The 271,566-nt window shown below is 46.8% G+C and overlaps 5 protein-coding genes, 1 long non-coding RNA gene and 1 pseudogene across 27 annotated transcripts; 4 read left to right on the forward strand and 3 right to left on the reverse strand.

Annotated features, from left to right (window-relative positions):
- The first annotated feature begins 4,298 nt into the window (after positions 1 to 4,298).
- USH1C (USH1 protein network component harmonin) lies at positions 4,299 to 54,637 on the forward strand. 4 transcript variants are annotated; one of them, XM_050755380.1, is made up of 26 exons: positions 4,299 to 4,456; positions 15,347 to 15,414; positions 17,103 to 17,246; positions 17,378 to 17,516; positions 21,364 to 21,472; positions 21,565 to 21,589; positions 21,795 to 21,852; positions 22,164 to 22,258; positions 24,046 to 24,130; positions 25,111 to 25,170; positions 25,322 to 25,378; positions 25,658 to 25,800; positions 27,148 to 27,213; positions 27,562 to 27,686; positions 31,069 to 31,139; positions 36,487 to 36,639; positions 37,956 to 38,072; positions 38,638 to 39,120; positions 42,500 to 42,619; positions 43,759 to 43,809; positions 46,487 to 46,528; positions 46,930 to 46,983; positions 47,301 to 47,400; positions 50,262 to 50,371; positions 51,727 to 51,782; positions 54,153 to 54,637. In XM_050755380.1, the coding sequence occupies exons 1-26, from the start codon at positions 4,421 to 4,423 to the stop codon at positions 54,163 to 54,165; spliced, it is 2,580 nt and encodes an 859-aa protein (XP_050611337.1). In that variant the 5' UTR covers positions 4,299 to 4,420; the 3' UTR covers positions 54,166 to 54,637. The 4 variants fall into 4 exon arrangements, with proteins under 4 accessions (XP_050611337.1, XP_050611341.1, XP_050611340.1 ...); XM_050755384.1 differs by lacking the exons at positions 31,069 to 31,139; positions 54,153 to 54,637 and adding exons at positions 32,253 to 32,302; positions 52,858 to 54,145; XM_050755381.1 differs by lacking the exon at positions 4,299 to 4,456 and adding an exon at positions 4,521 to 4,859.
- Positions 54,638 to 71,910: 17,273 nt separating this feature from the next.
- On the forward strand, positions 71,911 to 156,049 carry ABCC8 (ATP binding cassette subfamily C member 8). Of its 12 annotated transcripts, none has more exons than XM_050755344.1 (39): positions 71,911 to 72,131; positions 73,729 to 73,870; positions 78,544 to 78,665; positions 85,741 to 85,907; positions 87,533 to 87,775; positions 88,685 to 88,873; positions 96,066 to 96,230; positions 100,562 to 100,717; positions 105,915 to 106,049; positions 106,337 to 106,499; positions 116,930 to 116,970; positions 118,171 to 118,316; positions 120,488 to 120,593; positions 120,687 to 120,869; positions 121,193 to 121,268; positions 121,982 to 122,087; positions 132,225 to 132,260; positions 133,863 to 133,898; positions 134,610 to 134,708; positions 135,754 to 135,838; positions 136,482 to 136,562; positions 138,237 to 138,374; positions 140,479 to 140,604; positions 141,509 to 141,608; positions 141,835 to 142,076; positions 142,176 to 142,342; positions 143,395 to 143,464; positions 144,287 to 144,444; positions 146,210 to 146,302; positions 150,497 to 150,599; positions 151,151 to 151,264; positions 151,629 to 151,749; positions 151,896 to 152,026; positions 153,002 to 153,080; positions 153,214 to 153,322; positions 153,461 to 153,759; positions 154,537 to 154,670; positions 155,176 to 155,238; positions 155,806 to 156,049. In XM_050755344.1, exons 1-39 carry the CDS (start codon positions 71,984 to 71,986, stop codon positions 155,941 to 155,943), a joined length of 5,010 nt encoding a protein of 1,669 aa, XP_050611301.1. In that variant the 5' UTR covers positions 71,911 to 71,983; the 3' UTR covers positions 155,944 to 156,049. The 12 variants fall into 12 exon arrangements, with proteins under 12 accessions (XP_050611301.1, XP_050611307.1, XP_050611303.1 ...); XM_050755350.1 differs by having other exon boundaries at positions 153,656 to 153,759; XM_050755346.1 differs by having other exon boundaries at positions 132,228 to 132,260.
- Positions 112,120 to 116,921, forward strand: LOC126934703 (succinate dehydrogenase cytochrome b560 subunit, mitochondrial-like; annotated as a pseudogene). The gene has a single exon (XR_007719078.1). The product of XR_007719078.1 is annotated as a succinate dehydrogenase cytochrome b560 subunit, mitochondrial-like (transcript).
- A 3,698-nt stretch (positions 156,050 to 159,747) lies between the features above and the next one.
- Positions 159,748 to 163,691, forward strand: KCNJ11 (potassium inwardly rectifying channel subfamily J member 11). 2 transcript variants are annotated; one of them, XM_050755444.1, is made up of 2 exons: positions 159,748 to 159,768; positions 161,104 to 163,691. In XM_050755444.1, the coding sequence occupies exon 2, from the start codon at positions 161,120 to 161,122 to the stop codon at positions 162,029 to 162,031; it is 912 nt and encodes a 303-aa protein (XP_050611401.1). In that variant the 5' UTR covers positions 159,748 to 159,768; positions 161,104 to 161,119; the 3' UTR covers positions 162,032 to 163,691. The 2 variants fall into 2 exon arrangements, with proteins under 2 accessions (XP_050611401.1, XP_050611400.1); XM_050755443.1 differs by lacking the exon at positions 159,748 to 159,768 and having other exon boundaries at positions 160,385 to 163,691.
- A 3,599-nt stretch (positions 163,692 to 167,290) lies between these two features.
- On the reverse strand, positions 167,291 to 169,769 carry LOC126934734 (uncharacterized). Its single transcript, XR_007719104.1, has 2 exons — positions 169,449 to 169,769; positions 167,291 to 167,858 (listed from the first exon to the last, which is right to left on the reverse strand). It is a non-coding gene; the product is annotated as an uncharacterized LOC126934734 (long non-coding RNA).
- Positions 169,770 to 170,223: 454 nt separating this feature from the next.
- On the reverse strand, positions 170,224 to 188,017 carry NCR3LG1 (natural killer cell cytotoxicity receptor 3 ligand 1). Its single transcript, XM_050759240.1, has 5 exons — positions 187,729 to 188,017; positions 182,717 to 183,067; positions 172,174 to 172,512; positions 170,559 to 170,656; positions 170,224 to 170,286 (listed from the first exon to the last, which is right to left on the reverse strand). The coding sequence occupies exons 1-5, from the start codon at positions 187,796 to 187,798 to the stop codon at positions 170,224 to 170,226; spliced, it is 921 nt and encodes a 306-aa protein (XP_050615197.1). The 5' UTR covers positions 187,799 to 188,017.
- A 12,107-nt stretch (positions 188,018 to 200,124) lies between these two features.
- On the reverse strand, positions 200,125 to 270,455 carry NUCB2 (nucleobindin 2). 6 transcript variants are annotated; one of them, XM_050755434.1, is made up of 15 exons: positions 270,233 to 270,455; positions 269,173 to 269,319; positions 253,313 to 253,467; positions 240,504 to 240,647; positions 239,760 to 239,867; positions 234,074 to 234,200; positions 225,868 to 225,971; positions 224,528 to 224,713; positions 224,253 to 224,343; positions 223,604 to 223,662; positions 223,412 to 223,504; positions 219,918 to 220,007; positions 204,746 to 204,916; positions 204,066 to 204,147; positions 200,125 to 203,638 (listed from the first exon to the last, which is right to left on the reverse strand). In XM_050755434.1, exons 4-15 carry the CDS (start codon positions 240,645 to 240,647, stop codon positions 203,631 to 203,633), a joined length of 1,263 nt encoding a protein of 420 aa, XP_050611391.1. In that variant the 5' UTR covers positions 253,313 to 253,467; positions 269,173 to 269,319; positions 270,233 to 270,455; the 3' UTR covers positions 200,125 to 203,630. The 6 variants fall into 6 exon arrangements, with proteins under 6 accessions (XP_050611391.1, XP_050611392.1, XP_050611389.1 ...); XM_050755435.1 differs by lacking the exons at positions 269,173 to 269,319; positions 270,233 to 270,455 and adding exons at positions 258,328 to 258,427; positions 260,065 to 260,190; XM_050755432.1 differs by lacking the exons at positions 269,173 to 269,319; positions 270,233 to 270,455 and adding exons at positions 258,328 to 258,504; positions 260,065 to 260,186.
- Between the last annotated feature and the right edge of the window lie 1,111 nt (positions 270,456 to 271,566).

Genomic DNA, 271,566 nt, shown 5'->3' on the forward strand with positions numbered 1-271,566 from the left:
AAACAAAACTGCCGCCTCTTCCACAAACACAGAGGACCCTGGGAAGATGGGCAATGGAATGGTCAAGACTCAAAGCATAGAGGCCGGGCTCAGTGGCTCATGCCTAATCCCAGCACTTTGGGAGGCTGACACAGAAGGATCATTTGAGGCCAGGAGTTCAAGACCAGCCTGGGCAACATAGTGAGACTCTGTCTCTACCCAAAATACTGAAAGTCAACCAGGCCTGGTGGCACACACCTATAGTCCTGGCTACTCAAGTAACTGAGGCAAGAGGATCACTTGAACCCAGGAAGTCGAAGCTGCAGCGAGCTATGATTATGCCACTGCACTCCAGCCTGTGTCACAGAGCAAGACCCCGACTCAAGAAAAAAAAAAAAAAAAAAAAAAGGAAATAAAAAGGCTCAAAGGATAAGAGTTCAGGGCTCTGCTTCTCAACCAAACCTTCCTTGCACCTTCCACCAGGTGGCCTAGTTTTCGTCTTGCCTGCATTCCTGAGGCTCTGCTCAGGGTATGGAGAGGGGCCTCTGACACGGTTGAGGGCCTTTGCAGGTCAGTCAGGGAAAAGAGAACTCCATACTTCTAAACGTTCATCTTTCTAGTTTTACCTGCCAGAAGGGAGAGCTCAGCTCTCTCCTGAAAGAGCCCTGGTGCCCACCTCTCCCAAAATAAAAAAATAAAAAAAAAAAAAGAGTGGGCCACAGACCCCCAAGAGATTAAAAAGAATAGAAGGGATTTATGAACTTGCACACCTCAGACACATACCAGGAACCTGTTTGTTCCCTTCTGAACAACTCCAGAGACCCCTCCTGTAATCTGCAGAGCTCCCTGCCAGCCTCAAATCCAGACAGACGTGAGCTCCTGCCCAATGAAGCCCCCTCCCCAGACCCCCCTTACCTGGTCTCCCATGGCAAGGGTCACCTCCTGGTGGCTGCTGCTGGAGGCAAAACAAGTCTGGCATGGATCACGAGCTAGGATGGATTATGCCCCCCTGCAGTCCCCAGGCCTATCCCACCTTAAGTGCTAAAGCCCTGGGGTGGCTGATGCCAGAAATACAGATGGGAGCTGTGGGTGGGGCCGCCACAGCTCAACCTACTCACCTGGGTTCCCCGGCTGGCTCTGGCTGCGGCTCTGCACTGCCCCATGGAGCGGGTGCTGCGGCTGGGTAGGGGGATTATTCTCCACTCAAATTGTGCTTCTCTTTGTTGGGGCCTCCCATCATCTGGCTGCACTGCTAGAAAGCCTCTCCCACACTACTGGGCATTCCCCCACTCTCCCTCCCTGCAGCCTTCTCAAATCCTTCCTCTCCCTTCCTGATGACCCTTCTCCAGCCAGGATCTCCCCCTTTCCTCTCACTCTTTGGCCCCTAGCACTCTCTAGTTCCCCATCTCAGGTCTCTTCCACCCAGCCTCGCTTGAGAATCTCCCCTCAAGGTCATAGGCCTGCCTCTGTTGGCTTCGGGGTCCCTCCTACCCTGACCGCTCCTCCTGGGGGTCCCTCTGCTGTCCCTCAAACCTCTCTTTCCTCCCTCTCTCCAACCTGCCCCGGCCCATTCCTCATTCCTTTAACATTTCTCATTCCTCGAGCCCCCAACCTCCCTGAGTCCACAACCCTCTCACCGAGACGCTGCACCCGCAGGGACTCGGCTGCCAGCTCACCCCAGGGCAGCCAGACACAAAGCAGCCAGCAGAGCACAGACGCCAGGACTCCCATAGGGATGTGAGGGGATCAGGGGACTTGAGCGCAGGGCCAGCCTCCCGAGGTGCCTCCCCGGGCCAAGGCAGGGTCACACCTCCACTCTGCAGCTGAGGTCCCTCTTGCTCTCATGCCCCAGAGCTCCCTCAGCCCCTCCTCCCAGGCTCTCAGCTCCTCCCCGAACTATAGAGTGACAGGAGTGCCCAGCTTATTACCATAATTTAGGCTCCTGTCCATAACCCAGCCTCTGCTCTTCTTGGCCTGTGGCTACGCCTCCCCAGGGGAGGTTGGATTCAAATTATTCAGCCCTAAATTCTCTAGGGGAGCAAAGAGGTAGCCTGTGCAAACTCCAGCTCCCCTTACCTGGGTCCTGGAAGCCCAATACCAGAGACCCAAGATGCGGGTATGAGTCTGACCCTATCCTCTCCTTTTACAGAGGGCCATGCTGCGGCCCTGGGACATGCCACTCAGGGGTCAGTGGTCAATAGCAGAGCCTGTGGAGTCCTAGCCTATGTCCCACCACGCCCCACCTCAACTTCCACCTGGGTCTCCACATCCCTATCCTATGACCAGTTTTGAGCACTTCTAAGGAATGAATCATGCCTTAGTCCTCTGAATGCCCAGCACCATCTCCTGCCCTAGCTCAGGAAATGACGACTGAATAATAAATGTGTTTCATACTCCTATGTTGTTGCCACCATCAAGGCCAAACTTTGACAAAACAACTTTATATGCGTGAACAAGGTCCACTGTCTGCCCAGGAGGAATTTTAAAATGGTGAAAACATGGGACTGAGCACCTGGGGAACCTGTACATCGTTCACTTCATCAGCACTTAGGGAACACCAACTAAATGCCAGGTCTTACATAGGATGATGATGTTGGTGGTGGTGGTGGTGGTATTGGCCCCAGTAGACTCCTAGGCAAGGGCATAGATTTGAGATGCATTCATTCATTCATTCATTCATTCATTCACTCAACAAATTTGTTTGGCATTGATTCCATGTCATGCATTGTTCTAGGCATATAGTGGTAAAGAAAGCACACATAGCTATCTTCACACAGGAGGAAGCTAGGGGCACAGATAGGAAGATGAAGAGGAAAGAGCTAAGGATGCAGCCTTAAGGAACACTGGTTAAGAAATAGGCAAAAGCCGATTGTCTCCAAGGAAGCTTGAAAAAATAAATTCATGGAAAGGAGAACTAGGTCTCAATGCTATTCTCGAAACAAAGCAGGGGGCATTTTAAGGTGGAGGGAGTCTGTGGGGGTGATGACCAATGTAAAATAAGGATTGGGGTGGCAGGTGAACAGCATTCTCCTGGGTAAGAACATTCACTCACCTCTGCCAGGATTCTAAATACAAAATAAACAGCCATATGACATTCTTTTTCAATGTAGAGAATCAATGAAGTAAGTCAGAGGGCAATGCATTTTGTGTGGCCTTTTCTGGACCATTCAAAAATCCCACAAGTCTTTCCCTTTTATCACTGACTTAATAGTTAATACTAAGGTGAGAAAACAGATCATATTTTAAGGCTCTTCTTCAAGAGGGATTTACATCTTAAACTAGGCAATAATTTAGCCCAAACAAAAATAGTGTGCTTTTAAAACTTCAGCTATTGGGGAAAGGGATGCAGAGGGGTGTTTAGGTGCCCCAAAGTTACAATTTTAAGTGGTTACCTGATGTAAGCTGCTGTCCATCTCCCTGCCCCTGCGCTTGACAGGGTGCAAAGGGCGCAGGTGCCTCCCTGGGTTAAGTTCAGGCACAAGCCCCATACTTAACAGCCCCTGATTTACACGTTTTTATCACCCCTCTCCTAGCCCCTCTTTCCTTTCATTCCTTTCCAGGCCTGGTTCATCCTTGTCTTTGCACCCAGCACCAGACCTAGGAGTTAAGCAAATGTTGACCAAATTGAATTAAATGAACCAGAGGGTCTGGGCCCTGGGTGAAGGTCAGCCATAGATCAAAATGTCACTGCCAGGCTCCGCCAGGCTTCGATGGATATGGGAGTGTGTTGGGTTTGGGTTTTGTTTTGTCTTGTTTTGTTGGGAGTGGAGGTGTTAGGGAAGGTGGGAGGGGAAATCACTTGAGAGGGCCATTCCCATACCCACTGGTTCAGACCCCTGCGGCCCAGAGTAAAACCCGGCCCTGCCCCCAAGGAATTCACAGAGCAAGGATTGATTTCTCCCTGGTGGAAAAGTGCAGGAGGAAGCTAGGACAGAAGGTACGTTGAAGGTGAAGGCGTAGCAAGGGCTGACAGTCCAGGAGGGCCATGAGCCCTCCGGAGTATCCAGAGAAAACGGACTAGATTGCCCCGCCCCCTGCCCACCCGTGTGAATAGTTTCCGGATCTCTCTATTCCAGTCATCACAAAAAGTCCCAAACCTCCTCCCTACATCTCCACGATCTTCTTCCTCAAACGCATGTGATCAGGTACCACGTCAAGAGAAATACCAGCTTGAAGCCCAGCTACTGCCACCACAGGCCCATAGGCACACTGGGCCCATTTGCTCCCAGGCTTCAGGGGGAGGCGACGATTGAGCACCTGCAACTCTAGCCTCGCAGCGGCCCCGCCCCACAGCGGCCTGGCCCCGCCCCTCCGCGCTCAGGCCGCGTCCCCAGCTCGGAGGGCGGCTGGCCGGGTCGCGGTCGCGGTTCCTTCCAGCTCCTGGCAGCCGGGCACCCGAAGGAACCGGTCGTTCAACGACACAGCTGGACCTGGCCCAGCCATGGACCGAAAAGTGGCCCGAGAATTCCGGCATAAGGTCAGAGCTGCGGGGCGCCCCAGGCTTCTGGGACTCCGGAGTCCTGGGCGCGGTGGGTAAGGGGTGGACACCCCGGCACTGCCCCTCCCTTTTCCGGCCCCACCTGATGGCTCTGGGTGGGCTGGGACACCCGAAGGTCGTTTGACTGGCAGCAGGGATCCCCAGTAAAGTGAGGGAGGGAACACGGGGACTCCGGGCTCAGGTACTGCTAAACAGATCGATCTTCTGCCAAGCTTTCTCCCTCTGCCTTCCAGGGGCGGGGACGTCTCGGGGGTTTGAATTCCTTCCAGTCTTGGCCGCTTCTCTGAGGTGCCCCCTTTGTGGGCAAGTCCCTCTCCTTCCTAGTGCCCCCAGCTCAGGGCTGATGAGGCATGTGGAGAGAGTCTGGGGCAGTATCTGAGAGGTGAGTGTTGGGAGAAGGGAAACTAGACGTCTCTCTCTCTGCCTTTTGACCTCAGAACATGAGTTAGAAGCATTTCAGCCCTGCCTGCCTAAGGGCGTTTCTTAGGGCCTGAGAAGTAGCTGAGGAGCTGGTGCTGACTCGGGTGCGGTGGGGAGGAAGGGAGGAGGTATTGAGGGCGTGGGAGCTGGGCTCTGGCCAGCCAGATCCTTCAGGCAGAGCCGGGTCCACCCTGGCGTGTCCCAGTGAGGGGCCTCACTGGTGGTCTGGGATCGGAAAGGACCATCACTGGAAGCGGCTGGATTTTACACAGGGCATTTCCAGAACAATTCACAAAGCTATGCAGAATCTGCTGAGGCCCTGAGACCAGAGAGGGTCATCAAAGATATCCAGCCGACCTCTTCACCAGGCCTTAGGATGCCTCTGAGTCTGGGGATGAAGCCACGGAGGGTTGGGGGAGTGGGGGTGGAATCTGGATCTCCCCACAGGCCCTGCCTGAGGGGCAGGTAACTATTAACAACTGTGTGACCCAAGGCTCTCCCAAAGACCCCAGGGGGGCGGTGTCTTTAGACCAAGCCAAACCTCTTCCTGGTCTGAGGACTGAGCTCAAGTAGGGAAGGTCAGGGTCCTTAACCCCTTCCTTCCCATAGAGAGGCCCATAGGAGCCCAAGGAGCCAGCCACAGTAGGGGCCGCAGGGGCTTGGGGCCAAGGACCCAGGGTCAATTATTCATTTAATAATCATGTTTTGAGCATCCTCTCAGCGATACCCAGTCTGTGCCCTCAAATTGCTGGTGGTGTAGGTGGGAAGCAGACCCTACTCTGGTAATTACCCATGTCTGGGTGCTGCCTGTTGGGGCCAAGCTTTTGTAGGGGCACAAAGGGACAGCTCAAACTGGCAGAAGGCTCCTGAAAACATGGTCTTGGGCATCCCTGGTCCTGCTCCCACGGGTGGGCGATAGCTGGAAGTTCAGTAGGAATTTAGGGGCTGGCGAATGCCAAGGGGAGCTTGAGACAGCATTCACCGGTACATCCTGTTGCAAAGAGACATGTCGGAAGAAATTTCAGCCGCTAAGGACATTTTGTGAGTGTAGATTTCAGGCAACCCAGTTTGAAGGAGCTCAACCTTCCGTCCCCCAACCCAAGACTCAGGGTTGAATTTCACTTTCCTGCCCCTGGCCTGAAATAATGTCAGGTCTTCTGCCTTCACTCTGTGGGGTACCTACTCTGTCTCTTTTGCAAGAATCGTCTCCTGGGTCCCTGGTGTCTGATGCAGACCCTGGGTTTGCCCTGTTCCTCTTCCCCAGGTCCCACAGGCTTCAAAGGGCCTCCGACCTCCATGTTTCCTCTGCCCTACTCTTCCTCATCACAAGAGTCATTACTTACTAATATCCCTGTGTGCCGGCAGGGCAGGCGCCATGTGCTAGGCAAGGCCCAGGCTGGACTTTGTGCCTTGCTGCCTTGGAGACAGCCACAGCCTTCCCCTCCCAGGTTGGGGATCATCCAGGAACTGGGAGAGAGGATGAAGCAGCAGGGGATAGAGAGGAGGCACTCAGATATGCTGGGAGAAATTTACAGCTTGCTGTTGTTTGCTTTGTAGGGGTACCTTCCTTAGTGTTTTGGAGGAAATGGTTTATGATCTAAATCCTTGGTTGTTGGAGGTAATATTTAAGGTAGTGTGTTATAATGGAAAATGCTGTGTGACCTTGAGCAACTCAATTAATCTCTCTGTGCCTCAGTGCTCTTATTTGTGAAAAGAGATAACAATATTTAACTAATAAGGTTATCATGAATGTTGAATGAGATCTACATGTGTGTGGGGAGCTTAAACAGACCCTAGCACTTAGGGAGCCCTCAATAAATGTCCACTGTTATTTATTATCTGGAGTTAGCAGAACTGGGACCATATCTTAGCCCTGTTACTGTCAGGAAGACCTTGGCCAAGCCACCCACTCTCCCTGAGTTTTAGTTTCTTCAGCTGTGAGATGGAGTTTGTGGTACTTACCTCACAAGACAGACAAGACTGACTAGCAATTAAAGTACTGGCTGCTCTGGGCCCACAGTAACCACACTTTTTCCAACTGATACCTGCAGAGTGTCCAGTGTGAGCCAACAGACTCCAGGCATCAACTCCTTTTGATTTGTGAAGTTACCCCAAGGTTGCCAGGAGCACTTGCATGCCCTTCCAATAACTAGTAGCAACCTTGGGCCAGGATTTGGGGGAGCAGGGCTTGGTCAGAGACTGTTTTCTCCCTCAGAGAAGCAGCTTTCAAAAGGAGACTGCTCCTCTGTTCGCAGCACCAGCACATGGCAGGAACTTGGTTACTCATTTGCTTAAAAGTATTTATTGCCTCTTCAGCAGTCACACATTTATGAGCATAGCTGTGTACTCTGCCTGAGGCCAGGCATTGGACGACCTGGTGGGATGAATAAGAAGATCAGAAACAGCCACCACTCTCTAGGAATTTGCTAATCATTCATTCATTCACATAGGCAATAAACATTGACTGAGTTCTCAATATATGCCAGGCAGTACTCTAAGCACTGAAAAACAAAATAATGCCCTTGCTCTCTTAGACAGTACATTCTAGTGGGGAGGACAGACAGTTAAAAGGAAATCGACAAAAGTATCGTGTAATGCCAGGTAGTGATAAATTATATGAAGAAATAAACTAAGATGGGGAGAGAGATAATAAGTAACAAGGTGGGCAGTCAGGAAGGCCTCTCTGAAGAGGTGACGTCTGAGCAGAGACCTGGAATAAGTGAGGAGAGGAGCCACGGGGATACATGTAGAAGAGCGTTCCCCAAAGTGGAAGCAGCAAGTGCGAAGGCGCTGAGGCCAGCAGATGCCTGCCTGTATGGAACAGCAAGTAGGACAGCGTGTCCCAGAGGAATCATTTGTAGAGAATGGTGAGAAACGGGTCAGAGGGGTGATAGGGGCCTGATAGGCCATGGTTAGGTTGGGATTTTCTTATAGTGTGAATGATTTACATTTAAAAGGAATTTTCTGGCTGCCCTGTAGAGAATCCACTGAGGGGCCCAAGAGTAGAAGGGGGACCTCAGTCAGGAGGCTCCTGCAGGACCCCAGGCCAGAGGCAAGGGGTCGGACTCGGGTGAGAATGGGTCAGATTCAGGATACATGTTTTTGCTGATGGACTGGCTGTGAGTGTAGAAAGAGAGGCATCAAGGGTGAATTCACATTTGGGGGAGAAGCAGCAGGTTGGTGGAGACAGAGCAGGAGGTGGTGGAAACCTAACATTCCACTTTGAATGCTGTAAGTTTGAGACACCTACTAGAGGTGACTGAGAAGGCTGTAGGTCTGGCCTGGAGATAAACATCAGTAGGTCCTTGGGGGTGTAAGTGGTATTTAAACCCCTGAGACGGATGAGTTCACTTAGAGAGATGGTGCAGATGGAGAGGAGACCCAGGACAGAGCCTGGGGCACCACAACTTTTGGAGGAGAAGGAGCAGCAAGTGAGGAAGAACAAGAAGAAGCAGGGCATGATTGCTGTGCCAGGCACTGGGCAAAATACTACAAACTAGCTGACAGGTCAAGAGCCTCTGAAAAGATGAAGGGCACTGTTTATGGCCTTGATGGTGGTGATGCTTTCACACGTGCACGTCTATCCCCAAACTCATCAGGTTGTATACACTAAATATATACGGCATTTTACATGTCAGGCATACCTCAATAAAGTGGTTCCAGAAAAAGAAAAGAAGTCAGGTGCAGTGGCTCACACCTATAATCCCAGCATTTTGGGAGGCTGAGGTGGGAGGATTACTTGAACCCAGGAGTTTGAGACCAGCCTGGGTAACATAGCCATACCCCATCTCTACAAAAAATACAAAAATTGACTAAGTGTGGTGTTGTGCACCTGTAGTCCCAGCTACTTGAGGGGCTGAAGCAGGAGAATCAATTGAGTCTGGAGGCTGAGATTGCAGTGAGCTGTGGTCACACCACTGCACTTCAGCTTGTATGACAGAGTGAGACCTGGTCTCAAAAAAAGAAAAAGAAAGAAAGAAAGAAAAAGAAAAGAGAGAGAAAGAAAGAGAAGAGAAGAGAAGAGAAGAGAAGAGAAGAGAAGATGGATAATAAGAAAACAAGAGTTAAATAAAGCCTGGTACCACTGGGATGCACACTCTGAAGGCCTGGGAAGAAGTGTGGCTGGATCTATTCATCCCACTAACATCTACAGAGGGCCACTAGCTACCCACTGCTGTGGATATGGAATTTATATCCACTTATTCTCACTTAGTTTTATGTAACAAACACAGGACTTACTACTTGCCAGGCACTGTTCTAAACTCTTCATAATTATTAACTCATTAAATTAATACTAAAAAACAATTATTAGTCTCTCTTAGTGATTAAATCCCATTTTAAAAAGAGATGTTTGTACCCATTTTACAGATAAGGAAACTAAGGCACAGAGCGGTGCAGACCCAGTTGGGGAAGGGGTTCTTTGGCTCCACCACCACACTCACAACCCAGGCCTGCGTCTGGGCCACACACAGGCTTGTGGGGAGACAGGGGGGTAAAAGGAGAAAGTTCAGCACAGCTTAGAGAGTCCCATGGGGACAAAGAGTTGTTTGTGTGCACAGAGAAAGATGTGGCCAGCTTTGTGGGGGAGCCTAAAGAAAGACTTGACCAAGAAGAGGTGACATTTGAAGTGAATCTTAAAGGTAGAGGAGGAGTCCACAGAAAAGAAATACTGCTAGTATCACCACTGTTAATGGTTAACCAGGGTGGCAGCAGGGAGCAGGTGGCTCGTCCAAGGGGGAAGCCAAGAAATCTTTATGAAGAGTTTCTGCAGAAAAGGGCAGGATTAAATGACCCAACAGGCTGCACCCTGGGGCCAGATCCAGGAGGCCAGCACCCCTGAAGGGGCCAGGAGAGGGAAGGTTACCAGAACAGGTGAGAACCAGGACTGCCAGAGAGGCCCAGACAGGAGCTGCAGCCTTGGGCGGAGGAACCTGCCTAACTGTGGCCCAGCAGCCAGCCCCCAGGGACTAAGAGCCTCAGTTCCTGTCTCCCCATTCCTCTCATCTCCTGCTTGTACCTCCTGATGGCTGAACAAAGCAGGAAACCAGAGGGGAGGGGAGCCCAGACAGAGCCCCCTGGACAAAGGGCAAGATAGAGATGGCTGGAGGCATGAAAGGAAAAGATCTAGCACACATTTTGGAGACCTTGAAATGTCCCAGGCATTGTTATACATACTTTACATTTACTCACTCATTTAATCCCCACTACAGCCCAAGGAGACTTCATCAAGTGGAACAACATGCATTATTTAATTTGTTCTGACTCTCTTTCTCCCTGTTTGGCTGGGTGCATACCTAAAGTTGAATTTGCCTGAGTTAAATGTCCCATGGTTCCCCTCTGCAGCTATCCTGAAGCGTCAATCCATATGGGGGAATACTGGGAGATGAGACTGGAGGGCACCACATGGCCAAACCGAGCTTTTGCCTCCAATATCCTAGACAAGCGGCCTGAAGATTGTGAGGGTGGAGAAGCTCCCTGTCCCCTCCTCCCATACAGACCGATAGCACAGTGCCAGAGGAACATCAGTCTTCGAACGCTCATCTAGGCAGGGCCTGCGGCGGGGGTCAGGGGAGCAGGGATGATAATAGAGCTATTTGTAGACGGTGAGCTCCTTTAGGGCTTCTGTGCTCAATATCAAGAGAGATCCGAGAAAAGGAAAGGCTTTCTAAATCTAATCGGAGAAAGAAGACTGGTGTCTTTCCCATAGTAGGTGTTCAATAAATGTGTAATGGACAAGTGCAAAACAAAGGAGTTATATTTGGTAAATGGATACCATGTGGTAGTTTGAAAAACAGCAGAGGTTTTGGAGCCAGCAGGCGTAGGTTGGAGTCTCAGTTCTGTCACTTCTCTGAGCCTCTATTTCCTCATCTGTAAAATGGGGATGATAACGTTCACCTCAGAGGGTTGTTAGGAGATTAAAGATAATACACGTAAAGTTCCTCAGGCAGTGGACAGTCAGTAGGGAGAGGCTGGCTGGGATAAGTGAGCCAGACAGGAAGAGCCTTAGGCTGGGAGGCAGGTGAGGAAGCTCTGGACTCTAGAAGAGGGGACTTGGGCCTCATCTGAAATGAAGGCAGGGTTCACATGAGAGGAGGGAAGCCATCCATTGTGGATAGATGGAATCGCTGGGACATACATTTTTGTGATGAATTGGAAGTGAACTAAGGGGAGGCAGACCCAGAATATATGTGCTGAGGACCAATGGAAAGGTGGTGACCCAGGCCTGGGCCAACAGGTCAGAAAAAAGGCTCTAGACTAGAGCAAATAGAGTTCACGTTTCATCAACAGACGCCACTGGGCACCGTGCGCCTGTGTGCATGACATGGTTCTGGGTTCCACAGGGAAATGAAGAACATGTTTGGAAGGAAGGGAGAAAGGAGTGTGGGAGACTGACCTACTGCGTGCCTGGCGCTTTGTATGTACCTGAGCGCAGGGTACTGGGAGAATGGTACAAAGCACCCTAGAGCAGGGGCTCCCCAAAGCTGACCCCCGGGTTGGTGCTGGCAGCATTCCAGAAGAGAGGACACTATATAATTTTTTAATATTGGAAAAGTAATTTGATTTGGACCACAGGGAAGATTACAAAGAAAAAGGAATTTAAGTAATGGTGGTATTGTTACTGCACGTTCAGGCTTTAGAGAAACTTCCATCTTTCTCAGTTTTCTTTCTTGGTGCCTTTTGCCTGAAGAGTGAGGTGCGAGTGTGTGTTTTCATTCAGGTGTGGTCAGAGAACAAAGCAGTGCTGTTCTCTCTGAGTCTCTCTAAAATATTTCTGGGTGGAGAATGATCCCTCCCTTTGCAGGATCTCCTGTTTAACTAGTTTTCAAGTTTTTGATGATTTATCACTTAGATTCATATGTAAAGAGTATTCTGCATAAACCAGATCTATTTTCCCTGTTAGCTATTATGGTCTATAGAGAATTGTTCAAATGGACAAGTCAGACATGGTGGTAGATGGAATGTTCTGAGTGAGGACAAGGAGATTTCAGTGTATCAGGGGAAGGATCTGTTCCACTGCAGCTGAGTCCCACTTGGGATGTGGTGGAGGTGACCCTGGAGAAGTGAGCAAGGGCAGAACTGAGGACAGGGTTTGACTGACCTAACCAGTGACAGTGGGTAGACATGAGGCTGAAGAGCTGAGCTCTGCAGCTGTCTCGGGAGACAGGTAGGATGAGACCTCTGGGAGCAGTGATCAGTGCTGGAGGGCTGCTGACAAGGGCCAGGAGCCTGGGACCTGCAGACACAGGCTCCTTTCCACCAAGACCGTCTCCAAATGATCTGTACTTGCCCCAGGGAAGGGAGAAAAACAGAACCCTAGACCCTAACATTGCAAGTTACCTTACTCTTCTACCTCAATTTTCCACCTAATGCACAATAAACATGGTCTAAGGAGGACAGTTCCTCACTACTGAAATCTAATGCTACAGTAGGATACATTTCTGCAGAGGGATAAGAGAGAACTTCAGTCCTAAGGCCTCAGTCAGTAAGAGATTCCCTCTCCCATCTTCTTTCTTGTGTCACTACCCGGGGTTAGAATTGCGCTAGAAGTCTTTGGTCAAGGTGTCCTCACTCCAGCCAAAGCAGATGGGATTTTTATGCTCCCCTTAGAAAGTAGAACAGTTGGGTTCAAAGAGTCATTCAAAAGATGCCTCATTTTCTCACTCATTATAGACCAACCCAAAGGTATTTTCTTAACAGTGCAGAGGAGAGAGATGGGGCTTAGAGATAGGAAAGGAGTTCTTGAAAGCAAAGGGTGTGAAATGTTGGCCTAAAGGGACCTTGGGAGTTATTTTCCCCTACCAGGCCTGAGTCACAATCAATGGTCGTGGCATAGCAGAAAGAACATGGGCTTTGGAGTCAGACTTGGGTTCACATCCCGGCTCTGCTTATTAGCTGTGGGACATTGGGTGAGTTGACTTAACGTCTCTGATCCTCAGTTCCCTCAACTGCAACATGATGTGAGAATATTGGCCCCAATGTGATAAACAAATGGAATAAAGCCCATGAAAAGCTCCTGGTGCCACCGCATGGGGGTTATGGGGGCAACATCGTTTCCCTTCTTCTGCTGTTCCCATGGTTACCTCCCTCCCACCTGAACCATGTGAGCACACCAGGAGGCAGGCAGAGAAATTCATTCAATACTTCTTTATTGAGTGCTTACTATGTGGTAGGCACGAGGAATTTATAACAAAATAGACCTCATCTTTCTCCTCATGGGATTTTTCTGTCCAGCAAAGGAGACAGAGGAAACAATTCACAGAGAAAATAAACCTTAAATTACAAAGCGTCATCGATCTTTGACGGAATTGAAACATCTCCAGGGTGCAGGAGTGGGTTCTGTCCAGGTAGGTGAGCAGGGAAGACCTCTCTGGAAAGGAGGCAGCCAGGCAGGGAAGTGGGGGAAGCAATCCAGGCAGAGGGAACAGCACACGCCAAGGCCCTGAGGCTGGAGAGCGTTCGGCTTGTGGAAAGAACTGAAAGGAGGCCTTTGTAGCCAGGAAGACTGGTAGGAAAGGAGATTTGGCTTTGATAAGTCAAGGTAAGGAGTTTGGATTTAGGTTTGGTTTGGGGTACAAGAAACTATTGAACAAGCAAGCGACATGATTTAATTTATAAAGATATTTCTGGCCCCTGCTGCTAGGAGTGTTCAGACTCCTCCTTCACAGCCCAGTGTGGGGAGCCCAGGCCTGTCTCAGGGAGCCACCCCCACCCCACAGGCCTAAGCAGAGTGGGTGAGAGAATCCATGCTATGTAGAGAGATGGGCTTTCAGAGGTGGTGCATGCAAGAGGCCAGCCTCCCACCCTAAGATTTAGTACCACCCACTCAAGCAGATGCTTCCATCTCCTGTCATCTAGCTGGGAGCTCCATTTTTTTTTTTTTTTTTTTTTTTTTTGAGACAGAGTTTCGCTCTGTCACCCAGGCTGGAGTGCAGTGGCGCTATCTTGGCTCACTGCAATCTCTGCCTCCCGAGTTCAAGTGATTCTCCTGCCTTGGCCTCCCAAGTAGCTGGGATTACAGGGGCACACCACCACGCCCAGCTAATTTTTGTATTTTAATAGAGACAGGGTTTCACCATGTTAGCCAGGCTGGTCTCAAACTCTTGACCTCAGGTGATCCACCCACCTCGGCCTTCCAAAGTGCTGGGATTATAGGCGTGAGCCACCGCGCCTAGCCCTAGCTGGGAACTCCTTGCACTGAGGTAGGGAGAAAGCAAGGGTGCCCTTTTGGAGCAGGTGGGCTGAACTTCTGTAGCAACTGAAACCCAAGCTGTGAGTCAAGCCTCCTAAGTTATTCTCACCTTTAATGAAATGCTCAGCCTGATTTTATAGGGAAGGAAGTACTGCCAGATCCAGGCCAGAAATTTGCATTCTGTAGCGCCTGTTCAGGCCAGAAATCCCAAGGGCTAGGCCCAGCATGTCCCCTCTGTGGTGGGACAGACAGACTGCCCTGGTCTTCCAGAACCCTTGGGATACCCACAGAAAGAGGTAAAGCTGCTCTGGCCCTCTTCTGAGGACTAGTCAGTGGAGAGCATGCAACTTCCAGCAGCAGCCTCTCTATGAAGGGCTGAGGCCCTGGGCCCGGAGGCTGGAGGAGAGAGGGACCCAGTGACCCCTCAAGCTTCCATCTTGCTCTGTTACCCATTCTGGGGCTGAAGAGAGACCCAAAGATACAGGGTAGAGATTCACACTGAGGTAACTCAGGGAGTGGAATTCAGGGCCTCCTACTGGGATGGAAGTACTAATGACACAACTCCTGAACCTGACCTTAGAGTCCCAGCCATTGACGTCAACAAAGTTGAAATGATGTAACCTGACTCCCCCTGCAGGGCTTGTGCAGGGGCCTGGGAAGGGGGAAGGAGTGGCCAGGAAACTGACTAGTGGACAGAACTCAGGGCAACCCAACTAAGGTCAGGACAAGACAGAGTGAAGGTCTCCTGGCATTGATGTTACAGAAGAATTCGGTGGTAAGGGGCTTCTGGCGGGTGGCATGTGCTATCTGAGCGAGTGGCCCAAATCCTTCCTGAAAGCATTTATCCGGCACTACAGCCACCATCAGGTAAGACAGTGGGCTTCTTCTGGCCACGGATGACACAGCCATGGGGGTGAGCAGCAGCACTGCCATGGCAGCGTGTCGTGTCACATGGGGATTCACATATGTACATATGTGTGTGCATCCCCGTGTGTGCACATATTGCCCTACCTGGGGACGAGGGGTGCCTGGCCACATCTGGAGGGGCAGCAGTACTCCTGTGGCCACGTTGGGGTGGTCTGCATAGGTCTGATGCATTGGGGTCAGAGGGGCAGTCTGGCCTGTGGCTTCTCTCCTCTCCTCACAACTCCAGCCCTGAAAAGATGCTGGGGAGGCCGCTGGGGGTGACCTCTCCTCCCTGGGGTCTGCTATGGAGGGTGCTGAGCCTGGAACTGTGATTCTCCTGTTGGATTTTTCAGGTGGATTTTCTGATTGAAAATGATGCAGAGAAGGACTATCTCTATGATGTGCTGCGAATGTACCACCAGTAAGTGTGCTGGGTCCAGCTCCTGTGGACCACTCGGGTTCCTCTGTCTTCAGGGAGTCCTGGGATGGGTTGTTCTGAGACAGAGGAGCTCAGAGGGTGGATGCTGACTGCTCCTGGAAATCAAATGGACATAGCATTCACTCATTTCAGCAACTATTTATACAAGTACTTTGTACTTGGCTTTGTACTAGGGGCTGGGGTATACTTATGAGCAAGACAGATTGGTCTCTGTTCTCAGGTTGCTTACAGTCTGATGGAGTAGGCTGTCTAGTAGCCAGATAGATTCAATAGAGAGTGATTGTTGGAACAGAACAAGAAATGCCAACTGGTCACAGCCCTTGCATCAGATGTCTCTGATCACCCACTTGCTTTTTGATTCATTTTGTATACTTTATAAGCTCCTGCCACTGCTGGGCACTATGCAAAATCTGGAAATGAATTAGATCCTCTTTCTTTCCTTGAGTAACTGTGGTCTGGTGAGGGGAGATGAATATACACTACAAATACAAAGAACTCTAATGTAAGTTATATCAAATAACTGCTAAGTAGAGGTAAAAGCAGAAATGTGAAGAAAGGAGTTTTCCTTTCCAACTGAGAGGGAAGAGAAAGGACCAGGAAGGCTTGAGCAAGGCTTTGAAGGATAAGAAAGATTTGGGGCCAGGCACGGTGGCTCATGCTTGTAATCCCAGAACTTTGGGAAGCTGAGGCAGGAGGATTACTTGAGCCCAGGAATTAGAGACCAGCCTGGGCAACATGGTAAAATCCCATCTCTACAAAAAAATACAAAAAATTAGCTGGGTATGGTGGTGCGTGCCTGTAGTCCCAGCTACTTAGGAGGCTGAGGTGGGAAGATCACCTGAACCCAGGAGGTCAAGGCTGCAGTGAGCCATGATCGCATCACTGCACTCCAGCCTGGGCAAGACAGCAAGACCCTGTTAAAAAAAATAAAAAAAAAGATTTGGGTAGGTGGAATATCAGAGAAGGGCATTCCAGAATGAGGGATCAGCATTAGCCGAAGTGTGGAGGCATGAAAGCAAGGGTGTGAATGGGGATAAGTAACCTGGGGGAGTAGGACTTGGGAGGACACAGAGATCGTAAATAGCCACAAGGCTGGAGAAGCTCCACGGGACAGGTCATGGAGGGTCCTGAGCGTGCTGAAAAGAGTGGACTTTGTCCTCTGGGCAGTAAGGAGCCATCAAAGGGTTTTAAGCCAGGGAGTGCCTTACACTGAGAAAAGATGAAATGACAGTATGTGGGCAGGCAGCTGGAGTCGAAGGTCTGAACAGCGTGAGGGAGGAGGCACGTGAACTGTGGTGAGGTGAAACTGATAGAGCTTAGCAGTAGATACAAGTGGAGATGATGAGTATGTGAGGAGTCCTTAGCATCTCACATAGAGCTTTCCCCTCTGGAAAGATCCCAACATCAGAGATAGTTTGAAATCCTGGCTTCATTTCATCTGCAAAATGGGTCAACAATCCCTAGCGGGCTGGTTTCCTGGGGGCATTTTTATGAGAGAACAAAGCCTTCTCAGGCACTGGCCCAGTGTGAAGGGCTCTGGGCTTTTCAGGAGAGGTCTCCTCCATTCCTAAGCCTGGGCCCAGTGGCTGAAATGGCTTCCTCTTGGAATCCCTGGGTCCCTGAGGTCATGGCCAGGGGTGAGGCTCCAGGCATTCCCGGCATCTCCACAGGACCATGGACGTGGCCGTGCTCGTGGGAGACCTGAAGCTTGTCATCAATGAACCCAGCCGCCTGCCTCTGTTTGATGCCATTCGGCCCCTGATCCCACTGAAGCACCAGGTGGAATATGATCAGCTGACCCCCCGGCGCTCCAGGTGCAGTGGAAGCCACCAGGCTGGAGGCAGGGGGTGGAGAGGTCACCCTGGGATGGACAGAGTTCCTTGCTAGTGGGCGGGGCAGTGCTGGCAGCCAGGCTGCACCATCACCGACCTCTCCTGTGTGGCAGGAAGCTGAAGGAGGTGCGTCTGGACCGTCTGCACCCCGAAGGCCTCGGCTTGAGCGTGCGTGGTGGCCTGGAGTTTGGCTGTGGGCTCTTCATCTCCCACCTCATCAAAGGCGGTCAGGCAGACAGTGTCGGGCTCCAGGTGAGCAAGCAGAGTCCAGAGGGAGGGGAAGCGAGGGCCTCAGACCTCCTGCCTCCCCCTCACTCATCCACTAGGCTGTGTGGCACAATGTGGTCACCCACTTTTCCGAGCCTTTGGGTGAGGAAGACGCTGGCGCATCCTGACGGGTGTTCTTAGACTCATAGAAATCAGGCCGCAGGCAATTGCCTGTTTTCTTGAGTGAAGCTGGAAACCTGGCTGCTGCCTCCTTGCAGCTGCTGCCTCCTTCCAACTGCTGCCGCTGCACTTCCCCCCACCTCCCCTATTCCCCAAGAGAGGAACATGGTGACACCGGCACATGAAGTTTTGGACATGTTGCCTTTTACCAGCAGGGGGAAAGAAAGCCTGGTGCAGTGTGATGCCAAAGAGCACAGACTCTGAAGCAGGGCTAGCCGGGTTCAATTCTGGCTTTTCTCTTCATTAGGCTGTGTGACTTGGTGGAATGACTTAACCCTGTACCTCAATTTCCTCATCTATAAAATGAGTTGCTGATAGTACTGTCTACCTCGTCAGGTTGTATGAGTAAATGAATTAATAGTAGAAAGTGCTTATAGCAGGGCCTGGCACACAAATGCTGTGAGTCTGGTAAGTGAACAGACAGAGGGAGATTTAAGAAATGCCTGGAATGTGCCAGGTCACATTCTCACAAGCAGTCCTTGCTATATGCATTGAATGGATCTTTCCCATGTTACAGAATTACCGATAGAGGCTGAGAGACCAGTAAGTGGCAAAGCCAGGATTAGAAACTGGGTCTCCTGACGGCCAAGCCCAGAAATCTCTCTTCAGCAACCCAGGTGCCTCTCCTTTGGGGTCCCCACACCTCAGGGCCTGAGCAGAGATGGGCAGACCTCCAGGTCTCACTCCTACCTGAGCCCAGGGCCGTGTTTTTGTGTGTTGAGATAAAGGAGGCCCTCCCACTGTCACCAAGAGCTTCCAGCGGGTTTGTTATCAACACCCCAATCCGGGCTGCCAAGCTGGGGCTTCAAGGGGCTCAAAGGCTAATGGTACAAGACACTGGGGCGTAGGGGGTGGAAACAGGGAGCTGACAGACACTGCTTTGTTCTAAATCCCTGTCTCACGGCTCGCTGGTGGTGTCTGAAATTTCAGCCCCTTCATTATTTCTTTCCTCTGCGGCACATTTTCCAGCTCAGAAACCCAGCCAGAGAAAACACATAATGAGCTCCTCTCTTGGCGTCAGCTGAGGCCGCCTTTTTTCCAGGGCGAGCTCTCCTAGGACAAGCAGTTCTCAATGCTGCCTCGATGACTGGGGGCGTTGGGGTATTTTAATGAGACCTAGAGTTTTACCTTCCTGGATCTTTCTCAGGCTTATGAATTATCGGCCCTTTCTCTAGCTGACGGGTTCATCTCTCCTTTGTGCTGCTGTCCCTCAGATCGTTATATCATCGTGGCCCTTGCACAAAGGGCCCTTTACAGGGTTTCACACACGGCAAGAGGGGAAGGAAAGTTGATCCTGCAACCTGAGCCAGGGGCTGTGTGGGAATCATTCCGACTGAGGTTCTGGGCAAATTCCCTTTAGGAATAAGACAGGGAACTTCACTCAGAGGAGCTTGGGGAAAAATGGCTGCATCCATTGACCTGTCTGGGGTTCATGTTTCTGAGGAGATCTCATGCCTGAGGGCAGCTGGGAGAAGATGCTGGAAGGCAGGGGAGGGCAGGTTCAGATACAGCCTGGCTGGGCTAAAGACCTGTGCTGATTTGACCCGTGAGGCTGGGTCCCCAGTGGTGGACTTGGACCCTCCCACAGGACCTAGTCCTGGGGATCCACCCCTCTGCCCTTATCCCCTGCTGGAGATACTTGAAGGTTTTTTTTGTTTTTTGTTTTTTCAAGAATATCCTAACTTGACCTACGTCCTCTGCCTTGCACAGGGCAGCGTGTACCATACAACTTGCTGTATATTCCAGGCCTAGAAAATTATTCTGTGTGCCTTGGTTGTCCCTGTCATAACATGGACAGTGTAATGCCTGCCTTTGTGTGGGACTTGAGGGCTCTGACAGGTGGCAAGGATCCAGAGAGGGCAGGATGCAGGGAATTGCAGCCAGGCTTGGCCGGGTGCCCGTCTTTTCTGCTTCCAGACACCTAGGAAACACCACTTGTCTATCAGGGAGACCTGACTTCAAACCCCACGACACTGTTTACTAGTGGGGTAACCTTGAGCAAGTCACTTTACCTCTCTGAGTCTCCGTTTTCTCATCTGATTAACAGAGATACAAATTCCTGACCTGCAGGGTTATCGTGAAAAATAGGTGGAAGGAGTTAGTCTGGCCACTGTCCTTGAATTAGATGTTCCCAGAAACCTAGAGGGTTCTTTAGTGTGCCCCCACTCTGGTGCCATTTTGAGCCCTTGGCCACTCCTGTCAGGTCCCTGAGAAGACTGGGGTCTGTGTCCCAGAGTGGGAAGGAAGCGTTCCTTGGAACAGTGAGAAAGTGACTCTGTGGGAGTGCTGTAGAAGGCAGGAGTTACCCTAGAGGACCCCTCGGAGGCTGTATGTCCACCCAGCCCCTACCTATCTCGGTCCACAGGGAGTCCAGCTTTCGTCCCTCACGTATGCCAGCAAGTCTCCAAAGGGTGAGCATGTGTGTTTTGAGTTAAGCCCCCAGCTGACCTGCACTGGCCTCAGACAGGAACCTCTCCAGGAGCCAGTCTCTGTTTTGCAGCTACTGGCTGTGTGACCTTGGACAAAACCTCACTTCCTTGGGCCTCAGTTTCAGCTGACATCTGAGAGTCCCTCCTGCTCTGTGGTTATTAAATGAGGAGCTCCAGAATTGATCCCCAGGGCCAGGGTGCCTGGAGGAGCCGGCAGTGTCCAGCAGGGGGCAACCTCACCACAGCGCTGTATCCAGGGCTGGCTGCCCAGGGCCGAGTCCCTATCTCACAATCCGCTGTGGCCTAAGCCCTGAGAAGAGAGATCTGAGCTGAGTATTCAGGGATCAGGACTAACTCATGATAACAATAACACTCATGTATTGAGTGCTTACTGTGTGCCAGGCACTAGCTGGCTTTACATGCACAAGTTCACTTAATTCTCACAGCAACCTTGGTATTCCTCATTTTACAGACGAGGAAAACAGGTTCAGAGAGTTCAAGAGACTTGCTCAAGGTCACATAGCTAATAATAATAAAAGAAGGGATTTGAACCCAGCACATCTGATGCCAAAGCCCTGTGCTCATCCACTGTTCTTTGCTTGCTCCCAAAATAGGAATTGAGAGGTCAGGGCCACGGCAGAGTTAAAATGTTCATCAAGTTTCCATATGGTGGGGAAAAAAAAATCGTGTGTGTGTGTGTGTGTGTGTCGGTGATATGAGCTTGGGTCAGGAGTCACAGAAGGTCCCCACCCTGACTCACTTACAGTGTTGTAGCAATTAGCAGAAAAAGGGAGCCAACTTCCTAGGGGCGGGTTGGGACAAAGTCCCGGTAAGAACAGCTTAAAGCTGAGTGAAAGGTCACCCTTTGCATAGAATCCAGAATCTGATGGTGCCCCAGTGGAGTGAAAGGGGCACCAGGGTGAGGGTGCAGAGAGTTCTGAGATCTTCTCCCAGCTCTGCTGCACACCTGCTGTGCCCCTCACCTCTGTCTTGGTCTCTCCATCTGCAAAATGGGGCGGCAAGACTGCTTGGACATGCCACCTGAACCTGGGATCCCCCAGGCTGATGGAGGGTGGGTTGGTTGAGATCAAGGCTTATTCCAGGGGATGGCATGGCCACCCTTCCCTTTTCCGGATAGCAGTCTGGGAGCATCTGGTGGTGAGTCTGCCCCACTGCCTGATGCTCCCTCCAGCCAGTGCTCCCTGCCTCTCTCTGTGGTCAAGGTAGGGGACGAGATCGTCCGGATCAATGGATATTCCATCTCCTCCTGTACCCATGAGGAGGTCATCAACCTCATCCGAACCAAGAAAACTGTGTCCATCAAAGTGAGACGTGAGTGAGACTAGAGCAGGACAGGCCTCCATGATGGTGGGAGGGAGGGAGGGTGGAGGAGCTGTCCTAACCCCTGTGCCTTTCTCCCACAGACATTGGCCTGATCCCCGTGAAGAGGTGAGAGGCCCCTCCTCTGCAGGCCGACTCTTCCCTGTGGGCCCGGGGTCCTGGTACAGCCCTGGGGTCCAGCACTCACCATGCCAGCCCTGCTCCTGGGCCAGTGGAGGCTGGAGGTTGTAGACATGGTGGATTTGGATTTGGGGCCTGGTTCCTCAAACGTCTCTCGCTAACCACCCTTCCATCTATTTTCCCTTCCCATCAGCTCTCCTGATGAGCCCCTCAAGTGGCAGTATGTGGATCAGTTTGTGTCAGAATCTGGGGTAAGGGCCAGACCTCCTGTGATGGGGTTTGGGTGGGGTCATCTTCAAGGATGGGCGGCCAGTCCTAAAGGGAGGGCTTGCTCTAGAGATGCACTCTCAGGGACTTCACACAGGCCCCCAGGGCAGCCAGCACACTGCTGTGGGGCAGTGGCCCTCAGCCAGGCCAGGCTGGTGCAGACACATCCCCAGGGACAGAATGATGATCTGGCTGGTGTGAGTTCAGCAGTGCTCGCCCTGCAGGTCCCACGAGCTCAAGAGGCCGCTTGCACGCATGTGGACACTCAGAGATTCTGCTTCTATCTCCCTTTCAGGGGGGGCGAGGCAGCCTGGGCTCCCCTGGAAATCGGGAAAACAAGGAGAAGAAGGTCTTCATCAGCCTGGTGGGCTCCCGGGGCCTTGGCTGCAGGTGGGTGGTGGGCATGCCCCGGGGTCATTCGTGGCCAGTGCACCCCAGCAGGCCCCTATTACCCTCCCCTTCCTCACTGCTGCTTCTGAGGAAACCTTGCCCACCAGGGGTGTGACTTGTCCATGGGTGATGGTATTTTTTTGTTAGAGACAGGGTCTGGCTCTGTCACCTGGGCTGGAGTGCAATGGCGTGATCATAGCTCACTGTAGCCTCGACCTCCCCAGCTCAAGCAATCCTCCCACCTCAGCCTCCTGAGTAGCTGGGTCTACAGAAACACACCATGACACCCAGCTAACTTTTAATTTTTTTGTAGAGAAGGAGTTTTGTTATGTTGCCAAGGCTGGTCTCAAATTCCTGGGCTCAAATGATCCTCCCGCCTCAGCCTCCCGGAGTGCTGGGATTAGAGGCATGAAGCACCGCGCCCAGCCTTGGTGATGACACTTCCTGGTGCCTGATTTCCCCTCTGAATTTCACGACAGGCCTGTAGGGCCCGAGGGGCATCTCTAATAGATCCCAGTTTACGGATGAAGAAATTGAGGCCTAGAGGCAGAACCATGTTACCTTGTAGGTCCTTGAGTCACTGCAAAAGGAGCCTGTTCAGCTGGTCATCTCTGTCACAGTTCTCTTATCACTTATTACCTTGTCGGCTTCGTTAAGAGGCAGACGGGGAATCCAAACAGATACTGGGCCACACGGGGCTCAAGCGTGCAGGTTCCACCGTTACTCAGATCCCAGTTCCAGCCCTGCTTTCCTACTTAAGAGCTCTGGAACCTTGGGCCAGTTACTTAACCACTTGGAGCCTCAGTTTCTCCCTCTATAAATTGATGATAATAATTCCCACATCACAGGGTGATTGTGGAGAAAGTAAAGTACCAAGCTTAGTACCTGCTAAACAGTAAGCAGTTGGTAAATACTAGCTGTTATGATTTGAGTTATTCCTCTTCTTTCCCTTCATTCACATTTATTCCATGTTTTGTGCCAAGCATAAGTGATAAAGAGTCCCTCCCTTCTGGGAGACAAGAGCCTAATCTAGAAGCCAACCACATAAACAGTTATAATATAGGGTGATAGGGACTCAAATGGAACTACATTCTGTGTCCGGGATGGCAAATAGGTGCCATCTCTAATCAATTAGTAGGAGCTCCCTGGAGTGCTGCTTTGAAAAGGATTCTAAAGCTATATCCAGGCTTGAGGGAAAGAGTGCTGTGATCAGTGAGTGATTTCTGCCACCAATCTAGGAAGGAATAATAACAGTACATGTGCCATTCCTGTCGTAAATGTCATAGGAGCACTGAGAACCGAGCAAATAGCTTGGTCTTGGGATAGAATAAGGGATCTGAGCCAGGCATGGTGGTGTGCACCTGTAGTCGTAGCTAGTCAAGAGGTTGAGGTGGGAGGATTGCTTGAGCCCAGGAGTTGGAGGCTGTGGAGAGCTATGATCACACCACTGCACTCCAACCTGGGTGACAGAGCAAGACCCTGTCTCTAAAAAATAAATTTTTTAAAAAAGAGGATCTGCTGAAAACCTTATAGAAGGGATAGCATTTGGTTCTTAAGGAATGGACAGGAAAGCGTTAGAAAGAAAAAAGAAACAACATATGAGGTATATTAGGTGAGAGATTGGGTAGGAAGAATTACAAGGAGTTTTCTGTGGCTGTTGCCCAGGGTAGCAGTAGAAATCAGGCTGGACGGGGAGACAGAGGCTGAAGAGGTAGGCAGCCGAGGGCCTTCAGTCCTGAGTTCATGAGTGACCTGTATCCTAAGCACACATTTCCCACCTCCCACAGCATTTCCAGCGGCCCCATCCAGAAGCCTGGCATCTTCATCAGCCACGTGAAACCTGGCTCCCTGTCTGCTGAGGTGGGATTGGAGGTGAGTGACGCTGGGCCGGCCCCAGTGGGGGCCCACTGGAAACTGGGTCAGACTGTGATCCCGCGGTGACAGGGGCAGGTGCCTTTCCACATGGCCCTCTTTCGGCGGTCACTGATCAGGAGGAGCCCTACCCACCCTGCAGAGAAGGCTTCACAGAGTGGGGACATTTGACCCTTCTGCAGCCTTCCATAGCTCTGATGGTTGTTGGTCGTGAGCTTGGGAATGTCATAATGATAATCAAAGAGCGGACCTTCAGGGTCCACTTGCATCGGACATTGTTCCACGCCCTTTACACTTCACAAGAACGCTGAGGATTAAGTGCCACCATTATCCCCACTTTACATATGAGGAAACTGAGACCCAGAGAAAGTATATGATTTTTCTGAAATCGTGTACCTAGCATGGTAGGACTGGAATTCAAACCTAGGTGGTCTCATCCCAAAGCAGGAACCCTTAACCTCTTCTTTGGACAAGTTACTTCATGTCTCTGTGCTTCAGTTTCCTTACCTGTAAGATGGGGATAATAAAGCCTTTCTTCCAAGGTTGTTGTGTGGGTTAAAGTAGTTAATATGTATACTAGAACTGTGCCAAGCACACTGTAAGTGATCAGTGAATGTTAGCTATTCTGTTATGATGATTCAACACAGCCTCTGCTAAATGAGAAGCTCAAAAGTTTCCGCATCTACAAACTGTGATTTCTAAAGCAAGTGTCATCAAATTTAGCCAAAAAAAGAACATGTAATGGTATAATATTTGATAGTTGATAAGGTAGTTATGAAGTAGGGGAGTGCCAGGGTCAGCTTTAAGCCCTCCCAGAGCTCCACCAGAGCTTTCCAACTGCTCCATTCATCAGGAGGAACTGAGGTACAGCCACTTGAAGACCCAGCATCTGACCCAGAACCCCTGGGGGCGCCCGTCCTGCAGATGAACGAGTGTACAGATAGCGTAAACACACTAATCTTTTTCCACTTCCCCACCAGACAGGGGACCAGATTGTCGAAGTGAATGGCATCGACTTCTCTAACCTGGACCACAAGGAGGTGAGATGTAGGGGTCTTCACCTGCTGGCCTTTGTCATCTCCACACCCCACTTCTCACCCCCACCACCCTGAAGCCTGGGGCCTTCTGTGCTCTCTGCCTGGACTGCTCTGGTCTGTCAGGCCTCGATCCACTGTCCTTCTGTCCCCACAGGCTGTGAACGTGCTGAAGAGTAGCCGCAGCCTGACCATCTCCATCGTAGCTGGAGCTGTAAGTCCAGAACGAGCTGGTGGGAGCCCCTTGACCCTCATCCCCAGCCCCTCTGACCTTTGATCTCTGCCACACACTCCCAGGGTGGCAGGTCTCCTTCCCTGAAGCTCTGACAGAGCAGACGGAGGGAGAGGACTTCTGCCCAGCAACAAGTTTGGGTCAGGGATTGCAGGAGCCACTGTGCCTGATGGTGCTGAGAAGACCACCTGCATCTCGGCCCCCAAGGGTGTGGCAGGGGATCCCCAGGGGCTGAGCAAGGGGCCTCTTTTCTCCCACGAGGGCCGGGAGCTGTTCATGACAGACCGGGAGCGGCTGGCAGAGGCGCGGCAGCGTGAGCTGCAGCGGCAGGAGCTCCTCATGCAGAAGCGGCTGGCGATGGAGTCCAACAAGATCCTCCAGGAGCAGCAGGAGATGGAGCGGCAGTGAGTGCAGCCAGCCCTGGGTGCCCTGCCCCACCATACAACCCCACCTAGCTTGTGTCCTGCCTGCTGTGTCCCCAGCTAATTTCCTCCTCCTCCCTGGAGGCCAGTCCTCAGACCAGATGAGTTTGGTGGTGGGTCAGTGTATCCATCCTTGGCCCCTTCCTCCTTGCTGAGCAGAGACCCCTGACTTCCAAGATTCCAAGAATGTGGAAAATAAGCATCCTACTAGCAGTAGGCTCTAGCTAGCTAGGATTAGCTACTAGCTAACATTTGTCAAGTACCTCTATAAGGCTGGCGTTGTATTAGGGCCTTGTTTATGTTTCTTAATTCCTACAATAGCCCTGGGAGGTAGAGGTAGAGAGTATTAACCCCATTTTACAGGTGTGGAGACTGACACTCAGAGAGGTGAAGCCACTTGTGTCCAAAGTCACACGTGGCCAAGCTGGGATCACCCCCAGGCAATCTGGCAAGTCCCCACAGGGCTGCCCTGCCTATAGTGATAAAGCTCGTCCCTGTCCAGGACGATTGAAATGATGACCTAAGAGAATAAATGGGGTGAGCAATTCATAAATCAAAAACTACTGTCAAGATCCAAACCCAAATACATTCTAGGCATTTAAAAGTATTTCATGGCTAGACGTGGTGGCTCACACCCTGTAATCCCAGCACTTTGGGAGGTCAAGGCCGGCAGATCATTCGAGGTCAGGAGTTCGAGACCAGCCTGGCCAACATGGTGAAATCGTGTCTCTACTAAAAATACAAAAAAATTAGCTGGACATGGTGGCATGCGACTGTAATCCCAGCTTCTCAGGAGGCTGAGGCACGAGCATCACTTGAACCTGGGAGGCAGAGGTTGCAGTGAGCCGAGATCGCACCACTGAACTCCTGGGTGCAAAGTGAGACTTTGTCTCAATCAATCAATGTATTTTGAAAAGGAAAGAGGAAAGGCTGTCCCCATCTCCCCCATCACAGAGTTAGCTGGGAGTATTCCGCCTGGCTAGGAGCCCCTGCTTTGCTCCTGGGGTCAGTCCAGGCCCCGCCTGTCATCGGTCACCTTACCTAAGTATTTGGAGGAGGGAGCATGAAGTGTGGCCTTCACGTGGATCTGCTTCCCTGCTCCCACAGCCCAGCATCTCTGCTCAGCCATGCCAGACAAAACCATACAAGAGCACGGGGCCTAGACTTTGTTAGATAACGTCCCCCAAAACCAAAGCTTGTCCAGGCCTCCTAGGAAGGAAGCCTGGAGAAAAATCATTTCGAAGTTTTCTCAAAGCAAGAATTCACAGTAAGGAAGAGTTCATTTCTCTTGCATAGGGCCAAACATGCCAGTCTGCATTTGTGTTTCAGAAGGAGAAAAGAAATTGCCCAGAAGGCAGCAGAGGAAAATGAGAGATACCGGAAGGAGATGGAACAGTGAGTACCTCGGCCCCATGCGTGTCTGTGCATGAACATTAGTATGCTCGGGGGAGTGTGGTCAGCCAGAGGCTGCCTCGAGAACCAGTTTACCTGGTTCTCTATCCCCTGGTGGGTCCTCCTTTATTTGTAGTAAAGCCTGTCATATTATAGTAACTGGAACATAGTCTCATATAATTGCCAAGGTGGGGTTCACACTCAATTTAGAATAAAAGCTCCGGGACTTTGCTTGATTCACCACAGCTAGAACCAAGGGCTTCCCCTGGGCTCGTTGGGGCTCTCCGAAATGCAAGAGATGGGCCTATGAAGGTTCTGACTCCAGTAACAGGCATGGGGGTCTCATTTCAGGATTGTGGAGGAGGAAGAGAAGTTTAAGAAGCAATGGGAAGAAGACTGGGGCTCAAAGGAACAGCTACTCTTGCCTAAAACCATCACTGCTGAGGTGCACCCAGTACCCCTTCGCAAGCCAAAGTGTAAGTTTCATGAGCCGGGGGAGAGGCTAAGGGGACTAGACAGAAATGCTGGCCCTCCCTCCCCTCACCACCACCCCCAGGTGGATAGCCCTTGGTGCTCTGGGCTGCGGTTCCTTTATGGAGGGGCAGCTGTGGGTCAGAGACCATCTGCCCCAGCATCAAGGTAGGAGGGATCTGTCTGCTCCGCTTGTTCACAGGCCAGCTCCACATACCCAGCTCCCAGGTCCCACACAACACTGATGCGGGCAGGCTGTCAGGCTGCTGAAGAGGGAATAAGGGCCATGGCAAAAGTGGGCTAGCTCATGGGATTACCGTCCTAGTGTTTTGGGTGTCGGGTCCTCCTCCTACTTTGTTCTGAACAGGGACTGGGGTGAAGCCAGCAGCAAAAAAGAGAGGAAGGAGCTCACATCAGAGAAGGGCTCTGATGGTCCAAGGTTGATTCATAACTGTGGGAGAAGCTTACTAAGTATCTCCAGCCCCTATATCCCTGTACGTGGACCACTGTCACGCCACTCCAAGGATGGAGGCAGAAACAGGACTAGGAAGCTTCTTCCAGACACCCAGCTGTGGGCTGCGGCTGTGCTATTCTGGAGCCTCAGCTCATATTCACCTTACCATCTCCTCTCTTCATCTGTCCCACATCCTCACCTCCAGTTTCAGTCTAGGCCTCTACCACCTGCTCCCTGACCACCTTCTCAACCCCCGTTTCCAGATGCCTCTTTAAGAGGCAGCCCACACTGCCAGAGGAAAACGGAGGTCATGACAACCACAAGTCCAGGATTGCTGGTTGGGTCCTTACTCCTGCCTTCCAGCTGTTTTGACTTATAGTTGACACAGGACAGGTCTTACTCCAGCTGATTGTGCTCAGCTGACCTGGGAACCTCCAGCTAGGGGCGAATCTGGACTCAAGAGCCCAGGTTCCCCATCTCTGCTGTGGGGCAGTCATTTGGCATGCTGTGATAGGGTCTCAACAGCTCTGTCCCCAACTTTGGGTCACATCTGAGACCTATGGGAATGTCAACCTGCCAACACAGGCCATTTGCACCAAGGAAGAGGTGCAGGGTATCTGGATGGTTCCATTTCACCCTTCCCTGGTACAGGCAAGCAGCTCCCAACACATTTCTTCCTGGCAGCAGGGCAGTGTCATCTCCTGGTCCTCTCCGAAGGACAAAGCACCCTCTCATCGGCCTCCCCCATGACATTCAGTATCGGTTGAGGATGTAGCCAGAGCTAAGCTCCCAATGAACGATCCCTGTTTTAGTCGGGCAGCTAATTTGCTCTTATGAGTGAAACAGGAGCTTCAGGAGAGAAATCGATTTTAATTGCTTCTCATGGAAGTAATCCTAGTCAATTTGGTACCTTCCAAGAAACCGGGCCTCAGCTTCACAGCAAACACACCCTCTTAGGAACAAAAGAAAATAAAAACCCTTTCACTAGCTGGTTTTTTATTTAGTGCTTTTTAACCAAATCAAGCTCCTTGAATAAAAAGACGAAGAATTTTGCATTTGCTCAAGGTAAATGTAATCCTAGGCAGCTCCACAAAGCACAGGATGGATGACCCCCGCCGGCCTGCTGAGCTGGGACAGCTGCTGCCTCTATCTGTCTCCGTATGCGCCAGCAATTTAATTCTCATTTGGACCTAAGGCAGGAAATGCAGTGAGGTCCCTGAACCAGCTCACCTGCTGCCTCACTCCCTGTTCCCCAGGGGCTAGCATGGTCTAGCAGGCCTGGGCCCCAGCCAGCTCCTACCCAACCACCCTTCAACTCAGGGACCCAGTTTGCAATGGATTATACCTGCCTCAGGTTTCCATGCCTGCAAGGGGTGGGCCCTGCTTTTTTTTTTTTTTTTTTTTTTTCTTGAGACGGAGTTTCGCTCTTGTTGCCCAGGCTGGAGTACAATGGCATGATCTCAGCTCACCGCAACCTCTGCTTCCCAGGTTCAAGCAATTCTCCTGCCTCAGCCTCCCAAGTAGCTGGGACTACAGGCATGCGCCACCATGTCCGGCTAATTTTGTATTTTTAGTAGAGAGGGGGTTTCACCATGTTGGTCAGGCTGGTCTTGAACTCCCGACCTCAGGTGATCTGCCCATCTCCGCCTCCCAAAGTGCTGGAATTACAGGCAAGAGCCACCGCGCCTGACCCCGGGCCCTACAGTTTTTTAAAATAAAAGAACATGGGGCATCCCTTACCTAGAAAATGAAGTTACTCATCCTAATGATGTGCCTGGGACTGACTGCCCCCCAACCTGCCCCAGGGGGCTCTTAAAATTGCTGCAGCCCACCTACCCATGGCTGATCCAGCAGACCCCCAACATTTTGCCAAGCCCTGAAGGCTGGGACACCACCACGGAGGCTCCTAACAGACCTTCCCTTAGCTTAGGCAATAGGTGGTTACATGGGACTTGAGGGGGCAGCCTTGGCTAAGGATCCAGTAGCTGAGGGATTCTTGAAAGAGGGAGATGTTTAAGAGATCTCCAACCTTCTCTCCCTACCCAAGGCCCCATCAACTATCTCCCTCACCTCCACCACAAGAGACCCCATGATTTGGAAGTTGAGGTTATTTTCCTAACAAACTATTAAATAATCATTTGTGTTCCATTGTTTTATTAAGTAGCCCTTGTTAGTAAGGGAGCATCAGGGTTCCACTGTTGGGTAAATGTAATTTGAGCCAAGAGCCAAAGAACTTAACAGCCTTTGCATAGGCCAATGGGCAAGTTCTGTTAAGCTTTTAAAATATTAAAAAGCAGCTCACAAGCAAACTGGTACACTACCTTCCAGAGTCCTAGGGAGGCCAGAGTCCAAGCTGGAAACACTGGAATGGAGGGTCTGCTCTTCTCTCCACATTATGTCAAAATTCAGGTCTTCCTAACTGCAGGTGCCCCTTTTACCTTTTGGGATGTCCCCACCTCCTCAGGACCTTCAGCCTCCATCTGCTGCCCACACTGTTCAGACATCCCCTGGGGACCCAGAGCTCCAAGGCAAGGGTGATAAGCAGAAGGCAGGAGGGTCTTTCTCCCATTGCAGCCCCTTGCCCTCAAATGTGTGCGATTCTCAGATATTCCCATCCTCCTCGCTGCACTTCCCAGCCTTCAGCCCAACATCCTACAAAATGGTTCTCACGCTGCCCTCAGATCTGAGTTTCCTGTTGTTAGCCCTTTGTACAGACAGATAAACTAAAGCTACTAAGGTTGAAAGCACTGTATACACCAGCTCAGAGCAAAAAACCTTTGCTCTGCGCTCCTGAACTCTGTCCCTGCCCCTGACCTCACAACTCCCCTGGAGGAAGCTGATCACAGGTCTCCACACTCCTGAGAAGCTTCTCCAGCCTCTTGGTCTCCCAAGTCCCTTTTGGTTCACCAGCTTCCTCCTCTTTTCCCCGGTAGATCAGGGAGTGGAGCCTGAGCTCGAGCCCACAGATGACCCGGATGGAGGCACGGAGGAGCAGGGAGAGCAGGTTCGCGCCCCCGCTTTGCTCCCTGGCCTGGCTGCTCTGCTTGCCCTGCCCGCCTCCTCCTGACCACAGTGCAGACACCCAGCTTCAGGGGACCAGCATGTATGTGGGGGCCACTAGAGTCTGTAAAGCTCCTCCAAGCCCTAGCTTGGCCCAAGCACTGTACACAAAGCGTAGAGGACAGGACTCAACCCCGAGGGTGGTAGATCAGCTGTCGCACACCGGTACCACTGAACTGCTGGCTCGAATATTTAGATATTGCCAAATTCCTCCTCTGCTGCTCTGGCCCCTCCCCCAGGACCCCCTAGACCACTCCCAAATCCAGCAACTAAGGAGGTAGTGTCTGGTCCAGCAGGGGGTCTTCAGCATCCTGTTCCAGCACTCAGGCTGGTCCGGGGTGGGTAATTCAGCCATCGCTCTTGGCCCCAGGGAGCTTCAGATTAGGGTTATTACTCTGTGGAGCTGTGGCCTAGGGAAGGAAGGGGGCTGGTGCACTGGTTATCTGGCCTGGATGAGGATATGTTTTCTGGGGGCACATCTCCTGCTCACTCCTGCTGGAACTGTCCTTCCCAGAGCTGTCCCAGCCACTGCCTTCTCTTTCAATGTTGAAAGTGGAGGACTCGGCCTGCACTATGAGACAAGCCAGTTTTGTTGTGTCGAACAACAGTTCTAGGCAGACACCCAGGCTCCCTTTTGTCTTGAGCCATTTCTTGTATGGAGGGACCAGACATGGGTTAGAAAAGGCCTTGTTCTCTTTCAACAAGGCTTTGTATGTGAAGACTGTGATTTGGAAAAGCTCGTCCTTCCACAAGGGGTTTTCTCTTTGATGTTCTGGCCCTGACTTCTGAAGCCAGTGTCCTGGGGAGAGGCATTTGAGAGTGACCCAGGGCCTGGGAACTGGGGCTTTTCTCAGGTGGTCTTAGGCCTGTTCTGCAACCAACACGAGGCCAGGTAAGCAGAGTTGGACAAAGCGTGCAGTTTTGCTGTTGGATCGGCCAGTGCTGTTCATCTCACAAAGCCATGCATTGCTTGGGAACCCAGCTCCCATCTGCTGCCCATGGATGCTCTGGCTGAGCTGAACTGTGTCTCATCATTTTGTTATCTGTGTTCTTATAGCTTTTGGGTGGTTTTATCGTTACGATGGCAAATTCCCAACCATCCGGAAGGTAGGACAGGGTTGGGTGCTATGCTGGTGTGCTGCTGAGTTTGCTGTGGGTTTTGGTTTTTCCCAAACATTCCTTGTCCTGTCAACACTAAATGGTGTGACTTGGCCTGTTCACTTGGAAGGCTAACCCCATCTGCATGTCTGTGTCAGGCTGACATCAAATGGCAGGGTGCCATTGCAAAGGCAACATCGGGGGAAGGATCCATGGTGTGAGACCTACCCAAGTACCATCTGGCACTGTGTGCATCAGCGCCGGCCCTGATGGGCACAGGAAAGGGGCAGGATGCTTCTCCTTGTTTCTCTGTCAAGTAGAACTAGAGACCAAGGCCAGAAGCTTGGGGTCAGACAGAGCGAATTATCAGGGTGGGTGTACCTAGTGCATGTTATGAGACCGGCTGTGCCAGATGCAGCCTGCCTGACGAGGTGGAGATTTGCTGCCTCAGGTCGGGACAGAGACCCACTCCAAGCACAGCCCTCTCCTAGGAATATCTCTGCATGTGCCCAGGATAATGCATTTTTCCAATCTCTAGGACCTTTAATTTTCTCTCTAAATCTTATTACAATATCTCCAGGCCTTGTAAAACTCTCTTGTCCTTGTCTTTCTAAATCACATTGACATTTGATTGTGAAAACATTGCTGTTAACGTCTGTAATTGGACATTCGAGATGACTTGGTATTTGGAAGTCAGGCAACAGCATAAATCTGGGTGAGCTAAATTGGATGTTATCACTTGACCAGCGCTTTCTGGCAAGATGTCAGTCCCCCAGAAACCAGAGCACTGGCAGCTGAGTGACCTTGAGGATAAATAACTTCTCCCTGCCTGTAAAATGGGAATATTAACCGTGCCAGGAAAATCTACCCCCTTCCTCCAGCACATTGCTATTAAAATAACAAACAGTAATATTTTTCCTGACAGAGGTAAATGCCTCTATCTAGGAAAATAGATCATGATTTGTACAGCACTGAATAAACTTGGAACAGAGTTCCTCAGGGAATTCCTTCCCACATTGTCCTGGTCTCAGAAAGGCCTTGGTCTCATAAGACTATCTGTTTCACTTGACAGGCTGACTTCGGTAGCTTAGGATGCCTCATTGGGTTAGATTTCTAATTCTTCTCTATATACTGCCTCTACTAGAACTCAGCTAGAGAGGACAAAACACACACACACACACACGCACACCCCCACACGCACACGTAGAATTTTACCCCCCCCCAAAAAAATAAAGGAGACAGATATGTCAAATCTTTTTCAGACACTAATAACATGTAAACATAAAAGAACTAGAATCTTCCCCATATACCACCTCCCATCAGAAATCATGTCCTTGAAAGTGCTGTTGATAAAGAATTAGGGCTGCCTTTCCCCTATTCCTTAATCTACTTATTCCAGAAACAGCTGGCATTTTGGTTTTCATTTTCACTTCCAAAAAAAAAGAAAAATTGCTTCTGGGTAAAATCAATAGCACAGTCGCCCCATCTGCCTCCCCTCTCAGTCTGGACCAAAAGGAATGTTGTAACTGACAGGCCATGGATGTAACTGACTGGCCATGGATGTAACTGACAGCTGAAAGGACAACAGAACCATGCCCCTCGTCCTGGCTCTGAAAACCCATCATCATTTTTTCTAGAGCCATGACAGACTCTTTGTCTCCCAGCAGCTGGAACGCCAAGTCCCCAGGAAATGCAAGTGGGCATCTATGGCCATGATCATCTGTGCATAAATTCCCCTTATTAAAAAATAGAAAGATTCAGCTCATGCCTATAATCCCAGCACTGTGGGAGGCTGAGACAGGTGAATCACCTGAGGTTGGGAGTTCAAGACCAGCCTGGCCAACAGGGTGAAACCCTGTCTCTGTTAAAAATTCAAAAATTAGCCGGGTGTGGTGGCACATGCCTGTAATCCCAGCTACTCAGGAGGCTGAGGCAGGAGAATCACTTGAACCCTGGAGGTGGAGGCTGCAGTGAGCCAAGGTTGCACCACTGCACTCCAGCCTGGGTGACAGAGCAGGACCCTGTTTCAAGAAAATAATAATAATAATATAAAAATTCAGTGTCTTCTATTTCCACCTTGACAGTAAATCCCTCTAGGGCTCAAGATTCCCAGGCCGTTGGCCCCACAGAATTTATGCCGGGGCCTGAAGGATTCATGATTCTGACTAAGCCCTTTCATCAGAATTGCTTAAGTCACTCATACAGACCAGCCCTACTTGCAGGAGCCCACCGTCTGGCAGGGAAGGCAGATTCACACACAGCTAAGTAACCTGTGGGGGGTTAGTCTGAGATCAGTGGGAAATGCCATGGGGCAACCTGCCCTCTGCATCTGTACAGATGTGACTTTCTTGGGCATGAGACAGAAACTGACTACTACCCCGCCCAGAAGCCCTGACTCTATAATCTTAGCACTGGTAGTTTTCCTTTTTAAAAGCAACAGAATGGCCATTCTCCTCATGGTGGTCCTGGAGGAGGCCAGGCTCTTACTCTAGCAAGCTACCATTAGGCCATGTTTCTGTCTTCTCTCGGGAAATTGCTGTCTGAATCTCTACTACGATGGCAGGGATTCATCTGTCAACTGAGTCTAGTGAACAAGGTAGGCAAGGAACCAAACAGCACTCTGAAGCAGTGAGAACCATTTTCTCGAGAGGCTCATACACTGCTCTGGAGGTGGGTCCCAGAGGTGACCATTTCCAGAGCACATTAGCAGTGCACGGAGGTGTGTGTCTTTAGAAGAGGAGCTAGGAAGAGTCCTCAGAGGTCCATAATGGCCCACCAAGTCCCTCCAGCTGTGGATGAATGTTGTGTGTCCATTGCTAGGGAGCTCAGTTCCTCATTCCTGGCCTTGGAGGCTACGATGATTCAGGAATTTCAAGAGCAGATCCCCAGAAGGCTCGTTGGGGGCGTGAGTGAGCTCAGTGAACAGGGGGTTTCCTCTTTGCCCCAGAAATTGCCCAGGGTGTGGGCCGTCTCTGCTGCCCCTCTCCTGAGTGTTCGCTGTGTCCTCCACGCTGTGCATGATGGGGGCTGACCCTCCCTCCTGCCGTGTTTCCCTTGCCCCCAGCTCATCAGGGCACCATAGAAAAACTGGGGCCTCGAAGACTCGGGTCCAAATCCTGGCACCATCACTTACAAGATGTATGACATTGAACAAGGGACTTTACCTCTCTGAGCCTCAGCTCCTTTACCAAAGAATGAGGATAAACCTACATAGGAGATCATTGGTGTAAATCCCTTGGCACATAGGCAGTTCATAAATGATCATTCTCTTCCTGCCTTAGTCCCTGGCTTCCCTGCAACCCCATGAGAGAAGCAGCCAGGAATGCAGGCTCGGTGGGTCTAATTCCTACAGGAAAAATAAGGAGTCTATTTGCCTTTCATGTCCCTCCCCAAATCCTCTAGAACCCTGATGGTGAGTATAAAGCAGTTAAGCCATTCTCTCCGTCCTCTGCCTCCCAGTCCTGCAGTTTCTAGCTAGCCCTCAGTAAAGGGGCCCAGTTCAGAGGACACTGTGGGTCTAGACTTTCCAGGGTGAAACAGTTCAGAGTTTAAGCATGCGAGTAAAATCTGATGTCCCTGGCTCTGAGCCTCCAGGTCTGAGTGTGACTCCCACCACCTCTAGCTTAGGACAGGACCTCTACAGATGAGGCTTGCCAGCCCTCCCAGATTTTCTCTGGAATCTCCCAGGATGCATCTGTGAATCTGAACATGAGATGATGCAGAAGGCATGTGCCAGATACTGGAAAATCAACACAATGTCCTTTATTTATATAGCACTTATTTATTTTTATTTTATATTTTTATTTATATAAAATTTTTACAAAGTTCTTTCATAGATGCTATTTCATTGGCACTGGGTGGCAAGCTTGTGGGGGAGGTATTTTTACCATTTTGGAGATGAGGCAAATCAGGCCCAGAGAGGTTAAGGAACTTAGCCAAGGCCACACAGTTAGTTAGTGAACTAATAAGCCAGTCTTTCTGGCTGGTAAAGAGAATGTGTCTCCCACTCTGCAGTAGGTAACAGTGGCCTTCCTGTCCTAAACCTGAGGTCTGATGTCCAGTATGGTGAGACAGAGCTGGGGGAGGGGCTCACCATGGGATGGCTGTGTTATCTGAGGACTGGATGCCCTGTGTGCCGTGCTGTCGACACTATTTGTAATCCTTGTCATATAAACAATGCCACATCTACTCAGAAAGGAAAAGATAAGAAGAAAGCCAAGTATGACAGCCTGCAGGACTTGAGAAAGAATAAGAAAGAACTGGAGTTTGAGCAAAAGCTTTACAAAGAGAAAGAGGAAATGCTGGAGAAGGAAAAGCAGCTAAAGATCAACCGGCTGGCCCAGGAGGTACGTGTCCTGCCTGCAGGCCAGGCAAGCATCCCTAGGACACAATGTGGTCGTTTCCCATGTGCTCCCAGAGGACCAGCTGGAGTTGTTCTCCCCAAATGGCATACCAGGGTGGAGTGAGCCCTTCCCTGCTCCCCAGCCTGGAGAGAGAGATCGTGCCACCTGCTCAGGGCCATCTGAGGTTAGCTCCTGGCTTAGGAATTGAAATCAGCCTCCTTGCTCGGGAGGTGTGAGTCTGAGGCTAGCCTTTCTGACCAGATGGTAGGTCTCAGGTTAGCCCTTGATACACCTGGCTTAGAGGCTTGAGTCTGTCCTCTTCACTTTACCCCACCAGAGTCTAAGGCTAGGCCTCTCCATCTTAGGTATGGCTCTGAGGCTACTCAGAGTATGGTCTGAGGCTAACCCTTCTGCCTTGCTTATAGCTTTGAAGTTATGCTTCCACTGACCTGTCTACAAATCTGAATCATTCTGCCCTCCCTTCCCAGGTTAATGTAAGACCAGACCCCCCCACCCAACTTAGCTTGGCTCTGAGAATATGGGTCTGAGACTAACCCCTTTGTGCAGGTGGTAGGTCTGAGGCTATCTCCCAATTAATCAGGCTATGAGTCTAAGGCTGCTCCCATCAACATAGGGTGTGTCTGAGGCTCGACCTCATCATCCTGGGAATATATCTGAGGCTGTTCCCCTGAAGACATGTCCAAAGCAACCTTCCACCATGAATAATTCCTATGCTAGGTGAGATGGGTAACCTTAACTCCCCGGCTGTAGGAGGTATCATTGTTTCTGCTTCTCTTTAACGCATCCATGAATCAGAATGCCAATTTGATTAGATTATAAAACCAGAGAAGTCCTGGAAAATGTGAAATTCATTAGGTCTGACATTATGAACAAATTAGCTACAAAATTAAAAATAAGATTGTGCTTCTGAGGGCAAGGCAGAATGGATCAGGAAAAAAAAGAGTCAAGTTAAACTCTTGGAATGTGCTGGGGGAGGCTAAAAAACACCATTCTGGGAAAATCATAAGAGCCTCAGGGTTCATGGGGATCTGGGATCCAGCTAATCCCTCACAATACATAAGCCCCTTTTCTGATTTTGCCTACAAGTTCTGCTTAGTGAACTTGACACCCCGCCACTTTCTTCTCCCTTGCCACCTCCTTGAGGGCCAGTTGGAACAAGCCCAGGTCTCTTTCTAGATAGCTGATGCACCTCACAGTACTCTGGAGTTTTTAAAGGAGTGCTTTCATGCTATTTCTGTCCACATGTTATTCAAATGTGCCCTTTGTCCTCTCCTTTCTGCGCCGATCCTGGGTCCCAGGTGTCTGAGACAGAGCGGGAAGACCTTGAAGAATCGGAAAAGATTCAATATTGGGTGGAGAGGCTCTGTCAAACGCGCCTCGAGCAGATTTCCTCTGCTGATAATGAGATTTCAGAGGTAACAGAGCCCTTCTTTCCACACAGACCCTCCTGCTGCCTTCAGAATGATTCACTGGGGGACAGTGGGAGGTGAGATGGCAACTAGCAAATGCCACTAGCCTCACAGGTGCCCATCCATTGTCCAGGCCCACCCCTACCAGCCCACTCCCCTCTTGGGGAGGAGAGATATGTCTGTATTTCTGGGTATACTCCCAGAGTGACACTAAGTCCCAGCTCATCTGAGATAGTCCCAGTTAGGCCTGTTGTCCTGGCATCATCACTAAGAGTCCCCCTTACACTCTCAAGGGCAGTCCAGTTTAGAGGATGAACTATGTGAACACCTTACCACCCACAGATGGCAAAACTTGGGGCTCTCCTGCATTTGGGTACTCTCTACCAGCAGCCTAGTATGGGCTCAGCTGGGCATCCAGGTGGCAGAGGACTGGCACCCCATTGTTCTGGTTTAAGGGTAGTGGGTCTCCAGTAGCAAGAGAAACAGAGTAGAAGAGCATAGTGCTCGATGTATTGCGAAGTGGAGCGCTAATCAGAGTCACAATTACAGAACTTCCTTGCAATCCCCCCAGATGACCACAGGGCCCCCACCTCCTCTGCCTTCTGTGTCTCCCCTGGCCCCACCCTTGAGACGCTTCGCAGGCGGACTGCACCTGCACACCACTGACCTGGACGACATCCCTTTGGACATGTTCTACTATCCCCCCAAGACTTCCTCTGCCTTGCCTGTGATGCCCCACCCTCCACCCTCCAACCCACCCCACAAGGTCCCAGCGCCCCCTGTCCTTCCCTCATCTGGCCATGTGAGTGCCTCGTCTTCCCCATGGGTGCAGCGCACTCCACCCCCCATTCCCATCCCTCCCCCTCCATCCATTCCCACCCAAGACCTCACTCCCACCCGCCCACTGCCCTCGGCACTGGAAGAAGCACTGGGCAACCACCCCTTCCGCACTGGGGACACAGGCAATCCAGTGGAGGACTGGGAGGCAAAGAACCACAGTGGGAAGCCCACCAACTCCCCTGTCCCTGAACGGAGCTTCCCACCCACCCCAAAGGTACTCTCCCTGTTCTGCATGCTATGTTTGGAAGTAGGAAGAGTGGGGAGAACTGCTGTTTCCCATGTCCTCCACTGCTCCTGGGAGTGGAGACAGAAAGAAACATCATCTCACCCCATTTTCCAGGAATGTCCCCTCCGTGTGCATGTGTGGACATCCTGCATGTATATGGTTCCCACTGATTTTGAAGTGCTGTATTGTATGATGAATGGCCTGGGACCTTTGGGGTAAGCAACAGTGTGTCCATTTGATATTCATTGCTCTCTCTTGGCTCTTCTTTGCTAGTGTAGGCTGGTAACTTTCAATGCAGGACTTGGAAGGCTATGTTAATGAATAGCCAGCACTCTGTCACATCCAGTCATTTCCTGATAGTATCCCAGAAAGCCTTGAATATGGGAAATGACTCCTGATCTAGCAGGAGAAAAGGGAGGGGAGGAGGAAGCAGGGCACGGGTAACGCTGTACCATCAAATGCAGTGTTAGGACACTCCAGTGCCGTTTTCTACGGTACTGGCCAACTGCACTGCTTGAAGTGTAACACCCAGAAATTTCTGGCCAATTTCCCGCTATAGAAAAAAATGAAGAGAGAGTTCCTAGAAATAATTTACTATTAAAAGAATAGGAATGTTTTTCTTGGATGTTAGGAAGATGAACAGTGTCTTTCTGAAAAAGACATATTTCTTATTAATTATTCATAATCCAAAGACTATTTTGAAACATGCAATCTCTGAGGAAGACACGGCGCTTGGATCCCATGAAGGGAAAAGCAAAATATTATTCCGCTCCCGTAGCCATGAGGCCAGGCTTAAGTCAGTGCAAAAGCATCTCATGTCAGCTGACGGTAGCAGGGTTGCTGAGGGAGGGCATAGTCAATAGCACCTGACCAGTGGTTTTTATTAACTGTCCCTGCATGGATTTGAGTTCCTGCATGGAGAATGGGACAAGTATCTCAGAGCACTCAGGAGAGCTTACAAGGAAGGTGGGAGTGAAGAAAGTGCCAGATGCCAGCAAGGCTGCAGCTTCCAGCGGGAGACTCTCAGAGGGACCCTTTCCGGACCTCTGGTTGGGATTGTGAGCCCTGCAGCTTCGATAGGAAGAAATCTGCCTGTTCTGGGGACATCTTCCCCCAGAGCCCAGCCAGGAGCTGGTTTCTAGGGCTGAGTTAGCCTTGCACATTTTTCTCTGTAAGTGGCCTCCATCAAGATGAGCAGGCTTTTCCTCAACAAATTTGATTCCACATTGATTAAGTACCTGCCTGGGGCCTCTCTCTGTGAGGGGAAAAGGGGAGCAGTGCTGAAGAGGATATGGAGGAGATTGACATGCCTGTGCTTTCCAGGACTTTGCCATCTGAAGGATGAGCTGCTGCCCAGGCAAGCTTCTGCTATAAAATATGCATAAGCCATGCGCTATGGGAGGGATTCATTCTAACTGAAGGTTGAAGACACCTCTGTGGAGTAGAGGGCTTACGAGCTGAGCCTTGAGGGGTGGCAACACGTGGAGGATGGGAGCAAGGGCATTGTAAGTGCAGGGAACATAAATATGGCAAGTTGGAGTAGCAGGGAGTTGGACTGCCTGGGTTTGAATCCTGGCTCTGCCACTTACTAGCTAGATGACTTTGAACACATGCTACTTCATCTATCTGAGCCTGGGCATCCCTGTCCAAAAATAGGAATGTTAACGGCAGCTACCTATTCGAATCAAATAAGTTAATATATGAACACATTCTAAGTTAAGAATGGCAAGAGAGGCAGGCACATCGTGCATGTTCAGTAGACATTAACTATGGTTATTGATAGTCCAGAGTACAAGAAAATTTGGGTGAAGCTACAAACCTGGGATCTTAGCAATCTCAGTTAGTCTCAGCAAAACTTTGAGTCAGGGTCAAGATTCAAGACGGAGTTCAGATTTCTCAGATTCTTCAAGGCATCACGAAGTTCCCACTGTTAGTTCCTGATCAGAGCCCAGGGAAGGCAAAAAGCCCCCAACATAAGGAGCCTCTGAAGAACTGGACCGTAAATGTCGTAAGCGACATCAAAGCCAGGGTTGTCCCAGCCTCAAAGGCCAGGGGGTTGTTGTTTGGTTGGCTTCATCTGGCCCACCTCTCACCCTTGTACCACCCACCCTCTTCCTCCCTGCATGCCCCTGGCAAAGTGTCATCAGTGCTGCAGCAGGAAGTGTGAGTGACCACACGCCCACACAGTCGGCCCAGCCACCAGCAGGCCCCAAGTCATGGAAACAAACGCCTGTGTTGGCTTGACACTTGTGCCTGCCACATCAGCACCTGCCATAGGGGGGTTTTCAGGGCCAGATCTGTCCACAGGCACTGTCCCATGTGCTCACCATACTATTTAATCATTCATTTATTCATTCAACACATGCTTATTGAGCACCTACTATATGCCAAGGCACTATGCAGGGCACTGGGAGCCCCTGCTAGATAGACAGCTGCAGTCTCCCTTCTCAAGACAGTCTGGTGGGAAACAAAGAAAAGTGGGCACCCGCCACACCATCAGGGTGGAGATGGAGGAAGCACAGGTGCTATAATAAGGAAGAGGGGTGGAGGAGAGGAAAGCTCAAGGGAGGCTTCCAGAAGGCAGTGATGCCCAACCTAAGACCTGGGAGGTAAAACGGAAGAAGGAAAGAGCACATGTAAAGGCCTCAAGGCAAGAAAGCCTGGCATTTTTTTGAGGTTAAAGCTAGGCAGTGTGAGGAGGGTGGTGAGGAGTGAGAGATGAGGCTGAAAAGGAAGATAGAGAAGCTCATGAAAGGCCTTGGGGGTCAGGCCAATGAGCTCAGTAGTGGATGGGGACTCTTGGGAGGGCTTGGGGCAGGGTTGTGAACTGATTTGATACATATTGCCCAAGGAGATCAAGTGGGTTAGAGCCAAGCAGACAGGTTGCATCAGCTCCCCTGGATGCTACTCTTACTGGTCCTTACTCCATGGCCTCTAGAGACTATGTGCCTACCCACTAGGAACAGCAGATGCTTCACACTGTGGTCCAGGGACTGGAGCTGTGGCCAAAGAGACAGCCCTTAAAGACAAGGGACACTGGATAGCACCCATGACCACTGAGAGAGGGGTCTGAAAGTGTGTCTCCTGGGTGACACTGGCTGCAGGCAACCCCAAGCCAGGCTCTAGCTCAAGCATCTGATTTCTTAGAGCCACTCAGTAGTTTCTGTGGTCTCAGCCCACACTGTGGCCAATGGACTTCTCATCTCTCTGCGAAGATCACAGCCCCAGGACCTCCAGCAGGTTGAATGAACCAGGCTGGCTTCGCATGTGCATGGGTGTAGATTTGCATGTGTGTAGAAGTAGCATGGCTGGCCTTGGCCACCCCACCATGACCTCACCTGGGTCCCTGTTAAACTAACTCCTGTAGACATTTTGCCCAAGCCCACAGCCTCCACGAGGCCCTGGCGTGTCCACCATCTCCAAACCTGTCATGGTCCACCAGGAGCCCAATTTCATCTACAGGCCAGCTGTGAAATCTGAAGTTCTGGTAAGCCCCTTGGGTCCCCTCCAGGTTGTCTCTAGAGGAGCAGACCAGGGCTACCTCCCCTGGGCTCTGCTGTCTCTGGAGTGGAGGGCAAGTGAGGTGGGACAAAAATGCAGATCACAGATGCCATCTCTTAACCTTCTTATTGGCCAAGAGATGAGGCCACATGGGTGTAAGTGGATGTTGGCATGACCAATGGAATTTCTGTTTCCCACTTGATGGAACAGCCTGGAGCTCTGTCTAAAAGTAATAATATTCACTAAGACCTGTGAAGAGCCTACTATGTGCCAGGCTCTGCATGGCCTCAATTAATTCTCACAGCAGAACTGTGGGATGGTTCCTGTGGTCATCCTGTTTAACACTCGAGGAAAGGGAGATTTAGAGAGGTTACCAGAGGGGGACCAGGTGCCCCAGGCAGAGCCTGGACTTAATACTTACCCTCATGCCTTTCATGCTCCAAAGCCCACACTCTTACCCTCATTGCCATCTTGCCAAAACCTACAGAGATTCCAGGTGCCCTGGCCCCTGCCCTAAGGCCTGTTGTGGCCTGGCAAGAAACACCCTTGGATGGAGAACTGGCCAGAGCAGGTTCACTCCCCTTCTCCAACTTACTTCTTACCTCTCACTGGGACTGGGAGTCTGAGGTGTGGTCCTGGGGAAGTGGGAAATGTCCACCAGCCTCAGTTACTGACAGCTAAGGGAGCTGGGATTCGTGTGCACCTCCCAGAGGTGCCAACCACTGGCTGGCCTCCCATGCACAGTGAGAAGATAGTCATGTCAAAATTTTAACTTCCCTTTCAAGGAAACTCTATCCAAATGTCAAGGCAGGACAGCTGAGATATTTATTTTGGGCCTTAGCTGTCCCGTCAGCTCCCCAGAGAGCTAAGTTTTTGCTCCTGGGACAGCCTGCGGATGCATCCATGTCATGGTCTCTGGCTAATGTCAAGGGGTGGTGTCTGCTTGACGACAACTGGGTAGCATCTTTGGGCATTGAGCAGGCCCTTAACATAAGCCAGACTGTCTGCTCGGGGAGGACATTGGAAGGGCAGCCCCAGGCTGGCAGGCCCGAGGCCTGGCACCAGGGGGCAGACAAGACCTATTGGTAACATCCAGTGTGGAACTTTTTTTTTTTCCTCTGGCAGCCACAGGAGATGTTGAAGAGGATGGTGGTTTATCAGACAGCATTCAGACAAGTAAACTGATACTCACTGTGTGTCTGGGGGTCTCCCCACCACCCCGCATCCCTCCCACTCTGTGCCACTTCTTTGTCTCTGGGAGTACCTGGTCAGGTCCACAGTGGCCCCATCTGCCACCAAGCGTCAGGCCAGAGCTGTGTCCTCCATTTCCTGTGCAGGGGTTGGGGAGGATTTCATATCAGATGGGGACCCAGGGCTTGTTAGACCCCATGCATGAGCTGAGAAAAAGCAGCAGGATCCCTGGGCACTCACCTCTTCTGCTGCTGTTTGTCCAGAGAGGAGCAGGGCAGGAGGAACCCTCAGAGGCCCACAGAGGCTAAGATGGGCCCTCGCTCCAGCCCTAGGAGAGAGGGAAGGGGCTGCTTAGGTGTCTCCCTGTACCTTCCCCTCTTCTCCTCCGGGCAGATCACAGCTTCACCAACCCTGCCTGACACTGAACCAGCATCAGGGAAGAGATGGTAGCTGAGGTCCTCCCTGTGCCTAGGGTACTCCTATGCACAGGGGCATGGAAGTCCTTGCTGGTCCTCTGAGCGGCATTAGGCAGGCAGCCACCTACCCACCTGCCTCCCGGGGTACCTCCACAGAGCCAACCATTGGATTGGCTGTTTCATCACCAATGAAAGAAACCCCAGGACAGAGGGAGATCTTGCAGCCAGCCCAGGCTTCTCCAGCCTCCTCACTGATAACCCACCATCAGAACACAGGCTGATTTGACTACAGGCAGGGAGCAGAGGGACGGTATCAACTGTGCAGTGAGACACAGGTGTCAGCAAAAGAGGCTGCTCCCAGCCCAGGGATTTGTCGATTTAATCTTTCCAGCAACCCTGGGTGGTAAGTGCTATTCTCATACCCATTTTCTCTATGAGAAACTGAAGAAGAGAGATTTGAAAATGTGCCCACAATGGCACAGCTAATGTCAATCCCTGGATTTGAATCCAGGAGGTTGGTCTCTGCAGCCTGTGCTCTTAAACACTGCGCCATCCTGCCTTAAAGCACTGTCGTCACAAAAGAGGCCTTCCAGGACCTGGCGGTTTAGGGCACAAACAGCCCTCCCAGGGAGAGAGGCAGGGAAGTGCAGAGTCTAGGCTCCAGAGTTGGAGTCAAACCCTTGCTCCCCTGCCCACTGACTGGGTGACCTTGGGCATGAATATCACCTCTCTGGGCCTCAGTTTCTTCCTCTGTTGAATGCGGGGCTGGGCTGCCTCTTTAAGGGCTGACCAGCTGCTGTGACTTATGAGTCTCTGATCTAAATTCACACAAAACACAAGTACCTGCCATCTGGCTCATCCCTGAGAGCTTGTTCTCAGGATCATGGAGCAAGGAGGCCAGAGCCAGCAGTGCTCAGCCTTCCAGGAGAAACAGCCAGAGCAAGTAGGGCCCTCAAAGTCACAGAGCATCGACTCCACACCCTGCCCAATGATCCCTCTTGCCCGTGCATTCGCTGTGCCCCCTCCTCTGTCTGCTGCCCACACACTGACCTGGATGTAGCCTCCAAGCTGAGCTAAGCTCATGGCCTCTTGGGGTTGAGCCTGGGTGATTAAGGCAAGTGAGGAGGGATGCCAGGCAGATGCTTAGGGATCTGTCTGCTGATATTTGGTGCTCGTCTTGTGCCTGGAACTTAGTTGGTGCATTCTGAGGATGGAGGAGTCTGTGGCCTCCCCGCCACGCAGACCATGGGCCCCAGGGGACACTTGGTGTGGTCTAGGGACCTGCATGCTGCGGGTGCCTCCACTCAGACAGCGAGGCCTGCCATGGGGCTCTCCTCCGCTCCCACCTTCCATGGGAACCAGCTGTGGCTCTGCTGCCCTTGTGCTTAGCATCCTGGTCCCTCAGCCTGGGGGTGCCCCTGGCTCCCATTCACTGTGTATGACTCCCAAGGAAGGCCACCTAGTTCAGGCACTACCTCACTATGTGTTCAGGTGCCACCTCACTGTCTTGTTTCTACAGCCTGGAGCCATTGTCCCCACAGCATTCCCCCATCAAGCCAGGTCCCCTGAGCTGTGTGGGACCTGCGCTCCCTTCTCCCCTAGCTAAAGGGCCAACCTGCGCTCCCCAGAATCTGGGGAGGCCTCTTGCCTTCTAGGTGAGCATTACATGAGAACACTGCCAAGCCCCAGGCAAGCACAGCTTCTTGACACCACCTGCTTTCCTCTTGGTGTCCATGGCCTCCCTCCACCATCTTGTGGCTGATTTCCAGGAACAGCCTTCTCTTGAGCTGCATGGTCCCCTCCTGTGGGGTCAGAGCACTGGGTGGAGACATCCTGGGCTTCATCCCCCAGGATCTGGGCCTGCTCCAGTGGAGACTTGGAAGAGATGAGGTGGGGCCTAAAGGACTTGAGGCTGGGCTGAGACTTTCAGCAAGGCAGACGCTGCCTCTCCAGACCATCTAGAGGTCACTGGTGCCCCTGCAGCCCCTGACGCTTGTGCTGCTGAAGCAGGGCAGGGTCAAGATCCTCTAAAGTCTTCCTCAGCCTCCTGCTTGTCCCTGCACAGGAGTGCCCTGGCTGCTGGGGCTGCCAGCCTCCTGTCTGCATCCCCCACCCTGGCCCCGCCTTCCCCGGCCCTGCCCCTCACTTCTGACCCTTGGATTCTGACCATTCACCCTCCTCCTCCTTGGCCCTGACCCTCAAGGGCCTCTGCTCTGTTGCCCTAAGGCCCTCCCTTTTGCTTCCAGGATTTCCGGAAATATGAGGAAGGCTTCGACCCCTACTCCATGGTAAGAGATGACTCTTCTCTCCTGGGGGAGAAACCCCAGGAACAGGGCAGGGTGGGGTTAGAGTGTTTGATAGTGGTGCATTCCGGGCCCTGGGGTCCTGGGATGAGGTGGGGCACAGAGGAGCCCAGTGATGCCCCAGCTGCTCTTCCCACTAAGGTTCCTTCCAAAGGGCATTCCAGTGTGAACTGTATGGTGCACACACACGTGTGTGTGTCCACTGTCCCCATGGGGCCTGGAACCCCCAGTTGAAGACCAGTATGGGTGGGGCTGGGCACGGTCCCCTTGCCCATGTGCTCTGTGGGGCCCAGTGTCCCATAGGTGCCTGGATTCCTCTTCCAGCCCTACCCCCGGCACCATCCTTCAGGCCAGCTCAAAGCTTCCCACTGTCTTTTTCCCTGTAGTTCACCCCAGAGCAGATCATGGGGAAGGACGTCCGGCTCCTACGCATTAAGAAGGTACCTGGGCATGTGGAGGCCGGTGGGCCGCCATCCCTCTCTGCGCCTGCCCCTCCTGCCTTGGTTCCCTGCTTCTACTCTCAAGGTCACTCCCGGGTGGCCTCTCAGGTCCCCACTGTCCTCCCCTCTCTTATGGAGATGCCCCTCTGTTGTAGGGCCACATACCCAGGCCCCATTTGGCCACTCCTGATGGCACTGCCGGTGGCCCCATGGCTTCTCCCGCTCTTACTGTGGCTCTGTCAAGAGACTCCTTGGTGCCCAGGGGTCCACAGGCTGCTGTCTGCTTGGCTCCCTAAGGTCTGTTTTCCTCTAACCAGGAGGGATCCTTAGACCTGGCCCTGGAAGGTGGTGTGGACTCCCCCATTGGGAAGGTGGTCGTTTCTGCTGTGTACGAGGGGGGAGCTGCGGAGCGGCACGGTGAGTGGGGACCAGCCACACCCAGGTGTGGGGATGATACTTTCCTCTTGGTGTCCGCGGCCTCCCTCCACCATCTTGTGACTGATTTCCAGGAATAGCTTTCTGTTCCTGCAACAGAGATTAGACGGGGCCCTCCAGGAAAGCAAACAGGTGACCACTTGGAGTGGGCTGACGGTGCTGGAGAGACGCCCTCCCACTCAGGTCCATTCATCCGACTGCCTGTCCAATCCCTGGGGATATGGGATGGTGCCGGGACCTGTGAGTACACAGCCAAGCCAGATGCTACCATGCCCTCAGCAGTCCCCAGCCAGGGTTGGAGACAGGCTCAGAATTGCCACATACTGAAAGTCACAGCATGGTCTGCTAAGGGCTGATGGGGAACTCAGAGCGGAGGGAAGCTGTGGGGACTCTGAGGGGCCCCTAACCCACCAAGAGGAAGTGGGAGGCCAGAAGCACTCCTCAGAAGGGTGAACTGTGAGCTGAGCGTTAGTCAATGTCAGCCTCACGAAGGAGAGAAAGGGCTTTTGAGGAAGAGGAGCAGTACGTGGAAACCCCTAAAACCTTACCTGTCCTTTCAGTGGTGGTAAGAGCCAAACATTTGGCCAGAACTAGCCAGAAGCTATTTGTGCCAGAAAATATTCATCTGGCTCACAGCCCTGTGTCTGAGCGTTTCATGGATATTAACTCACTTAATCCTCACAACAACCCTGAAAGCAGGTTCTGTTATTATTCTTATTTTACAGCTGAGGAAACTGAGGCTCAGAGAGGTTAAAGTATTTGTTCATGGACCCACAGCCAGGAGAAGGCAGAGGCAGGATTTAATTCAGGCAGTTTGGTCATTTTGCTTTACTGTCCAGCACAAGTGCCACCTCTGTCGGAGGTCTTCTGCAGCCTTGTCCCTTCCCAGAGGGCCAGAGGCCCCCATACCCTGTGTCTTTCTTCTCACTTTGTTTTGTTCTTTTTCCCTTATCTACAAAAACACCCTCTGCTGATGAGTGAAACCTTTGCAGACCCCAGGCACAGTCTCTTGCTTCAAACCATCACCCCTTCACCTGTCAGTGTCTGAAACCCCTCCATTGGTGATTTCTTCTTCTGTGTCAAGGAAGCTCCTGAGTCCTTTGTGGCCGTTTGTGGAGATGTAGGTGCCCTTGGAGGAGGAGCCCCAGGCCTCTTACCTTCCCAGGCCAGAGTGGGGGATCCTATGAGCAGATCCCTTCCAGGCAGTCCTAGGCTGGAGCCAGGCTGTACCACAAGCTGTAGGAGGTAGAATGGAGGTGGTAAGAGGTAAGGGGCAGGAAACAGGGGAAAAGGCCCTTGGGGGCTGGCAACCAGGCCTCTGTGGGTTACTAAGGTGAAGTATGGGCATTGGGAGCCCTGGGTACAAGTCCAACTCAGCACCTATGCCCTCAGTGACTTCACACTCTAAGCTTTCATTTCAGTCATAGAAGGGGGTCCTGCCCAGCTGGGCAGCTGCCCCAACCCATCAGTGCTCACCCAGGCCCCCCCTTCTTCTTCTGTCTTCATCTCTTTGTCACCTGGTGACATTTCTGTGATACCTGCCTGCTGTGTCTAGCAGAGAGAGGAGACCAGGATGGATGGGTGACTCTCCTGGGTCCTTCCCACTTACAAAGCCCCAACCCAACCACTGCCTTATTACCCCTGAGACTCTGTCTTGGATTTGTACAAAATGAAAAGGTGAAAGTCACCCATCCCCACTTGCCCTGCACAGAGGCAACTGCTTTCTATGGTTTGGTCTTGCACCGCTTTGAACATAACCAGTCACTGATGACTTTCCTAGGAGCATGTGTTTTAAGCCTCCATGGCCGCCATTGTCAGTATCATACACCACATTCCTGTGGGCCTTCATGCCCACAAGTCTCCTGGATGATCTATTTCAATGTGACCTGGACAATGTTCTGTGGACATCAGGACCGGGAGAAATTCCTCCAAAAAGGGCTCTGATGTCGAAGAGGTGTGGAAAACGACACACAATCTGTCTACCTGTTGGAAAGCCGCAGTGCATGTTAGCACATTAAAGACTGACAAATCCTGCAGTGGGTAGCTCTGTTTAGCTTATAACTCAGCTTTCCCCAAAAGTATTAGATCCCAGGCATCTCTTCCAGGAGCACCTTATTACAGCATTCATTCATGCAGCAAATATCTACTGAGGTCCTATTTTGTGTCGGGCATTATGTTAAGTGCTGGGGATACTATGGTGAACCAGAAAGACAATCCCTGCCCACATGGAGCTGACAGCATGGTGGGAGAGACCATCAGTAAACAAGTAAACAAACAGATTAATGATTACAAATTGTGGAAAATGCCAAATAAGAAAAGACTGGGATGCTATGAGAGAACAGGCAAGATCTACATTTGACTGAGTGGGGGTCAGAGAAGCCCCTTCTGACATTTCCTCTCAGACCTAGAAGAAGAGAAAGCAAGGTGGGGAACAGTGACATGAAGTCTCTGCCGCAGGAGACAGCAGTGGCAGCTCAGGGACCTGAAGAGGCCAGCGTGACTGGGCAACGGGGAGGGCCGGCTGGCAGAATTGACTCAGGCCTCTTACTGTGCTGGAAATGCAGGTCTGTCTCCCTCTGTGGTAACAGAGGCTCATCATCAATGATGTCCCGGTTCTCCAGAGCTTGGGTAAGGGGATGTAGATGGGATAGGGATGAAATGCCCTTTGACTAGCCACTAAGCAGGTAGCTAGTTTCCCCTCATGCTTTCTGAGTCCACATGACCTTTCAGAACCCAGGTTCAGGTCTCTTCTGCGGTCCGGCAATGACCCCTCTTTGCCAAGCCCTGGGCCAGGCATGCATCACATACAGCCCTGTTGGCCAATCAGCCTCATCTGCCTGCAGGTGGCATTGTGAAAGGGGATGAGATCATGGCAGTCAACGGCAAGACTGTGACAGACTACACCCTGGCGGAGGCTGAGGCTGCCCTGCAGAAGGCCTGGAATCAGGGTGGGGTAAGAATAAGCCCCCTCCGTCCTTTCCTCCCTCACCTGCCTGCCTCAAACCCTGGGCTCTGCAGCCAGGCCTCACAATCAGGTGCCGCATCCCAGGGCAGGCATCTGGGGTCCAGGCAACACTTTGGTGACACCCACATACCCCATCCAGCCAGTGGTTTAAATCTGACAAGATGGGATTCAGAAAAATAAATGTCAATTCCTGACCTTGGAACCAAAAAGCCAGTGGCTCAAACAGACTCCAGAAGCCAGGGCATGACAGGTCACCCAAGAAAAACACTTAAGGTATTTTCTAAGTGCACACTGAACAAGAATCAAGAGAATTCTGGGGGCTACCAGAAAGCATTAACAAAAGCAGAGAACCCAGGATGAAGGAGGGGCTGGTGGGAATCTGCTCTGCGATCATTAGACACCCACCTGGGTCAGAGCCACTGCATAAGGTTGCCCAGGCTGTGCATTGCACAGCCTGCACAGCCTGAGGGGGTGCCCTTTTACAGACTGTAGTGTGAATGGTGCCTGCTCACGTTGTGCAATGCAAAACCTGTGCAACTGTATGCAGGCAGCCGAGCCTGAGGTATTAAGTTCAGTGCTGAGGAAGCTAACCAGATGGTCCTGGGACCCACAGGAAGGGATGTGGAGAAGAGAAGACTCACGGGTAACATGATGACTATCTTTGATTATCTGAAGGTCTGCATTAGGGCAGAGGGAGCAGAAGTGTTCTCTCTGATTCTTCAGGGAAGACCTGGATTGGATGGAGGGAAGTCCTGAGGGGGAGAGAGAGAGATTTCAGCTCAATATTAGGAACTAGCTCATGGTAGAGGGGCCCAGTAATATTTCTGATACTTTTCAGGGGATACATCCAAGCCAAGGAGGGAATGAGGGGCAAGGATGGCAGTAAAAGGGATTCAGGTGTTAGAATCAAAAAGCTGGGCCAGAAGTCCCCCACTTGGTTGTGCATCAGAAAGTGCATCGGAATTACCTAGAGAGGTTGTTAAAAGTACTATTTCCCAGGACTCACCCCTGACTTCTAGGGGCCAAGTCTGTAAGTCTACACTTTTAAGAAGTTCCCCCAAGTGATTCTGAGGTTGCTGCCTGTCCCCGGTCCATAGATCGACATTTGGGAGCTGAGTGTCATTCGAGCACCTTGCAGCCCTGGCCTCTATAGTCCCGAAGCCTCAGAGACTAGAAACATCCTCAGACCATGGCAGTCCACAGTGGGGCCCACGTGTGCCCATGGGAAGAAGGTGCAGGCTGGCTGATCCTGGACCATGGGGCCCAGAAATGGGGACGGAGTGCCAGAGCAGACACACCATCCAACTGAGTGTGCCCCAGAGTCACACGGCTTCTCCCCACAGGACTGGATCGACCTTGTGGTTGCCGTCTGCCCCCCAAAGGAGTATGATGATGAGCTGTAAGTATGTGCAGCCACCTAGCCTGAAACCTCCTCTTCCTTTTCCAGAATCTCAGCCACCTTTCTCCAGCCCACCCCCAGCCTTCTGCCAGCCTGAAGGAATGGCCCAAGCATACAGCTTCTCATAGCCAGAGCTCCTAGAAAACTCCTGGACTAGAGCTTAGTCATTGTCCTTAAGCAGTGTCTGAGCTGCCTCCCGGGCAGTCTTGTCCAAATTCTTCTCTACTCTGGGGAACTGAGGCATGAGGTCTTAGACCGAGTAAGCAGTGATGTTGGGACAAAGACTCAGGATTGTTATTCCCCACTCAGAACTCTATCCCCTACCCCATTAGTAGATGGTTAGAAGGTGTCTGTGTTCATCCTTCACTCTCTGGAAGGTCTTCCTGATGTCTAACTGCATTCACTCATACTGTGCCTCTAGGCAGCCAGGGCCATAGGCTTTTGTCCCCCACCTTGTGGGATCTCCAGGGAGCTTTCGCCTAATCTGTCTCTCTGTGATTCCCTGTGTGTCTGTCTCTGTCCTGTGGATCTCTCTGTCTTCTCTTCTCCTCCCTCTCTGTCTTTCTGTCTTTTGCCCTCTCCTTCCTTCCTGTCAACCTCTTATCGGCCCCCCTCTTTCCCCTTCATCCCAGTCCCCTTTCTCTCTTACTGTCTCCTATTCTTTCTTCCTGTTTCTCTCCATCCCTGTCTCTGAGTCCCTGCTCCTCTGTCCTTGTCGTTCTGCATCCATTCTTATCTGTCTGCCTTTCTCTGTTTCTCTGCCTCTGTGTGGTGTCTCAACTCCATCCTCACCTCATCCCATCACCTCCCCAGCCCTCACCCACCCACCACTCACCCACTCACTGACCATGCCCTGCTTCGCTGTCATGGCTGGGCCTGCTTGCTCCCCGTGGCCAGCCGAGTCTGAGCTCTACACGTGTCTTGGAGAAACCAGGGTCCGGCAGCTCCTAATTCTGGAACCCAAGGGCTAGGCAGAACCCAAGGCAGGAGCCCAGTGAAAGGAGAGGCCCCAGGGAGCTCTGCCTGGGAGTAACCAAGCCTGTTTTGTGTTTCTTGCTCTGCTCTGTGTGTATAGTGCTTCTCTTCCCTCCTCCGCAGCAGAAAGCCCCCAGCCAGTCCGAAAGCTCCTTGAAGACCGTGCTGCCGTGCACAGACACGGGTTCCTCCTGCAGCTGGAGCCCACGGTGAATAGGCAGGCAGGCCAGAGGGCCCTGTCTGTCCCTGCTGTGTGCAGTGGCCATCTGCTGCCCACGCTGTCAGCAGGTTCTTTGGACTGGTGTCTGGAGAGTACACAAGGCGCCATCCCTGAAGTGCTGCCCAGGGTCTGCTATTGGCCACAGTGGAATTCCTCAGACTCAAAGCCCTCCCCTCCCTCTACAGAGCCCAGTCTGTAGTACTTGCTTGGGACGCAGGTGTCCTGACTCATCACGGCCCTGGGACCTGCTTTGGGTCCCAAGCAGCACCCAAATGAGCAGGATGAAGCCCTGGGTACCATTCTCTGTGGGACACAGACAATGCCTTGAACCAGGCATGTGGGGCTGAAGGAACCCACAGGAAGCTTGGCTGGAATTGCCCCCAAGAGATGTCCTCAACAGAATGTGAAAATTCCCCTTCTTGTGAATGCCAACGGGCTGGGAGCTCCTGCTCCACCCTGGCCCCCACACTTGGCCAGAACCAGGGCTATTAAGAGGTTTTGAAGGCTGGTCCAAAGAACCCGGGTTGGTGGATTAGAGTTGCTCATGTCCTGTTGTGCCCTGTCATGGCCTGAGCCGTGCTCAGAACAAACTGTCTTCTCTGCCTTTTCCCTTACTTGGCTGTGGGCTCTATCTGTGGGATATACCGCGGAGCCCAGCTGTGGGATGTGTTTCTCACCCTGTGATAGGGATGTGCCCGTGGACAGAGCTGGCAGGTGGCTGTGAAACTGGTGTTTGGTGTGGCCTGAAGCCACAGATGGCAGCATCTGGGGCAGACCCAAGCCTGGACTTGACTTTTCTGTTACAATTTTCCTAAAACATTAGGGCCTCATGCTCCCAAGACAGATGGCCAGCTAGACCATGGCTTCTGGGGTGGCCCGCGTGGCCCTATGTTTTCTGTCACTTGCCTTTTGCAAGGGACTGTTGTCCCTGTTCCTCCTAGTCTCCTCCTCCCCCCATCCCAGGTGTCCCTCCTGCTTTCTCCCTGGCCTCCTGTGTGCTGTGGCTGTGGCTGGTGTGTAGCCACTTGGAGCCTGCACCCAGAGGGGTCTCCAAAGGTTGGCAGAGCCTCATACTGCCAGGGTGGGTGCTCCCCGTTGTGGAGCCTTGCTCTGGCTGGGCTGAGTGTGCACCCACAAGGCCTGCACCCACCTGGGATGTTTCTGCTTCCCTACAGGACCTTCTTCTGAAGTCCAAAAGGGGAAACCAAATTCACCCCTAGAAAACAGTGAGCTCCGGCCCCACCTCCTGAACACAAAGCCTTGAGACCAGCCTTGAGAGAGGCCATACTGCACACACCAGACGGCATCCCTGGGACCTGAACCTAGCACCCAGGAATCTCAAACTCTCTTTGGCCCTGAACCAGAGCCAGATAAGGAACAGCTTGGGCCACTCTAATGAAGGCCAACATGGAGGAGAGGGAGCAGCCAGCCGTTTGGGAGAAGATCTCAGGGATCCAGACTCTCATTCCTTTCCTCTGGCCCAGTGAATTCGGTCTCTCCCAGCCCTGGGGGACTCCTTCCTTGAACCCTAATAAGACCCCACTGGAGTCTCTCTCTCTCCATCCCTCTCCTCTGGCCTCTGCTCTAATTGCTGATAGGATTGTCACTGCATACCTTACTCTGAGCTCATTAATAAAATAAACATTTCTTTTCCAGCTTATAGGAGTGAGTATGGATTTGGGCAGCAGATTCAAGGCTGCAAATCAAAAAACCATAAAGTTTGTGGCCCCTATTCAAGGGTGATAGACAGATCCCAGTGCTGTGATCTGGGTCTGACATGAAGGATGTGATCAGATGGCCAGGGCTGGCTCGGAGCAGAGGGTTGAGAAAGCAGGAGATGGGCTGGACTGGGCTTCAGTGTCTTCTCAGCAGAGATGGTAGGAGATGAAGTCTGTGTGGCAGGGATTTTGCTCAATTCCAGAAAGCAGAGCTGAAGGCAGGAGCCCCGAAGGGTCACCTCAAGATATGGGGCGCCCCAGCTTCTTTCAAGAACATCACGGCCACCAATGCTTCTCCTGAGGTCACCACGACAACATGTGAGGGAGGGAGATGGCGGGGTCCACTCCCTCCGTGAAAGTGCATCCCACAGAAGCTCGTAGGAGATGCAAGGGCTTGAGGCAGGAAGGCTTCGAGGGCCCAGCAGGCGGAACATCAAAATTCTTCTGGTGACAGGAACCAGGGCTGCTAACTCTGAGGAAGAGAGTGGGGCTGTGTCAGCAAGTCCCGCCTGACCCCATCTCTGTTTCCCCATTCCACATTCCTGTAGCAGAATCTGATCAGGCCAAATCACCTGAGTGGGCGACCCTTGAGTTAGGGACCAGTCACAGGTCCAATCAACTGTGGCCGGGGGTGGGGTCACATCCCACCCAACATGGCTGCTGAGGCAGCAAGGACTGTGGGCAGCAAGTCATGATCACCACCCCTACCAGAGGATGACTACGACATCCCTCGTCCCCCACCAAACCCTGGGTATGGAAAGGAGGTGGACTGGGGTCCCCAGAGAAGGCAGTCTGAGGGAGAGTGCCTCTGTGTAAGGGGACCACAGGAAACCGCTTCCTGAGGTAGGACACTGCAGAGAGCCCCTCGGGGACACACCCACTGCCCATCCCCCAGGTTCAGCACTATGTTCAGCTGAATCCCCCACCTCATCCCACAGTGGATGCAAACCAAGCTGGATCCCGAGGACTTGGTGATAAAACAGACAGACTTCCAACACCTCCCAGAATCATGGCAGGAGAGAGTGGCTCAGACCAAAATGCAGTGACTACCATGTGGGACTGAAAGAAATCAGTGGGTAGGGACAGAGAGAGGGAGCAGAGAAACTGCCAGGCTTTCTGATGTGCTTGATGAAGACAAAGCCACAGTGACCTTCAAATTGCTGGCACTCAGAGACAGCAGCCACACAGACGAGTTCCCTGTGTTTTCCTGTCTAGCACCTAACCTGGCTCTGGAGAAAATTCTGAAACCCAGGTAAGAGGAGGGAGCTCCTCTTTGCTGACACCCATGTGCCTGGCGTAGGCTAGACCCTTGTTTGCCCTTTCAAACTGCAACACCTGGGCTTCATGCCTGGCCCTCTCAGGGGCCTGGTGATAGCAGCCCACACTCAGATGGCATTGACTAAGTGCCAGGTATTATTCTAAGCACTCAGCTCATACATCTCATCAACAACTCCATAAGGCAGATACTCTTATTATCAACAACCTCATTTTATTAAGAGACAGTTGATATACAAAGAGGTGAGGTCACTTGCCCCAGGTCACACGGTGAGGAAGTAGTAGAGCTGTGATTCCAGCCAGGCACTCTGGTCCCAAAGACTATGCGCTCCCATTTCCACCATATGCTCTAGAGGGCAAGGCAGCTCCCATCGGAATGTCTCAAATTCCGGACTGTTGGCAGAACACTTCTCCCCACCACTGAAGAACAGTGAATGTTCTGCTGTTAGGTGGTGGCCACCTCCTCTTGTGACCTGCAAAAACTTCTACTGAGGCCTTCAGCTGGTCAGTGCCTGGAATCTTACCATTAGAAACTCACCTGCTGCTGGAGTGAATGAGTTTATCAGCGCTTATTGGGACGTGGTGAGTGAGACGATAAAGAGGCTTTGAGCTCCTGATTAGAGGAGAAGGGCAGGGAGGATAAGCACTGGGCAGGGCAGAAAGGGGGACTGAGAGGAGGTGGGGAAGGTAGATGGCATAGCCCTGAGCCAGGAGGTCACCCAGGGCTGGCAAAATGTGTAGACTATGATGGGCTTCAGCTTCCTTTTTTATGACGCTTTCTTCATTGTCATCAAGGAAATGAACTCTCATTAGAAAGTTGTACCACATTGAACCCAGAGTGCATAGTTCTCTCCAGCAGACACTCACATTTACCAGGTAAGAAGGGAAAGAGCCAAAGAATTTGTATAGAGAATCTAAATCAGCTCCTGACTCGCTTTGGGAGCTGCAGGAAAACTGCTGGGGCCGGAGTCCGTGGGAGGACTAGACCAGACATCAGGATTCACTTCAGTGACCAAGACTGAGCATTTTAGGGCTAAAACTAGGGCAAGAACAGCCCATGGGCCAGCACTGTCTAACCAGCCAGCGAGGCAGCCACTTACCACTCATCAAATCTGACCTACAAGATGAGCCTTGTTTGCCACCCTAGACCCGCAACCCCCCATCACTGGATGCTCAGGAAAATTGAACCCAAGGAGGGAATGATTTGTTAGGATCCCCCTAAGTTGGTGGCAGAGGTGCCCTTTCTCTGCACCACCCAGTGGAAACACAAACCTAAAAAGCCTGGGAATCCGAGGATGCCCTTTAACTCTGAACTTTTGGCATTCTACGCATCTCACTGAAGTTGCTTTCCACAGCTAGTCCCCAGGGTTTGCCGAGCTGGCTTTGAGCCTCTCGCCTCCGTATCTGGGAGTCAGAGGGGAAAGGGCTGAGTTTATGGCCTCTGTGCTTCTGTGACTCTCTTTGGGCCTGTGTGGCTGGGAAGCTTGTTCTCACCCAGTTCCAGCCTAATTCCCAAGACCAAGATGTGGATAAGAATCTGTTTCCAGAGCTGAGAGCCCTGTTCTTTCCAGTCGCTGCAATGACAATTCCAGCTCTCTGGAGGCCAGGCTGGCCATGGCTCTGTGAGAACTACAGCGGGCAAGAGCAGCCACCTGGGGAAGGCAGGTGGGGCTGCCTGATGCAGGGAGAGGGTAGAGGGCTGCAATTGTCTTTCTGGGGCCTGGGGTTTGCAGCCCAGGAACCTGCCACTGGCCTTCGTAGGAATAAGATTGTTACTAACTACTAGGTGCTTACTGCTTGTTAAGCACTATGCTGAACTCTAAATGTGTGGTGACTCATTTAGTCATTACATGGAATCCTTTGAGGTAGACAATGCTGTTATCTTCATTGGGGAAACTGAGGCACCAAGGCGTTAAGTAACATACCTGAGGTTAAATAGTAAGTAGTATAGACCAGGCAGGGCTGCTCCAGAATCCATGTCATTAACCACAGTGCTATACTGCTTCAAGTAGATGAGAAAGGAAGGATGTACAGAATCTGATTTCGTGTGCCCCTCAGCCTGGCATTCAAAGTTCTATATCCTCTGGCCCCCAGAGCATTTCTCCAGCCCCGGTTCTTGCCAAATAACTTCCTCTGCTTCTGCCACATCAACCTCTCTGGTTTCCTTGGCCTGCCATGCTCCATCGCTTCTCTGTGTCTTTGCACGTGTTCACTCTACCCTGTCCTCCTCATGCCTATGTGAACTCCTATGCACGCTTTAAGGCCTAGGTCACCTGTCCAAGGAGGGCACTGAGCCCCACATAGACGAGATTTCAGTCAATGTGAGCACACCCTCTTGAAATGGACCCTTTGGGTTCCAAGTGACAGAAACCCAATTGAAGAGGACCAGTTAAATGAAAAACCCAGGAGTATATGATGTCAGGTTTGGCTGGATCAAGATATTAAAATGATGTATCTATTCTGGCCATCTGTGTTAGTCAGGGGTCTCCAGAGAAATTGAAGCAAGAGAGAGATTTTTATTTTAAGGAATTGGCTCACACAATCGTGGAGGCCAGCAGGGCCAAACCCTGCAAGGCAGGCCAGCAAGCTGGAAGCAAGGGAAGAGCTGATATTGCAGCTCCGGGCCAAAGCCAGTGCATTGGCAGAATGCTCTCTTCCTAGGAGGACATCAGCCTTTTTTCTTTTAAAGCTGTCAGCTGATTGGATGAGGCCCACCCACATGATGGAGGATAAGTCTACTGATTTAAATGTTAATCTTATCTAGAAAATGCCTTCACAGCAACATCTAGATGTGTTTGACCAAATATCTGGGTACTGTGGCCCAGCCAAATTGACACATAAGATTAACCAGTGTGCTGTCTCTGGACTCCTCTGTTTGGCTTCATTCCCAGATGGGCTCTTTTCACATGATGCCAAGATGGCCTCTGCTATTCTAAACGTATTCTACCAAGTAGTGCAACCCCAGGGAGAAAAGCACGCTTTTTCCTAATAGTTCCAGCTAAATCCTGAGGATTTACTCTGATTAGTTCAACATGGGGGTGTAGCCATCCCTGATTAGCCAGACCTGGGTCACACACCCACCCATGTAGCCAGGGTTTAGAGTAAGCCCATCCAGTACCACATGGACTAGGTAAAGGGGAAGGGTGGGTTCCAAAAGGAAAATTGGGGGCTGTTGCCAAAGAAGGAGAAACAGATCTAAGGCAGAGGGGTGTTCCCTGAGAACCCTTGTCCCCAGAAGTGCCCTTTCTCCTCCTTTTCACCTGTTCTTCCCCTTTCCTCTCCCTGCGACCTACACGGAAAGGGGCCTGTGGCCAAGACACCAGGGGTTCATTCCCTTGGTATGTGGAACCCTCACCAACTCCCAGCTGTCAGGGCTGGGTAGTTGGCCAACAGTTGGGAGTGAAAAATGGTATGTGATCTTGTATGACCACAGGACCCCCAAGGCTAAGATATGAGGGTTCCAGTACTTGCTCCCCAAATGTCCGGGGGTGAGAACTGAAATCTGACCTTAGTCACATTTGTTAAATCTCATTTTGGTTTCTTCAACTATAAAGGAGGTATAAATAGAACTTATTTCATGGAATTGTGAGGATCAAAGGAAATACAGATAAACTGCTTAGAAATAGTTCTTGGCCCTGAAATTAATATTAACTTAAAATCTGGGATGAATGCTATAGAAAGAGCAGCTTGGGGCACATCTCACTCCTGAGGATGGAGCTTCCTAAGGGGAGGCTCTGAGGCATAGGGTTGTTCCTTACTGTGCCCCAGCACTTACTCCTGTAGCACTTATACCTGTAGCAATTTCTCCTTTCTGCTGGAAGTCCTCTAATCTCTTTTCCTTTCTGTAGGGACCCCCAATAGACCACCAGCTGAAAGCGTGCGTGTGGGCACGTACATAAGTACATGTTGGGGTTTTAGTATTCATCTTTAGTAATTTTATCCTCAGTGCATACAGGAGGTAGAACAGACAGATTTCTTGTCAGTTATCTTACAGTAAATAAGTGTGTCAGCTTCTCTTGACCCAGACCTTATCCCTGCATGATGTGTTGAAACCCTACAGGAAAAAATCTCCTCCCTCAGTGGCAGGATACTTGGTGAGAGACCAAAAACAATGGTTTTCTCCATTTATGTACAGAAGTTAGACAGCCCTCCCTGCCTCCTCTCCTGAAAGGTGAAGGGAAAACCTTTGCTTCTTTGAGAAGGAATAGAAAAAAATCTTGGATCTTCACTCTAACTTTTTTGAATGTAAATGCTTAGGGAAAAAAATGCTGGCGAGGATGTGAAGAAAAGAGAACCCTCATACACTGTTGGTGGGAATATCAATTAGTACAGCCTCTATGGAGAACAGTTTGGAGGTTTCCTCAAAAAACTAAAAATACAGCTAGCATATGATCCAGCAATCCCACTGCTGGGTATATATCCAAAAGAAAGGAAATTTGTGGCCAGGCGCCGTGGCTCACGCCTGTAATCTCAGCACTCTGGGAGGCCAAGGCGGGCGGATCACGAGGTCAGGAGATCCAGACCATCCTGGCTAACACAGTGAAACCCCGTCTCTACTAAAAATTACAAAAAATTAGCCAGGTGGCCGGCGCCTGTAGTCCCAGCTACTCGGGAGGCTGAGGCAGGAGAAGGGCGTAAACCCGGGAGGCGGAGCTTGCCGTGAGCGGAGATCGCGCCACTGCACACCAGCCTGGGCGACAGAGCGAGACTCCGTCTCAAAAAAAAAAAAAGAAAAAAAGAGATCGAGACCATCCTGGCCACCACCCTTCTCTACTAAAAACACACACACACACACACAAAATTAGCTGAGTGTGATGGCGCATGTCTGTATTCCCAGCTACACGGGAGACTGAGGCAGAAGAATCACTTGAACCCGGGAGGCGGAGGTTGCAGTGAGCCGAGATCGCGCCACTGCACTCCAGCCTGGCGACAGAGTGAGATTCCGTCTCAAAAAAAAAAAAAAAAAAAAAAAAAAAAAAAACCCAAGAAATTAGTATCTGTAAGATATATCAGATATATCTACACTCCGGTGTTTGCTGCAGCACTCTCACAATAGTCAAGATTTGGAAGCAACCTAAGTGTCCATCCACAGATGAAGAAAAAAAGGTGGTTCATATACACAATGGAGTACTATTCAGCAATAAAAAAGAATGAGATCCTGTCATTTGCAACATGAATGGAACTGGAGGCCATTATGTTAAGGGAAATAAGCCAGGCACAGAAAGACAAACATCACAGGTTCTCACTTGTTGGTGGGATCTAAAAATCAAAACAATTGAACTCATGGAGATAAGAGAGTAGACGGATGGTTACCAGAGACTGGGAAGAGTAATGGGAGGCTGTGGAGGGAGATGGAGGTGGTTAATAGGTACACACACAAAAAAAAGTAGTTAGAAAGAATGAATAAGACCAGGTATTTGACAGCACAACAGGGTGACTATAGTCAATAATTTAATTGTACATTAAAAGAGTATAATGGATTGTAACTCAAAGGATAAATGCTTGAGAGCCATGGATACCCCATTTTACATGATGCGATTATTTCACATTGCATTTCAGTATCAAACCATCTCCCATACCCCATAAATATATACACCTACTATGTACCCACAAAAATTAAAATAAAGAAATGCCTCGGGATTTAGGTAGGGAGAGAGCATTCTAGTCTTCCTGGCACCTTGGGACCTTAGCCTGGGGACCTAGCCCTTGCTGTAAACTTTTGGCCCCCTTGGGGAGATAAGAATTTTTTTATCCTTTAAAAAAATTGTGGTACAATACACACACATAACATAAAACTTAGCATCATAACCATTTTTAAGTACAGTTGAGTTATATTAAGTACATTCACACTGTTGTGCAACTATCACCACCACCCATCTCCAGAACTCTTTTCATCTTGCAAAACTGAACTCTGTACCCATTAAATAATAACTCCCATTCTCCCCTCCCCGTCGCCCCTGGTAATCATCATTCTACTTTCCATCTCTATGAATCTGACTATTCCAGGAACCTCATATGAGTAGACACATTTTATTATCCTTTTAGAACAGACACGTTAACTAGACACATAGCTACAGATCTGATTCTCATGCTTATATGAAGGGCAGAATGCTTCTAAGGAAGGTGAAAGCACAAATTCTTTTCCTTTATGTCATATACATTTTCAAGACTCAGGAGGCCAGGGCTTTTTACAGGAGCACTGAGAAATTCAAGGAAATGTTATTTCCCCACAGTCCACGTGTACAAACAGTATGACAGTTGCAGGCTGGCCGATGATAGCAGGTTCTCGGCAAGCACAGAAGGCAGCCACCTCCAAGGAAGCAGAGTCTCTCCCTCTCTGCCTGTATGTGGCACAGTTGACCACTCTGGCCACAGACTTTTCATTGGTCAAGGGTGATCCTGAGACCAGTGAGCCAGCTCAGACTACTGTGCAAGCCCCATCACTTACCTGACAGGTACCAAGGAGCAAAATCTTGTCTTGTATGATTCCAGAGCCTCGACACAGTCCAACAGCCATCCAGCTGGCAGCTACCTCAGGCCTGCAGCTCCTGACTCTGAGTCCATAAGTGGATTTAGGAAGGGGGACGCAGGGGAGAGGACTTTAAGCCAGCCCACCTCAGGGAAGGACCAGGAAAGTGACTATGGAAAGTGACCAGGAAGTGACTATGGAGCCCAGTGCTGAAAGCTGAGAAGCAGGTTGTCAGATAGCTGGGGGATTTGGAGGTGCCGTCCCCAAGAGGGAACAGCACAGCCTCTGGGAAGACCTGCTTTTAGCTTCCATTGCCCTGTTCTGGGCACACACAGCAGGTGCTTCATAAATAAAGATTGTCAAATGAATGATGGCTGCCTATAGGAGCAGAAGCTATGTGAGGAACTCCTTGGCTGAAAGTTCTGAAGCACTAACAATCCAGTCCCCCTTCACCCCGTTATTTTCCATGACTCCCCTCAGCCTGCACCCCATCCTAGAAAGACTCATTAGTTCATTCATTGCATCTGGAAAACTGTAGCTCAGTGGCCCCTCCTTTGCACACACTGGCATACCCTTCCCAACCAGGCTGACTTCTTCACCTGTGCAGACTGGGCCAACCCTCAAGGCCATCATTTCCCCTAAAGCTTCTAGGAAGCACCCTTTCCAAGCCCAGCCAACTTTTTGTTTTTAAATAAATATATATTTCTTTTGTTTTCCCGGCCATGTGGTAAACCCCTGAGGGCAGGGACCATCAGTTATTATTCCTTAACTGGAGACAATGTGGTGGAGAGAAATGGTTCTCAAACTTTAGCATGCATCAGAGTCACCTGGAGGACTTGTTAAAGCAGACGTTTGGACTAGAGTTTCAGATTCAGTAGGTTAGGGGCTGGCCTGAGAATTTGCATTTCTAACAAATTCCCATGTAATTCCCATCTGCTGGTCCCAGGGACCACACTTTTTGAGAACCATCAGTACAGAAAGCACATGGGTTCCAGACCCAGCTTAACCTGGGTTCCAATCTAGGCTCCAAATCTTACTGCACTGTGTGAGCTAGGACAAGTCCCTTAGCCTGTCTGGGCCTCAGTTTCCTAAGGACACAATAATGCTGATTTCACAGACTTACAGAGGAACCCAGCTGGCATGGCAGGTGCTTAATAAATGCCTAGTACTGACTGTCTCAGTTACACATTGGTGCACCCACGGACTGAGCCAGCTTATTTCCCCAGTTAGGGGAATGAGCAACACCTCAACACCCTCCTCCCCTACTCCATCCCACCAGGGAACCAGTCTCTGGGGCAGCAGAGGAATTTTACATGATTTCTCCGGCTTCAGTGGAAAAGGTGATGCTTCTCTCCAAACCACTGGGGTTGCTCTTCTAAACAGAACTTCTGTAGTCTCTGTCCTCTGCCCAAGCCTCAGGGCACTCGCATCATTAAATAATTACCTCCTCAATGACACACTGGATAAAAACAATCTGCAAATTTAATATATTCACCAATTTGAAATTTTAGTGTACAAATTTTAGCTAAAAAATAGCTTTTGGCTCAACATGGGGCATGAGGAGACACTTTGGCAATGTCGTCTTACAGCAGGTAAATGCTAGGTACTGGCTGTGAGTCTGTCTCTATGTTTCTCTCACTCCTAACTCTCTCTCTCACACTCTCTCTCCATTTCAGGTTTCTGATTGCCCTGAGTGAGAGGTTCTTCTCTGGCCAAGTACCAGAGAAGGGTCTTCTACAGAATCACAGTCTCACATGTAGCCACACTTGCCTCCATTTATACAGCAAGTTTTCATCAGTGAACAAGTGGTTTAGTTTGTTTGTGCTGCTCTAACAAAATACCATAGATTGGGTGACTTATAAACAACAGACATTTATTCCTCCTAGTTCTGGATGCTGGGAAGTTCAAGATCAAGGCACTAACAGAATTGGTGTCTGGTAAGGACTCGCCTCCTCATAGGTGGCCATCTTCTCACTGCAAACTCATGTGGTGGAAGGGGCAAATGAGGTCTCTGGGGCCTCTTTCATAAGGGTACTAATCCCACTCATGAGGACTCTGCCCTCATGATGTAATCATCTCTGGATGGCCCCACCCCCTAACATCATCACCTTGGGGATTAGGATTTGGGAGTGGGGGGTACATAAACACTCAGTCCATTGCAACAAGGAAGTCAACTATATACATTATGTATGGACATGCACTCAACCAGCCAAGTCTAAGAACAGGGGATTGATCATCAGAGAAATGCAAATCAAAACTACAATGAGATATTATCTTACCCCAGTTAAAATGGCTTATATCCAAAAGACAGGCAATAACAAATGCTGGAGAGGACATGGAGAAAAAGGAACCCTCGGACACTGTTGGTGGGAATGTACATTCGTACAACCACTACGGAGAACAGTTAGAAGGTTCCTCAAAAAACTAAAACTAGAGCTACCCTGTGGTCCAGCAATTTCACTGCTGTGTATATACCCAAAAGAAAGGACATCAGTATATTGAAGAGATATCTGCACTACCATGTTTGTTGCAACACTGTTCACAGTAGCCAAGATATGGAAGCAACCTAAGTGTCCATCCACAGATGAATGGATAAAGAAAATGTGGTACTTATACACAGTGGAGTACTATACAGCCATAAAAAATGAGATCCTGTCATTTGCAACAACATGGGTGGAACTGGAGATCATTATGTTAAGCAAAATAAGCCAGGCACAGAAAAACAAATTTCACTTGCTCTCACTTATTTGTGAGAGCTAAAAATGAAAACAATTGAAGTCATCAAGATAGAGAGTAGAAGTACCAGAAGCTAGGAAGGGTGGAGGAGGGGGGTAAGGGAGGAATGGTTAATGGGTACAAAATTATAGTTAGATAGAATGAATAGGATCTAGTATTTAGATAGCACAACAGGGTGACTACAATCAGCAATAATTTATTGGTACATTTTAAAATAACTCAAAGAGGGCCCAGGCACAGTGGTTCACACCTGTAATCCCAGCAATTTGGGAGGCCGAGGGAGGTGGATCACCTGAGGTCAGAGTTCAAGACGAGCCTGGCCAACATGGTGAAACCCCATCTCTACTAAAAATACAAAAAAATTAGCCGGATGTGGTGGTGTGGGCCTGTAATCCCAGCTACTCGGGAGGCTGAGACAGGAGAATCACTTGAATCCAGGAGGCAAAAGTTGCAATGAGCTGAGATCGTGCCACTGCACTCCAGCCTGGGTGACAGAGTGAGACTCCGTCTCAAAAAATAAAATAAAATAATTCAAAGAGTATAACTGGATTATTTATAACACAAAGAAAAGATAAATGCTTGAGGTGATGGATACCCCCTTTATTCTGATGTGATTATTATACATTATCAAAAGATCTCATGTACCTCATAAATATATCCACCTACTCTGTATCCACAAAGATTAAAAAAATAATAATAATTAATAAATAAATAAGAACAGGGGGCTTGCTCTGCAGACACTGCATCCAGACAAGTCCCGCCTCCCACCACATCACACCCCCTTCCAAATGGATAGCTTCCACTCCCGCTTTTGTCTTCTTCATTTATCCCACCCCTGCCTAAGCCCATCCCTGTATCTCAGAAGGCTGCCCCTATAGGAGCCTGGACTCTGCCACCTTCTTTGCTGGATGACCTTGGGCAACCAAGGTTTTCTCTCTGCGTTATTCTCAACTTGGTAATAGCAAGCATACTACCTGCTTTAAAGAGAGATGGTGACTAAACCAGACAATGTAATAAATGACTTGGCACTAGGCAGGAACTCAATCAATTATTTAAAAAAAAAAAATCCGTGAGTATCTTGGGATTTCAGACAAGAAGCCCTCGGCTGACCTGAAAGTGGAAAAGCTTGACTCGAGTGTCTCCTGTGTGCTAGGTTTTCTCACACACACTCTCCATAAGAGAGAGATTATTCTTCCTATTTGACAGCTGAGGCTCAGGGAGGCTGACTGGCCCAAGGTCACACAGCTGGTCAGGGATAACGCCAGGGCCTAAACCTCCCCACTGCAGAGTTTGGGTTTAGGCAGGCTCTGCTCAGGGGACAGGAGCTGAAGTCCCTCTGTGGAGAGGGGAGGAACATACAGGAAATGGGAAGTTACTGAGCAGTGCCCTCGCATCACCTGGCCTCAGCCCCAGCTCTAGCAGGACCCTCCAGGTCCAGACCGCTGAGGCCGTGCTGTGCCAGCCAGAGGCATCTGTCAAGGTCCTGGCTGGGCCAGAGAGCAGAGTCCTCTTTAGCTGAACCCTGAGGGACAGTCTGCAGCAGTGTGGCCCTGGGCAGGGAGCGGGTTCAGTCAGCACACCTTATGGGATTCCACAGCATTGGGTCAGACCCAGAGCTGTCCCCATGCTGTTCACACACATTTCCTTCCGTCAGCAGTGGCAGCTGTCTCCAGAGCAAATCACTGCAGGGTCATTTGTGTGCCTGCTTCACCCACGGGGGTAAGGCCCCAGGAAGCAGGGCCCCCTCACCCTCGAATCTTCTCATCTGACTCCGGATGGATGCCAGTGACAGAACTAGGCCTTTCTTTCGGGTTCTAACACAGAGAATAGGCAAAAGGCACAGATACACAGGTTTCCCCAAAGGTCTGTTCTTTGGGCCTTGCACTCCCTCCTCAGGAGTCAAAGTCTCAGAGGCAGAAAAATCCTTGGTACCCCCAGGATCCCTTTGGGAAGTGGTTAACAGCACAGGCTTTGAAGCCAGGCCTCGCTGAGTTTGTCTGTTTTCTCCACCAACTCCCCCAGCTGTGTGACTAGGGAATGGGACTTAACCTCTCTGAGCCTCAGTTCTCCCGATAGTTGTAACTACTAGGCAGGGTTACTGTGAGATTTAAAACACGTAAAGTGGTTGGCATGTACTAAGCACTCAACAACTGTTGGTGAAACAAAAAGGAGAAAATCTTATTACCCCTGCCCCCTCAATAATCTTCCCAGAAAGAGAGCAGGTTTGGGGATGACCAGCAGCTTGGGAAGGGAGCGAGGCTTGCTTGAGAAGCCCTAAGTGGGTAAGCAAGCTGAAGGCAAATACTGACTTGCTTTGGGTCACAAGGGGCATGTTTTTTAAAAAAAGATACTGTGTGGAAGAAAGGAAGAGGAGATATGAGATACACACAAAGGAGAAGACCACTGGGGGTACAGGAGAAATGGGGGATTTTACAAAGTTTCTGCTGTGAGTTGTGTGAATTACACCTCTTCCAGCTCTCTGTAAAGAGCTCAGTAAAGATTTCATTTTTTAAAATCAATGGACTGGGAGTTGGCTCTTTTAGAGGATGCAAGGAGATGCTGAGTTTGACCTTAAGTGGCCTCAAGGGTATAGAGCAACCAGGACATCCGTGGGAGTTATCCTTCTGAGTTATGTTACTGTGGTGAGGGTGATCTTGGACCAAAACTTAAGTGGGCAAGAACAAGAATGTTATTTAATTTCTATGTCAAGTCTCCCTCCCACTAGGCTGGCAGAAAACATTAACCTTGGGCCTTCTTGGATTTCCTTCCCCACCTCCCCAATTATGTGGTGCCAAGAGACTGCGGAGGGTTCATCTTGTTCCTGCCTTACCCTTCCCATTCAAATATGGCTGAGGGTCCCCTGCCCCTGTCATCTAGAGGCCCTGCCCTGGGACAAGAAGACTTTTCTTCAAAACAACCCTTGTATGTGAGCCAGGCACAGTGGCTCACACTTGTAATCCCAACACTCTGAGAGGCCAAGGTGCAGGGGAGGGGATCCCTTGAGGCCAGGAGCTCGAGACCAGCCTGGGCAACACAGTAAGACCCCCATATCTACAGAAAAGTAATTCTTAAAAACCTAAAAAGCCCCTGTATGGATTTTCTGACACAGTCTACACACAGCCTGTCCTTTCTGGTGGCTGTCCCCCAGCCACCCCTACAACAGACAGGCAGGGAGGCTGGGCACAAGCTCCCTCTCAAAAGAACTTCTCTACTTCCCTCCTCCTGCCATGGGGCAGGATGGAGATGAGACAGGAGATCACTTCTCCCTCCCAGGTTTCAGTTAAGACATTTTGTCTCTACATCAGTCCTCTCTTTTACCGGTTCTACAGTTTTCCATGTTCCCCCGTGGACACAGGCTTTGAGCACCTGAAGGAGATGGAAAAGGACCCATCTTTCTCAGTCAGTGATGTTCGCCTGAACTTAGGCTCTGTACTTGTTCCCCACTATTCCATAGTATAGATCACACCATGAGTTTTGCTTTTGTCTGTTTTTAACCAGCCCACTGTTGATTGTGATTTTTGAAAGAGTTCATTTCTTAAACTATCACCCCACTCCATTATGTCACCATTGTCATTGTAATGACCCTCTCTGCCAAGGTCACTGGAACACTGGCACACCTAGTCAGCCAGATAGAAACAAAGGCACTAAGGCCAGAACAACATCAGAGCTGGAAGGGACATTTTTTTTTTTTTTTTGAGACAGGGTCTCGCTCTGTTGCCCAGGCTGGAGGGCAGTGGCCTGATCATGTCTCATTGCAGCCTTAACCCCGCTGGCTCAAGGGATCTGGAAAGGACTTTTCTGAAGCTCTGCGCCAGTCCCTTTGCTACACCCTGTCTGAGGCCACACCCACCCAGTAGCCGGTGAGTGTGAGAATCCAATCCCAGAAATCCAGCCCTAGTTTTCATTTTGCCAGGAGAATGGCTGGGAATTCTCAGAGGGGGGTTACCCTTGCTCAAAGCAAGCTCCCAGAGTCTGACCTTCTTCCAGCCCCTAGCAAGAGAAGCAGGAGGCATCGCTGGAGGTGGGGAAGCACCAGAGACCCAGCACCTCCCCCACAGAGGCAAGCATAACCCTGTTACAGACATAAATGATTTTGTATGCGACACACTGCTCTGCGTCTGTGTCTTGGACATCTTCCCCTGCCAGTAAGCATAACTCTATTCTCTGCGCTTGCTCCATAGTATCCCATAGTACAGACAATATCTGGTTTTTGTCTGTTTGGGTTTTGTCTGTTTGAACCAGCCCCATATTGATGAGCATTTGGGCTGATTCCAGGATTACAACCCATATATTACAAAGGAAGTCCTTTCATGCCCCCGTGCACACCTGACTCCACACTTTTCAGAGTAATTCTTCCACCCACACGGTGGGCAGTGTGGTGCATGTCCTCAATGTAGAGCTAGGTGCAGGGAAAGATGGAATTTGTCCACAGTCACAAGTAAGTTTGTGCTGGAGATGGCAAACACGGGTCCCCAAGACTCCAGACTTAACACTTTCTTAGTCCCAGGTGATGCTCCCTTAATACCAGACTTGTTGTTTATTTTAAATGACCCGGAATAAGCAAGTGTGAGGGTTGCACCAGGCAATGTGGGGTGAGGGAGAGGCCATTAAATAACCCTGATTGATCGAGGGGCTGTCGTGTGTGGTCACCCAGGGGATGAAGCAGCTGGGACCATCTCCCCAACTTGCAAAGCACATTCACACCCATGATCTCATCTTAATCCTCTGGGGTCCATATTATTATCTTTTCCACTTAGAAATAAGGAAACTGAAGTGCAGAATGGTAACTTGCCCCCAAATCACACAACTAGTAGTGGTAGAGCCAGGACTAGGAACCCCGTTCTTTGAAAGTGAATATATTATTACTGCTAAAAAGAAAGATAGCATTGCTGAAAGTGTGAAAAACTGATATTGTAACTACAAAACAAAATAACAACATTGCAGAAAATACATTTTTAAAAAAACTTGAAAGCAAGAAAAATAAACTAAAAGAAAAAATCTTGCTGGGTGACCATGGGCCGGTCATCTCATCTCTCTGAACCTCAGCTGTCTCATTTTTAAAGAAAAGGAATGATGATAAGCACAGCGACGGCAGCTAATACATACCGAGCACTGCCTTACCATATTTCCAAGTCTGACCTTTCCCTGCAGGCTTCACGCAACCATACATATTTCATACGGCTATAATCATGGGAAGCACAATTTTGTTTGCCGTTTTTCACCTGACACTATCTCGTAAACTTCTTCTATTGACTACACAGACTCAGCTAGCACCGTTCCAGCGGCTGCATTTTCCCAGGTTAATTAACCCCTGTCCCTGGTGCAGGATATTTACTGCCACCAAGTTTTCACTATTTTGGCTGATGCTGCAAGAAACATCTTTCGGCTTCAGAGAAATTCTCCAAAGTCAGAGACTGAGGCTTTCAGACCCTGGACCCTGCTCTCCCAAGGCTGTTCACCTAACCCCATCTGCCCTCTGCCTCAGGGCCTGGGCAGAGCCTCGGCCTTGCTGAAGCGTGCTGGAGGGGCTCACCAGGTTCAGCAGCCTCAGGGCAGTCTCAGTGAAGCTTGTAGGCAAAGGAGCTGAAGGGGTCTTCCTTTGGTTTCCCCTGACCCTTCCTGAGAATATGCTCATTTATGCTTCATACCCTATCTAGGAAAGTTCTTCTTAAATCTAACCCCCAAATCCCATTTTCTGTTCTTTCTACATACGATATAAACTTCTTTGGGGCACAGTCTCATGAGAATCTCTCCAGAACGTATAGGAAGGCATAACGTTGTCTGTACAATTTCATGGTGTCCTCCAAATGTTAAGCCTGTTCCAGGTCAGGTTAAGAATTTCAGTCTCCCTCCACTACCTCGCATCCGTCTGGCCAGATGCGTTTCTAAAGCTCCTCTTTTTCAGCCTCGGGCCGTCACCCATTCTACCCACTGGTCTGCCAGTCGCTGTAGGGTTGTCATGTACCAGAGGCATGAGTACAAATGATGGGGGTGGGGACGGGGGACCTGAGCAGCTGGGGTCAAGCTATGCTTCCCTGCTTGCTGGAACTGAGACCTTGGGGAAGTCATGTTACTGGCCTCCCTTCAGCTCCCTCGCAGCTTGGTTTTCCTCATCAGAAAAATGGAAGTGATTAGAACCTGTACTTAGCAAGAGTGCTGGGAGATCCTCGAGTGAAAGTGCCAGATAAGCTGTAAAGTAGTACCTAGGATTGCCCCACCTGGGATCACTTTTGAAAACGCCCAAGCCCCACCCCCCACCACCACCAACACAAGGTAACGTTCTGCCCCACTTTTCTCATCCATGTGGGGTGGAGACTCGCGCCACTCTGCCCCCGTCCCTCGGCTCTCTACATCCACCGCACCACGCCCAGGTGAACTCACGCTCGGGACCCTGAACCCGCCCACTCCAGGCCATGTGGACCCTTCTCTCCTCTTCTGCACGCCCCACCCTCCTTTCCTACCCAGACTCCAGTGTGCCCACACCCCACTCCGCATCTCCGCCTGCCCTTCCCCTCGCCCCCAGCGCACGCGCGCATCGGGGCACTCACTAAGCGACCCCGGCAACATCTGGGAGCACGCGCCTCCATATCTGGAAGGCGGGCGCAGGCGTGGCAGGGCGGGTCGGGTTCCTCGCGGTCCCCACGGTCCTGCAGGTGGTGGTGCAGGGCGGGGTGCGGGAGAGGGAGGCCGGCTGGGCGGGGCGGGGCCCGGGAGGGCGGGGGCCTGACCGCCGGGCCGGGCGGCGGAGCTGCGAGGGACAGAGGCTCGGGAGGCGCGCGGAGCCAGCGGAGCCCGAGCCCGCGCCGCCATGCCCCTGGCCTTCTGCGGCAGCGAGAACCACTCGGCCGCCTACCGGGTGGACCAGGGCGTCCTCAACAACGGCTGCTTTGTGGACGCGCTCAACGTGGTGCCGCACGTTTTCCTACTCTTCATCACCTTCCCCATCCTCTTCATCGGTGAGTGCGCGCGGCGAGCAGCGGAGGAGGGGACGGGAGAGCACGCAGGGAGGAGGAGGAGGCGCTGCGCGCCGCACCGCTCGGCGTCCCCTTCCGGCCCATGACAGCCTCGTTCCCGGGGTCCCCTGTCCTGTGTCCTGCCCACCGGTCCCTGCATTCGCACACCAGCTCATCCCTTCACTCCCCCGGTGCCTCCGATCCCGCGCCAAACACAGCTGACGTTTGTGACCCACGGGATCGCCAAGTTTTGCTTCTGCAGGGCCAAGAGCTGGGATGGGGGAAAGGGAAAGAGGGGTCTCTGCACGCGGTGGGGAAGTGGAGATGGGTCGGGCCTCATCCTCCGTGGCGCAGCTTAGGGAGCCGGGTCACCCCTCCCGCAAGGCACCCTCCCACTCAGCCGCAGCTGGGCCTAGGGAGGAGGGAAGCCTGTGCTTCGGAGCCTGGGATGAAGGCCCCGCTAACCACTATGCTTTCACCGGGCTGAGCCGCGCAGTAGTCCGTGATCTTTGACAGTCCCGGGCCCGCGCCCTGGGCGAGGAGAGGCGAGAGCTAGGGACTTGGATTCCCTTCCCCCGCCACCCCACCCAGGCATGTGTCTCCAGAGCGCAACTTCTCAGGCTCTGCGCAAAGTAGCTCAGACTTGCCGACCCAGCGACCCCGGCGCCCTTGCTTGCAAATTTGGGGGCCACGGCTGGGACAATCGTGCGTGCCTCTCCACTGAGGTCCCCCCGCCCCCATCTCTCTCCAAGACCTTGGCTCTTCCAGACCAGTCAAGTCTATCAACTCATAGGGTGTCCCCTGCCTCCCCAAAACGTGTTCATTCACTTTAAGAAAAAAAGCAAATCTTAAAATTCATGTACAGCTTTGGGGAAGAAAGGAAAGATTGTCACAAAATTAGATTTACAAGAGGTTGCTGCAGAAGCAGAGTTGCTAGTTATTAACAAACGCAGTTAGACAGAAATAGAAAGAAAACATACAAAATATGTGCTCGTATGTGCATCAAAAATAAAAAAAGAACAGCATTTTCACTTCTGTTCTCAACCAAATGGTTTATTAACCTGATGACTTGTCACACAAGAAGTTAGCGTGTATAATGGGGTACCTTGGCAGGGCACAGTGGCTCACGGCTGTAATTCCAGCACTTTGGTGGGCTGTGACAGGAAGATTGCTTGAGTCCAGGAGTTTGAGACCAGCTTGGGCAACATAATGAGACCCCCCTCTTTCTACAAAAAACTAAAAATTAGCTGAACATGGTGATGTGCGCCTGTAGTCCCAGCTACTCAGGAGGCTGGAGGATCACTTTAGCCTAGGAGATCAAGGCTGCAGTGAGCAGGGGTCGTGGCACTGCACTCCAGCAGAGGCAACAGAGCAAGACCCTCTCTCAAAAAGAAGAAAAGTTGTGGTGGGGGGAGGTACCAGCATAGGACCAGGCTGAATGAGTTGGACGTTTAGTTTGTGTGCACCAGCCTTGGGGATTCTCATGTGTAGGTGTCACCCCCACCATGGTCCCAATGCCCAAGCAACCTTCTGGGGTTCATGCACCCTCCTCCTCCTCCAAGTGGGCAGGCATCCTGCCTATGACTGTCTTTCCCTGCAGGATGGGGCAGTCAGAGCTCCAAGGTGCACATCCATCACAGCACGTGGCTTCATTTCCCTGGGCACAACCTGCGGTGGATCCTGACTTTCATGCTGCTCTTTGTCCTGGTGTGTGAGATTGCGGAGGGCATCCTGTCTGATGGGTGAGTGACTGTCTGAGGACTCAGGAAAGTGAATCTGCTACAGGGTACTTCCTGAAAGGCCGAAGGAGACGCTAGCTCACCTGCATTCCACAAGCCCATATTTTTGTTACTACATCCAGCAACTCAATGTCTCCTATGTGCCAACCTCTCTGAGCTGGGCATTGGACACAAGTGAGTCCCAGGCCCTGCCATCAGTCCAGGAGAGTGGAGGGAGCATGGATCTGCATGCTAAGTCCCAGTGAAATAATGCTAGAGTGTATTAGAATGCCACAATTCCAGTGGAAAATGCCAGGTCTCTTCTACAAGCTGCTGGAGTTACCTTCTTGGGGAAAAAAAAAAATCTAAGCATGCCACCCACTCTTGCATAAGACCTTTCCTTGATTCTCAGCTGTTTCGAAGATGTGGTCTCAGATCCTCAGCCCACCATCCAAGGTCTTCACAGTCAGCCCCACCTGTCTCTGGCCTCATTCCCTATGCCTACCTTCCCTTTGGGTCTCACAGCACCCTCCTCCCACCTCTGGTACAGCACGGATCATACTGTATGTTAAAGTTTATGTCTATTTGCAAAACTGTCTTCTGAGTCAGAAAGGCCTAAGAGTTAGAATCTGAGTCTTGTTCATCTTTGTATTCACAGTGCAAGGCATGTGATAAACATAAACATTATTCAGTCCATAAACATTTATTGGGTCCTTAGGAAAATAAATGAAACTGTGTTACAAATAAATACTCTGGGAGGCAAGAGGAAGGCAGAGTTGGGCAAGTTCCGTGGTTGAGAGGGCTTTGGAGCGGAGTCTGGAAGGGTGACTAGGTTTCTGACACACAGAGGAGGAAGGAGAGAGAGAGCTTGTGGTGCCTGAGGGAAGAGAAAAGGCACCAAAGAGAAAAGCAGGTAGGGCTAGGGAGCAGCGCAGGGGCTGGAGCATTAAACACAGGCTAGGGAGCGATGGAGGCTGAGGCTGGGAACCCAGGTTGGGGCATCTCAGGAGGACTGTGAATCCCAGATTGCATGTTTGGGTTGGATTTGGTCAGCAGTTTGGAAAAGAAGAGGGATGTCATCAGCATAACACTTTTAGGTGAGAACCTGAGGAGGTGTTCAGCGCAGGCTGGAGGCAGGGAGAAGCTAGAGGTATAATATAAGTGGCACTTAGCATTGATTGCAGTAGTCTAGGTGAGCGATAACTGCAGACAGAAATGGTGTGTCCGCAGTCGAGGACAGAAGAGGAGCTGGAGCAGCCATCTCACTGAGGAAGAATCCAGTAAGCAGCAAGAATGAGAGACTGCCAGGAGAGGGAGTGATGGAGGAGAGGGATATTTGGCTTGAGTATCTGAGGTCCAGCGCCCCCTGAGCTGGAATCAGACTATCCAGACTGCACTCCTACAGCACTGCCTGGCTCCTGTAGTTGGATGGCAGGGGATAGGCTCCCTCATCCTCCCTCCCGTTCCCCACCTTCCCTCCCCCAGTGTCCCTGCATCCTGGCTTCAGCAGTGATCTCTGTAATACCTGCTTGCCTTGGAGGCAGCAGCTCTCCCTGCTTATCAAAGTCCCCAGACCAGCAAGAAGACCAGAAGGCATACTGCTACACAAGCAGGTGACAAGTCCGCCTCCACCCCCACCCCTACACCCCTTCCAAAGTAGCACAAATGCCACAGCGAGCCCTCAGATGTTAAATACTCACCAGATGGTGACAGAGGAAGACACTCCGCCCTTGGAGAAGGAAGACCTGGGTCTTTAGAAAGCACTTCTGCTGTGTACCAGTTATGGGACTTTGAACAAGTCGTTCAGGCTTTCTGGGCCTCATAAGCATTTATAAATATATGATAAAACATTTTAGATGCCAACTTAAAAATGTGTGAGAAAGTATAAGGTGTTTCAAAATTATTTCAAGGAGTAAAGAGGCAAGAGTTTTGAAGACCCGTGGGCAGAGTGGTGGCTGTTCCCAGTGTGACCATTCATGACTGCTCTCTGGCCTTGTGAAACAAGCATCATGGTCCCTGGCTTGGCTGCTTCATGGGGCTGTGGAGGATGAACTTTGAGCACGGACAGGGTGCAGAGCCGGGAGTGGCAGAGCACTGGGCAGACTGTGTATTCCCAGGATGTGGGAAACTGGAATGAATGAGTCCAGGGACGCCTTCCTGCTGGCTGTCAGCAGCCCCTCCTGTGTGTGGCTGCTCTGCTTTAGCTCAGTGCAAAGGGCCATCTCCCCCCAGGGCACAGATCAGCTTGAGCTGAGTAATTGTCATTTGGTCTTTGTGAGCTCCTACCCCTAGGGATGGCAAGCTTGAGTGAGGGCAGGAAAAGAGCAGACAGGAGAAGTCACAGACCCTTGTGATACCCCTAGTCTAATCCAGCCTGGGTTTTCAGAGCTGTCTGGAAATTTAGGGGGCAGGTGGGAGTGGAGGCTGATTAAGGCTGCCCTGATTTGATTTAGAGTGAGCCTCATTTAGTGAATAATTAAGCCATCTTAAACCTGTAGCACTTCTCCTCTTCCTTTGGGTATTATTTCTGTGCGTGATGCTCTGAATTCAGAACAATCAAAGCAGGATAAGTTAGTGAAGAAGATTTTTTAAAATAACTACAATATTTTCCCAGACCACCATACACTGGATAAAGCCCATATATAAAACTTTACCTAATTTCTTAACTAATTCAGTTTGTATTATTTAACAAAGCAGCTAAAAACTATTCTATGAAACCGTGCCATGAAATATTTAGTTCAATTATGGTTAATCCTCATCTTATTTCGTCTTATAAAATTTTAGCATTTCTCCCTCCTACTGCAAAAAAAAAAAAAAAGCACTTATATCAACATATGATAAAACATGTTTAGATGTCAGCTTAAAAATGTGTGAGAGAGTAGAGGGTGTTTCAAAATTATTTCAAGGAGTAAAGAGGCAAGAGTTTTGAAGATCCCCAGGAAGGGCGTTGGCTGTGCCCAGTGTTGCCATTCATGACTGCTCTCTAGCCTTGTCTCTCTTGTACTTTCTATATTACTTTGAAGACCTTTTGTGGAGAATATCCACTAAAGAATATCAATATTTACCATTTCATTAAACAAGAAATGTGGAGTTTGCCTTTTCAAGTTGGTTTGGTGCTCATTGATGTTTTCAGGGACACAGCCTCTTCCCGTCTTTCCACACCATCCTCTGTGTGTCAGCCTATCTTCCCCATGGTCACAAGGTGGCTGCCTAGCTCCGGGAATTGCTTAGCATGAGCAGACAGGGCATTCTCCCGACATGCCTCTCCTTTATGAGGGAGATTATTCTTTCCTTGACATCTCACTGGCCAGAATATGTGGACCAACACCGGCAAAGGTGTGTGGAATTGTATGACTGCTTAAACCAATCGCCATCCATTCCCCCTGGGGCTGGGTACATTGCTGCTGGAGCAAACCTGTGGTCCTCCTGGCACAGAATAAGGGGAAGATGCTCTTTGGTGGAGAGCCCACATTGCCTTTACACTTGCACCTCAGTCCCACCAGACCCACTGAGGTCACAGGATGGCTCTCCTCATGTCCTTCCTCCTTCTCTGTTGAACTCTTATGTATCCTTCAAAGTCCAACCTGGTGCCACCTCCTCTAGGAAGCTGTCCTTGGTTGCCCACCCCCTCCTTTGTCCTCTCTCAGCCTCTGTCCATTGGCGGTATCATTTCCCTAGCCTGCTGACTCTAAGAGTTAGCTCTGAGCATGGCAGCCCCCTCCCTACCATCAGCGTCTCAAGGGCAGGGACCCTTGGCACACTGGATAGAAGTAGCCTGGTGGGCAACAGCAGCACTGAGGCATCAGGCTGTAGCAGGCCATCTGGGAATGGAGTGAGTCCCACAGGGCTGGAGCAGAAAGGGCAGGCTGGGCAACTCTGGTAAAGTGGCTGGAGGCCACATAGCCTGGGCCTTTCGTTCCAGGCTGAGCAGAGTGGGTTTTGCTGTCTGCAGGAGAGAGCTGTGGAAGGGCATGATCTTGACTAAGTAAAGTGACCCTCTTCACCAGGCACAGAGAAGACTGAGGCCTGGGAGGAGGCTCTGGCTGCTTCTGGGTCTCACCCCCAGACCAGGGTCCACCCACCTAGAGGCCTCTGTGAGTTAAAGTGAAAAGAATATGAGCTGATATTGACTGCCGCATTCCCCATCCTGAGGGAGAAGGCAAAGTCAGGACCTTGGAAATGCCTCTTCGTGCCTCAGTTTCCTCAACCATAAAATGGGAGACTAAGAGTACCCACTTGATGGGGTTTAATGAAGATTAAGTGGGTTAATATATATCGCATGCTTAGAACAGTGCCTGGCACAGGGTAAATGTTCCATAAATATTGACTCTCATCAGTTTGTTATCACAGCCCCGGGGAGGGTGCCAATGCTGACTTATGCTGTTCATGTTAAATGGGACTGTCACTGGGTGAGTTGTGGCATACAGGCCCCTGCACTGCTCAAGAGATCCCAGCGACCCTTGTGCTTAGGGCTCAGCACACAGTAAGACCTCCAGATCAAATATCCAGCTCTACTCCACGTACTGGCAGCTCTGCCCAGCCTATACTCCAAATATGCCCACTAACTAAAGGGCCCTGCAGCCTATACAGTGATGCTATAAAGGTTAAGTGTTCGGCCTTCGGAATTCAAGGCCTGGGCTGCTCTGTTGCAGTACTTAGAACGTCCCCATCCTGTCTATTTCTCTCTCCCATCTCAGGGTGACCGAATCCCGCCACCTCCACCTGTACATGCCAGCCGGGATGGCATTCATGGCTGCTGTCACCTCTGTGGTCTACTATCACAACATCGAGACTTCCAACTTCCCCAAGCTGCTAATTGGTAAGTGAGGTATAGGAGGGAGGGGCATTTCTTCAGATAATGTTTCATTCATTTCTTCAGATAATGTTTACTGAGGACTCACTATGTGCCAGGTACTGCTCTAGACAGTAGAGATTCGGAATCGAAGAAGAAAAAATATCTCTGTCTTCTTGGAGCTTACAGTCTGGTGAAGGAGGACAGACGGGCAAATACAGTGAATAAACAAACAAACAAATAGGTAGTGGTGATGCTATGAAGAAAATCAAGCTGAGTAAGGGGTAGGGGCAATGGCCATGTTGCTATCTACACAGGATGGTCAGGGAAGGGCTTTGGTAAATGTGGGTGTGCAGGTATTTGGGGGAAAGTGTTCCCTGCAAGGGGAGTGACAAGTGCAAAGTCCTCTGATAGGGATAGATTTGGCAAAGATGTCACTGTGGGCAAAGCCAAATGAGCAAGGGGAAGAGTGGGAGGTGAGGGCTGGCGCCAGGAGAGGAGCAAGGAAGAGTCACAGGCTCTGGGCCTGAGCACCTGGGTGAACTGTGGCATCAATAACTGATGTGGCAGAGGAGGGGAAGGTGGGCTGTGGTGGGATCAAGTTTTCTATTGGGGGCATATCGAGCTTGAGATGTCACAGAGACAGCCAACTCAAGTGTCAAGTTGGGCTTTCATGGGGAGGTCAGGCAGGGTAAGAGCTACACTTTCAGGAGGTGGGCCTTGTAGATGGCATCTAAAGGCTGAGCCTGGGGCCGGGTGCCTTGGCTCACACCTGTAATCCCAGCACTTTGGGAGGCCAAGGTGGACGGATCACCTGAGGTCAGCAGTTTGAGACCAGCCTGGCCAACATGAGAAACCCCCACCCCTACTAAAAATACAAAAATTAGCTTGGCGTGGTGGCACACACTGGTGGTCCCAGCTACTCAGGAGACTGAGGCAGGTGAATCACTTGAATCCAGGAGGCAGAAGTTGTAGTGAGCTGAGATCGCGCCACTGCAGTCCAGCCTGGGTGACAGAGCAAGACTCGTCAAGAAAGAAAGAAAGAAAAGAAAGAAAAGAAGAAAAGAGAAGAGAAGAGAAAAGAAAAGAAAAAAGAAAGGGAGAAAGAAAGCTTGAGACTGGAAGAGGTCACCTGGGGAGAGAAGAGAAAGGCTCTGGGACCAGAACTTCAGGTTTGCTAACATTTAGAGAGACTCAGGAAGGAGTGCCCACTTAGAGCTTCTGAAATGTTAAATACTGCAGGACTGGGGTCCCAGGCAGAAGCAACAGGATGATGGTTGACGTTTACTGAGTATGTGCTGTGGGGCAGGCTCCGTGCCATGTTCCTTATATTCATTGTCCCACAGGCTAATTCCCCCAGCCTCCTTATTGGTATTGTTAATATCCCCATTTTCCAATGTGGACCCTGAAACTGAGAGGTTAAAAATAATAACGGCAAATACTCACTTTGTACTTACTGTATGCCAGGCCCCATCCTACCTATGTGATATATATTAACTCATTTAATCCTTTCAACAACTCTATGAGGTAGGTACCTTTATTATTTTCCCTTTACATATCAGAAAACTGAGGCTCAGCGGTTAAATAACTAGCACTAATCTAGCTCGTCAAGGGGCACAGCCGGGAATCTAGCATCCATGCAATCTCCTAATCATTTCTGACACTGTGTGTCTAAGGGCCCTCAGACTCTGTCCTTGGGGCAAAGGTATCAATCTGCAGGTCGGCCTCTGTATTGGGGTTCAGCCTGTGTGTCTAAGGCTGGGGCTGTACATCTGGCAGTTAGACTGTGTTTACACTGTGTCATTAAGTCAGACTGATTTTTAGGAATCACAGCATCGAATTGACATTTGGAGTCTGGCACGCTCTGTGCTAAGCCAGTGACACTGTTGTGTTCAGGGAGTACAGGGTGTTTCTTGCACTAATCACAGGTCTGCCTTTCTGTAGAAGGTGGGATCTGAGCTCCATCAGGATTATCCAGGTGATCCCCCTACCCCTAACCCAGGGCCCCCCACGTGAGTATGAATGGAAGCTGGGGGAAGCAGGTTGAGAAGGGAGATGTTAAATACAGGCTTCAGAGAGCCACCCTGCTTCCATTTCTGAAGCAGCTCCTCATCTGTAGAGAACCCTTCACTAACCACCAGGGCCTGGCTGACCAGTGCCCTCTGGAAACACCCTGTGTGGACATCCGAGGAGTTCATTTTCTCATTCTCCAGTAAAAACATAATGTTCTCTCTTTAAAGCACAAGCTATCACCCATGGATGGATTTGTCCTTTTCTAAGGAACAAAGACTAACTCCCTCCATTCCCCTTGTTGGAGTTATCTTCCCTTGAAAGGAGGCTCCACAGAGCCAGGAATTCTAGAACAGGGAAAAGTGGAAGGGACGCGCCTGTGAGCTGCAGGGACAGAGGGCAATGCATATTGGGAGAATGGCTGGCCCTCTGAGGAGGCTGATGTCTGACCTGGGTATGGAGTCCCACAGAAAGGGGACCTGTGGTGCAGCTTACATTTTTCCATGAAGGAACCATGATCCTGGAACCCAGATGAAGCCAAGGAAATGTTCTCTGAAAGTCATATTTGAGCTGAGAACTGAAGACACTAACTGGAAGAAGGGAGGAAAGAGTGCTTCAGGTAGAGGGAACAGCATGTGCGAAGGCCCCAAGGCAGAAGGAACAAAACACATTAGAAAATTCAGAAGAGGCTGGGCGCGGTGGCTCAAGCCTGTAATCCCAGCACTTTGGGAGGCCGAGATAGGCGGATCACGAGGTCAGGAGATCGAGACCATCCTAGCTAACATGGTAAAACCCTATCTCTACTAAAAAAAATACAAAAAACTAGCCGGGCGAGGTGGCAGGCACCTGTAGTCCCAGCTACTCAGGAGGCTGAGGCAGGAGAATGGTGTGAACCCAGGATGCAGAGCTTGCAGTGAGCTGAGATCCGGCCACTGCACTCCAGCCTGGGCGATAGAGCGAGACTCCGTCTCAAAAAAAAAAAAAAGAAAAAGAAAATTCAGAAGAAAAAGAGTGGCAGGGGTGCAAAGTGGAGGGGAGCTGGACTTTGGGTTTTGTTTGCTTGTGCCCAGGCTGGAGTATAGTGGCACCACCTTGGGTCACTACAACCTCCACCTCCTAGGTTCAAGCAGATTCTCGTGCCTCAGCCTGCTGAGTAGCTGGGAATACAGGCATGCACCACTACACTCGGATAATTTTTTGTGTTTTTAGAAGAGTTGGGATTTCACCCTGTTGACCAGGCTGGTCTTGAACTCCTGGCCTTAAATGATTAAGTCTGAACTTTCCAAAGTGTTGAGATTACTGCCGTGAGCCACCGCACCCAGCTGGAAGGTCGTACCACAGATGTTGGCCTTTATCCCAACAGCAATGGGAAGTTTGTGTGTGTGTGTGTCTGTGTGGTTTAACATAAAATTTATCATCTTAACCATTTTTAAGTATAGTGTTCTGTGACATTAAGTATATTCACAGCCGGGCATGGTGCCTCATGCCTGTAATCCCAGCACCTTGGGAGGCCAAGGCAGGTCGATTGCTTGAGCTCAGAAGTTCGAGACCAGCCTGGCCAACGTGGCAAAACCCCATCTCTACAAAAAACATAAAAATTAGCTGGGCATGGCAATGTACACCTGTAGTCCCAACTACTTGGGAGGCTGAGGTGGGAGGATCGTGGGAGGCTGAGGAGGGAGGATCACTTGAGACTGGGAAGTGGAGGCTACAATGAGCCAAGATTGTGCCATTGCACTCCAGCCAAGATTGTGCCACTGCAGCACACCAACATGGCACATGTATACATATGTAACAAACCTGCACATTGTGCACATGTACCCTAGAACATAAAGTATAATAAAAAAAGAAAAAATATATATATATGCACCAATAAAAATTAGAAAAAAAAGAAAAAAAAAAAAAGGATTGTGCCACTGCACTCCAGCCTAGACAACAGAGTGAGACCCTGTCTCAAAAAAAGAAAAAAAAAGTATATTCACATTGCTGTGTAGCCATCACCACTATCCATCTTCAGAACTTTTTCATCTTCCCAAGTTGAAACTCTGTACCTATTAAACAATAACTTCCCACTTCTCCCTCCTTACAGCCCCTGGCAACCACCATTCTACTTTCTATGAATTAGGGCACTCTAGGTACCTCATCTAAGCGGCATCATACACTATTTGTCTTTTTTTTTTTTTTTTTTTTTTTTTGAGACAGAGTCTTGCTCTGTTGCCCAGATTGGAGTGCAGTAGTGTGATCTCGACTCACTGCAACCTCTGCTTCCCTGGTTCAAGCCATTCTCCTGCCTCAGCCTCCTGAGTAGCTGGGATTACAGGCGCTCGCCACCATGCCTGGCTAATTTTTGTATTTTTAGTAGAGATGGGGTTTCACCATGTTGGCCAGGCTGGTCTTGAACTCCTGATCTTGTGATCCACCCACCTCAGCCTCCCAAAATGCTGGGATTACAGGTGTGAGCCACCATGCCCGGCCTATTTGTCTTTTTATGACTTATTTCACTGAGCATAATGTCCTCAAGGTTCATCCATGTTGTAGCATGTATTGAAATTTTTTTCCTTCCTTTTTAAGGCTAATATTCCACTGTATGGATATGCCACTAATATTCCACTGTATGGATATGCCACTAATATTCCACTGTATGGATATGCCACTAATATTCCACTGTATGGATATGCCACTAATATTCCACTGTATGGATATGCCACATTTTGTTTATCTATTCATCTGTCGGGTTGCTTTCACCTCTTGACTCTTGTAAATAGCACTGCTATGAACATGGGTGCATTGAGGGGTTTTCAACATAATCATAATAATTGCTTTATGGAGACCAGCTTGGAGGAGAACAAGATGGGGAGGAAGTGGGGAAACCAATGAGAAGGCTCTCAGGGTGCAGCGGGAATCCAGAGGAGACATGATGATGCCTGGACTTAGGTGGTATACCACAGGGATGGAGAGAAGTAGATAGATTCAAGATATTTAGGAGGTGAAATAGACAGCATTTGTTAATGGGAGAGGCATGGGGTAAGGGAGAAGATTGGAGGGAGAAGGAGGAGTAATGGGAGCTCACCAGCAGTCCCCATGTTATGCCTCTTTCCTTCCTTTTCCCTCTTCTCTCATCAGGCATTCAGCTTTTGCTGAGTGCTGCTGTGTCTGGCAACAGGCTGAGCACTCAGCACTCAGGACAGGACTGTGCAAAAAAACCTCTGGGCCTAGTCCTGGGTCCACTGCTAATTCCCTGTGTGACCTTGCACAAGACATCCAAGTTCTCTGAGCCTCCAATTCCCCACCTGGGCAGGAAGAAGAATAAGTCCCTGCCTAAGTCATAGGGTTGTAATGAAGAGCAAATCAGACCATATCTGTTAAGTGTTAGGGACAAGACAGGCATGAGGCATATTTTCAAGTCAGCTCCAGTAGGCAGCTCTCACTAAGGGCTAAAGGGCTTCTGAGGCCTGGGATAGAATCTGTCCAAGAGTGGAGTGGAGGCAGGGGGACAGCCCTCAGCTGTGGAATTCCTCGAGACCTAGAGACCAGCCTGAGCTGGGGGACATTATTCCAGTCCTGAGGCATGGGACCAGAAGGCAGATGCTTCTGCCCCCATCCTAATGTCCTCATGCAGGGACCCAAGGTGGATGGCATTGATCCCCTGGGTGAGCTCAGCCCTGGGCACAGGGTGGGGCCCAACATCTCAACCTGTTTCCTAACCCTGAGCCAGGCAGGACAGATCCCAGATTTGTCCCCAAGTGATGCTCTGGCTTCCATGCCCAGGCCCACATAGGGATAGAGGGCAGGGTGAAAGTCTTTCTCCCTCACTCAAGTCCTCTGGAGAGGGGCTCTGTGGCATGAGGCTGACCTTATCCGCATTTGGTCTAAGAGGGAGGAGGAAAGAACTGCCCGTGCTAAAATCTCCCCCACCCTCAAAGGGGGACTTCACAGGTTATTGCTGGTTTTGGTTGTTGGACGCTGACAGTGATTTACTGGCGGATTGAAGTGGGCGTATGTGTGAGAATTTAGGATAGAATCTACTGATAGCTTCTGAGGTTTACCTGCCCCAGGTCTTAAATCTAGAGATAATAAAAAAATAACAGCTAATGTCCAAAGAGCACCGGCTGCATGTGAGGCTCACTGCACTAAATGCTTTCCATACATTTCTCACAAGAACCTTCTAGGTAGCACTACTATGATTCCCACTTAATGGATGAGGAAACTAAGCTCTAGAGGGCTAAGTGACTAATCCAAGGTCACACAGCTATTATCTCACCGGCTCTGAGCCCAGGTGTATCTGGCTGCGGGACCACCACCACTAACCCCTGTATAACACTGCCTCACGGAACAATAGCTGGCTTTTTCCATGTCTCCCTTGGCCCTGCTCCATCATCATCCTGTGGTGGGCTCTGGACTGTGAGGACAGGGACCCAGGCTTTCACCCTCTCTTTGTCCCTGGCTGCCAGTGCACTTGGGCAAGGTTGCATCCTGTCTCTGGGCCTCAGTTTCCTCATCTGTAAAATGAAAGGCTGGATTGAATGACCTTTAAGATTTCTCTCACTTGGAAATTCCACAAGGAAGTCATTATAGCATGGAGCTTGCATGCATGGGCTCCAGCGTCAGGCCAGCCCAGCTGTGCCAGTTAATGGGTGTGTGGCCTTGGATCAGTTATCTCGTCTTTCTGAGCCTCATTTCCTTTGTCTGAGCAATTGGGGGTGACGGCAGTGCACTTTCTTTGAAAAGTGATGGTGAGGAATAAATGAGCTCATGTATTTAAAGTGCTTATTTGGCACAGTGCCTGTAACTTAGTTAAATTCAAGAAATAAATTTCTTATTCTTCCCATGATCACTTCTTGTTAAGGGACATTTGTCTGACCAGTTTGATTTATGAGATTATTGGTGTTTTTCATAAATGTTAAGACGAATGTGCGTCATCTTAGAGTCGCACACTCTGATATATTCACACGTGCACATCCCTTTACTCGGAAGTGTACACACCCGGGCATGCTCATTCTGTCTCCTTCTCTGCCACATACTTGCACATATTACGTGAGTGTACACACATGATGCACACACGTCTCCATGATCTTCCATCTCTCCTCGGCAGCCCTTCTGGTGTATTGGACCCTGGCCTTCATCACCAAGACCATCAAGTTTGTCAAGTTCTTGGACCACGCCATTGGCTTCTCGCAGCTACGCTTCTGCCTCACGGGGCTGCTGGTGATCCTCTATGGGATGCTGCTCCTCGTGGAGGTCAATGTCATCAGGGTGAGGGTAAGCAGGCCACTGAGGATGCACCTGGGCCAGGGCAGGGTGGGGAGCAGAGGCTGTGGCCTCTGTCCTGCCCTGGGTTCGGCCCCCCACCCTGCTTCTCAGCCAAGCTGAGAGGGGGTCAACTTGTTTTACCTGCCCCCGTAAAGGGGAGTGGGGCCATGGCGGGGGAAGTTTCAGGAGAGACACTGCATCTGGCCCAGGTGTGCTCTACCCCAGGCTCCCAGAGGGAGGGGGGTGACAGGTGTGTTTGCTGAGGTTGGCGAATGACTTTCCATAGAGAGGGAAGATAAGCATCAGACACTGGCCTCTCCTTTCTTTCTTCGGTGGTGGGGGACTTGTCTTTGCTTTAATGTATTCATATCGTCACATGCATACATGAATGAGTGTTTTGTTTTCCCTTCTGTTTGCTCCCGCCTCCCTCTCTCTTTCCCACCCCAGACTCCAACCTTCCCCTTCCCCTGCCCCTACCTCCCCAGGTAGCCCAGACTAATGAACTCATTTGTCTTTCCCATGCTTTGTTTTTATTAGTATAAAACCATATGTGTCTATCTAAATAAATATCTATTCAGGTTTTTTCCTCTCAACACAAGTGAATATGTAGGTTTCCCCCTCAGTATTTATCTTGTAAGAATGGGATCATATTATGCACTGTTTTCTGCACTGTGCTTTTCTCACCCAACAAATATCTCTTGGGACTCCCTCCAAGCCATCTGATATAGCTAATTCTGTTTTCTTAATGGCTGCATAATTTTCCATCGTATGGATGAGCCATAATGTATTCAGCTATTTCTCTATGGATGGGCATTGACTTTGTTGCCAAGTTCTTGCCTTCATGAATAATGGTGTATCGAGCATACTCACATTTATGTATTGCTGCTTTTATTTCTGTGGGAGAGAGTCCAAGGAATGGCGCTGCGGGATCAAAGGGTCTGTGTATTTTAAATTTTGATCGGTGTTACATATTGCCCTCCAGAAAGATTGTAATCTGCCAGCGATAAGTGAGAAAACCCCTTCCCTGCCTTCCAGCCAGCAGTGAGGGCTATAGCCCTTTCAAATTTGGACTGCTTGCATTTCTCTGACTCTTCTGCTTTTAGTTGGTGATCTGAAGGGCACAAGGCTCCTTATGTGTCCCCCCACCCTCCAGTGACCCTCACAGGAACCCTGTGATGCAAGCACCATCCCCTTTATAGATGAGGAAACCTTTTAGATGAGGCTTGTCCAAAAACACCTTGCTGGTAAGTGGAGAAGCCAGGATTCGAAACCAGGTCTACATGACTTGGAGTTCTGTGAACTGTATATGAAACATGGTGGTATCCTTAGATCTGTGGAGAAGATAGTACATGAGAGATTCCTGCTCCTCCCCAGCCCAACCTAAACCCAACCCAGCCTAGCCATGGGGGATTCAAAGTCAACCTCAATGAGCAGTTACAAAGTCAGGAGGCTCTGACATTGGTGGCCAGGAAGTGTTGGGGAATCCTTTTCCTGGTAGTAATTACAGGTGAAAGATGGCCCCATCTGTTAGAGATCAAGTGTGGAATATCACAAACCCAAATCCTTGCTGGGGCAAGGTAGGGAGTGGTGAGAAGTTGCACTTACCCGTCCCCCATGGCCCATGTGCCCCACAGAGATACATCTTCTTCAAGACACCGAGGGAGGTGAAGCCACCGGAGGACCTGCAGGACCTAGGGGTGCGCTTCCTGCAGCCCTTCGTGAATCTGCTGTCCAAAGGTACCTACTGGTGGATGAACACCTTCATCAAGACTGCCCACAAGAAGCCCATCGACTTGCGAGCCATTGGGAAGCTGCCCATCGCCATGAGGGCCCTCACCAACTACCAGCGGCTCCGCGAGGCCTTTGACGCCCAGGTGGTCAGTGGGGGCACAGCCACACCATCTCTTCCTTGCCTTCTGGTTTAGGGTCACAGAGAGGGACCTCAAAGGGCATTAGGTCAAAATCCTGGTGGGACAAGTGGGGAAACTGAGGCTGGTGAGGGGAAGAAGCTTGCCTTAAGTCACACAGTGAACCAGGGACAGGTGCAGGGCTGAAGAGTCATAGGACAGGCACAGTTGGAATGGCCCTTACCGTTTAGGTCATCTAGTCCAATGTCCTCATCCAGATGGGGAAACTGAGGCTCTGAGAAGGGAAGTGACCCCACTGGACTCTCACGCCCCTGTACTCTTTCCTCTGGAGCTTACTGACTATAAAGGTTGGAATGTTCACTTGATTTGGAGAGCAGGGGTATTAGTGGTCTGATCCTTATGGTAACTCTATGAATAGAGCCAGGCAGGAATCTCCCCATGTCACTGAGGAGCAAATTGAGGCCCTGAGAAAGGCCGTGACCTGCCCAGAGCTGGCCCACAGCTGGCAGGCAGCAGAGCCAGTCTCCTGACTCCCAGTCCAGTGCTCCTTCACTGGCTCTGTCCTCGCACCGGGGCAGTTGCTGAGGCAGACACAGTGGCAGGTGGTAATGAGTGAGTGTGCCACATGGCCACTTCCTCATTCCAGTGCTGTGCTCATCACATAGTCCCTGACCAGCTGTGTGACCTCGAGCAATCATCTGGCCTCAGTTTGCCCATCTAGACCATGTTGGCGTTGATAGGGCCCTCCCAATTGTGCACTTGCTGATTCCATGATCTCTTCCTGGAGTTCACCTGCTTGCAGAGGATGTGGCCACTGGGTTTCCCCAGGCAACAGGAGCAAGGGGCATCCTGGGAGGCTAGGCCCAGCCCTGAATGAGCCCTCAGCCACCCTGACCTGGCCATGGTCTCTCTGGGCAGAGGAAGGACGTGCAGGGCACTCAAGGTGCCCGGGCCATCTGGCAGGCACTCAGCCATGCCTTCGGGAGGCGCCTGGTCCTCAGCAGCACTTTCCGCATCTTGGCCGACCTGCTGGGCTTCGCCGGGCCACTGTGCATCTTTGGGATCGTGGACCACCTTGGGAAGGAAAACGACGTCTTCCAGCCCAAGGTAGGCAGCCCCAGCAGTAGGGTAAGGCACCCTCTAGATGGTTTTCAGTTGTTTCTGAGAGTGCAACAGGCCAGAGCATGTGAGCCATGGCCACACTGGAGTGGCTCCTCACACATGCACAAAGCCTATAGCAGTATCCCCACCACAGAATACTCTGCATCTGGTCAACAGAAATGCCAGGGGGCAAGCCTGTGCCCCAAGGGTGTCCTACTCTCCTCTCACCATCGCTACCATAATACCTCTTCCGGTAGTCAGGTCAGTCCAAAAACTGCAGGAGGTGCTTTTGTTTGTCCAACGTCTAGAGCTTCTGTGGCTTGGATTTGTTGGCTTTCAGTTTATGTCATCTTAGTAAACTTTAAAAATTTTGAACATCTGTCTTCTTCAGTCCTGTAAATGCTGGCACTTGAGCTTCTGCAGGGGCATCTTGGGAGCTGCTGTCAGAGCAGAGAGAAGTGGGAAACCCTCATGAGTGGAGTTTTGTCTCTCCCCACTCCAAATTTCATTCAAAGTTGCCCGAGTTTTATTAATATGTTGGACTTTTCTATTAAAATTTCTTTTTTAATGAAAGTTTCCATGGCTTAAAAACACTGGAAACTTGTTAGACTTGATTATATCCAATGGCCTTTGCAGTTGTAAAGATTCTACAAACTGAAATTTGTTGGAGCTAGAAAACCCTTCCTGGGGGTTATTTTCCCTGCGTGGGGCCATAGCATCCACTTCGGGGGCTGGGGAGACTGTGTTCTATAGTCTGTTTCTTTGCAGCCGTTTAGGTTTAAATGGCCACAAAATGAAAAACTTTTTACCCCTAATAAGTTTCAGAGTTTTAGTTTCCAAGTGAGGATGTCATTATAACATTTTAACCACAATCTGAAAATAATACGGAGAATTGGGAATTAGGGTTTTTAATAATTTATGACACTCTGCGTAACATTTTTTCATCTCATGAGCTCTAAAATCGCAGCTAGCAGTTAATCCTCAGGAGGTTTATGTTCATTTTTCTGGAAATATAATTAGTCAGCTGAACAGTGTTGGCCACAGATATGAGCTACGTCGAATCTGATTTATGCAGCAAACATTTATTGAATACTGTGCTGTGTGCCAGGCCTGGGTTGGGCTGTGGGAATATGAAAGCAATAGTTATGACAAGGATGATTAACAATATTAACAGCCACTTATTGACCACATAATACATACCTGGCTAGGTACACAAGTTATCCATATGTGATTTAATCCCTAAAACTACCCTTTGGTATGACTATATTTTGCAACAGCTTTACTGTGATATACCTCAAATATTGTACAGTTTATGAGATGATAGGTATTCTTATCTACATTTTACAGATGAGAAAGTTGAGGCTCAGAAAGGTTAAGTAACTTTCCCCAGGGTCTCTCAGCTAGTTAGTAACAGAGGCAGAATTTGAATATAAGACTCTTTCACTCCACAGTCTGGACATTTACAACCAGGAAGCTAAATTTACTATTATTATCAAGCCATCACCTCAGGCTCCAAGGATTATGAAACCCAATGGTGAGGAGAGAAATCGAAATAAATTACTTCTATGCTACATGTTACATATGACTCTTAGGAGGTATATTCAGGGAATTGTGGGAAAAGAGAGTGATTAACTTAGCCAGTGGTCATGAACAGCTTCATAGAGGAGGGGATGTTTGAATGGGGTCTTGACGGACGAGTAGCAATTTGCCAGGCTGCCATGGGAAGATTTCTTGCTCAATCAAGAATGCAAGGACCACTTTTGCTTACTTAAACTTTGATAGTTTTTGAAGCCATCTCTGGCTTTTTGAGCCTCTCTACTTTATCTGGCCCATAAAAGAGAGGGGAAGTGGCTGCTTCTCTTGTCTACAGGAGTGTCACCTTCAACGCTAGCCTGACCATAGGCTACCCCAGAATACCCTCCATTGGCAATCCTGAAGCAGCATGGAGCCAGTTGTTAATATTAGGGGGAAATGACACAAGCCAGAGCCCTTATCAGAGTGTCCACACCACTCTCTTCTTCCTGTGTTTCCCAAAACCCTTCTGGGATTCTGCTAAGGAGAGAACTCGGAGGCAGGATGTGCCAAAGAGATGGTGAGAACACTTAGAACTTTAGTTCATCTGAACTTTATCATTGCCCTTTTTTTTCTCTTTGTTTATACACAAACCCTGGGGTTTATTACCCTCTCATTGGAATGCTCTTGTCCCAGTTACTGAGCACACAAATCCCGGAGACAGATGGCCCTGCCTCAGTGGCAGTGGGCCTTATCAGATTTAATATTTGTTCCCTGCAGCCCAAACACAATCAGCAAATTTCCGACACAGAAACGAGAGTTGAAAGTAAATATAGTCTCCAGTGTCCGCAACAAAGAACTCTCCATCATGTGGTTGCCTGGGATGTGGCTTAATTCTCATTTGGGCTTCTGAGCTCGGAGAAAATGGGGGAAAGGGATCATTTACTGAGATCATTTGGTTCATCTCCCAGCCCCCAAGCCATTCTAATCCCGAGAGAACTGAGTGCTATTCTGGTCTTTATGAATGACAAAGAAGGAAGCTCCTTAGCTACATGTTGCAATGTTTCACAGTCTGGGAGAGGAAGCCCTTTTTTCTGCCCAGCCTTGATCCATCCTGCAGCAGTCGGCACAGCGGGGCACCTATGGTTTATTCATCATTACTCTTCCTTCCTAAGATTCTCAGAGTTGGCAAGAAACATATCATCCTTGGTATCCACAAGGACAAACATTTCTGATGTCCTCTTTAGTTACTGAAAGTGTCTGTGACTTGCCAGATCTTTGATGCTCCTGTCACCCCACTGCCACTCCCCAGGGAAAGCTGGGACCCAGTTTGGGCTCTGCCTATGATCCATAACTCTTTCCTGCCTCCTCCTCTCCAGCCCAACCTCTACTCCCAATCTGTCACCTGCCATGGATGCCACAGATCTGTCTGGAGGGCAAGAGAATTGGATTCATAATGAGCTGCTGGTGTCTGAAACCTGCCAGCACTGCCCTGGGCTATCAGCTGAGCCAAAGGAAGAAGGAACAGTCTGGGTTTGATCGAAGGGCTAAAGCTTCAAACAGCCTTTAAATCTCAGTAGGAAAACGTGTAGGTTTGGTAGTGTGTATGTGTTTCTGAATGAGTTCCCCTAAGAACTGCTTATGGTTCTGTATGTGTATTCTGTTTGTCCCTATGTCTTTTGGTGTGTCTTTCTGCATGTGTGTGTGTGTGTGTGTGTGTGTGCCCCTGTTTGGATGGCCATATTTGTGGCTATCATTATGAGTGACTTAATGAGTGTGTATGCCTTGGTGTTTCTGTGACTTTGTGGTTTTAGTATGTGGGCTGGCCTCTCTTCATAACCATGTCCATGCAGCTGGTCTGGCCTGGAGTACCTGCCTTCAATTCACTAGCTCCTTCTTAGCCACCAAGACTCTGCTCAAATGTCATCTGCTCCAGGAAAACTTCACCTGGTTGAATTAGATGCCCCTCCTCTGTGCTCACATAGCAACCTATCAAAGTGCTCTGTCTCTTTCCCCGACTTGATCCTCTGTCCCCCATTGTCTGACCTCTGTGTGCCCAGCACTCAGCCCCCTCCCTGCCTGACACCCAGGAGATGCATAGGAAATGGTTCTGCAATGAAGGAATAATGCAGCAGTTACTATATATTGAGTGCTTACGCTTACTGTTTTTCCTGTGCACTGTTACATTGACTTCTCATAACAACTCTCTGAAGTCCCTTTGTAGCCTCATCTTACAGATGAGGAAACTGAAGCTAAGAGAGGTTGAGGAACTTACCTAAGGACACAGTGGCTAATATATTATGAGTCAGGACCTCTAAGTCCAGGCTCTTAACCACCATGTCAAACAGTCTTGGATGAATGGGTAGGTGTGTTGGTCTCTGGGTGGCCAAAGATAGTTTTATTCTTTACCCAGGGCCTCCCAGGGCTGGGACCTATGGACAACTCACCTTTTGGCACCTGCCAAAATAAGAAGCAAGAGCCCAAGTGATCCTCTCTCCTTTAAGCACCAGAGAACATGTGAAGGGGACCTTTCCAATCACACCTCCGGCCTGGCAGAGACAATGGGGGTCCAAACTGTAGAGTTGGGAATGCTGGGTTCTAGTCCTACCTCTGCAGTTAACTCTCTTTATCCTCCTCAGCAGTCACATTTTGCAAGCCTCAACTACAAAATGTGTAATGACTTCTGTAGAAAGTACATGGGGGCATGAAGATCATTGGCTTGATTACTTTTAAAAAATGTATATTGAGGACTACTGGGGAAATCCCTGGAAACAAACACAATTCTTCCCTGAGAGCTTGTGAAAGTGCAAGACTAGGGCCTATGATTTTCCAAAGCATTTTCTTCCACCGAGTGTCAGGTTGTAGGTCCTTAGTCTTTTCTCTCTTGCCTTGGTACCTGCAGGGTGCTGGCCAGTGCCATCATACCCAGGACCCTCTTCTAGGTAGACTCCACCAGGGCCTGCCTTCCTTGGGCAGCATGGCAGGCCTCTTGGCTAGTCTAGTACCCAATAATTTTTTTTTGTTTGTTTGTTTGGTGGAGGGCGGAGTCTCACTCTGTCTCCCAGGCTGGAGTGCATTGGCGCAATCTCAGCTCACTGCAACCTCTGCCTCCTAGGTTCAAGCGATTCTCCTGGCCCAGCCTCCTGAGTAGTTGGGATTACAGGCATGCATCACCATTCCCGGCTATTTTTTTGTATTTTTAGTAGAAACACTGCTTCAGCATGTTGGCCAGGCTGGTCTCAAACTCCTAACCTCAGGTGATCCGCCTACCTCAGCCTCCCAAAGTACTGGGATTACAGGCATGACCCACCAGGCCTAGCCAGGTACCCACTTCTTAACTGAAACTTAGCTATTCCAGGTTCCATCCCTTTTAAACCAACTCTTTGAAGAGCGATCTAATAATGACCCAATGACTTATAGCTGCAGTGAGATTTTTATTTTAACAGGTCACAAAATTCTCAATCTACAAAAATCATTTTCTGACCCTAGGGTATGTTTGTTGGGGGCAGGGAGGGAGTTAAAGTTTTGCCTTTAGAGCTGCAAAACTAGAATTTGTTGTTTTGTTAAAAATGCACAAATACTGACTAGTATATTTAAGTAACACCCACAGTCTAATGAACAAACATGATCAGTTGGCTTTTCCAGCCATCATTCTCCAGCCTGTGTGTTTTCTGCTCATCGTAACACAGCATGTGTGTGGCAGTCCATGTTTCTCCAGAACTTTCATGAGAATCAGTGGTCTTGGGTGCATAGTGTTCCCAGGAGTATCATAATTACATAATCATTCCCTGTGGTTGGACATTTATGTGGGTTTTTGCATTCTCCTCTTGCTCTGGCCCCAAAATAAATGTCTGTGTTCATACAGCCATTACCTTATGTGAAATTATTTTCTTTGGGATAAATTCTCATGATGTATTGTTGCTTTAAAATCACGGACTCCAGTCTCCAGAGCTGCGTCCCTGCAGAGGACAGTGAGACAGAAGAATCCCAGGCCATGTTAAACAGGACCGAGTCTTCCTAACCCCCACATGCCTATATTTCTGACCCAGTACCAGCCAGGGGTGCATGTTTCCATCCCTGACAAGTCACAAGCCTGTAACTGACACTAGGACACTTAAGGTCAAAGGCCTGGACGAGGCCTAGACACTGGGTCTGGGGTAGTGTTTTGGACATCATCCAGGTTCATGTTCATATGTTGTCCCCTTACCAGCGTGTGACCTTGGGCCAGCCACTAACCCTACTGAAACTCCTTTTTTCATGTATGAAATGGGGCTAATAATGGTACCCTCCTCAGTAGGGTATTGTGAGGGTAGAGTTTTGCAACTGATAAATGTTGTCTCCTGCCCCTTCCTCCCCGGAAGGTCAGGTCTCTCCCTGCAGCCTAATTTTAAGGCCCATTTTTCTGCTTCCAGCCCACCCCCGCCCTTCTACCTTCAACTTCCTCCCTCTACGTCTCCCTCTGGTACACTGGCAAATGGGACAGAGACCCTGGGTAGGGCCTTCCTCTTAGAGTCTTGCATGCATCCCTCAGTGGTCTCCCTGTGGCTGCTTCCTGCTGCCCCCAACAGATGTAGACCCCTGTCGCACACAGCACGGGAGAGACAGTGGTGAGCAGGACCAGACAACTCCAGGGAGCAGTGAGGGCTGACTTAGAGAACCTCTGTTAAACTGAGAGGCCACCATCAGGAAGCTCTGATCCAAGATCCAGGAATTGCTGACTCTAGGGAAAGGCCTCCTGAGAGCCTGGGCCCTCTCTGCCTGATCCTGGTTGTGGATGTGCCCTCAAACTCCTTTTCATCACTTTGTTCCCATCCCTCTTTACCCTGCAGCAGCTCCCACACCCTGCCAAACAGCACGCACAGTCCAGGGCAGTGTCTGAGAAAGAGCAGAGTTCTGTCTTCATGGAAATATTGATGTGGCTCTGCTGGGGAGCAATGGATTTATCAAGATCAAAGTTTTCCTGGGAGTTATTGATGCTTAATTTGGAAATAGACACACTGTTGTTCCCTGGTATCTTTAGCAACAAAGTTAAAATGTTTGTTTTTCTTCACTGGTTGCCATCTGAGATCTTGCTGGAAGTACACAAGAGAACCTTAAATTTAACAGGAGGCCCTGGGAGCCCATGAGGCTGGCGGGCTTGCGTCTGAAATCTTTTCAGTCTCTTATAAGTGATGAGTTCCCATTCTCTCCCAAGAGCTCTACGGTGCCATGTTTTCCAGTGGCCTTTTCTGCTCCGTAATTGCTACAGTACAAGCTGTTGGTGAGTTTGGAACAAGGGAGCTGCTGATTCCATTTCTGTAGCAGAGAACATGCACCATGAGACTTGCTATACCAGTTCAGGTTTTAGCTGCTCTATTTATTCTTGCCCCATTCAGAATGCTCTCCCCTGGGCCTGTGGCCACAATGTTGAGAGTCATATTTGTGGGCCTGCGGTTGTAATTGGGCCCCATTCTGTTCCCTCAAGTGGAAAGATGAACAGGGTGTAAGCAACCTTCCCTGTAGTTAGAAGAACGTTTATTTGGATTTATCAGTCTGATTTTTCACTCAGAAACAATTGCATAAGACTTTGCAGGCACGGAGGGTCTTGTAATAATCATGGCAATGGTCCATTATGGCACAGTGATGTGTTCTACAGTGGTCATTTTGCTGGCAGTGACAGTCACCTCTGAACTTCTCTTTCCAACAGACACAATTTCTCGGAGTTTACTTTGTCTCATCCCAAGAGTTCCTTGCCAATGCCTACGTCTTAGCCGTGCTTCTGTTCCTTGCCCTCCTACTGCAAAGGACATTTCTGCAAGCATCCTACTATGTGGCCATTGAAACTGGAATTAACTTGAGAGGAGCAATACAGGTACTTGGATGATTATTTTTTCACTTCACCATAAGAACTATTATTAGGAATAATGTCCACGAGTGTTATTCATCCTCATGAACACTCAAGAATAATTCTGCTGTGAATTTATTTTTTGTTGCCCATTAACAATGTTTTAAAACAGTAACCATTGACAAGGCAGTGTGGGATAGTGGAAAATGTCTTGGGCTGAACTTGGGAGGCAGAGTAGCTCTGGCTCTGGTTCTGCCTTGGACTAGGTCTGAAAAGCCAACTGCTCAGCCCTTGGCTTGAAAGTGGCAGACATCACCAATTGATCACAGCACTCTTTCTGACCAAGGGTAAATGCAACCTTGGAATCCTCTCTACATGGCTATTCCAGAGTTCTGCTACCAGACCGTCTTCTCTGGGTGTGAAAAAAGGAATGTGCTTGACATACTATGTCTAGATAGCCTCTAAGACAGGGTGCCCTCTAAGATGGGATATTGGTCCATGGCCTGTTAGGAACTGAGCCACACAGCAGGAGGTAAGCAGTGGAAGCAAGCATTACTACCTGAGCTCTGCCTCCTGTCAGATCAGAGGCTACATTAGACTCTCATAGGAGTACGAACCCTATTGTGAACTGTGCAGGCAAGGGTCTAGATTGTGTGTTCCTTATGAGAATCTAATGCCTGATGATCTGAAGTGGAACAGTTTCATCCTGAAACCATCCCTCTCCCCCAGGTCCATGGAAAAATTGTCTTCCACAAAACCAGTCACTGGTGCCAAAAAAGTTGAGGACAACTGCTCTAAGGTCTATTTGAACTCTGAAATCTTGCCCACTGAGAGTGACCTATTTGGTCTGTTGGGTCACTTAAGTCTAGGCTCTTGGTCCTGCCTTCTGTCGCTTCCCTGTTAGAGATTCTTGGAAAGATGATCAAAGCCAGGGAGTATTCAGGGCCCCTTTGAAGAAGGTGATGATGAGAGTTGTCCAAGTCCCAGAGTCTTCACTAGGATTTTGGTTCAGCTATCAAACTAGAGAGACATCCTGTTTGAGAATAGTTTAAATGGGAGAGAAGTTTGTTTATTCTTCAGATAGAGTCAGGGCTGACACAGGAGCTACTCAGTGATCAGAGACCTGGCTTCTTGTGTCATGTTGCTCTGCCAGCCTTCTTTTGTGACTTTCATCTCAATAGCCATGGTGGCTATTGAAACTGCCACTATATTTACATTTAAACCAGCCAGAAGAAGGGACAAGAGGAGGGAACGCATCTTCCTTTTAAAATCATAATGCTTAATTTGCACATACTCTCTTGCATCCCATTGGTGAGAAATTGGCCAAATGACCATATCTAGAGAGGCTAGAAAGAGCTTGATCTTTATTCTTGACAGCTATATATGCACTGCTAGAAATTCTCTGTGCAAAGAGGAGAATGGGCATTGGGAATAACTAGATTCAGCTATGCCTAGTGATGTCCATGAAGTTGTGGTAAAATCCTGAAGCTACCTCATTCTTCAGAAATGTTCCTCAGAATCATTAACATTGGTCATGTGGAAGCCAGGATAAGAAGCTCTGCAGAAAAGGGACCAAGAGGACAAAGATATAGCTTGGGCTGGGGACAATGTCAGAGTCCAAACTCTGGCTATCTTAGAATAGTCTGTGTGAACGGTGCCCTCCTAAGTTGTGCAGTGCACAACCTATGCAGCTGTATGTGGCAACACTGCCCATCCCCAGTGGTTTCTCATTGGGAAAGCAGAGTATTTCCTCAGGGATATCATTATGTGACAATAGTGGAAAGAGCCCAGGAAAATCTAAGACCTTCTAAGACTCATGGGGTCCCAGAGCTGGGAGAAACCAAACTGTTGCTCAGTTCAGAAAACCTCACCAGAAATCCCAGCCTCTCCTCAGACCCCTCCAGTGACAGGCAGATTTGCACCACCACAAAACACAGCCACTTTTGTGGTTGGACAGTTTTGTAATTAAATATACTTACTGTGTGTATGTCATAAATTACATTTTCCAATTACACCAAAAGATCCAAAAATGGTTTTTTAATGTGTTAGCATATAATAGTTTTCATCAAATTGTTTGAATCTTTCGTGTTAATAAGAGAGATTCATTACTATGCCACAGAAAGGAAAGACTGGTTTTAATTATAGAAACAAATTTAGGGGGGCGGAGTGCAATGGCTCATGACTGTAATCCCAGCACTTTGGGAGGCCGAGGCGGGTGGATCACAAGGTCAGGAGTTTGAGACCAGCCTGACCAACATAGTGAAACCCCATCTCTACTAAAAATACAAAAATTAGCCAGGCATGTTGGCATGCACCTGTAGTCCCAGCTACTCGGGAGGCTGAGGCAGGAGAATCTCTTGAACCCGGCAGGTGGAGGTTGCAGTGAGCCGAGATCATGCCACTGTACTCCAGCTTGGGCAACACAGTGAGACTTCATCTCAAAAAAAAAAAAAAAAAAAAAAGTGGCTCTTGCCTGTAATCCCAGCACTTTGGGAGGCCGAGGTGGGCAGATCATGAGTTCAGGAGATCGAGACCATCCTGGCTAACACGGTGAAACCCCGTCTCTACTAAAAATACAAAAAAATTATCTGGGCGTGGTGGCGGGTGCCTGTAGTCCCAGCTGCTTGGGAGGCTGAGGCAGGGGAATGGCCTGAACCTGGGAGGAGGAGCTTGCAGTGAGCCAAGATAGCGCCACTGCACTCAAGCCTGGGCGACAGAGCAAGACTCTGAGAAAGAAAGAAAGAAAAGAAAGAAAGAAAGAGAGAGAGAGAAAAAAAAAGAGAAAGAAAGAAAAGAAAGAAAGAAATTAAGGAGAAAAAAAAAACCTTTCTTTCTTTGTTTTGGAGATTTCCAGAAAATGTACCCTTACAGATGAGAGTCTGTGTCTTCATGAGTTAGAGAATAACCACACTTTGTGCATAAAAAGTTATTAAGCACAATTCCTGAATTATACATAATTACTAGCTATGAGTCAGTTGTGCATTTCTGTGTATGCTGGTCTTCACTTAATAAGGCTTTATTTCACAGATCACTTGGTGTCCCTACTTCACTGAAACTAGGTGATTATCTTTTAAAGTCTCATTTCACATAACCTAGGAGGTATATAGATTTATTTAAAAATGTCATTGCCATTATTTTAAACCTTACCCACGGTATATATCTCACAGAAAGACATAGAATAGGGTCATTATTTTAAATCTTGCCCATGGTGTGTATTAGCTCACAGAAAGACATAGAGTAGGTTCCTGCCTTAAGAAAACCTGACCCACAAAAAAGCCTGGGTTTGCACAAGAGGAATTAAGGGCAGGGAGCCAACCTTACAACAGAATGTATAATAGAATTTTATCTGAGAGCAGGCATCCTGAGGACATTTAAGACCCAGATGCATTTTTCCTTGTTTAAGAGCACATATCCAAAAATTGCAGTCTTTCTGGGAGGCATGATCACTCTGCACGTAAAGCTTTTAGGTTCAGAGCTCGGGGAGGCCATTACCACGGCTGCTCTCCATCTGCCCTGTGAGGGTCCTTGGGGCGGCTGCGCTCTGGGGATGGTGCTGGGGCTGACTGACTCACACAGTCGTGTAACATATCAGACCTTCCAAAGTCGAACCCTTATTTTGTTTCAAGGCTGAATTATGACAGGACTTGGTCTCAGAGCACATCTCCTCCCCAGGCTGGAGATGGCCACTTTAAAACAGATGGCCTGCCCCACTTCATCATTTTTATGGCTCTGATCTGTGTTCTCCACTGGCCTCTGGTGAATCAAGAATACAACTGGACTTGAATATCTGCTTTTAAAAATAAAGAACAGACCGGGTGCGGTGGCTCATGCCTGTAATCTCAGCACTTGGGAGGCCGAGGTGGGTGGATCGCCTGAGGTCAGGAGTTCAAGACCAGACTGGCAAACGTGGCGAAACCCTGTCTCTACTAAAAATACAAAAATTAGCTGGGCATGGTAGGCGCGTGCCTGTAATTCCAGCTACTCTGGAGGCTGAGGCACGAGAATTGTTTGAACCCGGAAGGTGGAGGCTGTAGTGAGCTGAGATCATGCCACTGTACTCCAGCCTGGGCGACAGAGCAAGACTTTGTCTCTAAATTAATTAATTAATTAAATAAAATTAAAATAAAGAGCCAAGTAAGTCCTGTCCACAGGAAAAGGCCTTACTTGCTGGGGAAGTCGCCGGCTGTGCTGGAGTAGACTTGTAAGTTGGAACGGTGATACAGTACCACCTTACAGAGCTGCTCTAGGGCACCATAGGGACTGTCTGAGAAGGCCCTGGCACACTAACAGATGGCATCTGGGGTGGTGATGATGACAAGAATGATGATGAATGTGAAACACTCTGCTCTTATTTCTAGACCAAGATTTACAATAAAATTATGCACCTGTCCACCTCCAACCTGTCCATGGGAGAAATGACTGCTGGGCAGATCTGTAATCTGGTTGCCATCGACACCAATCAGCTCATGTGGTTTTTCTTCTTGTGCCCAAACCTCTGGGCTATGCCAGTACAGGTACCGGATGGGCTGAGGGGAAGGGAGGGGGACAGCAGGACACACAACCAGAATCTGCTAGTTCATGGCCAGTGACTAGGAGTGCACTGTCTTCCACTCCATGCTTGCCTATACCTTTCACACACCTGGCTGTACCACAGGCTGTACCTCTGGGTCCCTCATGCCCCATACTCTGCAAGCACTGACCATCTCTATTAATGACCAGAGACGGCAGTATCATTAAGACTTTAAAAATGGAGCCAACTTTATAAACGATAGAAAAATCAAGCCGGGTGCGGTGGCTCACACCTGTAATCCCAGCACTTTGGGAGGCTGAGGCAGGAGGATCACATGAGCACAAGAGTTCAAGACCGGCCCAGGCAACGCAGTGAGACCCCCATCTATACAGACAAAAAAGAAGAAAGAAAATAAAAATCATATGTGGAGTGCTCACAGATCTTAAAAGCTATGTTGTAGCAAAATACTTAATTACATTGAAAAGTGTTAATCATGTATTTTTAAGCAAAAAAAGTAAGTTACGAATAGTATATGTTATATGCTTACTACTAAACTGTTATGTATACATTTGTATGTATTCACACATGAAAAAGAATTGGAAAACCACATGGTGGGATTATAAGTGATTTTTATTTTCTTTATGTGTTTCTAAATTCTCTAATAAGCATGTATTGGTTTTGGAAATCAACAACGTGATATTTTTAGCCTAGGCAACAAAGTGAGACCCTGTCTGTACAAAAAATTAGCTGGGGGTGGTGGCTTACAACTATAGCCCCAGCTGAGGTGGGAAGATTACCTAAAGTCCAGGAGGCGGAGGTTGCAGTGAGCTACAACCACACCACTGCACTCCAGCCTGGGTGACAGAGTGACACCTTGTCTCAAAAACAAACAAACAAAACCTGGCGTTTTTTAACCAGATGTGGTGGTGTGCCCCTTTAGTCCCAGCTACCTGGGAGTCCGAGATGGGAGGACTGCTTGACCCCAGGAGTTCAAGGCTGCAGTGAGCAGTGATCACGCCCCTGCACTTCAGGCTGGACAACAGAGAAAGACTCCTGTCTCTTAAAAAAATAATAAAAACTTTAAAACGTGATATTTTTTTAAAGCAAGACAACCTTTGGTGCTGGCTCAGGAAGAGGTACATTACCCCCCAATAATCAGAGGAGAATCGTCAGCGTGGTTGATCTGACCTCGGGCTTCATGTGCCCCGTCTCCCATCTGGAGCTCTTCCACCAGTGTCTGATCCTGTCCTATACCTGGGAGTAAATCTACACACTGGTGCTCAGACCAGAAACCAAAATCCCAGACCCATTCCCAGAGAGGGGCAGGTTCACCAGGAGAGCTTGATGTGGCAGAAAGTATCTGACTTGGATGAGACAGGCTGATTCAAATACTTAACCTCTCTGAGCCTTGGTTTCTTCATCTATGAAATGGGAAAGATGCCTACCCTCTGGAGTTGCTATGGCAATTCAGTTAGATAATGTAAGTAACATACCACGCAGAGTGCCCCGCAGAGTCTTCACTTGGTAAATATCAGATCCCTCTAACTTGCACGTTTGGTGTGAGTGAGACGTTACCAATCCAGAATCCATTGCTTCTTGGGATAAAGATTCCGTAAACCTTCATCTCCAGTGATTTGTATTGGTCCTCCTCACTTGCAAAGCTTAGAGTTAAAAAATATTAAAAGAAAAAAAGGGGAGAGGCTCCCACAGGGACACAGCTAGACAAGATGGGATTCAGGGACTCTGATGTTCTTTTTTATGGGAACAGTCATATACGCCATCCCCCATCACCACCTACCCACGCCCAGACTGCCCCCGCTCCATTCTGCCAAGACAGATCAATGACTATAAAAGCTACAAAAGGGCCTGGAGATCTCATCTAGTTCAGTTACCAACCAACCTTTTATGCACAAGACTCTAAGCTGCGTGGGGTGGCTCATGCCTGCAGTCTCAGTCACTCAAAAGGCTGAGGTAGGAGGATGGCTTGAGCCCAAGAGTTCAAGTCCAGCCTGGGCAACATAGAGAGACCTCATCTCTAATACAATTTTTTTTTTTTGAAACATGAAAAATGAAGATTTCTGACCATGGTTCTCTCATTAGTTAACACTTTGGGCGGTGAGGGCCTGGTGCAGAAAGACACAGCCTGGGAGGATCCTAACATGTACACAGCACTCAAAAGGCTACACAACACTTTCTGTTGTGCCCCCTGAACAAGCAGTTTGTAAGATTTTGTTGGCTGGGCGCGGTGGCTCACTCCTGTAATCCCAGCACTTTGGGAGGCCGAGGCGGGTGATTCACCTGAGGTCAGGAGTTTAAGACCAGCCTGACCAATATGGTGAAACCTCATCTCTACTAAACATACAAAAATTAGCCGGGCATGACGGCGTGCACCTGTGTAGTCCCAGCTACTCCGGAGGCTGAGACGGGAGAATTGCTTGAGCCCGGGAGGCGGAGGTTGCAGTGAGCTGAGATCGCATCACTGCGTTCCAACCTGGGTGACAGAGCGAGACTCCGTCTAAAAAAAAAAAAAAAAAAAAAATCAGATTTTGTCTACTAAACCTGCCACATGGTTACCATTACTAGTATTTACAGTGTTGCGCATGCATCATTGCTAAGAGTGCTAACTAATATTAACAGCCCTTGCCCCATGCCTGGCCCTGTCCCAGCCCCTCTCCCTTATGTAATTTAATCCTTGCACTGGGGGTAGGGATTTTTATCTCTACTGATTTCTTACCTTTGTTCATTTATCATGAAGTGTCCTTTGGTTTTCTGTTTTTCTATATACCTTTACCACTTATGGATTTGACCAGCACTCAAGAACCAGTGTTACTCCTGGGAGTTGATACAATCCCAGCCCCATGGCAAAGAAACTCATGTGGTTAGGATTCTGTGTGCAGCCTGGTTAGCCACAGGGCACACACGGCTTTTTATAATATTGACATTAGTGCCGAAACCCCGTTTCCATGTAAGCCCTGAGGGCTCTTGTTGCTTCATAATCTTTTTTTGGTCACATGCACACAGCTTTATTGAGATATAACTCGCTCATTTAAAGCATACAACTCAGTGGGTTTTAGTATACTATATTCACAGAGTCGTGCAGCCATCATCACAAATGTAGAAGTTTTCATTTCCCCCAAAAGAAACCCATACCCATTGGCAGTCACTCCTCATCTTCGCCCCCAGCCCTTGGCCACCGTTAATCTCCACATACCTTTGAAAGGCTAGTGAAACTTTCTCAGAAGAATAAATGCTTGCTCATTTTGGCTATAATTTCAGGGGCTTCATGGGTGCCCCCTGACATTTATCAAGAACACCAGGTTAAGGAATTTAGCTATACGGGAGGTCTCTGTGTTTCCCAATCTCCTGGGTATCAGAGGCCCAGAGATACCAGAGGCCCTCCTGGGTATGTGGGCCACACAGTGAACCAGTGTAAGCTGCGTGGCGCCATACTCACATATCTCTCTTCTGTGGTTCCCCTGTGACAGAGTTCCTATGAAGCTTTTTCGTTTATTTTCTGAGAGGAGGGTAAGCCACCTTGTATTGATCTTCAACTATATGCCCGCCACAATTCTAGGTGCTTATCATAGAGGTTCATTTAATCTTCACAATAGTCCTGCAGAACGAACAGAGTCCTTCAGAGTGGGCATTATAATCACCATTTTAAAAATGAAGAAACTGAAAATCAGAGAGATTAAGTAACTCACCCAAGACTGCACAGCAAAGGGCTGGGGTCTTCAAACTCAGGGCTACAGACTCTAAAGACTATGTCTTCCCCGCTACACTAGGTTGTTTTCCTAACCTGTAAATAGGAGACAAAATAATCCTTTTATTTCTCACAGTTGCTTTGCATACTCAGACTCCATGATTTCTTCCCCATGAGGGCCATTCAGACCTGTCCAGAAGAGAGGAATGGACCAAGGAGTCTTGGGAGCACCAAAGAGGAGGGGATGGGGGAGCATGAGGAGGAGCCAGGGAATAGCAGCAGCTGCAGCCCCAGCTCCCACCCCAGTCGCTGCAAGTCCCTTAGAGGTGGTGTGGGTGCAGACACCAGCTCATAAGGTGCCCTGTTAGTGAGCTTGGGGTGCCACGGGAGCCTTCTTGTTGTCTTGCCTAACCCACACTGGCTGAAGAACACCCTGATGGCCTCCCTTTGAGCACAGCTAATGAAGGACCGGATGCCAGAGATAAGTCCAGGAGGGTGATGCTGCAGGGCAGGCCGGGGAAGAGGGTACTTCATCTCCTAACATGGTCCTCTGCCCATCTGTGCCAGCATCTAACACCTGTCAAACACTGGGAGGCTGGTGGTAAAGGGGCCACTTCCCAGCCTCTAAGATACCTGCTAAGCCAGGAGGCATTCTGTGATTAAATTACAGGGCCTCCCACTTACTCCTTTATCCTTGAGGTGGTGCTGGGACCTTAATGCCAATCTAGTGTAGGGCTCTGGGACTACAGGACCAAGGCAAGCAGTCCTTTCTCTCTCTTTCTCTTTTTTTAGCTAAGGAAGCCAACACATCTGTTCTTCAAGAAAAAGCCCTGTATTTAGAGGTGTTTGCCTTTGAAGGCAACCTGAAAAACTGTCATCTTGGCACTTTGGGGACTGGCAATTTACACTTCTCATAAATATTCAGAAGTAGGCAGTCATTTATATAAAGCTAGACACAGAAGGAATTCTCTTTTCAGAGAATACCTGGCAGATTCATTAAAAAAATTTAAAGAAACCAAGAGCATAAGAATGAAAAGCAAATTCTGGAACCCCAGGCTGGTTTTGTCTGGCATAGGTGCAGCAACTTTGCCTCTTTGCTCAGGTATCACTTTCTTCCAGTAACAGTGAACCATAAGCCATGAGAGCCAGCAAACAGAACAAAAGATGCTGTCACAAACATTGTGCAATCTCAGCTCAGAGATTTCCATCTGGAAAATAGACTGGAGAGAGTTAAGGCTTCAACCAACCTTGCAGATAAATGCAGTTAGTTACCAGCCCAGCAACCTTCTGCTTGTGTGAGAGCCCATTATGCTAATCTCCTTTTGAAATTGCTTTGTTTCTCCTCCTTCCCTGCACCCCACTCCCCAAGACAATTTGGAAACCTGGGCACCAAGGCTTGTCCCACTCTAGGGGACTGGAGAAACAGGGATTTTGCCAGCACCCCCTGGCAGGGCAACCATCAGGTCAAAGGAAACTCATCCCATGACCCCTTCCTCAGATCATTGTGGGTGTGATTCTCCTCTACTACATCCTCGGAGTCAGTGCCTTAATTGGAGCAGCTGTCATCATTCTACTGGCTCCTGTCCAGTACTTCGTGGCCACCAAGCTGTCTCAGGCCCAGCGGAGCACACTGGTGAGTGCCCAAAGGTGTGTGTGCTGTGTCCCTCTTCCCCTCCTTTCCCCTACAGCAGCAGGTCTCCTCCCACACACCCACAGTCACTGACTCTGATTTTGAGTAGGCCACTTCACCTGTCCAAGCCTCAGCTTCTTTGTCTGGGAAATGGAGTTAATGGGGACGGAGGCTGCCTCCCGGTGGGGACAGGAGCCGGGCACGGTGGTGACAGTGTTGACACTCAGGCCTTCCTCTTGGGTGGGGAACGGAGCAGAAGCCTCTCCCCTCTGACTTGGGGACCCCTGCAGGAGTATTCCAATGAGCGGCTGAAGCAGACCAACGAGATGCTCCGCGGCATCAAGCTGCTGAAGCTGTACGCCTGGGAGAACATCTTCCGCACGCGGGTGGAGACGACCCGCAGGAAGGAGATGACCAGCCTCAGGGCCTTTGCCATCTATACCTCCATCTCCAGTGAGTTCACCCCGTGCAGCCAGCCCTGGGTGCTGCTGCCTACATGCAAGGAGAGGGCGTCAGAGCTCGGGTGAGAGGCTGTGCAGGGACAGAAGCAGGAGGCTTTGAGATTATCCGACTCAGTGGGGGAGCCTCAAACTGGCTCTGATAGCTGAGCTCCCAGAAATCAAAGTACTCTTCATTCATTTATCCAACAAATATGCATGAAAAGTCTGCTATGTGCTGGACACTGTGCTGGCCCTTAGGATACCGTGATGAGAAAGAGAGATGAGGTCTCATTCCTTATGGAACTGATATGTTATTGACAGACAGCAGCAAGTGAGTAAATGACCACACTTTCGAACTCTCCTAAGAATGAAGACTTTTTAGTAAGTCAGACTGAGCTATCATGGCCCTGGGGAAGCTATAAGAAATCTTCAATCCCCTTGGGGCCATACAAAAGAAAAAGACTAGTTATCCTTAAGTATCAGAAGCCCAAGCTGAAGGTACTCATAGGTGAAGGGACTGAATTCATATTAACTAAGTGGTTTGGGAACCCCAAGCCATAAGAAAAAGACCAAAACTGGTAAAAGTCCTAGAGTCCCATATACTTGAAACCATTTTACTAAGAATATAAAACATTTTTTTCTTTTTTTGAGACGGAGTCTCACTCCATCACCCAGGCTGGACTGCACTGGCACAATCTCAGCTCACTGCAACCTTCACATCCCAGGTTCAAGTGATTCTCCTGCCTCAGCCTCCCAAGTAGCTGGGACTACAGGCACATGCCACCACATCCGGCTAATTTTTGTATTTTAGTAGAGATGGGGCTTCACTATATTGGCCAGGCTGGTCTTGAACTCCTGACCTCGTGATCCACCCGCCTCAGCCTCCTAAAGTGCTGGGATTACATGCATGAGCCACTGTGCCCAGCCCAAAAGACTTTTTAGAAATTGAAATTTTAGTTATTGAAATTAATTCAGAGAACAATGGTCCCCTGGCCAGAGTGAGGGCTTATGGAGATGAGGTGATCCATGGAGTCTTGGCCCAAGTTTATCTCACAGTTGATCTCATGGCTCCGTGGACCCATCCCATGGTGGTTACTTCCCAAGTGCATAATTGGGATGTAGGTATTTAGCAACCAGCTGACTTCACACTAGTTCCCTGACCTGTCCAGTCGTAAGAGTCATTTTGGCCAAGTGGAAGCCCCTGGAGAGAAGAAAACAAAAAAGAAACCAAAACCTACTCAGTGCACAGGTTATATGAATGAGAATGGCTGAAGAGAGAATTTTTGAATTAGAAGACAGATGGGTGGGGATTACACAGAATGTGGCAAGGAGAGTAAGTTGGTAGAACCATTTTACAGGTGGGAAATTAAGGCCAGAGGGGAGTGTGTTCCTGAGATCCCTCCTGAGGTTAGTAGCATGGCTCGGACTAGATCCTCCAAAGTCTCTTAACTTCTGGCCTCAGGCTATTTTCCACAAAATGCTGGGGACCTCTGTGGGGTGAAGAAGACTTGGGATACCATTTTCTCTCTTAGGAGAAAAAAATCTCTGGGCTCTGAAAGGAGTAGAATTAGGGAAGGAAATTAAGAGGGGCTACTGACCATCTCCTCCAACTAAAATTGGTTCTTTTGGTGCCAAGAAGAGATACACCTCGTGGGGGAAGGTGGTAATGGAGGGGGTGCTGGTAGTGTCTCCCAGATAGTCCCGCAGAGCAAGCCTCATGGAGAATGAGACGGTCACTCAGGTCGTCTGTGTATTCTTGGCATTCTTGCTGCCTAGAGAGAGGGTCTGATGGAGCTAGGTGGCCACCAAGCTGTCCCAGTCCCCAAGACCATTTGGAAACATGGGCACCAAGGCATGTCCCTTTCTAGGGGACTGAGGAAACATCCCACAGCAGTGTTCTCACAGGATGGAGCTTGCCGTGAATACCCCAGGTGTCCAGCCTCCCTGTGTCCAGCCAGACCATGGTGTCCTATGCCTCAGGCAGGGAACGTGGTCCAGTCATCAGTGGCTAGACCCTCTACCATACATGGCACAAGCCATGGCGTTTTATGCAGAAAGTCCTGCTAGCATTTGATTTTCTGAGAATGGAGCTGTGAGCATAGCAGCCAGTCACTGTTTCCCAGATTCCTCACCAAGACACCCCAGGTTCCTGGTCTCTCCCTGATATCCTCATCCCTGACCCTGTGGTGCTCAGAGCCTCCAAACACACTCAGGCTAAGCACTCCGTAGACAGGGGAAATTTGGAAGGAACATCTGGGGAGCTCAGAAAAGCCAATGTCTCCAGCCCCAGGCCCACTTCAACATTCTCTCTGTCAGTTCTGCCTGCCCCTGGCGACTGGTTATATGAAGAGTAACCCCCTGCTTGTGTACAGCCTCCCAGTTTTGTACAGGTTTAGAGACAGTTCCCAGCAGTAGGAACAGCTGCCGAGGTGGGAGAGGGCTTCTCCTGATAGCCGGGGGACTTCCTCTCCCAGCAACAACAGGGTGGGGTACAGCAGACTTTCCATTGCTGAGATGGAGAGAGGGGAGAGAAGCATCAAGGAAAGTGGGGGCAAGGGTCCCCAAGGCTCCTGGCACAGCAAGCAATGAAGTTGGGGCAGCCTCAGGTCATGTAGTGGGGGCAGGTGACATCTGCTTTGACTGTTCCTAAGAGATATGTATTCATTTCCTGCATTCCAAACTGCAGCCTGGGACATGTTTTCTTATATAAATAGCATCAAAAGATGCTTGAGTTCCCAGGCCAGCCCACCGAAGCCAACCTAGTGGGTGCTCATTGTCCCCCAGGGCCCCCAGAAGACAAGCCATGGCTTTGTGATGAGCCTGGGGCCAGGAGGACCTAGGGACATGTTGTCAAGAGCTGAGATGACTCTGGAAAAAAGTAAGGGGCTCTGGAGTCAAGCAGGAGCCCGCCCAGGACTCCTCACCTGTCCAAGTCACCTAGAGAAACAGAGCAGCCCAGGTTGGTCCCTGGAAGAGAGCAGCAGAGGAGGGGAAAAGGGAGAGCCCTTGGGGAGAGCTTTGAAAGTCAAGTGCTGTTTGCTCAGTGTGTTTGCCTTTCTCAGGATGTGTTTTTTCCCCCCTCCATTAGTCAGCAGTTGGACGGGGAGAGAGACGGGTGGTAGGGTGCAGGGTACCTCCTGGCTGCAGGCATATGCTTTGAGTGTGTGTTCATTTACCTCCTCTGGACTTCCTGTCTTCTATTACCAAGGATCAAGACACAGGTCATTAGGCGTGAGATAATGGGGCATCTCTTGTTCTGAGCCCTGGCGCCAGTCTTGGAGTCCTGGCGCTGCAGAGGAGCCCCAGAATCACATTTCCTATTGGGGCCCATCCTGGTGATACCAAGCTTTCAGTCTGGCGGCTCATATGTGGCACCGTCAGACTTCTGGGCAGGCAAGATTACCTGTGACTCTGTCTGATGGTCTTGCCATCAATATCACTGAGAGCAGCTGTGTATGGAGTCCTGAACTGGTACAGGATAAAACAGGGGGCTGAAAAGGGAATGGGCACAGTTTCTCTGTCATCAAAAGTGACATCCAGAATTGGTGTTTCCTCTTGAATAAAAATAGAAATGTAAGTTGCTCAGTGGATGTTGAGTGAGCCCTATTCATGTGCCCCACCCTGTGCCTAACACTGGGAAGGAGGTAAGGGAAAAACGCTAAGATGTGCTCTCCATTCTCAAGGAGTTTATGCTCCACTGAGAAGTCAGAGCTAACATGCACAGAACAGTGTGGCAGCGAGAGCAGAAGCAAGTGGCCAGCTCCATGCTGGCCTCCTAGCAAGAGTGATTGCACTTCATCCTCATAACAACTTGGTGAGGTGTGTAGCTCTATTGTCCCATTGTACAGCAGAGAGGATTGACTCTCAGTGAATTGAAATGTCTCGGTGAGGTCTTCCACAGCAAAAGGCAAAACACAGAGAAGGATGTCCGTGTGGGCTGGGGGTTCACCCAGAGATTCATGTAGGGGCCATGTGGGCTGTACCTTGCAAGACGGTGGGATTTCAATGAGTAGAAGACAAAGTGGGAGGAAGCTGGAGACAAGGACTATGGTCTCTTGCTTTAGAAGTCAGTTCAATCCTTTTTTCCTTGCAGAAGCAGCATAACTCTAGGTGGTTCCTCTGTATCTGAGGACAAGATTTGTAGAGGTGACAAAGGGGTCCCAGGTCCTAGAACACTCAATATGCTGCCAGTTTGTTCTGTCCGTTGTGAGGCACCCATTCCAGAGCCCTTCCTCTGTGCCAGGCTCTATGGAGGTCCTGGATGTTAAAAAGGAAGCAGGCATAGCCCTGGCCCTCCCAGTCTTGTGGGAGACTGATCATGTCCATGAATAGTGACTATGCATGTGGTCAGAGCCACAGGGTCAGTTCCAAATACCCTCTTTCTCTTTTGTGTTACTCACTTGACCCTGGGTCTTTCGTTTCTTCCATTCATTTTTTTTAAACAAATATTTCCTGCCCACCTTCTGTGTGCCAGGCCTGGGGATGCAGTGGGTGAAGCCTCTGTCCTCCTCAGTGGAGGCCCTAACTCAGAACAGGTAGTGGAAGAAACAACATGACCTGGAGACCTGGTTCCCCTTCCTTCCCCAGCATCTCTGAAATTCTTTAGGTGGTGGTGGTGGTGGTTGTTTTCAGAGTCTCACTCTGCTGTCAGGCTGGAGTGCTGTGGCGCGATCTCAACTCACTGCAACCTCTGCCTCCAGGGTTCAAGCAATTCTCCCTGCCTCAGCCTCCCAAGCAGCTGGGATTACAGGCACCCACTACCATGCCCAGCTAATTTTTTTTTTTTTTTTTTGTATTTTTAGTAGAGATAGGATTTCACCATATTGGCCAGCCTGGCCTCAAACTCCTGACCTCAGGTAATCCACCTGCCTCGGCCTCCCAAAATGCTGGGATTATAAGCTTAAGCCACTGCGCCTGGCCTGAAATTCTTCAATATCTACCCGCCCTTCTGCCAGCTGATGCAGCCACAGTAGGCTGCTTATACATATCCTGGCCTGGCTTGGTGGGGAGCGTGGCTGAGGGAGAGTCGGGGCGCCCATCAATTAAGGAGGTAAGGATCAGTCTGACTGAAATGCCTCCTGCCACACTTCCTCAGCTGCCAGCAACTGACACTGTTAACCTGATTTCCTTCCCCCTCTGTTGACTGCACTGACTATTGGACTTAATGGGAAATAGCCCCGTGCACTTCAAAATACATTTCCCCTCTTGCAGATGCATCTTGCAATTAGGCCCAAGCTATGAGCCTACACGCTCCTCCCCTGGCCCTGAACAGGCAACAAAGCTGAAGTTAATCAGAGGTACAAATGGCTGGCTGTGCCTCTCTTACACATAGCTTCTGAAACATGCATCAATGCTTTGGAGATGAAAAGCTCCTAGTATTGCAATGCCAGGCTGGTGCCCATGAGGGCCAGACAACATTCCTTGGGCAAAGCCAGGGGGAATCGGTGATCTGATCCCAAGTCTAGTTTGTTGATTTGTTGTTTTGTTTTGTTTGGAGCAGGGGTTGGGGGTATGAAAAACTTACACGATTATTTACTACTGTAGACCCCAGACCCAGCACAAGGCCTGGAACAAGGAGACCCTTTTTTAATAAATAAGTCTTTTTTTTTTTCTGAGACAGAGTTTCACTCTTACTGCCCAGGCTGGAGTGCAGTGGCGTGATCTCAGCTCACTGCAACCTCCGCCTCCTGGGTTCAAGCGATTCTCCTGCCTCAGCCTCCCGAGTAGCTAGGATTACAGGCATGCACCACCATGCCTGGCTAATATTTTGGTATTTTTAGTAGAGATGGGGTTTCACCATGTTGACCAGGCTGGTCTCAAACTCCTGACCTCAGGTGATCCACCTGCCTTGGCCTCCCAGAGTGCTGGGATTACAGGCGTGAGCCACCGCTCCTGGCCTTGAATGGATAAATCTTAAGGGATATTTTTGGAAAGGATTTTCTAAAAAATACCCATGTCTCTACACTATTGCAGAAGGGCTTTCAGTTTTGATGGCAGCCTTTCAGGCCAGCCTACATGCAACTAAACTTTTCCATAACAGCATCACACTTACACAAGAAGAAGGTTTTATAACCCTGTTTCACTTGCCGTTATTTAACATAGTTCTTCCTCCTTAACATTCAAGATCTGAGCACGATCATGTTCTTCTTTTTGTTTTTGTTTTTTTTCTAAATCAAATTGAAGTGAGTCACCTCACCTTGGGCCAAAGTTGGACAGAAATCTATTCTTGGCTTTATTCCCCACCCCTCCACCGCCTTGGAACCTTATAGAACTTTGTGTGGTTTAGGAAAATGAGAGCAAGGCCTCAGATCTTCAACCCATGACAGTTGTATGCCCAGCTCCCTGCCTTCCTGTTTCACCCCCAGCTAGGGCACAGGACCGACTACTGTGCTCAGAGAGGTGCCAGAGCCTGTAACACCCCCAGACTTCCCAGGTCCAGCCACATCCACCCCAGAGCCCCAAAAGATGATCTTCAGAGAGACCTTTAAAACACAAGCAGCTGGTCACTTCCCTCCTGACCGGAACCCAAGATGGCTGTGGTCTCGCTGAGACATGTTGGTCGTCATTGCCTCCGAGCCCACTTGAGCCCTCAGCTCTGTATCAGAAATGCTGTTCCTTTGGGAACCATGGCCGAAGAAGAGATGGAGCAGTTCTGGAATAAGAACACAGGTTCAAACTGCCCCATATCTCCCCACTCACTATCTACAGTTGGTCTCTTCCCATGGCGATGTCCATCTGCCACCACGGCACTGGTATTGCTTTGAGTGCAGGGGTCTCTCTTTTTGGCATGTCGGCCCTGTTACTCCCTGGGAACTTTGAGTCTTACTTGGAATGCATGAAGTCCCTGTGTCTGGGGCCAGCACTGATCCACACAGCTAAGTTTGCACTCGTCTTCCCTCTCATGTATCATCCCTGGAATGGGATCTGACACTTGATGTGGGACCTAGGAAAAGGCCTGAAGATTCCCCAGCTATACCAGTCTGGAGTGGTTGTCCTGGTTCTTACTGTGTAAGGCTGTAGGGCTGGCAGCCACGTGAAGAACAGAGGCTCCGAGCGTCATCTTCTTACACATTATTATATTCACCCATCTTTCTGTTTGTCACTCTTATCTCCAGCGTTGGAAAAGTTCTCCTTATTTGTTAGATCCTTTTGCACTTTCAGATCCCCTTGGAGCAGTAGAGCACCTTGTAGAGCTAACAGTGGAAAAGGGCCTAGTTTTTCCCTTGTTTCTAAAGATGGGGTGGCTGAAAAATTTCCCCTTTTTTGCCCACAGCTTGCCTCCTCTGGGCCTAGAAGCAGTTATTCTCTCTCCATATTGGGCTTTGATTTGTGCTGAGGGTCAGCTTTTGGCTCCTTCCTCCTGAGACAGTGGAAACAATGCCAGCTCTGTGGCTTCTGCTGTGGGGGCTGGGGGTGAGGCTTTGGGTGCCACTGCCTGTGGGTTGCTGGCTTAAAGGACAATTCTGTTCATTGGTGAGAGCCCAGGCCATTAACACCTACGCAGTGTTATTGAAAGAAGAGAGGCAGAGGTGGAGGGGAGTTAGTCTATCCCAGCTAGAGGGAGATAAAGAGGGCTAGTTAGTTCTTGGAGCAGCTACTTTGAGGAGAAAATGTATAGCTTTTGACACAAGAGGAAGATCCAGTAAATTATCATTGAACATATTAAAGGTTATTTCTTTTTCTTACAAAACACACACACACGCACACACGCACGCAGCTGATGATTCCACTTTCCCAGCCCCGGCCCTGAAGGGGACCCAGAACTCTCTGCACAAAGGCCGTCCTTCAAGGGGAGGGTGAAAGAAATGGAAAATCACATTTTCATTCTTTAGTGTCTCCATACAACAGCCAGAACTGGGCGGAAGCTAATTATATCAGAAGCATACTCCATGTTGCTGCATCAGCTTTGGGATGTTCATTTTTAAATTTATTTATAGCTTGTCTCGTTCCTCAAAGGAGTTCAGGCAGCTACAAAAATAAAGACAATAAAATTGAAAAAAAATTAAATTAAAAAAATCATGACCAGGGAAAACGTGCAATAGAATGAAGTGTCAATTATTACATTTTCTGACTGCAAAATCTCCTCCGCAGCTGATGCACCATCATTTACTAAAACAGCCCCTCTTGTTGGACATTTCCAGTTCATTTCGTCTGGGGTGGTTTGTTGCTGTTGCTGTGGTTGTGGTTTTGTTTTATTGAATTTTGTGTTAGCTGCAGCTAATACCATCTAGCTGATGGCTTTGTGCTGCTCTTGAATGATTACTCAGGATAAATTCCCTGGAGACGGATTATAGGATCAGAAGGTCTGAACTTCTGTGTGGCTCTAGCTACAAAACACCAGACTGCTTTCCAAGAGCATTGTAGCAATTTATAATCCAACACTCAGACTATTTTTTGGCTGAGAGTCAAGTCCCAGAATGCGAAGGAGGGGGTCTTGGCCTGGAGCGGAGGCTGAGGGATGGGTGCACAGGACCCCTCCTTATTGGTTATTTATGGGGATGGGCCAGGAGGAGCAGAAGAGACGCCCCTGCCCTCCCAGTTGCTCCTTGGAGTGACTGGCCCTATAGGGGAGGGGCAAAGCTACCTCACATTTAGAGTTATATAGTTGTTGATGGTCAAGGTCCTAGGTCTAATGGGCATCCTTCTCTCTCTCCTCCTCGGCCAGTAATGGCTACACTATGTCCTATGTCCCAGATCTGGGTCCCTTATGCTATGGGAACACCAATAATATTTACACTGTCTCCTGGCAGAAACAGTGCAGGAGGGCTGTGGCATGGTAGTGGGCCCTGGAAACCATCCAGCCTTCATGAGGAAGAGCAGTTAAAGCACAGCCATGTATGATGTTGGTATTGATTAAAAGCCTTATGGGCAGAGAAATTTGCCATCTGCCAGGGCCCCAGCCATATAAGGGCTCCAGCCATACATCCTCCAGGAGACTGGGACCTCTCCAATTGCAGGAGCCTTGCCTTCCCCATCAGATCAGGAATTATCCAAGGATGGGGACAATGTCCTTCCCATCTGCTTGAGAACTCCTAAGGGGCATGTTCTCTGTCTCCCCATTGTATCTGGAACTTCCTGGGAGCATAGCTCCTGTCTGCTTCCTCAGACTGGAAACCCCCTTAGGGCAGAGGCCATGTCCTTCTACCCACTTGGGGTTCCCTGAAGTTGGGGGCCACATCTCTGATATACAATGCTTTGTATGTACTGACTGCTGCAGGATTCTTGGAGTAAATGGGCAGTCAACTTCTTGGAATGGTGTTGACCATCTGGACTTCATCAGATTGTCCAAGACTTCGCCATTCACTAGACAGGGGCCATGTGCACAGGCAGAGCCCTGGCCTCTGGCTTCTGGCTCCTGACTCCTGGTCCCTTTGCTTTAATTTGGCTAATGGCAGAACCAGACTCCTTTCTGGGCTGTCCTGGAAGAGGATCCTTGAATGAAGGAGGATAGGATGGGAAGGTGGCAGCTGGCATGGTTGCCTCTTATGCCATGGGGGGGCTGCTCTCTCTGGAAATTTAGGCCTGGGTTCAGGGCACTGTTGAGCATTTCACACCCCAGGCCAGAGGAGGGGTGAGTGTGGAGCAGGGCTCAGCTAGTAGCCCATGAGGTATGATGGGTAGGCAGCACCCGGGCCTCACAGAGCCTGTTACCCATGTTATCTCCTCTGACCTTGGAAAGAGCTGGGGTGTATGAACAAGAATTTATAAATTTACAAAAATCAGATGAGGAAACTGAGACATGGGGAAGGTAAATGACATGCCCTAGGTTACACAACTTATAAGTAACAGGGATTCTGCCCTTCTCTCACACCAAGTCCCATTCTCTTTGCTTCTTGAAGTCCCTGTGACTGATCTAAAGGCCGCAAGTTTAACAGAATAAGGAGGGGGGCTCTGTTGCCACAAACCAGTTGCCCCACCTGCACACAGACTCTAAGGGACATCCTGCTTTAAGCTGTCCTTAGTTACTAATACCTTAGAGCGAATGAGTTTGAAATTTTCTCAAGAGCCATGGGAGATTAGGAAGCCTCTAAGCTTCATAGAGAGCCTGGCTTGGGGGACACAGGAGCCAAAGGCAGAGGAAGAAGTGGCAGCTTGGTGCCCCCAGAAACACATGCTTCTGACCTCACAGTTGGCCACAGACAGCCAACTCTCCCATCCTTCTCCCACCACTTTCCCATGGGGCTAACTTCACCCTGTTCACACACAGTGACTTAACAGCTTAAGCCCCAGATTTGGGGGCCGGGGTACCTGGGACAAGAGTCCTGAGGGAAACAGGGTGAGGAACTGGAGGTGCCACAGGGCTAGAATTCTGCCCCTAGCCTACCGGAGCTGTGCCCCACAGGCTGGCACCACTGGGCTGTGCTGCCTCCAGCCACCCAGGGCATCTCCATGTGTAGCTGTCACCCTCCTCCTGCTAAACTCATACCTGTGCTTCCTCTGCAGTTTTCATGAACACGGCCATCCCCATTGCAGCTGTCCTCATAGTAAGTGGATCCTCTCTCCATCTCTTGGGGGTAGGGTGGAGGGGGAGGGCATCTGCAGTGACAGGCTGCCCAGGTTTGGCCTTTCTGCACAGGGGCCTCAGAAGACAGGCTCCGCAGCCAGACTGAAAATAAGATCGAAAGTTTATAGAGGGTGCGGCCCCTCCCCAACTGCAGCCGGACAGGGGCCTATGCCTCCAGGCCTGGAAGACCGGAGGCTTAGCATTTAGAGAAATTAAACTTTCTTTTAAAAAATAGCTATACAAATTTTTCATTTTTAAAGTGAAACGTGTATTATAGAAATGATGGGAAATCCAGAGTAGAAAGTGCAAAGAGAATTAAAATCACCCGTAATCCCACTGGTAACATTTTTAATGTGTTTCTTTCCAGTCTTTTTTTAAGGCCTATGATATGTCATTTTCTACAAAAATAGGAATGTGCTGCGCATGCAGTTTTGTAACCTGCTCTTTTAAATATAAGAATATGCCACACACAATTCTCCATGCCATTAAATATTACAATGGTGGCTTTCTAAAGCAGTTTCATAAAAGCTGTGTGGGAGCTCAGCCATGGGGGGCAGGCAGCGTGCTCCTACAGAAAGGCCTGGGCCCCTATGAGCCTGCAGCGCCCTCACCCAGCCTCCCATCCCCGTCTTCTGTGATGGCTGCAGTTCCTTAAAAAGATCTACTTATTTCCCCCGGGGCCGGTGTCCCTGAGCTGTGTAGAGTTCACAGCCTGTCGGGTACGCTTGGGAATTCACTTCCAATGTGATTTATTGAGCTGGTTCCTGGCCTAGCTCTTGGCAGAAGTGTGGGTAACAGAGGCCACTGAGCCAGCCAGGTGGCAGGGGCAAAGCACTGCATGACGAGGCGATGGTTTCATAATCACTGTGTTTATGTTATCCCGATGAGGACTGGGGAGATGAGCACCCCACCTGCTGTCTGCGGAGGGGGCAGTGCTAACCTAACCCTGGGCAGGACAGGGAGGGAGCAGCGCCTACTCTCCAGCTTGAAGTCCTGAGCTTGTTGGGGATGTTTCCATGAGATGACTATGGGGATGATGAAGGTGTCTCCAACTGAAAGGCCCCCTTAGGAGCCCTTTCCCTGCCAGTCGTCTCGTTTCCCTTCCAGTGCCGAGCATTTCCAGTGTGGGAGGGACCCACACCCTGGGTCACCCTGGCCTCACTTGTGCCTCTGTCCACAGACCTTCGTGGGCCATGTCAGCTTCTTCAAAGAGGCCGACTTCTCGCCCTCCGTGGCCTTTGCCTCCCTCTCCCTCTTCCATATCTTGGTCACACCGCTGTTCCTGCTGTCCAGTGTGGTCCGATCTACCGTCAAAGCTCTAGTGAGGTGAGGGGAGGGTCCGGGCGAGGGCACTGGGCAGGCAGGTCCTGTGTCAGCCTCAGGGCTTGCTTGAGTGATGGCCAAACCACAGCTGTTTGGTCCCGGGACATACCCCCATTGCTGGGCCTTGCTGTAGCTGGTCCTGGTTGGTCAGAGGGACATTGGCCTGTATGGTTTCCCAGCTCACCATCCCTAAGCAAGCACTTGCTTACATACCTCCCAGGAGAGGGGACTCACTGTCACTTCCATGACAACTTTAAAAAAAAAAAATCAATGTTGAGCCAAACGTGAAATCCTCCTAAATTCTACCCACTGGTCCTAACTTCGCCCTCAAGAGCCACCCAGAATGAGGCTATCCCTTCCCCACGTGGCAGCCCCTCAGATATCAGAAGGCATCCACTGTGTCTGTCTTTCCCAGGCCAAGTATCCCCTACCCTTTCCACAGCCCCTGAGCCCTCCACAGCCTCAGCCAGTGAAGCAGCTTCCCCCAGGCGCCAGGTCCTGCTCTGATTGGCCCACAGCTCTTGGAGGCTCCCACTTCTGGGCTCTAGAGCCTCTGCCACTGTCCCAGAGGCGTCGCCCTCTTGGGAATGAAAGCCTGAAAGTAGACGGCTGAGGCTCTGGCTGGGAAATGCCATATCTGGAGTGTGAAGACATCCTTGAGCCTCTGAAATAGCTCTGGCTCCTTGAAAGCAAGAGCCTGTCATGCCTCTGTGGAGGGCTGGCTTGTCCTTACCCATGGCCAGAGAACCAGTCAGTAACAAATGTCCTCTGTGTCTTCAGCCTTGAGGAAGGCGACACCCCTGTCTCATGGGACCCTGGCAGGTCCTGGGAAGCCTGTCTCATGGGACCCTGGCAGGTCCTGGGAAGCTGGAAGGAAGGAGTAGCTGTTGGAATGAAGTAGCTGATAGAGAGGATAGCTTGCAGGAGGAGGCTCTAGCATGGGTTCAAAGATGGAATGGGGCATAACTCAGCAAAATTATGCTCTAAGGAGTATCTGACCAGGGAGTAGCTAGTTAAACAGGGATTCGCTCCCATTTCCATGGTCGGCTGTGCTGACTCAGTTTCTTGGCCATGGTGTTGTGGGGTCTGATGATCACCCCTCCTCCACCACCCACTCTCCAGCCCTATGATTCTATGTAGAAACCACAGATTTAAGAACGCTGCACCTGCCCAAAAACTGTTGCACTGATCCCAAAGCATTCACATTTTCAAACACTCTGGATCCCACTGTTTCCAGGAATGGAACACCAGAGTAGCAGAGGCCTTTTCAGTGACGGAGCTCAGGCTCTGGCTGAAGGTGGGCTCAGGACACTACCTGAAGCTTCACCCCAAGAGATGAGGGCCAGTTCCATCCTTCCCAGTCACCGCCTGCAGGGGAGGGAGACTGGACAGGGGAGGAAGGCAGAATCTGGCCGTCTGCCCCTCCCGTCTAGGGGGTGGCACACAGAAAGGGTGACTCCAGGCCACAGGCTCACTTACAGACCCAGAATAACCTTGCCTTAAGGGCGGATGGCTTGTCTGCCCCAGGCCTGTTGGATATTTAGCAAAAGAGACGAAAGGGGAATACAAACAATCCTGAGCTTCCCAGAAAGCTTTCACACCTCCAGGATGGGAGAGAATGAACTGGAAGAGTGACGCTTCCAGTGCCTCCTCAGGTCCACAGGGATATCTGGACAGGGGAGAGGGTAGGAATAGCCACCTCCCCATGAGTAATGACACCTCCCCGAGCAGGTTGTCAGGGGGATCCGATTACATAATGCTGCAAAGCAGTTAACATGGTGTCTGGCATATAGTATATGCTCACAAAATACTAGCTATTGATTCTTCACCAATCCTAGTCCTAACTAACCTTAACCCTGACCAACCCAACACCAACCATCCTTCAGTCTAATAACCCAGACTAACCAACTTCAACATTAAACTAACCCTAAAACTAACCAATCCCACCGCCAATCCAGACCCCAACCTACTCCAGCTGACTGGTCAACCCTAGCAAACCCTGGTAACACCAATTACCTGCCCCCATGCCCAGTTGTCTGCCCCCTTCAGTGTGGGCTTTGTCGGACTATACTTCAGGCCTGAGAACCTTCTCAGAGCTCTCTCTCAGGCTGTGCGCTCTCCCCTCCCCTCTGCCCCTGGCAGGGGTGAGGGGTGTCTCTGTGTTTCCCGAGCAGCGTGCAAAAGCTGAGCGAGTTCCTGTCCAGTGCAGAGATCCGTGAGGAGCAGTGTGCCCCCCGTGAGCCCACGGCCCAGGGTCCAGCCAGCAAGTACCAGGCGGTGGTGAGTGCCCGGCCTCCCCTTGCTACTCCCAGCATGGTCCTCTAAGGCCCAAAACTCGGGCCTGCTGTGTCGGACATCTGCCTTTTTTCCCAGGAAGAGGGGCTCCCTTCCCTACACAGCTCCCAGCCCAGTGGGTCCTCACCTCCAAACCACCCCCAGCCCCTCAAGGTCGTGAACCGCAAGCGTCCAGCCCGGGAGGATTGTTGGGGCCTCACCGGCCCACTGCAGAGCCTGGTACCCAGTGCAGAGGGCGATGCTGACAACTCCTGTGTCCAGGTGAGTCCTAGATTCTGCTGCCCCATGCCCGGCCACCCAGCACCAGCTCCCAGAGGGAGCTCAGCACCTGAAAAGCCGGAGAGCTGCATGCTTAGTCCTCTGCAGAGGTCACCCTGCCTGCCTATAGGGTCCATAGGAGTCCAGAAACCAGGGACAACAAAGCATGAGAAGGCCAGTCTCCCACTCCCCTGCTCTGGAAGTGATCCAGGGACTGGAATCAGTGTCTTCTGGCTTTCCTGGAGGAGGAGAGGCCAGAGACTATTCACACAGGGAAATGGCTGCCTTTCTGTTCTCTCCTGGGCGGTGGGACGCACCTAATGAAGATCACGGGAGGCTACTTCACGTGGACCCCAGATGGAATCCCCACACTGTCCAACATCACCATTCGTATCCCTCGAGGTATGGCCCAGTCCACCCCTCCAGCACGCCCCTCCCTATGTCCCACTGAATAATATGGAGATAAAAAGACAAAGCTGCATTTATTGAGTGCCTGCTCTCTGCTCATTCTTGGTGGGTGCCTTGGGTATACTAGAGAAGGGGTAGACTACATTCTAGAGGCTTCCGTGTGCTGGGTAGGAGTGCAGCACTAAGGACAGGGTAAAATTGCCAGCCTTAATGTCAAACCATCCATTGCAGACAGTATAGGTAATGCACAAAAAGATCAGATGTGGGTAGCCAAGGAACGCAAGTGGAAGAAGTGGAGTTTCTGAGAATGGACAAAGTCTCTGAGGCTATGAGGCAGGAGGACTTTCTGGCAGAGGCAGCCATGAGCAAAGTATGGGGGTGGGTTGGAGGTGGGACCCAGGATGGCATTTCTTGGGACCACAAGGAGCCTGGGCTCACACTAGGAGCATGGGAAAGGAGAAGCGGGTGCTTAGGAAGGGTGGCGGGGCAGGAAATCGGAGAGGGGGAAGGACCTGGGGAGCCAGAGGAGGATGTTGATTTCCAGAAGGAAAGGCTTAAGGAGGAAGAGGACTTGTTGGGGATTCTAGGTAGGAAGAAAGAAAACAGGGGCCCCAGGTTTGGGTGCATCTGTCTGTCTATCTTTCTGGGTGATGGTTGTTCAGACTCCCCCCGGCCCCACTCCCATCTGCCACCCTCCCTCCCTGCAGGCCAGCTGACCATGATTGTGGGACAGGTGGGCTGCGGCAAGTCCTCGCTCCTTCTAGCCGCACTGGGGGAGATGCAGAAGGTCTCAGGGGCTGTCTTCTGGAGCAGGTAATAGATGTATCCTCAGGGCTCAGTTAGTGGAGGGGAAACCTGCTTTCAACCATCCTCCTTAGTTGAGGATGCACACACATTTATTGGAGGGCCCACTCTGTGTTCAGTGAGGACTCAATAAATGCTGCTAATTGTTATTCTCATCATCATTGCTAGTACGTATTCAACTCTTACTATGCACAAGTTCTTTGCTAAGTCCTTTGCATGCATTATTTCATTTAATTTTTATGATAACTAGCAAGGTCCGTACTGTTCTCAATTCTCATTTATAGAGGAAGGTTAAACTTCTTGCCCTAATTCACACAGCTAATACGTGGCAGAGCTGGAATTGAAACTCAGTTCTGTCAGACTAAGAATCCCAGGGTTACTCAGATGCATGGTAGTAATTTCCCAGTGTGGGAAATTACAACACCAATATTGGTTTCCAGCTTGGTCATGAGCTGCACTCACATACACACCATTGGTGGGTGTTCTGAGGATCCAGATGTAACCAATAGATGTTGATTTCTGGGCAAAGATCACTGTCTTAATTAAAGAGCCAGAACCCCAGGCTGAGTCAATCATGAATCTATTATTTATACCCACGTACTTCCAAGAAGCACTTAAAACTAGTAGATAAAAGATGCATTTAAAAATCAAAACCACAATGAGATACCATTTCACACCAGTTAGAACGGCGATCATTAAAAAGTCAGGACACAACAGATGCTGGAGAGGATATGGAGAAATAGGAACGCTTTTACACTGTTGGTGGAAGCGTAAATTAGTTCAACCATTGTGGAAGACAGTGTGGCAATTCCTCAAGGATCTAGAACCAGCGATACCATTTGACCCAGCAAACCCATTACTAGGTATATACCCAAAGGATTATAAATCATTCTACTATAAAGACACATGCCCATGTATGTTTATTGCAGCACTAGTCACAATAGCAAAGACTTGGAACCAACACAAATGCCCATCAATGATAGACTGGATAAAGAAAATGTGGCACATATACACCATGGAATACTATGCAGACATAAAAAAGGTCGAGTTCTTGTCCTTTGCAGGGACATGGATGAAGCTGGAAACCATCATTCTCAGCAAACTCGCACAGCAACAGAAAACCAAACACTGCATGTTCTCACTCATGAGTGGGAGTTCAACAATGAGAACACATGGACACAGGGAGGGGAACATCACACACTGGGGCCTGTAGGGGGGTGGGGGGCAAGGGGAGGGATAGCATTAGGAGAAATACCTAATGTAGATGACAGGTTGATGGGTGAAACAAACCACCATGGCATGTGTATACCTATGTAACAAACCTGCACGTTCTGCACATGTATCCCAGAACTTAAAGTATATTTAAAAAAAAAAAAAAGATGCACATAAAACAAAACCTTTTAAAAAGGGAAGAAAATAGGAGCTGAGAAATGAAGAGGGTAAAAAGATGTTCAGCAACCTGGGCAGGGGACGGCTACAGCCATCAACATAAAATCTGGCTCTGCGCCCTCTGGTAGCCAAGGGAAAAAGGGATCTCTGGGCTTTGGAACACTCATTTAGGAATAGAAGTTGCAGTCAATCAGCAGAAGGGCGAGATTTCCCTACCAATCATTTCTAGGGGAAAATTATTCAAGGTGTCAGGTTATTCATAAGCGTGAGTACAGAACCCAGCAGGGAGAAAGACTTTGGACCCAGTGTCTGAATATCAGCATGCACCCCCATTTCCTGCATTTCCAAGATGTCCCTGAAAGGTGTGTCCAAAAGATGGCAAATTTCCCTCCTCAGTGGGGCTGTGGGCTAGCAGATGAGCCCCTTGGGTCTCCCATCGCCTCCCATCAGGAGCTGCGATGTCTTTGGGGGCAGAGGGGTCTTTGCCTCCATTCGCCATCTTACTTGGGAGATTTCTCAACATAGCCTGACTGGGAAGGCCCAGGTATTCAGTTTGAGATCTTATTGCTTTATTCCGACTGCCTCTGCAGCCTTTGGAGGGAGGAGCCCTTTTCTGATGTCCAACTGATGTCTGCAGCAAGAAGACAAGAGTCCCCAGTGCACTGTGAGCTGAAGAAAGTAACCAATATTTATTGGGCACCTCCTATGGGCCATGCCCTTTGCTAAGTGTATTGTCAACATGATCTCATCAAGCCTCCTACTGAGTTTAGGAGGGGAGTGTTGTTACCTCATTTCACAGAAGCAGAAACTGAGGCTCGGAGAGGTTGGGTGACTTACTGGTCAGTGTGTGGAGCAGAGACTCTGCCCATGTTCTTTCCCTCAAACCTGGTCACTGCTGGGGCCCCCAGGGCCTAGTCCTAAGGGTTATTGTCCAAGGTAGTGGTCCATGTAGTAGTCAGGCTGGATCTGGGCCCTCCTCCAGGGTGGGGCTTTTCCAGAAGGATTGCAGGACTCAGACACTGGAGCTGCCCCAGGCTTGACCTGCTCAGCATGGATGTCAAAATCCACTCTGAACCTGGTCCCTTTGCCCTGCTTTCTTCTCCTCCCCCACCCTCATGCCCTCATGTGGCATCGTGCCAGCCTCAGCACCTCTCATTGTCCTCTGTAGATGCAGCAGGCATGATTGGCAGGGGTCAGCTCTGCCCTGCCTCAGCCCCCACCTCTTCTCCAAGCTGTGCCAACCCTCAGGGTCTGACTGCTGCCCCTCTCTCTTAGGAAACCTCTGCCCCAGCCTGGGGAACACAAGGAGCCTCTCCAAGACAGAGGACCTTAAGCACTTCTTTTTTTTTTTTTAATTTTATTTTAGGCTCCAGGATACATGTGCAGAGTGTGCAGGTTTGTTACATAGGTATACATGTGCCATGGTGGTTTGCTGCACCTATCAACCTGTCATCTAGGTTTTAAGCCCCACATGCATTAGGTATTTGTCCTAATGCTCTCCCTCCCCTTGCCTCCCACCCCCCGACAGGCTCGGTGTGTGATGTTCCCCTCCCTGTGTCCATGTGTTCTCATTGTTCAACTCCCACTTATAGTAAGCACATGTGGTGTTTGGTTTTCTGTTCCTGCCTAAGCCCTTCTTATAGGCCAGGCACTGTGCTGTGCAGGCACCTCATCACCTCAGTCAGTCTACAAAAACTCAGTGCAGTAGATATTATTATATCCTCATTTATCAGATGAGGAAACTGAGGTGAAGCAAGTTGCCCAAGGCCACCCAGCTGTTAAATTGCAGAAGTGGGATTTGCACCTAGGTGCTCAAGTGCATTGGTCGTCCACCATGTGCTCAAAGAGAAGGGGCACAAGAGCATCATGAAGAAAACATAGCTAGCCTGACAGTCCAAAGGCCAGCAGCCACTGTGGCCCTGACTCACACACACTTGCCTCCTCCCAGAGCCACCACATGGGTCCTCACAGCTCTGTCCTTATCAACACTTACTCTCCTTAACAGGCAGCCTAGGCCTCAGCTCCCGGCTCTATTCGAGGCTCGCAGAGGGGCGGTAGTGAAAGGGGTCTCATTTCTCCAGGATCCTCTTTGCTCTCCTGCCCGGTCCCGGTCCAGCTTCCCTCTCAAGCATTGTGAAGCACATTTGTTAGCTTGCAGCCAGCCCTGGGAAATCATGAGAATTTGTTTCCAAGTCAACTGACGCTCCAGAGTCCACAGTGACATATTCACTCGTCCGGTTGAGCGCCTAGTGTGTGCTAGACCCTGTGACAGCAACAGGAGTGCGAAGGTAACTAAGACATCGCCCCTGCCTTTTTTTTTCTTTTTTTTTTTTGAGACGGAGTCTCGCTCTGTTGCCCAGGCTGGAGTGCAGTGGCGCGACCTCAGCTCACCACAAGCTCCACCCCCTAGGTTCAAGCGATTCTCCTGCTTCAACCTCCTGAGTAGCTGAGACTACAGGTGTGCAACACCATGCCGGCTAATTTTTCACATTTTTAGTAGAGATGGGGTTTCACTATGTTGGCCAGGCTAGTCTCGAACTCCTGACCTCATGATCTGCCTGCCTAGGCCTCCCAAAGTGCTGGGATTACAGGCGTGAGCCACCGCAGCTGGCCAGCCCCGCTTTTAAGGGAGGGGAGAGGAGACCTGGGCCTTAGAAGAGCACAGAGGAACCACAATTGACTCTGCAGTTGAGGAGAGGAGGCTCACTGTGGATGTGGTATTTGAGCCTTGAAGGATGAGTGTGGTTTCATCAGGTAGAAAAGGCAGGGGTGGGAGAGGGAGGTGTTCCAGGCAGGGGTGATGGTGTGGGCAAAGGCTTGCTGATATTAAAGTACATAGTTCTGTGCACCTCGAGTACTGGATGCGTGGGAGGCATTATGAAAGATGGGACTGAAGAAGTGAACTTGGCTTAGATCCCATGTACTAGGTTTGAGAAGTAAGATTTAGCCCAAAGTTTGCAAAAGAACCATGCTTGTGATAAAGGATGATGAATTGGGGAAACAGAGAAAAAGGCAGACAGACAGACTGTAGGAAGGGAGGCGTTAGCAAATAATCATAACACAGCGTGAGGTGTGCATTAATACTATTTGTTCATTCCAAGTATTGATGGAGAAGAGAGGTAGGTAGTGGGCTAGGAAACAGCTTGGGCAAATGCATTTGGAAATGAGAGACATGTCAAGATGCATTATAATGGCAGCCTCTTGAAGATCTTAAGTTGTTTCTGGTTCACTCATTTCGCAAATGAATTCATTTAGCAAAAGCACTATGGATACAGTGCTTACCTTTAGGAAGTAAGATTTAGCCCAAATACTGCAGAAGGATCATGCTTGTGACAAAGGATGATGGACTGGGGAGAGAGAAGAAGAAACAGACAGACAGACTGTAGGAAGGAAGGCCAGTCTGGAGCTCCTTATAGTGGCTAGGCAGTCGTCGTCTAGGCAGATACGACTCAACTGGCTTCATCTGCTGTTTGTCTCTCAAAATCTAGACATGTGCACCGCTCTGGCTGGCCCATCTATCCTGGGCATTGAGTTAAGTGTGGGGGCTGTGTGTTGAGAGTCCCCCTCCATTACTGGCAGGAACTCCACACCTCAGACATTGAGCTCCAGGTCTGCAGGGAGAAGACGTACTTGCAAAGTGAACTAAAAGCGAAACAACCTTTCACCTGGCAAGCCCTCCCGAGTCTGCATGCCTGCAGCCAGAGACGAGGGTGATGCCAGGCTGCTGCTCAGATGCTTTTCAGCCATACCCAGGCCAAGACCTAGTGACCAGGCAGCCAGAAGGAGTTCCAGGAGGCACAAGGAAGGAAGTTGGGGGATTAGGAGGCACAGAATGGAGAATGCTCTGGGGAGATGGGTGCTTTGTTGGTGCGACTGTTCATTTATTCCTCCAGTGACCACGTGAGCAGTATGGCTACACACACAGGCTCTGGAGCCAAGCTGCCTGGGCTCACATTTGGTCTCTGTGCTTTGGAAAATTTCATAAACTTTCTCTACCAGTTTCCCTTATTACCCGTGAGATTGATGTGAGGATTAACCTAGCATGTAGTAAATATCCTATAAATATTATTATTCAACAGTGTACTTCTTTGCCAGGAACAAAATTTCCCTATTCCTCTTTAAATGTACTCCAGTCTGTCTCCTGGGAAAGATTCTTGTGAGCTCCCTGGGGACAGGAACCATATTTTATTTGTCTCACTATATCCATAGTGGTTTTTGCTAAACGAATTCATTTGCTAAATGAATGAACCAGGAACAACTTAAGACCTTCAAGAGGCTGCCATTATAATGGATCTTGACATCTCTCTCCTTTCTACATGCCTTTGTCCGAGCTGTTTCCTAACCCAGTATTTCACTATCCCTCTTCTCCATCAGTATTGGGAATGAGCAAATACCGTTAGCGCATACCTCACATGGTATTATAATTATTTGCTAGCGCGTCTGTCTCCTCCATGACTCTGAGATCCTTGAGGGATTATTCCATGTTGCACCCCAGGTGCCCCATGCAGATGTGTGTTTTGTGAACCGTTCTGTGTAGGCTACAAAGGAAAAGGCCTGGCACCTGCCCTTGGGGGCTCACCCACCCAGAGTGGACAGAGGTGTGCAGACAGAGCCGCAGGGTGGGCATGAAGGGTCCATCTGCTGAAGTCCTGCAGATGCAGCCCTGAGCTGGTCCCTCGTGTCAGCAGCCTGGGTCCTGGTCTCAGAGAGAACTGTGTGGTTCCCAAGCATTTGCTTTAGAAAGAATCACCCTCCCCTCCCTGGCTCTCTGCTTGAAGGAACTGTCAACCTGGGAATTTGCAAACTCTCTCTTTTATCCTTAAGAGGAAAATGTTTTGGTAAAAAGTCAATATTAGCAGATACACTTGGGTGAAATTCTTTCCCTGGAAATAAGAATAGAGTCATTAATATCCACAGTAGAGTGACTTTAAATGCTCCCAGGGGATCAGCAGGAACCAGGGCCGTGAGGAAAGGATCAGGGTGGGGAAGAGGCTCCCACTTCCCTGTGAGGAGCTGCAATGCAGTCTCACTGGAGCTCGCTGCTGCAATGCTGTTGCCTGTGGTGGTTGGTGTGGATGCTGCCTGCCAAGAGCCCTGATTCCCCAGGAAGAGAGAAAAAGAATTCCCTCAGGACGACCCCGGTCTCATCTGCCTGTACAATTCCTGGAGCCTTTGGGGAGCTGAAGTCAGGGGCTCAAGTGCCCCTGGGTTTCCTGGAGGAGGCAGGTGTGGTGAGACAGCTGACAGACAGGAGAAGGGATGCTCTGTGGAAGTGACCATCCGGGCGTGGGAACCAGATGGCCCCTGGCTGTAGTCCTGATGCTGCCACTTGCTAGCTCTGTGACCTTGAGCAGGTTACTCCACCTCTCTGAGACAGACTCACTGTCTGGAAAATGAGTAAAATTCTACCTTTCCTCTCTCAGAGATTTGGCTTTGGGACCCAATGACATCAATTGGAAAAGACCCTGTGGGTGAAAGGTAACCTTTCAGGACAGACAAGCCTGTCTGGGCAGGATGAACGGGCTGTGGAGCCCTGTATATCCTAGCTCACTCTTTGAACCTCAGTTTCCACTTTTTCCCTTTTTATTTATTACCGGGTCTTAAATGAGTGTTGGGGGTATTCGATTCCCCCTCTCCCTGTAGTTTTGTGGCCAAGCACTGAGCTGAAAAGACAATTCCTCCTAGTTCTTCAAGCCTATAACCTGCCCGCTAACCAGCTGTGAGCTGTAATACATTCTCCAGTGTCACTGTGAAGTCTGTGCCTTCACCCCCGTTTTATAGATCAGGAAACAGAGGCTCCTCCAAGTAAAAGGGCTTGCCTCAGATTTCACAGCCAGTGAGTGGAAAAAGCCTCTGGGATTCAAATGTCAGAGCCCATATTTTTCCTACTTCTAGCACCTGTTATCAAATGCTGCTTCTTCCTTTAACCTACAGTTCCCTCCTTCACCTCCAGCGTCTCAATGCTTCCCACTCTTTAAGGTTCGGTTCAGTTATGACTTCTTCTATGAGGCTCTACTCATTTTCTCAGATTTCTTCCTCCTCCAAATTTCTTTTAAAAATTATGTTTTTTCCCTGACTGTAAAAGAATGCACATTACATTAGAAAAGATACACAAGCATACAGAACATAAAAACCACCTAATATCCCCTCATCCAGAAGCTTCCAGTTTTTTCTTTATGCATTTGCATATGCATTTGTGTATACTTTTCCCAAAAATTTCTCTGATACTTTGTCCTACTTTTCTTTTGGCCCTTATAACTTCCTGACTTCGGTACCTGTCTGATTTGCCCTACCAGAGTGTGAGCCCCTGGAAGGCAGCCTCTGTGCCCTGATTCAGGCTGTCACACATATGCCGGCTCCTAGTGAGCTGGAGGGAAGGACATGCGGTTGGGGAACTTGGAGACTCATGCTTTCAGCTGTGTGCTTCATCCCTAGAGTGCAGGCAGAGGAGGAATCGAATGCCCTCAGCACTCTTGTAAGGACCCCAGCAATCAGTGTGAGAGGGTGCCTGCCAGACATACCATTCTTTACTTTTCAGCTTAAAACAGATACAAAGCTTTGGGGTGGCTCATTGGAGGAGACTTGGGGCTACACTGGAAAGAGAAGAACTTGGATTCACACCCCGGCTTCTCCTCTTCCCAGCTCCATCACATTTGCAAACTCTGAGTCTCAGTTTCCTCATGTGTAAAATGGGGATAGGGTTTATAGGGTTGTAAGGATGAGATGATGAGTTGTTTGCAAACAACGTCTCACAGTGCGCAGGGAAGGCCAGCAATGAGAGCCAGTCCCTCCCTTTCTTCTTCCCAAATGATTAATATATCTGTTACGAACTTCTATTCATTATATAGCTCTGTCATGTGCTAAGCACCATGAGGGCTGAAAAAGATGTTCTTCCTGCCTTAAAATCCCACTGGGGATGAACGAATTACACAGGAGCTGATTAGAAAGGAAGGTACTCCATTATGAGGGCTAATTGAGCAGTGCAGACAATGTTGCAAACTGAGTTAGAGCAGGGAGAGCTTATTGTGTGCTGGGGTCCTCAGGGATGCCACAGATGCATAAATAACCACCTCTGCTACTCTGGAAGTAGTCACATCAGGAAGACTCCAGAGATAAGCTTATCTAGTCTGTGGCCACAGAGCTGGAATTTGTAAGCTTTGGGTTTTTATGTCTCATGTTACCAGCTTGTCTGTAAATTGTAAATTACAGCAATCTGATGGTTAGGGAATGCGAAGTTTGGCTGGGTTAAGATAATAAAATGAGAGCACAAAGATTAGAGAACAGGAAAAGAGGGGACTGAGGACTACATACCCATCAGAATCTCCATTCAGTCACCTGACCCTTAGCAGGAGGGAAATTTCATCAGGCTCATTTCCATCCTTAATTTCGTCCATCCTGGTTCTCCTAACAAGGGGCATTTATCAGAGCTATGGCATGGGAAATCACAGGGGAGTAAGGTACCACGACATTTACGAGTATGAACTTTGGAGTCAGAGCTATTTCTCCATTACTTACTGGCTGTGTGACTTTGGGCAAGTTACTTAGCCTTTCTCTGAGCCTCACTTTCTTTATCTGTAAAGTGAGGGCAAACAAAATAAACCTCCTTCATATGGTTATTTTGAGCTTTATAAAGAGACAGTAGCGACTGAGCATGGTGGCTCACTGCCTGTAATCCCAGCACTTTGGGAGGCCAAAGCTGGAGGATTTGGGCAACATAGGGAGATTCCTGTCTCTACAAAAAAATATACAAAAATTAGTCAGGCATGGTGGTGCGTCCCTGTAATCCCAGCTACCCAGGAGGCCAAGGCAGGAGGATCACTTGAGCCCAGGAGGTGGAGGTTGCAGTGAGCTGAGATCACGCTGTTGTACTCCAGCCTGGGCAACAGGAGTGAAACCCTGTCTAAAAGAGAAAGAGAGGGAGGGAGGGAGGGACGGAGGGAAAGAGAGAGAGAGAGAGAGAGAGAGAGAGAGAAAAACTACTACGGTGCTTATAAAAGTTCAATAAATTTTAGCTGTTTTTAGTATTATTAAAGTAAGATCTGTGTGAAAATAAAGATTTTTTCCCCCAAATGTTCATGTCAGAAGTATATATTTCATTGGCAAGTGGCTGCTTCTGGAAGGTTGAGAGGTGTCCTAGGGGAGGCGATACAGCACTGGCAAAATTGCCATCACAATTCAAGTTACCTCACTCAGTGTTTTTTAAGTTATCATAATCCACAGAATGAAAAGCATTTGACATTACAGTCCACTATATTTATGCATTTATAAACAAGAGAAAAAATCACGAAAAATATAGTACCACATGCAGTACACACTGATTTCATCTATCCCTTTTTTTTGTTTTCTTTTTCTTCTAATGCACTTGCCGCCTACTTATTCCAGACCCAGTGATTGGGTCCCTATCCACAGTTTGGAAAACACTATAAGAAATGGTTTTGTCCTCTCACTTTCCCTGTCTAAGATTTAGTTTTCCAACTATAAAATGCTCCTGATGCCCAGCCAGCCTCACTGCTGCTCCGAGTCAATGCCAGGAACGCTGATTTAGCACATGTTATTTGGAGGGTACCCATCCAGGTGCTGTGGGAGGGACAGAGACTGAGAAGGGTGCTTTCTGACCCCACAGAGGCCAGTTGGAAACCCTGGGAATGGGTGGGAGGATGAGAGGGGTAGGGATTCCTTCACCCCTAAGACCCAACGTGATGGAACAGCACTGGGGCGGGAACTAACTGGTGTTGGTCTTTCCCATTTGTGTCCCAGCAGCCTTCCTGACAGCGAGACAGGAGAGGACGCCAGGTACAGCCTTGGGACTGGGTCAGAAGTGGGTCCCAACAAAGGGAAGGGGCAGAGTGGGGGCGGGGGACTTGTGGGTGGGGAATGCTGAGTGTGGATTCAGGGGTGTGCAGCCTACATATTTTCAGAGACCTGGGGCTAAGGCCTGCATTCTCAATGAGGGCAAAATTTGGTTCTTGGGGGCGGAAAACACTCAGACATTGCAATGCTTTGTGACTGTCCAAAGTACCAAACAGATAGCAATGTATCTGTTGTGCTAAAATGTCATGGTGGATGGAGTCAGAAAATAGATTAGTGGTTGTGAGGGGCTGGTGGGAGAGAGAGGGAAGGGACTGCCGATGTGTATGGGATTTCTTTTGGGGAAGATAAAAATGTTTTGGAATTAGATAGTGGTGATAGTTGCACAACCTTGTGAATGTACTTTTGGTTTCAGAGGTATTCTAAACCTCTGATTTTTTTTTAAGTGACAGGAAAGACAGAAAAAATATATATATCTAAAAAGGCTCAGTGACAATGGAAAAGAAAGTTGAGAAATACGGCTGTAAGAAAAGGAGATGGGTGTCCCTCAGGCCTCGCAGAAAATTCAGTCTTGTTGCTCTGTGTTCAATGTGCAAATCTAAAAAATCCGAGTGAAATAGATTAATGAGGCTCTGAGTCCCTCAAAACTTTCCCTCCCCCCACCTCTCCCAAGAACATTTGAGACACCTAGGGGTGGTATGAAGTCAGGATGGGAAGGTGGGCTCAGCTTTATAAATAAGTTTAAGCCTCTGGCCTTTGCTTTCCAACACCAAAGAGGCTTCACTTTGCTGTATTTTCTCTGCCCTTTCTCCCTCTTTGTCCCCAAGTATCAGTATGTGATGACAGGCTCAGCCTCTGTAACGGTAGTGACCGTATTTCTTGAGCCAAAAATCAGACCTCATGGCGTGTGACAAGTGTGCGTGTGTGGGTGAGAACAGAGTGGCAGAATATTTGACATGGGAGCAGCTTGGGCAGTCCAGGGCACATGGCACTGCACCTGACATCTTCCCTGGCAGATCCCCCACATTCCATGGTTGTCTTCTGATGGGGCCACATGCGCTGCAGATCATGCCTGAAGCCCTCACAGCTCTGTGGCCATGGGTTCCCACCCCCAGAGTGCAGGTGCTGGTGTCAGCCTGCCTGGCCTGGCCTGGCCTGGCCTGGCTCTGTCCAGAGTGCTCCCTGCGCCGGCTGTTTGTGCAGCTGTATCAGCCTCAGACCTCAGCCTGTTCATTCCAACCCGAATACAGAGGCTGGGTCTGGAGGAGCCACATAGTGGGCTGCATACTCCCTGACCTGGCAAGTTTTCCCCCCAGAGCCTGCACCAATGGCACCTCTCCCCATTCTCCCTCTTAACTGGGTCCTCCAGGGCCCTCCTCACACACCCATGTGGTCAGGCAGCAGAGGCTTCCCCAAGATGGCCACACCCCACTCTCCACACCTCTCTATGCAGCATTTGTAGCTGTAGACTGGGTCCTGGGGATTGTAAAGGCATGCTCATGTTGGGTTAGAGGGAGCTCAGCATCTTCCTGGAGGACACGGTTCACTCCCATGAGAGCTCAGTGTGCCTTTCCTCCCCTGCTGCAGCCCAGAGCGGGAGACAGCGACCGGCTCGGATATCAGGTACCACATCCTGGGAACATTGCCCTCCAGGGTCAGCCCCCTCCAAGGCGCTCTCAGGCCCAAGGGAGCCACATCACTCTGGAGGGCAGCCCCCAGGCCCTAGCCCCAGCCCCAGCGTCTGGGGGAGGCCAAGGAGGGCCCCTGTGCTCCACTAGGTGGCTTGGGAGCTGCTGCTGTTTCTATGCATTCATTTACTCCCGTCACACAAGATCATTTTTATCTGGGATCTCTTTTTTTTTTTTTTCTTTTTGTCTTCAAAAACCACATCACACAAAATGTGGCTTCCTTGGCTCTGCTTTAAAAAAAAAAAAAAAAAAAAAAAAAAGTTTTTCCATTTGGAGAATTACCTGCTAAGTTCAGTGACTTGAGGGCCACCCAAAGAGGGAGGAAGCTGAAAGTTGAGTGTTCCCTTGGTTTGGTCATACTTTTGGGCTCCTCCCTGACTAAGGAACAACAGACTGCAGGGCTGGGGCAGGCTGGGTGTAGGGCAGGGAGGGGATGAGGTCCTGCTGCCCCAGTCAGCTGAGACCCAGACCTCTCAAACCTGCCTGGGGAAAGGCAAGGCCACCAGAGGCCACGCTAAGCAGATTTCTACCAGCTGCACCTCCCCATCCCCTTGCCCCCGTCTGAGCAATCAGCTTGACAACTGCCTCTGAGAACAAGCCCCTGAGAATGCCTCCCGCACCCCTGCTCCCACCCTGCTTCTTCCAGAAAGAGAGGCCCTGTGGCCTATGCTTCTCAGAAACCATGGCTGCTAAATGCCACTGTGGAGGAGAACATCATCTTTGAGAGTCCCTTCAACAAACAACGGTAAAAGCCTGCTGGAGGGAGGCAGGATGGGGGAAGGGAGGAACTGTCTCTGGCCAGCCTACCCCAGTTCCGGGCCCCTCCATCGATCACCCACACCCAGCCATCTCACTCACCAGGCGCTTATCTGCACTCCAGCCTCTCCATATGGTGCGCCTGGAGAGGGGCCAGGTGTGCCTGAGCATCGGGGCAATCCAGCTCCCGGAGGGAAGAGGGCAGGTGCGGAGGGAAGGGAGAGAGGCCTGCTGCCTTTTCTCTAGCTGGTGGGAGGGCTAGCCAGCTCTCTCTCTGAGTCTCCATTCGCCTGGCTTCTGCACTATTTTCCCTCCAATGATAATAGTTAGGGCTAGCATCGATTGAGCTCTTATCACATACCAGGCCCAGTGCCGAGCTCTTTGTACACGGAATTTCCTCTCATGCTTACAACAACCTCAGTAGGTAGGTACTATTATTATTCCACTCTACAGATGAAGAACCAAGTCTCAGAAAGGTTAGGTAACTTACCCAAGGCCACCCAGCCAGTAGGTGACCAAGATGGGTCTCAAATCCAAAGCTGCCTAACACCTAAATACATGTTTTTCACCAAGATACTCTGATGCCTCCATGAACTCTGGCTGGCACCTGCCCAGGCCAAGGGCTGGCTGGGGAAGTATGAGAGGAACAAGCTGGGCAAATATTTGACCAGCCATCATCATTACTGCCTAAACCAACCAGCAGTGATTTTCCCTAGCAGTGCCCCAAGCATGGGCTCCGGCTGCAGCTTTTCCCACTGCATAGAGACCATGAGTGCCTTTTCATCACTTACTCTGCATGTTTGCTCCCAACCAATTCCATCCTTCTAGTATTTAACCTGCCCAAACGCTGTGTGAAGTGCTGATCTCAGCTCTTTTCAAGCTCACATGGTGTTTGCTTGCACCCAAGCGGGAGGCCCATTAAAGCCATTGCTTACCCTGGGCACAGCTACCCAGAGACTAATGACCCTCTGCAAGTGCTCAGGCCAACTCTGACCAGGCTGACCAGGTGCACCCTCTGCCTCTACCCATGCCAGGTACAAGATGGTCATTGAGGCCTGCTCTCTGCAGCCAGACATCGACATCCTGCCCCATGGAGACCAGACCCAGATTGGGGAACGGGTTAGTAGCAGCCTCTGAGGGGTTTTTTCAAAGCCAGGACCCCCAACCTATCACGCCCTGAGACACTACTCAGGAGAGTGGGTAACTAGGAAATAGGAGACGTTGAAGGCTGAAGAGTTGCCTGCAGTGAGGTCAAACATGATGTCCTTGATGATGTCCTTTGACAGGTTTTCAGTCCTGCTTGGAGGGCAAGGTCAGCTTAGCGCCCTCCCAGGCTGGGATCTTCTTCATTTGTGCCCCAGGTATATACTGAGAGCCCACGCAGCACTGTGCTCAGCCTGGGTGGTATTGTTCCTGTTCATCCTCCTGATGGGGTCCCCTCCACAAGCTTAGAGGAATAGAATTCTCCTGTGACTGTCCTCCCTTTGTGTGATTTAAATCCCTACTGCCTCTCTCTTTGTTTGCATTGGTCAGATGGTCCCTAGCACCTACAGGATGAATCTTTAAAGACTTGGGGCTCGTGCTCCCCTTTTCCAAATGAATTCAGTAAACAGTCAAGTTCCTTCTCTCTGCAAGGCGAGAAGCGGGCAAAGAAGTGGATAGAGCCAGGCCTCCGTCCCAAAGAGCTCACAGCCCAGTAGGGGCCAGGACAGTGTCCCCTGAATGGCTGAGGGCATGATCTGTTCCTCCTCTTTGGTGACAGGGCATCAACCTGTCTGGTGGTCAGCGCCAGCGAATCAGTGTGGCCCGAGCCCTCTACCAGCATGCCAACGTCGTCTTCTTGGTGAGTGCACCAGCTGGCAGTTCCCTTGGGGTCCTGGTCTCTGGCTGCCTCCCAGGCCTAACCTCCACCTCCCCCCGACCCACCATCATCCAACAATCTCCCTCTCCAGGAGTAAACCCCTCCTGCCAGATATATTGCCTAATTATCCTAGTGATAGGGAAACTGAGGCAGGCAAGGAGAGCACGAATGACCCATTGCAGACTTCAGATTGAGCTCTGCAGTAGCCAATGAGGAGAGGCAAGCTGTAGTTACAGGCAGCCTGTCTGTGGGACAGCCCAACCCCTCAACACTTACGCAGCCCAACTATAAGAATGGCTGATACACGGAATGTGTGCTGCCACTTCCCATCTTATGCCCAGGACAGACATTGCTAATTGTTCACAGCATTATTTCCCATAGACCTTAACTCATCCTCAGAATCCTTCTCAACACAGCACTCCAGGTAACCACTAGCTATCAAACATGAGATAAAACTTATTCGCTATCTTTACGCTACTTTGTGTCAAGCTCTGTTGTGTCAGGTTTCTTGACTGACACTGAAGAATTCTAAGACCCAGTCCTTGGCCTCGAAGATTTAGAATCTGATAAGAGAGACAGAGCTCACCCAGTTCAAGAGGTCCAGCCCAGTTCAAAACCAAACTCTGCGGCATGAACTATGAGGAGGACTTGTCCAGGGAATCAACTGTGAGGGCTGGAGTAATCAGGGAGGGCTTCCTGGAGGAGAGCCTCAAAGGGAAAGCCGATTAAACAGAAGGAAAGAGGGAGGCCATTTGCACAGGGAGTTGGAAGAAGGAAGCCCAAGTCTCTGATTCCAGCTTTATTCCCTCCCCTCTCCCTACACCACACGCACAAGCACTCCTTTACTAAAGACACTTCACAGTGGGAAGGTTCTTAGTGTCCGTTACCATCTGACACATGCACAGCATTTTACAAAGCATTGGTGTATTTGCGATCTCTTGTGAGATTTAAACAACCCTGCTAGAGAAAAGTGAGGCGGACATTTTATTTCAGCAAATGTTGATGAAGCGTCTACTCTGTGCCAGCCACAAGCACAAGAAGTCTCAGTTCTTGGGAGTGCCATAGTCAGCAATGGACAAACAACGATCAGATCTGGCTTTGCGCCAGTGTCACGGGAAGAGAGAGGAAGGAAGGGTAGGCGTGGGGGTCAGGACAGGATGCGGAGGAGCTGGTACTTAGGTGAGCGAAGGATGGGTAGGTGTTCACAAGACAGACAAAAAGCAGAACAGTGCTCCAGGCAGAGGAGCAGCTCAGGAGAGGGCCCAGACGGCAGGCTTCCTGGGAACCTGGAATGCAGAGTGCTGGGAAAGCACAGATGGCACATGAGTCTAGAAGGGAAAGTGAGAGGTTATAAAGCACTTGGAACACCAGCCCACAGGGTTTGACTTTAGAGATGATGGGGAGCTGTTGAAGGTCCAGGAGTCAGGCAGTGAAGTGATTACATCCATTTGAGAGTGATATCTGACAACTGCCCCATTTTAAGGTAAGGTAACCAAGGCCCAGGGAAGTTGGGTGAGTTGTCCAAAGCCACACAGCTAACTAACTTCAGTCCCTAGACCAAAGTTGATAGAACTCTAATGGATTTTATACTCATTGTCACCCCTCCCCGCCATACCTGTCCCTACCCTCTACTCTCCTTCTCTCCCTTCTGCCCAGGATGACCCCTTCTCAGCTCTGGATATCCATCTGAGTGACCACTTGATGCAGGCTGGCATCCTTGAGCTTCTCCGGGACGACAAGAGGACAGTAGTCCTAGTGACCCACAAGCTACAGTACCTGCCCCATGCAGACTGGGTGAGGGGGAACAAGGGGGTCAGGCTACAGGGGCCAGGGCTGGGGAGGCTGTCAAGCATCTTGGCAGGAACCAATCAGTTGTCTTGGTAGCAATTGCTGAGGGCCACAAAGCATAAGAGGCCAGCACTGGATGACTTTATGCATGCTGGGCATCTCAGGGAGACCCTGTACAGGCCAGGGGTTTGGTGTCACCCAGACCCACAGGCACTCCCCATCCTGGCCTGGGCCCTGGTGATACACTCAAGGCTGGCACCAAGAAGTCTCAGGAATAATCACACGCTCACTTCTCACCTTCTGATTCCTGCCCTTTTGATGACCCATCCCCCTGGCCACTGGGAGTGCCCATTTGGATGGAAAAGCCGTCTTCCCACCCTATGACCTTCCCGGGGTGGATGGATGCACCACCCCGGGAATCATATGGGAAATATGGAACCAAACAATAGCAGTAGTAATAGAAACTTCAGGCTGGGTGCAGTGGCTCACACCTGTAATCCCAGCACTTTGGGAGGCCAAGGCAAGAGGTTCATTTGAGCCCGGGAGTTTAAGGCTGCGGTGAACCATGATCACGCCACTGCACTCCACTCCAGCCTGGGCGACGGAGTGAGACCTTGTCTCTGAAAACTTGAAAAAAAAAAAAAAGAAAGAAAGAAAGAAGAAAGAAAAAGAAAGAAAGAAAGAGAGAGAGAAAGAAAGAAAGAAAGAAAGAAAGAAAGAAGAAAGAAAGAAAGAAAGAAAGAAACTTTAATATTATCAATAGAGTCCAATGTTGTAAAACCCCTCATTAACTAAATTCCCATACTCATCAGTAGGTAGAAAATAATTACTTTTTGATTTGTTAGAAAGCATTTAATTTTTAAGAGGGAGATCATGTGACTTTTGAGATCTAGGTCCTGCCTACACCTATATAAATTTTCCTCTGAACAATAGCCAAAATTGAGGCCGTCTCTGAGCTTCAGGCCCGTGCCGAATGGCTCTGCTTATTTTCCCCAAGACGAATCTTCCTTCCACGTATAATGAGACCCGTCCAGTATAAAAAAGAACCAAAATCACCCAAAGAAAAAAGACCCAAAGAAAAGACCCAAAGACCCAAAGATTTAAATATATATACAGATACAGAAGGTTTGTTTCTGAGTTTCTGTAGTGACCCTGGCAATACCTTGTAGTTCAGGATAATCCTGAGGAACACAGAAGTGCTAGGTTCCTTGAGGAACCAGTGACCAGGACTCTCGAGCCCCTTGAATCCCAGCATAGGGTGGGAGGGGGTGAGGGCAGCAGGGGTGGGTGTCTGAATTAATGGCAGGTCTACGTGGTGGTGTCATCGAGTGTTCCAAATAAAAAGTTTTATTGAGCCGGGTGCAGTGGCTCATGCCTATAATTCCAGCACCTTGTGAGGCCAAGGTGGGTGGATTGCTTGAGCCCAGGAGTTCGAGATCAGCCTGGCGTAACATGGTAAAACACCGTCCCTACAAAAAAAAAAAAAAAAATCAAAAAATTAGCCAGGTATGGTGGCGTGCACCTGTGGTCCCAGCTACTCAGGAAGCTGAGACAGGAGGATGGCTTGAGCCAGGAAGCAGAGATTGCAGTGAGCTGAGATGGTGTCACTGTACCCCAGCCTAGGCAACAGAGTGAGACCCTGTCTAAAAACAAACAAACAAACAAACAAACAAAAGATTTATTGATTCCAAAGAGGCATGGCCACACACACTTAGACCAGCAGGTGCTTTGCTAAGCCCTGATGGAGGCTGCCAGACCCGCCGTCAAGAGGAGCTAAGGGTAGTGTACAATGAGCCTGCATAGTGTATGACAGCTGCTGCCATGGGTGGAGTCCTTGTGGGTAACAAGCCTGCCTGAGCAGGATGCACTAATTTGCTCTGCAAACCCAGCCATTGAGAATTGCCCCTCAGATGTACCGAACTCTAGGTCCTAGGAGTATGTTGGTGGGTCTAGGTTATCAATACCAGCCCACTTGCAGTGGATGATCTGGAGGCCATTTGTAGTGAGGAAAGGGATGTGTCCACCTCCATCTCAGACTCCACATTTGAGGGATGTGACCACCATTCCTCCCCAGCCAGCCCCCAAACTAGGTTTGTTTCTGCCTTTCCAGATCATTGCCATGAAGGATGGCACCATCCAGAGGGAGGGTACCCTCAAGGACTTCCAGAGGTCTGAGTGCCAGCTCTTTGAGCACTGGAAGACCCTCATGAACCGGCAGGACCAAGAGCTGGAGAAGGTGGGTATATCCAGGGGTGGCCAAGCAGCCACCCCTGGATGCGAAGGTTCTGCTAGAACCTGAACTCATAAAGGTCTTCCTATCCTTACTGCCCCAGGAAGCCCCCTAAAGGGTAGATGTGGGAGCTGGGCATGAACTTGCTCCTACCAGAGAAGAGACAGTACCTGTGCCAGGTACCCAGGGCAGAATCAGGTGGGCACCTTTGCCTTATCCTGAGATAGTCAGATACTATTTAGTTGCAAAGTTTCAGAAAATCAACTCAAACTGGCAAAGAAAACAAGAGGGAGTTAAGGATTTTTTGACCCGTGAAACCAAAAAGTCCAGGTGTGTCATAGCTTTAAGTGTGCTGGAGCCAGGTCGTCAGTGTCATCAGAAATCTGTTTCTCCCACCTCTTGGCTCTGCTGCCCTCAAAGTGGCTCCATTCTCATGGTATCAGTGAGGGCCAGCAGCAGTCTTAGGTTTACATTCTCCCAGCTCAACAACTCTGCCAGAAAAAAGCGCCTCTTTCACCATAGTTCAGCAAAAGTTCCAGGGCTGAGTCTCATTTGTCCAGTTTGCTCATGTGCCCACCCCTGAACAAATCACTGTGGCCGGGGATGTGGAATATGAGGATTGGCCTGTCCTGAGTCATGTGCCCACTTTGGGAGCCAGACCCACCTGAATCACAGAGACTAAAAATAGGGGAAGAGTGGTTCCCCACAGGGATATGGGGGTGCTATTATCTCATGAAGGGGAAGGACTAAATCCTGGCAAGATGAATGTGTGTCTGTCTGCTCCTCCCTCAGGCAGGGACAATGTGGAAACCTGACATTGGTCATCACTAGGGTAGTTATGCCTTAACTTCCCCTTCCCCCACCAACCATATACCCTGAAGGCATTGGTCAGGCCACATCTGTCTTATAGGAGACTGTCACAGAGAGAAAAGCCACAGAGCCACCCCAGGGTCTATCTCGTACCATGTCCTCGAGGGATGGCCTTCTGCAGGATGAGGAAGAGGAGGAAGGTACAGGCGATGGGACTGGGAGTGAAATTATGGCCTGAGGTCTGATCAGCCACAGAAAGGCTAAGGTTTGGGGTTCTGGGTGTGGTGCAGTAGTGTGCCTTTGATTAAGTGGCTTCCCTCTGTGTGCCTCCGTTGTCCCCTCTGTAAGTGGGGAGAAAACGCCCCCTGATTCACCCTCAGAGGGATGGAAATGTGTAGCCACAGAGTGGGTTCTTGCGGCCTGCAGAGGAGGCAGCTGAGAGCGATGAGGACGACAACTTGTCGTCTGTGCTGCACCAGCGTGCCGAGATCCCATGGCGAGCCTGCGCAAAGTACCTGTCCTCTGCCGGCATCCTGCTCCTGTCGCTGCTGGTCTTCTCACAGCTGCTCAAGCACATGGTCCTGGTGGCCATTGACTACTGGCTGGCCAAGTGGACCGACAGCGCCCTGACCCTGACCCCTGCAGCCAGGAACTGCTCCCTCAGCCAGGTGTGACCGGTGGCCCGTGGCAGAGACTGGGAGTGGGGGTGGGGGAAGGGCTGAGCCCATGGGCACCCCAGAACCCCAGCTCACTCTCTGCCTGTGAAGGAGTGCTCCCTCGACCAGACTGTCTACGCCATGGTGTTCACGGTGCTCTGCAGCCTGGGCATCGTGCTGTGCCTCGTCACGTCTGTCACTGTGGAATGGACAGGGCTGAAGGTGGCCAAGAGGCTGCACCGCAGCCTGCTGAACCGGATCATCCTAGCCCCTATGAGGTACCCCTCTCCCCTGGCCAGGCTGAGGCTGTGCGCAAGTCACTGTTCTCTGAGCCTTAGTCTTCCCATCTATAAAATGGGTATATACAACCTCTGTCACAAGCTTGTGGAGGTGACTCAAGGAGACAGTGTGTGTAAAAGTGCCCTCCTTGTGCAAGAAGCAGGGAGAAACTGGCATTTACTCAGCCAGATACTGTGACAGGCATTGTGTGTGGTTAGCTCATCTAATTGTCACCATGGCCCTTTAAAGAGAGCGTCTGCACGTCCAGGTAAAGATTGGTTTCTCCTCCCTAAGCAGGTGTAATTTGCCCATCCCCACCCATGAGTTCAGCTCCCTACCCTCCCCTCCCTCTCTCTCCCTCAGCCAGCCTCAGGTTTTGACACTGGGGGAACAGGTAGCTGTTCTATTAATAATTTCCTGTCATGGGATGGATAAAAATCTCAAAGTCCACTTGATGTCAAAGAGGTTTAAAGTTGTCACTGCCCAATTGGTTGGCCAACTTGGTTTAAAAACACAACAGGCCAACAGGTTTTCTGGCCCCTTGTCAAGGCTAGACCTCACTGTCTAACTGCACTTTTCACTTTCCAGCCTCATGAGTTTTCCGTGGCCCACAGATATGGCCGCCGAGTTTACTGACTCTGTTTGCCCCAGCTCTGTAATTCTGAAACTCCCTGGTTGGGGTTGGGCTGACTCTGGGTCAGCCAGCCAGCAGGCTGTCCCCAGGACCCTGTTCCCCTTGGCAGGTTGTCCCTCTGGAGAGGACTCTGTGTCCCAGGAGGACAGCTGCTGAGTCAGGCTGAGCCGGCAGCTGAGAAAAGCGGCAGTGGTCAGATGGGCTTGAGAACCTGAGAGGCTAATGAAAGGCCAGCGCCCCTTTGGGCAGCTGCAGGAATTCACGGGGATACAGGCCAGATATCTACAAATTGGCAGAGGACGCCAGACCCATGAATGACTCCAAAGACACTTACATGAAATAAGTAACTATCTCATTCAGTAAACAGGAAGTAAATCAATGGACAAATGAGTAACTCTTCCTCTGACTGCCTCTTAGGTTTTTTGAGACCACGCCCCTTGGGAGCATCCTGAACAGATTTTCATCCGACTGTAACACCATCGACCAGGTACAGAGGACGGTGCCACACTTTCTCCCTGTCCAGAGACACCCCGGACCCCTGGGGGCTTCTCCTGTCTGAGGCTGGGTTCCCCAGATCAGGTGATCACAGCCCTCCGGGAGGAAGCCAGTGTCCCTGATCTGATTATAATGCTGCCTCAGGGCTGGGGCCTCCCCCGTGGGAGCCTCATAATAAGGCTGAGGGAAACCAGATCCCTTTATCTTCCACCAGAGATCCCACTGGCTCTCTCTAGTAAAGTTCCAGCATATTCTGAACCAAGGTCGCTGACTGTATGGAGAATATTCATTTTTGATTCAGCCTGTGTTCTTTATTTACCATCGTACTAGATGGTATGAAAACAAAATCTTGATTCCTGCCTCAGGGAGTCTACCTTGTAGCTGGAAAGATAAGATGTGTGCCTATAATAAAGTGAGAGCAAGTCCGGGCTCAGTGCCTCACTCCTGTAACCCCAACACTTTGGTAGGCGGAGGCAGGCGGATCACTTGAGGCCAGGTGTTCAAGACCAGCCTGGCCAACATGATGAAATCCCTTCTCTACTAAAAATACAAAAATATTAGTCAGGTGTGTTGGCAGGCACCTGTAATCCCAACTACTTGGGAAGCTGAGGCAGGAGAATCATTTGAACCCGAGAGGCAGAGGCTGCAGTGAGCTGAGATTACGCTGCTACATCTAGTCTGGGCAACAGTGAGACTCGGTCTCAGAAAAATAAAGGATCAAAAAATAAAGTGAGAGCAAAACATGGTGGCCGGTAGCACTCTAAACACAGTTAATACCAAACTCACCTCACTCTCTCCCCCTCGTCTCCCTCAGCACATCCCATCCACACTGGAGTGCCTGAGCCGCTCCACCCTGCTCTGTGTCTCAGCCCTGGCCGTCATCTCCTATGTCACACCTGTGTTCCTCGTGGCCCTCTTGCCACTGGCCATCGTGTGCTACTTCATCCAGAAGTACTTCCGGGTGGCGTCCAGGTGATGGCCTCAGGGGTGATGGGTGGGAGGTGCTTTGCAATGTGCAGTTTGCTAGACTCATCGTTATAGAAGTAGTAGGGTCATGTTCCCTCCAAAAAATAAAAGCAAAAAACAGAAATGAAGGAAATAGAAATATCCACATTTTATTCCACTACCCTAGTATAATAGTCTGCCAACACACTCACACACTGAGGTTGACATCTGAATTATTTCCTTGGGAGATATGGTCAGGACTGGTATTGCTAGGTCATGATAAATGCACATTTTATGCCCTTCATTCATTTTGCCAATGTGCTTCCCAGGAGGGTTGCATCATTCTAGTGGTCAGGCTGATTGCCAATGCATGAAATCGGAGGGCACCTGATTGAAGCACTGTTACGATAACATCTCCCAGCACATGTGAGTCCAGAGTGTAGCTGTAAGCCTTGACTTGAGGGAGCCTCTCACAGCCATTCTCATGGATCACATTTGCCCTCATGAGCTTTGGATCCATTCACACGTCTTTCCTCATCAAAATTTTCTAAGAATGTTCTCTAGGGAGTTCTTTCTGAGAGTGATTCTGCTAAAGTCATAGATTCAAAGAATTGTGGGAAAAAAAATTAAAGAACCTCTAGGCCAGTGTTTCTCAAAGTGCCAATTACAACCCATCAGTGGGTCATGAAATCAGTATCATGGATCACAACCAGCATTTTTTTAAAAATGAAATAGAACAGAAAACATCAGACTGTATTCATAGAGTAACAGCAAACTTTGCCTCATGAAACCTTTGTTTTGGTCATGTAGGTGTGTGAGTACTGACTTGTGAGATAAAATATATTTCTGACTGCAGGTTGTGGTCAGAAAGGTTAAGTACCTTTCCCAAGGGCATATAGTTGGCTAGAAACTAGAGTCGAGACACTTATTAGCAATAATAAATAATAAAATTTAGATGCATTTTGGCCACAATTACCTGTCCCAAAGGATCAACATTTGTATAAATGGCTTTTTGCTTGGATGATCCAGAATGGCCCAACACCCACACGAGCAACATAGCTTGTTGACACTCATAAAATTACAGTGGCTTTCAAAGTGCTGCACAAGCTATTCTACAAAGTTCATTTCTTCTGCCAGAGAAATAGCCCTGTCTCTCTGGCACCCACTCTGACCCTGGAGATGGTTTTTCAGGGAAATCAACTTCCTGCATCCCAAATTGGCCTCCCTGTCACTGATGTGCTTGTCAAAGTGCAGCTTTGGGGAGCAGGAGGCAATTCTGCTGCCATGGAAACCTCTGGCCTTACCCCAAGATGAAACCTATCATTTCATCACATCACTGGCCAGGGTCTAAAGAGCTCCTTGATGGGGTAAGTGGAAGACGGGGTTGAATGCTTTGAGTTTGGTCTTCTGTTCCTTTGGCCAGCTGTCTCAAGGTTCAGCTTGTTCACCTGTAAAATGGAACTAACACTCCCTGCCCAGCCTTAGCTCAGCTCGAGGCTGTGCACAGAAGTACAGGGACAGATGGCCACCTGGGGTGGACAATACTCAGGAAAGCAGTAACTATGCCCCACTTCAGGCTGTGTGTAAGCATTGTATATAAACGATCTCATTCAGTGCTCACAACAGCTTGATGGGCTGGAGTCACTGTCTTCCCCCTTCACGGGTAAGAAGCTGAGGCCTGGAGAGGTGAGGCCGTTCATCCACACAGCAGTAGCAGGTGGAGCTAGGCTTCAAGTCCAGGCTGAGCCCTGAGCCTGCCCTCTTAACTATTCCACTCTGTTCCCCACCATAGGGACCTGCAGCAGCTGGATGACACCACCCAGCTTCCACTGCTCTCGCACTTTGCTGAAACCGTGGAAGGGCTCACCACCATCCGGGCCTTCAGGTACGAGTCCACATTCCCCCAAGGTAGGAGTGGAACAGGGGTGGGGCCAGGGGCACAGGCCATGAGATTTGATTCTCAGGGCTCCATTAGGAAGGCCAAGGACATGTCTCTCTCAAGCCACCTCAGGCCCCAAGGCCCAAGGGATATCCACCAGCAGGGACAGGCCAGGTGGGCTCCCACTGAATGTTCTAGAGAGGAAAATTCCAGCTCTGTAGACAAGCCCAGGGCCTCTATGAGGCAGAGCATGAAAAGAAACAAAGCTGGGACAAGTCTTCATGTATCAATGCTAGAAAGGGCCTTAGGTGCAGGCCACCGTGAGCCCTTCTTTTATTAAGGAGCTCCTGTGTGCAAAACACTATGTTCAATACTGTACAGGCCAATCCCACTCATTCTGCACTGCAACCCTTGGTGCTGAGAATGGTCATTTCCACTGCACAGATAAGGAAACTGAGGTGCAGAGATGTTCTATACCCGTTCTTTGTAAGGTACCACAAAGTCCAGACTTGAACGTATTTGCTCATGCAACTAACATTTACTGAGCCCCGACCATGTGCAAAGCCCCATGCCAGGCACTAAAAAGATGAGTCAAATGAGCCACTGCCCTGCAGGCATTTACAGCCCAGACTTTGGGCAGGCCAGGATAAACCCATGTGACACGTACTCTGAAAAAAGCGGATTCAAGGGCTGTGGGAGCATAGGAGAGAGACAGTCAGGGAAGGTTTTTGTAGAGGAGGTGTCATCAGAACTAGGACTCAAAGGAGGGGCAGGAGTTCACCAGGCTGGAGGAATTCCTGAAAACTTCAGTGCCCCTACCATCCTCTCAGTGCCCGCTATCCTGAGTGGTGATGTTGAGGTGGACAGGAGCATCTGAGGCTGCCTGGCAAGTGGAGGAAGCTGTTGTTCCCCACTCCCCAAGGGTCTGTCTGATCTCCTGGGGCATCTCTCTTTTAGTGAGGCAGGCCAGAGACCCCTGACACACATAGTTGGGCTCTTTTCTCATCTTCACCCAGAGAGTGATAATAGGTTATTTTTAGGGTGGCACAGCTGCAGAAGTGTGACAGTAACCATGAGACATCAAGCCCTGTGTCCAGGAGTAACCCTAGGGCACAAGGGCCAGCAAAGGGCCCAGAGAGGCTTACATCTCCTCCGCCAACCCCTGAAGTCCAGCTTTAGCCCTGGAAAGGTACCCAGGCCCCTCTGCCCACTCCCTGAAGCACCTAGGGCCAGTGGAAAGCCACCTCTTAGGGATCTTGTCTAGGTAAAGAAGAGCAGGACAAAGCTCTGCCCTGGCCTTGGCGCTGCTCCCTGGACATCCCTTGCCCCTGGACAAGACCGTGCTGTGTCTTCCACAAAGAAGCTCCCTGGGGACTGGATTATGACTCTATAGTCTCCTCCCAGTCTCCTCTTCTCAAGCGTGAACTTCTCCCATTCCTTCACTTCCAGGTCCCTCCACATTACTGAGCCTAGCCTTTGCTCTAAGTTTTGATGATTTCCCTCTTTAAATTGGTGTCTCAGAGGGCCCTGGGGTAGAGAGATGGTGACTCTTCTAAAGTGGGCCAGATCTCCTTGTATGCAGATCCCAGCTTCCAGTAAGCAGCCTCCTATCGGGCCAAACCTGTGGTCAGCCAGAGCCACTGCTACCCAGTGAGGTCTTCCACACCCTACTGATACAGTGAATGAGTTTTAAATTTGAATGAAAGGCTTTTTAATCAACCCTGTACATGTTTAATGCATTGGCTTTAACCCAGCAGCCTGTTGAGAGCTATTACCATTTATTGATTGCCCACTTACTGCGTGCCAGGCACCGTGCTAAGTGTTGTATGTGCGTTATTACATTTAATCCTCACAAGAACTGCATAACATCGGTACGAGTCACCACATTCTTCAGACGCAGAAACGAGACCCAGAGAGGCTGGGTAATCAAACCAAGGTCACACAGACTGCGGGGGCTGGCGCTGAGCTTGGAACTCAGGTTTGCCTGACCTTCTGGGCTTTCCTAAGAGACCTCATTTTTTCCCAAAAGAGTTTCAAGAGTGCCCAGCACTGGGCTCAGTGGTGGGCTCGGCGGTTATTTTCGTTCATATAGGAACTTTCACTTCCCCATTTTATTCATGAGAAAACTGAGTCTCAATCCTGACACACAGCCAGGAAGTTGTGACATTCAGGCTCCAACCTGGGTTTACATGGCTGCGAGGCTGGGGCTCTTTTCCAGTCCTCAGACACACTGTCGCATGCCTGTGGCAGAAGCTCCCATCTCATACTTGCCGACCCTCAACTCACACAGTCCTGAGACCCACATACGCTGAGTGCCTCACACTCCTATAACGTGCACGTGCCCTGATGCACACACATCTTCAACGCGCACTTACTCGAACCCTTCAGGCATGGTTTCACACTCGCCTCAGACAGGTCACCCTCCCACACATCTCCACCCTGGAGGTATGCAGGAGCAATGCTCTCTCCCACCGCAGAGCCTCCCTTCACTCCCCTCAGACACATGCCCTCTCTCCACCCAGAGACAATCAAAGCTGAACAAACACCTTCCAGGAGTGAAAAGCAAATGCCCAGTGAGATACGTCTTGGGTGCCTTTGTGTCCTCTAAGTTTGGTCCTATCAAACCAGCGATGATGAGACAGTTTTTCTTTCATTCCTTCCTCCATCATCAAACAAGTGCTCCTGCATCTCCTATGTCAGCAAGGTCTGAGGGAAGTGGCCAAGGAGAGTGATGACCGCAGCCCAGGCTGGTCAGAGGGAGGAGGCAGGTCCATGCACAGCAACTCAGGGAAAACATGATGAGGACCCAAGGATGAGAAAGAAGCCTCCAGAGTTCCCTGTACAGAGAGATTTCATCTATTTCAGAGGGTCGGGGGAGTGCCATGCATTCATCCAACAAATATTTATTGATAGTGCCAGGCACTGGGATACATTGGTGAATCAAACAGACATGGCCTCCATCTTCATGGAATTTACAGTCTATTGAGGGAGATGATTATAAACAGCTAGAGAAATGCATGTACAACAGATACTGTGGAGCAAACAGGTTGCAGAGAATAATAGAGGAAACCTACTTTATAGTAAGGTAGTGGCCAGGAAGAGCCTCTCTGAGGAGGCAGCATTTAAGGTAAGGCCTGAAGCTTGAGTTGAGCCAGCCTTATGAAGAGCAAGGGTGAAAGCCTTCCAGGCAAAGGGAATAGTGTATGCAAAGGCTCTGGGGTAGGGAAGACTTTAGTATTGTCACAGAGCTTTTAAAAGGCTGACTGGGTGCAGCATAGTGTGTGGGGTGTTTGTGGCAGGAATTAGGTTGGCAGGAGGGGGTTCTTCATCCTATAAGCAGTGGGAGGTCATTAATTTTTTTTTTTTTTTTTTTTTTTTTTTTTTTGAGGCAGAGTCTCACTCTGTCACCCAGGCTGGAGTGCAGTGGGGTGATCTCGGCTCACTGCAACCTCCACCTCCTGGGTTCAAGCGATTATCCTGCCTCAGCCTCCCAAGTAGCTGGGATTACAGGTGTGCACCACCATACTCAGCTAATTTTTGTATTATTACTAGAGACAGAGTTTCACCATGTTGGCCAGGCTGGTCTTGAACTCTTGACTCAGGTGATCCGCCCGCCTCAGCCTCTCAAAGGGCTGGGATTACAGGGGTGAGCCACCGCGTCTGGCCGGAGGTCATTAATATTCTAAGCAGTGGGAAGAGGACACGGTTTGCGATTTACATAGATTAAGCCAGCCACTGTGTGGAGCGTGAACTGTAGGGAGACAGCAGGTAGACGTATTCAGGAAGCTCATGCAGTAGTCCAGGTGAGAGTTTATGGTGGGCGGGAAGCAGGATAGAGGGGGAGGGAGGCAAGGACTCTTTTGGAGATAGACATAAGAGGACTTGCCAAGGGGCTGAATGTGAATCCAGGTGATTCCTGGGTGAGAAACCAGGTAAAGGGAGGTGCTCCTTATTATAATGGGAAAGACCTAGAGAAAATGGGTCTTGGGGTGAAAACAAGAGTTTGGAGGAGGTAGGGACTCTGGACAGGTTTGAATAAGCAGAAAGGAGCAGGGCGGACATTCCAGAGGGGATGAAGTGGCCACGGTGGCATGTCTGGGGACTGGAGAGGCCCTGGTGTCTCCCTCTGCAGGTAGGGAGACTCCTAGGAGCTATGTGGACCAACACTGTTCCCTTAGGAGTTTCTCATTCTCCCTCCAGGTACGAGGCCCGGTTCCAGCAGAAGCTTCTCGAATACACAGACTCCAACAACATTGCTTCCCTCTTCCTCACGGCTGCCAACAGATGGCTGGAAGTCCGAATGGCAAGTGCTATTCCCCCCTACCCTGGCCCCCGCAGAGGGCTTCTGATAGCAGGGTGGGGCCAGAGCAAGAGCACACAGGGACCCGGGGATGAAAGAGAGGATAGGATACCAGATCGTGTGGACACCAAGCCTTCCCCCTTCCTCCAGCCCTGATGGTCCTCCTAGTGTCTAGCCTGCGCTCCTTTTCCCCATATCACTGCCTGGAGGCTTGTGTATCTGAGGTGTGTGCCAGTGGCTAGAATAATTGTGAATGTGTATCTGCAATGGGTCATATGACACCCACGCTGTGTGTGTTTGTGGGCCTGCTGAGGTGTGTGCGTTAAAGGGTGTGCAGGGGCTGGGGGGTGGGGGAGCATGAGCTTGTGGGACATGTTGCCTCCTGGGGCTCCAGTCTTTGCAACCCTTGTGTGTGTCTGATGATGTGTGCGTGAGTTGCAGGGTTGGGGTGGAGGTCTTGCTGAGCTGCTCTCTGCTCCAAAAGGGAGTGAGGTGGAACAGGGGCCTGTGGCTCCAACCCCCAAACGCCCAGGCCAGCTCCTCTCCCTCCGCAGGAGTACATCGGTGCATGTGTGGTGCTCATCGCGGCCGTGACCTCCATCTCCAACTCCCTGCACCGGGAGCTCTCTGCTGGCCTGGTGGGCCTGGGCCTCACCTATGCCCTAATGGTGAGCGGCAGTGGGCTAGGGCAGAGGAGGGGTCAGACGCCAGCACTCCTGGAGCATCTTCCCCACTGGAGACATGAGACACCCCCAGGCCTTACCCCAAGCTCATTTGCATCTGATGCCCGAGGGACAGTGGGCAGGAAGGCTGACCGGCCAGCCCCAGGCCCCAGACAGGTGGAGGGTGGGGAGCCACATGACTGACTCTCCCCGTGCCTCCAGGGGGGAGTGCTGCTCTGAGCAGGCAGCTGATGGCAGCAAAAGGAATCTGGGGCCCTGGCCCCTCTCCAGCCTTAAGAAGAGCCTTCCTGGTGGCTGAGGACAGAACTGAGTGACCACAGAGTATGTGCCACTGGCTTGCTCCCCACAGGTTTCCAACTACCTCAACTGGATGGTGAGGAACCTCGCAGACATGGAGCTCCAGCTGGGCGCCGTGAAGCGCATCCACGGGCTCCTGAAAACTGAGGCAGAGAGCTACGAGGGGCTCCTGGGTGAGGGGCTCAGGGAGAGGGGTGGGGAAGAGCCCAAGGAGGAGTGTATCTGGGTTGGGGACCATAAGAGAGCCTGGGGATGGGGTGGCACTTTCGGATACTAGCTGTGCCCCATGCCTGGTGGCTGAGCCCAGCCTGGCCCCCAGCACCATCGTTGATCCCAAAGAACTGGCCAGACCAAGGGAAGATCCAGATCCAGAACCTGAGTGTGCGCTACGACAGCTCCCTGAAGCCAGTGCTGAAGCACGTCAACGCCCTCATCTCCCCAGGACAGAAGGTCAGAGCGCAGGCCCAACCTAATGCTGCAGGACAGGCGTGAACAGGGGATGGGGCATGCACGGAGCTGGACGGCTTCGCAGTCACCTCATGGTCTTCCAGGGCCAAGGCCTCTCACTATTCAGACATAGCAGTCTCCTGCCCTGGGCCTGTGGGGGCCCATCTTTCCTCTCCCTCTATTCCCTTCCCCCAGTGTTACCCTCAGACCTTGTCTCCTCACTCATCCACCAAGGAGACGACACTCTGGACTCCCCCGGCTCGCACGGTCTTTGTCAGGGCCTCCCTCTCTGCGACTGGTCAGGGGCTTTCCCTAGGGCACTGCCCCTGACCTTCAGGGCAGAGACCTGGGGGCAGACAGCGAGGCCGCCCTTGTACTGGGGGAGAACCCCTGCCTATGGCCCTGGCCCTGCTCTCCTCTCATTTCCCCCTCTGTCTCTGTCTCACTTTGCTGTGACCGTCCATGTCATTCTCTGACCTTGGGATGTACCTCTGTCCCTGCCTCTCTCATCCCTCTGTGTCACTATCTCTGTCTCTGTATTGTAATTTCTGTTGGTACCCAAGGGCCAGGAAGCAATGGGATCAGAGGTGGCTCCAGTGTAAGGCGGTGCACACAGACGCATCCCTGCATACCGCTCTCAGCTGCCCTGTGTCCTCCTGCCACACTCACACCCATAGAGACACACCAGTGCCCCCAGCTCTCCTGCAGCCAAGTACCTGGCACACCCAGACCCACACCAAGGCCCAGGCAAATGGACATCCATGCCCGTACTTGCGTGCCGGTCCCGTGTGAGCCCTCTCTGGACCCACTGCAGGAAACAAGCCCAAAACTGTGGTGTACAAAGAAAAGCTGGTCAGAAAACCAGGACAAAAAGAAACCCTGTGACTTCCCACACCTGCACACACACCCAGAGCTAGCACTAGAGGCTACTCCCAGCAGCCCCAGACCCCCAGTGGCGGTGCCTGCTTCTCTTTCCAGATTGGGATCTGCGGCCGCACAGGCAGTGGGAAGTCCTCCTTCTCTCTTGCCTTCTTCCGCATGGTGGACACGTTCGAAGGTGAGTTGTAAGGTGGGCACCCCATGTGTACCCACAGCCACCAGATGAGGCCTCAGCCCTGGCACATGGTCAGACATGACAGGAGGCCCAGCAGTCACCGCCTTCCCCTGCACCCTCATTGGGACCCACACAGGGCGCATCATCATTGATGGCATTGACATCGCCAAACTGCCACTGCACACCCTGCGCTCACGCCTCTCCATCATCCTGCAGGACCCGGTCCTCTTCAGCGGCACCATCCGGTGAGCCCCACCACCCTTCAGGCCCACCCAGCCCAGGCCAGCTTAGTTCCATCAGATCTGGAGCACAAAGAGGAGGGGGCTGGGGGAGACCAGGATCCCAGAGGCGTTTCCTGCTCATGCCCTTCTCCATCCCATCAGGCCCAGGCAGGCTCTGGAAGGGGATCCCCCACCCATGGATCTAAGATGCTGTCCCCCACCTACTGCCACCACCTCGGTGTTTCTCCCAGCCAGACCTCCAACTCAGTCCACTCTCACTCACTGCCCTCTTTGCCTCCTGGGGATGCAGGCAGGACCCTGCTTCCTCCCTACTGGGGCTTTCTGTGCCACTTCCAGATTTAACCTGGACCCGGAGAGGAAGTGCTCAGACAGCACGCTGTGGGAGGCCCTGGAAATTGCCCAGCTGAAGCTGGTGGTGAAGGCCCTGCCAGGAGGCCTTGGTAACTACTCCTGGCTCTGCAGCCGGGTTGGTTGGGCACCCAAGGACCCTGTAAGGAAGGGAGACGGAAGCCCGTGTCTCAGGTTTGCCCCAAGTTTGGAGTCTGAAGCCCAGCAGGACCATTTAGACCTATTTCTCACTATTCAGTGGCCCAGAAACATCAGGTGTCTTGCCCCAGGTCACACAACTGGTCAGTTCAGGGTCTGGCTCCTCCTGCAGGGTACAGTGGGTACAGTCAGGGATCCTTGTGAGACACAGATTGCAAGCTCCCCATGCCACGGCGGCATCTTCAGCCCTGCCCTGCCCCATCCACCTGCCTGCCCAGTTCTGCCTTAGGGGAGGAGAAGAGGGACTGGGCAATCATAGACACAAGTCACTCATCAAGTCCACTGGTGATTGGCAAAGCCTTGGTATATTTGCTGCAGTTCCTGGAGCACTGGGGGTGGCTAAGCCTTGGTTTCAGTGAATCACTCTACCAAGGCCCACACTACATACACACTCAGTGCACCACTCGGTGCCCACGCCACCTCCCAGAACTGCCCAGGGCCACAGCAGCACACATCTCCAGGGGTGCCCTCCTCGTTGCAGTCCCTGCAGATGGCCTCCACATTGTTGTGTCAGGTACACCAGCCCTGCACACGCCTGTGCTCTCGGACACACACCCACCTATTTGCCCTCATACACACATTTTCCAACAGCCCCCCCAAGCCATCCCATCTGCTCCACTCACAGCACAAGATTAACTCAGTCCTACTTCCTCTCCCTGGGCTGTTTTCAGATGCCATCATCACAGAAGGCGGGGAGAATTTCAGCCAGGGACAGAGGCAGCTGTTCTGCCTGGCTCGGGCCTTCGTGAGGAAGACCAGCATCTTCATCATGGACGAAGCCACAGCTTCCATTGACATGGCCACGGTTGGTCCTGGGCACCTCCATGGGACGATGGCCTTAGAGAGGGTTTAGTGGGATGCTAGGCAGAAATTTGCACAAAGTAGCCCTGAGGCTCAAGTTGCATGTAACATCAAATGCTATGTGTCGCAGAAAGTGAAAAGAGCTGGGGGACCCTGACTCTGTCTAGCCTTAGGGAATGTTACACACACACACGCACGCACACACAAAAACACTACGCAAACACAAACATAAGCTGCCCACAGACCCACACAGACTTCACACTGTCACCTATCACAACAGCACGCACAGCCACAACCACAACCTACATACACACACACAGCTGAGCCCCCAACAGGCTGAGTCCAGTCCCTGAGTGCTGGGAACCTGTTCAGTCCTGTGGGGTGGGGGTGGGACTAGGATCGGGATGAGATGGGAGCTGAACCACAAACCTGGGCTCCACATCCCCCAAGCCAGGCCAGACCCCATCCACTGGGCAGGTGAGCCAACAGCTGTTGCCCCCACTTGGCAGGAAAACATCCTCCAAAAGGTGGTGATGACAGCCTTCGCAGACCGCACCGTGGTCACCATCGCGGTAAGGGGCCCATTGATGGGGTGCAGAGGGACACCCAGGGACAGGACTGGCCTCTTGTGCCTGTCATGAGTGCACTGTTCCTGGGCTTGCCTGGTCCCAGTAATCAAGAAAGGACCCTGAAGCAGGCAGTTCAGGGCCAGGGGTCTGGAGGGCATGCAGGGTGCCTGGGTTGCAGGATTTGGGGCGGGGGTTTTGCCCCTGTACGTCCCTCAGACCTCCCCTCTCCGTCTCCAGGTTCCAAGGTCTGCCCCTGTCCCAAGGCCTTGTACGTTAGGCTGGGGTTACTTCTCCATAAGAAGTGCGGGAGGGATTGTGGAGGATCTCTGAGCCTTGAAGCCTGGAGGTGGGGTAGAGTTGGGACTTGGAGAGGAGAAAAGGATGGTATTAATGGATGGAGGGCTTGTAGTCACATCCACCCCAAGAAAGTGCAGTCCCCACAGAGACAGGACATTCTGGCCACATTCCTCATCCTCCTCCTCCAAGCTGCAGGAGGGCCACCTTCTGCTGTGGCTCCCACCGCGGGAGGTGTTCCCACCATCCTGACCCGTCCCCTCCTGCCCTGCCCAGCATCGAGTGCACACCATCCTGAGTGCAGACCTGGTGATCGTCCTGAAGCGGGGCGCCATCCTTGAGTTTGATAAGCCAGAGAAGCTGCTCAGCCGGAAGGACAGCGTCTTCGCCTCCTTCGTCCGTGCAGACAAGTGACCTGCCAGAGCCCAAGTGCCATCCCATACTCCGACCCTGCCCATACCCTTGCCTGGGTTTTCTAACTGTAAATCACTTGTAAATAAAGAGATTTGATTATTTCCTACTAGAGGCCGTGAGTCTGGTGGGCAGGGGCTGGTGGTGGATGGTGGGTTCAGTAGAACCAGCCTGGCTTTGGCATCAGGCAGACCTTCAGAAGCTGTGTGAGCGTGGGCAAAAGCCTGCTTCCTTACCTGTGAAATGAGGTCTCTATTAGTCAGCCAGGCTGCCACAGCAACATATCACAGACTGGGTGGCTTTAACAACAGACATTTTTTTCTCACAGTTCTGAGGGCTGAAGCCTGGGATCAAGGTGTTGGCAGGTTTGGTTCCTCCTGAGGCCTCTCTCCTTGGCTTGCAGAGGGCCACCTTCTGGCTGTGTGCTCACATGGCCTTTGCTCTGTGCACATGCATCCCTGCTCTCTCTCTCTGTCTTAAAAGGACACCAGTCATATTGGATTAGGGCCCTACCCCTAAGACCTCATTAAACCTTAATTATCTCCTCATAGGCCCTATTTCCAAATAGTTACATTGTAGGATTAGGCTTCACCCTGTGAATTTGGTGGGACACAATTATGTCCATAGCAAGGGTGATAGCATTTCTGCAATGAGTTTATCAGATAAGTTAACAGATCTCCATACAGCTTGGTCTCCTTTCTTCTCACTTTCATTCTTGAATTAAAATCTGGATTAACACTATTTCAATTGAAAATGACAGGAACCCAATTCAAAGTCACCTAAGCAGAAACTGAAGTTATTGCAGTGTGTGACTGACAAGGCTAAGAGGTATACTACTTCAAGCATGGCTGGATCCAGGTGTTTGACATCCACCCAGGATGCGTCTTCCTTTCTGGGTTCCATTTTCCTCTCCCTCCCTTATGACAGATGGCCACTAGCAGCTCTAGCTTACATCCTGCCCCAAGGCAACCCAAGAGGCAAAACAGATACTCCTTCCCAATACTTCCAGCAAAAGCCTGGGAGCAAATCTCAATGGATCAACTTGGGTCACATTCCCATCCCTACCCCACTGTGATCAGAGGGGTGGCACACACTGGCTGGCTAGGCCTGGATCATGTCTCCATCTCCATCCCCCAAGCAGGGGCATTCAGAAGTGGAAGGGTGGTCCTTCCGAGGGAAAGCACAGCGCATGAGCCACAGGCCAGCCAGGTGGTGTCTGGGAGACACTGGAGCCCAGACACCAGGGAGACTGAAACAGCAGCTGTCCTGACTTCCTCTGCATCATGAAACAAGGCTGCACATCTGCCCTCGGGCAAGAAATGGCAGGTGCTCATTTGCATCTCATTTTATGATCATTTGCATATCATCTGCAGTACTGGCTGCACCAAGCCCTGGGGTGCAGACCTAAGATTCTCGAACCTAAGAGTACCCTTGGCTGCAAGAGGATCAGAGAGGCACAATATAAGAAAAGCCCACCAGTTATTGGAGGTAGGTCCAGTGCAGACCCCTGTGGATGTTCCAGGAGCCAGAGAAGCTCAGAAAGGAAGAGCTCTGTAAAGCCTGGCAGGCTGCATGGAAAAGACAAAATTTGAGTTAAACATTGTGGGGGATAGGGATTGGATAGGGAGAAAGTCAGAGAAAGGGCTGGGGTGGCAGGTGGGGACAGCAGGAGGTAAGGAGTGATGGTGGAAGTGTGTTAAGAGTGTTGGCTGATCAGGGAGGTGGGAGAAAGATGAGAGCAGTAGGGAGGGCATCACATCAGAGAGCCCTGAATGCCAGGGCAAGGAGTGTGGGGTATGCCCATGGACAAAAAGGGAGAAGGGTTTTGAGCAAGAAAGGGACTTGACAAGTTCAGTGTTTGGTGGAGATGACTATAAGCAAGTGCAGGATGGAGCAAAAGGGGAGGCTGAGCCCTTCAGATAGGGAACTCACCCCCCCAGTAGGGTGAGCAGCAGGGAGGTGAGGCCTCAAGGCTGCACTACAAGGCAGAACCCAACCTTTCTACCTCTGAGATTTCCCCAGGGGCCCAGCAGCTTCCCCCACTGTGAGATCTCCCAGGAGTGGAGCCGGGGAGCAGAAAGAGGGCTCCACATGCCTACCACTACTCCAAATCCATCCCACCCTGATGGATTGAAGGGAAGTAGCGGGGGCAGGGCTGGGCCTACAGTGAAATGTTGCAGGGATGCCCAAGGTCATCCTGGCCCAAAATCCCTCTATAATATCCCTCATGGCCCACCGGCTTGACTTGGGTACCCCACAGATGTGGCTTATCTCTGGTTATTATTATTAGAACTGACTCTCGCATATGTGAAACCAAAGCCTGCCTCTGTTTCACTTAGTGTCCTGGTTCTACCCTTTGGGCCACGAAAAACTACTAGTTTATCCTCCTTCAAAGCCAGGTGTTTCTACAATAGTGCCCAAACCCCCAGGGGACTTTCCTTTTCTGATGGCTGGACAGTTGTAGTTGCCTCAGAGATTCCCCCAGGTAACCCTGTCTCCTTGAGCTTCCCACTCTGCTCATCTCATTTTACCCTCCCCTTCCTAGACACTGTATCTCTGTTAATACAGCCCATGATCACACACATCCTTTGTAGTGGTGTTTGCTCTGACTGCTGGTGGGTAGGGAGAGAAAGGAAAATCCAACATAAAATGCATATCCTGCCTCCATTGTGGCCCACACCCACGCTGCCCTCTCCAGCCCCTGTCTCAAGCCCCCACTCCAACAAAATGGCCGCAGATGGTCAGGGGCTCTTCCATAAGGATCTGAGCCGCAGAGAGTGGTAAAGCCGTTACTCTCCCAACAACAGAGATCTAGCAGGCTTTCCTTCCAGCTGATAACCGGGGTCCATGCCACAGGGCAGCCTCAGGCTGATGCCTGAACAGAAACACCACCATGCCTGGACAAGAGCCTGGGTCCCCCAGTGCCCGAGGCAGCCCTAACACACTGCTCAGGCATACCACTCATGGCCTAACGTGGAAGAAGTCAGGTGACAGGTGTGAGAAAGTGTAAAGCAAGTGCCCTCGGCTCAAACCTTTAAAGGAGGGCCGGAATGGTTGAGAAGATGGAGCCGCCCAGGCTGCCCCACAGCAATAGCAGGTGTTAAACTGTGTTCCTTTCCTGCCGAGACCCATTTTTTTTTTTTTTTTTTTTTTTAATGGGAGGGAGTCTGAGCTTCCATCAGATTGTCAAAGGATTCAAGACTAAGATTAAGAGCATCCCCCAAAGAAAAGAAGCTGTGGGTTGAGAAGTCCTCGGACGCCTAATTTTCCCCAGCCCTGGGATTTGTGGCGCCACCCCTCAGTGCCTCTTTTCCCGGGGAACCTGCAAACCTGGAGCGGCCGAGAGGCGGATAATTGACCCAAATACGGATGGAGATATTGGGGGAGGGGAGCCAGGGCGACAGGGCAGCGGCCCCAGACTGGGAAGGCGTGTCACAGATTCCTCCCGGCCCCCTACTTTCGTAGAGCGTGGGCAGGAGGAACCTCTGGGTCCCGCGGATCAGAAAAACTCCGAAGGCCAGATTGTGAGTCCGGGGAAGGGAGGCGGAGGGTGGGGGCGGGAGGGGCGAGGAGGGGTGGGACTTGCTCCGGCCCCGCCCCCTCGGCTCCGGAGCAGGTCGGGCTCCCCCTGGCGGTCCCCGGCCCCGCTCCTCTCCTCGTGCGTCCCCCTCCCGCAGTCCTAGACCCCCGCCTAGCCCTGGTCGGTCTCCGCGGACCCACAGCGGACCCACGGACGGACAGAGGGACGGGAGGACGGCCAGCCGCGAGCGCCCGGGAGGCGGCAGGGGGGCGGGGAGGCGACGGCCGTGGCGTGAGGAGCAGGAGCAGGTGCAGCGGCGGCGGCGGGCGGGGCCGGGACCCGGCGCGGAGCGGGGGCCGCGGCACGGGCGGGCGGCAGGGACCGGGAGGCCGCGACTCGGAGTCAGCCCCGCCGGGTCGCGCGCCGTGCCGGGGAGCCAGAATTGAGCCGGGTGGGGTGGTGACTCCGGAGAACGCAGGATCCCAAGGAGACAGAGAGGACGAGAGCTGGAGGGGGATCCGGAGAGCGGCGGAGGCTCTCCGAGAAGGGTGGAGTAGGACATAGGGGGCACACCTGGAGGGGAGACGGGCGGGGGTGGCCAGGACCTGAGCTGGAGCCTGGGAGCCCCGGAGGCCAGGCAGGTGAGGCGGGAGACCCGGAGGTGGGGGTGAGGTCCGGTTAGTGGGAGAGATCCGGAGGTGTTAAGTTCTGAGCTGGGCTGAGAAGGTAGGCTGGGAGGGGAGACGGGCTCTCAGTGGGAGACCCAGGGTGGTCAGCTGGCGGGGTAAGCTGAGGGAGGACCCAGGGCCAGGTGGAGAGCCGGCAGGGTTGGGGGCTCCCTAGGCGGCAGGCAGGTGGGCTCAAGGGTGAGGCTGTTTTTTGTTTTGTTTGTTGTTTGTTTTCTGTTTTTGAGACGGAGTCTCGCTCTGTCACCCAGGCTGGAGTGCAGTGGCATGATCTGGGCTCACTGCAACCTCCGCCTCCCGAGTTCAAGCGGTTCTCCTGCCTCAGCCTCCTGAGTAGCTGGGATTACAGGTGCGCACCACCACGCCTGGCTAACTTTTTTATTTTTAGTAAAGATGGTGTTTCACCATGTTGGTCAGGCTGGTCTCAAACTCCTGACGTCGTGATCTGCCCGCCTCAGCCTCCCAAAGTACTGGGATTACAGGCATGAGCCACCGCGCCCGGCCTGAGGCTGATATTAAGAAGTGAAGTGGGATGCAGGTGGAGGGGAGGAAGAGTCTGGTGGGGAGTTATCTCAGAAGTGAGGCCAGCACAGGCTGAGCGCAGCCCAAGGGTGAGAGGGTGCCCACGGAGAGGACGCCGCAGTGAGGCCCTAGGCCACGACCCAGGGGTGCCTCCGATGGGGGAAGCCCCTCCCTGGGGGTCACCAGAGCCATGCTGTCCCGCAAGGGCATCATCCCCGAGGAGTACGTGCTGACACGCCTGGCAGAGGACCCTGCCGAGCCCAGGTACCGCGCCCGCGAGCGTAGGGCCCGCTTTGTGTCCAAGAAAGGCAACTGCAACGTGGCCCACAAGAACATCCGGGAGCAGGGCCGTTTCCTGCAGGACGTGTTCACCACGCTGGTGGACCTCAAGTGGCCACACACACTACTCATCTTCACCATGTCCTTCCTGTGCAGCTGGCTGCTCTTCGCCATGGTGTGGTGGCTCATCGCCTTCGCCCACGGCGACCTGGCCCCCAACGAGGGCACTGCTGAGCCCTGTGTCACCAGCATCCACTCCTTTTCATCTGCCTTCCTTTTCTCCATTGAGGTCCAAGTGACTATTGGCTTTGGCGGGCGCATGGTGACTGAGGAGTGCCCGCTGGCCATCCTGATCCTCATCGTGCAGAACATCGTGGGGCTCATGATCAACGCCATCATGCTTGGCTGCATCTTCATGAAGACTGCCCAGGCCCACCGCAGGGCCGAGACCCTCATCTTCAGCAAGCACGCGGTGATCGCCCTGCGCCACGGCCGCCTCTGCTTCATGCTGCGTGTGGGCGACCTCCGCAAGAGCATGATCATCAGCGCCACCATCCACATGCAGGTGGTGCGCAAGACCACCAGCCCCGAGGGCGAGGTGGTGCCCCTCCACCAGGTGGACATCCCTATGGAGAACGGTGTGGGTGGCAACAGCATCTTCCTGGTGGCCCCGCTGATCATCTACCACGTCATCGATGCCAACAGCCCACTCTATGACCTGGCACCCAGCGACCTGCACCACCACCAGGACCTCGAGATCATTGTCATCCTGGAAGGTGTGGTGGAAACCACGGGCATCACCACCCAGGCCCGCACCTCCTACCTGGCTGATGAGATCCTGTGGGGCCAGCGCTTTGTCCCCATTGTAGCTGAGGAGGACGGACGTTACTCTGTGGACTACTCCAAGTTTGGCAACACCATCAAAGTGCCCACACCACTCTGCACGGCCCGCCAGCTTGATGAGGACCACAGCCTACTGGAAGCTCTGACCCTCGCCTCAGCCCGCGGGCCCTTGCGCAAGCGTAGCGTGGCCATGGCTAAGGCCAAGCCCAAGTTCAGCATCTCTCCGGATTCTCTGTCCTGAGCCATGGTCTCTCAGCTCCCCCCACACGCGTGCGTACACACAGACCGTGTGGTATGGTATGTAGCCCAGCCAGGGCCTGGTGTGAGGCTGGGCTAGCCTCAGCTCAGCCTCCCCCTGCTGCTCATCCAGGGTGTTACAAGGCACTTGTCACTATGCTATTTCTGGCCTCAGCAGGAACCTGTACTGGGTTATTTTTGTCCTTGCTCCTCCCAACCCAATTCAGGATTGCCTCACCCCTCTCCCCTGCCCAAGGCTGCAGAGGCTGTGGGAGGTGCTGGGCCCTAAAGCTGTGTGTCCAGCCAGTCCTAGCTCCCCACAATTGACCAGCCACACACTGGGCAGGTGGCTGGGGAAGAACAATCCCCTGAGGGCTGCTGCTTTGCTTCTTTGGCTTCAAGAAATGCCTGTGGTCAGGCCCCAGCTCTCCTTGGTCCCTGAAAAAGCACCCGGCTAAGGGTTGGGCCTGGCCAGCAGTTGATGAGAGCGTGTTCCCACTGGAGGATTGGTGCTGTGAAGCCTACACCGACAGGGACAGCCTGGGGCTGACGGGGCTCCCCTCCGAGGGCCAGTTTCAGGGCTGGAAGGGGAGGAAGCACGGGAAGGTGACCTGAGGAGGCTTGGCTTTGCGGAGCCCCGCTCAGGCACAGGGAGGAGGAGATGCCAGTGCTCCTGCCTTTTGCCACATTGGCCTCCTGCAATGAGGGCTCTGTGGGCTGGGGCTACTGCCCCTGCCTACTTCCCACCTGTCCCCAGAGGCTGAGGAGAGGGTGTCCTGTGCCCACCACACATGATTAGGCCTCAGGCCCAACTCTGGTCCTGGCTGTATGACAGTGGCTGCCACTCACTTTGTCCACAGGGTGGCTTGGGGTTGGGTGTCTTTGGGTTGCTGGAAAAGGTGTGGGAAGTTTCAGGATGGTGGGAGGGAGTGAGGTCCCTGAGGTGAAGAGGCCCTTGGTCCTAACGGGTTTGACCCGCGCCTGGACCCTTGGAGCAGTGTTGTGTGAACTTGCTTAGAACTCTGCCTTCTCCGTTGTCAATAAAGCCTCCCCATCATGACCTAAACTCTGGGCTTTTCTTGCTGGGGAGCAGCAAGCATGCTGGTGGGAAGGGAGGCAGGGACTGGCAGCTGCCACCCCCTTCAAGAGGCACCACAGACCCTAGCACGGAGGCCAGGGGAGGGACGGAAGGCTGGCACCTCTTCCCCCAGCTCAGGGGGACTTTCTCCCTCCTGCCTCAGGTGGCCCAGCCCTGTCAGCCTGTCTGGCCAACTCAGCCTTGGGCACTCACTAGGCTCTGCAGCCCTGGGCTCTGTCTCTACTCCCAGGGACCTGCTGGAAGGGTGGAATGCCCAGGGAGAGGGGTAGAGGTGTCATAGGCATTAGTGTAGTAATTGGAGCCCTAACTCTCGCAACAACTGCCTGGGTTCGAATTCTGGCTCTAGCGGTATGACTTTTGTCAAGTAACTTAACCTCTCTGTGTCTCAGTTGCCTCATCTATAACATGGATGCTAATAGTACCTACCTCATAGAATTGTTTTGGGAGTAAACGAAAAACATGTAAAATGCTGAAGTGCCTGGTCTACAGTAAGTGCTCAATAAATGTTAACTATTGTGATTGCTGCTGAATCAGCTACATGATGAGAAAACTGGCCAAACAAGTGTTAAAGAGAGACGGTGCTTTTATTTTGCCCTTGGTCATGTTTATTTGCCGGGTCTTTCTTTCCACACCGTGCCCCCTTCCCAGCTGAGACCATGATTTTAGGGGCTGTGGCAATGCCTGTGACCTGGTCTCCTTGTCTCCATCTCACCCACTGCAATCCATCTGCCACGCAGCCTCCAGGGTGGTCTTAGAAGGGTGGGTCACCCCCCACCCCCACCATGAAATACCTTCGGTAGTTCCCCATCACCTCTGGGTCAAGGCTAGCTTCTTAGCCAGCCAATTCGGGCTGTGACTGCCTCTCCGGCTTTATGGCCCACTGTTTTCTTGCCAGGAGTCTGCACTTTGCCCACCCACTTCCCTGGGTACCTCGCTGTCCTATCCCTCCTGGCACATAATGTTGAGCTTCCTACCTCCCAGACCTTGCTTATGTTATTCCCTTGGCCTGGACTGCCCAGGCCTCACCTCTGTCTGTTGAAATCCATAAAAATCCAGGCCGAATGATGCCTCCTCGAAACCTTCCCTGATTTCTCTGGAAAGGAAGGTCCCTTCCCTCCGCTGTGCTATGGGCATTCTCCTTTTGCCTACGTTTAGGGGTCTGTCTCCCCATCCCCAAGTCCATGGCTCCCTGAGGTCAGGGACTGGGACTCAGCACTGTGGCTGGCTTACACGGAGTAGGTGCTACATGAATGAAAAATGAATGAATGAATGAATAACGGATGGATGGCGTACAGGACAAAGTCAAGGTTATTGCTACAGTGTGAGGCCTGCAGACAGGGCATCAGTGAGGTTCTGTCCCAGGCAGCTCCAGAGGCAAGGCCAAGGGGCTAGGAAGTTGTCGCTGCTGGTCTGAGCTCTAAGCTGCCCCCTCCTGGCACCCATGCAGTCCCCAGCGCTGATTCCCTTCCTTGCAGAGCTGACACATTTCTGGTTTAGAGGGTGAAGGGGTGAAAGCTACTCAGAGTCAGCCTAGCATTCTAGGAGGCTGGCTCTTGCGACTCAGCTTGGCTGCCCTTAAGGCCAAGGAGAAGGGCCAGACTCACTAATAAGGACCTGCTGGCAGCACCATCCTTGGAGCCCCATCCAGAGTAACCTTCCTCCACCCGCCAGGGACCTTAAGCTGCTGGTGAGTGTGAAGCCCACAGAACTGAGGGCTTAGCGCCACCTGCTGGCCACAAAGAAGACTTACTTCAGCAGAGAAAATCATGGCCACTGGTCCTAGGTTTTCCATCAAACCTGAGGGAGACCCCCAGCCTTAAGGCATAAAACCCAGGGCGGGGCTGGAAAGCTCCAGGCATAGAGAGGCAGTTCAATCAAGCCTCCCTCCTCCGCGAAGGTGTTCTTGCCCACTGATGGTGCTACCTCCATCTGGGGGTACCCTTTCTCTATGGCACTAGCCTCAACGGGACAAAGAGGTTCACCTGAGTGCTACTCAGCCCGGCAGGAACTTCTGTGATAATTTTGTTTGTGATATTCAGCCTCCAGGACTGCATTCATTAGTCATCACATGACAGCAGAGGAAGCAGTCCAGCCCGTCCGACACACGCTATGTGCAGAGCTGGCTCGACTACAGGGCCCCTGAAAAGGAGAAGGGAAGTACCGCCTGTCACTGTGGCCCAGCAGGACTATGAGAGAAGCACCATTCTCCTTTGAGTTTGTAGATGAGGAAACAGGATCAGAAAGGGTGGTGTCTTCGACCATTCAGGCTTCTATAACAAAATACCATAGACTGGGAGGCTTATAAACAATAGACGTTTATTATTCACAGTCTGGAAGCTGGGAAGTGCAAGATCAAGGTGCCCGTGGATTCAGTGTCTGCTGAAGACCTGCTTCTTAAATGGCTGTCTTTCCCCTGTAACCTTACATGGTGGAAGGTGTGAGGGAGCTCTCTGGGGCCTTGTTACACAAGGGCACCAATCCCATTCACAAGGGCTCCACCCTCATCACCTAATCACCTCCCAAAGGCCCCACTTCCAAATACCATCACCTTGGGCATTAGGATTTAACATGTGCATTTTAGGGGGACACAGACATTTAGCCTATAGCAGGAGGTAATTTGCCAAGATCTCACAGCTAGTAGGAGACAGGTCCAAGATTTCAGTCAAAGTCTGTCTAATGCCACAGCCCTGCTCTTCCCTCTCCCTCTTCCCCACAGCACACAGTCCCAGTGACCCAAGCTCCAGCTTTTAGTAGGGCTGCACCTTGTTGTGTCACATTCACCACAGGGAGAAAGCTGTCTCCAGACCAAGGGCAAGAGGGAAGGTGGAACTCAGCAAGCCCCTGGGGCTACCTGAGATCCCAGATTGGAAACTGGCAGCAGGCTTGGCTGTTCTGTGACAGCCTAGATTATGTCCAAAACACCTATGGAGTCAGAACAACCTCATTGGCACTTTTTCTGGCCCACGTGCATGGTGAGCCCTCCATCTTCCTCCTCCTTACAGGAAGACTGAGGTCTTTGCCTTCCAGGCTCTTCTCCCAGCCAGTCAATTGGGCACATCTGCTACCCATCTGTCCCCAACTCATATCAATGGTGTAAGATGTGTCCTGGGCCTCAGTCCTGAGCTTCAGAGGGAAGGCAAGCCAGGCCACCCTCTTCCTGTGTGCTACTCTAGAAAAACTAGCCCACTCACACACTAGAACCTGCCCAGGCCTAACACCTGTGGATTCGGCATCTCCAGCCAATGTCACCATGAGACCCACCCAAGCCCCACTAATGTGCACCTCTGGCCCTTCTGCTGGAGAGGACTCACGCAGCTTCTCCAGGGCCCACGCTCTCTCCACGGGCAGGAGGCTCTGTCCATCTGAGCTCCTTCCCCACATCTTTTTCTAGGGAGAACTTTCCCAGGGAGCTTGCATTCACAGGAGGAGAGCCACCCTGACACTCCACAGGTCTCTGGGCTCCCCAGGGCCTCTGAGGTCTCCCCAGGCCCAGATAACAGACACTCTGTGTTGTACCAAGTGTCCAGATAACTTTAGAAAGAAGACATGAATTCCGTTCATCAAAGTCATGTTGACCTCAGGTCCAAAGAACAACAGATTGATTCCAGCTTGAAAGAAGCTGGGGAAAGGAAGAACAGTGGGGTTAGTCGGAGCTGGGCCAGAAGTACCTTTTGTTGTGCTGGATTCTGGGTTATTGGCAGCCCCCCTGCCAGATCTATCCACCTAGGGCACTGACTCTTTATGGGAGGGGAAGCAGGTGCTACCCACACCCTATTCTAGTTCCACTCTGGGCAGGTTCAACTCTGGAGTGATGTGAAGAGCAGGCTGCCTGGACTGGTCAACCTGGGTCCAGGAGTTTGAACTTCTCCCTTTCCCCTGACCTCAGTTCCTGGCAGGCACCAAGGCCAATGAGTGGAACGAGTAATACAAAGTGCCTGTGCATCTCCACAGCTTATTACCTTCAGTGGGGGAAGCAACAATGTTCGGGTATGCAGCACAGGTTGGCACTACCTAGAAGCTGTCTATAGCTTATAGGATCCAGTTAACCCTTTTGTTAGTCACACACCTCCCCTTCATGAAATACTGTTCCCTGCAGCACAAATATGTCCCAACCTCCTCCTCCCCAGATCATCAGACCCCAACTGAAGCAAACCAGACTTTGGGTAGTCTTTCCTCTGTTTACTCTTGACTTCATTTGATCAATTCCAGTTTTTTTCATAATGCCATTATTATTGCGGGAAGGGGAGTAACTTCAAGGTAATCCAGAGAGAAGCAAATGCAACACAGTTCTGACTGCGATGCAGATTCCTTTTTGTTAAATGCCGACTGTCTCCTTGGTTTCCCATTCACCTGGGAAGTAGAAGAATAAAAATCATTCCATAGTTCCATCCAAGGAGGGCGGCTCCAACAGTGTGCTCTTGAGCAGGCTGTCTGGGTCATCAGGAAAAGTCACTCCAGTTACTCACGCATTCTCTGAGAAACCTTGTCATCTCTGCCATCTGTCTCTGTGTAGGAACTGCCAAAGTCCTTCAGTTCCTCATCTCAAATAAGCGGTGAATGGGTTACTTCCCTCATTCGAATCCTTCAGTCCCTCCTTGTGTCAGTTTGGATCTTCCAGGAAGCAGCTTTCAAGATGGAGTCAGAAGTACAAGTGAGTACTTAGGGGTGGTTCCATGAAAGATAAAGGAGAGAGACTGTAGCGGGGAAAGCCTCAGACCACAGTGCAGGCTGACTGTGAAGGGAGAGGCAGGGGGAATGAGGGAGGACTAAGATGAGCCTCAGGCTTCAGTACAGTAAGTCCTCATTTAATGGAGTTGGTAGGATCTAGGAAACTATGACTTTAAATAAAATAATGTAGAACAAAACCAATTTTCCCATAAGCTATAAGAAAGAATTAAGTTCGCAGCGTATTTCTGGTCATAAAATACATCAACATTCTAAATAAGGACCAAACACTTCAATATTTAACACTGAAATAAATGTTTACATATACATTTAAGAATGATTACTAGGCCAGGCACAGTGGCTCATGCCTGTAATCCTCGCACTTTGGGAGCCCAAGGCAGGAGGATAGCTTGAGCTCAGGAGTTCGAGACCAGCCTAGACAACATGGCAAGACCTTATCTCTACAAAAACACCAAAAAAATTAGCCAGGCATGGTGACCTGCGCCTGTAGTCTCACCTACTCAGGAAACTGAGGTGGGAGTATTGCTTGAGCCCAGGAAGTAGAGGTTACAGCAGGCCAAGATTGTGCCACTGCACTCTGGCCTGGGTGACAGAGTGTGAGACTTCGTCTTGAGAAAAAAAAAAATTACTAAAAACAAATAATTATTCACCCAATGATTCCAGTTCAGAGTTGTGGGTGGCCAGAGCCTATCCCAGTGGCTCAGAGCACTAAGTGGGCATCAACCCTGGAGAGGATGGCATCCGGCTGTAAGGCATGCTCACACCCACACCCTCACTCAGACTGGCACCATTTAGACACCCCAATTTACTGAAAGTGCTCATCTCTGGGATCTGAGAGGAAACCAGAGTACCTGATGAAAACCCATGCAGAACATGCAAACTCCACAGAGCCAGTGGCTCAGGTTGGGAATTCATTTTTTTTTCATCAATGTGATAACAAAATGACATCAAACAAAATGATGTTATTCTAGCACCTAATACACAACTCTGAGGAAGTCGTGGCCACCTCAGATCCCCGAGATCAGCAGCTGGAGATCTCGGGATGTAGTTCAGTATTCCAGCATCAGCTCCCAACACGGAGCTCCTGCCTTGCTCAGTCAATGGCAGGAGCAGTGCGGGGAGAGCAGGGCACCAGCTGGAATACTGAAGCAGATCCCTGAGATCTGCAGCTGGAGCCCGTCAGCTGACTGCACTCCTCACACAGGCTCTCTCTCGAAGGGGGCCTCAGAGGCACATCTCTGTGGCTACCACACTCCTTTTGGTCAAAGCTCAGGTTCCTGAGGAGTTGTAGCACTTAGCTTATGCTGTGTTAACAAAGCCAGTATAAAACAGTGGCTTTAAAAAACATTTTAAATATTAATGTATTAATAAAATAAATATTTAAAATGTTTTACATATTAAAAGTATTTTCCAAGTATTTGAGAGTTGGCTCTGCCAGCTCTGCTGATCTCAGATTTGCTCACATGGAGTCAGGTGGCTGTCATCTAATCTAGCCTGGCCTCCACTGGAGCAACAAGGATGTGGGAGCCAGCATCTCTCATCCTCCAGCAGGCTAGTCTGGACCTGTCCTTCTCTCAGCACCATTAGAAGCACACAAGGAAGCAAATGAAGACACACAAGGCCTCTTGGGGCTTACACTGGGAACTGGCACGCCTTCACTGCTGTCTCCTTATGTTGGCTGAATGACGTCACATGGTTGGACACTGCAAAGTTACACAGCAATGGACATGAATGCAGGGAAGGGTGAAGGACTGGAGTCATCTTTTCAAACAACTACAGAATCCAGCTGATCATAAAGGATTTGTTTTCTTTTTCCATAAGTATCATTGCTGATGTTGCCTAACTAGTTTCTTCCTTCCTCCTCTCTCAATGGCACCTGAATATCAGAGTCAGACAAAGGCAAGAAATATGACAACAGTCACAAATATCATAAGAAACATTTGAAAACCACTTTTTATCCAGTTTTCTCATTGTCTTAGATCCAACAGGAATAAGTCCTGTGAATCTAAATGGCCAACTTTAGATAAAGAGCCATTTTTCTTAATTGATTATTCCACTTCTCCTAAAGTATTTATAATGAGATGTACTAGCTGTTGTGCAGATTTTGCCTTGACAGGCCCATAAATAATTGAGGGCCCTTTTATTATCTAAAACTATTTTAACCAACACATTTTCACAGGTCTCTTGGGCCTCTAAAGCTTGAGCTGTTTTATTTACTATTTGGGCCATAGTCAGGGATAAAAATGTTTAGAAACATGTTTTAGTTTAGAAATACCTAGTGAGGGTTAGAAATTCTTAGTCAAACTAGTGAAATCTGATGGTAAGTTATTGATCAGATAAAGTATGAGGAATTCCCCTCTCTGAGCCATAGTTTCTAAATGTGTGAGAAAAACAAGCAGCCCACACATAGTTCAGGGCCTGGTCTGAACACTCAAGTCTGGTTCATTCACAGAGATATAATGCTTGCTTAGTAACTTGGAGAAACAGAGGGAAGCTTTACAACACATCACCCCAGAGTCACAAACCACCATACAAAGGTCAGATGGCATGTGACAGCTAGGTCCTCTGTGAGAGGAAACTGGATTGGAACAGAGCCAACATTCCCAACACCTGATGGTGAAGAGGGACTGACAAAGTCCTCTCCAGCAGGCCTGTCCCTTGAGTCTCGTAAGGTTGGCAGCAGCCGCCCTAAAAACTTTTTACTAGCCCAAGGCACAGGGCTGAACTTTGCTTTGGAGCCCCTTACCTTTTTCCAATGAATCAAAACAATTAATAAAATCAATCCAGCAGCAATGAATGAAAAAAGCCACCCATAAGTGGAAAAGATGTCTGTCTTCTCAGGTTCTGCGGAGAGAGAAGGAAAATATTAACAGGAAACCTACAGGCAAGGGCCAGAGAAACCACACAACTGCTGCTGGGATCTGTGTGGTTGTGTCATCCTCCTTGTCAGAGATTTAACCACCAGCCCTCTACCACATGTCTCAGCGTCTCCATTCCTATCACATATACCTCCACACACCGAACAGTGTATGTAGCGCTTGCCAAAAATATGGAAGATGAACAGCACATACCACATAAGTGTGCCACCCTCATCTTCAAACCTTCTGTAATAGGACACCATCTTCTACCCCTATGTGCATACCACACAGACAACACCTCATACCATACATGCAAGGTTATTTCCATTTCATACTCCCAGTGGACACACATACCCTCCCTGCAGCCCTGCACACACCACCCACACACACTCCTAGTCCTTACTTCCAAGAATAATTCCTCTCTCCCCAGGACCATCCTGGGCCCCATCTGGCATAGCCTGACCACATTCCTCAGTGCCCCCAGTCACTCCCTGCCTTCTTTACTCCTCTCAGACCCAGGGAGATGCATTTTACCAGCAGAGCTACCCCTACCCAAGACCAGAGCTATGACCAGGGCATATGAGCTCAAAAAGCCCCACCCCACCAGCAGGAGTGGGTCTGCCGTGAACTGTGTTTTAAGGATCCAGTGTGCCTGGGGAAGGCACTGAGCATTTGCAGAACCACTCTACTGTAGCCTCCCCATCTTGGGACACAGCCCATAAAACAAGACTACTGGCCAGGCGCGGTGGCTCATGCCTGTAATCTCAGCACTTTGGGAGGCCAAGGCAGGCGGATTACCTGAGGTCAGGAGTTCGAGACAAGCCTGACCAACATGGAGAAACCCCGTCTCTACTAAAAATACAAAATCAACTGTGCGTGGTGGTGCATGCCTGTAGACCCAGCTACTCAGGAGGCTGAGGCAGGAGAATCGCTTGAACATGGGAGGCAGAGGTTGTGGTGAGCTGAGATCACGCCATTGAACTCCAGCCTGGGCAACAAAAGCAAAACTCCATCTCAAAAAACAAAAAAAGACAAGACTACTGATTCAGCCTCTACCAGCCTACCAGCCAACAGTTTACAGTGAACCTAGAGCCTGACTAGAAGGGCTGCTAGCAGGACTGGTCCCTGGCCCCTGATAGCCCCTTATCCTCAGGGAACATGGGTAGGATACTGTCCCCATTCCCCTAGCAGCTGGCAGGTTCCCTATTTCAAGCCATATGGACCATCCAAAACCCTGAAGCTGCCATGAGCTGACAAGTCGTCCTGCTCCACCTGGTGACTATGGTCACCACTCTAGACCATCTTCTGCCCAGGTGTAGGGACCTAAGCTGGACTGCTGACTCTGGGGCTGAGCTAGGCCAGACCCCAGCTTGGACCTTCCAGTCCAAGCTTTCTCTCCTTCCCCTTCAGTCCCCAGCTAAGACCCCGGGCTGTGTGGGAATAAGTCTTATGTTACAGTCCCTCAAGGCAGGGAAGAGAAGAAATGTCCAGAAAGACCCTTACCAGAAAGACTCTGCTGAGGAGCAGTCAGGATAAAGTCGATGCTCACAGGAGTATGCAAGGACTCATGCCGTATCACACATCGGTAGACAGTCCCAGGGTCTTCCTGAGAGGAGTTCAGCTTCAAGTAGCTAGTGATGTTAAATGTACCATCCATATTCTTGATGGTGGGACCAGTGATGACGTTCTCAGAAATCACTACATGATGGGGAGACTTCTGGGTCCACTTCTCCCATGTTATATTAATATCCTTTGGGTAGAACCTACTTGACTCACACATATATTTGCCTTCATTCTCTTTCACCACCGCTTGATCCTGAAACAATCTGCTGGTTGGGGAAGCTGCCAGGGAAAAAAAAGTCATACAGAGTTGGGCCCAGCAGCCTTTTATCCCTGCCACACCTTAAGCTAACTGGCTTCTACCATACCTTCACACCTGTGCATCACTGCTCCTGTAGCCAGATAAGACAAAAAACACAGGATGCACACTCTTTTTAAAAGATGGGGACTCTGAGGCATAGATAATGCTGCAACCATGTCCAGCAATGAGCTGAAGATTTACAATATCAGACTGGGCACTCCTGAAGGGTAGGGAGGGATTAGCTTATTATCAGCCTGACATCTGACCCATGGCAAGCCTTCAGGACACGCGAGTGACTGAATGCAAGTCAGCTTGGGCTAAATATTCTGGGTATGTCGGTGCCAGTGCCAACCGAGTGTTGACATGCTGTGACCCCAACTCTCATAGCAATTTCGTAAAGCAGAGTTTTCTTAAGCTATGTTGTGCCACAGACACCTTTCATAATCTGAGGAAAGCCTTGGAACACTGTTGTGGTAGAGACTGCTAATTGCTCTTCAATTTCTATTCTATGCACTTTTAGCTGGCCATGACATATCCAGATTAAAGCTATATCACCCAACCTCCACTGCAGGTATGTTTGGCCATGCAAACTCAAGGTCTAGTAGGTCTGGAATTAAGCAAAAGTGGCAAAAGCAACTTCTAGGAAGTATCCTTAAATTAAAAGGATGTCTTAAAAGACTGTCTCTTTCTCTCTGTCTGTCTCCTTCATATTTCCTGCAGGATGTTTGGAATACTATGTGATGACTGGAGATGGATAGGCCATTTCCAAACACAAGGTGGATGATACATACTGAAGATGGCAGAGTGACAAGATAAAAGGATCACGGGTCCCAGATGATCACAGAGCTATCTGCCATATCTGCCGTTGGCTGGCTACATCAGTTCTGAAAGAAAAATAAACTGCCATTTCCAAAACCACTACTGACTTCCAGTTTTCCCTCTCACATGAGAGGTCATCGCTCCCACCCTATAATAAGAACAAAAGCTGAACAAATTGAAAATCAACCACTTTTCTTAGATTCTTCAGAGAATTGAAGTGACAGGGCAAACTGCGACTCAGAAAGCTGGAGAAAGAAGGAGATTAAGAAAATTACAGCTAAGACAAAATTGCCTCATGCAGAAGCTGCTGGAGTCATAAACTGGTAGAAGTACTTAAGCAGTAACTCCGACAAACTAGTAAAGGATGAGTGTGGACTAGTTTGAGAATAAAAACCTCCTCAGGTTCTGGTCTTAGGGATGCTACCATACTTTCATGGGTTTTCATCCTCAGGACCCAGTCTTGGGGATGCTACCACACTGTCATGAGTTTTACTTCCAGGAACCCCAACAGATTCTCACAGTAAAGAGCCAAGAAAAATCTCCTCTTCTTTCTGGGGGATGGAAAGAAGTAATCATTTTAAAATACACCCAGATTATTCCCTCCATCTCAAGGGAAGATGTCAGAGCCTTATCTGACCTGGGAGACGAAAATTAGGCAACTCCAGCTGTCTATAGCCTTTCTGTATCACTTAAGAAGAGAGAAAAAGAAAAGGCTAAGAAACACTTCTGAAGGTCACAGTCCAGGGGCTCAGGCCACTAAAAGAATAAGATTAATTATAAAAGTATAAACAGATTCTCCTTCAACACTTTACTACCACATCAACAGGGATCCAGTATAATAACAGAAAATTACAAGTGAGAGAGCTACAAGGCACAGACCCTATTTAAGGAGTTCATAAGGAAACTCAAAGACAATAGGAAAGGAGGGAAAAAAGCACTAGAGAAACTGAAATCTCTGGCACCTATAGCTATAATAAGCATTAAACACAACCCAGCTCCTAGCCAAATTAACATAAAGCTTCATAATAAAAGTCTGATACATAATATCTCTCTTTCAACTGAAAAATTACAAGACATGCTAAAAAGTACATAAAAACCAAGTAAACATCAGACCCAGACTCAGGTATGACACAGATTTTAGAATTATCATATAGGGACTTTTAAAAAACTATAATTAAAATGTTAACAGCACTAACAGAAAGAGCAGATAACATGCACAAACAGATGGGTAATATAAGCAGAGTGATGGAGATGCTAAGAAAGAACCAAAAGTGAATGCTAGAACTCAAAATATCATTAAAGAAATGAAGAATGCCTTGAGTGGGTTCATCAGTAGACTTGAAACTGACAAGGAGGCTGGGCACGGTGGCTCACACCTATAATCTCAGCACTTTGGGAGGCTGAGGTGGGTGGATCACCTGAGGTCAGGAGTTCGAGACCAGCCTGACCAACATGGAGAAACCCCATTTCTAATAAAAATACAAAATTAGCCAGGCATGGTGGCGCATGCCTGTAATCCCAGCTACTTGGGAGGCTGAGGCAGGAGAATCACTTGAAACTGGGAGGCGGAGGTTGCAGTGAGCCGAGATTGCACCACTGCACTCCAGACTGGGCAACAAGAGCAAAACTCCGTCTCAAAAAAAAAAAAAAAGAAAAGAAAGAAAGAAAGAAACTGACAAGGAAAGAATCAGTGAGCTTGAAGATGTTAATAGAAACTTCCCAAACTCAGAACGGTGTGGTGGCTCACGCCTATAATCCCAGCACTTTGGGAGGCCAAAGTGGGCAGATTGCTTGAGGTCAGCAGTTGGCGACCACCCTGGCCAACATGGCAAAACCCCGTCTCTACTTAAAAAACAAAAGTTAGCCAGGCATGGTTGTGCACGCTTGTAGTCCCAGCTACTCAGGAGGCTGAGGCACAAGACTCGCTTGAACCTGGGAAGCAGAGGTTGCAGTGAGCTGAGATCCTGCCACTGCACTCCAGCCTGGGAGACAGAGTGAGACCCTGTCACAAACAAAAATTTTAAAAAAAGAAACTTCCCAAACTGAAATACAAGGAGAAAAAAGAATTTAAAAAAAACAGAATATCTAAGAACTGTGGGATACTACAAAAGGTGTAACAGATATATAATGGGAATACAAGAAGGAGAAAAGAGAAAGGAGCAGAAGAAATACTTTGAAGAAATAATGGCTGAGAATTTTCCAAAATTAATGATAGACACCAAACTACAGACCCAGGAAGCTTAGAGAATACCAGGCAGGATAAATATCCAAATATGCCTATCCACATCTAGCCATATCATATTTCAACTTTAGAAAGACAAAGATGGCCAAGCATGGCAGCTCACTCCCATAATCCCAACACTTTCAGAGGCCAAGGCAGGTGGATCACTTGAGCTCAGAAGTTCGAGGCCAGCCTGGGCAACACGGCGAAATGCCATCTCTACAAAAAATACAAAAATTAGCCATGCTTGGTGGCACCCACGTGTGGCCCCAGCTACTTGGGAGGCTGAGGTGGGAGGATCACTTGAGCTTCAGCCCAGTAGGTCAAGGCTGCAATGAGCCATGATCACACCATTGCACTCCAACCTGGGAAACAGAGTGGGACCCCATCTTGAAAGACGAAAGAAAAGAAAAGGGAAAAGAAAGGAAAGAGAGAGAGAGAGAGAAAGGAATGGAAGAAGGGAGGGAGAGAGGCAGGGAGGGAGGGAGGGAGGGAGGGAGGGAGGAAGGAAGGAAGGAAGGAAGGAAGGAAGGAAGGAAGGAAGGAAGGAAGGAGGGAAGGAAGGAAGGAAAAAGAAAAAAGTCACAGGGAGAAAAACACACCTTACATATAGAGGAACAAGAACAGCACTGGACTTCTTGTCAGAAACAATGCAAGCAAGAAGAGAGTGAAGTGAAATTAATTTAAAGCATTGAAACTTTAAAAAGAGAAAACACCAACACGGAATCTTATATCCAGAACAATTTTCCTTCAAAGGCGAAGTATAAATAAAGACTTTCTCAGACAAACCTTTCACCAACAGATCTGCTGTGCGAGAAACATAAAAAGAAATGCTTTAGCAGGCCAGGCATGGTGGCTCATACCTGTATGAGCACTTTGGGAGACCAAGGTGGGAGGATCGCTTGAGCCCAGGGAGTTCAAGACCAGTCTGGGCAACGTAAGACTCCATATCTTTAAACAAACAAACAAAAAAAGCCTTAAATTAGCAGGGCATGGTGGTGCACGCCTGTGGTCCCAGCTATTCCAGAGGCCAAGGTGGGAGTATCGCTAGTGCCCAGGAGGTCAAGGCTGCAGTGAGCCATGATCGCACCACTGCACTCCAGCCTGGACAACAGAGCGAGATGTTGCAGGAAGAAAGGAAAGAGAGGGGAGGGAAGGGGAGGGGAGAAAGTAAGGAAGAAAGTAAAGGAAGGAAGGAAGGGAGAGAGAAAGAAAGAAAGAAAGAAAGAAAGAAAGAAAGAAGAAAGAAAGAGAAGAAAGAAAGAAAGAAAGAAAGAAAGAAAGAAAGAAAGAAAGAAAGAAAGAAAGAAAAAAGAAAAAAGAGAAAGAGAGAAGAGAGAGAGAGGAGAAGGAAGGAAGGAAAAGAAGGAAGAAAGAAAAAGAAAGAAAGAAAGAAAGAAAGAAAGAAAGAAAGAAAGAAAGAAAGAAAGAAAGAAAGAAAGAAAGAAAGAGAAAGAAAGAAAGAAAAAGAAAGAAAGAAAGAAATTGAATCAATAACTAACAAAAAAAAAAAAAAGAAGAAGAAGAAGAAAATCATGTTCAAAAAAGGAAAGCACCAGGTTCAGATGGTTTCACAGGTTAATCCTACTAAACATTTAAGGAATAAAGAATGCCAGTTTTTTACAATTTCTTCCAGAAAGTAGAAGTAGACAGAGGGAACACATTCTACCTTATTCTGCTAGCCCAATATTACCCTACTGCCAAAACCACATAAAGACATTACCAGAAAAGATAACTACAGATCAATATCACTCATTAAAATACATATAAAATCCTCACGAAAATATTAGCAAATCTAATCCAACAATACAAAAAAAAATTATATACCATAACTAAGTATTACACATATGCAAGGCTGGCTCATCATTCAAAAATCAGTTACTGTAAGTCATCATATTAACAGGCTAAAGATAAAATTATATGATCATACCAATAATGCAAAAAAGTATTTGACAAAACCCAACAGTGACTCATGAAAAACTCCTAGCGAACTAGGAATAAAAGGGAAATTTCCTCAACTTGCTAAAGAATATCTACCAAAAAATAGCTAATGGTTAGATAGCTAGTGGTTACTTTCTAACCACTTCATGGTTAGAAAGTAAAATCAGAAACGGGCAAGATGTCCCTTCTAACCACTCCTATGCAACATTGTAATGGAAGTCTAAGCTAGAATAACAGGACAAGAAAAGGAAATAAAAGATATAAAGTTAGAATGGAAGAAATGAGGCTGGGTGCAGTGGCTCACACAATGTAATCCCAGCACTTTGGGAGGCCAAGGGGGAGGGATGACTTGAGCTTAAGAGTTCGAAATCAGTCTAGGCAACATAGTGAGACCTCATCTCTATTAAAATAAAATAAAATAAAATAAAATAAAAATAAAAATAAAATAATGGAAGAAATAAAACTGTATTTTTCATAGACAGCATGATTTATGTAGAAAAATCTCAAGACTTGGCCAAAAAAAAAAAAAACCCTGGAATGAATAAGTGATTAAAGCAAGTTGCAGGATACAAAGTTAACAGGCAAAAATCAATTACTTGACAGGAATGAACAATTGAGCAATTGGAATTTGAAATTAAAAATATAATACCACTGGCCAGGTGTAGTGGCTCACACCTATAATCCTAGCCCCTTGGGAGGCCGAAGCTGGTGGATCATTTGAGGTCACGAGTTTGAGACCAGCCTGGCCAACTTGGTGAAATGCTGTCTCTACTAAAAATACAAAAATTAGCCAGGCATGGTGGTACATACCCATAATCCCAGCTACTTGGGAGGCTGAGACAGGAGAACTGCTTGAACCCGGGAGGCAGAGGTTGCAGTGAGCTGAGATGGTACCACTGCACTCCAGCCTGGGCAGCATAGCAAGACTCTGCCTCAAAAAAAAAAAATGTCAATTTTCCCAACTTGATCTCTAGATTCAATGCAATCCCAATCAAAATCCCAGAAAGCTATTTTGCAGATATCAATAGATTATCAACTTTATATCGAAAGAAAAAACCCAGAGAGCTAACACTATACTGAAGAAAGGCAACAAAAATGAAGGACTAACACTACCTGACTTCCAGACTTACTACTAAAATACAGTAATCAAGACAGTGTGGTATGGGGGAAAGAAGAGAGAGATCAATGAAACTGAATAGGGCAGGGCGTGGTGGCTCACGCCTATAATCCCAACACTTTGGGAGAATGAGGCGGGTGAGATCACTTGAGCTCAGAAGTTCCAGACCAGCCTGGGCTACACGGCAAAACTCTATCTCTACAAAAATACAAAAATTTGCTGGGAGTGGTGGCACGAGCCTGTAGTACAAGCTACTTGGAAGGCTGAGATGGTAGGATTGCCTGGGCCCAGGAGGCAGAGGCTGCAGTGAGCCAAGATTGTGCCACTGCACTCCAGCCTGTATTTAAAAAAAAAAAAAAAGAAACTGAATAGAAAGCCAGAAATGGATCCATACAAATATATTCAACTGATCTTTGACAAAGAAGCAAAGGCAATTCAATGGAGAAAGGACAGTCTTTTCAACAAATGATACTGGAACAATTAGGTGTTCATATGCAAAAAAAAAAAAAAATGCATATAGAATATAGACACAAACCTTACACTTTCCACAAAAATTAAAGTAAACTGCCTCATAGACCTAAACGTCAATGGTAAAACCATAAACCTTCTAGACGATAACATAGGAGAAAATCTAGGTAGCCTTGGGTTTGGTGATGAGCTTTAGGATACAATGTTAAGAGCATGATCCATGAAAGAAAAATGTAGTATGTTCAACTTTTTAAAATTAAGAACTTCTGCTCTACAAAAGACATTGTTAAGACAATGAAAAGACAAGACACAGACTGTGAGAAAATATTTGTGAGACATCTATCTGATAAAGGCTTGTATCCAGAATGTACAAGGGACTCTTAAAACATAACAATTTAAAAAATGAGCCCAGTTAAAAAATAGGCAATCTGAACAAACATCTCATCAAAGAGGACATACAATTCCCAGTACTTTGGGAGGCCGAGACAGGCAGATCATTTGAGCCCAGGAGTTCAAGACCAGCCTGGGCAACATGACAAAACCCTATCTCTACAAAAAATACAAAAATTAGCCAGGCATGGAGATGTGCACCTGTAGTCCTAGCTACTTGGGAGGCTGAAACAGGAGAATCACCTGAGCCTGGGAAGTGAGCTGTAATCACACCACTGTACTCCAGCCTGGACGACCAATAAACACACACAAAAACAAGACATACGAATGGCAAGTAAGAACATGAAAAGATGTCCAACATTATGTCATTAGGGAACTGCTAATTAAAACAACAAATGAGATACCACTATATACTTACTAGAATGGCTAAAATCTGGGCCAGGTGTGGTGGCTCATGCATGTAATCTCAGTACTTTGGGAAGCTGAGGTGGGCAAATCACCTGAGGTCAGGAGTCCAAGACCAGCCTGGCCAACATGGTGAGATTCCGTCTCTACTGAAAATACAAAAATTAGCCAGGCATGGTGGCAGGCACCTGTAAGCCCAGCTACCTGGGAGGCTAAGGCAGGAGAATCACTTAAACCTGGGAGGTGGAGGTTGCAGTGATCCAAGGTCACACCACTGCACTCCAGTCTGGGCAACAGAGCGAGACTCTGTCTCAAAATAAATCTCCAAAAAAAAAAGAAAAAAAAAGGAATTGCCAAGAAGCACTGTACTCTAGTAGATAAAGTTGTTTCTTACGGGAGTACAGGTTAACAATTAAACAAATAAACAGAGTATGGTGGGTACAAGTTTCTCACTGTTGGAGTGGGAGTTTACAGATAAGCAAGAGAAGGATCTATGTGGTAATGGATTAAAGTTGGAGACATCAGTGAGAACAAATGTTTAATATAGGTACAGATGGTTACACATAGAAATATTTATAGATATGTACATATGCAGAGGTTAGTACACATACATATATTTCTTTGCTCTGTTGGCTGAGAGGATCTAGAATCCAATGATACCTCAGTAGCAAAAAGTACACTTAGTGTACTTGGTCTTGGTTTCTAATATCATTTTCCAATAAAAGGAACCAAAGTTTCTCGGAGTATTGGTTGGTTCTAGGACTAGAACCAGGAAATATACAAGAGAGGAAATATACAATATGAGTCTGGAGCATCTTATAGTGCCAAAAAGTAAAAAGTGCTTAAAATCAAACAAAATCCTTGATATGGATTTTCCAAAAATTAAATAAAACAAAAAATAAAATAATAAAATAAAACAAAATCTTACAATGATTGGGGTATGTCAATGTGACACAAGAGCCAAGCGAATGAGCTCCCAGTGGCCAAAGCTGGAACAATTTGAGAAAAAATAAAGTAGTACTGCATTATAACACAAAGTATAAAATAAATATCCTTGAGTCCTTATTGATATCAATGATTGAATAAATTCATAAATAGGAGAAAAGAGATAAATCTCCCATGCAGAAGAATTCTTTAAAAAATTATGTAGATACTCCACCCCCAAGGAGGAAGAACATAAGTAAACCCCCACCTTAAGTGTGGGCTGCACAGAGTGACTTCCTTTCAAAGAGTACAGTATGAAAATAGGGGGAAGAGTAACTTTTCAGTAGAGAAACCAGACAAACACTACTTCAACTACATGGTCAAGGTCAACATCAACAGTCATAAGTCATGTGATTTGATGTGATGAAAATAGCAGTTTACCTCTGCAATGTTCCTCCAGAAACCCATAACCCCAAGTCCAATTATGAGGAAAACAGCAGACAAATCCTAATTGAGTGACATCTTGCAATATACCTGACCAACACCCTCACCAAACTGTTAAGGACATCAAAAATAAGGTCTAAGAAACTGTCACAGCAAAAAGGAGCCTCAGAACATATAACAATTAAATGCAATGTATTCTGATGGGATCCTAGAGCAGAAAAAGGACATTAGGTAAAAACTAAGGAAATAGGAATAAACTACAGACTTTAATTATAGTAAAATGTCAATATGGGTTCATTAATTATATCAAGGTACCAAACGAATGCAAGATGTTAATAATAGGGGAAATGGTATGCAAGATGAGAGTGATATGAGAACTCTCATACTATTTTTGCAATGTTTCTGTAAATCCAAAACTGTCCTAAAAAAAAATATATCTATTAATGTCTTTAAAAGCCACTGTTGGCCAGGCATGGTAGTTCATCCCTGTAATGCCAGCACATCGAGAGGCCAGGGCAGGAGGATCTCTTGAGGCCAGAAGTTGGAGACCAGCCTGGGCAACACAAGGCCCCATCTCTACAAAAGTGTAAAAATTAACCAGGCGTGGTGGCATGCACCCGAGGTCCTGGCTACTCAGGAGGCTGAGGCAGGAGGATCACCTGAGCCCTGGAGGTGAAGTGAGCTATGATTGTGCCATGCCCTCCAGCCTGGGCAATAGAGCAAGACCCTGTCTCCTATGTAGACCCTTTCTATAGATATATAAAGCCTGGAAGAACAGTGGCTATATATACGGCCATCGTCAGTTGGCTATATATATAGCCACTGTCACTGTTATTCCTCTGTCAGTTGCAGAGGAAGTGAATCCTAATTAATATGCCTCTCACTCCCAAAATTACTATAGACAAAACATTCAAAGTCTTATGTACAACTATGGAGGGTCCATGCTGGACTGAATTACATCCTCCTAAAATTATTATGTCCTCCCAGAATTCCCAGTATCTCTGAATGTGACTGTATTTAGAGATAGGTTATTTAAAGAGGCAATTAAGTTAAAAATGGGGTTATTAGGGTGGGCTCTGATCCAATATGATTGGTATCCTTATAAGAAGAGGAAATTAGGGCACAGATATTGGCACAAAGGAAAGACCATGTGAAGACACAGGGAGAAGATGGCCAGAGGAGAGGGGCTTCAGAAAAAAAACAATCCTGCTGACATCTTCATCTCAGACTTCTAGCCTCCAGAAGTGTGAGAAATAAACATCTGTTGTTTAAAGCCACCCAGTCAATGGTATTTTGTTATGGCAGCCTTAGCAAACTAATACAGCCACCAAGTTCATCCACGTATTATCAGACCATTTTATAATACAGGAAAGTGGAGCTCAAAGAGGTGTTTGGGTTTTGTTGTTGTTAACCCCAACACCATGGGAACTATAGGGCACTGCCCCGAGACACTCACCCACAACTTTAAGTTGAACCGTTCCCTGTGCCTTCAGAGGGGTGACAACCACCTCACATCGGTACTCTCCTGCTTCCTCCAGCTGGACTCCAGGCAGCTTCAGTGAGGCGTCCCCACTCTTCAGCCTCCATAGAGACACATTGGCTCCAGGTCGGAATGCCTTTTGGTGATCTCCAAAAAATTCAAAGACCTTGACTTCTTTGTCTAACGTCAGACTCTTCCGAAACCAGGTGATACCCATAGAAGTGATGTTGAGGGGTTGGGAATAAATGACTTTGCAGGATATGGTAACACTGTCATTCAGGCGTGTGGCCTGAATCCCCCTTGCCATCATCTCCACTTTCAGATCACCTGTGGCAATAAGAGAACACAATGTTCAGTTTTTCAATTTATGAACAAGTTTTTGGGATGTGCTATGGACTGAATGCTGGAGTCCTCCAAAATTCATATTGAGGCCTGACTCCCAGTGTGATGGTATCTGGAGGCAGGGCCTTTGGGAAGTGATTAGGTCCTAAGGGGAGAGTCCTCATGAATGGGATTAGTGCCCTTACAAGAAAAGACATGAGGCAGGGCACGGTGGCTCACGCCTGTAATCCCAGCACTTTGGGAGGCTAAGGCAGGTGGATCGTGAGGTCAGGAGATTGAGACCATCCTGGCTAACATGGTGAAGTCCCATCTCTACTAAAAATACAAAAAATTACCCAAGTGTGGTGGCAGGTGCCTGTAATCCCAGCTACTCAGGAGGCTGAGGCAGGAGAATTGCTTGAACCCAGGAGGCAGAGGTTGCAGTGAGCCAAGATCGTGCCACTGCACTCCAACCTGGGTGAGTGAGATTCTGTCTCAAAAAAAAAAAAAAAAAAAAAAAAAGAAAGAAAGAAAGAAAGAAAGAAAAAGACAAGACATGAGGCTGGGCCTGGTGGTTCACACCTATCATCCCAGCACTTTGAGAGTCTGAGGCCAGAGGATTGCTTGAGCCCAGGAGTTCTGGACCAGACTAGGCAATATAATGGGACCTTGTCTCTACAAAAAAATAAAAATAAATTAGCCCAGCATGGTGGTTAGCACCTGTAGTCCCAGCTACTTGGGAGGCTGAGGTAGGAGGATCCCTTGTGCCCAGAAGTTCAAGGCTGCAGTCAGTTGTGATAATGCCACTGCACTCTAGCCTGGATGACAGAGTGAGACACTGTCTCAAAAATAAATAAATAAATAAATAGATAGATAAATAAATGAAGACAAGACAGAGAGATGTGTCTCTCTCCCCCATGTAAAGATACAGCAAGAAGGTATCCTTCTATAAACCAGAAATGAGGCTCTCACCAGAAACCAGATCATCCACACCTTCATCTTGGACTTCCCAGCCTCCAAAACGAGAAAAAAATTTCTGTTTAAGCCACACAGTATACATCTGTTATGGTAGCCTGGCAAGACTAAGACAGGACATTTTTCCATTTCATTTATTTAGATCTTAAATTTCTTTCAGCAATATTTTACAGTTTCCAGAGTATATACTTTGTTTCTTTTGTTAAATTTGCTCATAAGTATTTTACTCTTTTTGATGCTATTGTAAAGAGAATTTTCTCTTTTTTTGATGTTTTCCTATTTATTTATTTAGAGATAGGGTCTTGCTGTGTCACCCAGGCTGGAGTGCAGTGGTGCTATCACTGCTCATTGCAGCCTCCACCTCCTAGGCTCAAGTGAACCTCCTGCCTCAGCCTCCCAAGTAGTTGGGACTACAGGCACACGCCACCATGCTCAGCTAATTTTTTGATTTTTTGTAGAGATGGAGACTTACTAAGTTGCCCAGGCTGGTCTCCAACTCCTGGGCTCAAGCAATCCTCCCACTGCCTCCTCAAGTGTTGGGATTACAGGTATGAGCCACTGCGACTGGCTAGATGTTTTCTATTTTAGAACAGTAGGTTGCCAGCAAGTTTACGCTTACACCAATCCAACAAAAAGTGCAAGACAGTTCAAAATATTACATTTGCTGTTTCAAAGAAGAGTGCAACTCCAAAGAAGTCAGACTCATTACTAACAATGCAGAGCTAGACATCAATATTTAGATAAATGTCAGAAACCGAATTCCCCTTGTTGCCATCAAACATGTCCTTTCATTAGTCACACCCAACATATCTAAATAAAGTTTTCAAAATTAATGTTAACAAAAAATGTATCCAAAAACCTGCCAACTTACTCAAAGGTTTGTGCAAGTCTATTTTTACAAATAATACATTAGGCAAACATGGTGACAAGCTTTATGTTCTATGTATCAAGGCAAAAACAGACTTGACCTACAAAATGAAGATAGGGTCAACTGTAACCAAAAAACAGTATGCTTCCCCCTGGTGGCCAACCAAAGAATGGAGGAGCCAAGGATACGAGAGAAATAGCCAGGCCACCTAGTTCTATTGTCACTCTTACAAATGAAAAGAGACTACCCAAAAAAAAAAAAAAAAAAAAAAAAAAAAGAATTGGGGGGTCGGAGGGGGAGGGGAAAATACCAAAACACTAACATGTGCTTAAAAGGAATACAAACCTGAGTGCCAGACTACATAAATTTAAAAGATTTAAATCAACAAATCAAAATTTAGAAGGCAAATTTGGGAAACGTCGTCTATTTTCAGAGCGCCCAAGCGCTCACCCCGGACCTCCATGTATTTTCATTTAAAGGTACAGAGTTTAGTACCTTAATAACAGCTTAAGAGCATTCCCCTTTTTCAAGGACTAGATCCTTGGAATTTTCTGCAGTCTTGTTTCCAAGGAAAAGCATCTATGCATTTATCTTCTCAAATCAACTAGTGGTATAACCTGCATAGAGAATCTCCCGTTCTAGAGCCCTCCAACCAGGGAGGATTGTTAACTACAGCTTTACAAATTGCTCTTTTGAACTTCATTTCTGAAATAAAACCTAACGTTCTTTAAAACATTTTCTATATCAACAACCTTTAAAGACAGTCTCATACAAAGACGGGCTAGAATATCTTGCATTAAAATCTGACGAATTCCTTTGTCTGATTGGATTTTTTTTTTCTTGTGCCACTTTAAATTTGCTTCCACACAGAATAACAGCCCGGGAAATAGATGTTCCATTCTAAGGTGTAGGGATTTCTTGTGGGCGGAAATGATTTGTTAGGCGAAAGCTTCCGATGGTTTTCAATTTCACAGTGTCTTCCGGTGCCGAAGTCCAGCACCAACGCCTGGTTCTGGGGTCCGACCGTCATGCAGCGGCCGCCTCACTCCTTGTGGCTGGACGAGCCCGAACTAGCTTCCTCCCAGGAGCTGCTGCTGCTGCCACTAAAGCGCCGCCGCACAGCCAAACGGCGTTCCTTCCTCTCCGCTTCCCAGAGACCGCGCGGCCCTTCTCCACCACCGCCAGCATCCGTGGGGACGAGGACCGGACGAAAGTGGCTGGCACCCGAGGCTCCTGAGGAGGGGGCGCCGGGCCCGGGACCGGGTGGGCGTGGCGGGAGCCCCCAGGCGCCACTTCGAGCTCGAGGAGACCCAGACTGAGGGCGTGGAAGCGCTTCCAGCCACCAGCGCCGAGTCCAGCGCAAATTTGGCTTTCGTCGCCGCCCACACTTCACTCGGAACTGTCTTATTTTCACATTGCTCATTGCAAATGTATAGAAATGCTATTCCCCCGTTTTTATTTTCATTTCCCTCTCCCATTGGGCAGTCATTCTAAGGTGTTTAACATATATTTTTGTTCTCTTTAAGGCTGTATCTTCTGTTTCTCAAACTGTGGAAAGGGTATTACATTGTATGTCCACTGCTTGGCTCTTTGCCTTCAACATCCGTTCACGCTGCTCGGCAAGCAGCAAGGGCGTGGTGTGAAGCTGCCGCCCAGCGCTCCACGGTGAGGTCCACACGCGGCTCGCCTCCACCTGCAGTGACTTGGAGCGCCCAGAGAGCGCCTCCGGGATTCCTACATTCCCCCTCCAGCACCTGGTACCCAGGAGCGTATTGTGGCCAGCCTAGTAAGGGTCAAGCAGCATCTTGTTGTTTAATTGCCATTCTTCTAGTTAGAAATGAGTTTAAATATCTCTACATACGCGTTTCAGCCTTGTAGTCTCCTGTTTAAGTTAACGCAGAACATTCCCATACGAGTTCCCAAAAAAGTAAGAGAACTTTTGAAGGTCACCTCAAGATCAAAACACTCCCCTCCCTCTCTCAATAAAGACCTTACTTAGCAAAGCCAGGAGGACCCACTGATACGCGGGTGAATCATTTTCCTATTTTCCCCATTCCCTGATTTTCTTCTCTGCTCCGACCCCTTGGATGATGCAAGAGAGGAGCAGATTACCGAGGCACCGAGTGCGCGACATCCAAGGAAGCACCGTTTCCGCTCGCACAGGTGCCGACCCTGCACAGGGCAGGCCTTCAATATCAACCTGTTGCATCGGGGACTCCGCATCTCACAAAGGAGGGGCGCTTGAAAATAGAGCCTCCAGGCCCGGCGCGGTGGCTCCCGCCTGTAATCCCAGCACTTTTTAAGGCCGACGTGGGTGGATCACGAGGTCAAGGAGATCGAGACCATCTTGGCTAACACGGTGAAACCCCGTCTCTACTAAAACTACAAAAAATTAGCCGGTCGTGGTTGCGGGCGCCCGTAGTCCCAGCTACTCGGGAGGCTGAGGCAGGAGAATGGCGTGAACCCGGGAGGCGGAGCTTGGAGTCAGCCGAGGTCGCGCCACCGTACTCCAGCCTGGGCGAGAGCGACACTCCGTCTCAAAAAAAAAAAAAAAAAAAAAAAAAAAAAAAAAAAGAAAAGAAAATAGAGCCCCCAGCCCCCAGGACGTCGCGGTCCCCTGGAGGGGCGCTAGGGAGCCAACCGCAAGGACCCTCTGGCGCCAGGCGCCTCCGCCCCAGCCCACCCCAGCCGCCTCCGCCCCAGCCCACCCCAGCCGCCTCCGCCCCAGCCCACCCCAGCCGCCTCCGCCCCAGCCCACCCCAGCCGCCTCCGCCCCAGCCCACCCCAGCCGCCTCCGCCCCAGCCCACCCCAGCCGCCCCCTACCTGCGGTCATCAGTGCGCACCACAGAAGCAGGGGCGCCGCGCACGCGGAGGAGGCAGCCCTCCACGCCATCGCCACGGCAGCAGCTCTGGAATTTTTTTCGCCGAGTAGGACCAGGCGGCCCGGTAAAAACCAAGGGCCGGGGGAGCCCTCTGTTGCGTGAAGAGTTGACAGAGACACAGCCGGGATTTCCAGCCGGCGCTTTTGCACATCCCACTTCTTCGGGTCCCTTCGGCAACTGCGAAGTCTCCGGGATTTCCAGGGTTCGCACTGCAGGAAGCCAGGCGCGTGACCAGCCCCGCCCGCGCCTCACTTTCGCGCCAGGGCGCACACCGGCCGGAGAAGCCTCCCTCGTCCCCGCCCACGGCACGAGGTTGCGCGGTTACAGCCCCGGTGCCTCTCGCGAGCGGCTCTGCAGTCCAGGACTCTGGGCATCCTCTGAGTTCGCTTAGTAAATTGAGGCCGGGATCCAAGTGGCCCGGGGCGCTGCTCTAAGGAGGATGCTGACCGCAGTCAGTGATTGCGAGAGCAGGTGCACGCGTCCAGAGAGATATCTTACCGTTGGCACGATAAACTTACATTACTTTAAAAACCAAAAGCAACAAAACCTTAGCATTGAGTCGAAAGCCAAATTAAATCCCCAGGACGATTCAGTTAAACGCCTGAAGGTGGCCCTTAATTTCCCATTTCTACTAACCAAGAAGTGGTTTGCGACCTCCTGAAGCAAACCCAAATATTTTCATTCGCTGTTTAAGTTTTACCACCTCTGGACCAGTTTTTAAATCAATTTAACCGCAAAGTTCAGAACCCAAGTGGCACTGTAAAGTGTGTGCATTTGTAACGCACAACCTGCATTCTTTCCCCAGCAACCTGCATTCCATTTGTCTCATTGACCCTACTGCATTTTTCCTTCGCATAATTAAAAAGGATGTAATGTACAGAAAAGCACAGACAGACCTAAACTCCAATGCCAGTCATGCCATCTGCTGATTATAGGACAGTGGGTAAGTGACCTCATATCCCCAGCCTGTTTACACATCTCTAAAACTGAGAAAAAGCAGGGTTAGAGATACTGTCACTAAGCAAATAGTCACATCCTCACTTATCTGCAGAACAGAGTACATGCATAAAGAGCCCAGAAGTGAGAGATGCGCAGAGGGCCCACAGTGGCAGCAACTAGCTGAGGGGCCTTCAGATTGCAGCTTTCCGGACCACCGTTGTAACAGGTAGAGATGTGCAAGGTTAAGTCTGGCTATTGCATTTTAAAAACCTAAATTATACCTCTTCTCAACCTCTGCCTCCTCCAAGGAGCCTTACCTGAGGAGACATCCTTGTCTGGTATTAGTGACATCATTAAATAACATTTCCAATGGAGGTATATGATGACTCCTTATACATGCCCAGAATAGTGATTCACAAAGTTGTGACACATACACGTGACTCTGTAGAAATTATCAAATTACACTTTTGGTAATTTTACTGTTTTAGTAATTTTTTGGTACCCTTTTTACTCTAAAGGGTAAAACTGGCAGGTTTCTCCATTTATATTTCGTTAGAATGAAAAGTCATTACCTGTGTTTTCATTTTTACTAATATCACATCTATCTGAACACATCTTTGTGTGTGTGTGTGTGTGTGTGTGTGTGTGTGAGACAGAGTCTCGTTCTATTGCCCAGGCTGGAGTGCAGTGGTGCGATCTTAGCTCACTGCAACCTCTGCCTCCCCGGTTCAAGAGATTCTTGTGCGTCAGCCTCCCAAGTAGCATGGATTACAGGTGCCTGCCACCACGCCTGGCTAATTTTTGTATTTTTAGTAGAGACAGGGTTTCACCATGTTGACCAGGCTAGTCTTAAACTCCTGACCTCAAGTGATCCACCCACCTCGGCCTCCCAAAGTGCTGGGATCACAGACATGAGCCACCACGCCCAGCCTGAACATGTCTTTTAATACTTTTGCCAACTTTTCATTCAACCCTAAAGCACACAGCAGATGCCTCACGATGCTTCTCAAACAAAACAAGCACATATCCTCAGGAATTATTTATGGAAACCTCTGACTTTCTATGTTCTTTATTGATGCATAGTATTCACAGTATTCAAATGCTGGTTGACACTGAGGTCATTTATATGACACATTACATCCAACTTGCTGTTGGAATATCACATACAATTTTGGAACCATATTGTAACACACATTGAAAATATCCAACAAGCAATCAGAATGGTAAATAAGGGACATTCACCCAAAGACATGTATCCAGGGACAGTATGGCAGAGACTGCTATTTGTCAACCAATATCTATTTTCCCCTTTTTCCTTGAAAAAGGCCTCCAATGTTTTCCTGGGCACAGGGATCTCCAAAATAAAAGACTGCATTTCCTAACCACTCTGGAGCTAAATGTGGCCATATGACCAAGTTCTGGCCAAAGTAATATAAATGGAAATGTTCTGTGTGACTTCTGGGAAATGTCCTTAAAGGGAAGAAAAATGATCTTCTTTTCCCCTTCCTTTTTATGACAGCAGGATAGCAGATGTAATGCCTAGAGCTTGAGCAGACATCTTGCACCACAATGTGGAAACCATGCACTAGGACAAGGGGACAGCAAAAGAGAAGGGTTCTGGGTCCCTGATGACTCGTGAAACCTCTACCAGCTTTAGAATGACACTTCTGGACCTGTGGAACATAAGAAGCAAAGTCAGTATGCTACTCTTATTTAAAATGTTCTCATTTTCAGCGGAACCTAATCCTAATCACTACAAATGAGTAAAGGAGCTGAGCCCGTTTTGCTTGGAGTAGCCTGGGGGTTTAAGACATGGTACCAGTCTTGTAAGTCTCTGAAAAGCAAACACCTACGTATGTGAGTACACATTAGGTGATGTTCTTGAAGGCAAAAGCAAGTTGGAGAGAGATTTTGGCTCAGTATAAGAAAAGCTTTCTGCTGGGTGTGGTGGCTCATGCCTGTACAGCCTGGGTGACAGAGACCCTGTCTCAAAACAACAACAACAAAACAAAACAAACAAAAAAACAAAAACAAAACACACCTCATTCTAGACCAGTGTTGTTCCAAGTAGCTGTGCTGAAGAACTCTTTTTAAAAGTGTCCAACCTGGCCAGGCATGCTGGCTGATCCACTTTGGAAGGCAGAGACAGGATGACTGCTTGAGGGCAACAGTTCAAGACCAAACTGGCCAACATAGCAAGATCCTGTCTCTACTATTTTTTTTTAATTCTAAAAAATGAAAGTAAATACAAATAAAAAATAAGTGTCCAACCCATGAAGAACTGTCATTTTGTAAAATAAAAATGAATTACTAGAGAAATGAAATAAAAAGACATAAAAATACACGCCCTCAATTTTTATTCTTAGATTCAACAGACATAAAATTATTTTTGAATTGCTATAAAAGTTTCCAATATCATGAGTAATGTTGGTTGGCCTCCTCACCATTAGGTAACAGCCAGGCGTAGACCAGCACCAGTCACAGACCACACTGTGAGAAAAACCAGTCTAGACAAATGCAGATTGAGAGCCATTCTATAAAACAAATGACCTGTACTCAAAAAATGGCAATGTCATGAAAGACAAAATAAAACTGAGGAGCCATTCCAGATCAAAGGAAATTAAAGAGACCTGACAACAAAATCCAACACACAAATCCTGGATCATGAAAAAATTATTATAAAGGACAGTATTGAGACAATTGGTAAAATTTGAATATGGACTATACATTAGATTAATAGTATTGTAACAATGTTAAGTTTCCCAAATTCGATAATTATATGATGGTTATGAGAAAAAAAATCTTTGTTCATAAGAGATGCTCACTCACATATTTAGGGTAAGGGATCACAATGTTTGCAGCTTAATTCTGAAATGCTTCAGTCAAACAAAGAATTGGACAGAAAGAGTGACAGCAAGGTATACTAGAATTTGTGAAAGGAAAATATTTTGGGCCCCCAAAATCACTAAGGAAAACTCAAGCTGAAAAACTGCTTAGGGCAAACCTGCTTCCCGTTGTATTCAGTCACTCCTCTGCTCACTGAGATAGATGCATATCTGACTTGCCTTCTTTGGAAAGGTAGAAACTCTAAATCAGAAACTCAAAAGAATGTAACCCTTTATGTATCGCCCGTGACCTGGAAGCTCCCACCGCACTTACAGCCTTCCTGCCTTTGCTTCAAGTTGTCCTGCCTTTCCAGGCCAAACCAATGCACTTCTTATATATATTGATTGATGTCTCACATCTCCCTAAATGTATAAAACCAAGCTGTGCCCCGACCACCTTGGGCACATGTCGTCAGGACTTTCTGAGGCTGTGTCATGGCCATGTCCTCAACTTTGGCAAAATAAACTTTCTAAATTAACTGAGACCTGTCTCAAATTTTCAGGGTTCACAAATTCATTATACTATTGTTGCAATGATTTTTTTCAAAATAACAAACACATACAAAAATAAATGCAATGTGTGATCCCAGATTGGATCTTAGCCCAGAAAAGATTTATAGTAGAGTAACTGGCAAAATTTGCAGATTAGTTTATAAATTGTATCAATGTTAATTTCCTAATTGTAATACCTTTACTGTAGTTATATAACATGTTAATATTTGAGGAAGCTAGGTGAAAGGCATATAATTCTTTATACTATTTTTGCAAATTTTTTGTAAGGCTAAAATTATTTAAAGTTGGGCAGCTAAAACTCCTAACACCCAGTCCAGGACTTTCCACTATACCAACATCATGGACTCTGTCAATGTGCTATCTTATCAAATGGTTCTTGAATTTAAATGGAAATATTTATTTATCATACAACACTGGAGGGTAGGGAGTATGGTTATAAATGCTCTCAATGACATCTAAATGCTTATTAGACTCTTCATAACATCAGCCAGGTTTCCTCTCCATTATGGATTCTCTAATGTTGAAAAAGAGTGAGGTGCTTTTCTACATGATTTGCCACTGGTTCCCAAACTTGTCTGCATATTAGAATCACCTGGAGATGGGACCCAGGTACCAATATTTTTTATATCTCTTAGGTGATTTCAATATGCATACAAGCCTGGAAACCACTGTGATTTCCACTTCAGTGCTATCACTGGAAGACTTGAAGCAGGAGGTGGATAACCACTTACTAGCTATGCTGGAGAACGGGTTCCTTCATTGGAAGATAATATCTAAGCCCTTACTCAGGCTCTATGACTGTCTAATGTTGGTGTTTTACAAATAATCCATTCTATTAACATTGTCAAATCTTTTTCCCCAGAAAATTACAACAAATATTACATATTTTTCTAATTTTACTTTTAATATAATTACAAATAAACCTATACAAACAATGACTAGAACAATATTTTCCAAAAAATATTGCACTGGAAGAATTTTTACAATATATATTTATAAAATGAATTCAAATGTAACAAAAATGATATAAAGTCCTGTTTTTCTGATTCTCTATCGAAGTCCAATTGTTTATTTATAGTTTTAAAAATCGGCCAAATATCTAAATAAGAAAAAATAAATCTAAGTAATCTTCAAGCTAGCAAAACTTTTTCCAAAATTTAAAAATAACGTTTTTAGCCCCATATTTATAAAAAGTTACTTTTTTTTTTTTTTTTTGAGACGGAGTCTCGCTCTGCCACCCAGGCTATAGTGCAGTGGTGCGGTATCGGCTCACCGCAACCACCGCCTCCTGGCCTCCAGTGATTCTCCTGCCTCAGCCTCCTGAGTAGCTGGGATTACAGATGCCCGCCACCATGCCCGGCTAATTTTTGTATTTTTAGTAGAGATGGGGTTTCACCATCTTGGCCAGGCTGGTCTTGAACTCCTGACCTCGTGATCCATCCATCTTGGCCTCCCAAAGTGCTGGGATTACAGGCGTGAGCCATCACGCCCAGCAGAAAAGGTTACATTTTTAATTCAACATTTAAATTGAAAATTTTTCAATATTCTCCCAATAATTAGTAATAACAAATAAAATTCTTTAAAATTCTGACTTTAAAATAGGATATGTAAACCATCATTCTTAAATGGTTTTAAGACATAATTAATACTGGTGAAATGTGGATTATGCAGCACTGGTTTTCTTCATTTAAAAAAAAGTAATAATGGATAGCGTTTTTTTTTTTTTTTCATATTTTAGTTCCAGAGGACAATTTTTTTTTCAGAAGATACTGAATGGTCTTCCATCCAGAACTATTTTAGTCACAAGCTTACACACATTTTCCATCCAAAAAGATCTTTCTATTAAAAGCTATACAAATTGGTACACAGACAGCATTTACTACACAGATACTATTTCTAAAGCTGCAAGTTTCTAATTTTCATGTGTGCTGATACCAGACTAACAGCTTCAGGAAAGATTAACCCCCCTTTCACTGTCACTGAAAGGGGGCTCCGTCTTCTACCTTCAGCCTCCAGAGCTCTTCCATTCTTAGGTCCTGGAACTGGATACAGGGGCTTGGACAGAATTATCAGGAAGTCACCAGAGCCATAGCAGAAGAATGAAACAGTCACTCTAGGCATTAACTGACTTCAAATTGCTGTCCTTACAAAAATACTTAGCCTCTGTTTTATCATTTATATAAATCTTTTAGAAGATAACTCTGTTTTAATATAGTCACCTAGTCTTAATTAGTAATACAAAGGGCTCCCTTAGAGAAAAGATGAATAGCCTGGGATTGTGAGGGAAGGGACAAATTTGTTTGCAAGGCCTGATAATAGAGTCCCATAAAGCCAGTGGCTATGAAACTCTGAGACTGAAAATGGTGCTAGGACCTCTTACATGCCTCAAAAGCTTTCTCCAGTGATTAAGAAGGTGCATTAGAAATACAATAGTGGGAAGATCAATACAAAAGTGGGAAAATGGGGGAGTGCCTATAGAGAGGAAAGAACTTGGCTGGGCGCGGTGGCTCAAGCCTGTAATCCCAGCACTTTGGGAGGCCGAGGCGGGTGGATCACGAGGTCAGGAGATCGAGACCATCCTGGCTAACATGGTGAAACCCCGTCTCTACTAAAAATACAAAAAACTAGCCGGGCGTGGTGGCGGGCGCCTGTGGTCCCAGCTACTCGGAGGCTGAGGCGGGAGAATGGCGTGAACCCGGGAGGTAGAGCTTGCAGTGAGCCGAGATCGCGCCACTGCACTCCAGCCTGGGCGACAGAGCAAGACTCCGTCTCAAAAAAAAAAAAGAGAGGAAAGAACTTGATTAAAACTCCGGTCATCCACGCAAAAGTAGTGAAGAATTAATAAACTAGGCTACTTTTCTCCTAACCAGGGATTGCTGAATTCATGCCCTAGTCTTTCCGTATCAAAGATGTTTCTTCCTGTATTAACTGTAAGATGAATAATGCCTGCTGAGATCTATGAAGTACTATAGATAGGTTTCTGCTTATCTTTAAAACCATTATTATTTAAGGAGGATACGAAAAAGTCAAAGAACTGAACATGGACATTCATCAGAGCATCTGACTGCTATGTATTTGCCCCAGATGCTAGTTCACTCTATCAGAGAGGAGTAAAGAGCCAGGGACCCACCCCATGAGTCAGAAATTCTCCTGCGATACAAGCACTCTCTGCAGTTGAAACCAAACCAGGAATGAGGGCCTGCCTAACTAGCTCTAGAAAAACAGACTTTTCTGCAAAGGTACTTTTTTCCCCCAAAAAAATCAACCTTGAATCTCAATGAAACATACTATGAACATCAAAGAGAATAAATACACACACATATCAAAAGAAACAAAAAATGATACAGGATTAGGACTGAGATTTAGTTAGAAAAAAATTAAGATGCAAATTCTAAGATCATATTACTAAATGTCATAGAACAAGAATCACTACACAAAATTGATAGGGATTTTAAATGGTCATGTTTGATAGAAATGCTTCAATAAATACCTCCATAAAATTGTTTAAAACATTAAAGGACATAGTAAATACGTTTTAAAAGGGAAATCATCTATACATCACTACTTCAATAAGGAAATATTTAGAAAGTTGTCACACCATGAACAGAATGGGTAAAATTCAAAAGTAAAACAACTCCAAATCACCTTAACAATGGAGGTCAGCATGGAAGCAAAATAGGCCAAGCAACATGGTACAAAACAAATACAACATGGCACAGACTGCACATGTGCCTCATACCCCATGCACAGAAAATCTAAAGCAAGGGCAGGGATTTAATTAAATGACACATACTGTGATATCACTAAAAATGCACATTGAAAATGAACTAAAATTGAACAGAAATAACATGTTAAATGCAATGATTCATGGGAGATAGCAAAGAGAACTAGATGCAATTTTATTATTTTCTCTCTCACTGTTAAATCACTTGGACTAGTCATAACTTTGAAATCATGTAGAAAATAAATCATTACTCATTTAAAAATTCCATTAGCCAGGCGCGGTGGCTCACACCTGTAATCCCAGCACTTTGGGAGGCTGAAGCAGGTGGATCACCTGAGGTCAGGAGTTCGAGACCAGCCTGACCAACATGGCAAAACGCTGTCTCTACTGAAAAAACAAAAATTAGCTGGGCATGGTGGCACATGCCTGGAGTCCCAGTTACTCTGGAGACTGAGGCAGGATAATCACTTGAACCCAGGAGGCGGAGACTGCAGTGAGGCAAGATCGTGCCACTGCACTCCAGCCTGGGCAACAGAGTGAGGCTCCGTCTCAAAAATAAAATAAAATAAAATAAAAATAAAAATAAAAATAGGCTAGGCATGGTGGCTTACACCTGTGATCTCAACACTTTGGGAGACCGAGGTGGGTGGATCACCTGAGGTCAGGAGTTCAAGACCAGCCTGGCCACCATGGTGAAATTAGCCAGGTGTGGTGGCATGCACTGTAGTCCCAGCTGCTTGGGAGACTGAGACAGAATTGCTTGAACCTGGGAGGCGGAGGTTGCAGTGAGCCAAGATCACGCCAGTGCACTGTAGCCTGAGCAACAGAGCAAGACTCTGTCTCAAAAAAATAAATAAATAAAATAAAATGAAAATAAAAATTCTATGGAGTAGCCAAAATTATAAGAATTGTAAAATAAATATTGTAACACTTTAATTCTGAGGTATATATTCATAAATCTGGAAAGGCTTGGGAAATATATTACTAATTATAAAATAATAAAAAGAGGTAAGCAAATTTTCCCAGCAAAACTTAAACTATTAACTGCAATTGATTATAAACAATTAGTAAAACAAAACTTGTTGACACAGGCATGCAGAGCTTTGATGGTAACCAGAGGGTGGAGCACAGAAAGAGAAGTACACTGTCAAGGGCCGGCTGACAATCAAACTGCTACATGGCATACAGGATCATCAAAAGCATGGCTGACATCAATTAAAATATAAACTAAAAGCTTTGCTGTGAAAATTATATATATCTATAAACATAAAATAAAATTGTTTTTCTACATAATTCTATGAGCAATATTTGAAAAAATCTAAATTTCTAAAACTAAATCAAAAGTTTGATTGCTTTTGATTTGCTTTTGTCACATTAAACAGGTTGGCAGTACTAGAAACAATACATGCACATTTTTCAATTTAGTGTCTTCACCACTTGCTGATGCTGCTTTCTCTGGCTCAGTTCTTAGACTTTTAAAGAAATGGTTACTAATTCATAGCTAACAACTCATTTTTTAAATAAATTAAAAAGTGGGTAGAAAAAGATTAGAATTCTACTAATGATATTATGTCTTTTTAAAAATCAAGGAAAAGGCCGGGCACAGTGGCTCATGCCTGTAATCCCAGCACTTTGGGAGGCTGAAATGGGCAGATCACTTGGGGTCAAGAGTTTGAGACCAGATTAGCCAACATGGTGAAACCCCATCTCTACTAAAAATACAAAAAATTAGCCGGGTGTGGTGGCAGGCACCTGTAATCTCAGCTACTTGGGAGGCTGAGGCAGGAGAATTGCTTGAAACTTGGGAGGTGGAGGTTGCAGTGAGCCATTGCACTCTAGCCTGGGCAACAAGAGTGAAACTCTGTGTCAAAAAATAAAAAAGTAAATAAATAAAAATAAAGGAAAGGTCTGATTTCCTTCAAATCCCATACCTCAAAAGCAGACATTTTGTCACTCATAAGGAATGAAAAAGTAAATATTGTATTTTACTTAACACACCTTAGTATCCCAATTCCAAAAGAAACAAATGAATTTTAAAAGTATTAAGTTGAGGCACCACTGGTTAAGGGTGAAGGTGGACTTCTCTAGCAGGTTCTTCAGGGGATAAAAATCCTGCATGACAACGATGAAGCTCATCATCTAACTCTGGCTCTTTTTCAGTTTCTTCTTGATTGTACTTCACAGCTATAAAACAAAGATGAAAACTTACGCACTAACCAGAACCCGATGGTCAAAACTTTATTCTAAGTTAACAGATTTTTTTAACCCCTCTCTTAAAAATCACATTAACAGCCAGGAATAATGACTCATGTTTCTAATCCCAACAACTTAGGGGACGGAGGCAGAAGGATTGCTTGAGGCCAGGAATTTGAAGTCAGCCTGGGCAACATAGCAACCCCATCTCTACAACAAATTTAAAAATTAGCCGGGCATGGAAGCACACACCTAGAGTCCCAGCTATTCAGGAAGCTGAGACAGGAGGATTGCTTGAGCCCAGAAGTTCGAGCCTATAGTGAGTTATGATGGCACCACTGCACTCCAGCCTGGATGACAGAGAGAGACCCCATCTCTAAAAGAAAAAAAAATCATGTTATCAAAAACATTTTATAATTTTCTTTATATTTTTCCTGAGAAAGATTTGCATTTAATCTTATTGTAATACTATTCTGTTCAACGTACATAAAATAATGCTGTTGTAAACAAATCTTGGCATAAAAAACATGTATCTATGTCTCAGAGTATTTTTTTTACCACTACTTCTAAATTGTAGTTGTCTTTAGTAAGAGTTAAATATTCTAGAGACTAATCCTTCAAAATCTAATTTTAATTATATATACAGTTTGAGATTCTCAAATTCAAAATTCTGAAACCCAAAATGCTCCAAAATCCAAAACTTTTTGAGTGCCAGCATGATGCTCAAAGGAAATGCTCATTTCAGATGTCTAATTTTTAGATTTGGGATGCTCAACCAATAAAAGTATAATGCAGGCTGGGCGTGGTGGCTCACGCCTGTAATCCCAGCACTTTGGGAGGCCAAGGCAGGCACATCACTTGAGGTTAGGAGTTTGAGACCAGCCTGGCCAACATAGTGAAACCCTGACTCTACTAAAAATACAAAAATTAGCTGGGTGTAGTGACTCACGCCTGTAATTCCAGCCACAAAAAAAATCCAAAATCCAAAACACTTCAGGTTCCAAGCACTGTGGATAAGGAATACTCAGCCTCTACTTAAGTATATTATAAAATGCACATGCTTCATGAAAATTCATATGTGAAACAAAACTTCAAATTACTAATAAATTTCACTAACTCAGCTAAACCAAAGACATTTAATAACTAAAGAAATATGAAGAAGAATGGTATAAACACAAGACCAATACTTTCTAACAGAACTGAAAAGAATACTGTTTGCAACTTTCTTAGAAATAATAGGCCGGGCGCAGTGGCTTATGCCTGTAATCCCAGCACTTTGGGAGGCCGAGGTGGGTGGATCACGAGGTCAGGAGTTCAAGGCCAGCCTGACCGATATGGTGAAACCCCGTCTCTACTAAAAATACAAAAAGTAGCCGGGCGCGGTGGCAGGTGCCTGTAATCCCAGCTACTCGGGAGGCTGAGGCCGGAGAATCGCTTGAACCCAGGCGGCACAGGTGGCAGTGAGCCGAGATCACGCCACTGCACTCTAGCCTAGGTGACAGAGTAAGACTGTCTCAAAAAATAATAATAATAATATTCATTCATAAATGCCCAGTACTCAAAAAAATTATAATTCCTTAATCCATAATTTTAGGCTTAGTAATTCTTTTCTGAATAATATAAATTACATTAGTTTGCTGGAAACTGTGAAATATTTCTACATTAATATCCATCATTTACTCGAGCCAAAAAAGCATTTCAAGAAATTACTCTATGTCTTATCAGTTTCATGTTACAGATAGTAGTCATCAACAAAAGGATATTCCAAACCATTTTTCTATATTGCTTACAATTTAAGCAATATAGATAGAGATTCTATTGCTTATAATTTAAGCAATAGAGATTCTATTCCATTTCTTTAAAAAACATAGCAAGCACTATTACTACATTGAGTGGTTTTTGTAGGTTTTGTAAAGCTGTATATAAGAATAACTTTCCTAAACTGCTATTTAATTTTGGGATCTATTATTTAAGTATGTTTGGAGGAATATGCAATGATTATCTAAAAATCTATAAAATAAGGACTAAGAGTTTAAAAATTATTATGTGAAACAATGTAAACTTGTGAGATGCTAGGGCAGCCTTCTTTTTTTTTTTTTTCTGAGATAGTCTTGCTCTGTGGCCCAGGCTGGAGTGTAGTGGCGTGATCTCAGATCACTGCAACCTCCACCTCGCAGGCTCAAGCAATTCTCCTGCCTTAGCCTCTTGAGTAGCTGGGACTATAGGTGTGTGCCACCACATCCAGCTAATTTTTCTATTTTTAGTAGAGATGGGGTTTCACCATGTTGGCCAGGCTGGTCTTGAACTCCTAACCTCAGGTGATCCACCCACCTTGGCTTCCCAAAGTGCTGGGATTACAGGCGTGAGCCACCACGCCCAGCCTAGGGTAGCTTTTAACATGCATTCCTATCACACAGAGGTAGGAAAGTTGAATATTATATTTCCCAACCTCCCTTGCAGCTAGGGCTTCAGATATGATTGGTCCAGTCCATCAGATTCACTCACTTGAGACTTTTACTTAGAACCAAGTAACATGGGGACAGAGGCAGGAAGACATGTATCTATTTTTGCTGGCATAAAGAATGGCAGAGGTGGTGTGGCTCTGGAACTGGCAACTGTTCACAGCTTCCTAGTCCAGCAGGCAGCTTCCTAATCCAGCAGGCAGCTTCTTGATTGTTCTAAAAGCGGCAGCTCCTTCAGCAGCCTACTCTTGTGACATAATTCCTAGAAGCTCAGCCTAGGTCTGTTTCCTCAGCCCTCCCATCGATTCTGTGACCTATCTATACTCATTCACCAATTCCTTCTGTTTAATACCTAAAGAAGATTTCACTGCCTACAGCCAAGAATCTTGACCTATACAGAATTTGGCAGCTAGAAGTAAGGCGCAGCAAGTCAAAGGCCCTAAATCTGGGGTTGGCTTAGTTGAGGAGGTAGGGCTTTGGGCAGTGAGACTTTTGCCAACAGAGGTCAAGATGAGGTTGAGACTTCCTGCCACAGAGACGAAGGTGGTAGAACTTCAGAGTGCTAGCATGTGTTGGCTGCTTCTTGCCTCTTTTCAGCAAAGCCCTAAAGAGATATGTGACTTGGACTAAGGTTAACACGTCTGCAGTGATGCAAGGGAAAATAGCTTTGCTGAGAGAATTGCTCTTTGTCTACCATATAAATTGACCAAGACCCAAATCTGGAGCCCTGAAGAATTGAAAAAGTCAAGTACTACTGTACTCCAAAGTGAAACATTTATAAGTAAAGGCTCTGAGGGAGCTACTAAAACTTTCTCAACCTTTTTCAAGTACGTTCCCTTAGAATTTTCTGCCAAATAATAGGAGCCATCCTAGGGGAAGAGACCAGATTAAGACTATTGCCATTCCATGCAAGCCTACAGTTTCAAAGGATCTCAAGGAGGTACCATTCCTGTGAGAACAAAGAGGATGGAGAGCACACAGAGGCCAGCAAGTAAATGATGAGGTTCTTTGTTAAAAACAATGTATTTTACCTTGGTTAAAACTGTCCATGGAAATGACTGAAGACAACAGACCAGAAACTTACTAAATTTTTAGGAATCCACTTGGCCAAGAAACAGAACAAAACAACAACAAAAACCCAAACCTGGCTTGCAACAGATCTATACTGTTACAGATCTGTACTCTAATTCCCAAGCCTGCCCCCAGACACAATTATAGGAAATAAACTGCTAAGGCTGCCCAGCCTCCAAGAAGGATATACTTTCCAATGCCCATGCAGACTGTGTCTGAAAATTAATGTACAATAAAAACCACCCAGAAAGTAAAACCAAGGCCCCCTGAGGACATTAGATAAAGAAATTCCCCTCAGAAAGGTGAATCAGGGGTTGCCTGATGGGCAAATCAAGGAATATATTCATGAACTACAGCAGAGAGATTTAATTATTTTTGCCAAGCAGTACTTTCCAATTGCTATGGATCAGTGGCCACTGTATTTCTAATTCTCCCCTTTTCTAAAAGATCAATTTTAGGGGTCCTGGGCATGGTGGCTCACACCAAGTGATTCCAGTGCTTTGGGAGGCTGAGGGGAGAAGATTGCTTGAGACCAGGAGTTTAAGACCAGCCTGAGCAACGTAGCAATACTTCATCTCTACAAAAAAAATGTTTAGCCAGGCGTTCGTGGCGTGTGCCTGTAGTCCTAGCTACTAGGGAGACTGAGGTGGAAGATCACTTGAGCCCAGGAGTTCAAGGCTGCAGTAAGCTATGATCATACCACTGTACCCTAGACCAGACAACACAGTAAGACCCTGTCTCTAAAAAGCTTCAAAGTGAGTTTTCCTGCACCTTTGCATTATGCATCTGGCACTCTTGGGGCAGAAAACTTGTCTTTCAGTTTGTAGGTGGCCAGAACACAAGGAGCCACACCCTAACATGACAGAGGGGACTGTCTCCAGATAGCATGGTCTTTCATCTAATATGCAATAATGGGCTGGATTTCTAGTGGTTTCTCTTCAGGGAGAGAGGGGTGAGTGTTTTCTATCTCGGAAGAAGACGGTACACAGAAATTTAGGTAGCCAACAAGGGTGGCTGAGGTTCAAATTGAAAGTTGCCTACCAAACATTCCCTCTTCCCTTCTTCCTTAGTAAAATAATCCAACTTTATCTGGTCACATTGCCACATGGACTTCTCAGCCTCCCTAGCAGCTAGGTGTGGCCATCAGTGTGACCCAGTTCTGGTCGAGACATAAGTTCAGGTGCTGCTGGTTCTGGAAAATGGCCTCAGGGAAGCTGACTCAAGCAGAGAAAGTCCAGTTTCTTGCCTTCCCCACTGCCTCCAGGAGCAAACTTGAACAGTGAGAGTGAGGTAACCTGAGGATAAAAATCATGCACTGAGGATAGCAGAGCAGAAAGATAGGAACCTGGACACCACCTACTTCTAGACTTCTTTTATGTAAGAAAAAAACTCCTATTTAGTTTAAACCACTGTTATCTTTGGTTTTTCTGTTATATGTAACAGAACCTAATCTTAAATGATAAAGTATAGAGCAAAATAAAAAAGAATGAAAAATGACCTGAAATGGTAGCAAAAATGATTCAGGTGAAGAATTTCTAGCAGTTGAGGTTGCCAAAAGTAGAAAAAAGTTACCAGGAAACACAGGGAAATACTATGGCCTTTTCAGAATTGTTAATATCAAAGAAATATTTATTGAAAGAAAGAATGATAAGCACCCATAAAAGAATATCTACGTTTATGAGTGAGAGCAATCTAATTTAAAAGCAAGAGGCAGAGTTTTCTCACTTAAATAGCTCCTAATAGTTTCACTAAATTATGGCATAAAGCCACTTAATTAAATCACTAAAGGAGAACAAAACAAAAAAAAAAAATAGAAGAGACGTGTGAATGTGAGAGCAGAGAGCAGACAGTGAGTTTGTTTTCTTCCTGGTTCTGATAGACTTCAATCCTTTAATATCTGTGTCCCCAAAAAAGTGTTTTCATTTAAAAAGTATCTTCCTTTATTTCAAATATGCTTTTAAAATATTTATTGAGCAGAGAAAAAGGAAGGGAGCTAAAAAGATGAAATAGATGTTGAGTTAACAGCTTTCTTCCGAGCTCTGGTGGACTTCAGACTTTAAATGTCTGTTGGAAAAAAAAAAAAGTTCTTATTTTAAAAGTATCTTCCTTTATTCTGAATGTTCTTTCATACACAAATATACTTGTTTTAAAAAATATGCTTAGCTAATCATAGATTACAATTTTTAAAAACATGTTCTCTGGTAAGATTAATATAATTAGAAAGAATTACAAATAATGTTGAAATAAATCATTTTACCATAAATATGGTTATCAAATCATACAAATGATACAGCACTTAAAATTTGCTGCTGCATAAAACTTTTGGAGGCATTTTCATTTTTCTGTAATCTAAATTGCTCTAAAACTAGAAAAAACACACAGAAAATAACATACTATCTTCATGACTTGAAATTATATTTGTAATAAATGTGGACTTCAATTGATACAATAATTTATTTTCCTAAATAAATAATCAAACAAAATTACATACGTGGCTCAAACTTCAATTCTCCAGCTGGCCCTGATGGAGGAATTCCTTGTTGTAATTTTTTTTGTTCCATCTGCTGTATGACCTGGTGAATAGAAAACGAAAGTTAAAAGTATAACTTGATTTTCTACCATATGTGTGACCTTTGACAAAGCACAACAAAGTAACTGAAAATTGTTTTCTAAAACAAAGATATTCAAATGATAAGATTTAGATTTGACCAGGTGCAGTGGCTCACGCCTGTAGTCCCAACAATTTCAGAGGCCGAGGTGGGAGGATCACTTGAGGCCAGGAGTTCGAGACCAGCCTCAGCAACATAGTGAGACCTGGTCTCTACAAAATATATTAACATTAGCCAGGAACACTGGCATACACCTGTAGTCCTAGCTACTGGGGAGGCTGACGTGGGAGGATCACTTAAGCCCAGGAGTTTGAGGCTGCAGTGAACTATGATCACAGCACTGTACTCCAGCCTGGGAGACAGGCTGTCTCAAAATAAAATAAAGTAATATAAAATAAAATTTAGATTAATATTCCACAAAGCAGTTTTAAAGTATTAAAATTTAAAATACTATAGCAATAGCAGGGTACTATAGTACAATGAAATATGTTACAAAAACTCAGGCTTTTAACAAAGAACCTAAAATCTTTTTTAATGCCATAATCTTTTGACAAAATGCCACCTGATGATATTCCAGCTTCTGAGCCTCCAGTTGATCATGCTGACGTTGTAGCTCTTCTTTTTGTTTCTGAAGCTCATCTGCCTTCTTCTTAAGTTCATTTTCTTGTAAAGCAATAATATTTTCATATTCTTTTAGTTCTTCCTCTGTGAAGAACTGTTGCTGATCTAATGTCTAAAAGAAAAAAAATGAGGAAAGAATAATCTCAAAACTACAACAATAAAGTCTGATTGAGCTTTAAAATTCTATGGTTAGCAAAGTATAAAAGAGTATCTATAGGATTATGCCTTTGGGGTAAGAAGGAAGGGGAAATAAGTAATATATATGTATGTACTCATTTGAACAAAAGAAAAAACAGGAAGAGAAACTCAGAGATTCTCTTCTGGGATTGACGACTAAAGGCAAAGAGTGAGAACTGGGTAAAAGAGACAAAGAGAATGTGGAAAGAGAAATAAAATTTATCATTCCCCCCCAATCCTCACTGAAACACCAAATTTTAACAGCTGTCTGCACACAGAAAAGCACAAGAAACAAACATCAGGTGAGCACTCACAGTACCTGGTTTCAACTTCATATCACCTACAAAGACATTGAGAAGGGCCAAAGAGACAGTCTTGAATCACCTATGCTACCTCTCCCCCACTCCCTCGCAGCAGACCTGCAGCACAGAGAGTCTGTGCCCTCTGGGGAAGGAGCATAGCGACTAGGGGACTTTACATTGAACTCAGTGCTGCCCTGTCACAGCAGAGAATAAAGGTGTGCTGGGCTCCACCAGTGACCATGCATACGAGCATTTGAACCAGCCCTAGCCAGAGGAGAATCGCCCATGCCAGCAATGGGTACTGAATTTCCTGGCAAGCCTCACCATGTGGGCTGAAGTGCTCTGGGGCCCTAGGTAAACTTGAAAGGCAGTCTAGGAAAGAAGGACTATAATTCCTAGGCAACTCCTAGTGCTAGGCTGGGCTGAGAGACAGTGAACTAGGGTAGCAGGTGACCAGGGGAGATACCAGCTGGTGAGGCTAAGGGGATGCTTGTGCTACCCCTCCCCCAACCTCAGGCAGTACAGCTTGCGGCTATGAAAGTGATTCCTTTCTTGAGGAAAGGAGAGGAAAAAGTAAAGAGGGCTTTGTTTTACATCTTGGATACCAGCTAAGCCACAGTAGGATAGGGCACCAGGCAGAATTGTGAGGTCCTGATTAGGGCACCAGGCAGAATTGTGAGGTCCTGATTCCAGGCCCTAACTCCCAGGTGACATTTCTAGACATACCCTGGCCCAAAAGGAAAACTGCTGCCTTAAGGGAGCAGTCCTGGCAGGCTTCATCACTTGCTGAGTGAAGAGCCCTTGGGCCCTGAATAACCAGGGGCAAGACCCAGGGAGTATGCTCTGGGTCTCGGGCTCTGAGACGTGCTGGCTTTGGGGTGACCCAGCACATTCCCAGCTGTAGTGGCTATGGTGAGAGACCCCTGTTTGAGGAAAGCAGAGGGGAAGTAAAGGTGATTTTTGTCTTGCACCCTAGGTACCAGTTTGGCCACAACAGGGTAGAGCAACAAGCAGGCTTTTGGGGTCCCCAAGTCCAGGCCTTGGCTCTTGGACAGCATTTCTGGACTCGCCTTGGGCCAGAGGGAAGCCAACTTCCCTGAAGGATAAAGGCCTGGCAGCATTTACTGCAAGGTGACAGAAAAGCCCTTGGGCTTTCAGTAAATATTAGCAGTGGCTGGCAGAACCCCGTGTGGACCAGAGGTGGTGGTGGTAATGGCCACAGGGAGAGCGTCCTCTGCCTGTGGAAAGAGGAGTGAAGAGCAGGAAGGCTTTTGTACTGTGGTTTGAGTGCCAGCTTAGCCACAGTAAAATAGAACATCAAGTAAATTGCCAGGGTTTTTTACTCCATTTCCTGGCTTCCAGACAGCATCTCTGGACACACTCAGGATCTGGGGGAACTTGCCACCATGAAGGAAAGGGCCTTGGGCAAGGCCCAGTGCCATGTTGGCTTCAGGCTTGACCCAGCACAGTTCCATGGTGATGCCCATAAGGGTACTTGCATCACCACACCTCCAGTTCCAGGTGGCTCAGCACACAGATAGAGACCATTTGTTTGGAAGAAAGCAAGAGAAAAGAACAAGAGTCTCTGCCTGGTAATCTAGAGAATTCTTCCGGATCTTATCCAAGACCACCAAGGTGGTACTTTTAAGAGTCTGCAAAAATCACAGAATTACTAGACTTTGGGCCCAAGTCCCGTGGAATACCTGGAAAGCTTTCCGAAGAAGGACATGCACAAACAAGCCCAGAATATGAAGATTACAATAACTTTCTAACTCTTCAATGCTCCGACACCAACAAACATCTACACACATCACCACCACCCAGGAAAACATGACCTAACCAAATGAATTAAATAAGGTTTCAGGTTCCAATCCCGGAGAACCAGAGATATATGACCTTTCAGATACAGAATTCAAAACAGCTGTGTTGAGGAAACTCAAAGAAATTCAAGATAACACAGAGAAGGAATTCAGAATTCTATCAGATAAATTTAACAAAGAGATCAAAATAATTAGAAAGAATCAAGCAGAAATTCTAGAGCTAAAAAATGGAATGGACATGCTGACGAATGCATCAGAGTCTCTTAATAGCAGAACTGATCAAGCAGAAGAAAGAATTACTGAGCTTGAAGACAGGCTATTTGAAAATACAGAGGACGCAAAGGAAAGAGAATGAAAAACAATGAAAGCATGCTTACAAGATCTAGAAAACAGCCTCAAAAGGGCAAATATAGGAGTTTTATTGGCCTGAAAGAGGAGGCAGAGAAAGAGATAAGGGTAGACAGTTTATTCAAAGGAATACTATCAGAAATATTTCAACATTCAAGTGCAAAAAGGTTATAGAACACCAAGCAGATTTAACTCACGTCAGACTACCTCAAGGCATTTAATAAACTACCAAAGGTCAAGTACAAAGAAATGATCCTGGCCAGGCGTAGTGACTCGCACCTGTAATCTCAGCACTTTGGGAGGCAGAGGTGGGCAGATCACTTGAGACCAGGATTTCAAGACCAGTCTGGCCAACATGGAAAAACTTCATCTCACCTAAAAATATAAAAATTAGCCAGATGTGGTGGCACACAGCTGTAATTCCAGCTGCTCGGGAGCCTAAACCACAAGAATCACTTGAACCTGAGAGGCAGAAGTTGCAGTGAGCCAAGATCACACCACTGCATTCCAGCTGGGGTAAGAGAGCAAGACTCTGTCTCAGGTGGCAGATTTTTCAGTGGAAATCTTACAGGCCAAGAGAGACTGGTATGAAATATTTGCAGCACTGATAGGAAAAAATTATTTTTACCCTAGAATAGTATATTCACTGAAAATATCCTTTAAGCATGAAGGAGAAATAAAGACCTTCTCAGATAAACAAAAACTGAGGGATTGCATCAACACCAGACCTGTCCTATAAGAAATGTGAAAGGTAGTTCTTCAATCTGAAAGAAAAGGATGTTAATGAGAACAAAGAAATCATCTGAAGGTACAAAACTCACTGGTAACAGTAAGCACACAGAAAAACACAGAATAATATCACACTGTAATTGCTGTATATAAACTTCTCTTGACTTAAGTAGAAAGGCCAAACAAGGAACCAATCAAAAATAACTAAAAATAAATAAAATAATAACTACAACTTTTCAAGACAGGCAATAAAATAAGATATAAAAAGTACAGTTGGGAGCGGTGGCTCAGGCCTGTAATCCCAGCACTTTGGGAGGCCGAGGCAGGCAGATCACTTGAGGTTGGGAGTTCGAGACCAGCCTGACCAACATGGAGAAACCCCATCTCTATTAAAAATACAAAAAATTAGCCGGGCATGGTGGCACATGCATGTAATCCCAGCTACTCAGGAGGCTGAGGCAGGAGAATCGCTTGAACCCAGGAGGCAGAGGTGGTGGTGGGCTGAGATAGCGCCATTACACTACAGTCTGGGTAACAAGAGCAAAACTCTGACTCAACAACAACAACAAAAACAAAGTAACAATGAAGCCAGGCGCGGTGGCTCATGCCTGTAATCCCGGCACTTTGGGAGGCTGAGGTGGGCAGATCACCTGAGGTTGGGAGTTTGAGACCAGCCTGACCAACATGGAGAAATCCTATCTCTACTATAAATACAAAATTAGCTGGGCATGGTGGTGCATGCCTGTAATCCCAGCTACTTAGGAGGCTGAGGCATGAGAATCGCTTGACCCCAGGAGGCGGAGGTTGTAATGAGCTGAGGTCTTGCCATTGCACTCCAGCCTGCGCAACGAGAGTGAAACTCTGTCTCAAAAAAAAAAAAAAAGTAACAAAAAGTTAAAAAGCAGGGGGATAAAGTGAAAGTGTAAAGTATTTATTTTCTTTTTGCATGGTTGTTTATGCAATCAGTGTTGTCATCAATTTAAAATAATGGGTTATAAAATATTATTTGCAGGCCTCATGGTAATCTCAAATCTAAAAACATACAATTGATACACATACAAAAAAAGCAAGAAATTAGAGCATGCCACCAGAGAAAATCAGCTTCACAGAAAGGAAGACAGGAAGGAAGAAAAAGAAGACAGCAAAACAACCAGAAAAATAACGAAATGGCAGGAGTAAGTCCCTACTTATCAGTAATAATAACTTCGAAAGTAAATCAACTAAACTTTTCAATCAAGATATAGAGTGTCTGAATAAATGAAAAAACAAGACCCAATGATCTGTTGCCTAAAAGAAACACACTTCACCTATAAAGATATACAGACTGAAAATAAAGAGATGGAAACAGATATTCCCTGCCAATGGAAACCAAAAAACAGCAGGAGTAGCAAGAGCAGTACTTACGTCAGACAAAACAGAGGTCAAGACAAAAACTAAGAAGAGACAAAGAAAATGATAAATGGGTCCATTGAGCAAGAAGATATAATGATTATAAACAGATATGCACCCAACACTAGAACATCCAGATATATTAAGCAAATATTATTAGACCTAAAGACAAAGACAGGCCTCAATGCAATAACAGCTGAAGATTTCAACACCCCACTTTCAGCATTAGACAGAACTCCCAGACAGAAAATCAACAAAGTAACATTGGACACAGTCTACACTATAGATCAAATGGATCTAATAGATATTTAACAAACATTTCATCCAACAGCTATAGAGTACACATTTTTCTCCTTAGCACATAGATCGTTCTCAAAGATAGACAATATGGGCCAGGCACGGTGGCTCACACCTGTAATCCCAGCACTTTGGAAGGCCGAAGTGGGTGGATCACTTGAAGTCAGGAGTTCAAGACCAGCCTGACCAATATGGTAAACTCCATCTCTACTAAAAAGATACAAAAATTAGCCGAGCATTGTGACACACATCTTTAATCCCAGCTACTCAGGAGGCTGAGATAAGAGAATCGCTTGAACCCAGGAGGCAGAGGTTGCAGTGAGCCAAGATCTCCCCACTGCACTCTGGCCTGGGCAACAGACTGAGGCTCTGTCTCAAAATAAATAAATAAATAAATAGACAAATAGACAATATGGTAGGTCACAAAACAAGTCTTAAAACATTCTGCTGAGCATGGTGGCTCATGCCAGTAATCCCAGCACTTTGGGAAGCCAAGGTAAGCAGATCACTTGAGGTTGGGAGTTCAAGACTAGCCTGGCCAGCATGGTGAAACCCCATCCCTACTAAAAATACAAAAATTAGCTGGGTGTGGTGGCATGCGCCTGTAATTCCAGCTACTTAGGAGGCTGAGGCACAAGAATTGCTTGAACCTGGAAGGTGAAGGTTGCAGTGAGCTGACATAGTGCCACTGCACTCCAGCCTGGGCAACAGAACAAGACTTTGTCTCAAAAAAAAAAAAAAATTCATAAAATAGAAATAATATTAAGCATCTTCTCTGATCACAATGGAATAAAACTACAAATTGATAATAAGAGGAATTTTGGAAACTATACAAACACATGGAAATGAAACAGTATGCTCCCGAATAACCAGTAGGTCAATGAAAAAATTAAGAAGGAAATTGAAACATTTCTTGAAACAAATGATAATGGAAACAACATACCAAATGCAGTACGAAGAGGAAAATGTATAGTTATAACTGTCTGTATCAAAAAAAGAAGAAAAATCTCAATAACCTAATAGTGCATCTTAACTAGAAAAGCAAGAGCAAACTAAATCCAAAAATAGTAGAAGAAACGAAAAAATAAAGATCAGAGTGGAAATAAATGAATATGAAATGAAGAAAACAATATAAAAGATCAATGAAACAAAAAGTTGGTTTTCTGAAGTTAAACAAAATTGACAAACCTTTAGCCACACTAAGAGACAAAGAGAGAAAACCCAAATAAATGAAATCAGAAATGAAAAAGGAGACATTACAACTGGTACTGCAGAAATTCAATGGATCATTAATGGCTACTATGAGCAACTATATGCCAATAAATTGGAAAATCTACAAGAAATGGACAAATTCCTGACACATACAAACTACCAAGATTGAACTCGGAAGAAATCCAAAACCTGAACAGACCAATAACAAGTAATGAGATCAAGGCCATAATAAAAAGTCTCCCAGCAAAAAAATACCCAGGACCCAATGGCTTCACTGCTGAATTCTACCAAACCTTTAAAGAAAAACTAATGCAAATCCTACTCAAACTATTCCAAAAACTAAAGGAGGAAGAAATACTTCCAAACTCATTTGACAAGGCTCGTACTACCCTGATACCAAAACCAGACAAAGTCACATCAAAAAAAGAAAAGTACAAGGCAATAGCTCTGGTGGATATCAATGCAAAAATACTCAACAAAATAATAGCAAACTGAGTTCAACAATACATTAAAAAGATCATACATCATGGCCAACTGGGATTTATCCCTGTGATGCAAGGATGGGTCAAAATACACAAATCAATATGATATATCATATCAACAAAATGAAGAACAAAAACCATATGATCATTTCAATTGATGCTGAAAAAGCATTTGAAAAAATTCAACATCCCTTTATGATAAAAACCCTCAAAAAATGGGTATAGAAGGAACATACCTTGATATAATAAAAGGCATATACGACAGACCCACAGCTAATATCATACTGAATGGTAAAAACTGAAAGTCTTTCCTCTAAGATCTGGAACACAACAAGGATGTCCACCATCACCACTGTTATTCAATGTAATACTGGAAGTCCTAGCTAGATCAATCAGACAAGAAAAAGATATAAAGGGTATCCAAACAGGAATGGAAGAAGTCAAACTATCCTTGTTTGCAGATGATATGATCTTGTATTTGGGAAAAACCTAAAGACTCCACATACAAAAAAACTATTAGAACTGATAAATTTAGTAAATTTGCAGGATACAAAATCAACATACAAAAATCAGCAACATTTCTATATGCCAACAATAAAGCAATCTGAAAAAAGAAACTTAAAAATTAATCCCATTTACAATAGCCACAAATAAAATTAAATACATAGGAATTAACCAAAGAAGTTAAGATCTCTATAATGAAAACTATAAAACACAGATGAAAGAAACTGAAGAGGATATCAAAAAATGGAAAGATATTCCATGTTCAAAGATTGAAATAATCTATGTTGTGAAAATCTCCATATTACCCAAAGCAATCTACAAATTCAATGCAGTTCATATCAAAATGTCCAATGACATTTTTCACAGAAATAGATAAAACAATCCTAAAATTTATGTGAAACTACAAAAGACCTAGAATAACCAAAGCAAAAAGAACAAAACTGAAGGAATCACATCATCTGACTTCAAATTATCCTACAGAACTATAGTCACCAAAACACAATCGTACTGGCATAAAAACAGACATACAGGCCCAATGGAACAGAATAGAGAACCCAGAAACAAACCCACACACCTACTGTAAACTCGTTTTTGAAAAGGGTGCCAAGAACATACATTGGGGAAAATACAATCTCTTCAATAAATGGTGCTGGAAAACTGAACATTCATATGCAGAAGAATGAAACTTGATACCTATATCTTGCCTTATACAAAAATCAAATCCAAATGGATTAAAGACTTAACTCTAAGACCTCAAACTATCAAACTACTACAAGAAAACATTGAGGAAACTCTCCAGAACATTGACCTGGACAAAACATTCTTGAGTAATACCCATAAGCACAGACAACCAAAGCAAAAATAGACAAATTAGATCACATCAAGTAAAAAAGCTTCTGCAGAGCAAAGCAAAAAATCAACAAAGTGAAGGGATAACCCACAGAATGAGGGAAAATATTTGCAAACTATGCATCTGATAAGGGATTAATAACTAGAATATATAAGGGGTTCAAACAACTCTATAGGAAATTATCTAATAATCTGACAAAAATGGGCAAAAGATTTGAGTAGACATATCTCAAAAGAAGACATTAAATGGCAAACAGGCATATGAAAAAGTGCTCAACATCACTGACCATCAGAGAAACACAAATCAAAACTACAATGAGATACCATCTCACCCCAGTTAAAATGGCTTTTATCCAAAAGACAGGCAATAACAAATGTTGGCAAGGATGTGGAAAAAAGGGAACCCTCGTACACTGTTGGTAGGAATGTAAATTAATACAACCACTATGGAGAACAGTGTGGAAGTTCCTCAAAAAATTAAAAATAGAGTTAACATATGACCCAGCAATCTTAATGCAATCTTAATCCAAAAGAAAGGAAATTGGTATATCAAAGAGATATCTGTGTTTCCATGTTTGTTGCAGTACTGTTCACAATGGCTTAGATTTGGAAGCAAGCTAAGCATCCATCAACAGATAAATGGATGAAGAAAATGTGGTACTTATATACAATGGAGTATTACTTCAGCCATAAAAAAAGAATGAGATTGTCATTTGCAACACCATGGATGGAACTGGAGGTCATTACGTTAAGTGAAATAAGCCAGGCACAGAAAGACAAATATCACATGTTCCTACTTATCTGTGGGATCTAAAAATCAAAATAATTGAACTCATGGAGCTAGAGAATAGAAGGATGGTTACCAGAGGCTGGGAAAGGTGTGGAGTTGGGGAGTGGTGGGGACAGTTAATGGGTACCAAAAACAAATAGAATGAATAAAACCCAGTGTTTCATAGTACAACAGGGGGACTATAGTCAATAATAATTTAATTGTACATTTGAAAATAACTAAAAGAGTATAATTGGATTGCTTGTAACACAAAGGATAAATGCTTGAGGGGATGGATACTCAATTTTCCATTATGTAATTATTACACATCGCATGCCTCTACCAAAATATCTAAGTACCCCGTAAATATATACACATACTATGTATGCACACACAATAAATTTTAATTATTAAAAAAAAAGAAAAAACTTATCTGAATACACCTTTTCTGTATAGATTCAATTTTTGGAAACGTGTTAATGTTTCACATACTCAAGAAAAGAAAATTAAAATCAACAAGACAGGAAAATCCTAAAACTTGAATAGAAAAACAGAAGTAAATAAATAGTACTTTTATTTTAAATGAATAAAATAACCCACGGAACAGAGAGGAAAAAAATGAACTAACCCAAGTAATTTTTGATCATAGTATTTGTACAATATGCCTTCATGTTAAAAATAACAACGACAAAATCTTTTTTTTTTTTTTTGAGACAGAGTCTTGCTCTGTCATCCAGGCTGGAGTGCTGAGGTGCAATCTCGGCTCACTGCAACCTCCGTCTCCCAGGTTCAAGTGATTCTCCTGCCTCAGCCTTCCAAGCAGCTGGGATTACAGGAATGCGCCACCACTCCCCCTGCTAATTTTTGTATTTTTAATAGAGACAGGGTTTCACCATGTTGGCCAGGTGTCAAACTCCTTATATCAGGTGATCCGCCCCCTTTGGCCTCCCAAAGTGCTGAGATGTTACAGGCATGAGCTACTGCACTGGCCCCAACAACAACAAAATCTAAACAAAATTTAAAGTCTCATTTTACAGAGGCATGGATTAGTATTCTGAAACTTCTTGTACATTCTAGGATTGAGTGAATAAATGAAATATTTTTAAGGAAAAGGGAGTTAGGTTTTGCATGAAATATGGCAAAAGATAGAATGCTAAGTTGAAATCAAAGTCGTTGCACATATGTTCATTGCAGCACTCTTTACAATAGCAAACACATAGAATCAACCTAAATGCGCAACCTAAATGAGTAGATAAAGAAATGTGGTACATATACACCATAGAATACTATGCAGCCATAAAAAAGAACGAGATCACGTCCCCTGTAGGAACATGGATGAACCTGGAGGCCGGTATCTTTAGCAAACTAATGCAGAAACAGAAAACCAAATACTGCCGGGCGCGGTGGCTCAAGCCTGTAATCCCAGCACTTTGGGAGGCCGAGACGGGCGGATCACGAGGTCAGGAGATCGAGACCATCTTGGCTAACTCGGTGAAACCCCGTCTCTACTAAAAAAAATACAAAAAACTAGCCGGGCATGGTGGTGGGCGCCTGTAGTCCCAGCTACTCGGGAGGCTGAGGCAGGAGAATGGCGTGAACCCAGGAGGCGGAGCTTGCAGTGAGCTGAGATCCGGCCACTGCACTCCAGCCCGGGCGACAGAGCGAGACTCCGTCTCAAAAAAAAAAAAGAAAAAAAAAGAAAAAAAAAAAAAAAGAAAACCAAATACTGCATGTTCTCACTCATAAGTAGGAGCTAAATAATGATAAACACATGGACACATAGAGAGGAACAACACACACTGGGGCCTATGGGAAGATAGAGGGCAGGAGGAGGAGGAGGATCAGGAAAAATAACTAATGGGTATGAGGGCTTAATACCTGGGTAATAAAATAATCTGTAAAACAAAACCCCAGGACACGAGTTTATATATATAAACTATATAATAAACCTGCACACGTACCCCTGAACTTTAAAAAATTAAAATGAAAAAAAAAGAAGTCAGAGGTGTTGGATTGCAATTGGAGATATCAGTGTAAATTCATGAGTTTTAATATATATTGATAGATATGCAGAAATGAATATTATATAGGTGTGTATATGTGTGTATGTGTGCATGTATGTGTGTACATATACACATCTATATTATATACATATTCTTTTAATTCCCCAGCTCTGTCATCTGACAAGACCTTGGAAGCAATGACACTGCAGTAGCAAGGAGCACATCCAGAGCCCAGATCTTGGTCTGCAGTATCCATCTCCACTAAAAGGAACCAGGGCTCCTCAGAAAAATGGGTCACTCTGGGTTGGGTGAGGGAAAGGATAAGGTAAGCCTTGAACATCCTGATATACTAAAAGTAAGAAAGTCTCCAAAGAATGATTTGGACATGTCAGAAGGACGCAAAAGCCAGTCTGAAGAAACTCTCACTGGCCAAGTCTGGGACAATTTGAGTATGGAAACAATGATGGTAAAGATTAGAGCTTATTGAATAAAAGAAACAACGAGTCTACACCAATATAAATAGAAGGTCAAGGGGGAAGGAATAGCTTTTCATTACAGTAGAAAGCCAACTAACAAATGTAGAAGGGATGATCAGGTTAGAAAATCTCCATTTGTCTACCATCACAGTAATAATTCTAGCTAGAATCATCAATGGACATCATAATACATTCACATATTCTCAAAGTATTTTTTTTAATTTTTTTATTTTTAGAGACAGGGTCTCACTACATTGCCCAGACTGGTCTCAAACTCCTGGGCTCAAGCTGTCCTCCTGCCTCCTAAGTAGCTGAGCCTACAGGTGGGCACCACCATGCTCAGCTCTGATATGTTTAAAGAGTGTACATATTTTTAATGGTGGATTTATAAATTGGTATAAGTCTTTTGAAAAGCAATTTTGCAGAAGAATTCGCCCTTCTCTATCCCTCTACTTATATCGGTGTAGACTCGTGTCTTCTTGTTTTATTCAATAAGTTCTAATCCTTATCATCATTATTTCCATGTTCAAATTATCCCAGATTTGGCCAATGGGAGTTTCTTCAAACTGACTTTTGTGTCTTTGTGACATGTCTGTATCATTCTTTAGGGACTTCCTTGCTTTCAGTATATCAGGATGTTCAAGCCTTAAAAGCCTTAAAAATATTCCCTGGGTCCTGGTAATGCTACACTGAGAATCTACCCCATAAAACAACCCTAATCACATAAAAAGCTTTATACAAAAATGTATTTGTAGCAGCATTTTCTTTTTAAAATAGCATTAAAAAATGAAATAATCTAAATGTCTAACCCTGAAAAAATATTTATATACCTCCATAGCTTTTAAAATAAGGCTTACAAATATTACGTGAAAAGATTTTTGATATGATGTTGAATGAATTTTTTTTTTTTTAAAGCTGACTTCTGTCTGGGCACAGTACTCACATCTGTAATCCCAGTACTTTGGGAGGCCAAGGCGGGCAGATTGCTTGAGCTCAGGAGTTCAAGACCAGCCTGGGCAACATGGCAAGATCCTGCCTCTATTAAAAATACAAAAAAAAAAAGGAAGATCCAGGCATGGTGGTGCATGCCTGTGGTCTCAGCTACTCAGGAGGCTGAGGTGGGAGGATCACTTGAGCCGGGGTGGGTTGAAGGGCGTTGGGGCAGAGGTTGCAGTGAGCTAAGATCACACCACTGTACTCCAGCCTGGGTGACAGAGCGAGAACCTGTCTTTACTTTTCCTAAAATTATTAAAAAAAAAAAACAAAAAAAAAAAATGCTGACTTCTTTCCAGGCACAGTGGTTCACACATTTTGGGGAGGCTGAGGCAGGAGGATTCCTTGAGCTCAGGAGTTCGGGACTAGCCTGGGCAATATAGTGAGACCTGGTCTGTATTTATAAAATAAAAAAACAAAAACTGACTTCTGATTCTCTCACTATGGTGGGCTAGACAAGATACTTTTTAAAATACGAAAGGTAAAATAATAACTTTACGTCAAAAAATCTGGTAGACACCACCTTAGTAAAATGATTAAAGCTACCGTTACCAGTTATGGGGATTCTCAACATGTGCCTTCTAATAGGATACACTGAGCATCTCTTCTGTGGTATTCAAGGGACACTGTACAACATAATAGTCTGTCCTCTTGAAAAATTGTTTCAGATTGAAGGAGACTAGAAAGACATTACAACTGAATTCAATGTATCATCTTGGATTTTCTTTTGTTATAAAGAATATTGTTGGGAAAATTGACAAAATCTCATTAAGTCTAGAGATCGGAGAAGTCTAGAGATGTGTGTAGTATTGATAATTTTACTGTAATTATATAAGGTAAATCCTTGTTTGCAAGAAATAAACACTCAAGTATTTTAGGTTAAAGTGGCATGATGTGTAATTTACTCTCGAGCAATTCAAAACTTTATATATATGTACATATACACATATGTTTATATATATACATACATATACATACGTACATACATCACAACATAATTATATGTTATACATATACACACATAGAGATTAAAAATAGAGAGGAGGGAAAAAGAGAGAAAGATAAAGCAAACATAGTTAAATGTGGTTGAAATGTATTCAGGGATTTTCTGTCTATTCCTGCAACTCTTGTAAATCTGAAATTACGTCAAAATGTTAAGTATGTAATTATCTATTGATCTTCTAGTCTACCAGACACACTAAAGGGAATGTATATACAAATAATTTTAGCATTCTTCTTCTTCACTAAAGTCAAGAAACATTTCAAATGTTAAGACAAAAAACCAATAGAAAAAGAGGTTGACTTTTCTGATGTCAAACTAAAGGGGCCAACTGTCCCAATTTGCCCAAAAATGTCTGGTTTTAGCAATGAAAAGTTCCACATCCTTGGAAATTCCTTAGTCCTGGGTAAACTAGAATAGCTGTTCACCCTTTCTCAAACAATTTTCTGGACAATTAAAATTTTAATTTAAATAGTAATCTTTTCAGTTTTTATGTAGAAAAAGACTATGTTCTTTCTTCCATCCATTTTGGTTGGTGCCTCTCAACTATTATTTTCAAAGTTGTCTAAGCATTCATTCAAACACAGTTGACTGTGTTACAAGTTGATATACTTTTCTGGAGCAATCTGCCAAGATATACTGAGAAATTTAAACAACTGTTCATAAATCTTAAGAATAGTTCTATTCCTGGGAGTTAATCCCAGGGAAATCATTATAGATTGCCCAAAAATGTGTGGAGAAATGGATAGTCATCATAGTGTCATTACAGTAAAATACTGGAATTTACCCAAAATGTCTAAATCTGGAGAAATGGATATATAAATTATGCTACAGCCATATAACTGCATGTTAGGTGGCCATTTTAAAAATCATGTTTTTGAAGAATGATATTAAAAAAGTTTGTGAAATATTGTTAAATTTTTAAAAAGTATTTCATCAACATACAAAGTCATTTATACAGCATGAAGCCATTTTAAAAAATACATAAATATGACCGGCCTGATGCAGTGGCTCACACCTGTAATCCCAGCACTTTGGGAGGCCGAGGTGGGTGAATCATGAGGTCAGGAGTTCAAGATCAGCCTGGCCAAGATGGTGAAACCCCGTCTCTACTAAAAATACAAAAATTAGCCAGGTGTGGTGGCAGGCACCTGTAATCCCAGTTACTTAGGAGGCTGAGGCAAAGAATTGCTTGAACCCAGGAGGCGGAGGTTGCAGTGAGCCGAGGTAGTGCCACTGCACTCCAGCCTGGGTGACAGAGCAAGACTCTGTCTCAAAAATAAATAAATAAATAAATATGAATATATGTATATGTGTGAATTTAAAATGAGACAATACATTGTTTACATACTGTATGCTATATGTGAATATACTATATATACAAACTGCATACTATTCCAAATTAACATAATACAATGCATAAGCTGAGAATCTACCTCTGAGCAGTAAAATTATAGGTGAATTCTTATTCTTTCAATGTATCTATATTTCTAATTTTCAATAATGAATCCTATTTTATACTTTGAAAAAAAGTATAATGTTTAAAAGACTTCTAATTTTATGCAGTGTGATTATAAACAAGAAATAAATTGCTACAAGCTTTCCAAGAAATCAAGTTCATTATTTTATAGTGACATTTATACAAAAAACCCAAGATAGTAAGACTATACATGCAAACATAATGGGGAATAAAAGTTAAAAGTACAATAGACTGACGCAGAATTTGTTGAACCATACATCTCATATAGAGTAGGTTCTATTACCTCCCAGCTATCTGGCTCCAAGAATTCTTTTTTTTCTGTGGCTTTCAAAAACTCCTCCAGAGTCACCAATCTGTCTTTGTTAGTATCAACCTGATTAAAAGAAAATGTATACATAATACAAAGTAAATCTTTCTCATATTATTTAGACACTATCAACTGTCTTGTAATAGATGCCACTATATAAACATACAGAAATTAGGACTCACCTAACATCCACAGAAACTGGAGGAAAGAAAATAACAGAGCACTCAACATTATACTAGAATTACAAAATAAATATCTTTCTCTTCTATATAATTCAAATTGGAAAATATGAGATATCTATATACCTAATGCCCCCAAAACCACTAAGTTTCAGTCAGCTGATCTGAGTGGTTGACTGGTATCGTCTTCCTACTTTACCATAATATGTATAATCCCTCTTGAAGCCAAGTTCTTCAGTAAGAAAAAGAACCATTCTAGAAAGAGGACAGTTTTAGCCAAGAGTAAAGGAGGTTAAACTAAAATGCTCTCAACACTTTTTCTTAAAAAAACACAATTACGTAAATCAAAACTAAAGCTGACAACCTCTCCAAATCCTCTTGCATAGTTGTTACAGCCTGTGGCAAATTTCATTACAAAGGTGTACTGTATAATGGTCAAAGAAATTCACTTGATAGTTGGGATGTCAGCAGTCAACAGACATCCCAATTTGGCATTTACAGCTCAAAAATTCAGATGAAAGTTACTGAAGCAAAATAGTGGGATTCAGTTACCCTGCATATGATGCCTATATCAGAGTTTTTGGCTTAGAGGGAGGAGAGGCAGAGCAAGAACTACAAAGAAAGGCAAATATTTAAATGAGGGTAGCCATTAGATGGACCATGGACATCTGAGCACAGACTCAGTGGAAGTAAGACCTTGTGATGATCTAAAAAGGAGTATTCCAGAAAAAAGAAATATTAAGTCCAAATGCTCTAAAATGGGAACAAGCTTGATGAGAGGTAAACATCAGAAGGCCAGTGTGGCCAGAGGAGAGAGAGTCACAGAGAGCAAGGCAAGGATGAAGTCACGAATCTTTCGGAAATAGGAGGGATTTGGGATCATATTATAAGGGAAATTGCAAGCCATTGAAGTATTCCTATGCAAGAGAGCACATGACCTGATTTATGCTTTTAAGAGCTTATTCTGCCTACTTACAAAGAAGTGTCTGCAGTGGGGTAAGGAACAGAAGCAGAGATGCCAGTTAGGAGACTTGCTTGGACTTGATTGGTATTAAATAGTAGTGGAAGTAGGGGGAAGTGGTCAAATTCTGGATCTGTTTGAAAGATAGGTCAAATAGAACTTAACAGAGGAAATGCAGGATATGAGGAAAGAAGTTAAGGATGACTTAGCCTGAGCAACTAGACGAATTATGATTAATTTGTTGAAATGAAAAAGGCTGAGGAAGGAACAGATCTGGGTTTGAAGAAGATGTGAGTTAAACACAAGGAGAACTGTCAAGCAGATACAACCCTGGAACTCAGAGAAAGGAGACAGCTGAAGATAAAAATATTGAACTCACCAGCATACATGCAGATATAGAGCATATATAGAGACATGGGACTCCACACTACCACCTAAGGAAAGAATGAAGCTAGAAAGAAGAACACGGCCAAGGGATGGGAGCAGGGCAATGCAACATGTAGAACTTGGAAACAGGAAGAAGAGCCAGCAAAGAAGAGAGAGTGGGGTATGAAGAAATTGAGGAGGTGTGGTTTCCCAAAAGTGAAGAAACCATTTCAAGAAAGAGGGAGGCATCAAATGTTGCCAAGGGGTCAAGTAAGATGAGACCACCGGACTTGACAAGATAGAGGTCATCCAATGGGAGGATTTTTAAATGGAATGATTGAGGCTACAGCATAGATTAAGACGAAAAGGAAAGGTGAAGAATTAACAGGAAGAGGAAGAATAGACAACTCTTTGAAGAGAAACAGAGAAATGAGGCAGTAACCAGAGGTTGTTTTTTGTTTTTGTTTTTCAGTACTGAAAAAAGGGTTTGGTTTGGTTTGGTGTGGTGTGGTGTGGTTTGGTTTGGTTTTGAGATGAAGTCTTGCTGTGTAACCCAGGCTAGAGTACAGTGGTGTAATCTTGGCTCACCGCAAACTCTGCCTGCTGGGTTCAAGCGATTCTCATGCTTCAGCCTCCTAAGTAGCTGGGATTATAGGTATACAGCACCACACCCGGCTAATCTTTGTATTTTTAGTAGACACGGGGTTTCACCATGTTTGCCAGGCTGGTCTCGAGCTTCTGACCTCAAGTGATCCACTTGCCATGGCCTCCCAAAGTGTTGGGATTACAGGCGTGAGCTATCATGCCCAGCCCCCAAAAAAAGGTTTTATACCTGATATGCAGTAACATCTTTATCTTTTAGAATATTTTAAAGTAGTTACAAATTATTTTATTCATACTAAAGGCATCTAGTATAATAATCTGGATCAAAAATGCAAACTTCAGCCTGGACAACATAGCAAGACCTTGTGTCTCCAAACATTAAAAAGTTAGCTGGCAGCCTGGGCAACATGGCAAAAGATATACCGTCTCTTAAAAGAAAAAAAAATTTCGGCCTGGTGTGGGGGCTCATGCCTGTAACCCCAGCCAGCACTTTGGGAGGGCGAGGTGGGTGGATCACTTGAGGTCAGGAGTTCAGGACCAGCCTGGCAAACATAGTGAAACCCCATCTCTACTAAAAATACAAAAATCAGCCAGGTGTGGTAGTGCATGCCTGCAATCCCAACTACTCAGGAGGCTGAGGCAAAAGAATCACTTGAACTCGGGAGGCGGAGGTTGCAGTGAGCGAAGATCGCACCACGGCACTCCAGCCTAGGTGAAAGAGTGAGACTGTGTCTCAAAAACAAACAAAAAAGGCTGGTGGCTCACACCTGTAATCCCATCTATAATCCCAGCACTTTGGGAGGCCAAGGTGGATGGATCACCTGAGATCAGGAGTTCAAGACCAGCCTGGCCAACATGGGGAAACCCTGTCTCTACTAAAAATAAAAAATAAAAAAAGGTGTGGTGGTGGGTGCTTGTAATCCCTGATACTCAGGAAGCTGAGGCAGGAGAATCACTTGAATCTGGGAGGTGGAGGTTGCAGTAAGCCGAGATCATGCCACTGCACTCCAATGTGGGTGACAGAGTGAGACTCCATCTCAAAAAAAAAAAAAAAAATTAGCTAGGCATGGTGGCTCCAGCTGGTGGTCCCTCCTCAGTCTCAGGAGGCTGAGACGGTAGAATTGCTTCAGCCCAGGAGATTGAGGCTGCAGTGAGCCATGATTGCACCACTGCACTCTAGCCTGGGCAACAGAGCAAGACTCTGTCTCAAGAAAAAAACAAAAAACAAACAAACAAACAAAAAAAAATGCAAACTCCATTTAAATATAAATTCTGTATATTTTCCATCTTAAAGTAAGATTTATTGCAAGAATTAAATAATATATAGAAATAATATATTATCTTAAACTTTTAAAACATACCTCATTCATTACATGTTCCCTCATTCTAAGCCTTTCTTCTTCCATTTCTACCATATCATCCTCTTCATTTTTAGGGTCATATACTTTCTCCAACTAAAAAGAAAAATTTTAAATGAACATGAAAGGAAAGAAAGTAACAAGAATAAAAAAGAAAGAGAACAAGAACACTGAATACTTAATAAACTCATTTACCTCTTTAGTAAATAGGGCTTCTAATTCTTGCTCATCCAGGAATCCATCACTATTAACATCTAAAGTTTAAAAAGTTACAAATGTAAAAAAAGATTTTAATACCTCAGAAAATAATTAAAATACAATGATTTATAAAAGGTTTACAAAAGTAGTACTGATGTGAAGCATCAATAGAATGCAGAAAAATATTTCTTCTTTTTCATGAAGCTTTAGATCAGCTCAACTGATAAATATGCTATATTTATTTGTAACTCATAATCGTTTGTGAGGAAAGCATATCTTGACCATTTTTTCCAAAAATATAAAGTAAAGCAATATTCTATGAGAGTAGAAGTAAAATGTAATATTATAGTATAAAGCCTATCAGATATAACCTAGCTAGTCACAGTATACAGTTTTCAGTTTACAGAGAACTTTGCAATAATTCATATGACTCAACAGTAAAAGCCAGTATAAAGACACAGCTACTGATCTAAAATTTTATACTGCAGGTGAGCAACAAAGACTATCATATTACCCTAGAAAAACTCTAACCATTTACTCTCACTAGATAACTCAATAGCAGACCTTGGCAGAAATCAATTAAGAGGAAAGTAAATATTTTTTCAAACAGCAGATATAAATATTAATATTTGTATCAAATTGTTACCATGTAATTTGAAAAATGTCTTGGGGTCAAAGTCATTAGGATCCAATCCATCAGTCTCTTCCCATACCTCTTTTAGTTGATCTTTACTTCCCTGTGAACCAATTTAAAAAAAAATTGCTCAAAACAAAATATAATCTATCTGTACAGACTCAAAATATAAATTTGAGGAACTTTGCATAAGAATCCAGATTTCAGTACTAATAACACGATAAAATTCCGCTGATACAAAGTAGTATCTTTATCTAAAAATGGTTTCATAAAGTCACAATCCTTACTGGATGATTAACTTTAGGGTGATTTTCATGCTTTTTCTTCATTTCTTCAAATTTAGACTCTTCTTCTTTTCTCTTTTCTTCATTCAATGTTTTTAAATATTCTCTCCTTTCATGTTCCTTCATCATTTCATATTTTTTAAATTCTTCATGTCGAGTCTTGTCATAGTTTTCCAGATCACTTGTTGCCTGAAATGCAATAATGCATTTAAGTTAAATAAAAACATGCATTTGAAAAATGTAAATAAAGCCATTCTTGAATATAGCATACTCTTGAACAGAAGTGGTACAGGAAAGCAAAAACATACTGGACTCCTCTTTTTTAATTCTACCATTTCATTTTAGTCAAGTTCTTCAAGTTCTTTTTTTTTTTTTTGAGACAGAGTTTCACCCGTCACCCAGGCTGAAGTGCAGTGGCATGATTTCAGCTCACTGCCACCTCTGCCTCCTGGTTCAAGTGATTATCCCACCTCAGCCTCCTGAGGCCTTGAGTAGCTGGGATTACAGGCACTTGCCACCACCCCCGGCTAATTTTTGTATTTTAAGTAGAGACAGGGTTTCACCATGTTGGCCAGGCTGGTCTTGAACTGCTGACCTTGGGTGATCCGCCCACCTTGGCCTCCCAAAGTGCTGGGATTACAGGCGTGAGCCACCACGCCTGGCAATTTTCGTTATTATTATTACCAGAGATGTAGGTATTCAAATAAACTAAAAGTTCAAAGCTAGCCCCAACTTTAAGAAACTCCTCATAAGGAAGTAGTATATAAGTTGATTTCAAAAAAAAAGAAGAAAGGAACTATATCAAATCTAGACAGTACAGAAAACTTAAATAGCTTCTAACCATTGAACTAATCTAATACTTGCCAGGTTACAACTAATTCCATTCACACATAATATGAGAGGTCCACAAACTCTTATCTAAAATCTCTGAGGCCAAATGTGCTTCAGAATTTTCTACCTTAAAGAAACGGAATATGGCATATATGCCATATTATGGAATATCCCTGTAGCATCTGTAATCAAACAGCCTAGTATTTCTTAAGCAAAATCTATAAATACTCACACTAAGTAGGTTAAATAAAAACTGTAAATAGTATTACTGTCGTTGGTTTATTCAGGTCAGGTTTCAGTTTTTACAGCTTTTGGATTTAGGAATTGTGGATAAGGGATTTTAGACCTGTATGTACATATTAATATCTGTATTAATAAGGGTTAAGCTACCTTCCTTTGAAGATCTTCAACAGAATATATAAAAGTTATATTTCCATTTCATTGGGTTTACTTATCAAATTACAAAACCTCAAAGGCACAATAAAGACAAAACTTTTTGGAATTATTCTCACCGCTTTGATTAGCATATCTAAATCTGTGGATTCAAACTTGTCAGGATTCAGGTGGTTTAGGTGATCAAATTGTTTTAGAAGAGCTTGGTGGTCCATGCCTATATCTGAAAGAAAATGAGAAAACTGTAAATGATCAATTTCTAGAAGCTAGAAAAATTATAATAATTATACATAAGAAAAAGATTTCATATTTATTCCTATAGGATTTTATGAGGAAATACAAAGTTTTAGAATAAAGGCTTATATTTACTTTATGAATATTGCATATGTTATTCTAGTCAAAGGCAGTGTCCTTGAACCTAGAGTGGAATACAATTTGTGTATTTTTAAAAATTCTCTCTCCTTATTTTTATTTATTTTTATTTTTTTTGAGACATGGTCCTGATCTGTCACCCAAGCTGGAGGGCAACGGTGCAATCATGGATCACTGCATCCTTGACCTCCTGGGCTCAAGCAATCCTCCCACCTCAGCTTCCCAAGTAGCTAGGACAACAGGTGTGCACCACTATGCCTGGCTAATTTCTTGTTTTTAATTTTTGGTAGAGACAGGGTCTCACTGTATTTCCCAGGCTGGTCTTGAATTTCTGGCCTCAAGTGATCCTCCCACCTCAGCCTCTCAAAGTCCTGGGATTACCATGCCTGGCCTTATGCATATTTTATTTATTTATTTATTTGTTTATGATGGAGTCTTGCTCTGTCACCCAGGCTAGAGTGCAGTGGCACAATCTCTGCTCACTGCAAGCTCCGCCTCCCGGGTTCATGCAATTCTCCTGCCTCAGCCTCCCGAGCAGCTGGGACTACAGGCACCCGCCACCACACCCGGCTAATTTCTTGCATTTTTAGTAGAGACAGGGTTTCACCATGTTAGCCAGGATGGTCTCGATCTCCTGACTACGTGATCCGCCCGCCTCGGCCTCCCAAAGTGCTAGGATTACAGGCGTGAGCCACCGCGCCCGGCCTTGCATATTTTAATGTTATATCTAAAACGACTACTTGACTATCAGCATAGTTAATAACAAACCCTTTTTAATTATCTTAAAACTACTAAATATCTTGCTTTTAATTAGATAAACTCTAATATAGTGTCCTTATCAAAGTTTTAAGTAGAATTTCTAAAAATAATTGCTCTAAAGCTTACATGAAAGAATTCCTTGTATATTGCTCCAATGGATCCCTTATGAAACAATAAAAATCTAATTTAGGTAAATTCCTTTTAATTATGACTTATTTTTAAGGAAATATCAATTTTTTTAACTTTTAAAAAACAAGTTACGGGCCGGGCGCGGTGGCTCAAGCCTGTAATCCCAGCACTTTGGGAGGCCGAGACGGGCGGATCACGAGGTCAGCAGATCGAGACCATCCTGGCTAACCCGGTGAAACCCCGTCTCTACTAAAAAATACAAAAAGAAAACTAGCCGGGCGAGGTGGCGGGCGCCTGTAGTCCCAGCTACTCGGGAGGCTGAGGCAGGAGAATGGGGTAAACCCGGGAGGCGGAGCTTGCAGTGAGCTGAGATCCGACCACCGCACTCCAGCCTGGGCGACAGAGCGAGACTCCGTCTCAAAAAAATAAAATAAAAATAAAAATAAATAAAAATAAAATAAAAAACAAGTTACAATTTACTACAGTGAAATGGGTGAAGTGATGCTGGATTGTTTCAGTTGTATTACATAGTGGACACATGTAATGGATACACAGTGGATATACACACAAGACAGCTCACCAGAAACAACACAATATGAGCCCTTATAGAATTGAGCAAAATGGGTACATTGTCGAAGTTGGAAATCAGCTCTCACTTAGGAAGAAGGAATATACAAATATGGAATGGTGAAAGGCAAGAAAGAAATTGGTAGATACGATGGGAATTAGCATTATCTGTGGGAACTCAGCATTTCTAAAATATGTACATTTAACATGTATATGCACATGTTTCACATGTATATGAATATGGATGTGTGTATATATGTGTATATGTGTATAGACATGCAAGTTTCCTAGCTCTGTGCAATTAAGGTGCCAAGAAAATACACTCCAGTAGCAAGGAGTGTACCTAGTGCCAGCTCTTGATCTAAAATATAGTTGCCTATTAAGAAAAACCAGTGCTCCTCAGAGAAATGGCTCATTCCACAGCTGGGGCAGGGTAGGTACGAGTTGATCCTGGAACATGTTGTTATGCCAGAAAGTGAAGAATGCTAAATCTGGTTCAACCAAGTTTTCACTGAATTCTAAGTATGGCACTGTACTAGCAGTTCTACTTATGAAGAAAATACTTGTTTTTTAAGACTAAGCCCTAAAAAAATATGACCAGACAGTGAAATATATAAAAAGACCCTTAACCTCCCTCAAAATAAGATAAATATATATTAAAACTGCACTGTTATACTATCTAACAGAATGGAAAACTCCTAAAGTTTGATGACACATGCCATTAGTAAGGTTGTGAGGAATTATTGCTGGTGGATATATGTATTGATACAACCTCTAGGGAGGCAAATGTGGCAATATCTATCAAAATTACAAATATATATAATTTGATTTGGCAATTCCACTGTGGGGAAATTATCCTACAGATAATCTTATATGGATACACAGTGACATATATACAAGATAGTTCACTAGAAATAACCTAAATGTCAATTGACAGGGGCCTGGCTAAATAAATTATAGTATATCCATATAATGGAGTTCTATGCAGCTGTAAAAAAAAAAAAAAAAAAAGAGAGAGAGGCGGTCTCTATGTACTAATACAGAAAGATATTCAAAATATATTATTAAAAGAAAAACAATGTACAAAAATGTGTATTTCCTTTTGCATAAAAAGAGAGGGACAATAAAAAAATTTTATTTGTATTTGCTTATATACAAATAAAGAAACTCAAGAGTCAGGCACAGTGGCTCATGCCTATAATCCCAGCACTTTGGGAGGCTGAGGCAGGAGGATCACTTGAGACCAGGAACAGGAGTTCAAGACCAGCCTGGACAACACAGCAAAACCTCATCTCAATGTAACTTAAAAATAAATAAATAGATAAACCCAAGAAGGATGGTGCTAGGGGACATTGGGAACTGACAGAATACAAAAGTATCAGGTAGATTTTTGCTCTATATTTTCTACATTTGAACCACGTGAATGGGCCAAGCATGGTAGCTCATGCCTGTAAACCCAGCACTTTCAGAGCCTGAGACAAGTGGATCACTTGAGCCCAGGAGTTCAAGACCAGCCTGGGCAACACAGCCAGACTCCATCTCAATAAAAAGAAAAAAAAAAACTGCCTACTTTAAAAATTACCCCCTCCCTAAAATTAAGACTATGTAAGCCCTTCCTCAAAGTATCAGATATTTCAATTCATACTGAACCAATGAGAAAATATTCCTTAGTTTCTAAGTTACATCAGACTGTTTTCTTTCTTTTTTTTTTTTTGAGACAGAGTCTCACTCTGTCACCCAGGTTGGGGCACAGTGGCATGATCTCGGCTCACTGCAACCTCCGTCTCCTGGGTTCACACAATACGCCTTCCTCAGCCTCCCAAGTAGCTGGGACTACAGGCACATGCCACCACACCTGGCTATTTTTTGTATTTCTAGTAGAGATAGGGTTTCGCCACATTGACCAGGCTGGTCTCAAACTCCTGACCTCAGGTGATCCACCCACCTCAGCCTCCTAAAGTGCTGGGATTACAGGCATGAGACACCATGCCCAGCCTAGACTGTTTTCTTTATGCAATGAAATTCAGTACCCATCTTGGAATGAAGAGGATACTGTTAAGACTGAGGGGATGGAAGTTGTCCCGGGGATAGAAATCTCCACACATCTTAGGCCTGGCTTCAAGTATGGAATTACCGTGCATGCCTAAGTACCCCAAGTAGCATGGCATGATTCAATTTACTTCTCACTGATATCCTTAATTTCAGGATGATGAGTATTTGGCATTTGTTTTCTAAGATTATACATTTAAAATGTAGATTACTACACTCTTTCCCAGAGCCAGAATCTCTGGAGGTGAGATCTAGCAATCTATATTTCTAAAAAGATTTCTCGGAGATTCTCATGCATGCAATCTGAAGTTTTAGAACTACTATTCCAAGAGTTAAACGTTCAGATGTTTATTAATGACAACAAACCACCCAGATAACCAACCTATGGGAGGATATCACAAGGATGTATGAACAAGCTTGAAAGATCTCCCACTGGCTAAATATACTCCTTGATTTTGACTCATAATTAGAAAGTTCATTCCAAGGTAATACAGGAAATTCACCTATGCTGCCACATAGTACTTTTGTGATTTTATTTTCTACATTTAAATCTTTAATTCATTTACAATTATTCTGATAAAGCATTATAAGAGATATGGCTTTAACTATACCTTTGTCCAAATGGCTAGCAAGTTATACCAAGACTACTTAGTTAAAAATTTGTTGGGTGTGGTGGCTTACACCTATAATTCCTGCACTTTAGGAGGCCAAGGCAGGAGGATCATTTGAGGCCAGGAGTTCCCTCAAACCAGCCTGGAGAACACAGTGAGACCTTGTCTCTACAAAAAAATTAATTAATTAATAAAAAATAAATTAGCCAGGCATGGTGGCACACTCCTGTAGTCATAGCTACTCAGGAGGCTGAAGTGTGAGAATCTCTTGAGCCCAGGAGTCTGAGGGTGCAATGAGCTATGATTGCACCACTGTACTCCAACCTGGGCAAGAGTGAGACCTGTCTAAAAAAAATAAATTAATAATAATAAAAATAAAAACCTATCTTTATCCCACTAATAATAAGATGCCACCTTTATATTAAACTAAATTATATTGTGTATTTAACTCTACTTCTGCAATGTCTATTATGTTTCACTGATCATTCTACTTTTCTGCCTAAGCCATACAGTTTTAATGACTGAGGCTTAGTGACATAATTTAATATTTAATATTAAAGATTTAATAGATATTAAAGATTCGATTTCTAATATCTAGTCCTTCACTGTTCTTTTTCAGAGGTATCTAAGTTTTCTTACTTGTGTCCTTTTTCTTTTTTCTTTTTTTTTTTTTTTGAGACAGAGTCTTACTCTGTCACCCAGGCTGGAGTGCAATAGCGTGATCTTGGTTCACTGCAACCTCTGCTTCCCAGGTTCAAGTGATTCTCCTGCCTCAGCCTCCTGAGTAGCTGGGATTATAGGCATGTGCTACCACGCCCAGCTAATTTTTGTATTTTTAGTAGAGACAGGGTTTCGCCATGTTGGCCAGACTGGTCTTGAACTCCTGACATCAGATGATCCGCCCACCTTGGCTTCCCAAAGTGCTGGGATTACAGGCGTGAGCCACCATGCCTGGCCTACTCATGTCCTTTTTCACATGCACTTTAAAAAATTCACTTGGCTAGTGCCAGAAAAATAATGTATATATTTTTAGTTGGATTGTGTTTAAATTATACATTAATCTAGAGAAAATTGACATGTTTATAACATTGAGTCTTTGCCTCAAAAAGCAATTGTGTCCTCCCACTTGTTCAAGTCTACTTTTGCATCCTTCATGAGTATTTTAAAGTTTTTGTCTGTCGGTTTTGCACATTTCTGAATAGGTTTATTCTGGACATTTTATCTCTGTTGCTATTGTAAATGGAGTCCTCTTCTTCCATTCTGTGTTCTAACTGGCTGTTATGTACATATGGAAAATATTGATTTCTACAGATTAAGTTGACTATTATTTTCCTATTGAGGGGCTCAATTTTCCTATTGTTTATAGTGAATGTTTCCATTAATTATTTTCGGTGTTCCACATATATATAAACATCATATCATCTGTGAAAAAAGATGGTTTTATCACCTCCTTTCCAATTACTTTACCTCCAGATTCTTTTTATTTGTATAAATGTTTTGGCTAGGTCAGGCATGGTGGCTAATGCCTGTAATCCCAGCATTTTGGGAGGCCGAGGCGGGTGGATCACCTGAGGTCAGGAGTTCAAGACCAGCCTGACCAACATGGTGAAACACTGCCTCTACTAAAAATAAAAAATTAGCCGGGAGTGGTGGCAGGTGACTGTAATCCCAACTACTCAGGAGGCTGAGGCAGGAGAATCCCTTGAACCCAGGAGGCGGAGGTTGCAGTGAGCTGAGACTATGCCACTGCATGCTCCAGCCTGGGTGACTGAGACTCCGTCTTAAAAAAACATAAAAAATACAATAAAAATTTAAAAATTAAAAAAAAATTTTGGCTTGTACCTCCAAAGCAATGTTATTTAGTGGTGGTTACAGTGGACAACACTGTCTTGTTTCTAATTTCAGTCAGGATACATACTTGTGCTTCCCCACTAAGTATGATGTAACTGAGTTAGATATAGCTGATTGTGTTACAGAAGTTATCTATTAATTAGTACTTTATTACTTTAGATTATGAATTGGTGTTCAATTTTGTCAAATGGATTTTCTGCATCCATGGAGACAGCCATATGACTTATAACTTTTTTTTTTCTTTTTTTTTGAGACAGTCTTGCTCTGTCACCCAGGCTGGAGTACGGTGACGTGATCTCAGTTCACTACAACCTCTGCCTCCTGGGCTGAAGAGAGTCTCCTGCCTCAGCCTCCTGAGTAGCTGGGATTACAGGCACGTGCCACCACACCCAGTTGATTTTTGTATATTTAGTAGAGATGAGGTTTCACCATGTTGGCCAGGCTGGTCTCAATCTCCTGATCTCAGGTGATCCACCCGCCTCGGCCTCCCAAAGTGCTGGGATTATAGGCGTCAGCCATCATGCCCAGCAAGATAACTGTAAGATATCCTTGCATTTCGGAAATTCTATTTCATAGGTATTTAATCTTCTCATAGTCTAAAAGAATAAGAATTCTAATATTTGTTCCAATTTATCATTTGTCCTTTGACTTTATGACTTTTTTTGATACATCAAAATTTTAAAGATTTTTTTCTCCTTAGGACTATTTATATGATGATTTATAATATTAGATTTCCTAATATTAAGTCAATCTTGTATTCCTGAAATAAATCCAACTGTTATGAGATAGTATTCTTTAGAGACATAATAATTTTGATTTTGGTATCAATATATAGCAAGAATGTGGAAGCTTTCCGTCTTTTTATATTCTCTAGAATAGATTAAATAGAATTGACAACCTGCTCTTTAATGGTTTGACAGAATCACTCAAATCATTAAAGAGTAGACAGATAGTTTCCTTAATGAAACTATCTTATTCTGAGAGCCAGACATGGTGGCTTGCATATGTAATCCCAGTAACTCAGGATTACTTGAGGCCGGAAGTTTGAGACCAGCCTGGGCAACACAGCGAGACCGTATCTCTAAAAAACATAATTAAAAAAACAATTAGCAGGGCATGGTGGTGCAGGCCTGTACTCCTAGCTACTTGGGAGGCTGAGGTGGGAGGACTACCTGAGCCCAGGAGGACTACCTGATCAAGGCTGCAGTGAGCTATGATCATGCCCCTGCACTCCAGCCTGGGTGACAGAGGAAGATCTCGTCTCCTAAAAGATTTTATTTAAAAAAAGAAAGAAAAGAAATGGTCTGGATCCTGTGTTTTTTTCTGGGGCTAGATCTCTGAAAAATTTTCTATTCCATGTATGAAAATTCTTCTAATTAGATTATCTTTCTCTGCTTTCTTTTGGTTTCCTTTGATATTATTTTTCCTCCTTTAAACCAGTTGTTTAATTCATTACTTTTCATTCTTCCTTTTCATTGCTATAATTATGGCTAATTACATTGATTTTTGAATGATATAAAATGTATTATCTATTCAAAACATTAAATTCCAAAAATTAAGAGAAGCCAAATCAATACTAACAAAATTTTGACTAGAAGAACATAGATGGCACGTACTAATATAAACTGACCTCAACAACCAAATACTAAAATTTTCTAGCCAGGCCTGCTGGCTCATGCCTGTAATCCCAGCTCTTTGGTCAAGGTAGGAAGATCGCTTGAGCCCAGGAGTTCAGGACCAGCTCGGGCAACATAGCGAGACCCTGTCTCTCTAACTAACAAAAAAATTTAGCCAGGCATGGTGGCATACATCTGTGGTCTCAGCTACTCAGGAGGTTGAGATAGGAGCATCACTTGAGCCCAGGTGGTCAAGGCTGTAGTGAACTGTGATTGTGCCACTGCACTCCAGCCTGAGCAACAGGGCAAAATGCTGTTTCAAAAGGAAAAAAGAAAAATATATATATTCCTACCTTTTGTTTAGCACTTACCTTGAAGGGAATCCAACTTAGCTTTAATTAACATTCTTAACCTTCCTACTTCTTGCCTTTTCAGTTCATCAAGTTTTGTCCTCACATGGTGACTTACTAAATCCAGTTCTTTGCTTAGCCTCCCACTCTGTTAACAAAATTAATAAATTAGTTTTATCTATTACATTTCATTTTTAGACAAATGCAACAGCTTAAAAACAGGGTTAAAATACATTAGTGATAAATACTTTTGACTAATTTGGATACATTTAATATTATAAAAAGAATTTCTTTCAAAAGATATTAGCTTTAGGGCTGGGCATGGTGGCTTACACCTGTAATCCCAGCACTTTGGGAGGCTGAGGTGGGCGATCACCTGAGGTCAGGAGTTCGAGACCAGCCTAGCCAACCTGGCGAAATACCGTCTCTACCAAAAACACAAAAATTAGCTGGGCATGATGGCGCACGCCTGTCAATCTCAGCTACTTAGGAGGCTGGGACAGAAGATTCACTTGAACCCAGGAGGCAGAGGTTGCAGTGAGCCAAGATTGCGCCACTGCACTCCAGTCTGGGCAACAAGAGCAAGACTCTGTCGCAAAGGAAAAAAAAAAAAGGCTACGTGCGGTGGCTCATGCCTGTAATCCCAGCACTTTGGGAGGCCAAGGCAGGCGGATCACCTGAGGTCAGGAGTTTGAGACCAGCCTGGCCAACATGGTAAAACCCCGTCTTTACTAAAAATACAAAAATTAGCCGAGTGTGATGACCCATGCATATAATCCCAGCTACTCGGGAGGCTGAAGCAGGAGAATCGCTTGAACCCAGGAGGCGGAGGTTACAGTCAGCCAAGATCATGCCATTGTGCTCCAGCCTGGGCAACGAGAGTGAAACTCCATCTCAAAAAAAAAAAAAAAAAAAAAAGATTAGCTTTAACTCTAAAATCCAGATGTCTGAAAAACCATGTAATTTAGAAAAGCATCATTAAAGCACAAAGCAGAAACTCAAAAGGTTAAATTGTAAAATGGTATAGCCACTTCAAAACAGTTGGCAGTTCCTCAAAAAGTTAAACATAGAGTTACCATGACCCAACAATTCCATTCCTAGATATATAATTAAAAGAACATGTTAACACAATAACTTAAACATAATATTCATAGCTGCATATTCATACTAGTCCAAAAAAGCAGAAACCTAAATGTCAATATCAATAATGAATGGATAAACAAAATACAGTATACCAATACAATGGTATGTTGTTTGGCCATAAAAAAGTATAAAATCCTGACACATGCTACAACATGAATGAACCTGTAAAACATTATGCTAAATGAGAGAAACCAGACACAACAAACCATTTATTCTATGAGTCCATGTATACGCAATGTCCGGAACAGGCAAATCCACAGAGATGAACAGTAGATTTATTGTGGTTGGGGAAAGGGACGCAATTAGGAGTTACAGCTTAATGGGCACACAGTTTATTTTGGGGACAATGAAAATATTCTAAAATTAGATAGTGGTGATGATTGCATGACGCTGCGGGTATATTAAAAAACTACTGAAATGGCAGGGTGCGGTAGCTCCCACCTGTTACCCCAGCACTTTGGGAGGCTGAGGTAGATGGATCGTTAAAGCGCTGGAGTTTGAGACCAGCCTGGCCAACATGGTGAAAACCCATTTCTACTAAAAATACAAAAATTAGCCAGGTGTGGTGGCACATGCCTGTAGTCCCAGCTACTCAGGAGGCTGAGACAGGAGAATCGTTTCAGCCGGCGAGGTGGAGGTTGTAGTGAGCTGAGATAATGCCACTGCACTCCAGTCTGGGTGACAGAGCAAGAGTCCATCTCAGAACAAAACAAAATAAAACAAAAAAACAGACAAAAAGACACTGAATTTTATGCTTTAAAAAGATAAATTTTATGGTATATGAATTACATGTCAACAAAGTATTTATTTATTTATTTATTTATTTTATTTTATTTTATTTTATGAGATGGGGTCCAGTCTGTCACCCAGGCTGGAGTGCAGTAGCATGATCATGGCTCACTGCAGCCTCAATCTCCCAGGCTCAAGCAGTCCTCCCACCTCAACCTCCCGAGTAGCTAGGATTACAGATGCATGCCACCATGCCTGATTAATTTTTGTATTTTTTGTAGAGACAGGGTTTTGCCATGTTGCCCAGGCTCGTCTCGAACTTCTGAGCTCAAGCAATCCACCCACCTCAGCCTCCCAGAGTGCTGGGATTCCCGGGAGCCACTGCACCCGGCTTCTGATTTTTTAAAAAAGTTAAGTTGGTCAGCACCATTAGGGCTAAAAAGAACATTTAAATTAAAAGTCAGTTGGCCTCTATAAGCATTAGTCATTCCATATATAAAAGCTTTTCAAAATTTATCTTTTTTAGGTCCCCTTTGATTGCTTTCTTCATAGATGAGTGATTAGTAGGAAAACTAGGAGAATATACTGTTACAGAATCAAAAAGAGCAGTATATTTCAAGGAGAGAATAGTCATTATTATTAGATAAAACAATGGTTGTCAAAATGTAGTCCCCAACTGGAGCAGCATCACCAGGGAACTTCAGAAATGCAGGCCCTAGAGTTACTGAATTGGACACCCTGAAGGTAGGAACCAGAAATATGTTTTAACAAACCCTGAAATCTAAAAACTATTGAGATAAATAAAGGAGTCTGGTAGAATGAGGAATCAAAGGTGTTAGGATGTTCACTAGATTTGGCAATTAAGAAGTCACGGATGCCCTCCATGAAGGTATATTCAGTGGAACAGTGAGGGCAGTACCATAACCTTTCCAGTTAGGGAATGTTTGGGAAGTGAAGAAATGTAATATGATTTTCCTTTCAAAATGCTTAGCTGAAAAGGAAAGAGAGGCCAGGCACGGAGGCTCATGCCTGAAATCCCAGCACTTTGGGAGGCCAAGGCAGGGGGATCATTTGAGGTCAGGAGTTTGAGACCAGCCTGGACAACATCTCTACTAAAAATACAAAACTCCTATCTCTACTAAAAATACAAAAATTAGCCAGACAAGGTGGCCCACACCTGTAGTCCCAGCTACTTGGGAGGCTGAGGTGGGAGGATCGCTTGAGTCTAGGAGGCAGAGGTAGCAGTGAGCCAAGATTGTGTCACTGTACTCCAGCCTGGGTGACAGAGTGAGACCTTGTCCCCCCAAAAAAAAAGGAAAGAGAAAATTCTAACTTTTTTTCTTCATTTTTTTATGAAACGAGAGTTTTTCTTGGTTATTTGTGATGATTCTACTGGTTTGGGTTTTATTGTCTAGTTTTACTCATTTTTTTTGTTTGTTTTGTAAGAGATGAGGTCTCGCTCTCTGTCATACAGGCTAGAGCAGTCATATAATCATGGCTCACTGCAACCTCAAACTCCTGGGCTCAAGTGATCCTCCCACCTCAGCTTTCTGAGCAGCTGGGACTACAGGCACACATCACCACATCTAGCTAATTTTTTATATTTTTGGTAGAGCTAGGGGTTTCACTATATTGCCTAGGCTGGTCTTGAACTTCTGGGATCAAGCGATTCTCCCACCTTGGCTTCTCAAACTGCTGGGATTACAAGTGTGAGCCACTGTGCCTGGCCTCAGACAATTTTTTTTTTAAATTTGAAGGATAATTTTTAATTTAATTTTTAATTAAATTAATTTTAAATTTTAATTTTTTGTAGTGACAGGGTCTCGCTATGTTGCTCTGGCTGGTCTCAAACCACTGGCTAGAAGCCATCCTCCTGCTTCAGTCTCCCAAACTACTGGGATTACAGGTGTGGACTACTGCGCCCGCCCCTCTTTTATTATTTATTTATTTATTTATTTATTTTTTAAGACAAAGTCTCACTCTATTGCCCAGGCTGGAGTGCAGTGGCACAATCTTGGCTCACTGCAACCTCTGCTGCCCAGGTTCAAGCAATTCTCCTGCCTCAGCCTCCCGAGTGGCTGGGAATTACAGGTGCGTGCCACCACACCCGGCTAATTTTTCTATTTTTAGTGGAGACAGGGTTTTATCATCTTGGTCAGGTTAGTCTTGAACTCCTGACCTCAAGATCCACCTGCCTCAGCCTCCCAAACTGCTGAGATTACAGGCTTGAGCCACTGCACCCAGCCCCTCATTTCTTTTTTATTGTGTAACTGTTTAACTTCATTTTGGTTCCCCCTAACCCTTCACAGAAACAGGAACTGAATGTGAAAGGAAGAGAGTTATAAAAATATTCCCTGCACCAATCTAGGAAGCATATTTTCTTCTTTGCCTGAATATCTCTATGTAGTATCTCCCACGATCCACATTTTCTATGTTACCCCAAATAATGCTCTTACTCCTGATACAAAGACATTAAGAGTTCTACATCAGATATATTCAGCATAGGAAACTTGTTCCACATATCGAATTAATCCTTGAGAAGAAGAGTAAGGTTATCCTCATAGACAATTCCGGGGAACTATTAGCATAACACTATTACCTTTTCCCCAGAAAAGTTCACAACTTCAAAGAGGAGAGCTGTGAACTAAATGCCACACCTGAGCGCTGACAGACACCACAACCTAACGGGAGTCAGTCTTTCAAAGAAGTTCACACCAAGATCAGAAACTAAAATAAAAGGTTTGTTTGACCCAGAATGAGTCTTTCAAACACAATTCTCTTATTCTGATTCTGGAAAAAAGGCAACGTAAGTTTTTAAGAAAGTAAAAATTAAATAAATAAAGGTAACATAAGCAAACAAAATTATCTTAGGAGACATTATTGAAATTTTAAAATTAACTGGATTTTTTTTACTCACTGAGTCTAAGATAAACCCAGCTAAGCTGATTCATTTCCTTTTAAGGAAAGACTTTACAAGAATCTCTCACGTCAGATCTCTACAACCCCCTTTCTTATTATGAGTACCAAAGAGCTCACTATGGCTAGAATTATGTCAAATAGGGTACTTAGGACAGAGTCAAATGGTTAAACCTCTCTGATTGATATAATACATAGCCCATTATTTCTTCTGTTAATCTGGACCTGATTAAAACACCAGAACCTCGCCTATTCCAAACTTTTGAATAACTTCCTGCTGTTCTCAGATAATGACCCAAACCCCTTAACATGATATACAGGCCCTCTGTCATTGAGGTTGTGACTCTTCCCAAACCTCATCTTTTGGCCACTCAGGCCTCCATTTCCCACTCTGGGGTCTAGCCACAGTTACTGCTTCCAGTTTCCCGTATACCTCTTGCCTCTGTACCATTGCACCTTTGTCTGGGATGCCTCCCAGTCCCTCTACTTTTCTCACTACATCTTTAAGCTCTAGCATAATCTCTATCAGGAAGAATAACTTCCCACCTCACCCCACTGCTTCATATTAGATTATGTGTCTGTCATCTGTATTTCTAGATTAAATACTCATCATATAATCCATCTTATAATCTATTTCTGGATATGATTTTCCCTTGAGGGTTCCTTAAGGGCTGGGAATAAATCTCATCTTTGTATTTCTAGTACTTAGCTCAGTGTCTGGCATGTGCAAATGTTTGTTAAATATTTAAGCCGAGCGTGGTGGCATGCGCCTGTAGTCCCAACAACTGGAGAGACTGAGGTAGGAGGACAGCTAGAGCCCAGGAACTCAAGGCCAGCCTGGGTTATACGGTGAGACCTCATCTCTAAAAAAATTGTAAATTAAGACACATATATGTATATATTATTTAATTGCATTTACCTTTATTTCCTCTATGTCTGCTTTCTGGAGCTTTTCTCTGAAGTGTTTATCTGTTTCCAGCACATCAATCACTTGCTTGAGATATTCATCATAATAAAGTCCAGTATCCTTCAAATTAAGAAACCAACAGTAATGCTTCTGCAGGTTTTTCCTTGTTTGAATCTAAAGAGGTCAATCCTGAGAAACAATTTCTAGCAAATGGCATTGAGACACACTTACTATGATAGTTTCAACAAAGTGAAAAAGCTGTATTTCTGAAATAAATAGTTTTATATCAGAACCAATATCATCTTTTATTGTTACATAAAGGTAGATTTTTCTTTTTTACGACACTCTGTAGTCCAGTAGATTTTCTATATGGTTCAGACAATGAAGATTTTACCATTTTGGTTTCTCCCCATTGTTATCTGTCTCTGCTTTGAATATAATACAGTGTTTTATTGGCTAGTTAGCTCTGTGTCAGAAATGTATTACAACTAATTCTCCTATTTAATATACTAACTATATTAAATAAATATTGTCTAAGGGTAAGCAGCATATGCTTGTCCAATACTCTTTTCACTGCTATTTCAGAAATAGTTTCCAAGTGTACAATTTTATAAGTCATAAATATTACCAATATTTTCATTATAATTCCTCCCATTTCATTTAATTATAATTTCACCTCATTTTACCTCATTTAGTTATAATTATAATTCATTTCATCTAGTTATAATTCCTCCTATTTCACTTCATGTCACTTACTGGTGGTTCTATCTTTGCACTTTCCACAGGGTGAATATTTTGTACTTTTGTCTTGTCTATGTCTATAGGCACAGCTTCAAGAGCAGTAAGTAGACATGTAATCAAGAGAAAGCAATACTGTAGCAGGATGGTCCTCCACCTCATCTGAAATAAAGAAATAATTATGGTAAAGTCATGAAAAGATGTTTTAACACTATATACAAGCATTCCAAATGTCACAATCATATATTTAATCTCAAGAGGTTTAATAAAACAAAAAAATCATAGGAAAGGGAAAAAATAGATTATAACTTGTCAAAATTAATGCTTAAAATAAATCACTAAAGAAAATCAAGGGTGAAATGTTTTTGTAGCCAAAATTAAAAAGACAGAATACAATATTTTAAAGTTTATACTGTTTTTTGTTTGTTTGTTTGTTTTTTTGAGATGGAGTTCGCGCTTGTTGCCCAGGCTGGAGTGTAACGGTATGATCTCGGCTCACCACAACCTCCGCCTCCTGGGTTCAAGGGATTCTCCTGCCTCAGCCTCCCGAGCAGCTGGGATTACAGGCATGCACTATCACGCCTGGCTAATTTTGTATTTTTAGTAGAGACGGGGGTTTCTCCACGTTGGTCAGGAATGGTCTCGAACTCCCGACCTCAGGTGATCCACCCGCCTCGGCCTCCCAAAGTGCTAAGATTACAGGCATGAGCCACTGCACCCTGCCTATACTGTTTTTACACTATAAGAAAACATTTGGTTAATTACAAAAGCTTCAATGTAGCCATGGCCTTTTTTTTTTTTTTTTTTTTTTTTTTAAAGGCAACACATTTTACCCACAAAATACCATTTGGAAAAGAACACATAACCCCATTTTCACCACAGCCCTAGATGGCACATACACAGGAGAGTGACACATTTTACAAATGAAGAAATTAATTATTAAACCAATTCCCTTACAGAGCATTGTCTTGCCATTAACAAACCACTAAAACTCACATTTTACTATCTTTATACCCATTTTTTTAAGCATCTTTATTGAGATATACTTCACATGTCATAAAATTCACCCATTTAAGTATAGGATAATGTCTAATCTATAAAGATGCTACCCAAAGTTTAGTTCTCAATCTTACAAAATCAGATCATCTGAAAGCACATCAGAAATGCAAATTCTCAGGCTGTACCCAAAACCTCTGGGGTGGGGGCCAGGAACCTGTTTTAACAAACAGGGGGGTCCAGGGGGTTCCTATGTATACTAAAACCTGAGATCCACTCTTCTCTAGGATACTAGAATCTCTAATAGGGTAGTATACTTCACAGAATGTCACCTCACTATGAATCACCTCCTCTTCCCCACAAATACTTGTAATAACAAAAAAGGTTTATTCCTCATTCATGCTTCATGTCCACACATACATAAGTGTGCATTTCGGGTTTTTTGAGATATAACTCATAAGCCATAAAATGTTTTAAATTATACTATTCAGTGTTTTCTAGAATATTCAAAAGGCTGTGCAACCATCTCTACTATCTAATTTTAAAATATTTTCATCATCTCAAAAAGAAACCCTATAACCATTAGCAGTCACTCACTGTTACCCTTTTTTCCCATCCCCTGGCAACCACTAATTTACTTTCTAGCTGTATAGATTTGCTTATTTTGGTCATTTCATATAAATGGAATTATGCAATATGTAGCCTTTCGTGTCTGCCTTTTATCACTTAGCAGTATGTTTCCAGGTATAACCACATTGTAACAAGTATCAGGACTTTATTTCTTTTTTTTTTTTTTTTTTTTGAGACGGAGTCTCGCTCTGTCGCCCAGGCTGGAGTGCAGTGGCGCGATCTCGGCTCACTGCAAGCTCCGCCTCCCGGGTTCACGCCATTCTCCTGCCTCAGCCTCCTGAGTAGCTGGGATTACAGGCGCCCACAACCGCGCCCGGCTAATTTTTTGTATTTTTAGTAGAGACGGGGTTTCACCGTGGTCTCGATCTCCTGACCTTGTGATCCGCCCACCTCGGCCTCCCAAAGTGCTGGGATTACAGGCGTGAGCCACCGCGCCCGGCCTATTTCTTTTTTATAGCTGAATAGATAGTCTATTGTATAGATATGCCACATTTGTTTATCCATTCATGAATTTATGGACATTTGGATTGTTTCTTTCAGGCAGTTTTGAATAATACTTCAGTGAACATTTGTGTTCAAGTTACTGTGTTAACAGGTTTTCAATTCTTTTGGTTATAGAACTAGGAGTAGAATCGCTGAGTCCGTTTGGTAACTCTAAGTTTAACTTTTTGAGGAACTGCCAAACTGTTTTCCAAAGTAGCTATACCATTTTACATTCTCACCACTTATATATGAGGGTTCTAATTTTTCCATATTCTTCCATGTGTTTTTGTCACTTCTGCTGCTCTCCTCTTCTGCCAAGTCTACCATAAAGAAGAAGAAAAGTCAAGAGAATGTGTTTGTATACATGAGTGTGTGTGTGTGTGTGTCCTAACAACACCTGACAACAATTTTTTTTTTTTTTTTTTTGAGACAGAGTCTCGCTCTGTCGCCCAGGCTGGAGTGCAATAGCCCGATTTTGGCTCACTGCAACCTCCGTCTCCCAGGTTCAGCAATTCTCCTGCCTCAGCCTCCTGAGTAGCTGGGACTACAGGTACTCACCACCTGTAGTGAGTTTTTTTTGTATTTTTAGTAGAGACAGGGTTTCACTATGTTGGCAAGGCTGATCTCGAACTCCTGACCTCAGATGATCCACCCACCTCGGCCTCCCAAAGTGCTGAAATTACAGGCATGAGCCACTGCACCTAGCCTCTGACAATATCTTGAAGCTACAAAGTCACAAAAAGTTTCTGAGAAACTACTTTAAAACTCTTAACTGAATTTATGGTTCCTAAAGATTTAATTGATCCCTAAGCTTTATTATAAATAACAACAGAAACCATCTATTGAATGTTTACTATGTACCAAGCAGTATGCTAAACTTTTAAAAAATATTAACACATCAACTCTTACAATGACTCTGTGAAGTCAATATTATTATCCCCATTTCAAAGTACAAGAAACTGAGACATATCACTTCTAGTTCACACAGCAGTCAGTCACACAGCCAGAGTGTAGACCTGGGGGTGACTGACTCCAAAGCCTATGCTGGCTTTCCAGGAGTGGTTCTCAAAGTATGGTCCCTGGGACAGCAGCATTGGCATCACCTGGGAATTTGTTAGAAATGCAAATTCTCAAGGCCTACTCCATATTTTCTAAATAAGAGGCTCTGGGTATAGGGGGCCTCACAATCTGTGTTTTAATAAGCCCCAGAGGTGATTCTGATACATGCCAACATTTGAAAACCACTGCCCTAGAACATACTGCCTCCCTTTGCTCTATTATTTACCAACCTCACCTACAATGAGAGACAAAGAGAATGCCCATCTCAAAGGTAAACTTGGATCCTTAAAAAACAGAAAGTGGGAAAAAAGAGAAATAGAAAGTGGGTTTTATACCAAGCAGTAAGGCAGAACTAAATTTAGGTCTGTATTCTAATTCCAGCTGCACCACTTACTTGCTATGTGATCACAGGTTAGTCAATTAACTTTTCCCACTTTAGTTCCCTCATTTATAAAAATTAAAAAAAAATTTAAATAAGAGAATTTAACTTGAACTTAGTATTACTTAAGTACTTAAATTATATTATCTATTTATTCTTCTGAGTACAGATCTTTCCCGTTACCTAATCAGAAATACTTAAAAAAAAAAAAAAAGAAGAAAAGTTGCTTGCACTCAACCATTCATTTAAAATGATTAAGTTATATGACTTGTAAATGCCTTTAAACTAAATATTGCTTATTCAGCTAGCTTAAAATTATATTGGTAAAGCAAGTGGCAGGCCTGGGTGCTGAGATACAAGGATTAACAACAAGGAAAATCAACTAGCAAAGAAAGTTCATATCTAGACACAATAAAAATGATATAAAGCCAGGAAAGTTTCACACTTTGGAAACAAAATACGGAACATTATCCTCTCTAATCAAACTGAGAATTTGCTTCTGTGGAAGCAGAAACAAAGCTCCTCCTTGATTTTAGGTTTAGAGATTGTCAGACTTACATTTCATTCAAGTTGCATTTATTTTTAACTTTTGCAAGAAAGAGGACAATGAATTGGGACCGCCATTTCAAAGCCAAAAACTTTCACTTTTTGATAATTTTAAAGGACAAAAGACTGATTTTTTTTTTTTTTTTTAATGCAGTCTTACTCTGCCACCCAGGCTGGAGTACAGTAGCATGATCTTGCCTCACTGCAACCTCTGCCTCCCGGGTTCAAGTGATTACCCTGCCTCAGCCTCCAGAGTAGCTGGGATTACAGGTGTAGGCCACCACACCCGGCTAGTTTTTGTATTTTTAGTAGAGACAGAATTTCACCATGTTGGCCAGGCTGGTCTTGAACTCCTGATCTGCCCGCCTCAGCCTCCCAAAGTGCAGGGATTACAGACAGGCATGAGCCACAGTGCCTGGCCCAGAAGATTGATTTTTTTTTCTTTTTTTTTTTTTGAGACAGAGTCTTACTCTGTTGCCTAGGCTGGAGTGCAGTGGCGTGATCTCAGGTCACCACAACCTCTGCCTCCCAGGTTCAAGCGATTCTCCTGCCTTAGCCTCTTGAGTAGCTGGGACTACAAGTGTGCGCCACCATGCCTGGCTAATTTTTGTATTTTTAGTAGAGATGGGTTTCACTATGTTGGTCAGGTTGGTCTCAAACTCCTGACCTCGTGATCTGCCCGCCTTGGCCTCCCAAAGTGCTGGGATTACAGGCGTGAGCCACCATGCCCGGCCAAGACTGATATTTTTAAGGAGAAGTCTGTTTAAAAATAAAATACAACAGAACTGATTAATAGTAAATACAGCCAGAAACAAGAAGACACATATTATGATTCAATTTATATAAATGTTGAAAATAGGCAAATCCACAGAGAAAGAAAGCAGATGACAGGTTGTTGAGGGTTGCTGGTGGAGGCAGGGGAAAATGAGAAACAAGTGCTAAATGGGTACAGGGTTCCTTTTTGGGGTGATGAAAATATTCTAAAATTAAATCATTGAGATGGTTGCATAACCTTATGAATATACTAAAAAACAGTGAATTGTACACTGTAAAAGAGAGAATTGTATGATACATAAGTCATATTTCAATTTTTTAAAAAAGAGTGAAAATAGAGCAAAAAAAATCCAAGCTTATAAAATGTGAAAAATTTTAAAAATATAATTTATGAACCACTATTAACCTTCTAGTCATGTTTATAATTTTTCAAAATTATCCCATTTTCTATGTTCTTAATGATTTTTGTTTGCTTGTTCTACAATCACTAGAAAAGCATGTGAAAATCTTACATCATGATTTTGTCTGTTTTTCCTTATAATTCTGTTAATTTTTATTCAAATATTAGGTATACATAAATTTAAGATTTTCTAGCTTTACGGTAAATTTAACCTTTTGTCTAATGACTGACCTTTATATCCTAACCATATTAGTATAATTTTTTTACTGTTTTTTGAGACAGGGTCTCAACATGTTGCCCAGGCCAGTCTCAAACTCTTGGGCTCAAGCGATCCTCTTGCCTTAGCCTCCCAAAGTGCTGGGATTAGAGGCATAAGCTACTACACCCAGCCTCAATTAATGGAATATGAAAATTATAATTGGCCACATAGCAACAGCAACATAGTCTTTGTTATGTGTATATGCATGAACTTTATTATAGTTATTATTATTGTCATAACTTCAGATTGAGTTTTTGCATTGTTGGTGCTTGTCATTGTAAATATCTTCACAAAGATTAAGCTGTGATTGGGCATTAAAATGAAAAGTTATTTTGTAAGCACAGAAACAAAGCAGCTGATGTTAGTGAAGCAAATACTTGATATTAGGGGAATAACAGCAAGTTTACTTTTTCTTATAGAGGAAGAACTAAGTGCTTTACCTGACTTTAGACAGGAAGATACCTGCAAGGAGACAAAGCCATGTTACGTTTTGTTAGTAAAACACAACAGGATTACCTATCAGCAGCCAAACAATGCAGACGAAGACAGCAGAAACCAACGATGCCTCCAATAAATAAAAAAAACTGAAGGAACATGAGGCTGAATTGATGGACTCATGCAAATGTCAATTTGTCAGAAACTTCCTAAAATTACTGAATAGAAGCTGCAAAACTTCCAGCAAAGTATAGTTTAAGGAAAAAAACAAAGCTGAGTTTAGTCAACAGGAAATTCCGACAACATCCTGATGTTCTTTTACATGCCTCAAAATCTACATTAATGCTAAAAGTGGTAAAGAGATTGATACAAGAATGGTCAGAAAATAACAAATCACTGTAACATTGCTGTAAATGCCTACAGCCAAAAGTTGTTGCCATATTAAACATTAAATTATAAAATGATCTCCCCCAAGATGTTATATTAAGCATTTTTAAGAAGTAGGGGGTTGATGGATGGTGGCTGAGCTAAAGGAAGAGTAGCTAAATCTGATTTGAATGTTGATGAGCCCTACATAACCTGACAAGTGTGTTTATTAGTTTAGTTCTTGATACATTCTGAGAGTGCGTATCTCAATAAAGAATATGTTGCCTGAAAAGTAATACAAGTTGGTGTGATTCATGAAGGCCAGTCCTCCAGGTCTTCATCAACAAATCATTTAAGAAGAGTCTGAGGAAAGAATATGAATCTGAAAACTTCCTGTCATCGTCTTCTGATAAGATGAAGAAAGCACCAACACCAAGCTTGTAAAATTAGTAGAGGGGGCTTGGAAGAAAATCTCTGGCAAAAGGGTAAGAAGAGGCCAGGCGTGGTGGCTCACACCTGTAATGCCAGCACTTTGGGAGGCCAAGGCGGGCAGATTGGTTGAGGTTAGGAGTTCAAGACCAACCTGGCCAACATGATGGAACCCTGTCTCTACTAAAAATTACAAAAAATTAGCCAGGCATGGTGGTGCATGCCTGTAGTCCTAATTACTCAGAAGGCTGAGGCAGGAGAAGCGCCTGAACCTGGGAGATGAAGGTTGCAGTGAGCTGGATTGCACCACTGCATTCCAGACTGGGCAACAGAGTGAAAACCCATCTCAAAAAAAAAAAAAAAAAAAGTTATGTTATTAAATAGACTTTAAGGGCCAGGCACGGTGGCTCACGCCTGTAATCCCAACACTTTGGGAGGCTGAAGTGAGTAGATCACCTTAGGTGAGGAGTTTGCAACCAGCCTGGCCAACATGGCGAAACCCTCGTCTCTACTAAAAATATGAAAATTAGCCCGGAGTGGTGGTGCACGCCTGTAGTCCCAGCTATTCGGGAGGCTGAGGCAGGAGAATGGCTTGAACCTGGGAGGCGGAGGTTGCAGTGAACCAAGACTGTGCCACTGCACTCCAGTCTGGGCAACAGAGAGAGACTCTGTCTCAATAAAAAAAAAATAATAAAGAAAGAAAGAAAAAGAAGAAGAAAGAAGGAAGAAGAAGAAGGGGGGAGGAGGAGGAGGAGGAGGAGGAGGAGGAGGAGGAGAAGATAAAATAAATAGGCTTTAAGATTCTATTGGGCTGGGTGCAGTGGCTCGCACCTGTAATTCCAGCTACTCAGGAAGCTGAGGTGAGAAGATTGCTTGAACCCAGGAGTTCTAGACTGTAGGGAGCTATGATTGTGCCACTGTACTCCAGTCTGGGTGACAGAGACCCCAGGGTGGGATAAAAGATTCTATCAATATTAAGACACACCATTGTATACTATACAGAAAAAAATGCTGTCAATTAAACTATACCACTGTGATTTATCACTTACAATTCTATTTTATGTTTGCTGAAAGTATTTTTAGGCATATCATAGATTTTTCTCACATCATTTTTACACACACATAAAGAAATTAAACAAAATAAATTGATTAAGGTATTCTAAGGACTTCTTCACCTTTGTAGTCCAAGTCTTTTTAAACACTTTCTTGAATTGTTACCCTTTGTGTTTTCCCATACAACACTGTTCTCTCTACCAGAGAGAGGAATGGTGATTTCTTCAAGCCATTTTTGGTTTTTGTTTTTTGAGACAGAGTCTCACTCTATTGCCCGTGCTGGAGTGCAGTGCCGCAATCTCAGATCACTGCAACCTCCACCTCCCGGGTTCAAGCAATTCCTGCCTCAGCCTCCTGAGTAGCTGGGATTACAGGTGTGTACCACCACACCAGCTAATTTTTGTATTTTTAGTAGAGATTGGGTTTCACCATGTTGGCCAGGCTGGTCTCAAACTCCTGACCTCAAGCAATCTCCCCACCTTGGCCTCCCAAAGTGCTGGGATTACAGGAGTGAGCCAATGTGCCCTGCCCTTAAAGTTGATTTAATAACATATCTTTTTTTTTTCCTTTTTGAGATGGAGTTTCACTCTGTTGCCCAGGCTGGAATGCAGTGGTGCAATCTTGGCTCACTGCAACCTTCACCTCCCAGGTTCAAGCGATTCTCCTGCCTCAGCTTCCTGAGTAGCTAGGACTACAGGCGTGCACCACCATGCTCGGCTAATTTTTTGTATTTTTAGTACAGACAGGGTTTTGTCATGTTGGCCAGGCTGGTCTCGAATTCCTAACCTCAACCAATCTGCCCACCTCAGCCTCCCAAAGTGCTGGGATTACAGGCGTGAGCCACCATGCCCAACCTTAATACCCTATCTTGATTTTTAAATCTACCACCTTCTATAGCGTTTTTTCGTTTTTTTGTTTTTTGAGACAGGTTCTCATTCTGCCGCCCAGGCTGAACTGCAGTGGTAAGCTCACAGCTCACTGCAAGTTTGATTTCTTGGGCTCAAGAGATCCTCTTGCCTCAGCTTCTCAGGTAGCTGGGCCCGCAAGCAAGCCACCATGCACGGTGATTTTTTTTTTTTTTGGGTAGAGATGCGGTTTCATTATGTTGCTCAGGCTGGTGGGGCTTTCTATTTATCCTGCCTCTCTCACCTTTTAAATTTATTTTTGATTGATGGAGAATGTTTTCCACTCGTTTCTAATCTGTTAGTGCTTATTCTAGACATAACTAGGACAATTAATTTAAACACTTAACTCTACTTAATAAGGCCTCAATAAACACCAACTGCATTTAAAAAAAAAAAAAAGTTAAGTATTCCAGCACATTAGGCAAAAAAAATGACACAAAAATCTCTTTAAATGCCAAGATGTCAAATGTGTCTGCATTAAAGGAATAACAGTAAATTTACTAGGTTTACAGATTTTCATGAATGAGAAAATATACAAATATCCATATAGAAGAAAGAAAGATGAGTAATAAGGACAGGCAACGGGAAGAAGGGGGACTAACCTACTTTTCTTCCACTATCAGGTCAGTAAGAATGACCTTCTCCTTTCCTTTATCACCCTCTTCTTTCATAAGAGAGATACGGACCTAAAGAGGAGATACTGGGCTGAACCAGACTGAAACAGTAGACTCATCCAAACCAGGACAGGCTGATAATTTACTCTCTAAAGTAGGATGGTGTGAAATTCTAAATTTTGTAGTCATCTCAAGACAGAATGGGAGGCACTGACCCCAAAAGCATCAGAGCCTCAGGTAAAATTGCAAAGTAAGCAGTTCTTAAGCTTCTCTTAGTATTCAGTAGATATAATTTCCTTAAATTTTAAAGTCCTAAAAGAAAGCTAATCTCTTCCCCTGTCTCAACCAAGTCAAAATTTCTATTCTGCTGGGCACAGAGGTTCATGCCTATAATCCTAGTACTTTGTGAGGACAAGGAGGGTGAATTCCTTGAGCCCAGGAGTTCAAGACCACCCTGAGCAATATGGTGAAACCTCTGTCTCTACAAAAAATACAAAAATTAGTTGGGCATGGTGGCACACGCCTGTAGTCCCAGCTACTTGGTGGGGGATGAGGTGGGAGGATCACTGGAGCCTGGCAGCACTCTAGCCAGGGTGACAGAGTGAGAACATGTCTCAAAAAATAAAATGTCCATTCAAACACAGAGGCACATTTCTTAGCTACTGATTTATACCAGTAGTTATAAAGACTAAGTTTGCTTAGTGTGTGTGTATGTGTGCATGCGCATGTGTGTGCATGTGCGTGTGCGTGTGCATGTGTGTGTGTGTGATGGTTTCCTGTTTTGATTGTTGGGCAAGATATCCTGGAAGTGGTTAAAAAGAATTACCATAGATAACCGGGTTGAAAAGTACAGAAAACCGAAGATTTTCTCTTTTCTTGGAAGTAGTCCATTTCTCCTTTATTATGTATCTTTTTTTTTTTTTTTTTTTTTTTTTGAGAGAGAGTCTCGCTCTGTTGCCCAGGCTAGATTGCAGCACTGCAATCTTGGCTCACTGCAAACTCTGCCTCCCAGGTTCAAGCAATTCTCCTGCCTCAGCCTCCTAAGTAGCTGGGACTACAGGCGCGTGCCACCACACCCAGCTAATTTTTTGTACTTTTTTTTAGTAGAGACGGGGTTTCACCATGTTAGCCAGGCTAGTCTTGATGTCTTGACCTCGTGATCCGCCCGCCTCAGCCTCCCAAAGTGCTGGGATTACAGGCGTGAGCCACCGTGCCGTGCCTCCTTTACGTATCTTTTTCCATCTTCCTCAATCCTCTTCTTTTGCCCCTCTTCCTTTTCAATTAAAGGCTGAATTGAAGAATGTTTCCTTTAACCTATTATAAGTAAGTATGTATGTATGTATGTATTGAGACTTTGTTTCTAAAAACAAAACTAAACTAATATTTATGTATTAAGTAATGACTATGGTACCAGATACTATACTAGAAGACAAAGGTAAGTGAGATCGACATAGTCCTTACCCTCACAGGGCTTCAATCTAGTGAGGAAGATAAGCTATTAAATACAATCGCAATTTTTAAAATGCTGCTTACAAAATAATGCATAGCATGATCCTTTTCTGTTAGTTAAAAAAATTTAAAAGTCATGAAAATGGTATTCACCAAACAGACATTCTCAGTCAGGTGATTTATAATGTTAAATGTCTCTTAAAAACAAAACTGGGTTGTTTTTATGGTCACAAGTCTCCTGATTATTTTGTTTATTTGAGGTCAACGAGTCTAGATCAGAAAAAAGGAAACTGCAGCACTAGCAGCAAAAGAATTACTGTAGTTTGTGCCTACCTAATACAACCAAAAAATGTAAAAACTTTCAAAAATACAAATATACTGTGTAGAAATAAAATCTTAACTTACTGTCTCCCTTCTAAAAACTCTAAAAGATTGACTGAATCTTTAGAATCTTTCTCACTCTAATTTCCATTCCCTGAATTTCTTTCTCTCAAAGCTATTTATTTCAGTTTACTTTTTGAAATAGAAACAATGACAATTGAACCATTTTGCATGACAAGTATAGGGTATATTTATATACTATATATTATAAATATTATATATTATAAATACATACATTAAATATTATATTTATATAACATTCACCAAGAAAAGTCTGGAAAGGGCCGGGCGCAGTGGCTCACTCCTGTCTATAATCCCAGCACTTTGGGAGGCTGAGGCGGGCAGATCACCTGAGGTCAGGAGTTCGAGACCAGCCTGGCCAACAGGGTGAGACCCCATCTCTACTAAAAATACAAAAATTAGTTGCGTGGTGGTGGATGCCTGTAGTCCCAGCTACTCAGGAGGCTGAGGCAGGAGAATTGCTTGTACATGGGAAGTGGAGGATGCAGTGAGCAGAGATCATGCCATTGCACTCCAGCCTGGGTGAAAGAGTAAGACTCCATCTCAACAACAAAAAAAAAGTCTGGGAGGAAATAAAATATTGGTGTGGCTACATAAGTTAAGCAAGAACTAGTAGTAAGAAAATTTCAAGAGAACTAACAGTTAAGTAGTTAAAAAAGAAGAAGGAGAAAGAAAAAGAACAAACTACTTTTAGCTAGCAAGGAAGGCAAGTGTTCCTCATGTGACCATGAGGTGAAATGTATCTTGAGATGAATTATATTTACTTTCAATATAAATTTACTTCCTGATGATTAGTTATGTGATACCCTTGGGATAACTTACCTCTGTCATTTTAGTGCCTTGCTTACAGCAAGTAGCTCAATAAATGTTAGCTCTTTTTAACACAACCATAAAATGTACAACAACCATCTATTCAGCATTTATGGGTAATTTTTAAAAATAACCAGAACAAACATACAAATAAGACAGAAAGGCTTCTACAATGAATTAAGGGCTAACAGTAAAAACAGAAACACAATTTATTAGATGACGATTATTTCCTTCTGTAGTTAATAGTCAGACTTAAATTTCTGCCATGGCAAATTACAGAAGCTTCTATGAGTGGTTATCACAGATTACAGATTTCAGAGCTGAAAGATAAAAAGATTCATATCATGGCAGAGACTTCTATTTGCTTGCCAATATCCAAATCTTTCCTTCCTTCTCAGTAACAAACGCCCAGTTTTAAAGAGAGCAGCCATGCATTCAGCTACATTTCCCTGTTTTCTTATAGCCTCAGCCTTGGTTCCGGAATTCTCCTTAAAGGAAGAGGATGCATCTTTCTTCGCCTATGCTTTGCTGCCTGGAACAGGACAGTGATGGTTAGAACTCTGGCAGCTATCTTGGACTTACAAGAACCAGTGCTACAAGAACATCTTAGGGATCACTGATAAAAGAACTGAAAGAAGCTTAAGTCTCTGATGACTTTATAAAGCCACTATACCCATCCTAGAGTTCTATTTCAATTATTATTTTATATAAGAAAGTAAATGTTGCATGTTTAAGCCATCTGTGAGTCCGTTTTTGGTTTTTCCTTTTTTGTATTTTGGTGGTGGTGGTAGTGGTAGTCATTTTTCTTTGCAACCAAATACAATTCTTGAGTACTTACGTTCAGGCAGGTAAATAATTTTTATCTCCTTTTTAGAGATGAGACAACTGAGGTCCGGAGAGATAAGATGACTTGCACAATACCAAAATAGTGAAGAGATGGGTCTTGGCTCCTAGCCCAATGTTTTTTCACTAAAAACTGACTCGTAACACGTTCTAAATGTAAAAAAAAATAAAAACAAATAAAAAGACACAAAATTACAAAATTTAGACTTTTTACAGTGGTAACGGTACATGATAATGTATGCATTTGTCACATAATGTGAAAAGTGCCAAATTTTTATGATGTGGAAGGAGACTAAATTATATCATATTCCAGTAAGGAAGGGAGAAAGATACGTGAAATAAACAGAATCAAAACCAGAATAAACAAAGATGTTGGCCAGGCACGGTAGCTCCTGCTTGTAATCCCAGCACTTTGGGAGGCCAAGGAGGAGAGATCACCTGAGGTCAGGAGTTCAAGATCAGCCTGCCCAATGTGGTGAAACCCCATCTCTACTAAACAAAAACAAAAATTAGTCGGGCACAGTGGCAGGTGCCTGTAGTTCCAGCTATTTAAGAGGCTTAGGCACAAGAATCGCTTGAACCTGGGAAAGGGAGGTTGCAGTGAACCGAAATGATGCCACTGCACTCTAACTTGGGTGACAGAGTGAGAATCTGTCTTGGAAAAAAAAAAAAAGATATTGATTTATTATTCCCCAATTTTACTGTATTCCTCCCCTCCTGAATAACTAAGAGGAATTCAGATTAAAAACTTATTTTTTTCAGCAATGAGACTTCAAGATATAGGGCAACTTTTCCTGTTAAATCCTTAACTGGAATTTTTCTTTACTCTTACCACCACTTTAAAAAAATTAACTTTGTTCCTAGTTTGCCACAGAGATCAATAATAAGATGAAATATCTCAAATTCTTTTTTGAAACTCCATCAAATAACATGTAAAACACAAAGCAGCTCATGTGCAAACTCGTTAGTGAACATAAGCAGTTATTTCTAAGTAGTCTGTTAAAAAAAGCAAATAAAATATTTTCAAATTTTAAGGACACAGGTATTTCTTTTCTTATATATGGTATATTTAACATAATATAATCTATGCAGGAGAGTAATCATATGCATGTTGTATTTTGGAAAGGTATATGATTTTTATTGACACAACATGGTAAAAAATAAACACGCAAACAGCAGATTAAATCCTAACTTCCCCTATTTACTTGCAAGCTACTTCTTGCCTCTGAGTCTTGATTTTCCTACCTAGAAAATTGAGCTCATACCTCTTCACAGGTTTGTTGATGGGAGGAAAATAAGAATGAATACAAAGTAACCAGCACAGTGCACGACAATGGTAATTGCTCAATAAATATTAATGCCTTTCTTGTCTTGAAAAGGAAACACAAAGAAATATGAAAATCTGTTCTGTAAACACCCAAAGTGGTAGAACTTAAAAAGCAAGACCAGGTTGGGCGTGGTGGCTCACACCTATAATCCCAGCACTTTGAAAGGCTGAGGCGGGTGGATCACTTGAGCGCAGGAGTTCAAAACAAGCCCGGGCAACATGGTGAAACCCCGCCTCCACAAAAAAAATCAAAAAATTAGCTGGGTGTGGTGGTGTGTACCTGTAGTCCCAGCTACTCAGGAAGCTGAGATGGGAGGATTGCTTGAGCCCAAGAGATCGAGGCTGCAGGGAGCCATTCATACCACTGTACTCCAGCCTGGATGACAGAGAAAGACCCTGTCTTAAAAGAAAAAAAAAAAAAAAAAAGTAAAAAAACAAAACAAAAAGCAAGCAAGACCAGTTTGACATACAACTTTAAAAGTCGTTTTAGTTTTTGTTTTTGTTTTTGTTTTTTGAGACAGGGTCTGACTCTATCACCCAGGCTGGAGTGCAGTGGCGCTATCTCGGCTCATTAAAACCTCCACCTCGGTGCGGTGGCTCACGCCTGTAATCCCAGCACTTTGGGAGGCCGAGGTGGGCGGATCACAAGGTCAGGAGATCAAGACCATCCTGGCTAACGTGGTGAAACTCCGTCTCCACTAAAAATACAAAAAATTAGCCGGGCGTAGTGGCGGGCGCCTGTAGTCCCAGCTACTAGGGAGGCTAAGGCAGGAGAATCACCTGAACCTGAGAGGCGGAACTTGCAATGAGCCGAGATTGCGCCACTGCACTCCAGCCTGGGTGATAGAGCGAGACTCCATCTCAAAAAAATAAAAAATAAAAAATAAAAAAACACCTCCACCTCCCAGACTCAAGCCATCCTTCCACCTCAGCCTCCAGAGGAGCTGGGACTACAGGCACACACCACCACGCCTGGCTAGTTTTTAATATTTTTGGTAGAGATGGGCTTTCACCATGTTGCCCAGGCTGGTCTCAAACCTGTGAGCTAAGTGATCTGCTCACCTTAGCCTCCCAAAGCCTAGAATTACAGGCGCGAGTCATCATGCCTGGCCTTACAGTCATTTTTGAAAGGCCACATTAGAGCTCTTCTCTGAACACTGCCAAAACCAAAGTCCTGATGCAGTTATAGGCCAATGAAAGCAATGCATCCAACATAATCTCTTCCTTCCAATCTTAAATCAGAACTGTAGCAAGAGACTCAGGCTTCCTTCTCTAAGGCACTATCTTGTGCTAGGAAATGTGGATTGCTTCTTCTTACTATCAGTGTTACAAATCTAACAATAAAACAGGGTAGGGTGAAGAAAAATAAATGGCTTTTGAGTTTCTCCATGGCACCAGTGTCAAGGGCCACAGATAGCCTGGTGCTCACCTCCATTTTCCCTTTGAAAATGAAAGTCAATGGGAAAGTGAGGTTCAAATAAAATATCAAGTGTATGACCAGCTGAGCTGGACTACAGCTTTTCCCTGACCAAGACATTAGTATAGATCTTAGAGCCTCTGTTGTCTACATCTGTAAAAAAGGACACTCATCAAGGAAACACTATTTTATCTCCTTTTTTCCAGTCTTTTTTTTTTTTTTTTTTTTTTTTTTTTTTTTTGAGACGGAGTCTCTCTGTGTCGCCCAGGCTGGAGTACAGTGGCCGGATCTCAGCTCACCGCAAGCCCCACCTCCCGGGTTTACGCCATTCTCCTGCCTCAGCCTCCCGAGTAGCTGGGACTACAGGCGCCCGCCACCTCGCCCGGCTAGTTTTTTGTATTTTTTAGTAGAGACGGGGTTTCACCGGGTTAACCAGGATGGTCTCGATCTCCTGACCTCGTGATCCGCCCGTCTCGGCCTCCCAAAGTGCTGGGATTACAGGCTTGAGCCACCGCGCCCGGCCCTTTTTTCCAGTCTTAACAATGGGTTGGAGTATCCTAGATTATAGGCTTATGAAAAACAGATCTGTATCACTCAATAAACATATTATTAAAATTATAATCTCTTTATTATTTACATATGCTGTACTTCAGATAATTAAAATACACTGCCAAAAAAAAAAAAAAAATCTGCCAAGGCCAGGTGTAGTGGCTCACACCTGTAATTCCAGCACTTTGGGAGGCCGAGGCGGGCAGATTGCTTGAGCCTAGAAGTTTGAGACCAGCCTGGACAACATGGTGAGGCCTCTTCTCTACAAAAAATAAAAAATAAAAATGAGCAGGGTGTGGTGGCATGCGCCTTTAGTCCTAGCTACTCAGGAGACTGAGGTAGGAGGATCACTTGAGCCTGGCAGTTCCAGGCTGCAGTAAGCCATGATCACACCACTGCACTCCAGCCAGCCTGGGCAACAGAGCAAGGCCCTGTCTCAAAAAAAAAAAAAAAAAAAAAAAAAAAAAAAGGCTCTGCCAAAAATAAAATCAAGTAACTACTATCTGAACTTCTATTAGGCTGCTTTAGGATTTTAGAATCAGAGAATTCTAAGATCAGAAATAATCTTGGAGGTACAGTAGTCCTCCCTAATCTGCGATTTCACTTTCTGCAATTTCAATTACCTGAGGTAAAACAAGATATTTTGAAAGATCACATTCATATAACTTTGATTACAGTGTATTATTATTGTTTATTCATTTTATTATTATATATGTATAGCAAAAAACATAGTGTATATAAGGCTTGGTACTATCTGTAGTTTCAGGCATCCATTGGGACCCTTGGAACATATCCCTCTAGGATAAAGGAGGACTACTGTAATCTCATTCAGCCCTACTTTTATAAAAGGTTATAAATACAGAACGAAGTTAACTGACTTTGGCCAAGTTCATTTGGCAGAGCCTGTACTGGAATCTGGCCATGAAATTCTAACTAAATATACTTTTCACCACATCATGGTTGTAAAAAAAAGTTTTGATTGAAAATAATTAAAATGATTGAAGTTTTTCCTTGAATAAATTATTTGAAATGGTTAGTTGCCTGTTTTTCGTTTTGTTTTTGAGACACAGTTTTGCTCTAGTTGCCCAGGCTGGAGTGCAATAGCGCGATCTCGGCTCACTGCAACCTCTGCCTCTCGGGTTCAAGTAGCCTGCCTCAGCCTCCTAAGTAGCTGGGATTACAGGTGCCCGCCACCACATCTGGCTAATTTTTGTATTTTTAGTAGAGATGGGGTTTCACTATGTTGGCCAGGTTGGTCTCGAACTCCTGGACTCAAGTGATCCACCCGCCTCAGCCTCCCAAAGTGCTGGGATTACAGACATTAGCCACCATGCCTGGCCTAAAGGATTATTTTCAATACATTTTTAAATCCTGCACTTGATTCTGCCAGCAACCCAGTACTCAAAAAGGTATTTTGTAGACCCCAGCCTTCAAAAGGGTCCTTAGAAAGTGGAAAGTAATTTCAATATTATTCTAAGTAACGCAAAATTAGTTTAGTATGTGTTCAGAGATTCATAACATACCCCAAAACAAAAAAGACATCTGAATTGATGTTATTGATATTAGTGCCCATAATTAATAGTGTTTTGAAAAGTACCCTAATTGTCTTAATTGTGCATTTTATCTCAACTGTTTTTCACAGAGTACAAACCAATTTGGCAAAAAGCATGCTGAAAGGATATATACAAAATGTGTGATATGAACAATATGTACGTACCTTGGGAGAGCAAAGAAAGGTAAACACAACACAGACAGATTCAACTCTTAGAAGATGGGTCGGCCAGGCACGGTGGCTCACATCTGGTAATCCCAGCACTCTGGAAGGCCAAGGCGGGTGGATTACCTGAGGTCAGGAGTTCGAGACCAGCCTGGCCAACACGGTGAAACCCTGTCTCTAATAAAAATACAAAAAATTAGCTGGCTGTGGTGGTGGGTCCCTGTAATCCCAGCTACTCGATGGTCTGAGGCAGAAGAATCCCTTTAATCCAGGAGGTGGAGGTCGCAGTGAGCCAAGATTGGGCCACTGCACTCTAGCCTGGATGACAGAGTGAGACTCCGTCTCAAAAAAAAAAAAAAAAAAAAAAAGAAAAAAAGAAAAAAAAATGGGTAAAATGTGGATAGACAGAGAAGGGCATGAGTAAACACATGGAGACAGAAATAAATTTTTGACTCCTTTAAATTTCTCAAATTGTCTAGTTAAAAAAAAAAAAAATTTGACCCCCTACTACAAAGGTAGATGAGATCAGGGAGAGCCTGAAGACCATGATGAGAAATGGAAGTTTCCATGTCCATCCTAATTATAACAGTGATATTATTTGAGATTTCATTTCTAATTCTAAATTTCCAAAATTTTAATTTTTGACCCTATTAGCTCAGGAAGATTTGTGGAAATATTTGTTCAACATTTGTTGAACTTATTCAAGTTTCAAAAAACAAGAACATTCCTTAAAGCATCTCTCTCATCAATTCTTTAAACTTTCCCATAGGGAAAGTCCACAATCTCCCTCAAACAAAATTCACTATCAGAAATATTTGCATTTAACCTGCCCCTAGTTTTAAACCAAGGTAATAACTTTTAGTGTTCATACTCGTCCATGAATTTAACAGAGCCTTCTTAGCAGACTTAGATGGTAGCACTAGCTTGTTCAATTGCATAAAATGTACATTATTCAATTTAGGAGTTTAGTGGACACAGAATTTCAAGAGGTTCTGTCTCTCAAAAATCATAATGGTTCCCGTTCATTTTCATTCCCTCATATTCTCTCTCTCTCTCCCTCTTTCCCTCTCTCTCCTAGCCATTTGATACTGTAAAATAATTGTCATCTAAGACCGTTGCAAACATCAACCACAGTAACCACATTTGCTCACTGAGTTACCACTTAGCAGGTGCAAAAAGGAAGTACTCTATTTCTCATCTCCTAAAACCAAAAGGGTTCATCTCGTACCTAATTTGTAACTTAAGGGAAAAGGATATCACGACTGATACTAACTTTCTCCTAAGTGTCAGAGGTTGCTGGCTTAACCAGACCGGAGAAGAGCAGGATCCCCGGGCCTAGCTTTGCTCAGCGGCGCAGGGAAGCATCCCCTGGAATTGGTGGGTGTCCCTCCTCACTAGTGGGCACCCGCTCGTCCATCGACCTGCCCAAACCCGACGGGACCCCGCCAGGGTCTCGGCTCGGCACCTACCCTCTCCTGCTCCCCGCCAGGAGCCAGCCACCCTCCTCGACCCCGAAGAAAGCTCGCGTGCCCTGCCGCGAGTGGAGCAGAAGGAACCCAGCGCCTCCGGCTGGCGCTGAGAGCCCCCTCCCCGCCGCTGCCCCGCCCACTGCACGGCCCCCGCCATCCTCACTGCTCTGGCAAAGCAGGCGAAGACCTGAGCCTTATCTCCGGACCCCCCCACCCCCCAACCTCCCGCCACGCTGCTCCGCACCGACCGCGCGGCCACCGACCTTACCTGGCCGGTTCTCGGTGAGCAAGGCTGCGTCTGCGGCTTGCGTCCAGCGCACAAACCTGTCCTCCAGCCCCTAGCCCACCGCTCCGCTCTGCCCGCCTCCCGCCGCGCGAGCCCGCCTCCTGGCTGCCATGGCGACAGTTCCCACACCCTGAGGCCGCTGATTGGTCCGGTTCGGGATTGCTGACGACGCCGATTGGCGGGAGCAGGGACACGGCCGCTCCGTGGAGCCTGGAGGCGGGCGGTGGGGAGCGCCGAGGCTATGGAGCCTGGGGGGAGGCTGAGCCAGGAGGGACGTGGCGCTCTGAGATGCGGGCTCGGGAGGCCGCGCCTCTTCCTTCCCTAGCTTTCCCGGAGAAGCCTGTGGAGCAGGACCTGGGCGGGTGAGGTGCCGTCCCGAGACCCGGGCAGAGCCCCAGGGATCGCCTGTCTCTTGGCCGCTGGCCTGCGCCTGCAGCGCCCACGCGGGTCAGAGAATGGCTGTCAGGCCCATTCTCGCCCACAGGCCTCGCTCGGCTCTGACACCCCGGTCCTCCGTCTTGGCGGGAATCTTACCGGCATTTGTAACCGCACCCACCCCCGTTATGCTGGGCCTTCGGTCACTGTGGTTTAACTGTTATTTACCCACATTTTCTCTCGTCGATTCGCAGACAGCTCTTTCCTCTGCATCCTCCCCCAGAGAACAGACATCTGCTCCAAACCCCTCATTTTAAAGTGGGGAAACTGAGGCTCAAAGATGCACATGGGTAGCTTGAGGTTTCCAGAAGCTTTTGGAGCCACAGGCTGTTTACGAAGTTTCATTCTGCCAATTAGTTTTTTTCACCTGAAAAATTGGTATCATATACCTTAGGGTTATTCACGAAGATTGAATGAGATAACATTGCCAGGAAAATAGTACAGGCCAGGCATGGTGACTCACCCTGTAATCCCAGCACTTTGGGAGGCCAAGGCAGGAGGATGGCTTGAGCTCAAAAATTTGAGACCAATCTGGACAACAGTGAGATCCCATCTCTACAATAATATTTTTTTCTTTTTTATCTTTACCACAATGATGTTTCAGTCTGAAGAAAATATTTAAAAATTTGCCAGGCGCTGTGTCACACATCTGTACTACTCAGGAGGTGGAGGCGGGAGGATCACTTGAGCTCAGAAGGCCGAAGGTGCAGTGAACCATGATCATTGTGCCACAGAGTGAGACCCTGTCTCAAACAAACAAACAAAAAACACACACACAGAGTACAGAATCTGCCACATAGTGTGTTAGCAATGAAAGCTTCTGTTATCTGGAAGTATTACCAAGCAGATTGCCTCTGTTGCACAACTGGACTCTGTGTGCCCCTAACTGTATGATTTGCGAGTTATTTAAGTGCTCTGTGCCTCCATGTCCTTGTCTGTAAAATGAGGATAATAATAGTACCCTCCTACTTACAGCATAGCAAATTAATTTAAAAAGTGACTGGCACATTGTAAATTTTCAATAAATGTTAATTAACTATTCTCAGATTAGTGGCTGAGCTGGGACTATAACTTAGGTCTCTGGATTTCAACCCAATCGTATTTATTTATTTATTTAGAGACAGGGTCTCCCTCTGTTGCCCAGGCTGGAGTGGAGTGGCGCAATCTCAGCTCACTGCAGCCTCAACCTCGCAGGCTCAAGCAATCCTCCCACCTCAGCCTCCCAAATAGCTGAGACTACAAGCGCACACCACCACGCCTAGCTATTTTTTTGGCATTTTTTGTAGAGATGGATTTTTGCCATGTTCTCCAGGCTGGTCTCAAAGTCCTGGACTCAAGTGATCTGCCCGCCTCAGCCTCCCAAAGATTAGAGGCGTGAACCACCACACTTGGCCTCAATTATCTTTACTAACACTTCTCATCCACATACATAGATCAGTACCTCAAGGTTAAGCTCCTTTTTGAGGTTCAGGAGAAGAGGACCCTTGTCCATTTTATTTATCCTTTTTGAAGTTCAGGAAAAGACTACACTTGTCTATTTTATTTAAATCAAGATCTTAATCTATCTGCCTTATCATCATGAAAGTCCAAGAATGTTGTGGCACTACCTCAGCTGAAGGGTTAAGCGCAAAGGCAAATGTAAGGAAATAGTCATATTTGGCTCTAATGGATAAATTGAAGAGTAAAGGCACTAGAGAAGAAAGGATATTCAGGAGGATATTCAGGTTAGCGGTATAGGAAAACTAAATTTCAATTTGAAAAACATGGGAAATTTTATTATCTAGGTATTGGTTATATATAATTAGTAACCATTGGTAGTGTCAGATCAGAAGACCATACCACATCCTAACACTACAAAACACTAGAACTAGACTGTAAACACATTGAAGGCAGGAACTATCTTGTGCATGTTTATTAGCTATTATCTAGCACAGATGAACACACAGTGCCTGAATTAGGTGTTAAAACCTAGGATAGGCCAGGCAGGTAGGTGGCTCACACCTGTAATCCCAACACTTTGGGAGGCTGAGGTGGGCAGATTACTTGAGGTCAGGAGTTTGAGACCAGCCTGGCCAACATGGTGAAACTTTCCTGTCTCTACTAAAAATACTAACATGGTGAAACCCCGTCTCTGCTAAAAATAGCTAAGTGTGGTGGTGCACGCTTGTAATCCCAGCTACTTGTAAGGCTAAGGCAGGAGGATCGCTTGAATCAAGGAGGTGGAGGTTGCAATGAGCCGAGATTGCGCCACTGCACTCCAGCCTGGACAACAGAGCAAGACCCTGTCTCAAAAAAAAAGACCTGTGTTGGGCCCAGTGGCATATACCTGTAGTCTCAGATACTCAGGAGGCTGAGGCAGGAGAATAGCTGGAGACCAGTTCTGGGCTGTAATGTGCTATGACAACTGGGTGTCTGCACTGTTTGACATTAATGGGGTGAACTTGGCTGGGCACGGTGGCTCACACGTGTAATCCCAGCACTTTGTGAGGTTGAAGCCGGCAGATCATCTGAGGTCAGGTGTTCAAGACCAGCCTGACCAACATGGCGAAACTCCATCTCTACTAAAAATACAAAAATTAGCCAGGCATGGTGGCAGATGCCTGTAATCCTAGACACTTGGGAGGCTGAGGAGTATGGCTTGAACCTGGGAGGCAGAGGTTGCAGTGAGCACTGTTGAGATTGCACTGTTGCACTCCAGCCTGGGTGATAAGAGTGAAACTCTGCCTCAAAACAAACAAACGAACAAACAAAAAAGTGTGAACTCCTAGGAGCAGGAGACTGATGCAGGGCAGGAAAGCACCAAAATTGAGGGTTCTTGGCTTCACCCAGGAAAGAATTCAAGGGTGAGCTGGTGGTGTTAAACAGCAACTTTTATTGAAGCAGCAGTACACGGCAGCAGCAGAGGTACTGCTCCTTGCAGAGTAGGGCTACCCTGTAGGCAGTGTGCCCAGAGCAGCAACTCAGAGGCAGTTCTGCATTCCTGTTTATACTGATTTTATTTTATTTTTATTTTTATTTATTTATTTTTTATTTTTTATTTATTTATTGAGACAGAGTCTCATGTTGTCACCCAGGCTGGAGTGCAGTGGTACAGTCTCAGCTCACTACAACCTCCACCTCCCGGGTTCAGGCGATTCTCCTGCTTCAGCCTCCTGAGTAGCTGGGATTACAGGCACCCACCACCACGCCCGGATAATTTTTGTATTTTCAGTAGAGACAGGGTTTCACCATGTTGGTCAGGCTGGTCTCAAACTCCTGACCTCAAGCAATCCACCCACCTTGGCCTCCCAAAGTGCTGGGATTCTAGGCATGAGCCACTGCATCTCGCCCTATACCCACTTTTAACTATATGCAACTTAATGGGCAGTTTATGCAGAAATTTCTAGAATGAGGGTGGTATCCTCCAGGTTGTCAGGTCATTGCCACAGAAAGGGGCCATAACTTCAGGGTGTTGCCATGGCAATGGTAAACTGACATGGCACACTGGTGGGCATGTCTTATGGGGAGGTGCTTCTGCTCCAAACCTGTTTCAGCTAGTCCTCAATTTGGTCCAGTGTCCAAGCTCTGCCTCCAGCGTTGAGTTCTGCCTCCTGCCTCAGTACCACCAGGTTTCCTAAGGAGGCGTAAACAGGTCCAGGTTGGAAACAGAGCAGGTCAGAAATTCCTTTGCTGATCAGTAGTGGGATCACGCCTGTGAATAGCCACTGTGTTTCGGCCTGGGCAACATAGCAAGACCCTGTCTTGCCTAAAGCAGTTCATTTGTGTGCACAATTTAGAAAAAGCTGCTTTTAGAACCAGATAAATTGAATGGGAGACCTTCTTTATGTTTGTCCTGGTTTCAGTCAACTAAAACCCTTTTTTCCCCCTTTTCTTTTAGAGATAGGGTCTCACTATGTTGCCCAGTTAGTCTCGGACTCGTGGCATCAAGCAGTCCTCCCACCTCAGCCTCCCAAAATGCTGGGATTACAGGCATGAGTAACTGCACCTGGCCTACGCCTGTCTCTACAAAAAGAAATTTTTTTTAATTAGCTGGGAAAGAATCCACAGACCCTTTGAAAGATGCAGCAGGCTGCAGCCTACTCTGTGAGACAGGTGAAAAACTGTAAGTTCCCAGAGTGTGAGAGGGGGAGAGTCTTCCTCCAAGCACACATTCCTACCAGGGAATCTGAAAATCTAGTCCACAGGAGAAGGCTTCAACCCTACCCAGAGCTGGAATGGATTTAGGGAGTGGCATGAAATAAATAAACGTAGAAACAGTAGTGGGAAGTGCCTTGTAGGCATTCCCAGTCTCCACTTTGAAAGGAGGGAAGCCATTCCTGACTGTATCTTACAGGGGCCCTCGGGGAGGTCAAACTCAGGGAGGGGTCACAGGGTGAAGGAAGCTCCCAACTGAATTTTATGATATAATCTGGAGTGGGGATGAACTCCCTTGAGCAGAAACCAGGGGGCAACCGAGAAGTGTGCAGGAGACACAAGCATACATGCTGGGTGCTCAGCCTTACCAGCAGATAGGGAAGGGCATGACCTGAAAGCTGTGGTTTCAGGTCACAGTGTGCACAGACTGCCTGGATCTAAACTCAGTGCTGTTAGCAAGGCACTGAGGGAGCAAGACCAGCCTTGCCAACTGCATGGGAGCTGAGTTAGGCTTGCTGCTGCCTGCTACTCCCCACTCCCTTTGTGAACTCATGTGTGGCAGAGGCAGTTATACTCCCTTCTGGAACAAATGGAAACACATCCCACAACACTGCCAAAAGCAATCTACAGATTCCATTCAATTCCCATCAAAATACCATCATCATTCTTCACAGAACTGGAGAAAACAATCCTAAAATTCATATGGAACAAGAAAAGAGCCGCATAGCCAAAGCAAAACTAAGCAAAAAGAACAAATCTGGAGCCATCACATTACCCAACTTCAAACTCTACTACAAGACTACAGTTACCATGGTGGCCTTCGCCTGTAATCCTAGCACTTTGGGAGGCCAAGGCGGGTGGATCACCTGAGGTCAGGAGTTTGAGACCAGCCTGGCCAACATGGTGAAACCCTGTCTCTACTAAAAATACAAAAATTAGCTGGGTGTGGTGGCAGGCGCCTGTAATCCCAGCTACTTGAGAGGCTAAGGCAGTAGAATCGTTTGAACCCAGGAGGCGGAGGTTGCAGTGAGCTGAGATCGTGCCATTGCACTCTAGCCTGGGGGACAAGAGTGAGACTTTGTCTCAAAAAAAAAAAGACTATAGCTACCAAAACAGTATGGTACTGATATAAAAACAGGAACATAGACCAGTGGAATAGAATAGAGAAAAATGGCCAGCCATAATGGCTCACACCTGTAATCCTAGCAGTTTGGGAGGCTGAGGCTGGTGGATCACTGGAGGCCGGGAGGTCAAGACCAGCCTGGCCAGCATGGTGAAACTCTATCTCTACTAAAAGTACAAAAATTAGCCGGGTGTGGTGGTGGATGCCTGTACTCCCAGCTACTGGGGAGGTTGTGGTGGGAGAACTGCTTGAACCCGAGAGGCAGAGGTTGCAGTGAGCTGAGATCACACCACTGCACTCCAGCCTGGGTGAAAGAGTGAGACCCTGCCTCAAAAAAAAAAAAAAGAAAAAAGAAAAAAAAGTCAAAAAACAATAGATGTTGGCATGGATGTGGTGAAAAGGGAACACTTTTACACTGCTGTTGGGAATGTAAATTAGTACCACCTCTATGGAAAACAGTATGGAGATTCCTCAAATAACTGAAAGTAGAACTACCATTCAATTCAGCAATCCCACTATTGGGTATCCACCCGAAGGGAAAGAAGTCGTCATATGAAAAAGATACTTGCACATGCATGTTTACAGCACCACAATTCTCGAGTGCAAAGACATGGAATGAACCTAAGTGCCCAGCAACCAACAAGTGCGTAAAGAAAATGTGTTATATATACATTATGGAACACTACTGATTCATAAAACAGAACAAAATAATGTATTTTGCACCAACTTGGATGGAGCTGGAGGCCATTATTCCAAGTGAAGTAACTCAGGAATGGAAAACCAATTATCATATGTTCTCACTTATAAGTGGGAGCTAAGCTATGAGGACACAAAGGTAGAATGATGTAATAGACTTTGGGGACTCAGAAGGAAAGGTTGGGAGAAGGGTGAGGAATAAAAGACTACATATTGGGTACAGTGTATACTGCTGGAGGACTGGGTGCACTAAGATCTCAGAAATTATCACGGAAGAACTTATACATGTAACCAAAACCTACCTGCACCCCAAAAACTATTGAAATAAAACACTTTCAGCCGGGCGCGGTGGCTCAAGCCTGTAATCCCAGCACTTTGGGAGGCCGAGGCGGGCGGATCACAAGGTCAGGAGATCGAGACCACAGTGAAACCCCGTCTCTACTAAAAATACAAAAAATTAGCCGGGCGCGGTGGTGGGCGCCTATAGTCCCAGCTACTCAGGAGGCTGAGGCAGGAGAATGGCGGGAACCTGGGAGGCGGAGCTTGCAGTGAGCCGAGATCGCGCCACTGCACTCCAGCCTGGGCAACAGCGTGAGACTCCGTCTCAAAAAAAAAAAAAAAAAAAAAAACACTTTCAAAGATTAAAAAATGGCCAGGCACAGTAGCTCATGCCTATAATCCCAGCACTTTGGGAGGCCAAGGCGGGCAGATCACCTGAGGTCAGGAATTCAAGACCAGCCTGGCCAACATGGTGAAACCCTGTCTCTACTTCAAATGCAAAAAAATTAGCTGGGCATGGTAGTGCACACCTGTAGCCCCAGCTATTTGGGAGGCTGAGGCAGAATCGCTTGAACCCGGGAGGCTGAGGTTGCAGTGAGCCGAGATCATGCCACTGCACACTCCAGCCTGGGCAACAGAGTGAGACTCTGTCAAAAAAAAAAGAAAAGGAAGGGAAGCAGAGCGGAGGGGAGGGGAGGGGAGGAAAGGAAAGGAAAGGAAAGAAAAGAAAGAAAAGAAAAAGAAATACCACCTCGCAGAATAAATAAAACCCCAGCATTGAAAGTCTTGCTGCTAGGAACAACGCATGCTTTGGAAGCACCACCCTTTGTGCTTTGTTGGGGGAAACCAGTTATGTGGAAGCACTTGTGGATACTCAAGAGTGTGCATGGGAAGGAACGAGTGTAACATGGGCAGGGCAGGGACCAGTGGACTTTTTGTAAGCTTTCAGCTCAATAAAATGAACCTATGTGGTAAAATAATAACAATAAGTAAAGCTAAAACTTGAAGGTTTAGCACTGACAGAGAATCTCCTGGTGGGAAAGAGGTCTAAAGAACATGGGTCGGATTCGGTGGCTCACACCTGTAATCCCAGCACTTTGGGAGGCAGAGGCAGGTGGATCAGTTGAGGTCAGGAGTTTGAAAGCAGCCTGACCAACATGGTGAAACCCCATTTCTACTAAAAATTAAAAAAAATAAAAATTAGTAGGATGTGGTGGTGCATGTCTGTAATCCCAACTACTCAGGAGGCTAAGGCAGGAGACTCGCTTGAACTCAGGACATGGAAGATGCAGTGAGCCAAGATCATGCCATTGCACTCCAGCCTGGACAAGAGAGTGAGATTCTGTCTCAAAAAAAACAAAAGCAGCAACAACAACAACAAAACCATAGTCACTACCTTGTATATTCCAACTGTTCTATAATACTAATTAAGACAAAAAAAAAAAAAAGAACATAGTCACTACCTTGGACAAGGGAAAATACATAAGCTTTAGCATAAGAATTGAACCCCAACCCTGGCTCTACTGCTTATTACATGTGCCTGGTTTTGAGTTAGTTCCCTAACTCTAGGCCAGGTGCATTTTCTAGCAGAGTAGTTGTTCAAGTCTGGAAAGAGTGAATCTAGGAGGTATAGTGGTTAAGAGCGTGAACAATGAAACCTGTCCACCTGGATTAAAAACCCAGCTCCATTCATATTAGCTAATGGCCTCCAGCAAGTCACTTAACCCCTCTCTTTAAAGCACAGCTTTCCCACTTGTAAAATGCAGGCAACAATAGTTCAACAATAATAAGCCTCATATAGTTGTGGTAAGGATTAAATGAGTTTATATTTGTAAAGCAGAGGGTGCCCGGAGCAAAGTGCTTTATTAATGTCTAATAATATATTGGTCTCCGTTTCCCAACCTATAACCTGGGGATAATAATGCTGAACTAACTGTAAGGATTCCAGTGATACGTGTAAAGTGCTAGAAAGGTGGCCAGATGCAATGGCTTATGCCTGTAATTCCAGCACTTTGGGAGGCCGAGGCAGGCAGATCACCTGAGGTCAAGAGTTGGAGACCAGCCTGGCCAACATGGTGAAACCCGGTCTCTACTAAAAACACAAAAGTTAGCCAGGCGTGGTGGTGAGCACCTGTAGTCCCAGCTATTCAGGAGGCTGAGACAGGAGAATTGCTTGAACACGGGAGGCAGAGGTTTCAGTGAGCTGAGATCACCCCACAACACTCCAGCCTGGGCCACAAGAGCGAGACTCCATCTCAAAAAACAGAACAAAACAAAGAAACACCAAAAATAAAAAATAAAAAACCCAAAATAAATAAATAAATAAATAAATAAATAAATAAATAAAAATAAAGTCTTAGTGAGGAGATGTCCAGTAGCTTTTATTTCTGTTCCCCACCTCGCCCCTACTTCTGCCCTGTTACCTTGGAAATCCTGGCTGATTACTGCTACCTCTGTCTTCAAGTTGTCTCTTGCTCAGCTTGGTGTAAGTAATTGATTCCTTGATTTCCTTGATTTCAAGAGATTTCTTGATTTCCTTTGGTTCAGCTGAGAAACTCAAAATGTGTTTGCTGGAGGCCAGAAGAAAATAAAAGTGAAACAACCCCAGAGAACCAGCTGACGCCAACCGACCCGTATTACATCTCTTGCTACTCTAGGGTGAAAACAATGGTTTCGAGGAGATTCTGGCTTTCTAAGACTTCAGTTCCCTTCTTACTTCCTCTTTTAGGACCCTGCAGAACATAAACTGGCCAATTAGTTACAAAATCAAATTCTTCATTGTGTTAAGAAAAGGGAAGAGGGGCTGAGTGCGGTGGCTCAAGCCTGTAATCCCAGCACTTTAGAAGGCCGAGGCGGGCAGATCAAGACCAGCCTGGCCAACATGGTGAAACTGCGTCTCTACTAAAAATACAAAGATTAGCCAGACATGGTGGCACATGCCTGTAATCCCAGCCACTTGGGAGGCTGCAGCAGGAGAATCACTTGAACCCAGAAGGCAGAGATTGCAGTGAGCCAAAATCGCACCACTGCACTCCAGCTTGGGTGACAAAAAAAAAAGGTAAGAGGGAGGGAGAATACTTACTTCCAAGAGATAGTAAGTAGTCAGAACCTAGAAAACTCAGGGTAAACTTTTCTGGGGAGCTAAGACTTACTGTTGTTGTTGTTGTTGTTTTTATTAAGGTCAAGATCAGGGATGAGCAAACAATGGCCCTTGGGTCAAATCAACCCATTACTTGCCATTACTTGTTTTTGTTGACAGTCTTATTAGAACACAGTAAATTTCAACATTTGTCCATCTTGTGTATGTGTTATCTATCGTCTCAGGCTGTTTTCACACTACAATGGCAGAGTTAAATAGTTGTGACAGAAACTGTATGGCTCTTGGCCCCTTACAGCCAAAAAAAAAAAAAAATTACTAACCTCTGGACTAGATAATTCACCCAGGATCATATTTTCAGTATTCTCAGTGCAGAAATTCCTTACCTTCATCAAATCCACTAATGCATGGCTTCTCAATCTTTAATGTGCATTTAAGTCACAGCAGGAACTTATTAAAATGTAAATTCTAGCCAGAGGTCTGGTGTTGAACACCTGTAGTCCCAGCTACTTGGGAGGCTGAGGCAGGATGATCACTTGCTTGAGCCCAGAAGTTCAAGGTTACAGTGAGCTATGATCACACCAGGGCACTCCAGCCTGAGTGACACAGACTGAGACACTGTCTCTAAAAAACAAAACAAAACAAAACAAAATGTTTTAAAATGTAACCGGACATGGTGGCTCAGGCCTGTAATCCCAGCATTGTGGGAGGCTGAGGTAGGTGGATCTCTTAAGACCAGGAGTTTGACACCAGCCTGAGCAATACGGCAAAACTCGTCTCTATTGAAAGTACAAAAAATTAGCCAGGTGTGGTGGCAGACATCTGTAGTCCCAGCTACTTAGGAGGCTAAGGTGGGAGAATCACCTGAGCCTGGGGAGGTGAGGCTGCAGTGAGCTGTGATGGCACCACTGCACTCCAGCCTGGGTGACAGGAGTGAGACCCGGTCTCCAAAAAATAAAATAAATCCAAAGTCTGATTCAGTAGATCTGCAAGGAAGCCTGAAATTCTGTTTTCTGACAACCTCTGAGGGGTACCAATAAGGCTGTTTCCTGGATCCACTTGATCCCATCAATTATCTCATCATTCCTGCCCCCCCACCATTACCTAGCCTAATTACTCTGGTTAATCAGTAAAATCACTCCCATACAAATATCAACTTCCTTGCCTTTCTTTCCCTCTGCTGCTCTCACCTGACAGAAACCCAACCTTGGATGAACCCAACATATACCTTCTTCTTGTTTGTGCCATGCAGCTCTACATTGCAGGAGAAAAATCACTGGACCTATGTCTCCAAATTCACGGTCATCAATCTCAGACAGACCCTAAGTACTGCCCAGCAACTTTCCACTTTCTCTCTCCCACACCCATAATGACCATTCCATACCTTTCCTTACTCCTCAAACCTCCCATTCTTCCTTCACACTCATTTCAGAGGTGATCCTGAGTCAGCTTTGTTGAGAACCTCTTTGTATCAGTTAAGGAACTCCTGTTTTAAAGCAGGATTTCTCAACACTAATGACATTTGAGGCCGAGTAAGTCTTTGTTGTGGGGAGTTGTTCTGTGCGTTACAGGATGTTAGCAGAATCCCTGGTCTCTACTCACTAGATGCCACTAACATCCACTGCCAGTTGTCAACCAAAAATATCTCCAGACATTGCCAGAGATCCATTGAAGAGTACAATCTCCCCTGGCTGAGAACCACTGGTTTAAATAAACAGAA

This window comes from Macaca thibetana, chromosome 14, assembly GCF_024542745.1.
Source record: "Macaca thibetana thibetana isolate TM-01 chromosome 14, ASM2454274v1, whole genome shotgun sequence".
Taxonomy (NCBI): domain Eukaryota; kingdom Metazoa; phylum Chordata; class Mammalia; order Primates; family Cercopithecidae; genus Macaca; species Macaca thibetana.

Excerpts from the sequence above, each read along its gene's own strand:
- USH1C (XM_050755384.1), top strand. The coding sequence starts at position 4,421 with ATGGACCGAAAAGTGGCCCGAGAATTCCGGCATAAG. Across the intron at positions 15,415-17,102 it reads GTGCTGCGAATGTACCACCA|GACCATGGACGTGGCCGTGC; the intron begins GTAAGTGTGCTG and ends GCATCTCCACAG. Across the intron at positions 22,259-24,045 it reads TCCCGGGGCCTTGGCTGCAG|CATTTCCAGCGGCCCCATCC; the intron begins GTGGGTGGTGGG and ends CACCTCCCACAG.
- ABCC8 (XM_050755344.1), top strand. The coding sequence starts at position 71,984 with ATGCCCCTGGCCTTCTGCGGCAGCGAGAACCACTCGGCCGCCTACCGG. Across the intron at positions 88,874-96,065 it reads ACGACGTCTTCCAGCCCAAG|ACACAATTTCTCGGAGTTTA; the intron begins GTAGGCAGCCCC and ends TCTTTCCAACAG. Across the intron at positions 135,839-136,481 it reads AGACCCAGATTGGGGAACGG|GGCATCAACCTGTCTGGTGG; the intron begins GTTAGTAGCAGC and ends CTTTGGTGACAG.
- KCNJ11 (XM_050755443.1), top strand. The coding sequence starts at position 160,859 with ATGCTGTCCCGCAAGGGCATCATCCCCGAGGAGTACGTGCTGACACGC.
- NCR3LG1 (XM_050759240.1), bottom strand. The coding sequence starts at position 187,798 with ATGGCGTGGAGGGCTGCCTCCTCCGCGTGCGCGGCGCCCCTGCTTCTG. Across the intron at positions 183,068-187,728 it reads GTGCGCACTGATGACCGCAG|GTGATCTGAAAGTGGAGATG; the intron begins GTAGGGGGCGGC and ends TTATTGCCACAG. Across the intron at positions 170,657-172,173 it reads TCCTCAGCAGAGTCTTTCTG|AACCTGAGAAGACAGACATC; the intron begins GTAAGGGTCTTT and ends CTCTCTCCGCAG.
- NUCB2 (XM_050755434.1), bottom strand. The coding sequence starts at position 240,647 with ATGAGGTGGAGGACCATCCTGCTACAGTATTGCTTTCTCTTGATTACA. Across the intron at positions 234,201-239,759 it reads CAGACATAGAGGAAATAAAG|AGTGGGAGGCTAAGCAAAGA; the intron begins GTAAATGCAATT and ends TTTTGTTAACAG. Across the intron at positions 225,972-234,073 it reads TAAGTTGGATTCCCTTCAAG|ATATAGGCATGGACCACCAA; the intron begins GTAAGTGCTAAA and ends ATTTTCTTTCAG.